Below are 288,358 nucleotides of genomic sequence, written 5' to 3'. Positions count from 1 at the left end.
GCCCCCTGCTAAAATCCACGGGTTACGGGGCGCAAATTACTTGCCTTGCCCCGGGTGCTGACAACCCACGCTACGCCACTGACTACAGCAGAATGCATGTTACCTTTAAATCTATTTTCACTTAGTCTCGACCTAAAGCCTAGCCTAGCCTACGGAGATGGCTGCAATGTGAGCCAAGGCATTGTTGGCGCAAGGGTTTCGTTGCAAGGGAGAAACAAGCTTGAAGCACAACTGAAGCACATGGAACCTGTATGCTCTGCGCTGCAAGCAGCTTATGAAGTTTATGTCAGCCCACCCAGTACGTTTTCTGCCCACGTGAAGACTCTCAAGGTTGCTTGGGTACACGCTCAAACAGCACATGTTAACCATATCTATGACAGTGGAGTTAGCAAAAGTTCCTATATTTGCAGCTAAAAAAAATTTTTTGACGGGCGGTGGGGTGGATTGCTGCTACGGTAACTAAGCTGACGACAGCCATGAACCACCAGTTCACATGGCATGTTTCTCCACGAAAGCACAGAAGAGCCTACCTTCGCACCCAAGTGAAAGGACTGCTCAAACTAGCTTTATGATGAAAAAGCAGAACAAATGTTCTGACTACAGTTTACACGGCTGTACTAGGAGTTCTGCACAGAAACCTGTCTCTCCTGGACAGAAGTCTATAGTCCCTTGTTAAGCTCTGATGAGCCCTATCCTTTCAGCCTCCGACCTGGTCCAAGTTTGCAGAATTCCACCTTCTTTTACGTTTTGCGTAACTGCGCATCTCTGCAGGTTTGCTAGATGTGTGTTACTAATCTCGTGTTGAGGGAATAACAGAGGCAAAAAAATACATGGTTTTGTTTTGTTTTTTAAAAAGGGAACAGGGAGGAAAGGTGCTTATTAAGAAACGGCCAGGCTTACAACTGTCAAATGCAAAAATTGCGTAATTCTCAGAAGGGACGTAACACAAGGTGAGGGGGTGGGAATCATTTGTGTGGCAGGGAACCAAACCATGGCTACAGAACCTGAGAGACAGGAAGCAACTGCTAACAAACAAATGCACAAAGACGTCAGGTTTATTTCTGATTCAGAAGCACTGAAAGGGTCCGCCTCGCCAAATGCAACCCGCTTGCCCTGTTAATCAGCACTGATCGAGGTGGAAAGGGCATAATTTTGCCAACATAGATGCAACCCGGCTTTGGAACCTATATGTTGGATTATGGATTTTTTCCAACAGTATCACAATGGTTTACCCGGTTGATTACATAATGCTCCCGGGAGAATTTAAACTATTTTCCTTAAGCAGCAGTTCTAGACTTAAGAGAATACACAAGTTCAGGGATTCCCTCTAATGACAATGAACGATGAAGTATAATTAATAATATTTTTTGAAAGCCCACAATTTAGGGCTTTCTCCTTAAAGAAAGGTACATTTTTAGTTTCAAACTATCACAAATTACTATATTTTTCTTACAATAGAGCTGAACTTTTATTTAAGGTGCTCTGTTTCTGAAAGGCAGACATGATGGATTGAAATAAAAGATAATTTATTGCAATGCTTACTTTCAAATGCAGGGAGAAGCAGTGTAATTGTAATTTACAGTAGCTGTCAAAGAAAATCTATCACAGATGACATTAAAATGACTTATTTTGCCTGAGCCACTTATTGTTTAAATGTGCATAATCTGATAGAAACAGATTTCTTTTTTAAAAGTCTGCCTTTGTATTGTTCTAAGTTAATATCAAAACATATATTTATAAGTTAAAACATTTTAAAACCATTTATTGATACTCTTATCTCGGTAATTTTAACTACAAGTTTGAAATTGGCTTGATTTAACTACAACTATGTTTGCATTCGTTTGTTTAGATCTAAGTAACGACTTCCAGGGAACATGCCCCGCTGCTTTAGAAACTAACTTGCAGAGGTTTTTTAACAGAAAACTCGCAGAAGGTGTACATAAAGATCATTCAAATCCAGTCATTACACTTCATCTGAATTCTGGCGGTCAACTTAAATGGACGGAATAAAAGTAGGTTAGTAATTGCCTAGTCAAAGGAAACCAATCTGCTAAATAATTCTTGTAAATATATCCATTTCTCGGAATAGACTTCCTATAAGATACGCTACAGTTCTTTGAGTTCTGGTCCCAGAATCGAAGAACATTCTGGATTACAGAATCCATTCAAATGCATCCAATGTATTAACATAATGTGTTTTCTATGGAATCTCAAAATACACGCTGCAAGCTTACCAAGCACATTTGTGGAAAGAAGGCGACATATTCAAATTTTGATAGGTCTCTCCTATAATGCCGGCAAGGAAGAAATCAATATATTTCCCCCACCAAACTCTCATCTTGTTTACATGAATATACAGTGACAAAGCCTACATATGCAACATTGCAATAGGCCGGGAAAAGCCTTGGTTCCGCCAAACCAGCATATTTAAAACAGACAATAGGTAGGAGCACAGATGACCGGGGGTCTGTTATTCTGGATGTGATTGTGACTGCGACCAATCCAAATTAATTTGCTTTTCAACTAAGCTTTGCATACGCATTTACATGCGGTGAAATACTGACCTCTGCATCAACATTGAGAGGAGGGGAAAGGCAAAAAAGAGGGGGGGCGGGGAGAGAGGCTAATGTCACTTTCAATTCTGCTCTTCTATTTATCCTTAAAAAAAAAAAAATACAGCTAGACTTAATGCGGTGAATCTAATGAAATGCATTACCCTGCGTGGAGATTTATCAGATTTTTCCAAGTGAACGCTGCTACTTTTGCTAGCACTGGCTGGAGTTCACCTGCGCGTTGGTGTGGCGTGTGGCTCTCTCTTTTTGTAAAGAGTTAAGTCGTACACAAAAAAAAACGGGGAACAAAGGTCAGCACCCAGTCGCCACTTGAATGTGAGATTTTTCTTTTTATTCCCCTTGATGTATACTAGGCTCTGTGTTATTAGTCTTAATGATGGAAAATTGTAGTGTTGATACAAATCTTTTTTTCAAAGTAGTAGGCGGGAGCTCCATTTGTTAGTAAGTTTTTTTGTGACTAAAAGCCACGGACAGTACATTTATGTAGCGGTAAAAGGCCTAGATGCTCTTTCCATAGCAGAGCTAATTATTCCCACTGTGACCTTCCTGATCTACCCTATTCCTAGTACATCTCATCTGCACGCCTTTTCCTCTGTGTAGATGGTGTCAGAGAATATGAAAAACCCTATAATGAAACCATTTTCATGATGGAGAAAGGGGACTGAAGTTGCACTTGCTACAAAGAGGCTCAATTATATGAGTAATTGTGATAATTTTCTACATTCATAGCCTTCAATGGGGGGGGGGGAGAGAGAGGGGGGAAAAAAAGAACGAGAGCCACAAAGGAAAATTACTTTAACAAGAAAGTACAGAGAGTAAAAATGGAAGAAGAGACAAAAAAAAAAAAAAAAAAATGGGGGGTGGGGGGGGAGGTGGAAGAGGGGGAAAAATAAGCAGGGAGGGGAAAAAAAAGTTTAAAAAATAGATCTGGTAGGGAGGAATAGCAAGACAGGGAGAACAACAGCAATGCTCAAAAAGCCTATGTGCAGCTGTGTTGCACAATTAAATTGAATTTTTTTTTCCCCTGCAGTTGATGAATGTGACTACTGCAAATGTTCCTCTGTAGTTAGCTATCATTTGTTGTTCCGTGACAGGAAAAGGATAATTACCTCTCAGAGAGAATCAAAGGCTGACATGCCCTTTAGACACAGCCATGAATGCAGCGCTCGAGAGAATGCTTGAATAAGAATCTCGTCTTCTGTGCCCCCTTCGACTCGAGAATAAATTTTGTTAAAATGCAAGAGCACCACCAGTAAATTTGTTGAACCCTAGGTGTTCAAAAATATGGAGCTGCAGCCATCGACTCATCCCATTTGCAAAAATAAAACTACATTTTGAATTCACTTCTATTACATTCATGGACAGTAAGATAGTGAGATATGCATTAAATTTCTTTTCCCAGTAGGGGTCTGATTCAACATTTCCTATGAAAGAACAGATAGACACTATCCTTTTTCCCCAGGCTAGTTAGCCTATAATTTAAAACTGTCAAAAACACAATTTTATACAAAGTCTTCAATAAAAGCTTCTCGGATATAACCCAAAGTGGTTTTACTAAAGTTTGATTCAGACTCTGTTACAATATTTTTAAAGCTATAAATACATCAAACTGATATTTTCCTGCTCTCTTTTCTTATTTCTCTTAAAGTATTTGAAGATTCATACAGAGGGGGGGTGGGGGAGAAAGGGAAGACAGCATCTTTTCAGGATTCTGAGCAATGCGTGGTTTTGTAGGCGTCGAGATGCATGCAATTTCTTCCCAATAGCATTAACATATTAATTAAAGGGCATTAAGGCGCAACATTTTTAAAAAAGAAAAAAATGTGTGCAAATAGTAAAAGGATCAAATAATACGTTTTAATAGACCAGAACATGATGGACCATTGGTTTTATCATATTGTTCCAGGATCAAAGCCTCTCACATGGGATGGACCTCCTAAAGGGAGCTCCCTTGCATTTAAATCTGTATGCATTTTGTTATAAAAGGGGAAGGGGTTTGCAGCACTGAATAATTCTGACAACCTTTAGCAGTTCTTCGTGGCATGGATAAAAAGTCCTTGCTGGCATTATTTATCAGGCAAGAGACACAACGCTCCCCCCTCCATCTCCAATATGATTTTATTAAGGTAGTCAAAGCAGCTACCAATCGTACCTGCAAAGGTAAGGAGCCAGCCAGTCTTAGAAATGTCTTTGGCTTTTCCTACAGGGCTATATCCACTGACCCTGTCTAGTGTAATTCGCTTTTAAAAATCCTTTCTTACCCAGGGAACAACATTACAGCCTGGCAGTTCACATAGTGATATCAGACTGAAATGATGGTTCTGAATCATAAAACATGTCATCAGCTTTGTACCAAACCACCAATAACCTTTGTCCCACTTGCCAGCCTTCCCTTTACTTGTCACTATAAGGCTTACCTGATTGTGTTTCCAATTACAGAGAAAGGAGCCCCAGGTCTGCAAGCTGCAATTGCTTCATCTCTACATTTCCTGGCAACCTCCACTAACTTTTGACCAGACTCATCCACGTTGCCCACTAGAATTGTTTCGGAAGTGTCACCATGGTAGCCATTGAAGTACACCTAAGCACATGCAGAAATGCAAAAGAGACATTTGTGTTTTGCAGCCAGGTGCCAGGACTTTCTTGGGTTTCTTTCACGATGCGTTTAAGGTGCAAGTAAAAAAATAAAATAAAATAATGGAAATGCTGCAAGTGGAACAGAAAATTGGGTGGTGGAAGGGCGTTAGTTCTCGTCTGTTAGCTGTGATCATTCATGATAATGAGAAGGCCGTCACTGTCAAAAATCAACCCGGGCGCAGGTTTTCTCCACAAACACGAGCTACGAAATTAAAGGCTGTGAATTTAAGGCTACGGTCCTGCACAGAATTAGGCTATTCAAATCACATTGGTCAACGGGATTTTAGCGGCTTTAACAGTGATGAGTAAACTAATGAGGAACATGGAAGCCAAGGCTGGGAGAACTAAAAACAATGTACCACAAATTATCCTCCTCATGAGAACGAAATGCAAAGGTTGGCTTGAGAAAGCACAATTCGTTGGATAAACCAGAATTGGGATTTAGGCCTAAAGACCAGCCTTCTGTGGCCACACTTACTGAGAGGCTACTTATTGGAAATAAAATTAAATCTCATCTTGCACTGAACATCCTCTCCTCTTCATTCCTTCAACAGATTCGATCATGTAGGGCATGAGATGAGATAATGGCACAAAGGATGAGAACGTAAGGCCAACATAGGATTTTTGAGGTTTACAATGTATGTCACATCTATAGATTAGACAGCTCCATATCTGGAATTTAGGATTTACATAATTCCTATTTTTATACAAACATCTATAGCTTCAGCAGCTGGGACATCTTTAGTTGCCACATTTGAAAACAGTTCTTATAACCATCTGTTACAGTGCTTTTTTATTTTATTTTTTGCATCTTATTGGGTTTTCAAAAAGAAAATAAGGCAGAAGACTGGCAATGGCGGACGTGTACACAGTATAGATGAAATGCTCTCTGGGTGCCTCCAAACTTTCTGTATTTTTCAGGAGAGATTCATGTGCTTTCTAGAACTTCAGGTTTGCACAATTAAAGTGGACTTATGAGCTGTTGCCCTAGTGCAACAAACCCGCTTTTTAAAAAATGGTGGTTTTTTTGCAGTTTGGAATGTGATGGGGAAATGTATTGAAAAGTGTGGGAATGAATGGATGTTTCAACAGAAAGTCATGTAAATACCCCACAAGCAAATCAGGATGAACGCTCATTGCTATATAACTGTCCCAATAACAAATCAGAATGGATCTACTATATATTTTGGAAAGTTGCTATTTTTGTCGGTTTGCTCTGCCTCTTAAGGTATCGTAATCCAATTTTGTATGATGGTTCCTAAGTTCAAGGAGCAGGTTTTCGTTTATATTTGGGTACAACTGGATGCCATTTTGAATCAAGATGGGCAGGCTGCCCCTTTCAGAACTACACTGATTTTAAAACTGCACTGGTGGTTTTCGTTTGTTTGTTTGTTTCCTAGAATTTCTGAGCAATGCAGGGCACAGGGCTAATACTCCTCAATAAAGACCAGACATAGCCTAACCACTGTGTAACCTTTGTGGTAGAAGATCAGGATAAATGCTGATTAAACTGGTTATCTGGAGGTACATCGGAGAAACCAAAGTCTTAGCTTTGTCACTATATGGTATTACGCAGCTCAGATTTTATCAGCAGCTAACATTCATTAAATAGTTTCAAACTAGAGTACTTTATAGATTTCTCAGCTGACGACATCTCCAATTTTAGAATGGTAGAGTCTTAATATCTGCTGTTTAAGAACTATGCACAATAAGGTACACAAGAGACAATAATAAAATCTATGTAAGAAGCATTATTTTAATAAGCTAGCGCTTGCCAAAATGTTTATTGTTAAGTTTAAAGGGAAACACCTGAGACTAATCCTGCGCAAAGCCTGAAAGAGTCAATGTCTATCTTCATGGAAATAGGCCCCATTGTACAAAATAAAACTTTCCTCCAAGTAAACACACATCAGGGCATAACTGCGTTTACTCACTAAAGAGAGCATGATGGTTTGATAGATGTGTTACAAAGAAAATTTAGGTGAAATTCAGATTGTTTTTGGCATGTCATCTCCCACCCAATCGAATGTGATTTATAGCCTGAGGCTATGCATGTTCATTCAGAAAACAAAATCGCACCATATTAAATGATAGTTGTTTCCACTTATGCTTTTAGCCATGCTGTCCAATCCCATAACCTCCAACATGTCTCTGAGGAAAATAGGGACACCCTATTCAATAATAATAATAATAATAATAATAATTTTATTATTTATACATCACCCATCTGACTGAGTTGCCCCAGCCACTCTGGGCAGCTTCCAAAAAATATATAACAACAACAACAACAATAATTTTTTATTTATATCCCACCCTCCCCAGCCGAAGCCGGGCTCAGAGCGGCTAACAACAATAAAAGTAACACAGCATTCTAAAATCAATTCATTCTAAAATCAATTCAAAATCAAATTAATGGCAACCATTGGGCTAGAGTTCTATGAGGATTACTAAAGGACTGTGCCTTGGCCAAAGGCCTGGTGGAACAGCTCTGTCTTACAGGCCCTGCAGAAAGATGTCAAGTCCCACAGGGCCCTAGTCTCTTGTGACAGAGTGTTCCATCAGATTGGGGCCACGGCTGAAAAAGCCCTGGCTCTGGTTGAGGCCAGCCTAACCTCCCTGTGGCCCGGGACCTCCAAGATGTTTTTGTTTGAAGACCGTAAGGTCCTCCATGGGACATACCAGGGGAGGCGGTCCCGTAGGTACGAGGGTCCTAGGCCATATAGGGCTTTAAAGGTTAAAACCAGCACCTTAAACCTGATTCTGTACTCCACCGGGAGCCAGTGCAGCTGGTATAGCACCGGGTGAATGTGATCCCGCAGCGAGGACCCCATAAGGGGTCTCGCCGCGGAATTCTGCACCCGCTGAATAAAACATTAAACATTAAAAAAACCCTTCCCTATGCAGGTGTGCCTTCAGATGTCTTCTAAAGGTTATCACCTTGGCTCGAGGGTCACATAACTCCATACCCTCTGACATTTCTCCAATGAAAATAGGGACAGCCTACCATACCCTCCAACTTTTCTCCAATGAAAAGTATCCTAAGGAAAAGCAGGACATTCCGGGATCAAAACAGAAACCGGGACGGCTTCTGTAAATCTGGAACTGTCCTTGGAAAACAGGGACGCATTCCTATTCCTAAATGTGAATAAGCAATCCTATTCATATTTAGCCACAAGCAAATCCCACTATATTCAAGACTACTTACCCCCCAGGGAAGTGCGCACACTTACTAAGGAGTAAGCTACACTGGGCACAATACTATGTACTTCTGACTAAGCATTCATAGTAAAGGTAAAGGGACCCCTGACCATTAGGTCCAGTCGTGACCGACTCTGGGGTTGCGGCACTCATCTTCCAGGTCATGTGGCCAGCATGACTAAGCCGCTTCAGGCGAACCAGAGCTGCGCACGGAAACGCCGTTTACCTTCCCACCGGAGATCTGAATATCTACTTGCACTTTGACGTGCTTTTGAACTGCTAGATTGGCAGGAGCAGGGACTGAGCAACGGGAACTCACCCCATCACGGGGATTCAAACCACCGACCTTCTGATTGGCAAGTCCTAGGCTCTGTGGTTTAACCCACAGTGCCACCCGCGTCCCCACAGCGCCACCCGCATTCATAGGACTGCACTATTAAGCATGTGACTGTTCACTGCCATATTGAGCATCGTAACTAAGAAGAAAGTCTTGCGGAACTCAAAGCAACTTCCTTCTAAGAAGGGTGCATAAGATCACTGAAAGTCTCCCCAAAGTTTCATGGGACTTGCATGCCTAACAATCCTATACATGACTAGCCAGACAGAGGTCCTATTCAATTCAATGGGACATACTCCTGAGTAAGTGTGTACAGGATCACAGCCTTTGTCTTTCTGGATTGCACCCACTGGATGCAAGCCGCCAGGCCAGCTGCTCCAACCTAACAAATGGAGATGGTACAGCAATTTTATCTGGTTAATTGCTTCCATTATTTTTAATGAATAGAAACCAACAGATGCTATCATTTTCACTACCCAGTAAAACCTCTATACTATTTTCTTTCAGGAGTTAGGGCATTTCTCAGTATCCTTTTGCTTATTACTTTACCTCTCGGTCTTTCAGACATAAAAAGCACATGATCCCTTAAGCCACTACTATGTTGCGGGTGGGTAAAAAAGCATAGTTTAAAAATCAAATCTTATAATTTCAGCCACTTTTCCATAGCCTTGGAAAAGCAAGTCAGTATAAAGATATAAAGTATAAAGTATACATCTTTTATAAAGATGTATTACGCTGGTAATGCTTTATTAACCACTGCTACAATGCATACAATTCATCTTTCATTATTTATATTTTTAAGGTGCATAAACAATAGTTACAGCAAATAAGTAGAATATAGTAGTTTTCAAAGTGTCAGTGCTAAAATTATGACTGTCTATTAAGAGATGGGATAGCCCTACATGATAATTATTGGTTAAGAGCTGTACTGTGTTGGTAGTCAGTGAAGTACAAAGAACTGGTTTCTACAATCCTTTAAACAATATGTGAAGTCCATGTGATTGCAGTAAATAAAACTCATTCCGCTGTAGTCTCTAATTTTTCCGCAAATTAATAAGAGTAAAATACATTTAGTTTGTTATTCCTAGACAATTTGCGCTCACCAAAAGAGCATTTACATTTGATAGACAGATTATTATTTAATCATTTTATAGATTGTGTACACATCCATAAACAAATTATTGTAAAATGCCATGTACCGCAATTGTCCTTTTCTTCGGTCCATAATCATTGCTTCTACCTATGAAATGGCCCAGCTTATGCCCATTAGGAAAGGTTAATTATAAACACTGTCAAGAAAGTCTTCCTCAGACATATTAGATATGAATTATTATAGACTAACCAAAAGGAGGAGGATCAATAACTGCAGGAAGTAGACATTTTACTTGCGATTTTCACATTATGGTACCAGGAAAGGTTCTATGATTATAAGGGAAAATTTGGAGTGAACTTTAGAAAATTATTTTTTTTAATGGTACTTTAAAGGTAGGGGTGTTAACACTGGAATTAGCTTAGATCTGAGTGAAAAGGCAAATCTGAATCTACAAGAAGCATACCTTTGTGGGAATAAATGCGACATTATCAAAATTACAGAAGTAAGTGCCACTGAGCTCCACAGAATTTATGTTCAGGCCATGTGTGCTGAGGCCTACAGCTTTAGAAACATGTCATCTGGTCTTAGGTTAAAATGTTCCAATGCCAGAAGGCAAAGCATCAGTCACAAGGGGAAAGACTAGCAGAAGGAACTAATGGCACCAGGAGAAGGAGCTAACAAACCGCCAATGGCCCTGTAATGCAGAGAGAATATTTTGTTTCCATGGCAAAAGTGGGCTGTAGGGCAACTAATATATACTTGATTTAAATAGAAGGAAGATCTAAAAGCTGGGGGTAAGAATCGGAGCCAACCGTCTTGAACAGGGGTCAGCAAACTTTTTCAGCAGGGGGCCAGTCCACTGTCCCTCAGACCTTGTGGGGGGCCAGACTATATTTGGGGGGGGGGGGGGAATGAACGAATTATTGTGCCCCACAAATAACCCAGAGATGCTTTTTAAATAAAAGGACACATTCTACTCATGTAAAAACAAGCTGGTTCCCAGACCGTCCATGGATTTAGAAGGCGACTGGGCCATAACTGGCCGCCGGACCTTGGTTTGCCTACACATGGTCTTGAATGATACAGGATGCTGCCTCAGAAGCAGTAGTGGCTCAAACAATTATTATTATTATTATTATTACACTGCCCTATACTCGGGGATCTCAGGGCGGTCACAGAATAAAATCAAGATATAAAACCACGAAATACATAATAAAAACAAAAGCAACCCCAAATCCCCCACCACAAAAAACACATTTTAAAAGGGCATAGGATGTAAATCAGATCAACCAAAGGCCTGGTTAAAAAGGAACATTTTTGCCTGGTGCCTAAAGGTGTATAATGAAGGCGCCAGGCGAACTTCCCTGGGGAGAGCATTCCACAGACAGGGAGCCACTGCAGAGAAGGCCCCGTTCTCATGTTGCCACCCTTTGAACCTCTTGAGAAGGGGGCACACAAAGGAGGGGCTCAGAAGATGATCTCAGGGTCTGGGTAGGTTCATATGGGAAGAGGCGGTCCTTGAGGTATTGCGGTCCTGAGCCATTTATTTGCACCATTATATGCATAAAATCAGGCAGTAGGGCTATAGCAGCCCTTCCAAGTGTCCCTATTTTCGAGGGACAGACCCAGATTTACAGAAGCCATCCCAGTTTCTGATTTGATCCCAGAATATCCCTCTTTTCCTTAGGACATCCCTGTTTTCATTGAAAAATGTGGGGGGCGGTTATTGTCGGACGTTCCTATTTTCTTCAGAGAAATGTTGAAGGATACGGACTTATGGGACTCCCAAGCCAAGGAGATAAGTAACTATACAACCTTTAGAAGACACCTGAAGGCAGCAATGTATAGGTTTTTAAAAAAATGTTTGATGTGTCATTATGTTTTTATATATGTTGGAAGCCGCCAAGAGTGGCTGAAGCAACCCAGTCAGATGGGCGGGGTATAAATAAAATAATAATAATAATGAAATTCATCGGATAAATGTTGAAGGGTATGCTCCAGGAGGCAATATCATTAGAGGCCAAGATCCAAGGACCCATCAAAACTGCTTTGATCTACATTTTCTAGGAGCTTTTTATCATAGGCTTACTGCTACTACTTAAGGAGCGACACTAGTGGCGTTCCACTTTGGGGAATGAGTTACTCTGGGAGTCATGACAGGCAAGGACATTATTTTCTCAAAAGCTTTTTAAACGCTTGTATTCTATTCTATTCTATTCTATTTTATTGCAGCTGCATTGTAAGCCACCTTGTGGAGATAACTGGACCAAAAAAAAGCAGAATATGCACCTTTAATGTGGATAAATAAATGGATGTAGCAAAATGTTTCCTGAAACAGAAGGGACTTTCAAAAGTACTTTTGTAACATGGCTCTGCTGGTTTGTTTGTTTGTTTTTAAAAAAGGGGGGCGGGTAAACAGTCCCATGAGACGTGTCCAAGCTGTAGTTCTGTGGGTTCCAGACAGCAGCAAGGATCCAAAAAGGTATTTTAGGTTGTGTGACTTCTCGAACATTGGAAGGAATCAAACACAACTGCAGAAGAGCATACAAAAAAAGCAGCTGCAAAAATTGGTGCTCTGGAGTGCCTCAGGGGGAAAATCAAGGCACATTTAATAGTTATTTGGACAATTTATATACTGCTTAATTGCAGTCATCTCTAAGCAATGAACAAGTCACTCAATCCAATGCAATAAAGGTTAGAAAAAAACACAAACCCCCCAGTTAACACTAAAATAATGGAGTTCTGTTGTAAATGCCTGCTGAAATAAGGGCGGAAAGTCTTCAGTGTGTGCTGGGGGGTTTAGCAAGGGGAAATATTCATATCGCTCCTCCTTCATGCAAAGTTTGTTTGTGGCTTGTCCATTATGCAACTTTTGTTGTGTTGGTACAGTGTTCAAAAGCGAGTAATCGGAAGATAAGGAGTCCGTCGAAAGAAACTGGAAACCATAGTACTGACAGCTCTTTTTGTGCATGTTGACTCCTCTGACTTTGAACAGAAGACCCCTTATGCCATCTCACAGGCTGCTTATGAAATTGCCCTTCAGTTGGAACCGGGGTGGGGAGCCACTGGTCTAGGAGCTGAATGTAGCCCCCAGACCTCTCTGACCGGCCCTCGGAACTTTCCCCAGGCTATGCCCCTCACAACTGGAACCCCCTTACCTAGGAGTAAGTCCCATTGAATTCAACGGGACTAACCTATGAGTAGACATGGCTAGGACTGCACTGTTGGCCGCTCTTAGGGCAAACAGCATAATTCCCACAACTGCATACAGGAATGCCCTGATGGATAGTTTTGGTTTAGAAAGGTGGCTTTAGGAAGGTAAGATTTTGAGCAAAGATATTGTGTGGAAGGGAGAATACATAAGCTTTTCTTCACCTCCTATTTTTCCATACTAAATCTTCCCACTAAGCTGTTCCATGGGATGTGGATGGTGTTGTGGTTGAAACCACAGAGCCTAGGGCTTGCTGATCGGAAGGTCGGCAATTCAAATCCCCGTGACGGGGTGAGCTCCCATTGCTCGGTCCCTGCTCCTGACAACCTAGCAGTTTGAAAGCACGTCAGAGTGCAAGTAGATAAATAGGTACCGCTCTGGTGGGAAGGTAAACAGTGTTTCTGTGTGCTGCTCTGGTTTCGCCAGAAGTGGCTTAGTCATGCTGGCCACATGACCCGGAAAAACTGTCTGTGGACAAACGTGGGTTCCCTCAGCCAGTAAAGAGAGATGAGCACTGCAACCCCAGAGTCGTTCGCAATTGGACTTAACTGTCAGGGGTCCTTTACCTTTACCTTTTAAGCTGTTCCATGCCCACCTAATTCAATAATTGCAGATGCATGTTTCCTCAGTTGATGCATCATTTCATATTTTGGCATCTAACATGTAGCTTGCCTGTGATTGTCAACATGGAAGACTTGAGGATTAGGCCTATATGTATTTTGAACAGCAAAAGTCACTTGTAGTTAAATGGGTGACATTATAATGCTTAGTTTAGGGTTGTGCAGAATGCAGTACGTTATATTTTATTAAAACCCCCACAAACTAATTCTTATTACAGTATAAAGATCAAAATATCTAAATCCACATCTATCTAAACTATCAAACATGAACTGACTTCAGAGGTTAAAGTGTACTACCTGTGCCAACGTTAAATTAAATAAATTTTACAGGGAGGAAGCAAGGGATGGTGTTCAACTAAGTCTGAGTAGAACCATTAAAATTAATGGACTTAATTATATGAGTCTACCCTGAGTATGGCTAATGTTCAATATCATCCTAGTAATGATCACTGCAGAATTTGGAAACTCTGAATGGTTATGCAATTTTTTCTTGAGCATTGCAAAATCTGTCTAACTTGATGGGTGGTCACTGCGTCCATAAGGCAAAAATGACAAAAAAACAAAAAATCCTCAAAGGAGTCTAATGGACTACAAACATGACAGAGGCACCAACAGATGGAATAAAGCTGAAATCACCATTAGAATCAAGGAAGTACCCATTGTACAAAAATTTACAATTAAACTTGAAGCTTCCAAAAACCCAGGAAGTTTAAAAACATATATGTTATTTAAAAGATTAAAATTTAGGACTTACATGCATAATAAAGATATAATAGCCAAAATCAATTTAATGAGTTGTAAAGGAAAGGAGGTTATGAAATATTGACAAAACCCAATTATTTTCTCTTTTGATAACTGTGTATATTCCTATTTATGCTTTTGAGCATAAACTGGTTCTTACAAGGTTCATTTTCAAACCAAGATTCATACCACAAAAATGGAACGCCCCTATTTAGATCAATGGCTATATTGGATATCTATATATCTATATATCTATATACACAGTGGGATCCACAACTCAGATAAGTGAAAGGATTGGGTTTTAAACTTAAGTCTTAAGGGAAAACCAAGCAATTTGAGTTAAGGGAGCTGCGAGTCAGGTTGTGCAAAGCCAAAGAATTGGGCTATAAACTTAAGTCTCGAGGGAAATCCAAGCATTTTGGATTAACTGAGCCGCAGATCCAGTTGCGTATTTGTGAGCAAAGGGGTTCAGGGCTCTTATGCCACAAATGGAACACAATACTACCTTCAGGGATTTTAATAAATGTAGGGAATACGGCAAGCAAAAGAGTTGCTGTCCAAATAGACTGACATACACAGGCCAATGTAGCCTCTAATGACAGAGTAAGATAATGACAGGCCCCACTCAAAATCAGCAGGAAGAGGAGATCAATCTTGGCAGAGTGAAGGAAAAATGCTGGCTTTCTTCATGTTAGCTCATCTCATACATATCTGTCTTCAGCTGCTGCCCAGTACTGTGGTGCTCTGCATTAACTACACAGTGGATCAATAACAATTACACCTTCTCAAAAACATGACACATAGCAGGATTGGGTTGACATTTCACTTAGGCCAACATTGATCTCAGTGCATCTGATTCCAGCCCTAAATTCAAGTCAGGCCTGGGTCTAGTTGGAATAAACACAGAGGGCGTGTGTGTGTGGGGGAAACAAAAGAGGAAACCAGCTGCTTGGCTTCGATGTAAAACGGCACATTTACCCCGTGTACGCTACATTTGCAATCTACTATTCTTCCTGTTGCTACTAGAAATTCTGAAAGTTGATCAAAGGCTATTAAAAAAACAGCAACCCCCAAAACACGGATTACTCACCGTGACATCAATGTTGATAATATCACCATCTTGGAGAGGGCGGCTTAAGCATCGTCATAGGAGGGGAGAAAAAACAACAACACATAATGGTGATAGGCAGTTCTCAATAAGGAAATATAAGAACGCACACGCGAACATGCACATAATCACATATACACCTAAACAAACATAAGAGGAGCGAACATCATTGAGCAGAACAGGGAGGAGGTAGATGGAATCGCCACTTTTGGTCTTTAAGCTCCCACCGGTTCAAAAGAATCCCAAACAAATAAATGGGATAATATATCATAATATAAAATAATATAATATAAGGCAAGAAACGAAAATTATAACCATCATTATCTTATCACAATTACAAGACTGATGGTTGGCACCTTTTACTTTGTGAAGAGGCAATATTAATTAATAATTAGCTATATATTGGTGTATAATCTTTTTCTTTTTTTTTAATCCACCTTTAGGTAATGTAATTTTTCTTTTGAGTGATTTTCTCTCTCTTGGATGATAACGCCCCATAGCCTGCTGGGAAGAGATGGCAAAGCACTAATCATTGTTTTTATTACTGCACACCTTCCTTATGTGCCAACATCATTTTCTTACAGCATGACAACCAGCTGTATTAAGACTTTTTTTTTGGTAGCATTCAATAAAACTGCTGCGGGCACTGGGTGCAATTCACCAAGCGTGGCTGCTGTGAAATCTCTATTAAGGAAGAAGTTTCCGTACAGACCCATTGAATTGGGTGGATTTAAAGCATCACACATTTATATTGTATAAAATATAAAAAGAAATACACAGTGTACTAGCAAAATATTTCAATTCTGCAATGGGAGGGAAAAGAAACAAGAACTCGGAGTACCTGTCAGGAATCCCATGGCACACCACGTTGTTGACTGAGGTACAAACGGATTTTGGAAAATTTCCATAGCCCAGAGGTGATGGGTAGGCATCTTGCCTGATTATTTCATGGTGAACCAAGCAATCTATTTCTTCTGTAGTCATGCCAACCTGAAAGATTGCGATTTAAAATTTGCGATGAATTAAGTGCCTAGTGGGCCCTGCATATGGAACACGATAAAAGGAATGCTTTTAACGAGAAACTAGAGCTACCACACAGCTTGTGCCTCTGACAAAAATTAGCTTCCTTGAAGAACGGTTCAATACCAGGCACCTGTTATGGGAGGCACTTGGTCACTTCCAAAAGAAAAGCAAACAGGTAGCTCGGGATTTTGGACCCTCAGGAAAGACTGCTCTCTAACAGCTAGCCCAGTGGCCACAGGGACATTGAAACATAAGGAAGTTGCTTTGTACTGAGTATTTATCTACGTACCTTACCATCATTGACACAGACTGTTAGTATCTCTCCAGGGTCTCAGCCCTACCAGGAGATAATGGGACCTGGACCTGGGACCTTTTGTATGCCAATTAGCTTCTGGGCCCAATTAAAAGTGCTGGTTTTGACCTATTAAGCCTTTAACTGCTCAGGACCGCTATATGTCAAGGATCCCCATATAAACCGTCCCGGACTCTGCTTTCATCACCTTAGGCCCTTCTTTGTGTGGCACCTCCACAAGGCCCAGAGGGCAGCAACACGAGAACGGGCCTTTTCTGTGGTGGCTCCCCGTTTGTGGAATGCTCTCCCCAGGGAGGTTCGTCTGCCGCCCTTATTATATATTTTTAGGCGCCAGGCAAAAACATTCCTCTTCAACCACGCCCTTGGCTGATTAATATCCTACAGCCTTTTAAATGTATCTGTGGGAAGGAGGGGGTGGTTATTGTTTTTTTTGTTTTTGTTTTAACTATTTACTTATGTCTTATCTTGTATTTTTCCCTCTGTGAACAACTCTGAGATCTCTTGATGAAGGGTAGTATATACATTTAATAAATAAATAAATAAAAAGATATACACTACCACAGAATTATGGTCCGCGGGTGGCACTGTGGGTTAAACCACAGAGCCTAGGACTTGCCGATCGGAAGGTCGGCGGTTCGAATCCCTGCGACGGGGTGAGCTCCCGTTCCTCGGTCCCTGCTCCTGCCAACCTAGCAGTTCGAAAGCATGTCAAAGTGCAAGTAGATAAATAGGTACTGCTCTGGTGGGAAGGTAAACGGCGTTTCCGTGCACTGCTCTGGTTTGCCAGAAGCGGCTTAGTCATGCTGGCCACATGATCCGGAAGCTGTACCAGTAAAGCGAGATGAGCGCTGCAACCCCAGAGTCAGCCATGACTGGACCTAATAGTCAGGGGTCCTTTTACCTTTACCACAGAATTATGGTCCTGGAGCATTCTTTGACTTGGTCTGCACTTGTAGCAGAATGTCCAAGTAGTAACATGGGTGAAAGTAATTTATACTTCAGGTAGTGGAGTTCATTTATGAATCCTACTCTAAATAAATCAGTCCTCAGGAGCTTGCTAGGTTAGAACCTGTGTTACAGTTATGTTTCACTTACAAAAGAGGTGCTTATGTAGGGAACTTTCAAAAGTGGCATCCTCCCACCAGTAGCCATCTGAAACAGTACAGGCTATTCTGCCATATGTGTTGGTTGGCGTCCGTCTGTCTCGGGAGACAATGGAGGAGAGCACCTTTGGGGATGAGGTCAAGCTGTTGGAAGGTTGCAGCGCCTGTTGTGGCTGTAGAGGCAAGTTTAGCTGAAGGCATCCGGTTGTGCTGCTGCAGATGCACCACGGCGTTTCTTCTCTCTCATTTCTCCACTGGTCGCTGCTACGGATACACAACTTGACTGCCTGTCTCTAGGCACTGTGGTCGTCTGCAAGGAACTCCCGCATGGCAGGGCTGATGTTGCCTGCCTTCAGGTCAATGTTGCAGACATCTTTGTGGTGCAGAGTTGGTCTGCCAATTGGCCTGGTGAAGGAAGCCAGCTTCCTCCCAGGAGCACATCCTGCCATCTTCCATTTTGTGGACGTGATCAAGCCAGCGTGGATTTCACTGAGACAGGAGTGCGAACATGCTAGGATCGTGGGCTTGGGAGAGCACATCTTTGTTTGGAGTTCTGTCCTGCCGTGTGGTACCCAAAATTCTCCTGACGCAGTGCATGTGGACAGTGGCGTAGCGTGGGGGGTGCAGGGGGGGCCGGCTGCACCGGGCGCAACATCGGGGGGGGGGGCGTGCTCGCACTCGCAGCTCTCTGCCCCTACCTGGCTCACTCACTGTGCTGGCTGTGCGAATCCGATCCGAGCCGCCGGGTCACCGCCCACTGTGGAGGGGAGGGTGCCAGGCGTGCGGTGCGGAGAGAGAGCGAGGGACTATCTGGGGGAGGGACAGTGCAGCGGGGGGGGGGGCGCAAATTACTTGCCTTGCCCCGGGTTAGGGGGCGCAAATTACTTGCCTTGCCCCGGGTGCTGACAACCCACGCTACGCCACTGCATGTGGAAGGCGTTGAGGCATGGCTCCTGATGGTTGTAAGTTGCCCACGACTCACTTCCATAAAGGGAAGTGATACCATCTGAAGAGGTACAGCCTAATCTTCCACATGTGTAGACCAGACCTTAATCGGGAAGAAATTGTGCAAACTGAGGATTCTCTCACTTGACCTCTGTTCTTCCTGGAAGGTCCTTATAAAGTGAGAATGGCAGCATTGACGGCAGCAAGAATATTATTGGCACAAAAATGGAAGCAAGAAGAATTACCGACAAAAGAAGAATGGAGGATGAAATTGATGGGCTATGCAGAATTGGATAAACTAACCGAAAGAATTCGAAACCTGCGGGACCAGAGATTCACAGAAGACTGGTGTAAATTTACGGACTATTTGAAAAGTAATTGTGATGACCAGATTACGTTTGTAGGTTTGCAAGAGGTTTTGTGAGGTAAATTATTTAAATTATTGCAAAAATGGCTAAAGAGGTGGGTTGTGAGTTAAGATAATTAAAGGCAATAGGAATTTAAGAAATGCAGAAGAAATGATAAAAATGGTGGATCATCAGAGGTGCTGACGGAAGTCCAAAAAGATTGTATAAGATGTGAAGTTCTGTGGAATGTATAATAAGTGGTATGTTGAAATTAATAAAAATTATATATATATTAAAAAAGAGAGTGGCAGCATGGTGGGGTTGACGGGTGCTTTGCTGGTCTTGGGGTCCCAGCTAATTCCCAACAATGCCACCATCTTGGGAGCCACCCCCCAACACTGGCTAAATTTCATCCTTACCACAAATGTACCCTTTGACTTTCCAGGCCACTTCCACGCATCTGCTGAATTAGTTTCCTTGGTGCAGGGTCCTGCGTTTCTGTTACGTTACTCTATAAAATGCCATGTATACACTGATAGTGCTATATAAATAATGAACCTCAATATGGCATTTGCATTCTCCTGGAGAGCCATTTTCTCCTCAACAGCTTTAGACAAAAGAATTTCCCGTTCCAAACTTCTCTCTACAATCAAAATTATTTTCCTCTGTATATGCTAGCACCACATTCAGAATTGCCATGCCACTTTAATATTTCTATTCATACTTGGAAACAGCTTGTATAGCAATGTAAGCAGCCCTGACTACAATACAATTTAAACCTGTATTAGCATTTTCATTTTGACACCCCGGTTTCAGACACCTATCATTTCCAGAAACTTCCATTTTTCTGGCTTGGATTTTCCAGATTCTGTTTTATACTGGAGCTGATTATTTCCAGTAAGAATTTGAGAGGAAGAAGAAGAACAAGAAGAAAGCTCTGGACCATTTTTGAATATGAGTAAAGTGGAGGAAAATATACACTTTAAATATTATCATTACAACTCTTTTCCCCAGAACAGAACCAGCTGTGAAATGGCGAGGGTTGAAAGTTGAAATTTGGTAGGAAAACCTCCCTCATTGTCAAGAAGTGCCTTTGAGTGTTCCTGTGAAAATTGGTTGTGATTTGAATGAGCTATAAGCCTATGAATACGACACTTTAGCAGAGGCACTATGATAGGTATAAACTTTCAGTCCCTTACTTTGGTTTCTAGCCATATGCAGCAGCTCTCAATACAGCAAAAAGATTTAGGAAATCAGGTCATGCCATAACTGTGCATGAATTCCTTCTTCCATGTGAAATGGACATAACAGTTGAGGGTTGGGAGTTACAACGATGTATGTGGGAGCACATCAGGTGCTGCAATGGGTTTAAGCCATTCAAGGAACCAATTTCTGTTCTTTTGCTCTGGATAGAATTCCACCACCGCGGAAGATGGGCAATGACCTCACTGCCTTTGGGCAGAGAGGCAAGCTATAAATAAATGAGACAGGCATACTTTGTCTTTACTGACGTACAGCACTGAAAACTCATGACCCAACGAGGGCTGTTGTGATTTTAACAACAGGCAGTTCAGCAGGTTCAGTTTCTATCCCAACACTGCTACAGATCCAAGCACGGTTTGAGATGTGGACCTAGGAAACCAGGGTTCCATCTGCAATATACATTTAAAGCAGTATCGTGGCACTTGAAACCATCATTGTTTCCCCTCAAGACTCCTGGGAACTGCAGTTTGTTAAGGGTATTGAGAGGTGCTGGGAGACACCAATTCACCTCAGAAAACCACAATTTTTCTGAGTGGTTTAACAGCCATTCCCTATTTCCAGGGAACTCTAGGATTTGTGGCTCTGTCGGGGGGGGGGAGTCTCCTAACTCTCAGCACCTTTAACAAACTGCATTGATTCCTGAGGGGGAGGCCAAGCTCCTATTTCGATCTCTATCTGTTTCCTCTTTGCTTTGTTTTCCCTATAAACTTTCCCCAGTTGCTATTTGGCAGTATGTTTTTATGAGGCTGAAGGGACAATTTTCAACAAAAAAAGAGAAGGTTTGTCCACCTTCCTTTTCTTTTTCCTTTACAGAAGAGCTTTCCAAACTTTTCAGGTTGGTGAAACACTTTTTAGACACACATCATTTCATGGCACAGCAATTGAGTTTTACTAGCAAACCAGAGGTTAAACTAACCCATTTCCAGCCCCGGAAGGAGCGCGGAGAGCGTTCGCGTGACATGCCTACACACTGCAGCCCACACACAGTTTGGAAAGCTTTGCTTTACGGCTTTCTTATCAATTTCTTCCAATTAATTCTAGATATCACTCCTCCTAAGAGAAAACTCGATGTTTCTGTATGCCAACAAGTACAGTGGTACCTCGCAAGACGAATGCCTCGGAAGACGAAAAACTCGCAAGACGAAAGAGTTTTTTGTTTTCTGAGTTGCTTCGCAAGACGGATTTCCCTATGGGCTTGCTTCGCAAGATGAAACGTCTTGCGCCTTTTTTTAAAAACCGCCAATGCATTCCTACAGGAAACCGTCAATACGCAGTGGTGCTTCGCAAGACGAAAAAACTTGCATAACGAAAAAACTCGCAGAACGAATTAATTTCGTCTTGCGAGGCACCACTGTATGCCATCAAAATGAGAGAGTTATCAGCATGCCTGGGTGGAGTGGAGAGGGGATTCTAGCTTGATGCCTTGCCCATTGGAGTGCATGAACTCAGGGTTGCCATACATCAGGAATTTCCTGGACATACCCAGAATACTGTAGTTGGAAGCAGTGTCCAGGCGGAAGTTGCCAAAATGTCTGGGAAATTCCAGACGTATAGCAAGCCATGTTGGCAGTGTTGTTTTTGCTGATTTCCCTAGAAAATAGCTCAAAATAGGCAATTTTAAAAAGCGATTTCGCTTTGTGTCTGGATTTTGACTTTTTGAAATATGGCAACCCGATTTAACATCTCTATGAGACCACTGGGAGAGATTGCAGTGTGACCTGCAGTGTGAGGTCCACTGGGAGAGATTGCACTGGGGACCTGCAGTGTGTCATCATCAATATGTTGAGGATGTGTGGCTCATTTTCATCTTCATCTGATATCAAGGAAACTATTGATGTTCTGGTAGTTGTAATGGGTGGGGTGAGGACTAATCATCTGAAGCTTAATCAAGACAAGACCGAGGTTCTTCCTGGTTGTGTGGGAACAGGCTCTGGAATAGGCATTCAAACTGTTTGGGACGGGGTAGCACTCCGCCTGAAGAACTGGTTTGGAGGTACTCCTCAATTTACCCTTGCTCCTGGATTCTCAGGTGACCCGAGTACCTTTGTCCAGTTTAACTGGTGCATCAGCTACGCCCATTCCTGAGGAGGTCTGACCTATGTAGTTGCATCTAGACTGAATTTCTGAAATGCATTATACATGGCTGCATTTACACATCACTCTAAGCTATGCTTTCATAGAATCATAGAATCATAGAGTTGGAAGAGACCACAAGGGCCATCGAGTCCAACCCCCTGCCAAGCAGGAAACACCATCAGAGCACTCCTGACATATGGTTGTCAAGCCTCTGCTTAAAGACCTCCAAAGAAGGAGACTCCACCACACTCCTTGGCAGCAAATTCCACTGTCAAACAGCTCTTACTGTCAGGAAGTTCTTCCTAATGTTTAGGTGGAATCTTCTTTCTTGTAGTTTGGATCCATTGCTCCGTGTCCGCTTCTCTGGAGCAGCAGAAAACAACCTTTCTCCCTCCTCTATGTGACATCCTTTTATACATGGCTATCATATCACCCCTTAACCTCCTCTTCTCCAGGATAAACATGCCCAGCTCCCTTAGCCGTTCCTCATAAGGCATCGTTTCCAGGCCTTTGACCATTTTGGTTGCCCTCCTCTGGACACGTTCCAGTTTGTCAGTGTCCTTCTTGAACTGTGGTGCCCAGAACTGGACACAGTACTCCAGGTGAGGTCTGACCAGAGCAGAATACAGTGGCACTATTACTTCCCTTGATCTAGATGCTATACTCCTATTGATGCAGTCCAGAATTGCATTGGCTTTTTTAGCTGCCGCGTCACACTGTTGGCTCATGTCAAGTTTGTGGTCAACCAAGACTCCTAGATCCTTTTCACATGTACTGCTCTCAAGCCAGGTGTCATCTGTTGGAAATGGCTTCTCCACATGGACCAGACAACAGAACAACTCTTCTTATCTCTGCAACTGTGATCTCCTGGGTGATGCAGAGGCCATTAGGCCGTTGAATGTGCATGCATACTCTGTCAGTTTCCCTCCCTCCCTTCCACCCCACCCTCTCCGTGCGGCCCTGGGCCCTGGCAACCCACGCTACACCACTGGCACCATGTGGATGAGTCAGAATAGGCAGTAGCAAAGTGTCTGCATGCGCACACCCCTCTTCTCCTCCTGCTAAGAGGACCTAGAAGAAGGAGTGTGGTTTCAAATTTTAAGAATCCCAACTTAGTGTTGTGTTCAAACCTGGTTTAAAGCTAGTTTAGCAAGCCAGCTTCATAACCCATGGGTTTGAAGTTGGCTTGTTAGGAAACAGAGTAATTTTTTTTCTTCCCGTGTTCAGCCTGTACTCAACATTGATGTTTGGAAGATCAGCAAAATGTATCAGAACCAGCCTTTCACTATCAGCCTGGATAGCTCAGTTGGTTAGAACATGGTCCTGGTAATGCTAAGGTTGCTGGTTCAATCCCTGTATGGGACAGCTGCTTATTTGGACTAGACAACCCTTCCAACTCTGATCTATGTCTTTTCTTTTATCATTAAAACATATTTCTCCTTGGGCCTCTTCATTCATATCTTTTGCTTTTTGTTTTGGTCCCCAAACCAGGTGCTCGACTTACATTCAGGGCTTATCACTTCATCCATACGGACGCCATGTTCTTGTTCTCTGCCCTGGCTCCCATTTCCCTGTAATCTTCACCAGAAACTTCTTTGGCTTATATTTACAGCTCATTATGCTCTCGCTATCTCTTCTCTTCTCTCTACGCCACCTCCATATCTTCACGGCAGTCCCGATCCCCATCTCTTGTTGCACCATATTGAGTGCCCTTGAATCTGTTGGCAGTAACTCCACAGGGTCCGCCCAAACACAGTCAGCTGAACAGGCATTTCTATTTTTATAATCTTCAAGAGAGCTTCTGCAACCGAGAGATCAGGTCCACCGGTTGCATCTTCTACCACACGGTCCGTTTCCCATGAATACCAATGAAACACAAACTGCAAGATTATCCGTCACAAGTCTGCTGCACTAAGAAGGAGGCCTGCAATTTCAGCGATTGGACTAGATGGCCTTTTGGTCCCTGAATTTTTATATATTCATTACGGCCACAGATGTAACAGAATCGCCAGTCTGCAATCTGGGAACGGTGTCCTCATCAGGGCCAGCCCTACCATTAGGCTGAATGAGGCAGCTGCCTCAGGCAACAGATTTTGGGTGTCATGAAAGAGCAGCAAACTGTTAAGTCATTTAATTTCTGATTATTGTATAATTACTGCCAGGAAGGGGGGAAAGTGCCTGTGGGATTTTCTGGCCCAAGTGCCAAAATAGCTCAGCCAAAATAACTTATGCAACTTGACTTAGGTTGGCTGTGCCCCTCAGTTTACACTTACTCCGGTGTCAACACGACTTGCAATCTGACACTGTGACAGGGCTTGTTTTGTTTTTAACGGTATAATGCATTTATATTTATGTTTCTAATTTGTTGTAAAGCGCTTGGAGGCCTTCCGATAACAAGTGACTAACAAGTCTAAATAACAATCATAGGTCTTACTCCTGAGTAGGGATGCACAAGATTGTAGCCTTTGTGCTACTGGTATTAACCCTGCCTGCTCAAAGGATGTCCTGATAAGATGGGATTTACACTGTGTACACAACATACCTTTAAAGCACGTCTCTCCCCAAAATAACCCTGGAAGGTGCAGTTTATCATGGCACTGGGAGCTGTAGCTCTGTGAGGTGTAAACTAGTTGGATGGGTGGGGAAAACATGTGCTTTAAACACATATAGTGTGCATTAAATGTATGTTGTGGTACATGACTTATTCCCAGGTGAGTATGCAGAAGACTGAAGCATAACTGGGTCAAGCAGTGACTAAAGTTGGGTGCAAATGTCTGGCTGCATAATTCACTGAAATCCACTAAGGAACCAAAACTGATTTCCAAAAATACAATCTGTATCGAAGTAATGCTGACATTGCACAGCGTTAATCCAAGCAGTATAACAAAAAATATTTATAAAGGGGAAATATTAATATTTTTTAATTGCATCCTGCTCTGGAATCTGAGTGGACTAAAATATTTTAAAATAAAAAAATATACAGACACGCACAGACTGTATATTTTTTGTTCTCAGAAATATACCATACTTCTCCGTGTATAAGACTAGGTTTTTTTACTTTAAAATAAGGTTAAAAATCTGGGGGGGGGGGGGGTCTTATACACGGATAGTGCATATGCCCATTTTCTAAATTTGGGGTCCCCAAAAGCAGGGGTCGTCTTATACATAGGGGCGTCTTATACATGGAAAAATACGGTAGTTAAGCTTACTCGTTTCCATAGTGCCTGGAGCAACATGGAAGGCACTTGTGCTCCTGCATGGAGAAGCTCACCAAATTCATTTTTACCCCAGCTGCAGCTTCCAGGGCTATGTTGCATGATCTGCTGGAAGTTCCCTGAACTTCATAAGTTGCTTGGGGGGGGGGGCAGGGAAATGCTGCTGCTGCAGCAGCAGGAAAAGCACACATGGGACACTCCATGTGGTTCTTTGAATCTAACCTCCTGGAATTAATATGCGCAGAAGGACAAAGTTACAGCTCAGCTAATTATACAATTTCCCAGTGGGCTATAGTGAAATCTGAACAGTGCAATTCTATACACCTCTACTTGGGAGCAAGTCCCATTGGGCTCTGTCTGTATCTTCTTCTGCCACTCCTTCCAATTAGTGTCTCCATGCAACCAAAATTATATTTCCTATTTTTAGGGCAGATTTTTTTATTTTTTTTTTGGAAAAAAAGCAAAATACCCTCCATTTCCCAAGATCTTGTAAAAAGTTCTTCATAACGCTCTTCTCTTAATAAAAGGGAAGCAAACAACATAAAAACATCCTAAAGACACATGAAAGAATAGCAAGCGTTCCTGACGTTATGCCACGGCCTGCTTTATAAATGAGTCTGAAGCTCAAAATATGCCTGTTTAAGGCATAGAAAGGGGAGGCAGAAGCAGTAAAATTGCTAAGAAAGGAGTGAGCAGCCCAATCCAATTTACATAAATGCACAGCTGAAAATTAGCAAGTATGAACAAAGGGATTTTGCTTTGTGACTAAACAACGCCGAATCTCATGTGCCTCAGGACAAACATATGCAACATGGCATGTTGGAATATATATATTCAAGTAAATTGTATGTCAAACCCTGATTAAATGCTATTCGGGTTACATGTAGAGCTACAAGTGCTTTATTTACATAGCATCTAATACGTTATACACAGTCCTGGTGGAAACCGGAAACCAAAGACCTTTCCTTCGTTCATACAGACAAGCTCCAAGTCCCCATTTTTCCAGCTGTCAAGAAAGTTTTCCACATTCTCCTTACAGGCATGTATCTTAGTCCACCTTTCTGCAATGAGGCAACATGAATAATAATTTTTTTAAAAAAAAAAATACCCTTTTGAGATACAGTCAGACCAAAACATCTGAAGGCAGCCCTGTACAGGGAAGCTTTTTTTAAGGTTTAATGTTCTGTTATGTTTTTATATATGCTGGAAGCCATCCAGGGTGACTGGAGCAAGCCAGTCAGATGGGAAGGGTACAAATAATAAGTTGTTGTTGTTAAACAAATGTTCTCAGTATATCTGCTTAGCTGAAACGATTCATTCTGAATTTAGGAATCTTCTAGTGCAGATTTAGAGCTGAGAGCACGGTTATACAGATACTCTCTTGTCACTATTTCAGCAAACTTTTTTTATTATTATTAAAGGATATTTCAATACAAACCGAGAACGGCGTAACTCAAAACATGCCGGACGAAAAAGGCGAGGACTGGCCAAGCCTCCACATGGCGGTTGTTACCTTTAGACTCTTCCCAGCTAGAAGCAGGACGTGACGGGCCAGTTGACAAGCCTGGCGCAGCCCTTGAATCTGATCTTCGTTCTTAATTTCTATGTAGTCTCCCCAGCTTGGAAGAACGCCTGTCGTCACATAGTCTGGTTTCTTTATGTGCTTGGGAGGGGGGGAAAAGGATTGAAAATGGAAGATCAGAAAAAAAAGGGAGGCATGACAATGGGATCATTTTCTCAGATAGAGCCTCCTGCTTCATGGCAGCTTGGCCTTTCGTTCGCCCTAGCGACCTTCCTAAGCCATCAGGGCAAACCCTCAAGGCTGCCTCAGTGTTTCTGCCGCTGCCCTTTTGAACTTAACGTTGTCTGTTGCCAGCAACTCTTGATAGTCTGTTAACCTTACAGCACTGAAAATTCAAAATACCGCAGCTGCTTCCCACTCCGAGGCTTAAAACTATCAGAAGGCTCCTCAAAGTAGCCAAACCGGCTCCTGTTTTGCTGCCCCGTTTTTAAAAAAAACAACGGCGCTGTGTTTTCGGACAAAACCCAGCGAAATCGTTCGGTTACTTCGTGGCTATGGGGGAAATCGAGGAGGAGGAATCCCAGCTTTTTAAAATGTAAGCCACAACCCACCCCCATCCACAAAAAAGCACAGGTGGGAATTCTGTGGAAAAGATAAATTATTTGTTGTTGTTGTTGTGGTTATTTATTGAATTTATATACCGCCCTATACCTGGAGGTCTCAGGGTGGTACACAGAACAAAATCAAAATATAAAACCACGAAATATATAATCGAAATAAAAACAATAACCCAATAACTCCCAAATTCAGGGGTGCGACTCCAAATTCAGGCAACTCTTTACTTTGCTTCGCTGGACTTTACTACGCAACCGCACACATCTTTAAACGCACAAATATAAACACACATATTATGGGCCGTGTTTGCACGATGTGGTAAATAAACCATAGTGCAGCCTTTCCGTAAGTCCTGGACAGCAAGTCTAATCAAGAGGGATGGAAGGAATTGTAGTTTCAATAATCTAGAAGGCACCAGATTGTGGAAGATGTCTATAGTTACTGGTTTGCCATACCCTCCAACATCTTTCTAATGAAAATAGGGACGTCCCATTCCATAATGATAATTTTACTATTTATACCCCGCCCATCCGACTGGGTTGCCCTAGCCACTGGGCAGCTTCCAACATACATAAAAACATAATAAAATATTAAACATTTTTTAAAAACTTCCATATACAGGATTGCCTTCAGACAGCTTGGTGGGTTGGATAACTCCATACCCTTCAACATTTCTCCAATGAAAATAGAGTCATCATAAGGAAAAGCGGGGCATTCCGGGATCTAATCGGAAACTGGGATGGCTTCTCTAAATCAGAGACGTCCCTGGAAAATAGGGACACTTGGAAGGTCTGTGAGAGCAACTTTGTGCTGTTTTTTTTTAATTAAAAAATTATTCCTTTAAAATATTTTAGTCCGCTTACGAATGCTGCCCATGGCCTTCCCAAAGTAGCTTACGATATTAAAGAACAAAAGAAACGAAAATAAAAAAATCCCTGCTCATGCTGGGAAGAACCACAAACTCCTGCTCAGCGTTACGGCTGACACAGACATTGTGGTTTGTTTTGCTCCCAACAAACCATGATCTGTAGTCAAGGTTCATTTTTGGACCGTGGTATTGCCATCCACTCTTTCCGACTCCTGTATCCCAAACAGACAGCACACCATTTGTATCTTCACATTGTTGTGAATGGGCAAAAGGGATAACCTTGGGAACTGGCTATTTATAGATGGAGATATTCTAGGACTGTGGATTTTATTGTTGCTAGAGAAAGCAGAAGAGTGTGTGAGTATGTGAATTAATGAATAAATAAAAACGGTTTGGGCCCTGGCAGTGAATACAAGTAGGTTTGGGTTCCAAACAAACCCTTGTTCAGATTTTACGTTACCCTGCGGGCTCTGCTTCATTCGTTTGAAGCTATTTGCTCTCCAGGGATGTTTATTGCAAGGTCTGCTCTCTTCCTGTGCAGTGCTGCAGTTTGGATGTGTGGCTTTACCTGCGGGATGGATGGGACTGGGGTGTAGAGTTAGTCTTGACTTTGGACAGAGGGTGAGGCCTATTTCTCAATGAAGTGGTAAACCTGCGACTGGGCTTCTGTTGCAGAAGGCTAGCAGAGACTCGTGTGACTAAATGTGCCTCCCACGAAGCACACCAATGAAAAACTCTACATAGACAGCAAGCCTGTCAGGATAAAGGCTAGGCTAGAACTCTTCTCTCCAACATGCTATATATAGGGTTTTTGTATTTGTATGGAGGAACATTCAATCATATGATTTATCAATCTTTAACCTTAAACTGTAGAGCCCAGACATTCTAGATACATTGGATGCTCGGGTTGCAAACGTGATCCGTGGGGGATGCACGTTCGCAACCCACGATCCGTCGGTCATAATTCAGCGCTTCTGCGCATGCGCAAAGCACGATTTAGCACTTCTGCGCATTCACAAGCGCCAAAACCAGGAAGTAACCCATTCTGGTACTTCCGGGTTCGGTGCGGTGCACAACCTGAAATCGTGCAACCCAAAGCATCTGTAACCCGAGGTATAACTGTATAAATCAAGGGTGGGGAATCACAGGCCAACAGGCCACTCTTGAATTGCCAGGGGTTCTAGTTTTGCCTACAAAGGCACTTCTCCAACACCATGCCCACCTGAAGATGCCAGCTGCTGGACAGGAAGACAGGGCCCAATCTTGCCTTGCCTGCATGCCCTGTTCCCAGCATGAAACGGTATCAAGCCATAGAGGCAGTAGGATGCAATCTCCACACATCAGCTGATCAGCGGAGATTCAGATCTGCTCAAAAGCACTCTTTGCCGCAGTTCACATGCTTTTCCTGCAAGCAGGCAGGCAGGCAGGCAGCAGTGGCCGCCACTGGTTCAGAGAAGAGCATGAGCTTCTTCAAATACAGCTTTTGAGAAGCACTTTAAGGCAACTCCTATGTTCCTGTTGCAGCTGAAGTGCGGGGGCTGCATTTCATTTCAAGGAAAATGGGGACAGATGCTTCAAACAGCACTTTTGCAACGTAGCCCTAAGCAGATTTGCTCTCAGCAGTTGTGAAGGGAGAGCCATCCTGCAAAGTATTGAGCTTGGGTGTACAAGTGGGATCTCTCTCATGCAACCAAGCCCAATGCTATGCAGGATCACTGCCCACCCGCACCCACGGCCGCCCGTCAGCAGCTAATGCAAGTGAGAGCAATCCTTGGGGAAACCTGGATATATAGCAGCAGGGGTGATTTCTTGCCAAAATGTTGATTTCTTTCTCAGCGTGGGCCTCCCTCCCTGGTGCCCTCTGATGTTGCGCTCTCTCTCTCTCTCTGTGGATTCAGCTAAAAGGTAAAGGTACCCCTGCCCGTACGGGCCAGTCGTGTCCGACTCTAGGGTTGTGTGCTCATCTCACTTAAGAGGCCGGGAGCCAGCGGTATCCGGAGACACTTCCGGGTCACATGGCCAGCGTGACGAAGCTGCTCTGGGGAGCCAGCACCAGCGCAGCACACGGAAACGCCGTTTACCTTCCCGCTATAAAGCGGTACCTATTTATCTACTTGCACTTAGGGGTGCTTTCGAACTGCTAGGTGGGCAGGAGCTGGGGCCGAAAGACGGGAGCTCACCCCGCTGCGGGGATTCGAACCGCCGACCATACGATCGGCAAGTCCTAGGCACTGAGGTTTTACCCACAGCGCCACCCGCGTCCCTGTGGATTCAGCTATATAGCTGCAAATAAAACGTTTTAAGTGTGTTTTAAGTAAGTGCAACATACAATGTGACACTAGATGGCAATGGTGAACCTTATGGAAAATTCAATGTATTTTTAATAATGCTTTTTTACAAAAGCATATTCAGTTTTTATGTGTGTAGATTCCACCTCTCTCTCCCTTCCCTTCTATCCCGTCTCTCTCTCTCTCTCTCTCTCTCTCTCTCTCTCTCTCTCTCTCTCTCTCTCTTTCAGTGTGAGGCTGGCTCACGGTGCCAGCCACCTGACGGAGATGTTCAATGGTGGGAAGGGGTGCCCTGATTTGGGGGGGGGGGTGTCCGGGTTTTTGCTTTTTGGAATATGCCGACTCTACGAAGTTGAGAAACAAAGGTACGTTTTGCAGGCAAAGGCCTGCTTGCAGCTGTCATCTGGAATCTTCAGACTTGCTTATCCTGTCTTTGTAAATGGCAGGAAGGGCGGGGGGGGGGGACGACAAGGAGTTTGCTGTCCCTATGCTCAGAGCTTCCCAAAGCATGAAACACAGGGCTGACTGCTGTTCCCAAGCGGGAACCCCAATTGCAACATGTGGGCGGGCCCTGCCCACCAGCCAATAATGTGATGTCATGTGACTAACAGGTAGTAGGAAGCCCTGCCCACCTATCAGATTTGGCCCACGAGGAACCCAAAATGTAGGCAGCGCAAAATATAAAAAAGGCAACTGCCAAAGAGCTGCTCTTTGCAGACACAGGACACACATAAGAATAGACATACATATTTTAATTACACTTTCAGTGAGGTTGTTCTCACTATTCGCTATCTTCCTTTTGACATTAATATCAGAAGGCAGATTGGTTGCTCAGGCATGCAGATCTTAGCACTGTGCTTTGTGTATGTAGCTACCCGTTCCAGCCTTTTAAATCTGAATATTGATTTTGGTATCCTCCCTGTAACATGTTGCAGGGAATGATTTTTTTGGGATGGAGGTGGGGGCGGATTATGGTTGGGGCTGTTTTTGCCTATTGTTTTAGCTGCACAGCGTAACCCATCCTGGGACCTTGTCATGAAGGGCGGGTAAGAAAAACAAATAATAACAACAATAGCTACAGTAGTAATAGTAAATAATATAGCAAGGGAGCAGGTAAATCAGAACAGAACACAGCTTATTTCATTGATCTGCATCACTGAAGGCATTTCAGAAAACAAGCAAGCTTCCTGGGTTCCACAGTCTCTGCAAACCGGTTTGCGGCATTTCATCTGGCACCACATTTATAGATAAATTCATGCACCTGTGCTACTACTCGTCCCTGAGATTTCTGAAAACATCTAAGATGTACCGTATTTTTCGCTCCATAGGGCGCACCTAGTTTTTTTTTGGGGGGGGAATAAAGGGCGGAACCCCCCCCCCCAGCCACAGGGCTGGGGCAAGGGAAGCCCAAGCTTCCCCCAGCCCCCAGAACAGGTCCAGGAGCGGCGGCAAGATTGCGCGCAACCTCACCGCCACTCCCAGAGCTTGCGGGGGCTGGGGACGGGGGAAGCCCGAGCTTCCCCCAACCCCAGCCCCCAGAACAGGCTGCTATCCGCAAGCCTTTGGGGCCCGAAGGCTTGCGGATAGCTGTCTGAAGCCCAGGAAGTGCAGCAGGAGTTGGCACTGCGCTCCCCAGGCTTCAGGCTGCTATCCGCAAGCCTTCGGAGCTCGGCAGGAACTCCCGCCGCGCTCAGAAGGCTTGCGGATAGCTGCTTGAAGCCCGGGGAGCGAGAGGGGTCGGTGCGCACCGACCCCTCTCGCTCTCCAGGCTTCAGCGAAAGCCTTCATTCGCTCCACAGGACGCACAGACATTTCTCCTTCATTTTTGGAGGTGAAAAAGTGCGTCCTATAGAGCGAAAAATATGGTAGATACTAGCTTACTTTCCAGAATTCAGAGCTTGCATAACAGAAGCTAGTAATAGCCAGAGGAAGCAATGTTAGACTTGGGATATTGGGATTATAGGAGGGTTCTGTCAGAGCCCTCACGTCTCCTTCCCACAGCCCAGTGCCTCCTTACCTGGTTTTGGGAAGGCCGTGCAAGAGCTGCAGGGGTATGTGTGTCAAATGTTGCCCAGGGCTGCCCCAAAAAAGGCTCTGAGGGCCAAATGTGGCCCCTGGGCTGCGTGTTGTATCGCCCTGCCCTAGCAGATGGGTAAAAGCGGGGCAAGTTAGGTATACAAACCCCACCCCAAACATTCCCCATGTGCCAGCTCCACTTCCGACCTTCAGTTGTTGAGCTTGAAGGTCTGGAGAGAGGTTCTAATTGTGTCATAGGAGTTCCCAATCATGGGGAGGCTTCTAAATGCATTTACTTGGAAACTGCAACTAGTCTGGAATGCGGCAGCTAGACTGGCGACTGGGAGCGGCTGCCAGGACCATATAACACCGATCCTAAAGGATCTGCACAGGCTCCCAGTACATTTTCAAGCACAATTCAAAGTGTTGGTGCTGATCTTTAAAGCCCTAAACGGCCTCAGCCCAGTATACCTGAAGGAGAGTCTCCACCCCCATCGTTCAGCCAGAACACTGAGGTCCAGCTCCAAGGGCCTTTTGGCGTTTCCCTCACTGCGAGAAGTGAGGTTATAGGGAACCAGGCAGAGGGCCTTCTCGGTAGTGGAGCCCGCCTTGTGGAATGCCCTCCCATCAAATAACTAAACAACTTTTAGAACTGGAAGTTTTTAATGTCTGATGTTTTATTATGTTTTTATATATGTTGGAAGCTGCCCAGATGGGTGGGGTATAAATAACAAAATTGTTGTTTTTGTTGTTGTTGTTACTCAAATGTGCTTTGAATCTCCCTTCACATTGAGCACAGACCTCCACACAGAATGCAGGAAGGTCTTTGAAGGAGCCGGGACATTGTAATGGGAGTTGTCCTGAAAGCTCTTCTTACTTTAAGACTTACACTGAACTAATTTTTGAGCAAATCATCATGAGATCAGGTCCTAAGCATAGTTCAATAAGAGTAAGCCCTATGGAAACCAATGGGACTCATTCTGAGTAAATACCGCATAGGACTGGAGAATGCGTATGTCAAAACTATGAAATAGCTTGAGTTACTACTTTCAATGAACACTGAAATTTAAAAAAACAGCAACCTCAACCCATACTTTCCAGGTTGCCTTTTAAAATATGCCATCTCTGTATTCCAAGAAGCTAGTTTCAGCAAGTAACAGGAAGGTTTACTTGATAAGATACATAGCAGGGCAGCTCACTGACCTTGTAATAAGCATTTCAGTTTTTAGGTGGAAGCAAATAAACAAAGCTGGAAATGGACAGAAATGTTTTTAAGTTTGCTATTTTTAAAACGTACAGTGATATTCCCCCCCCCCTCAAGTGCAGTCAATTCACATTGACTTGACTTCTAACCAATTGCAAAATATCTTTCTTTTTTAAACAACGAGACTAACAAAACAAAACAAAAAGCGCATTTGGGTTTGCGGCAGCTGAAGGAGCATCAGATTTAAACTGGCTGAGAAATTGATTTGGCGCTGTCTTTAGCATAGCAGGGAGCAGGGAACTTGGCTCACCGGCGTTCCAATATCAAATCTCAGCCCTGGTAACAAAACCATGATTCAAACTCCCAGCTGTCAGGGATGAATGTACTTGATCACTCGTGCAGTCAACCTTTATATTGACTGGAGAAAGGATCAGATAATAGAAATTACAGTACCTTAGGAACTGGATGAGCCGGAGAAACCATAGCTGGCCAGACTATGCTATAGGGAGCATTTCTTTGTCTCTGGAAAAAGAGATATCTTCTTTGCTGAATGCTTGACTGCTTGTGTAAGTAGATATGATCAACTGATGAAGAGAAAAGTCGCTGACGGCCAGTCGTGCAACCTGTGGATTGATACAGATATATATAATATCTACATAAAAGGAATGATTAAATAGCATTTTACGACGGCATTGCTGTTACAATCATAACAAAACTACCAATGAAACCCACAACAAAACCCTATGCCCTCTAGAAAGTTCTGCTTTGCTAAATCTTTTTAAGCGTGGCTTATTTACACTCACAGAATAGTATTTGCTGGGAGGGATGTCAGTATCTTCTATCTAGTATAATTAATAATAATAATAATAATAATAATAATAATAATAATAATAGCCCACCCATCTGGCTAGGTTGCCCCAGCCATTCTGGGTGGCTTCCAACACATATAAAAACATTAAAAAACATCAAGCATTATAAACATCCCAATACAGGGCTGCCTTAAGGTGTCTTCTAAAAGTTGTGTGGTTCTTTATCTCCTTGACATCTGATGGGAGGGCAGGCACCACTACCAAGAAGGCCCTCTGCCTGGTTTCCTGCAACTTCACTTCTCATCGTGAGGGAACTGCCAGAAGGCCCTTGAAGCTGGACCTCAGTGTCCAGGCTGAACGATGGGGCTGGAGATGCTCCTTTGGGTATACAGGGCCAAGGATGTTTAGGGCTTTAAAAGTGAGTACCAAAACTTTGAATCGTGCTTGGAAACTTGGGGTTGGAGATGCTCCTTCAGGTAAGCTGGGCCTAACTCCAGAATAGAAGGTTATCTAACCTTATTAACAGACAGTCCCATATCAAAGGGGATTATAGCTTACTATCAGACACATTAGTGTGCACCCATAAAGGGAGAGCAGCAAAAGTCCTCCAGTTTCCAAACAACTGCTCTTGGAACAAAATATTTTCTCCTTACCTCTAACATGGAACCCAGTTAGTTGCATCAATTTCCCTGCTCCGTATTAATTTATCTAGGCCAATCAAAACTAATGTGTGGAAATACCTTCCCCCCTGTGGTCATGGTTAAACGAAGGAGCCTTATCTGGAAGTTTCCTTTCTTTGATGAGTAGCGATCTCCTTCTTACTGGAGACTTTTTACTCATTTATTCATATAATCATTGTTGGAATGGACCATGAGGGTCATCTAGTCCAACCCCCTGCAATACGGGAATCTTTTGCCCAACGTGGGGCTCAAACCCGCGACCCTGAGGTTAAGAGTCTCATGTTCTGCTGACTGAGCTATCCCAGCAGTTGTATTACATATCTTCAACATAAATATGTCTCGCTTTCATTCATCCTTTGCACCCAATACAGGACATCTGTATAACATGGTCATACAATTTTATAGAAAAGGGACACATTATTGGTTGTTATATCCAATTCTACCGCCTGCCCCCCATCTAAGTTACACAGTGAAAAACAACAACAAAGGGAGAGGACGGAGTTTGGGGAAGAAGTAGCAAGGCCTGAATGAATAGTAAAGTAAGAATGGTTTGGTCATTTAAAGCACTGGGAAATATAGTTTGTTAAGGGTTCCAGGAACTGAAGCTCTTTGGAAACTGAAGCTCCCAGGATTCTTTGGAGGAAGCCATGCCTGTTAAAATGCTATAAATGCACTTTAAATGTGATTTGCTAAAAATGTTTATACAGTGGTACCGCGGGTTAAGTACTTAATTCGTTCTGGAGGTCCGTTCTTAACCTGAAACTGTTCTTAACCTGAGGTACCACTTTAGCTAATGGGGCCTCCCGCTGCCACCGTGTGATTTCTGTTCTCATCCTGAGGTAAAGTTCTTAACCCGAGGTACTATTTCTGGGTTAGCGGAGTCTGTAACCTGAAGCGTATATAACCTGAAGCGTATGTAACCCGAGGTACCACTGTGTGTGTGTGTGTGTGTGTGTGTGTGTGTAGTTTTAGAAAATGTTGGGGGGAAACTTGTCTCTGTTTGTTTTCTTCAAGGCTACCAGCTTTTTGGTTCTACCTGTTCCCCCCGCCCCCTACAAAATACAGGCTTTGTAACTATGGTACAGACATTTTCCCTCTACATTTGTAAAATATTTGGCTTCTTTTATACTCCCCACCCCCCCAACCATAGAACTACTCCATAGAACATGTGAAATGCAGAAGTCTGTCCTTTGCCCATTTATTTTAATTAGAACAGTGGGGCACTCCTTTCAGGAGCCCAAAAATTACAGAACAAAAGCCCTGGCTGAATAGGAGCTGCCATTTTAAGAATTTCTGCAGGGTTCATAATGTTCTTTCCAGATTTTGACAAGTGGCAAGTAAGCGAAAATTGCTTAGATTTGTATAGCACCTCAAGGGACAACAGAGGCCCAACACATTACCAGCAACTTTCTACTCTCCATTATCCCAGAAGTATAGTATATGGACTAATGGCGCAGGAACACAGAGGGATGACTTAAATCCAGCTCTCGCAGACGAGCCTGAAATATACGGAGCGCGCTCTGTCTGGTAAATAGGGGGGGGGGGGGAGAGCTACCTCTTGTGTGGTTTGGAGAGATTTTGGAAGGGCTGTTACGTCGTGTAGGGACTTGTGTAAAAGGCAGGGAGCCCAAGAGACTCATTAAAACACCTGTCCTGAACATGTGCAACAGTTCACAGGTCTGCCAGGAAGCCAGAGGTAGGTACATAATCGCTCATGGAAAGATGCCCATGTGAGCCATAGAGGAGACACATAACTAAAAATAAATAAATCTCCGTCACGGGGATTCGAACCGTCAACCTTCTGATCGGGAAGCCCAGGAGCAGGCATAGGCAAACTCTGGCCCTCCAGATGTTTGGGACTACAATTCCCATCATCCCTAGCTAACAGGACCAGTGGTCAGGGATGATGGGTATTGTGGTCCCAAACATCTGGAGGGCCAGAGTAAGTTCTGCTGAACACAGTGTGACTAACTTGTGTGTAAAAAAAATAAAAATACATGGCATTGCACTGCGAATAACTTTAGACTCTGTTATGAATCAGGCCGCGCTGATTCGTTCATCACAGAAGTGCATTTCAGCGTTTCCCTATCTAAGAAGGAGTTTGCTGTCAAGCCAGACCATGCATAGACATTTAAGAAGAAGCAGAAAGAAAGAAATTAAGTAACCTTTCAATTAATGACAAGCTGGCTCCCTCAGCCAGCAAAGTCCAAAAATTAGAGAACCGGACTTAAGTTTGGCTGAGATACTGTAAATATGAGTAAGTGTGGTAAAGCAGCTCACAAAGAGTTTATAAAGTGCTTAATTCCCAAGTACCCAAACTGAAACAATGGGTGCCTTTTTCCTTTCGACAATGTGGCTCTTGACAATGACCGCAAACTCAGTAGTCAAAGTTCTCTTAAACTTTCACCACTTTTCCAAAAGGGGAAAAAAATGGGGGGGGGGGAGAGGAATATATTCTAAAAGTGAGTAATAAAATGACAGGATAATGTCAAGAACCCTTCCGATAATAACACACCCTCCAACATTTCTCCAGTGAAAATAAGGACATTCTATTTAACAACGATGATGATAGCAATGATTTTATTATTTATACCCTGTCTATCTGACTGGGTCGCCCCACAATAGGTAGCTTCCAGAATACATAAAAACAAACCTGTTTAGGGAAGTTTTTAATATTTAATGCTGTATTGTTTTTAACACTCGATTGGGAGCCGCCCAGAGCGGCTGGGGAAACTCAGCCAGATGGGCGGGGTATAAATAAATTATTATTATTATTATTATTATTATTATTATTATTATTATTATTAAAAACTTCCCTATACAGGGTTGCCTTTATGTCTTCTAAAGGAAGTATAGTTCCTTATCTCCTTGGCTCGGAGGTCGCATAACTCCATACCCTCCAACATTTCTCCGATGAAAATTAGGACGTCCTAAGGAAAAGACGCGGGTGGCGCTGTGGGTAAAACCTCAGCGCCTAGGACTTGCCGATCGCATGGTCGGCGGTTCGAATCCCCGTGGCGGGGTGCGCTCCCGTCGTTCGGTCCCAGCGCCTGCCAACCTAGCAGTTCGAAAGCACCTCCGGGTGCAAGTAGATAAATAGGGACCGCTTACTAGCACCCCGGGTGCAAGTAGATAAATAGGGACCGCTTACCAGCGGGAAGGTAAACGGCGTTCCGTGTGCTGCGCTGGCTCGCCAGATGCAGCTTGTCACGCTGGCCACGTGACCCGGAAGTGTCTGTGGACAGCGCTGGCTCCCGGCCTATAGAGTGAGATGAGCGCACAACCCTAGAGTCTGGCAAGACTAGCCCGTACGGGCAGGGGTACCTTTACCTTTTTAAGGAAAAGCAGGACATTCTGGGATTGAATGAGAAACCGGGACGGCTTCTGTAAATCCGGGACTGTCCCTGGAAAACAAGGACACTTGGAGTGTCTGTAATAATTGTTTGTTATATGCTGGAATTAAGGGATACGACGCAATAAAGGCCTGATCCTATGGCCTGCTGTGCACAAGATTGTGTTCGCAGCTTCAAGGGCAGATGCAAGGGTTTTGGGGTTTTTTTGACGTTTCCTTGCTTCAGGCAAGAGGAAGAACTGGCTCCCCTGTTTCCAAACCAGAAGAACTCACCAGGGCTATGCCAAGCACAGAGAAGGAATAGAACAGAGAGGGGCTTTGGGAGGGATAGATGGGAGGCAGGCTGCTTCAGCTCCATCCTAAGGCCCATGTAGCCAGCCCTCAGCTCCCTCTTGTGACTGCTGCAAGCTGCAGCAAGGATTTTCTTTCCCTCCTTGCTTTCCAGCAACTTGCGACACCAGCTCATTTGTTTCATGCAGGATGCTGCAGCAGCAGGGAGAGAGTTACGCCCCAGCGTAGGACCAGGCAGCAACAGCACACAAAGAAGAGCCTTTGCAAAGAAATGTGTTAAGATAAAACACGCGTAAAAAAACGAAACCAGAATTATTCCCCTCCTCGGGGTTTTAACATAAAAGGCAGTCTAAGCAAGCGTGATGAGGGCGAAATCTAATACGCGGAGAGGGTCTTCAGAACAACGAAGAGCCTACTCTGCCTCGGCTTGTTTTCTTTACAAATAATGTACTTTTTAAAACCTCCAAATCCACTCAAGTTTCCAAACTTCTAACATTCACAGCCCATTTGATACACTAACATCATCCATCACTGGAGACAAGAACTGCCGGCTGTGTTTCTCAATCTAGTTCCTACAGACTTCGCCTCCACCCGACAAGAACACTTTACGCAAATCTAAGCCATTGTCAAATTCTGTTTACTCCTGTTTATTCTACAGCTGACAGCCTCTCATGCATTAAACTGTTTAGTGCCCTAGATGTACATCTCAAAGAAAGATGAAATGCTGCTTTAAAAACCAAATGTGGTATTATATATACTTAAGCCCACTGATTTATCAACAACACCAAAGGCTTGCTTACCGGGTGCAGTTTTAGTTTTAAAATACTTCTATGGGGGAATGGGCTACGAACCGCAAGGAAAAACACACACATCAAAATTAGCATTCTGTACTACTAATCTTAAAAGCGGTGCAAAATTGACCACCTACCACTGTACCCTAGAGGCTGCAAATCTATAGAGGAAATTGTGATGAATAAATCACACCTTTACAAACTTCTATAACAGGAATTAGCAGCGTACATAATAAAAATCCCATCAGCCGTTGGGTTCTTTGGCTGTTGTCATTTTTCTACTTTGATTTGAATATTGTTGTAAAATGGGTTCGTGTCCTTCATAAAAGCTACACCTTTGTTCTTATACTTTTCAGGGATACTAACTAGGATTCAGTAATATAGTTCTGCTGGGGTGCTTCCTCTTCAATAACTTGCAGAAAAAGTAGTAATATTTTTATTAAAACAATTCTTGGTTCTCTTTTAACTGGCTCAGTTAAAGGGGATGAATGAAGAACTCAGCTGATGATGATTGGAGTGGAAAGAGTATTTTAATTTTACAGCAAGCTACATGCCCCACATTTATTAGCCTCTTTACTGCAGGTCTGTTTTAATTATTATCTGTTCATGCATGCTACAGTATATAATGAAATGCTTCCATTTCACCCATTGAGTAGTAAGGATTTTTATGTGTATTTCCAAAATGACCCTTAATTAAGCTGATTTTAGTAATTCAGATGTGACTTTTCTTCCGGTCAACAAGATCCCCCACCCCGGAGAGAAAGGTTGGCAATGACTCCTTTTAAAGTGTTTCTTATTTAATAGTTGCAGGAATAATTGCTTTATGTTCCAGAGAGCAGTAACATAGTCCATCAATAACTGGAACTAGAAGTCCATGTTATTTTCAACACACATTAGTGCAAGTGCTCTCATGTTTCATCAAACTATTAAAAGCTGTTTGGTTAACCTCAAAATTAAGCTGCTGAAAATTTGCCACAGCAGAGATGACAGTGTAAATAAAGGCAACTGCTAATTAAAATATCATACACACACCCCACACTCAACAAAGAATTCGAAAATTGTGAAATACTAACCAACTGTAATACAATTTGCAAATGCCAATTAAATACCCCAAACCAAAACATTTATAATTTCAAAAAGTGGACAATATCAAGTACAAAGGCCCATTAGGCTACCATTCTTAAGAAACTGATTACTGGGTGAAGAAAATTTGTCTGGATCAAGCATTAAATTATTAGCGATTTCCCACTAATGTCTGATGTGAATTCAAAATTGTTTGACAATTTTAAAAGAAATTACTAATTTGCAAACCCATATTTCAAGATGTTTAAGATATTTAGTACATTAGAAGACTGCACAAAGGAATAAGCAACGAAGCTCGTCTGTGCCTCCAGGTTTTTCAAAAAAAACCAAATAAACCTTAAATTTGGATAACTCTTTTGCAACAGGTTGAGAGAGAAAACGGACTATGGACTCTAACAAATTGAACTGGAATGTGTGAGGCTTGTATTCTTAAGTCTAGTTAAGCGGTTCAAATTTCCCAAACAGAGACACCAAATGTTTCACGCAAAGATAAGTCACAACACAGATTCTTAGAAGGCAGGAGGACCCCAAGCGCTCAATGATAGACCAATGTAGCTGTATCTGTGTTGTATTCCGGGGGGTTGGGGTTGGGCTGGGTACATGTGCTTGAAAACCACACCGCGAAAGATTAAAGGGTCTTTGCAACTCTCTGTATAACCTGCGCAAGAGAAGTGGAGCTCACATTTCACACGCAATAACCTGTGCGCTGGCAGAAGAAAAGAACAGCACAAGGGAGTGCCTCGGGCAGAAGCTTAAACTGATTGGGCAAATAAGGAAGACAAGAGCCCTTGAAATTAAACAAAAACAAATTCAACCCCCTACCCCCAGCCAGGCTTGACAGATGTGGGTTACATCAAAGCAGTGAAAAAACTCCCTCCCCCCTTTTGGGTAGCTAAAACCACCTCATTATCTGTACACCCAGGAGCTAGCATATTTTAAATCAACTTTTTGCATGTGATAAATATCTATATATGTGTGGTACTTTTATATATATATCACAGAGAGAGAGAGAGTACAAATGTTTCACAAAAAGGGCCGTGGGTAAGCAGGCTTATTTAAACAAGGCGGCATTCACATGGCCATGTCTACACACCCGTGCTGGTCACGCCATCCTCAACCCTTTACTTCCAGGGGTTAACTACTCTGGCAGCCAAATAAAACACTGCAAGAGCCATGCAATTACAGAGACAGTCAAAGGGCAGGCTCTATTTTGAAATCTATTTGCACAGACAAGGCATTCCAATTTAACGTACAGGAAACAAGCTGGTAAAAAGAGTCTCCTTCTCTCCAGATGCTTCGCAGCCCTTTCCCCTCCGTGGCAGGAAATCGTGGCTACAGGACAGGCCCCTTAGAAGAAATGTTTAGCCCCAAGGAAGACAATTCTCATGTGTTTCTCTCCGCTTTCTCTCTCTCTCTCTCTCCCCCCTCACCACCCGCCCCACACTTCACAAATCCTAGCCTCTTAAACCTACAAGTTCGCTAGAGGCAGGAACTCCCACCCATCGCAGTCTGTTCCCCTGTTGTGAATCCATCCTTGCTGTGCCATGGCCACCCTAAACAAAACAATCCCTGGGAATCCTCTGAAACTTTCATGCCCCCACGGTCTTCTTACTTTTTCAGACTGCAAGCAAGTCTATCCAGATCATTATTCGGAAAGCTTTTGCAAAATGCTGGCTGCAGGTTCAAGGGGGGAGATACAGGAGGCTGCTCCAGTGGTGTAGTGTGGGAGGGGCACAGGGGTTCACAAATGTTAGGGGGCGCAAAATTTCAACACTCAGTGCTGTGCACTGACTCTGTTGAAAAGAGCTTCTCCATGCGGACCAGGAAGCGACCTCTCCAGACAACGGAACGACTCTTCTTTTCTTATCTCTGCAGCTGCAATCCCTTGGGTGGCATATATGCCATTAGGCAGCTGAATGAGCATGCGTGTTCCATCCATTTTCCTCCCTCCCACCAACCCCTCCGCGCAGCCCTGGGCAGTGGCAACCCACGCTATGCCACTGAGAGGCTGCTTCATCTCTTCACTGTTGCCACTGTCTGCATGCTCAGGGAGGGCGGCAGCAACGCAGAGGAACAGCAACAAAACCAGGAGGAGTTGCAGCAAGCATGGTAGGAAGAAGCAGCCCTGTGGCTTACCTGGAGCTAGGTAAATTCAGGGCTGTGTGGACGCAAAGAGGCTCGTCTGGTGTTCCTGCCACTGCATCTATCCAGTCCTGACTCCGCTGCCGCACTGCTCTAGTGCTGTTCAGGCAAGCTGCAGAGATATCAATATCAGGAAAGCAGCTCTGCCTGACCCCATGGTCTGCTACTACTGGCCACAGGACTTCTGGGGACTGAGGGAGCCTCCTGCAAGCACCTTACACCAGCTCTGGACATTTAACAAATCTTTACCGCATACTCAGAACAATAGTGCAGGCCACAGAGAATGCCCACCTGTCAGAAGTTCAACGCGGAGCTACATTTGTTCCAACTTGTTCATTTGTGATGCTGATAATGGCAAGGCTGTTGGTTCCATCCCTGTATGGAATAGCTACATAGTCCTGCATTGCAGGGAGTTGGCCTAGAACTAGATGATGTTCAGGGTCCCTTCCAACTCTACAATTATATGATTCCATGATTTGGAGGAAGGTGATGGGCAAGAGAACCTGTGCTGCCCAAAGGACAGAGCCCTGGACTTTGACTGGGGTTGAAGTGGCACTATTGCAATTGACTCTGTCAATGTATAGTCTTAGCCTAGTCAGTGGTTGCTGGCTACCACTGGCTACCTAAACTTTTTGGAAAATGGGGGTTACTTCCTAGTATGTATGCTTACTAGAAATACAGGATCAGTCCAAAAAAATAGTAACCTAAATGGCTGGAAAAATATGTAAACCCACCTGTTCATCCACCCATCCATGATGTTCATCCACACCCACATGATGAATTTGACAACGGAAATGGAATGCACAGGGAACACAGACCTGGCAGCAAAATTAGCAATCTATACCACACCTGTGCGCTGTGGGTAAAACCTCAGCGCCTAGGGCTTGCCAATCGCATGGTCGGCGGTTTGAATCCCCGCAGCGGGGTGAGCTCCCATTCTTCGATCCCAGCTCCTGCCCACCTAGCAGTTCGAAAGCACCCCTAAGTGCAAGTAGATAAATAGGTACCGCTTTATGGCGGGAAGGTAAACGGCGTTTCTGTGTGCTGCGCTAGTGCAGGCTCGCCAGAGCAGCTTCGTCACGCTGGCCACGTGACCCGGAAGTGTCTCCGGACAGCGCTGGCCCCCGGCCTCTTAAGTGAGATGGGCGCACAACCCTAGAGTCGGACACGACTGGCCCGTACGGGCAGGGGTACCTTTACCTTTACTTTATACCACACCTGTGAATCAGTTCCAGTGTAGTAGGGATGGGGAACCTGTGGCCCTCTTGATGTTCTCATCATCCTTGGCCACTGGCCATCCTGGCTGGAGCTGATGGAAGTTGGAGCCCCAACAACACCTGGAGGACCACAAGTTCCCCATTCCTGAACTACAACATCTCCTTGCCCATGAATGAACTGAGTTTATTACAGCGGTACCTCTGGATGCAAACGGGATCCGTTCCGGAGGCCCGTTTGCAACATGAAAAGAGCACAACCCGCAGCGGCACATCTGCGCATGCGCGGGTTGCGATTTGCCGCTTCTGCAAATGACGTCATTTTGCGCTTCTGAACATGCACCAGCGGCGAAACCTGGAAGTAACCCTTTCCAGTACTTCCAGGTCGCCACGGGACGTAACCTGAAAGAACGTAACATTAAGCAAACGTAACATGAGGTATGACTGTACTTAGGAAAGTAATCTAGAGGCCGATCATTGAAAGAATTGCATTGTATGATATACTTTTAAGTAATTGTTTAATCTGCAGTTTCCAGAGACTTGGGGGGGGGGACCTTTATTTATTTATGTAGAAGATTTCTTACCTGCCCTTCCTCATGTAACCTAAAGCAGGCTATAATCATACAGTGTTAAAATCCAATAAAACACTTTGCTGATAGTATAAATCCAAGATAGTGTTGAGACAAGATCAAGTTCAGCATTTTCAGTTGATAAACTATTTGGCATCTCAGCGAGGCTAGTTACCCTGAGGTGTAGTGCGTGCCAAAATTTTAATCAGAAGAATATACTCTGTTTATATAATGTCTGAAGCAACTTGCCCTAAGTGAATTTTTGTTGCCCTAGGATAGCTTTCCCCAATGTGGTGCCATCCAGATGTTTTAGACTACAACTCCCACCAGTTGCAGGCAGCATGGCCAATGGTACCTATTTATCTACTTGCACTGGCGTGCTTTCGAACTGCTAGGTTGGCAGGAACTGGGACAGAGCCACGGGCGCTCACTCCATTGCAGGGATTCGAACTGCCGACCTTCTGATCAGCAAGCCCAAGAGGCTCGATGGTTTAGACCACTGCGCCACCCGCGTCCTTCTACTGTATTACATGCCAAACAGCATAACAATACACTTTCCATGAACAATACTTGACTGGGATGCTGCTCAGAAATACACTTCTATATCATCAGTTTGGTGTAACAGAATTATCTCACCACTGCGTTATAAAAGTGCCCATCTAATCAAAAAACCAAAACTAAATGGAGGGGGGGGGGTTGTTAAATAATCAAGGTAATAAGTACTATAAAACCTATTAATAACATAGGGATACTATTCTAGTTTTTAAAGCTCACCAGTTTTGCAGTTCCCCCTCTTTACACCTGTGGCTATAGGGAAGAGGTAGAGCACCAGTCTTGCACAAAGATGGTCTCAAATTCAATCGCAGGTAGGACTGGGAGAGACCCCTGCCTGAAACCCTGGAGATGGACCAATTCTGTGACTCAGTGTTATATTCCTAAGATTGCCCTTGCCCTAGACAGGTGACAGAGACCCAAGAGCTTCTCAGTGTGTCTTCGAGAACAACCTTTCCCAACCTTAGGTCCCCATATGTTTTTGGACTACAACTTTCATCCGTCCAGCCTGCATGGCCCAATGGTCAGAAACGATGAGGAGCCCAACAATAGCTGGGTTGGGAAAGGCTGTTCTGGAATGCAGAGACCCTCACCAAGCCAATGAATCCCTAACCCAGTGGTTCTCAAAGGGTGTGTGGTGCGCCACACCGGTGTGGCAGGAGAGGATGGAACGTATTCTGGGAAGATCCAAAGGAATGAGGGTTTGTTTATCTCAAATTAGACTTAATATAAATGAGATTACCTGGCCACAGCAAGCTCACACCTCTCACTTGAACTTCTAAACATACTTAAGGTACATGTGGAAGAGGCTCGTTTATAATTATATTTTGGGAATGATTGGTCATCTTATGTAGCTGCATTGCGTTATACTTTCTGGATGTCCCACAATCCTATTATAAAGCAGTTGTGTTCTACGTTATAAATCAAGCACAGTGGTACCTCGGGTTACAGATGCTTCAGGTTACATACGCTTCAGGTTACAGACTCTGCTAACCCAGAAATAGTACCTCGGGTTAAGAACTTTGCTTCAGGGTGAGACTAGAAATCATGCTCCGGCGGCGCAGCAGCAGCGGGAGGCCCCATTAGCTAAAGTGGTGCTTCAGGTTAAGAACCGTTTCAGGTTAAGAACGGACCTCCGGAACAAATTAAGTACTTAACCCGAGGTACCACTGTACTGCTAGGATTGTTTCTTTTTGTTTTCCTATGTATTTCTTCTCAATTAAAATAAAATAAAATGCTTGAGCAGATCTTTATTCCGAAAGTGTGGCCCAGAGGGGGGAAAAGTTTGAGAACCACTGCCCTAACCTGTGTATTTCCTCCCAAACTGACTTTCTCTCCAAGATTTTGACCAGGCTGAAGGAGGCAGCCCTGGAATTTTGGGACATCATGGAATTGTATAGCTTGCTTCTATAGCTGGGTCAGTGCTAGATACTGTACATTTTGTCTAACGTTCTAGATGGAAGGCAAATTTTTCAGGTGTGGTCCAAGTCCAAAGCAAGTCCTATCCCCCAAGCCACGCCTTGGAGCTGTTTTGATTCCAGCCTGAGCCAAGGAGCACCGGAGAGGAAACCAGGCCTGACTATATTCCTCCCTTGTCCAGGAATGGAACAAACCCCTGTTCTTGTCCCATTTCTGATATTCATGCTGCAGGTTGACCACCCATGGTGTTCAATTGGCCACTGTCCTCACCTGGGAGGGATATTCCCATGACCACACATGTCGATGCAACTATGAAGCCATGTTTTAAATCGGTTGTTATCAGGATTCCTAAACTAAGCAGAATTTGCCTGGACGCTATTCTTTGTGAATGTGAAGTTGACTCAAATAATGCCCAGCTCAACTAATATTGATCAGCAACATGCACATTTTGCAACTACCGCATATTAAATCTCAGCCGTCATTTTCGTAACCACTGGCGTGGCTTGTTTTTCATTTCCCCGACTCCATTTTCAACATTCATGCTGTGGTCGCAATATCTCCGAGAATAATGCAGTCCTTGTGCTGCAAGCATAAGAGACTAGGTTGCTTTTTTTATGCTGCATAGAGGAAGGTAAGTTGGAAACTCTGCAGAATCAGTACAGGAAGGATGACAGCCTAAGGGTACTCTGGCCCAATAATAACAACATTCAAGCAATAGTGCCTGGGTCATGACAAACCCTGACCCTTCCCCAGAGCTCTTTTTCCCAGGAAGTTGGCTTGGAGCCACCTTTTATCAATAGCAATTGATACCGTGCAACTTTAACAAGCCTAGAGAAAGTCGGAAGACGTCTCGTTTTACACCCTTAAAAATAAATCCCCAAATCTTACGCCGATGATTGCCTCAGCGGTTGTACATTTAAAAAAAGAGATGGGGGGGGGGGAAACCTCAAGAAAACAAAAGTCAGTAAGACCAGTTAATTTAGAGCTTTGCTGAACAAAACGCTGAAGCTGTTGGGGTGTGTGTGTATTGAGAACAGCCGCAGCAGAGTATTGCAAGCCTCTTCCATTCATCCTTCGACCAAAGGGGTTTCATTGTCTATTAATAAAAGTGTGGATAGATGTAATGCGTTTTCTATTTTTAAAAAACGGGATTCTTAACCCTTCCCCCTTTTCTTTAACACCACAGGCATTTCTTTGATAAAAAGAAATCGTGTCTCTACAGCCAGTATAGTAAAAAGGGTTACGAAGAAAGCAGAAAATCTAGAATTCACATCTCAATATTCTTTTTGATAAAATTTCCCACTGCTAGCATGGCGTAACGTGAAAGCCTAAGTCAAGAGCCAACAAGAGAGCTCAATGAAACAAGTCAGATCCAAATGCTGGACAGAACGATTTTTTAAAAAAGGTTCACACATGGTTAACACCAGGGGAATACAGGCCTCAAACTCGCACATCTGGCAAATTTCAACTTTAAAAAAAAACCAGTTAAAGAAACATTCCTATTAACTTGCTTGCACTTCTGTTATAAAGGGGAAAACACATAACTTTATGTCTACAATTATAACCAGAATGTACAGATTTGCTCATATCTTTTGTGGATTATCCAATTTGAAGTGATAGCAACTCTCCTGACCCCCAAATCTCAATTTTGACAGGAAACTAAGCATTCAACAGATTTAGTATTTAGATTTTTAAACACAGACAAAAGCCTACTAATGAGCAGGCATTAAGATAAATAATTGTTAACAGGCACATCTCCCAAGTGCAACCCACTGGGAAATATTTAATGCATGCTTACACAACTCCCACTAATTTCAATGGTATAGGCAACATTCCTATGGGTTTGTGTCCTTTACGTGTTGCGTACAACGCTTCACTTACTTTTTTTGCAAAGCTAAAAAGTGTATTCTGTGTACAATGTACTAATATGTACATATTGCTTCCTGTGCTATATGTGTACAGGAAAATAACCTGGTTTAAAAACAGCAATTATCCTGTCAGTGTTCCTGGTTTTTAACATACATCCCTAAAGAAAATCCATAAAGAAAATGAAGAATCTGGCACAATAGTTTCTGTACTCGCCAATGCAAGCTACTCTTAGCATTCTTTACCTACTGTATAAATAAAATAGCTACCAACCCCACAGTTACTCACCAATATTTCATACCCTCCAAGTGTCCCTATTTCCTAGGGACAGTTCCAGGTTTACAAAAGCTGTCCTGGTTTCTGATTTAATTCCAAAATGTCCTACTTTTCCTTAGGATAACCCTATTTCCATCTGAGAAATGTTGGAGCGTATGGAGTTATTTGACCCACAAGTCATCTGAAGGCAGCCCTGTATAGGGAAGTTTTTTTATGTTTAAATTTTAAAATGTTTTTATATATAGTGGAACCTCGGTTTTTGAATGTAATCCGTTCCGGAAGACTGTTCGACTTCCAAATCGTTCGAAAACCGAGGATCAATGGGTGGTTGGCAAAATCCATTGAAAAAATGGAGAAATGCACCTCGGAAGCCGTTCGACTTCCAAGGTGCGTTTGAAAACGGAAGCAATTACTTCCGGGTTTTTGACGTTTGTGTTCTGAATCATTCGGCTTCCGAGACTCTCGAAAGCTGAGGTTCCACTGTATGTTGGAAGCTGCCCACAGTGGCTTGGCATATGGGCAAAGTATATGTATTAAAACTATTATGATGAAATAGGACGGCCCTATTTTCATTGGGGAAATGTTGGAGGGCATTATATTTTAATTTCAGTTTTGCAGCCATGTACCTGAGAAACGACAACAACCGTTGCTTGAGCCATAAAGCCAGCCTTACCTCAACAATGGAGAAAAGTATAAATTATGTCAGAATTTGTTTTCTGAGAGAAATCTTTTAATAAAATACTGCTTGTTTGGAAATGGCATCTAGCAGTGAGCATTTTCCTCCACCGTGTCAGGTTTGGTTAATTACCTGCATTATCTTGTTTTATAAGCAGCAGTTGCAGGAATCTGAAAACACAATTTTATACATTATGGGGGTTAGCCTCCCATTGAGAGAGAATTTACAAATGCAAGTAACAGCCGCAGAAGCCTCAGCATGCCTATGATCAAACGATACATTTTAGGTATCTTTCATGCTACTACAAAATTAAATATTAATCCTTCCAAAGTTTGAACAATTGATTCCCCCCTCCCTTAGAATGGGGAAACTACAGGAGTTTGGGCTAGAGACATTTTGGGGAGCCCTCAGGGTCTCTCTGCCAACTCCACCCCTTCTCCTGTAGGCTCCTCCCTTCTTTGGGCCCACAGCCCATCCTCCTCTGTTGGCCCATAGTGATGGCCAGTGTTTGAAATTCGCCAGGTGCTAGGTGCATTTTGAACCTGGCTATAGGCTATTGGCTCAACAGCAAAAAAACTAAGGTCATGGCCACTGGTCCCATCACCTCCTGGCAAATAGAAGGGGAAGAAATGGAGGCAGTGAGAGATTTTACTTTTTGGGGCTCCATGATCACTGCAGATGGTGACAGTAGTCACGAAATTAAAAGATGCCTGCTTCTTGGGAGAAAAGCAATGGCAAACCTAAACAGCATCTTAAAAAGCAGAGACATCATCTTGCCAACAAAGGTCCATATAGTTAAAGCTATGGTTTTCCCAGTAGTGATGTATGGAAGTGAGAGCTGGACCATAAAGAAGGCTGATCGCCGAAAAATTTATGCTTTTGAATTCTGGTGCTGGAGGAGACTCTTGAGAGTCCCATGGACTGCAAGAAGATCAAACCTATCCATTCTGAAGGAAATCAGCCCTGAGTGCTCACTGGAAGGACAGATCGTGAAGCTGAGGCTCCAATACTTTGGCCACCTCATGAGAAGAGAAGACTCCCTGGAAAAGACCCTGATGTTGGGAAAGATGGAGGGCACACGGAGAAGGGGACGACAGAGGACGAGATGGTTGGACAGTGTTCTCGAAGCTACCAGCTAAACACCATGATGGGGTGTGGGTGGCGCTGTGGGTTAAACCACAGAGCCTAGGACTTGCCGATCAGAAGGTCGGCGGTTCGAATCCCCGCGACGGGGTGAGCTTCCGTTGCTCGGTCCGTGCTCCTACCCACCTAGCACTTCAAAAGCAAGTCAAAGTGCAAGTAGATAAATAGGTACCGCTCCAGCAGAAAGGTAAACAGCGTTTCCGTGCGCTGCTCTGGTTCGCCAGAAGCGGCTTAGTCATGCTGGCCACATGACCCGGAAACTGTACGCCGGCTCCCTCGGCCAATAAAGCGAGATGAGCGCCGCAACCCCAGAGTCGGTCACGACTGGACCTAATGGTCAGGGGTCCCTTTACCTTTACCTAAACACCATGATATACCAATTTATGACAGTATCCAAAAGGAGGATGGAGCTGTGTAGAGGCATTGGCTGGCTTCACGGTTTCCCCCACATCGTGACTTTTGCCGGCACCTGCTCTTGTGATTCGCTCCCGCCTGCGGGAGGCAAGGGAGAGCTAAGCCAGCAGGGTTAACAGGGCCTGCAGGACTCGAGAGAAGCACTGGCTGGCTTCATGAGCTTTGCCATATTGAGATTTTTGCATAGCATACACACACAAGCACATCATGATTCATGATATGTTGCCAAGTCCATAATTGTGAAACCGATATCACAATATGGACTTCAAACTGGTTTGGGATGATATATCGCCGAGCCCTAACTGGGAGCATAAGCAGTTTTGCTCACGTGAACTCCGGATCCAGCCCATTGAAAATATTACTGTCAGACAGACTGGTTCTATATGTAGACACTTGTGGGGCTGAGAGAAAGAGGGCCCCATATTCTTGGTGAGCTGGCTTGGGCGCAATAGGTTCCCCATGCTTGACTTAGAGCTTGGGTGGCCAACCTGGTGCAGAGATGTTCTTAGACTACAGCTCCCATCATTGGCCATGCTAGCTGGGGCTTATGGGAGTTGTAGTCCATCAACCACTGCTGAGATAAAGGCGGCAGCAACCAAAGGCTGAAATGGCCCGGGTGAACCAGTGTTTAATCCCCCCCCCCCATATAATTCTCCTTTGCTTCCTAGTCTGTTTAGTGCCCCTCCTCACACTTGGCAGAAGAGATTCACCTTTTCACAGCAGTACTTCTTCATTTACAAATTACAATTTTCCCAACAATTTGCTGTGTATAAAAATTGGCCTTACGTGCAACCGGCCACTTAGTTGGAGAATGGAGCCTGCTGCCTTGACGCATTCTGTGAACAATTGGTAATAACTCTGAACCGACCCCATTTATTGCAATGGGAGTTCTTGACTACAGTCTGAATTCTTACCAGATAAACTCTGCCACCCGCTTTTGCTCTGTGCTAAGTTTGCTACCGATGCAAATGTCCTCTGAAAACCTAATGGACTTCCATGTGTGTATAGGCCAAAACAATTTGTCTCGCTGACCTAAGAGGAAATTTGGTCTCTTCTGTATGACTGCAAATGCCTCTTTTTCTAATTCTTAATATTGGCTGCCCAGTTACGCTTTTCAGTGATGTGGATACAATACTTAGGAAGCAGTAGGTGAGGGTGGTTTTTCAAAAATCTTCTGGTTTAGTCTTCAATACTTTCCCTCCCTGAATGATTAATGTGAATAGGAAAATAATGTTGACCCATTTAAATCGTGTTGGACAACCTTCGTTGCTCATCTGCATAATGAAATACACACTGAGCATTACGTCTTAAGTGTAGGAGCCACTGAACTACAAATATTTCTCTAATTCAAATTATGAAGTAAATTATAGAACGTTCAGTACTAATAATAGTATTAAATATTAAGCCACCGTGTAAATTGTAATTGTCAGGGAGAACCATAAATTGAAAATACTATTATCAATTTAGCTATAACAGATAATTTCGGTAACCTGTCTCCCTCCCTCCCTCCCTGCTTACAACACTGCATTTGGGGGGGGGGGAGTCTCCATGTTGAAATCCACTTGTAATAAAACGCTAAAATCAGAGTGATTTATATGTGTATCATTTTGTGTTCCATTTTAAGTTAGCAATATTAATTTGCAAGGCTAAAATATATTGATTTTTTTATAACACTGTTATCTTTTTGCTTGAATGCAATTTTTAAAAAGCAAATTATCGGTAATTGAGATGGAAAAATCATTCTGGGCAATGGTTAGGAAACAAAGAAAACCATTGGGCTCTAAAATAATAATAAAAAAACCCCACGAATTTTATGAAACGGGGACATAATTTGCAGCGTTTTAAAATAAATGCAAACTTTAAAATGGTGAACTTAGTCTGCGGGGTTTCTATGGTTACCCACCTTCAGACAGCTTTATAAGATGCGTAAATAGGTCTATGAGTGATTTATAATTATTTGTGTGGGGTTTTTTGTTTGATATGTTGGTAACCTTGTGTTCCGTTTGCATGTAATACATTTTGCATGCTTTGGTTTATGTATATTTTAGCACCTTTGATTGACAATGATTGAGCGTTCCTTTCTTGATTTTTTTTGTCATAGATGATGGATGTTGATAGTGTTGAAAATGTAAACAATTTTACTTGCATCACTATTTTGATAAACAAGGACTCTCTTATGCTAAATAGGGTGGGGTGGGGGGGAGGGCCTGTATATCTTGAGCAGGAAAGCTCCTTTCCTTTATGTTCAACTGCTTCAAGCAGTTTCCGTAATCCTGCCTGTTAAATATATTCATCAAATCAAACGCCAGACTCTCGTGTGAATAAATATGCTAGGTATGCAAGAATGCCGCACTTTAGCGGCTGCATGACATGAAAACAAACAATGTTCACGAAGCTACCAAATTTCAGAAGAAATTGGACTTTTGTCTGGAACATCTTCATTACACAGTATGTGGTATGAAATACAAAAAAATATATTTTCGGATTCCATCTACATCTTATAAATGCCAGGCCGCATTTTGTCTGTCTGCGCATTTGTCAGAATACCTCTTCCAAAAATAGCGGGGTGACCCCCAACCTTACTTAGTCTAGCGTCTGGAGTAAAGTTTAGGGGGCATCGCTGTTTTCATTGGAAATTAGCTGCTTACGCCACGTACAGTGGTACCTCGGGTTACAGAGGCTTCAGGTTACAGACGCTTCAGGTTACAGACTCTGCTAACCCAGAAATATTACCTCGGGTTAAGAACTTTGCTTCAGGATGAAAACAGAAATCTTGCAGCAGCAGCAGCAACCTGAGGCCCCATTAGCTAAAGTGGTACCTCAGGTTAAGAACAGTTTCAGGTTAAGAAGGGACCTCCGGAACGAATTAAGTTCATAAACCGAGGTACCATTGTACACCCGGTGTGTTTATTCTTGAGACGCTCCTATCCATGCAACAGGCGAATGGGACAAGGGAATGAGGAAGAGAGAGTGAGAAGCTTGCTTTGCAGCTCTTTTGGACCATGCTTGGAGGAGAGTTGATCCATAAAGACTGGGGAGGCTTGCGCTCTGATTTCCACATCAGAAGGAGGAAGTGTGTGGACCTGCTGATCTCCAGGAGAAACCTGCAACAGAGCACAGAAAGAGGTGGGCACAGCCCCAAAAATGGTGGCTTGCGGTGCCAATCATTGCAACACAAGAGGCGGTCAACAATGTTAGAAAGACAGATACAGTGGTACCTCGGGTTACATATGCTTCAGGTTACATAAGCTTCAGGTTACATATGCTTCAGGTTACAGACTCCGCTAACCCAGAAATAGTGCTTCAGGTTAAGAACTTTGCTTCAGGATGATAACAGAAATCGTGCTCCGGCAGCACAACAGCAGCAGGAGGCCCCATTAGCTAAAGTGGTGCTTCAGGTTAAGAACAGTTTCAGGTTAAGTACGGACCTCTGGAACGAATTAAGTACTTAACCCGAGGTACCACTGTATACTAACCAAGAGCCAAATGGTTCCTTAAATCATGGTTACAGTCGCCAAAATTGAATGTCTGGTTGCCATTTGGGGGCACGACAGCTCTAAAGTCTCATTTTTCAAATGATGGACTGACTGTGATTGATTACCAGTTTAACATCTGGCTAGTTCAGATGACCTGGAGGAGCGTCTCCACCTCCATCGTTCTGCCCAGACACTGAGGTCCAGCTCTGAGGGCCTTCTGGCAGTTCCCTCACTGTGAGAAGTGAGGTTATAGGGAACCAGGCAGAGGGCCTTCTCGGCAGTGGCGCCTGCCCTGCGGAACGCCTTCCCATCAGTTCTGAAGGAAATAAACAACTATCTGACTTTTAGAAGACATCTGAAGGCACCCCTGTTTAGGGAAGTTTTTAATGTCTGATGTTTTATCGTATTCTGCTGGGAGCCACCCAGAGTGGCTGGGGAAACCCAGCCAGATGGATGGGATATAAATAATATGTTGTTGTTTATTGATTATTATTATTATTATTGACAACCTTTAGCTAAGTTAGGAACTTTGATAACTTAAAGAAGAAAAGTCACTTGATCTAGGGACAATCCACATTCATATTGGCATATTCCGATCTCTTTCTTAATGGTGACACGGACCATTCCTAACATAGGAATATTCTTCACAACTGTGAGCAGGGCAAGGGGGGGGGGTATGTAAGTGAAGGCAAGCTACGACAATTAAACTATAACGTTGCTCACCCCTCCAGCTCAGACTGCACAGAAAAAGCATTTTGATTCCTGAAATTCGTTCTGATTGTATAGTTAAAATATAACTGATAGAGTTCCACAGGATGGGGTGTTAGTGTGTGAAAGCAGTCTAGATCCAAGGACCCCCCAGGCATGCTCCTCCAAGTGGTGGAAATGTCAGGTGCTATCCTGGCACCCTGGCACCTTCACTTGGTCACAAGTGGTCGATTGTTGTTGTTGTTTAGTTGTTTAGTCTTGTCCGACTCTTCGTGACCCCATGGACCAGAGCACGCCAGGCACTTCTGTCCTCCACTGCCTCCTGCAGTTTGCTCAAACTCATGCTGGTAGCTTCGAGAACACTGTCCAACCATCTCGTCCTCTGTCGTCCCCTTCTCCTTGTGCCCTCCATCTTTCCCAACATCAGGGTCTTTTCCAGGGAGTCTTCTCTTCTCATGAGGTGGCCAAAGTATTGGAGCCTCAGCTTCAGGATCTGTCCTTCCAGTGAGCACTCAGGGCTGATTTCCTTCAGAATGGAGAGGTTTGATCTTCTTGCAGTCCATACGACTCTCAAGAGTCTCCTCCAGCACCAGAATTCAAAAGCATCAGTTCTTCGGCGGTTAGCCTTCTTTATGGTCCAGCTCTCACTTCCATACATCACTACTGGGAAAACCATAGCTTTAACTATACGGACCTTTGATGGCAAGGTGATGTCTCTGCTTTTTAAGATGCTGTCTAGGTTTGTCATTGCTTTTCTCCCAAGAAGCAGGTGTCTTTTAATTTCGTCACCATCTGCAGTGATCATGGAGCCCAGGAAAGTAAAATCTCTCACTGCCTCCATTTCTTCCCCTTCTGTTTGCCAGGAGGTGATGTCACTTAGCGAACGATTTGAAATATTTTCCATGAAGCTTGAATTAGTTCTATTCCGGATTGTTTTATTTGTATGTTTTAACATGTTGCAAACCACTTTGAGATTTGTTCTTTAAAATATAAAGCGGTATAAAAATGGAATGAATGAAGAATAATAATAATTTAACATCCCAGAGGTGGGAGGGAAACGGAGCCTAGACACTGCATTGTGGTGACCACAGCCCAGGTTTAAGGTGCCATTTGGTGATTAGATTATATATCTGTGTTTCTAACACTGCTGGGACTTGAACCAGGGACCTTGTGTACACCAAGCATGTGAATCTATCACTGCCCTCTCTTATCCACTGTAGCCAAATAAATACTTGGGCCACCTGTACACAAGTGGGTGGGAAGAAATGTGCATATTGTACCTTGTGAAGCACATTGCAGGTATTTCGCAACGGAGTACATGGGTCAAGAAGATTATCTCACCTGTGATGCTTTTCCCACTTGGAAGCAGCCCCGAAACTCCACACAGAGTCATAAAAAGTAAATTGCATCAAATCACTGGGTGCAATCGTATGGAATGATCACATTTGATCGCGACCCCTGCTAGGTTAACTGGTGATGAAGCAGCTGTTCAAAGAGACTCGCCTGAGTTTCAACAAGAGAGAAATAGAAGCCCCTACATGTGTGCAAGGACGCCGGGCTGAATCGGATGGTAGATTTAACAAGACGGGCAAAAACTGAGAAGCCACCGCGGAATATTGTTTCTTGGAAGAGGTGATGGAAGGAGCCCTGATCTCATTAAGTTTGCAGTGCGGTTGAATTCCTACAAAAGACCAGTCAGGCTAATCCAAGCCTTGTCAAGAACATCACCCCCTGGGGGAACCTTCACAAGGTTGATTCCCAGGGCAAACTGGCCATTTTAACTCTGGAGTGGGCAACCTGCTGCTCTGCAGATGTTGTTGGATGAGAACTCCCATTATCTCAGACCGATGGACATGCTGGAGCATATCTGGAGGACCACAGATTGACCATCGCTGCTTCAACCTACACAGATTGGCAGTCACTGCGAAGCCCACTTAGTAGCAAGTATGCGTGGAAGGCTTTTTTTAAAAAAAGTTTAAATTACTTTACTTACTAAATCCAAAGATCTGGTACATGTGTTATTCCATGCAGCAGCAAGGAGATGCAGAGGTGTTGAACAAGCCAGGGCTAGGGGACGTATTAGCCCACCCCCCGCTGCCCCAAGACTACAATTCCCATCATCCCCATCCAGAATGGCCAGCGGGATAGTTCAGCAGCACCATGCGTGGAAATTTATGACTCGGATTTCTGTTTCCTGTAGAGTTGCTCGGAAGAAAACAAAACAAATTTTAAAAAAGCCAAAATCTAAGGGATTCAATGTTCGTCACTCCAATGCATTGCCTGGAGTGCGCTGGAACAAAGATACAGGAATAGCCACACAATCAGAACTGACAGAGCCCAAATAATAAGGGAGCAAGCCCATGCAATCAAGCATTTCCCTAATCACACGTGGAAAGTTTAAATAATAAAAAAGCGCCTTCAGCTGACCAGATGCAGCCCCGCCACAAAGGCAGCAGATATAGAGCAACCGCAGAGCGCACCTGTTTCTTCAGCCCCTCTCTCTTTGAAAGAGAAAAGGCCCAGCCTGGGGCCTGTCACAGCATACCCCTATTTTCACATCAGGAAAACACAGCAGGGCATCAGAGCTGTGCTAACGCCCCCCCCCCAGCCCCTCATTCACACAGAGAACACACCTCCTGACAAGGAATGGCCCACCCTTCTCTGGTTCAAGGCCAGAAGGCGCAGAATTGCTGTCACCTTACCACTAAGCTGTGGGTTGATGGCAGGGCAGAAACCTGAGAAGGCATCCGGTCTGGCCTGGTTCTCTTTGGGGGAAGAGCGGTCTGCAGAGGAGGAAGGGCGAGAGCTCAGGCAATCTGAGCAGGAGACAGGCGAAACACCCCCCCCCCCGAGATTACTAGTTATAAGGTTACTACGACATGTGCACAAAGGCAGTCATCGTCAACACTCGGGCATGGTTTTTCACAAGGAGTAAGTTTCCTTGACTTCTGGAATTGCAAGATGTTCAAAGCACCTCAGAGATGGGCAGGGGGTAGAGGAAGAAGGCAGTCAAACGACAGGTAAAAAAGGTAAAGGACCCCTGGACAGTTAAGTCCAGTCAAGGGCGACTATGGGGTTGCAGCGCTCATCTTGCTTTCAGGCCGAGGGAGCCGGCGTTTGTCCACAGACAGATATCCAGGTCATGTGGCCAGCATGACTAAACCGCTTCTGGCGCAACAGAACACCGTGATGGAAAACAGCGCATGGAAACATCGTTTACATTCCCGCCACAGCGGTACCTATTTAACTACTTGCACTGGTGTGCTTTCGAACTGCTAGGTTGGCAGGAGCTGAGACAGAGCAACAGGAGCTCACCCCGTCGCAGGGATTTGAACCACCAACCTTCTGATCGGCAAGCCCAAGAGGCTCAGTGGTTTAGACCACTGTATGAACAGCTCATACTCTTTTACTTCATACCCTCCAACATTTCTCTGATGAAAATAGGGACATCCTATTCCATACTAATAATTTTATTATTTATACCCCACCCCTCTACTCTGGGCGGCTTCCAACTTATTTAAGAAGAAAATAAAACACGAAAAACCTTCCCTGAACACGGCTGCCTTCAGGTGTCTTTTAAAAGTTGTGTAGTTTCTTAACTCCTTGGCTTGGGGATCACATGTCTCCAACATTTCTCTGATGGAAATGGGGACGTCCTAAAGAAAAGCGGGACATTCCGGGATCAAATCAGAAACCTGGACTGTTTCTGTAAACCTGGGGCTGCCCTCGGAAATAGGGATACAGTGGTACCTCATGCTACATACGCTTCAGGTTACAGACGCTTCAGTTTACAGAGTCCGCTAACCCAGAAATAGAACCTCGGGTTAAGAACTTTGCTTTAGGATGAGAAGAGAAATTGTGCGGCGGCGGTGCAGCAGCAGGAGGCCCATTAGCTAAAGTGGTGCTTCAGGTTAAGAACAGTTTCAGGTTAAGAACGGACCTCCGGAATGAATTAAGTACTTAACCCGAGGTAGCACTGCACTTAGAAGGCTTGTAACTTTAGCAGTTAGTGTTGTGCTGCGGCACATGGCGACACCTACGGAAACGGGCTTGGGTGAATTCAGCCGCTTGGATCCTTTTAATCAGCAGGTAGGCAATTACCGTATTTTTCGCTCTATAAGACGCACCAGACCACAAGACGCAGCTAGTTTTTGGAGGAGGAAAACAAGGAAAAAATAATAATATCTGAATCTCAGAAGCCAGAACAGCAAGAGGGATCGCTGTGCAGTGAACGCAGCAATCCCTCTTGCTGTTCTGGCTTCTGGGATAGCTGCGCAGCCTGCATTCGCTCCGTAAGACGCACACACATTTCCCCTTACTTTTTGGGAGGGAAAAAGTGAGTCTTATAGAGCAAAAAATACGGTACTCACCTCTCCAGCGGGCTTCCCTGGGGACCCTGCTCTGTGACCCTTTTCTGTCCAAACAGGTGTAAGGAGAAACGGGGGGAATGTGCTTCGTCCCACCGCATCATCAGCATGTATTTGATATGCAGCGCCGCATTGCCCTCCCCTCCCTCCGCCAAATCAGGCTCTTTTCTTTGTTGGAAGGGGACTGGGCTTGCATGACGGAGAATCCATTACCACTCGGTTCAAACAATATGAAACTAATTTTGGTACACAGGAAGAAACAAATGGGAAACAGTCGCAAGGGGTAGCCCGCTCCAGCTACAGAAAGTGCTTTGTCAATGAGGCCGGCAATCAGCGTTTGTTTCGGGGCTCGTTGCGGCTCGCGGTGCCTCTCAGTGGGCCTGCACCTGCTGTTTTGCACATGATTTGAGGCAAGAGCGCAGCACAGATTGCTTGCACAGTTGCTGGCTGCCCTGTGTCTCGTCCCAATTAACACCCCACTTCTGAGAACTAGCGCAGAATTAAGCCCTCTTCTTCACGCTTTACTCGGGTAAAGAGGGAAAGCAAGTAGAGAGTAGGGGGGAGGGCAGACATTTGCCCACCCCCAAGCACATGGCTTCCTTAGGATGAGGGCTGCTTCATGCAGAGGCTTCCCTGTATTCTGGAATCCTGAGCAATCAGAGTCCCAGGATCCAAGGAAGACTCCACGTGTAGAGAAAAATAATGGGTTATTGGGTTCTGGGGGTTTTCTGATTATGCATTTTGTGGTTTCATATTTTGATTTTATCCCTGAACCTCCCTGAGACCTCTGGGTACAGGGTGTAAAAAGGTAAAGGACCCCTGGACGGTTAAGTCCAGTCAAAGGCGACTATGGGATTGTGGCGGTCATCTCGCTTTCAGGCCAAGGGAGCCGGCGTTTGTCCACAGACAGCTTTCCGGGTCATGTGGCCAGCATGACTAAACCGCTTCTGGCACAACGGAACACCGTGATGGAAAACAAAGCGCATGGAAATGCCATTTACCTTCCTGCCACGCCAGTACCTATTTATTTACTTGCACTGACATGCTTTCAAACTGCTAAGCTGGCAGAAACTGGGACAGAGCAATGGGAACTCACTCCATCAGGGGATTCAAACCGCCAACCTTCTGATAGGCAAGCCCAAGAGGCTCAGTGGTTTAGACCACAGCGCCACCCACACTTTTTATATAGGGTGGTATATAAATTCAATAAACAACAATAACCACAACCCACATCAGAAGGCCATACTAGTTATGCCCAGACTTCAAAAGTGAACCCCCACAACCCCTATCTTCATTCTTTGTCTCTTCACACAAGCAAAGCATGAAGAGGGCTTCAGATAGATGGTTTTCAACCAGTGTGCCATGGCACCCTGGGGTGACTTGAATGATGATCAGGGGTGCTGGCCATCTCTCCTTCCTTCCTTCCCTCCCTCCTCTGATGAAAAATTAACAACACAAAGTCAGAAACTCCAGTCCGTTTCAGGGGCCTAATCCGGCCCACTGGACGGTTTAATCCGGCCCCTGTGGCAGTTCAATATCAATCCTAAAAAAAAGGTTGACTTTGGCTGGTCGGCCCCTACGGTCTTTCACTTCATCAAATCTGGCCCTCTTTGAAAAAAGTTTGGACACCACTGCTAATCAAACAGGCAAACGAGATGCACTTGTCTACATTTTCATGCATCTCTGTGCCATGTGATGCTGGTCATCTTTGAAAAAGTGTGCACTGTAGAAAAAGAAGGTACCTTTTATCATATGTGGTGGATGTGTCCCAAGGTGAAAGACTTATGGGACAAGATTTATAATGAGTTGAAAAAAATGTTGAAAAATACATTTATTAAGAAACCAGAAACCTTTCTACTTGGAATAATAGGATTGGAATTGCCCTAAAAAGATGTTAGATTGTTTTTGTATGCCACTACAGCGGAAAGACTGCTACTAGCTAAAAATTGGAAATACCAAGAAATACCAACAATAGAAGAATGGCAGGTGAAGATGTTGGACTTTTTGGAGCTGGCCGACCTGACTGGAAGAATCTGCGACCAGAAGGAAGAGGAGTATCAAGAAGATTGGAAGAAATTCAAAGAATTCTTAGCCAAATATTGTAATATGAGATAGTTAGAAGTTACTTGAAAGTGCCAAACAGGCCTAGGACTAGAATAAGAATGAATTGCAAAAGATCATGGATTAGATTATTAAGAAAAGAGAAGAGGATAGTAAATTGAAGGAGTTAATTTTATTAGAAATATGATTTTGGAGAACTGTTACAAAGTGATTCAATGAAATTCAGTTGGGGGGGGTTGAGGAAGTCAGTTAGCAATGAAAATTAAATTGGGTTTTAGAAGTAATAAGTCTTTTATTTTTGTTTTTTTTTTCTCTAGTATTGTTATGTGTTTTATTTTGTGTGTTTTATATGTTATGTTTGTTATAAATGTCAAAAATTAATTTAAAAAATTGGGGGGGGGGGGAGAGAAAAGTATGTGCTGAAACAGCTCCCAAAAGGGGTAGGGACAGAACAGGGGAATGTCACTTATGTACATTCAAGTGATGCACATGGCGGCCCGAAATGGAACTCCTGTAGAAGGGGAGATTCCCCTGTAGCCCACAGGGGAGCCGAAGAAAGAATGGGGTTGGTTAAGGGAGCTGTGGACTCAAATAGGTTGGAAACACACTGGTGGAATCTACACACATATAAAAAAACGCTGTGAAAATGCTTTTTTTAAAAAATGTTTTGAAAAAATATATTGAATTTGCCATAGCTCACTGTCGCCATCTAATGTCACATTTGTATATTAAAACATTTTATTTGCAACTGAGTCCACACACACAAGACTGGCATAAACATTATTTAAAGACCTGTTTTGACTGTGCATGTGTAAGACAGAGGATATTAAATTGTTTAAGCTATGATCCCTACCGGCTCCTTGGGCAGTTGTCTTGGGCAGTGTGTCTCCCAAACACTAAAGTGCATTTTTTACTTTTCTAATACCACAGACCACTCAAGCTAATAGCAAAGAAAGAAGAGGCGGCCATTTGAAAGTTTTACGGAATCACTCTTAATACCTTTCTTTGTAGTAGCAGTACAATCAGTTACAGGGAGAGAAGGAGGGTGCTTGTTCAAGTTCAGAATGCATAATATTATTTCCCCTCAGACCTGCTCCTTGCTCCAGAAGTATGCCTGTTTTACTAGAGACTCAAATCCCTTGCCCTTGTCTGAAGTTTGGCGTGGTATTCAAATCAGTCCCCCTTCGACCTCCATGCGGCATTTTAGTTTAAGCACAACATCTGGACCTTATAGGCAAGGCCAGGAGCTTTTCCAGAGTTCAGTGGGAAAGTCAGAGTTGTAAAGTCATTGTCAATTAACTCAATGAATTAATGGCTCAATCTGTAGGCCAAAAAAATTAAATGAAAACTCACGAGTTTGTGATCAAAACTGACATGGTAATAAACCCACTGACAGATTCATACATGCAAGAAAGCATTGCAGTAGATAGGGTTGCCATGCCACCTGTTCATTTTTCACACAAAGGATATGGGAATTGTAGATGTTGAGCAAAACATGACCTATTATTTTATGAAAGAATAACTGTATAATTGTATGACTTGTTTTATTGTCTTTGATTTACTGAGTTTGCAATTTATTTTCAAAAAATTTTTTAGGGTACAACACTTCAGTAATGCTTTGCTGCGAACGACTCTGCAAACAATCAAAACAAAAATCCAACAATGTAAGGTAGAGAGCAGGTTGGTTATGGCAGGATAGCCGCATGGTGTCCTTTAGATGTTCTGGACTACAACTCCCATCAATCCAGCCATGCTAGCTGGAGCTGATGGGAACTGGAGTCCAGCAAAATCTGGAGGGGACCAAGTCAACTATACTCCAAATAAACCCCTAATTTCCAAGGTCAAACACTATCTAAAAACTACTCTGGTATATGATAGTGTAAGTCAACAGCAGCTGTATTTTGAGGGTTTGTATCTGTTGATAGAATTCTATGACTAAATTTTATAAACAGTTCATTTATGTTTGTTGCAATTTTTCGCCCTGTTCTTTCCAGATATTCCATGGATGGGATCTGCAAAGTCTTTAGGATCTTTTTCCATGGCTTCTCTTACATCGTTGAGATCGCATTTATTCCCAGCAATAGCAGCAACTATGTTGGGATGTCCGTGCTACTGGAGTTCTTCCACACAGCTCCTTAAAATTAAAAACGTTTCCTCTTTTGTGATGAAGTCATAAACAAAAATAGCTGCTGCAGAAGCTCAATAGTACATTGGCGCTAGAGCGTGAAATCGTCTTTACCCGGCTGTATCCCATATTAGGAATTTACGCAACCCATTCTGATACTGCGCTGTCTTTCTCATAAAAAGATGCTCTAATTGTTGGATTGATGTTGGGATCAAAGCTGTCTTCTACAAAGCACTATACAGTGCTTGATATGCCCACACCAGCGTCCCTCCAGCACGCAAACTCTGAGCTTTCTCAGAGCCATGGCTGGAGAAAAAGAGACAGATTGCTTCTAAGGAACAAAGCTAACCATACCCTCCCCACTGGAAAAAGGCACAAACTGAAGAGCCATTGTCGCCCTCTCCCTCCGTCAAAAGTCTCTCTCTCTCTCAAAAAGAAAAGAAAGAAAAAGAAAAAGGCATGGGAGATGACATGACCCAAAAATCCTGTCTTTTCTCCCACCCAGTTTCTAGTTACAGGTAAAGTATTCTCCTTTTCCACTTTGGGCTCCACAAAATGGGCACCATCTTAGAGGGCCCATTGACAATCCTATTACAGTGGTACCTCGGAAGTCGAACAGAATCTGGTCTGGAAGGCTGTTCGACTTCCAAAACGTTCAGAAACCAAGGCGTGGCTTCCGATTGGCTGCAGGAAGCTCCTGCAGCCAATCGGAAGCCGCGTCAGACGTTCAAGTTCCAAAGAACGTTCGCAAACAGGAACACTCAGTTTTGGGTTTGCGGTGTTTGGAAACCAAAACGTTCGACTCGCAAGGCGCTTGGGATATGACTGTACTAGATGAACTTCCTTGCACCAGATTCAAAATTATCTCAGCTAAACTGAAATGATTCAGACATTATTTTTATTTTTATTATACCCCGCCCATCTGACGGGGTACCCCAGCCACTCTGGGAGGCTTCTAGCATATATAAAAACATAGTAAAACATTATTATTATTATTATTATTATTATTATTATTATTATTATTATTATTATTCCTATACTGCCCTTCATCTGAGGAGCACAGGGTGGTTTACAATATAAAAACAAACAAACAAAAATACCCACCCGGCCCAGTTTAAAAGGGTGTAGATTGTTTAATTAGGCAAAAGCTTGGGAGAAGAGGAACGTTTTCGCCTGGTGCCTAAATATATGTAATAAGGGCACCAGGAGATGAGGCCTATTGACGCTCCTGGCCTTTTTGCCCTTCCAACAATTTTGAGGGCTGAGCTAAGTTACTTTAGCAGCATCCTGCAGCCTAGAATCCCTGCAAACCGTAACTTCTCAAGGTTTCCAGGTCGTGGGACCAAGGACCAGAAACCCTGGGAAGTTATAATTTGACCCTTGACTCAAGCCCCGATAGGGCACATGTGTATACTATTTCGTTCAGGAGCCTGGGGAAGATGACAGAGATGGCAGGGAAAGGGGGCCGATTGGCTAGGGCACCATTTGTCCCTCTCTCTTCCCTCTTTCTGCTGTTGCTTGGTTTGCTGAAGATGTAATGCAGATATTCCTCCATTTAGGAGCTGGTTAAATGTGTGGTCAAAGAGATGAAGCTGAACCATGCCCTGATTGACAAGTGTGGCAGAACATGATGGAAAGGACAAAAAACTACTGCCCTGCCCTACCTTTTCCCTTTCCCAGACATGTCTGCTCTCCTCCAAATTTAATAGCACCCATAAGAATCACATCAAGAGAGCCAGTGTGGTGTAGTGGTTAGGAGCGGTAGACTCGTAATCTGGTGAACCGGGTTCGCTTCCCCATTCCTCCACATGCAGCTGCCGGGTGACCTTGGGCTAGTCACACTTCTTTGAAGTCTCTCAGCCCCACTCGCCTCACAGAGTGTTTTGTTTTGTTTTTAATGTATTTTTATTAAAGATTTTCTTGATTTACAAAGGTATGTGCAATGTCTCTCGTATTTTTTTCCCCACGTAACAATTTTTTTTTTTACAAATCATTTTCATTTGTTGAGACATTAGGAAGAATAGGGGGAAAGAGGTGATGGGGGAAATATGAGTGGGGGTGGGGTGGGGTGGTGCTGTTTCTATTTTACTTAATATATGTAGGGTTTTGTGTCAGCATTTCTTGTGCGGGTTCTCTGCTGTTCACTTGTGTTCCGCAGAGTGTTTGTTGTGGGGGAGGAAGGGAAAAGGAGAATGTTAGCCGCTTTGAGACTCCTTCGGGTAGTGATAAAGCGGAATATCAAATCCAAACTCTTCTTCTTCATCATCATCAAAACTCCATCTTACAGCAGATGTAAGAAACAGAGTCTTATGGGACCTTCAGTCTAACGATTTTATTGTGGCAGCCTCAAGACTCTTTGAAGGGTTGTTGTTGTTGTTGTTGTTGTTGTTGTTGTCGTCCCCCCCCCGCCGTAACACAGACAGTTACCCCTCTGGAAACTGTAAATGTAAATTATTAAGAATAAAAATGAGAATAACAGCCACCCCCTAGTCCCAAGAGACATGATATCAAACCAGTGGCGTAGCGTGGGTTGTCAGCACCCGGGGCAAGGCAAGTAATTTGCGCCCCCCCTCCGCTGCACTGTCCCTCCCCCAGATAGTCCCTCGCTCTCTCTCCACACCGCACGCCTGGCACCCTCCCCTCCACAGTGGGCGACGACCCGGTGGCTCGGATTCGCACAGCCAGCACTGCAGTGAGAGAGAGTGAGTGAGCCAGGTAGGGGCAGAGAGCTGCGAGTGCGAGCGCCCCCCCAGATGTTGCGCCCGGTACGGCCGGGCCCCCCCTGCACCCCCCACGCTACGCCCCTGTATCAAACAGGTCCAACCTCAATCAGAGACCAGGGAGAAGAGATGGTGAAGGAAGACTGGAGGAAATTTAAAGATTATTTACAGAAACATTATAAAATTATGAACATTTGAGGTATCAGATTGAATGTACAAGAATGTTATTATAAAAACGACAATGTTACAGAAAGTATATTTAGTAAGACATAGGGAAATGTAAGGATAAATAAGACAATAACATTAATCTGAACCAAAGATACGCCAGAGGGAAAGAGTTTACTACCAGAATATAAGATCTAGAATACAGAGTGGGAAGGCATGGGGAAGTCGCAGACTTAAGTTAATGCTGAAGAATACAATGACATAATATTTGTTTTTAATTTTTTTATTCTTATCTTTTTCATTTTTTCTTTTTCTTTCTGTATAATGTATGTATTGTTTTGTTTTTGCTATTTTCTTTTTGATGTGTTTGTCGATTTGTTTTCTGTTTGTTATTGAATGTGGAAAATAAAATATTATTTTAAAAAAAACAAACAAACAGGTGCAACCTCAGGAGGTTGTGGAGTCTCCTTTCTTGGAGGTTTGAGATTCCTGCATTGCAGGGACTCGATCTTTATGACCCTTTGGGCCCTTTCCAACTCTACAATTCTATAAATTCCCAGACTAGAGGATTTTATTAAACAATAGTAAAGATTGGTAAGCAATATTGCCAGGTTACTCAAGCGCATGCTTCTTTTGATTCAGTTACATTTTTGAAAGCCAGTTTTGAATGAATTCCCTCAGCCGTTCCTGAAGTTTACATATTTACCATAGGTAAATTTCTATCTATTTCTTACGTTTTTTTGCGGGGTGGGCAGTTAAAACCATTAGCAGATGAAAGAGAGAAGTTATCATTAAGTGTTCTCAGCAACTGCCAGCTTTTAATTCTGCACCTGTTAATCCACTCGAGAACAGCATATAAAATACTATTTAACATTTTTATAGCACTTTTCATCTTCAAAGAACTTTGCAAATTCAAACTAATTAACCTGCCAAAGATGTAAGTATTACCTCTCTTTTGTGGCTGCAGGTTAAATTGTTTTGTCTGCTAACACCCAGTATGCATTTCAAGATCAGAGGCTGGTGGTTTCTGGTCCTTGATCCCATGCTCATGAATTTCACACACACACCAGTTAGGGACGAATATCCCAGTTCCAAGAACTAGGGATTTATAGCCCACTCCTATACAGGGTTAAGCATGCTTAAGCCCACTGACTTAACTAGCATCAAATGCACTAAACACCCCCTGTGAACAGACATCTAGCAATCCCTGTTATTCTGTGTGAGGGCATCTCATTGAGGTTCCCAAATAGTAGCTCCTCATCTTACTAACCACTTCTGACACGGGTAAATTAAAAACTGAAGCAGCTTGCTAAGCAGCAAATAGCCCTGGATAGCTCAGTTGGTTAGAGTATGGTGCTGATACCGAGACCAGGGAGAAGAGACGGTGGAAGAAGATTGGAAAAAATTTAGAAATCTATTTAGAGAAATATTGTAAAATTAATGAATATTAGGAAATGTTGGAATGAAATTACATGACTTTAGGAGAAATATTATAAGGAGTTAAGTATAAATAAAATTTAAGGTTTTGATGGTAAGATAAGGTTAAAATAAATTAAGATAATTAAATGACAGAAAGCAGTGAAGGATGGAAAGGATTTGCTGATATAGTTAATAACTGGAATACAAAAAAGGGAGGTGTGAGGAGGTCGAGGAAATAAGTTAATGAAAGATAAGGATAAATATTGGATGTGTTTTTAATTGTTTTTGTTTTTGTCTTGATGTATTGTGTTTTTTTGTTCTCTTTTTATGTATTGACTCTTTTTTCTTTTCTTTTTTTACTTTTTACTTTTTTTCTTTTGCTTATTTTTTGTAATTTTTAAACTTACTTACTTTTAAACTTCTATTTTTTTAAAAAATAGAGTATGGTGCTAATAACACCAAGGTTGCAGGTTCAATCCCACCATGGGACAGCTGCATATTCCTGCATTGCAAGGGGTTGGACTAGATTATCCTCAGGGATTTTTTCCAACTCTACAATTCTATGATTATATGAAATAAGGCTTGCAATTTGTAAAGAGTGGTTGAGGGGGGGAAAGAGAACAAGTGAGAGGGATAGAAATAATAATAATAATAATAATAATAATAATAATAATAATAATAATAATAATTTATTTATACCCAGCAACTCTGGGCGGCTTCCAACAAAATATTAAAATACAGTAATGCATCAAACATTAAAAGCTTCCCTAAACAGGGCTGCCTTCAGATGTTGTCTAAAAGCCTGATAGTTGTTGTTCTCTTTGACATCTGGTGGGAGGGCGTTCCACAGGGCGGGTGCCATTATCGAGAAGGCCCTCTGCCTGGTTCCCTGTAACTTGGCTTCTCGCAGCGAGGGAACCGCCAGAAGGCCCTCGGCACTGGACCTTAGTGTCCGGGCAGAACGATGGGGGTGGAGACGCTCCTTCAGGTATACTGGACTGAGGCCGTTTAGGGCTTTAAAGGCCAACACTTTGAATTGTGCTTGGAAACGTACTGGGAGCCAATGTAGGTCTTTCAAGTTATGTGGTCTCAGCAGCCGCTCCCAGTCACCAGTCTAGCTGCCGCATTCTGGATTAGTTGTAGCTTCCAGGTCACCTTCCTTTCTAGCCCCACATAGAGCGCATTGCAGTAGTCCAAGCGAGAGATAACTAGAGCATACACCACTCTAACGAGACAGTCTGCGGGCAGGTAGGGTCTCAGCCTGCATACCAGATGGAGCTGATAAACAGCTGCCCTGGACACAGAATTAACCTGTGCCTCCATGGACAGCTGTGAGTCCAAAATGACTCCCAGGCTGCGCACCTGAAGAAGCCCTGATGAGCATATCTAGTTCCCTATGAGGCCCTCTGAATCATGGCCGTAGAGGGAATCTAGATGATATCTAATTCAAACCAATGTTAATCCAACTCAGATCCAATCAGCAGAATAATGCACAAATTTTACTGAAATGGGTGGAGCTCCCATACATTTCAGTGGGGTTGATTCAGGAGAATTGAATAGTGACTTGCCACTCAACTTTAACATATTAACATATGACATGCTATAAATACAGAGTACAGTTAAGCATGGCACACTATGTAGAATAAACATAATTTTTTAAAACAATCCCAAAACGTAAGCATAAAGCTACTATATGTAAAAGGAAATGTTAGGAAGGATACAGTATTTATTGATTTATAGTTGTTAGAAGCCTCATAAACAAGTTATCTAGGCCATCGGATGACTTATTTTAAAAACATAACAATTATACAGTGAAATCCACAATAAATCTTAGAAAGCCAAACCAGCATACAGCCCAAACAGACAGATCAACACAATAACATACAAACGGTCCAGGGTTAAGAGATAAGATTTCAAAGCAAACAAAATTCACTCAAACTGCTGGAATGAGATGTATTATCTTAACGTTGGTGTTAATTCTTATCGGAGTTAAAAATAAATAAAAATGGTGCTAAACACGAGCTACGTTTTCCTTAGTCACTATTATCAGGTCATCTTTAAACAGCATCTGCATCTTTAATGACTTGTATTCGTTCAAATTAAGAGAGTCTTTCTACCTGAAATAAATGATCAATAACTGAAAAAAGGATTTCGTCGGGGTGATGTGTAATTGCTTGAGCTCATAATGCTGTGTACATAACAAGCACAAAGAGAACGCACAAAGAGAATGCTTGAACACAGTTTTCTTTCAACTCCCTTGGGAATCCCAGCACTATAAGTCTTGAATTCCTTAACACAAGGGATCATGTTCATCACTTACAACAGGGCATCTGGGCCTAGGTCCAGGTAGTCTGCTTGTCTAACTCTGATGAAATATCGGCGCCACCAGGTAACAGTAGTGGTCAGAAAACCTGCCAGAAGTTTGTAACTGAAGACTAAAAAATGAAATTAGCAGACTGCCTTAACGAAAGGACTTCTTTCTGCAGCATGCAATAACTGCAAGATACAGACCACGTAGACCAAAGGCAAATTGTTCTGCACGTTCACATATGGTAATGTAATAGTTGGGATTATTAAAAGCTCACAACATATACAATGGTACTTGAATTTTTTTTAATAAAAAACAACAACAGGACATTCTGGGACAGTTAGAAAAGTAGTTATTTCGGGGTCCCATGAAGTAGAACCAATGAAAAAAAGGACCCATAATTATATTGCCTATTTGGTGAGGTTGGCTGATTACTGTTATAGCTTATCTGCATACAATGGGCTGTATCTAACAAAGTGGGACTTCCTCTCCCTGGACACAAACCATTCCCCCCCCCCCCAAAAAAAAACCTGATTTGGGGTGGGTGGGGACAAAGGACATCCCATCTCAGTCCACCCAGCTCCCTTAAAAGGGCTAGCAACAACTTTTACTTAGCCTGGCTAAGAGGTGATGTGTGGTAAGATACTGCAAGTTTAACCAAACATATTTAAACAAACATCTGAATATATTAACATAAGATAACAACACAACATTAAAAGCCAACTTAAACAAGTAAAAAAATAATCTAGCCTTTAAAGCTGCCCAAACTGCAGAAAACAGGCAAATAATTTGTATTATGTGCTACAGATGGTTTCTTTTTGGCTGTACTGTAATATCGAGTCTGGATTCAGAAGCCTCTTTCTATATGTGTCAGGCAGATCTTAAGCTTCAGGCAACCTATCATACAACTCAACCTATCATCCAACTCCAGATGAACAGCCCAAGCACAGGACTTGGTTAAGCATTTAGAAGCCTTTGCCTGTGAAATGCCCACCGAATCAGTGTTAGAAACTCAGATATATAAGGTAAAGGGACCCCTGACACAAATTCATATTTGTGTTGTCGATGCTATGGTCTGGACTGGAATATCACTTCTCTCTCCCCCCACCCTTCCACCTTCCAGTCAAATAAACTGGGAATCCCAACCTGGTGCACATTCCTATACCTGCCTAAAAGGTAAAGGGACCCCTGACTATTAGGTCCAGTCGCGGACGACTCTGGGGTTGCGGTGCTCATCTCGCTTTACTGGCCGAGGGAGCCGGCGTACAGCTTCCGGGTCATGTGGCCAGCATGACTAAGCCGCTTCCGGCGAACCAGAGCAGCGCATGGAAATGCCATTTAGCTTCCCACCGGAGCAGTACCTATTTCTCTACTTGCACTTTGACATGCTTTCGAACTGCTAGGTTGGCAGGCGCAGGGACCGAGCAACGGGAGCTCACCCCGTCGTGGGGACTCGAACTGCCAACCTTCTGATCAGCAAGTCCTAGGCTCTGTGGTTTAATGCACAGCGCCACCCACGTCCCACCTGCATCAGATATATAAGCTAGGCACCAAATGGCTCTTAAACCAGGGTTGCAATCGCCTAGTTGCCATTTTGGGGCCAGACGGCTCGAAAGTCGTATTTTTCAATATGACTTTTTGGTTCCTGAAATTCATTCCTATTGCGCGGGTAAAATATAATGGATAGAATTCTACAGGATGTGTTGCTAGTATATGAAAACTATCAAGATCCAAGGATCTTCAGGCATGCACCTCCAGATGGTAGATGAAGTGTAAGTGGGTTCCCACGAGGCAAGACACAGTGATAACAGCAAGAACCTCTATTGAACTAACAGAACTGGACCACAGGGGCAAAGCAACTGCTTATATACATTTCTGAAGGCCTGGGCCACTCCCACTCCCCACGTGATTGGCTGTCTAAACTTCCAAGCTGCGAATCATGACTCAGAGTTTAAGGGCCAATGGCAGAGGCCCAAATCCTGAAATGTTCTGTGATTGGATATCATGTATCGAATGAGAACGCAGGGGCTCAGAATCCTTAGTCCAGACTCAAGCTCAGGCAAACACAGACCTCTGAATACATAACAGTGGAGATGTCAGGCACCATCTTGGAACCCAGACACCTTCACTTGGTCGCAAGTGGACGATAGCCAGGTGCAAAATGTGCCTGATACTTGGTGAATTTCAAACACTGTGCCTAATCTGCTTTAGAATGATGAGCAGGGCTGAGACAATGGTCCACCCTGACTGTACCGTGACTGCTGCCCACTCAGGAAGAAAGGAAGACAGGAAGGGTTGGGATGTAACAAAAGTTCAGAATAGTTAAGAATCATCTAAAATTCCCAACTTTTTACCCTTTCCACCCAAACACTTCCTGTCATAGGATATAATAAAAATGTTTCGGGAAAACCATAAGGCCTGCAAATCAGCAGCCACTTAAAAAAATACAGCGCTAGCTGAATACAGATTTGAATTAATTATTTTTTTCACAGTCAAGATGTAATAATAAGGTTCCATTTTCAGCTATTATTTCAGGGCCCAGAATAAAGTAGAGCCGTCCTTTGATCAGCACATCCATTAGCCAAAGACTTCAACTATGATCAGTGTCTACGATTCTGTCTGAAGGCTTGGACCTTTAGCTTTCATGTTTGCTATTAAACCACAGTAATGATACCAGAGGACGGTCAAAGGGACTAGGAACATCACAACAGACTCTGCGCTGAGGGGAAAGCATCTTAACACTAGGCCCATGGCAACTATGCAGGAGTTTGAGCCCACATTGCTGATTTCAGTGGGGCTCTTTCCCCCCCACAAGTACGTGTACTTCCATTGCCTTCTGCATCACTCTTAAACACATTTACTTATGTGAATGTGTTGAGGGCTGCAGTCTTAATACTGATTGCAATCAATTTAGGATCAAGCAGTGTATCTGTTTCCTCACGTCTCTTTTCTAAAGTATCAGTACGATCCATTTCCATATTGGAGCATGGACAATTATGCCATTTTGAAGAGGGCAAATTTATTCTTTGGCAAAAAGAATTCCTGCAAATCAGACACTATTGTTGTATTCATTTGCAAATGCATAAAGGCTCCAATCCTATATACACTTACACAGAAGTAGGTGCCACTGAATGCAGCAGGACTTGCTTCTGAGTTAGACATGCACACCGTTGTTTTGTCTGTGTTTAATAATTGGAACCAAACTTATGACAACAGCACAATCCTGTCTCTGAGTTACACCTGCTGGGGAAGAAGGGAAATGACACTGCGACAACAACACAAACACCCTGCTCTGGCAAAGCTCACCAGGATAGTGAATCTACACTAGTCTAGTGATCCCCTTGCACTAGCAGAGTCTAGCACCAGCAAGAGAAGTGGAAAATAGTGAGGCATGGCAAATGAGAAGTGTAGTTCAGAGCCTATCCTCCCTCACAGCTCATACACATTTATACCCACAGTTTAACACTGCCCTGATAAAGCTAAAACACTCTCCTTTTAAAAGTCTACAGAGAGCCTCGCTGTTCCCCTGCCTTTGCCTCCAAAGCCACAGATGGTAGGAAAACAATCACAGCACACTGATACCTATGCAAGATGCAGCAATTGCAAGATTTCATATATCAAGGTGTGCTTTGATGCAGGCTGTGTTACTCCACCCCAATGGCTTTAGCACTATGAGCATACAAGTATAGATTGCTGATGGAGAAACTTCCAACAAAGGAGGAATCTTTCACAAACAACAAGCATCCAACAGCCAAAAAAAGAAATAAAGCACAGATGAGTAATGTATCTCTTCCCGGAACCCTGACAAAGGGCACAACATTGGGAACATTTCCTGTATGGGATCGCTGTTTTTCATTGGCTCCCAGTACGTTTCTGAGCACAATTCAAAGTGTTAGTGCTGACCTATAAAGCCCTAAATGGCCTTGATCCTGTATACCTGAAGGAGTGTCTCCACCCCCATTATTCAGCCCGGACACTGAGGTCCAGCGCCAAGGGCCTTCTGGCGGTTCCCTCGCTGCGAGAAGTGAGGTTACAGGGAACCAGACAGAGGGCCTTCTCGGTAGTGGCGCCTGCCCTGTGGAAAGCCTTCCCAGCAGATGTCAAGGAAATAAACAACTATTTTACTTTTAAAAGACAACTGAAGGCTACCCTGTTTAGGGAAGTTTTTAATGTCTGGCACTGTGTTGTTTTTAATATTCGGTTGGAAGCCGCCCAGAGTGGCTGGGGAAACCCAGCCAGATGGGCGGGGTAGAAATAATAAATTATTATTATTATGTATCTACATACAATACAGGTCCAGTTTTACAAAAGCAACTGCCAAGCACGTACAGGCTCCTGGCACAGAAAAGCACTCATGAATGTTACGATATGGGACACTTTCCCCTTCCTAGTGGCAGGAATTGTAGAAAGTGCTGTACAGTAAAAAAGAAAAAAAGAAAAGTAATGCAGAAAGTCTCACTCAGAATAAGGTACTGCTTGATGTTCTAATATTACAAACTGTATAAATCCATTCAGGCAATCTTCTTAAAAATATAACCAAGAAATGCATACTGAGTGCGACTACATGACTTTTAATTTCTTTTTTTTTTTTTTGCAGTAAATCAAAATTTAAACAACCTTCCCCTCCATTTTCCTTTTTGAGCCACAGCAGACATCACCCTGCACTAGTATGAACACAGAGGCAAGAAGAAATTGACTGAATAAGTGACTTCTTCTCATAAACATGATTATTTTCTTATAGGTCAACATCCTGAGCCTTCGTGTTCAAGAAGTCACAAATGAGAAGAAAAAAATTATAGCCTTCCTATTTGTTTTTGGACTTCAAATATAAAATCAAGCGTTTATCCAGGAACTGAATATTTCTGAAGATTGAGAGCCACTTACACGAAGATGCGAAGAGTGCCTGCTTCGTAATGATTTAGCTTTTCAAAATCAGTAAATCAGTGCACATAAGGATACTGCAGTCTCTCGTGCCCCTTTAAGATGGTTTTCAAAGGGCATTATCCTGATTTTTTGTTATTAGCAATGGGAGTGTCACCCTGATGCAATTATTGCTAATACTTGAGAGCTGTTCCAATGCATAATTAGAACATTTACAATCTACTACAATAGCATAATCAATCATGCCAGTGTAGACTATAACGGTGCCTTAGACCAGCCTTCCCCAAGCTGATGCCCTCTGGATGTTTACTTGTTTTATTATTTCATTTATAGCTATTATTGATTATTATTATTCTCCAAGGAGCTCAAGGTGGCATACAAGCTTCCCCTGCTCTCCATTTTAGTCTCACAACAGCCTTGTGAGGTAGGTTAAGCTGAGAGATAGTGACTGGCCCAAAGTGACCCCACGGGCTCCATGTGGCTGAGAATCCTCAGGTCCTAGTCCACCTACAACTCCCATCAGCTTCACCCAGCATGGCCAATGATAAGGGGTGATGGGAGTTGTAATCCAACAGATTTGGAGGGCATCCAGTTGGGGAAGGCCAGCCTAGAACGATAACCACCATTTTGCACCATTATTTAAGGGGAGGGAGTTGGTTCAGCAAAGGCCTTCTCCTTCCGGCCTTCCAAATTGTCCCTGAAGCTAGGGCTCCGATCCAGAGACTTAGATATGCTAGTAAAGCTCTTCTGCAAACAATGGGGGGGGGGGGGGCGGGGGAGATAGTTGCAACTGACCGAAAAATCCAAGCCCACCCCTTGCCCCAGGTTAGATTGAGTAGAGGTGTCCCTTTGCTCAGCTTTTCAGGAGGAAGCAGACTCTCACTGGTTACTGCTAATGGAAAAGCACAAGCATCTCTGTCAGAATCAATCTCCTACTTCCACCTTCCAAACAGACAGGTGGTAGCGCTCTGGCAATATCCCTGCCAGCAGAAAGTCCTGAAATGGGACATTCTGAGAATGGAGAAGAGGTGGTGTTGAGCTGGCCCAAGATCCACTGGCATCAGGCCTGATCCAGACCCAGTGGTTGCAGCAGCCTGGAGTTGGTGAAGATCAGGCCAGGTCCTTCTTTCCCGTGCCTTCTGCCATAGCCACCGTGAAAGGCTGGACTACAGATGCAGAAACGGCATCACTGTCAGGGGTGAGGGTTTGACTTGCACCCAAGTCTTCAATCCTATGCACACTTACCCGAGAATAAGTTTGATTTAACTGCTAAGACTTTCTTCCATGTAAGCATGCATATAATGTAGGAGTAGCTTTGTATGGACTGGGGCCATGGTATTTAAAATTCACTGCACAATATGGCAGAACATTTAAGAATTGCCCCTCATTTCAAAGGAATTATAGCTTAGCAACTACTAATAACGGCTGCTCACTTTTGGATTTTTAAGGTGCTTTTCAATATTTCTACTTCCACAAAGAAGAAGAAGAAGAAGAAGAGTTTGGATTTGATATCCCGCCTTTCACTCCCTTTAAGGAGTCTCAAAGCGGCTAACATTCTCCTTTCCCTTCCTCCCCCACAACAAACACTCTGTGAGGTGAGTGGGGCTGAGAGACTTCAGAGAAGTGTGACTAGCCCAAGGTCACCCAGCAGTTGCATGTGGAGGAGCGGAGACTCGAACCCGGTTCCCCAGATTACGAGACTACCGCTCTTAACCACTACACCACACCACACCACACTACATCCGTTTGAATAAATTTCTTGCCATTATTTCTTTCTGAATTAGTTTTCATTACTCTGCCAGTGCAGTGCTCACAGTTGTTCAAGCTCCTTCTGCTCCACCCCCCAAAAAAACCTGTTCGCAATGTTAATACATAATTTGCCTGACTTACAAAAAATGCTATTCCCTGGCCTGCTAAAATCACGAATGATATATTTATCCAAATCTTACCTGCTTACTTTAAAGATGTGTCTAATCTTGTTATTTCTCCAGTGTAATAAAGTGAAAAATAAGCCATGGGGAGACTGTTTGCCCTAACCACACTAGACAAGCTGAAAAAAGCCTGGTTATGTCACTTCGCCTTAGAAATCATATTGGGAGCTATCCACTTTAAGCAGTAATTTGACAACTAGTCAAAGGCTATTTATGCACATCTTTGGTTTCTAATTTCGATAGACTCAAGCACCAGCCACCAACAGGCTAACCACATCTATATTTGTACAAGAACCCCAAGCAGGGACCATAGTTGAGTGATAAGCACAATCCTTACCACCTTCAGCACCTCAGGCTGCCAGGCTCAAGCAAGCACTGCATTAGGCAAGATGAACCAACCATCTGAGTACGGCAGCCTCATATATTCAGTTTATATGAAGGTATGCTAAATAGGATAAATCACACCATCATTCCCTAGGAAAATACCATCGCCAGCTTTGAAACAAGGCACTAAACCTACAGAGAAGAGGTCATAATTCATATTTGTGTTGTTGATGCGATGGTCTGGACTGGAATATCATTTCTCTCTCCCCCCACCCTTCCACTTTCCAGTCAGATAAACTGGGAATCCCAACCTGGGGCTTCACAGCACTGGTGCACATTCCTATACCTGCCTAAAAGGTAAAGGGACCTCTGACCATTAGGTCCAGTCTGGGATTGCGGCGCTCATCTTGCTTTATTGGCCGTGGGAGCATGAGTAAGCTGCTTCTGGCGAACCAGAGCAGCACACGGAAACGCCATTTACCTTCCCGCCGGAGTGGTACCTATTTATCTACTTGCACTTTGACGTGCTTTCAAACTGATAGGTTGGCAGGAGCTCAGCCCCGTCGCAGGGATTCAAACCGCCGACCTTCTGATTGGCAAGTCCTAGGCTCTGTGGTTTAACCCACAGCGCCTGCCTACTCAGAAGTAAATCCTACTGAGTTCAGCGGCGCTCGCTTCCAGACAAACTGGTACAGCGTTGCAGCCCAATACTTTTTTGAACCCGTGATGCAAAGCGGCCAAGCGCCCCCTCACTTGGCAGGGAGGGGAAGGGACAACATACATGTATTTATTTATGGTGCACTTCAGAACGAAAGGCGGCTTTCCTCGGCAACTTTCCCCTGCCAGGGGTGCGCACGAGGGAGAGAAGCGCGCGCAGTTCCTCTTCCCCTCAGTAGTATAGCCCGCAATTCCTCTCCCGCGCTTTCCCCCACACGCGGGGACACCCCCTTCAGGAGCACCACAAGCGCGCAGAATTCACCTACCCCTGAACAGCCGCGGAAGCATGTCAACAAGGCTCCTGGGCGCCGCCATCTTGGACCGACGTCTTGGGTCACGTGGGCGCGGAGAGCAAATATTCCTCCCCCCTCCCCTTCTCTTTTAAAGGTCAGGCGTCGACCTGGCCAGGAGGGTCAAAGGCGCGGGCGGAGGTGGAACCCTCGGAACCTCCTCTGCTGGGCGCATGCGCACCTCTGGTTCTGTAGCTCAGCGGCAAAGGCGGGTCGCAAGTAAGGTTCAGCAAAGGTGTAGCGTTGCCACCTGTCCTGTATAATAATGTCCCGTGTTTCAATGCAACGTCCTGTATTGATGCAGTTTTGTCTTGTATTTCAGCTCCCCCCCCCAGCCTAATCCTCTCCGAATGCATCATGCGTTCATGGGCATAGCCAAGATGGGGGGCAGGGGGGCAGCTCCCCCCCCAAAAAAATCAGGAAAAATCAAATCAAATCTGAGATTCTGCCCTTCCCTTACAAAAGCTTGCCCCCACTAAAGAAAAATCCTGGCTACGCCCATGCATGTGTGTGAAAGGGGGTGTGAAAGACCACGTGTTTAAGCTCTGGGTAGCCAAGCCCAGAGAGTTTTACAAATTCATGTGTGCCAAATTCCAGAGGGGCTATCCTGTTTGGTTGCAATGGATTGCTTTGAAAGACACTTCAACAAATGATTAAAAAAAATTCGTGCCCCAACTCATCCTGTCCTGTATTTTCCCAGAACAAAGGTGACAACACTAGTATAAAAGTAGCTTGGCGCCCATGTGAACAAATGAAAATTGCAGAACTCTTGGAGTCAACCACAGAATTGTTTTATATGCCCTGCAAAAATCTGTTCTATAGAATTGTAGATTTGGAATTGTAAGATTGTTGGAATCGTAGAGAGGGTGACCGCAGTGCCTGGAGACAATCAGGTTGTGTATCCGTAGCAGTGACCAGAGGAGGAATGACTGTTGGAGGAGCACAGAGAGAAGAAACACCGTGGTGCAACTGTAGCCGGTGCCGTTTTTCTAGAAAAAGGGGTGCTTGAACTCACCATAAGCGCCTCCCTTGTTCTCTTATCATGGCAATGGCACCCACCTGAGAGGTGCTGGAACTGAGTTCTAGCGAGTTCTGACTGGGGGAAAAAAAGCCTTGCCTGTAGCAGCGAAACTGGACATTTACATCTGCCCCAGCTGCAACAAAACATGACTCTCTGGTATCGGTCTCTACACAGCCACAGCAGGCGCTGAAACTCTCTTAACAGTTTGACTTTTCCCATGAAGGCAAATCCTAAGACAAATGAATACCAGCAAAAGTTGGAAGGGATCATGAGGGTCATTCTAGGCCAACTCCCTGCAACGCACAATTTTTTTGCCCAGTGTAGATCTCGAACCCATGGCTCTGAGATTAAGAGTCTCATGCTCCACTGACTGGAGATATGGCCCTTCAACTTTGCCATTTCTTAAAAAAAAATACTGTAAGGTAAAGGTAAAGGGACCCCTGATCATTAGGTCCAGTCGTGACCACCTCTGGGGTTGCGGCGCTCATCTCGCTTTATTGGCCGAGGGAGCCGGCGTACAGCTTCCGGGTCATGTGGCCAGCATGACCAAGCCGCTTCTGGTGAACCAGAGCAGCACACGGAAACGCCGTTTAGCTTCCCGCCGGAGTGGTACCTATTTATCTACTTGCACTTTGATGTGCTTTCAAACTGCTATGTTGGCAGGAGCAGGGACCGAGCAACGGGAGCTCACCCCGTTGCAGGGATTCGAACCGCTGACCTTCTGATTGGCAAGTCCTAGGTTCTGTGGTTTAACCCACAGCGCCACCCGCGTCCCCCTAAAAAAATAATACTGAAGTTATAGCTAATTCCTGCATGCAGGTGGGGATTTCCAGATCGTTGCATTAATTGGCAAAGAGAAGAAAGATTGGGTAACGAGTGACGTTTGTCTCAGAGGCTTTTGATAGAACTGAATCCTATGGTTTAACAGAGTAATCTCCTCCCCACTTTTTTTTGTTTTGTTTTGAAACATCCTTTACTTGACGTTCTAGGTCCTTGGCTTCTCGGGGGAAATAGAAGGAGAACGACTTTCTTGAGGAAGGTTGAGTGTGATTTTGCAGAAAGATAAAATGAAACCTTGCCCCCCTGGTTTTGCAAGCAGAGATGTGTACGTTCTCACATTTCTTAATGGCTCCATTGTGGCTGCTTGGCAGGAATCAATTTTCGACAATTATAATGCAGTCGTCTTCGTACCCAAATCAGAACACACTGCAGCTGCCGCTCTAGATGAGCTTTTCTTTGGCACACACTCACACGCCCCAAATCAGACTCATTGTTCCAGTTCAGGGGCACAAAAGTGAAAGTCTAAGCATATTTAAGTGAAAGGGGGGGCGGGGAGAGAAAAGCCTAATTGAAGTCAGTGTGACTTACTTAGTAAAGTAGAAAACATCAGTTCTGATCATGCTGCGAAATATTTTACCACTGGCTCACAGCTTGTGTCCCATTTCACATTTTGTGTGGAGGCTGCATGTGCCTACATTGTCTGGTTCAGTTTATTAAGTTACTGAATTACAGTTTCTAGGAAGGAAAGGTATTCAAGTCAGGGATTCTGTCATGGAATCCCAACAAACATGCACCAAGAGAACCTCTCCTATTGGTGAGCAGCGTTAGAAATTAGCCAGGTGCTAGGTGCATTTTGCTACTGGTGCAGGTTTATTTGCAACCACGTGGAGATCTCTGGATGCCAGAATGGAGGCTGACATCTCCATCTGTCTGGCCACTCCAGCTTTCTTAAGCAGGTAAGCCAAAGAGCTTATTTCTTGCATTTATATCCCATCCTTTTCTCCAAGGATTACATGATTCACCCCTCTCCTCAGTTAAGCCCTAAAACAGGCATGCCCAAACTCGGCCCTCCAGCTGTTTTGTGACTACAACTCCCATCATCCCTAGCTATCAGGACCAGTGGTCAGGGATGATGGGAATTGTAGACCCCAAATAACTGGAGGGCCGAGTTTGGGGGTGCCTGCCCTACAATGACCCTGTGCGGACATTAAGAGGCTGTGACTGGCTCAAGGTCACCCAGTGATCTTCATGACTGAGTGAGTATTTGAACCCTGATCTTCCAGGTCTGAGTCCAGCAGTCTATCCACTACACTACCCTGGCTTCCTAGAGTATTTCTGCTATGGGGCAGCTATACAGTGGTACCTCGGGTTACATACACTTCAGGTTACAGACGCTTCAGGTTACAGACTCCGCTAACCCAGAAATAGTACTTCGGGTTAAGAACTTTGCTTCAGGATGAGAACAGAAATTGCATGCCAGCGGTGCAGCGACAGCGGGAGGCCCCATTAGCTAACGTGGTACCTCAGGTTAAGAACAGTTTCAGGTTAAGAACAGACCTCCGGAATGAATTAAGTACTTAACCTGAGGTACCACTGCACAGAGGAAAGCAAAATGCCACTTAGAGAAAGATCTGAAATATTTTCCTTGAAGCTTGAATTTGTTTTATTCTGGATTGTTTTATTTGATTTTTTAATGTGTTGCAAACCACTTTGAGATTTTATTCCTTCAAAATATAAAGGGGCACGGAAATGAAATGAACAGCAACAACAATCAGTTTCCCGGGGGGGGGGGGGGAGGCACCTAAGCATTCCATTGTGGCGACTGTAACCTAGGTTTAAGGTGCCATTTGGCAATTAGCTTATGTATCTACCGTATTTTTCGCTCTATAAGACGCACCAGACCACAAGACGCACCTAGTTTTTGGAGGAGGAAAACAAGAACAAAAATATTCTGAATCTCAGAAGCCAGAACAGCAAGAGGGATCGTTGCGCAGTGAAAGCAGCAATCCCTCTTGCTGTTCTGGCTTCTGGGATAGCTGCGCAGCCTGCATTCGCTCCATAAGACGCACACATATTTCCCCTTACTTTTTAGGAGGGAAAAAGTGAGTCTTATAGAGCAAAAAATACGGTAAGTTTCCAACACCGTTGGTGAGGGAATGGCTGTCTCCACAGAGGAAACACTTCTGGCTTTCATGATGTGTGATGCTTTGAATTGCTTTTAGTAAGCAAAGCAAAGCAGGTGCTAAGGGTGGGGAAACGTTAGCGGAAAAAAGCTGTGTGCGGGTTGCCATGCACTCCTGAAGCAAGTCTGGAGAACCCTGTCTCGTCATCTTTTGCTGAACTCACCATTTTGGTAAGGCTCTTTGTATGGAAGGGGCAGAGCGCCACTTGATTTTAGTCAAGTGGAACAGGTGGTATTCAATAGCTCAGTTAGAGCGTGGTGCTGATAACACCAAGGTTGCAGGATTGATCTTTGTATGGGACAACTGCATATTTCTGCATTGTACCTACGGGACCACCTCTCCTGGTATGCCCCACGGAGAGCCTCAAGGTCCATAAATAGCAACTCCCTAGTGGTCCTGGGCCCTAAGGAAGTTAGATTAGCTTCAACCAGAGCCAGGGCCTTTTCAACACTGGCTCCGGCCTGGTGGAATTCTCTGTCTCATGAAACCAGGGCCCTGCAGGATCTGATTTCTTTCCGCAGGGCCTGTAAGACAGAGTTGTTCCGCCTGGCCTTTGGCTTGGAGCCAATTTGATTCCCTCTCCCTCTTTCTTTTTCCTTTTTCCTTTCTCCTCCTGTGATGAGGCTGCATTTTAATATTTTAATGTTTCACTATTTTAATTGTTGTATTTTAATCTTGTTTTTAAGTTGTATTCATTCAACTTGTGTTTATTATTGCTTGTTAGCCCCCCTGAGCCCGGCCTTGGCTGGGGAGGGCGGGGTATAAACAAAAATTATTATTATTATTATTATTATTATTATTATTATTATTATTGCAGGAGGTTGGACTAGAGGATCTTCAAAGTCCCTTCCAACTCTACAATTCTATGATTTCTAATATCATCTTCCACTGTTTCTTCAAGAGTCTTTCACTTCTCACTCATGCAGCCCTTCTTCTTTTTAAACATACTGCCCCACCATTTTCCCCCACTTAGTCAATACATTTTAGATTTGATTGCCCCCTCCACCTCCGTGAAAAATGCTTAATAATCAGAGTTCCCCTCCCCCAAAAAAGCAACTGCCCAGTGGGTGGGGAGTTTAAAAACTAGACATTTGCTTATTGCAATGTGCTTGGAACAAAAGTGGCAGATGCTGAATCTCCACCCCCTCCCTTTCCATTGAACCAGATTTCATTTATGTTTGCTCTAATCTACTCTAACGGTGCAGAGCAGACTTAACCAGAGCACATTCTTCGTATTTGAGGCACGTTAACTGCATTACATTTCCCCTGATCACCAGCAGAAGAAAAGATCCAGCTGCTGCGGGAACAGACAGCCCACAGCCTTGCTCTCTTTGCTGTCACCCAGACTTTCTCTCAGTCTTCTCTCCTGTCCCCTGACCCCGCCTGCACACTCCCACCCCAAGACAATGGGCATGGTCCACGTAGGAAATAGCGTCAAGGCCCAGGCCTCTGTCACTGGATAATTGACTCCATTAAAAAAGAAGATGATCTTCACTGGAACTGGATGCAAATCAATTGCCCCGCTTCCCAAAGGAAAAAAAAAAAAAACCAACCTTCCCAGTAGTTTGTAATACAGTGGTACCTCTGGTTACGTACTTAATTCGTTCCGGAGGTCCGTTCTTAACCTGAAACTGTTCTTAACCTGAAGCACCACTTTAGCTAATGGGGCCTCCCGCCGCCGCGCGATTTCTGTTCTCATCCTGAAGCAAAGTTCTTAACCCGAGGTACTATTTCTGGGTTAGCGGAGTCTGTAATCTGAAGTGTCTGTAACCTGAAGTGTATGTAAACCGAGGTACCACTGTATTTCTAAAATGTGCAAAAGCTTCATTGCGGTTGGGTAGAGCTGTAGCTGCTTAGAATATATGCATGCAGAAATATGTGAAATACCTCAGCAAGTATTAGAAATCACCCCAGAACTGGCCCTACTAAACATCTTCCAGGATAATAATGCCCACTCACATCATAATGAGCTTATAACCCACCTACTTTCAGCAGCCAGAAACATCATAGCCAGACCCTGGAGAGACCTGTCAGGAGTAAGCACGGACCAATGGTATTAGATAGTATGGGAAACAGCCTTATTAGAAAAACTAACCAATAAACTGAAACTGACATGGGGACAAATAGAAGAAAATGCCTTCAGCCTGGTATGGCCCCCCTTAAACACATACACAGCCCAACAAGACGACAAGAATCCGCCGACAGCATACGAATCTGACTAACCTGATTCAAAAATACAATATATTAAAATACAGTAGTCTGTTAAACATTAAAAGCTTCCCTAAACAGGGCTGCCTTCAGATGTCTTCTAAAAGTCTGCTAGTTGTTCTTCTCTTTGACATCTGGTGGGAGGGCGTTCCACAGGGTGGGTGCCACTACCGAGAAGGCCCTCTACCCGGTTCCCTGTAACTTGGCTTCTCGCAGTGAGGGAACCACCAGAAGGCCCTCGGTGCTGGACCTCAGTGTCTGGGCATAACGATGGGGGTGGAGACACTCCTTCAAGTATACTGGACCGAGGCCATTTAGGGCTTTAAAGGTCAGCACCAACACTTTGAATTGTGCTCAGAAACGTACTGGGAGCTCAAAACCCCACACATACACTAAGTAGAAGAATAGAAGCATAACCACCCGAACACACCCCACTTACCATTCCCTCCTTTCGCTCTCTTTTCTTTCTAACCCAGGCATGTCCAAAGTCCGTTTCGGGGGCCGAATCCGGCCCACCAGTCGGTTTATTTCCTAGGGTAAAATCCTGAAAAACCTCAACAACTTCAACCCTAAAGGCTCAACAACTTCGGGGTAAAATCATAAAAAAAACTCAACAACTTCAATCAACAACTTTGGTCGGCCCTCACGGCCCTTCACTTCATCAAATCTGGCCCTCTTTGAAAGAAGTTTGGACACCACTGACCTAACCTAACACTGTATGTAACACAAATGTCCCACAACAAATGAAACTGATCTGTAGAAAACTTGAAAAAAGAGACAACGCGTGTATTTTTGTGAACTAAGAAATCTTAAATAAAAACATGTTTGTTTTTTTAAATATGCATGCTTAGTCAGAGAACGAATCCCACCGAGTTCAAGAGAACTCCCAGGAAGCAGGAACAGGAAGACACCAGCGAATTTTCCAATGCAAACTGAAAAATTTCCAGGAAAAAATCACATCATTTCACTGCTTGGGACCAGAATGTCTGGATGTCTGCTTTTCTCCATATGGGACTTGTCTGACACTTCTTTGGGTGCACCTACTCTGAGGTGCTTACAGGGGGGAAATTCAGCACTGGCCAGTTTGGGGTGGGTAGTTTCTGGTGGAGTGTAAGGCTGCTGACCATGATGCTCTCCTTCCACTTTCAGAAGTGGCATGTTTCTGAATACAAGTGGTGTTTTGCTCAGGTCCTGCTTCTGTGCTTCCAAGAGGCAACTGGTTGTCCACTGCAAGAAGAGGACGTAGGAGTAGATGGGCCACTGGCCTGATCCATCAGCGTTCTTATAGAAGATCAAGCAGAGATGGGGAACCTGTGGGTCTTGAGATATTGTGGGATTCCAGCATGACCAGTGATCAATGATTATGGGAACCACAATCCAGGAACACCCAGAGGACTACAGATAACCCACCCCACTTTGGTTACTGGAGTAATGTACGACATGAACCATGATTTGCTCTTCCAGAGAATGTAACTCAGATGTTATAACTCTGGGGAAATGATGAATGTGCCTTTGTTGTTGTTTAGTCGTTTAGTTGTGTCCCCCTCTTCGTGACCCCATGGACAAGAGCACACCAGGCACTTCTGTCTTCCACTGCCTCCTGCAGTTTGGTCAAACTCATGCTGGTAGCTTCGAGAACACTGTCCAACCATCCCGTCCTCTGTCGTCCCCTTCTCCTTGTGCCCTCCATCTTTCCCAACATCAGGGTCTTTTCCAGGGAGTCTTCTCTTCTCATGAGGTGGCCACAGTATTGGAGTCTCAGCTTCAGGATCTGTCCTTCCAGTGAGCACTCAGGGCTGATTACCTTCAGAATGGATAGGTTTGATCTTTTTGCAGTCCATGGGACTCTCTTATATCAGGAGACCAATTATTCTTTCTCCCCCCCTTTTAAGTAGCCCACACAAGACTGACATTAGCTGACCCCTGTGAGGTGTTCCTCCATCGTATACCATTGCCCAGCCCTATATAATCTAATCCTGAGCATTTATTATTCTTTTCTTTGCATTCAGACCTCAGGTGGCCTTCCTGTGTGCTTAATCTAACCTGCATTGCAACAGATCACTCTTGAACCATTTTGTCTATGTTGATTTACCACAACTCAAGATGAGTTTAGGCCGGAGAGTTCCAATCTATTAAAAAAAGGGAAATAACTTCATACTGAATGTAAACGAACTGTGGAAAAGACCGCATGAATTGAAAGTGGAGAGTGTATGTATTTTTCTTTGTTACACGAGAAAACCTTTAATAAAAACGATGGCTAAGCAATGATTTGTAGTATTACACTGAATAATTGTGGAAGAAAGGGGTGGACTTGTTTTGCTCTTGTTTTCCCCCATAGCCACCAATATTGCAGTTTAAAATAAATAGGAAGGGGTGGGTTTTCAAATACTTGCAGTTTTGTTTTGTGCAAACCCCTTACTACATACCTGAAAGCAACCACTGAATTGCCCCTACCAAAGTGTTTACCGCAACCAGAATTATGCAATGTACGCAACCATGTAGCAACATCTTCAATCATCAAATTGTAGAGTTGGAAGGGAATCTCAGGGGTCATCTAGTCTGACCCTCTGCAGTGCAGGAACCTCATGTTCTACTATCAATGCAAACTTAGGTGGACTCACATGAATTGACAACAGACAGAAGCCTCATCTGGCTGCGTTCAAGACTTTTCCTACCACACCACATCACGTCCTACTTTTGAAATTCCCCAGAGTGCAAAATGAGGTCTGCCATGAGGCATTTGGGTGGGTCTGTTGTTAGAGAAACAGGCAGCCAGGGCTGCCTTGAGAATGTAGAGCTAGTTATATGGTACTCGGGATCCAAGCCAGTATCAATGCCAATTCTACGAACCATGTGTCTCGTGTCATCACCAGACACATGAATAGCAATCTCAGTTTTGAGTGCTGCTTATGTTGCCAAAACAGCACCGCCCATGCCAAGAGGGAGGATGTGTCAGCAGACTTGGGAGAGCCCCAGGATTTGCAGATGGCTGCACAGGTCTTTAGGGGAGGCGGGGAAAACAAAGGAGGGGGAAAACTCAAAACAGCCCAACTGAAGACTGAGCATATTTTTTGGGTGGTGGCTGTGGGTTAAACCACAGAGCCTAGGACTTGCCGATCAAAAGGTTGGCGGTTCGAATCCCCGCGACGGGGTGAGCTCCCGTTGCTCGGTCCCTGCTCCTGCCAACCTAGCAGTTCGAAAGCATGTCAAAGTGCAAGTAGATAAATAGGTACCGCTCCGGCAGGAAGGTAAATGGCGTTTCCATGCGCTGCTCTGGTTCGTCAGAAGCGGCTTAGTCATGCTGGCCACATGACCCGGAAGCTGTACGCCGGCTCCCTCGGCCAATAAAGCGAGATGAGTGCCGCAACCCCAGAGTCGGTCACGACTGGATCTAATGGTCAGAGGTCCCTTTACCTTTAAGAAACAGGAAAGTTAACCTGAACTATGCACTGTAACCTGTTTTTGCAGTTTCCACTCAAGAGACGGAATCTGCATTGAATAGCACAAGGATTTAGAGAAAGTGGATCTACTCTAGCAAATCTTGGGAAAGAGGAAACATGAAGAACACACACATTGCACTGAAGTTGGGAGTTGCAGCCCTGCTTATTAAGTCTACATCACTCACTCGTGACTGTCTTAGGATGTGACCTGGACTCTGTGTTTTGGAGACTTATTGATAGGAAAAAAGGACAGAGCCCAATCTGTGGCCTCAGCACTGCCAGTACTGCTGTCTGTCTTAAATGCAGCTCCTTGGGACTAAGGAAAAGAAGGCAGAATCAATGAAAGGTCACAATTTTTGCAGAGATGCCCTTTTGTGGTGTTTTCTTCAAGTCAGTAAGGCAAAGTGTTGTAGCATAATTTCCATCTAGGCCCGAGCATTCCTGCTCCTCATAGAGGGCAGGAGAACTTAATCCTGTGAGCAAGAGAAGAGGACAGCAAAACAAATCATCATCTTTAAAGGTGTACCAAACAGATGTTTGGTTTTTTTTAGACCATGCACACAAGCATACACAATTTACTGTTCTAGTGATTTCATTGATCTTATATAAGCCTCTCCGGGAGACTTGTTGGCTGAAAGGCAGGATAAAAATCATTTAACTAAATGGTCATTCATGGCGTATTGAGTTGTTGCATTCTCAGTACTATAAAATGACATTTGTAAGTGAAAGATAAAGTCACTACCAGAATAAAGTTCAGAACTCTGCTTTGCAATGCTTGTTTATATATAGCAGATACAATACAGTGCTAGAGCTCAAAACAGATTTGGGATGTGTCAGACTTCCCATCTAATTTGGGTTAGGAGGAAAACTTATTTTCATCATTTTGTATCCACAAAAATATATATTCAATTTATGCTTTATTTCCCCCACCTTTCAACCAAATATCTTTATATTCTTTTTCAGCGTGCACTGATGTTTATGCAATTGTACTTTGAGATGGTACTGCTTCACCTTAATTAGTAAGCTTAACATTTCAAGTACGATAGAAAAACTCAGACCACACTGCAATTAGTGCATCTCAATCTACTTTATTTCAGCAAAGTGCCCCCAAATCTAAGTACAGCTTTTTAAAATCTACAACACAAAAATAGAAAATATTGAAAACGCACAGAAAACCAGTCATCTTGGAAGTGATTAGGATGTCACGAGAAATTTTGCAGTGAAGCAGTGATCATGATGTATTTCACAACACAATGTACGGAAATCTGCACGCTTCCTGTAGAGAATCCTCAGGCCTGAGCAAGCCGTTCTAGGACCCTTCGATAATCCGAAACAAGCTGCTGGAAGGTTTCTTCTAACTGTTTGTGTTGCAAATTTATGTCTATTTGGTTCAACTGGTTGGTCAACTCTTCTGGTCTCAAACATCTTCTCATCTTAGCAATCTCTCTCTGCTTTTTCTACAAAAGAACCATGCAAAAAGAAATTTACACACATGAGCAGCAATTGCTACACGCTGCTCCTTATAAGGCTAAATTGCTATTTAAAAGTAACCGGAAAAACATTCCGGGTTAAACAAGGTCTCAGGAAAAGATCCTTCAGAAAACCCTGTTGTGTTCATATGCTCCTTGAAATTAAGACTTGCCCAGAAATTCCAAATGACTGGTCAACCCCTTCCATTTTTATGTTTTACTGTACGTTGACAGTACAGGGCAGTGATGGCCAAACTTGCCCCCCCCCCAGATGTTTTGGGACTACAATTCCCATCATCCCTGACCACTGGTCCTGTTAGCTAGGGATGATGGGAGTTGTAGTCCCAAAACAGCTGGAGGGCCAAGTTTGGCCATTACTGGTATAGGGTAAAAGCCCCAGCTTTTCATCTGCAAAAGGTACAATCAGAAAACAGGCAGATATGAGCACATCCAATTCCTTTGCTTTCAATAGGATTTAATCATGGATATGGTTTGGTTCGGCTCCTACAGAAGATGTAGCACAACTTTTCTGTGTTGAACCAGTGATGCATCAAATCTAGAGATCACAGATCGAAATGGTTAAAGAGCCGAGTGGTAGCACAGGATGCTAACAGATTCCCCCCCCCCCTTTGTCTTTCCCTCTCAGTCTCCTTGAATGTTACGTTTCATCGGGTGCTCTTTTCTAGTTTAATTATTTGATCATTTTAAACCACATGCTGTGTCTTTTTTTAAAACATTGAAGGTACTCTTTACTTACAGAGGCCCTACGTTGTATCCCCTGTAATATAAAGGAACATTTGACAACGCGGAATCTCTCTCAAAAGATCAGGAGTATAAAATTAGGGCCACACTGACCAGAAAACTGACCAAGCGATGGATGTGAGGCTTTTTAACACAACCTTGTAAATAAGCCTACAAAAGTTACTAGCCTGTTTACCACCTCTGGCAGCCATTTTAGTTTATGTACGGGGCACAAAGCACTCAACCTCTCCTTCATCACCCCACTCATCCGCCTGCATGAAATTACTTGGTCTCCCATGGCTACAAGGCTATATTAATCCTTTCCCTTCCTGCTCTTTCCCCCCACAAAAATCCACACCTCAAGGTGCTTTCTCATTCATGGAAGATAAAATAGTTCCATACCCTCCCACAAGGGGAGAAAAGGGCGATTTGGAAGGATCTACCGTCATTCATCCACAAACCGAAAAGCTCTTTCAGCTTTTTGGTTTAAAAGAGACAGTTCATATTATGTGGTTATTATGAATGGGACGCGGGTGGCGCTGTGGGTTAAAGCCTCAGCGCCTAGGGCTTGCCGATCGAAAGGTCGGCAGTTCGAATCCCCGCGGCGGGGTGCGCTCCCGCTGTTCGGTCCCAGCGCCTGTCAACCTAGCAGTTCGAAAGCACTCTCAGGTGCAAGTAGATAAATAGGGACCGCTTACTAGCGCGAAGGTAAACGGCGTTCCGTGTGCGGCTCTGGCTCGCCAGAGCAGCGATGTCACGCTGGCCACGTGACCCGGAAGTGTCTTTGGACAGCGCTGGCCCTTGGCCTCTTTGAGTGAGATGGGCGCACAACCCTAGAGTCTGTCAAGACTTGCCTGTACGGGCAGGGGTACCTTTACCTTTACCTATGAATGGATTAGTAACTGTTAAGTGAGATTTTTGGGAACAGATGGTTTAAAATTTTTACCTACATGGAAATTAGTATTATTATTAATAATAATTTATTATTTCTACCCCACCCGTCTGGCTGGGTTTATATAACTGGCTTATTTCAAAGTGCAATGGTTCTAAGCCATACTGCAAAACATGCAGTATAATCCTCTAGTTTCTGACCGCCCCCGCGTAATTAGTTATTGTAGAATTCTATCCAATATTATGACAAACAATGCTTCTCATTTTTAGTGAAACAACTTGCTCAGAGGACTGATGCTGAGCATTCAAAGATATTCAAAGACAGCCTATTAGTACCGTTTCCCACAAAAAGCCCACTTAACTGTTGCTAGTCAAGATGCAAAATCACTGCAGCTTCCACACATGCAGAGGGGCTTTTCAGCTTTCCCCTTCTAGCAACTCTACTTCTCAAACTCTCCTGAAGACTGGGGTGCCCATTGGAGCTGTAAGGCGTTTTAAGGGACTGCTGCTAGGAAAAGCCAGCCACAAACATCCCATGTGCAGCATCTCAAATGCTTTGTGCATGAGCCTCTAAATACTGGCCACTGACTGATTTTTTTTTTTTTTTGCTTTTGTCTAGTTTATTCCTTTTACTAGGGAAATCTGTTTAGAACTCTTATCCACATACTCTCTGAAAGGGATGCTACCTTTACAATGGTACCTTGGTGGTCCGCTTGACTCCCGAAACCATTCTAAAACCAAGGCTGTAGGAGCTTCCGATTGGCTGCAGGGGCTTCCTGCACTCAATCGGAAGCCGCATCGGATGTTCAGCTTCCGAAAAACGTTTGCAAACCGGAACACTCACTTCCAGGTTTGCGGCGTTTGGGAGCCGATTTGTTCGGGAGCCAAGCTGTTCGACTACCAAGGTACCACTGTATTTAAGTGTATTTGGTATATGCTACTGTTACCATTAAAAGGGAAGCGGGTGGCGCTGTGGGTTAAACCACAGAGCCTAGGACTTGCCGATCAGAAGGTCGGCGGTTCGAATCCCCGCGACGGGGTGAGCTCCCGTTGCTCGGTCCCTGCTCCTGCCCACCTAGCAGTTCGAAAGCACATCAAAGTGCAAGTAGATAAATAGGTACCGCTCTGGCGGGAAGGTAAACAGCGTTTCCGTGCGCTGCTCTGGTTCGCCAGAAGCGGCTTAGTCATGCTGGCCACATGACCCGGAAGCTGTACGCCGGCTCCCACAGCCAATAAAGCAAGATGAGCGCCGCAACCCCAGAGTCGGTCATGACCGGACCTAATGGTCAGGGGTCCCTTTACCTTTACAGTTACCATTACATGTCTAATGTTGCAAGAAGCAAGAGATCAGAAATCAAACTCAAAGGGCTGCATTTTTCTAATGAGCCCCACCAGTGTACCCACCTATTTTCCTCCAGAAGGTTGGGAGGACCCTTATAACATATTTAGTGAGTGTGCAGCGGGGAAAGAAGGTCCCATTGTGCAAGCAGAAATCCTTGCACTGACAAAACAATTATCTTAGCACTGCATTTTATTGAGACTATGTAAAGTACTCTGCACCTTCGTATCTGTAGCAGTAATGTTTGGCTGACGCTTTAACAAAAGTACTGAGACAAAGCTTTAAAGAGGTGCATTAAAGGAAAGATAATTATGCACGAAAGTTTTGGTATAAACAGTTTACAATGAAAACAACTTTAAAATATCCATGTAAGTTAAAAGCCACCTTGTAAGGGCCCATCAGTCTTCTTTTTACATCCAATCTGTAGCTTCTGGATTGTTCTGCATTACCCATGTCTGTTGCATGCAGCCGGAGAATTTCATACACCCGTCTTGTATGTTGCTTAAAAACAAGGGGAATGGCATATGAATCAAGACCAAGAACTGTCACTATACAAGGTTTAGAGAAACAATTTCAAGGTTGTGTAGCCTATCCTCTATCTTTATACCCTGACACATGTAACTCCTAATCACAGACTGAAGTTTGTTCCTGGCAGCCAAAATATGATGGTATGACTTATGCAAGCCAAGCGATATCTTCTAGAAACGGTGGCTGGGATTCAAAAACCTACCTAGGTCTACCGGTTCTTTGGGAACTCAGGCACTAAAAGGAGATTTGTTTCATTTACAATTGTTCTGAACATTAAGGCACTAGACATAGGATTGAACATTGAGTACAATGCTGCCTTTCATGAAGGAGTCCACCAATGAAGAGGTAGGGAGCAGTTTTCAACAACATTCTCCTCTTGTAGCCTCCCTCCCACCTGCTCTTCTACAGCAGATTTTTTTGGGGGGTGAGGGCACAGTGGACTGCCAGGGCGAATCAGGAAAAATGCCCTCTCCCATTAATGCAGCCTCTATTAGGTCAAGAACCTGTCTTTGCACAGAAGGACTCATCTTGTTTGCGGAAAGACAATGCCCACAGGGATGATCATCACATCAATACAATATTTTAAGCATCGTGTACCTTATTCACTTTCAGCTTTTGTTGAGCTTCGGTTACCATATCTTGACTGAAGCCTTGCTTGAGCTTCTCTGGAGAAAAGCAAGGTAAATCCTGACACAGTTTGACTAATACAAAATCTCGTAGTTTCACATAATTTTCAGACGGATCTTCAGCTGGAAGAACAAAGGAGAAGTGTTTTGTAATTTGCTTTTCCTGTCCATAAATCTCTGTCGTTTTGGCATGGTAATACCACAAATTTTATGTTCTGTTTTTTTAGTATAACTGAAATCCTTTGTTTATTAGGGGCTACCCCACATTTTCTTCAAAAAAATTGCTTTGCACAGGTAACTACCGTAAAGTTATCACAATTTTTCGAAAGTCCATGGCTTAGCTTTTGTAAAATAGGTTCTCAGTAATTGGCTAATTGGGAACCACTGGGCTAGGGAATTAGAAGAGGGAGTACTGAATGCCCCCGGCCCTAAACAGTGTTTAAGATCTTTGCAAATTTATGTGAACTAGGCTTACCAAATTATCAAGTTTCTGTCATATGAAATAATTAAAAGGTCTAATTCACCAAGTAACAAATTCATGAAAAGCACATCAGCAGGCTAACTATTTCAATCTCACCTTAAAGCAACTACTATTTTGTAAATCTGACTTCCTTGTAAATCCACTCAGCTTGCTGCCCCCTTCGCATAGCCGCCGTATAACTCTGAATGCCATCTCACTTTCATAATTTCCTGTCCCGCTCCTGACTGTCCAACCCAATTTCCCCTTAACAGCAGCAACGCTAAATGGATGAAAAAGAGAAATTCATCTCTCCATACCTTTCAAGCTCCCTGTCGAAAAGAGCATGCACCCTAGCAAATTATTCCACAGGGCAATTTGAAGTCTGCTTCAGAGCAGTTTTACTGGAGAAAAAAATACACACCATGTTCCATGCATTGATGCAGAAGCCTGCTGTCTGCCATCGTATGGCCTACTTTCATTTCTATGCACTATCAAGGATGAGAAGCTGTAAATACATCTCTGGCTCAAAGATTCAGATAGAATATTCCATTTACGGACGTGCACAATTAAAATAACATTTTGTCCTTCGTCACCAATTGGTACAGTCGTACCTTGTTTTGCGACCGAGATCCGTTCTGGAGCTCCGGCCACAAGCCGAAAAGGACGCAGGGCACAGCGCCGCATCTGCACATGCGCGCAGAACGGTTTATGCTTCTGCGCATGCATGAAGTGCGCTTTAGAGTCTCTGCACATGCACAAGCAGCAAACCCAGAAGTAACCTGTTCTGGTACTTCCGGGTTTGCCGCAGACGTTGGCCAGAATGGACACTAGACCAGGTGTATGTTTGCGGAGGTATTACTGTACTTTATAATGCTTTTATAGATGATGGGAAGTATGTGGAATTTCTGTGGGGCTTTAATTATAAACAAGACTGAAATTCAAGATTTAGAGGAATAGCTAGCATACAGGTACATGCCAAAACAAATTGCATTACTCGGCTCTACGCCTGACTGGGGAATTTCTACTCCTGCCAAGAATCCAACTGCAAGGAGTTTTTGAAATTTGGAGGATTCTCAAAACCAGTTTGTGGCAAAACATGTTGCTGTTAAAAGAAAATAGTTCTATTCCCACTGAACATAAAAAATGACGTTTCAGTACATCAAGGATCTCTAGGCTGTGGCCAAAGGGTTAATTTAGTATTAACTTAGTAGTGAGGTTTAAAAACAAACATACCGTATTTTTCAGCCCATAGAGCGCACCTAGTTTTTTGGGGGGGAAATCGAGGAAAAAAATTTTATTTCCCCCCCGAAGCCATCCCCAAGCTAGAAGAGGGAGAAGGAGCACTCCGTTTCCCTCTTCTGCCTTCAGGGACAGCCTCCCTAGCCTCCGTGGGGCAGTGGCTTGCCCCGTTGTCCCCCAAGCTTGTGGGGCTGGCGATGGGGACAGGCTCCAAACCAGGTCGAGGAATAGCGGGATGGCGGCACTCCGCCTCCCCGCTGTCCCCCAAGCTTGTGGGGCTGCCCGATATCTGCCCGAAGCCCGGGGTGCGCTCTGGAGCGTGCCCCGTGCTTCGGGCTGCCGCCCGCAAGCCTTGCGAGCCCGGCGGGTACTCCTGCCAGGCTCGCAAGGCTTGCGGATAGCTTCCTGAAGCCTGGAGAGCGAGAGGGGTCGGTGCGCACAGACCCCTCTCGCTCGCCAAGCTTCAGCGAAAGCCTGTATTCGCCCCATAGGATGCACACACATTTCCCTTTCATTTTTGGAGGGGAAAAAGTGCGTCCTATAGGGGGGGAAATACGGTACATACACACACACTGGTAGCATAGTACAGTGGTACCTCGGTTTTCGAACGTAATCCATTCCGGAAGACCATTTGACTTCTGAAACGTTCAAAAACCGAGGCGCAAAGGGCGGCCTGCAAATTCAATAGAGAAAATCGAAAAGAAAAAAAAATCAGCAGAAGCCATTCGACTTCTGAGGTGCATTTGAAAACGGAAGCATTTACTTCCAGGTTTTTGGCATTCGAAAACCGAAACGTTCGACTTCTGAGACGTTCGAAAACCAAGGTACCACTGTGCTGAAGTCTTCCTTTCTCCACTAGCTCAGGCTGTATTTACACAAAATACATTTCTGATGGTGTAATAAGAAAATTAGCTAGCGGATGCCCTGGTTTGCCAGAAGCGGCTTAGTCATGCTGGCCACATGACCCGGAAGCTGTACACCGGTTCCCTCGGCCAATAAAGCGAGATGAGTGCTGCAACCCCAGAGTTGGTAATGACTGGACCTAATGGTCAGGGGTCCCTTTACCTTTACCTTTACATTCAAGAAAATGACCGAAATGCTGCTGAATGGAACTATACCTCATATGGCTGTGACTCAAACAACTGCATAACTAGTTCCAGAAGCCCCACAGGCTTTCAAAGTGCACCAACATTCAAAAGCAGTTTGTGATAGGGCATGTGGGTGATATACAAGGTCATGTTTATATTTTAAAAGGCAAAATTCCTACTGTGCGGCTAAAGTAGCTGGCTCATCCCCCACCCCACCCACAGTATATTAAAATCCAAGCAAAAATGGACTGGTAAATATAATTCCTGAGAAGTTCAACGAAGGGTTATATCCAAGGCATCCTAACAAAGCAGAACAGGGCTTTTTTTTTTTTTTTTTTTTGCGCCTCCCCCTTCCTATTAGTCCACTGCTAGTTGAAGGAGCTGCCAAAGAAACATGGAATACAACATAGAAGCTGCAGCAATAGAGGAGAATCAGGAAAAAAACCAAGCACCACCCCATGGGGGGGGGGGAGAGGGGGGGGAATCTTACTGCAAGCAGAAGTCACCTATCCAAACAAATGAATTTTCTTTGCAGTGATATTCTTAACAGCCCACAATGAACTGTCATGAGATAAACATCCAGAAGCTACCCTCTTTTCTTTAGTCAGTTATTGAGTCACTTTCTTTAACAGAACTCAGGGCAATATAGAGCAAAAGATAAATAAAATATATCAAAAGTTAACAACTGTGTGTGTGTGTGTAATTAAAATAGGGACGCGGGTGGCACAGAGCCTAGGACTTGCCGATCAGAAGGTCGACGGTTCAAATCCCCGCGACGGGGTGAGCTCCTGTTGCTCAGTCCCTGCTCCTGCCAACCTAGCAGTTCGAAAGTGCAAGTAGATAAATAGGTATCGCTCCGGCGGGAAGGTAAACAGCGTTTCTGTGCGCTGCTCTGGTTCGCCAGAAGCGGCTTAGTCATGCTGGCTACATGACCCGGAAGCTGTACGCCGGCTCCCTCGCCAATAAAGCAAGATGAGCGCCGCAACCCCAGAGTCGGCCATGACCGGACCTAATGGTCAGGGGTCCCTTTACCTTTACTTAAAATACAAATCTGCACATTGCTGTTTGGGGTGAAATGTTACCCTATCAAACTGGAAAGATCTGGATACAAAGAAGTGTTTTTAGCCAACGTCTAAACCTCAACAGAAGTGCCTGGCGTGCTCTGGTCCATGGGGTCACGAAGAGTCGGACACGACTAAACAACAACAACAAACCTCAACAACGAGGAAGACAAATGTAGCTGCAGGAGAGGTCATTTCAAAAATAAGAGGCCCCACTACAGAGAAGGCCCTTCTGTGCATTCCCAGTTGCATCAAGAAACAGAATCTTGTGCCATGCATTGTGGCATCTTGCAAAGTAGACTAGTCCATGGAAGCGTATGCTGTGATACCACAGCACAGGATGCCACAGGGCGGTTTCTGTTCCACATTGCCTCAAAAGTTCATTCCAATATCCTTTTCTTTAATTTTCTCATTCTCCAAGTTCATATTCTTTTGACGTCCGTACATTTGCTCTCTGGGGTCTTAAGAATGGAGTGTACAGTTGTAGTGATTAGTAAACCAATGTCTCTCACTGATTTAGTGTTTTGCCTGAAGGAAGAAAGCTCTGCAAGGAGTTCCAGAAACCTAAATCTCTTGTCAAGTCAGCTGCGTACTTTGAAATAAAAATGGCTAATTAACTGGTAATCCTTTCATGCTAGGGAATGGATTTCCATGGTGCACTGTTCCCAGGAAGGAAAGGATTTGAAGAATTACATTATACACAGTTCTTTCTGTGAGGAAGGGTAGCATTAACCTTGACCTCTGCTTAAGTTAATCTTTGAAAGATCATTTAATTTTGACAGATGAATTCAGAAAGTTATGGCACCGACTGTCAGGGAAGCAGTGTTCAGCATTTCATATAAATTAATTCTTATCTCCAGCGAAAGACTCACGTACCTGTTATATCAAGCACTGCAGGGGATGACATATAGTACCTATGAACTGTTTCTAAAAGCTGAGCCCCGTGACCTTCTCCTTGGAATGGAGGCAATATCAGCATTTGGCTACACATAGAAGAAGAAGAAGAAAAAAAAATACTTAGCAAAAAAATAAGAACTACAGTCGTACCTTGGTTTTTGAACAGAATGCGTTCAAACCGTTTGAAAACCAAGGCGCGGCTTCCGATTGGCTGCAGGAACGTCCTGCAGCCAATCGGAAAACACAAAAGCTGTGCCTGACGTTCAGCTTCCGAAAACCGTTCAAAAACCGAAAAAATCACTTCCAGGTTTCGATCACTGGGAAGCCAAGGCGTTTGAGATTGATTGTATACTCAACCCCCAGAAAATTTATTTACAGATTTATTCACAGCGAATTGCACTCTCTCTATACATAAGGCTTTACATACAAAAACCTTATAGACTCCGAACATAATTGCACTAAGAGTTTGAGATTCCACCCCATTTCAGATGAAGACAATGAAATAAATAAATGCAAAGCCAGGCGAGAGTTTTAAATTTTTTTTTAAAAAGCCCACAAAATTAGCACAATTATAAACAAGTATTGGGAACTTCAACAGTACTCTCTTCTGAAATAAAAGGCAAGGCACGTGCTATGCTGCCAATTACCTTACACGTGGCCGGGTTTTGTCTGGGTACACATAGTAATTATAGACTGTCATATAGCCTACGGTCGCAAAGAGCGTAGCTCCATCCTTATTATACTTCTCAAATCTGCAGATAAAACAGAAAGCCAAGCAGGTCAATTACAGTCGCGCTCCCATGCAGTGTCCATTTTCTTTTCCATTCTCTGACTGAATTTCCAGTGTCAGCAAGCTACTCTGTGAGGGCCCAATGGGTACACCTGCTATGTTCTGAATGTACAATTCACTTAATTGGTGTGCAGCAACTTGGATAAATCAGACCTCTTTACAGCACTTCAGCGCACTTGCCTATTATAAAGATGAATAGGTGGCAAGTAAAAGAAAACACAGGCAAAGCTCATTTTACTGTTTAAGCCCTACATTCAGGGCTCCAACGGACAACAGTATTTAATTTGGCTCTATTCTCAAGGTCTCGCAAAGCATAATGGACACAAACTCCAGCCTGATAAACAATAGTTTTCTCTTTCCTGGGAAAAATATCATTATACTGTCCCCAATAATTGGCCAGCCACAATTAAAATGCAGCCTTTGTGGAGGTAATAAGGTCCACTGTTGCTTTAGAACTGTACTTACACTAGAAAGTAGTTCCATCTTTCATCATCCACGTCAATAAAGCTAGCTGTTTCAATAAACCACATCAAGAAGGTCTGAAGCCTTTCATGATACTCTCGAAAGCCTGGGCATGTGATGTCAGCCTAGGGAAAAAGCCAGGAGAAGTCAGGTGAAACTCTTCACCGAAGGGAAGAGAGCACATCACAGAGCCATATAAAGTGCCTCTGTGGGAAACTGTTTTATTAGCACACTGAAAGTGATCTTGGAGAAATAGCAACGTTTTACATAGCACAAGCAATTATTTGAGGGTCACTTAAAAGTTGCCAGGAAAGATCTGTCGGAAGGCTCTGTTTCTCCCCACCACCAACACCACCAAACACACACTTTTTACCTTGTATATCTGATACTTTACGTCTTCGCCAGCTTCTTCGTTATGCACGGAATATGTATGTAACAATGTCCCAAACGGCTTGAAATTGACCTCTTTTTCCAGCAGAGATACAAAGTCATCTGTACTTGTGCTAAAGCCTGGTGGAACAATTTCTCTAATTTTACTTTCCACATCATCTGCCTGAAAACAAGAGGTGGGGAAAGAGAGAGAGAGATGCACTGAGAATAAGGAATTGACTATTTCTAGAATTCACATAGGGTGGCGTGCTTATGCCCTGTGATTGTTGAAGCGCTATTTAAAGCACCCAATGTGGTTTCCAAAAATTCTGCACAGGTCTTTGTCCCAGACACAACAAAATGGTACACATAGGACCTCGCCACTAGGTGCCCCCTTGTGGCCCTTAGTTTACAAAGCTCAGAGCATTCATACGCACCCCCTAGTCCGTTATCACATTCTTCAAATCTACTCTTTCAAGGGATCCACCAATAATATGTTATACTGCAGCGTTCCCAGTTTAAGCTGTGCTCAGAGAAACTGCCTGTCCCTTATTGGAGGCAAAAAACCAGCCTGATCCCTCAGACCATTTCTCATGGGCACAAGGGTGGACACAGATACACAATAATGTTGTGGCCTGCTCTTCAGTCGCCTTCCTTTTGAGGTAAGGCAGGGCAGGAGGTTAAAACATACAAGGTCAAGCAGGATCTTGAATGTTATCAGCACTGGAATAAGAAGTGTGCATGTTAAGTAAACTTAATTGCTGAGTCGGGAAGACAACATTCCTGATGAGTCGTTGTGCTTTGGGTAATATACTCATGGTAAGATATTTCAGTTTAATAGCAGGTTAAACTGAAGCATCTTACTTCAGAAAACAGCTTTTCCACGAACACAAGATTCAGATTCTGCCTTTCTTTTAAAAAACAACAACCTGGAGCACTGGCATTTCATTACAGTAATAAAGAAGCTAGTAACCTTTTACCCTAAGGGTCTAAGAAAAGGGAAATTTTAAGACAGTGTACCACTCCCCACCCCAATAATGGTCAATGCCACTAGCTCGTTAAACTTTAGATAAGCTAAAAGGAAGAAAAAACGGAGAATCTAGTTTAGATTCTTGACTCTCAAGAGTTCCTTCCTTCTTGCCTGCCGCTAAGTCCTGACTAGGCATCTCAGCGCACTTATTAAATGCAGTCAATGCAACGTTGGTCTGCTGATATGCTGGTTGGGCAGGCCCACTGTATCTGCTTCTTGCAGACGTCTACCATTCAATATGGAATTCTTAAGTGAACAGTCTTTGATCACTCTTTCGGAGGAACACGTGTGCAATACAATCCCACACCCTCAAGGCTAAGCAAAAGCAACCCAAACAAATTAGGGTATTTAAGGAACTAACTGGCAGCAACAGGACAAACTCTTTTCCAGCCTGAATTCTGGTTTACACATACAAGGAAAAAGCCCAAACACTCAAGTGTCAAGAAAATACAGACTTGGGAGCATGGTGGCAAGCCAATATAATTTATGCGCTAAAGACTCAAGGAAAAAAAAAAGGAACTTCTTTTGCCCAAAGGATTTTTTTAAATGCAATTTAACCAAAAGGGTGGGGAGGTTTTACAAGCAAAACTGAATTAAGATTAGCCTTGTTAAACAGCCAAATTGAATGTTACAGACTATCAGCTGAGCAGACATCATAATCCCTTTCAGGCCCCCAAAAGACCACTTGATTGAATACATTTACTACTTCTCCTTAACCATGAATATTTGATGAAGTTTCACAATAACGTAGTGCCGCTTCTCACCAGGCAATAAAACTTAATGAATTGGTCTCAACTTAACAAAACCCTAACCCCCTCCATGCAACCCCTAAAAGCCTGACATTACATTCAACAAAATGAGCTGACGTTCTATTCAAACCCTGCTTCCCAACAATGAGTCCAGGTTTTTACTTAATGGAGTTTGCCGTGAGTTCAGCTGTAATGTTTGTATTGTATCTATTTCCATAAGGGCTGACACAAGAACACTTTGTGTTAACTTACTAAGCAGCTCTTTCACACCGTTTACATGCATGATAAGTATTAATTCTGAACCAAGACCATTGCTACTTAGCATTCAAAACAGGGAAATTAAGACGCTTAGGACAAAATACACTACAAAAGGCTAATACAACACACTGCTAATTCCTGTCCTTTCAACTGGAGTCCCCCTAAGTAGAAGCTATGCACCTGCAAATGAATAATCCTTTACTATCAGCTATATCGGGGGGTTGTAGAATATGGGCAGAGTTCAGTCTACACACACTCCATTATTAATGCTTTGGTGCCACCAACTTTCATATTTAATCAGCCTTATCTTCCTAAAGAGCCATTATGTGCGTCATGTTCGGTAGCTATACGGTACTTGATTTTGTCTTGTGCTACTGATTAGACACCTTCAAATAAAAATTAAGAACATTTTCCTATATTAAATTTATTTAGTAAAAGTGCAGCAAGAACGTGCCTGCAGCTAAATTAGGAAGACCAATTGAGTTTCTAAAGAGTACTTTTTAAAAAACCAAACTATTCAGGAGTGCTAGAATGGCAAATTTTTAAATGTACGTTTTAACAGGGAAGAGAGGTGGATGAAAGTTATAGCTAATTCCCTTTCCCCCATATAGAACCCTTTGTTACTATTTCTCAATATTTTACTAATATAACACACCACATACTATGCTATGTATCATATCATGCATCTAATGTAAAGAAACACCTTTTGGGTAGACTTTACCTATTCTGAAGTCCTGATAAGGACTTCTTATTGTGTTCTACTCCCTACTGCATGGGTTGGGTACCTGTGGCATTCAGGATATTTTATTTATTGGTTCAATTGATATCCCACCCTTCCTCAGTTTGTTTGATCCCAAACAGGTTGCCACCTAGCAGTAATGCTGCTCATATCAACCCAGTGAGCGTGACCAACTGTAGGTGACGATGGAGTTACAGTTCAGCAAAATCTTGACGGCCACAGGTTCCCTATTCCCGATCTACTGAAAGGCAGTTTGTTCCATGGAGGGGTATAAAATCTTTTGCAACAGTTAGAAGCAAGAGTACGCAAAGAGAAAGTCGTCCGGGAGATGGATATCCGAGTATTCAAGAGAAAAGCGGGTTCCCGTTCTTCCTGGCACATTCTAGTATGTTATTCTCCCACAAAACATCTCAGCCTTCCTTTTAGACAATAAGCAGTGGTGAAGAAGTGCCAATTATGATAAAGGTTCAAGTTTACCTAGAAGTTACAGCCTCTGATTTACAAGGCCTTCCTTCAAATGACCACAGAAGTGGAGCATAAGCGCTCTGCATAACCTCACGGCCATATATACCGTATATATGATTATTCCCAAGTTGAGCTGTAACCAAAGCAGAGGTTCTGAAGAGGCACCTGAGGCAGCCTTTATTCAAATTTGGCCCTGCTTCTAAGAAAGGCATTTGGAGGAGGGGGGAGTGTGAATATACAGCAAGAAAGAAGGGGCCAAGAAGACTAAAATAGGGAGTGAGGGGAAAAACATGTAGGTAAGGGGAGAAAGAGAACAGAAGGAAAAAGTGTATACAAAAAAGGCTGCATTAAAAACAACAAAAATGTGTTAAAGAACAATTAAAGATGGCAAAGTGGTGGGGGGGGGGGGAGATGATAGTCCACACCACATTTCTTTACAATTGGCCTTTCCCTCTAATATGTATAAGTTTCAGATTTCTAAGATTGTGGACTGGCTAGATTTAAAAACAAGAAATGCAGCACTAAATACACACGCAGCTATACGGCCTGCTCCTATTGGAAAGGAAGAACAGCGGTCAAGATTAGGGTTGTTCTGCAATGCATACGGCCTTGGTAAACAACTGTGTGGCGTTATAACGTCTATCTAAGAAAATCTGAAATCGGAGATGTGCTGTATTACTGAACCTGCTGATATTAACACATTCAGGCCGTAACCACACCAGATGTTCTAGGGACTCCCAATTCCCACCACTCCAGATCACTGGACTACATCTGGAGGATCACAGGTTCTCCATCACTGCTAAAGACACTAATTTGGTAGGAAGTCCTATTGAACTCAATGGGAATTATGCTTGGAATAGGCATCGTTAAGAAAAACAACCAGTTTGGGTATACCCCGGAAAAGAAGCTGTAAGGAAAAAAACCATAAGCCTCAAAAATATCTAGGGCTGACATTTTTTATGCAGTAAACGTCTTTACCAATCTCTTGCTGAACGGTTCTTTGATTTTGAAACAGGATGGAAGTCTGACGAGGGAAATGTATTGCTAAACCTGGTGAATACCCTTGTTTGTGTTTATTAATGCAGTGTGCAAAGCAGCTAGCTCCTAACACCTGCCCCTTAATGTGGCTTTGCTGCCCCTTCCCCCAATACACGTCCTCAATACTTGTGCCTTAATATCCCACAATTGTGTTAATTCAGTGAGGCCAAATGCAGAAGATGGGGAGGGATAATCTGTATCAGATACATCATAGGATGTAAGAACGCCCCTTTCCCCATGACATTCCACTTGACATGTGCAAGTATTCATTCTGCCGAACAAGAAGCCTTACATTCAGGCAGACACTTGAGATGATTTAGGGATCTAAAAATTACTTCAGAATTAGGACATTTAGGGTAACTAGAATGGTAAATGCGGGACATGGCTGCACAGAAGGAATTTCACCAAATAATTTAAACACAAATAAAAATACACCAAATTTTGCACTCATACAACTTCTATGTCTATGCCCCATGAAAACAGCCAACTTCTTGATGGAGACCAGGGTGGCAGCTGTTACTTCTCTTTGTGCAGTTTTGTGAAGAACTACACAATGCTTCAGATGTATATACTGAAGGGGTGCCTTTGCAAAGCAATTCCAGAAGGTATACATTAGGGATGAATGAATTAGTCATCTTCTAATCAGTGTCAGTTTCACATTTTTTTTACCTGTTAATAGTCACATTAATTAGTAACTTTCCCCCCCAAAATAAATAAATTTCAAAACGCATGTTAATGCTCAGTTTGAATTTGCTAGTTTTCACGCTTCTCCAAATATTGCCATGAAGTTCTCATCAGTTTAAATGTATTTAAACGGATGGGAATTTCACTGCAACATTTGGAGAAGCGTGAAATCTAGCAAATTCAAACTGAGCGTTAGTCCACGATGTGTTGAGCAGGTCACCTTATGTAGGAATTCACAACAGTGATTATTCGAACACCCCTGGTATACATTTAGTCAAGACCAGCTTTGAGTAACCAATCACAGAAGTGCTAGTCCAGAAATCCAATCTCTGAAAAAGAGTTTTTAAAAAAACCAATGGAGGATAAAAAAAACTCTGGATTAAAAGTCAAGCTGAAAGCTAGTGGACAGATGGTGTAGCGCAAGGGTTGCCAAACTTTTTTGAGCCTGTGGGCACACTTACAAACCAGAGAAGTTGCTGTGAGCACCATACACTGCAATCCAGGCTATTGGTTACAACAGAATGCTTGCTTCAAACCTTATTCAAGTGGGAGGAGGAGGGAGGGAGGTGACTTGGTGGGTAGTAAGAAAGGCCTCTTTGGGAATGTGAGTATAATGTTGGTGACTGGTGATTGTGCAGCACCAGACTGAGTTGTGAACGAGGAAGTCTCTGGACTGAGCCTTGCCTCTGCTGAGAACTTACTGGGCCTTCTGTGCTGCTCTCCCCCAGACCCAGACCCTCCCTCCAGCCTGCAATATGAGGGATAATGATACCAACTTAACTTACAGAGTTGTTGCAACCATTTCACTCATAAATAATGCGATTCTGTATTGTCAGGGAACTGCCATCAGTGCCGGAGGGAGAGAGCAAAATCCAGAGGGATTCCGGAGAGCGTCCCGGGATTGGGAGAGGCAGCCCATCTTCTGGGGAAGAGAATCAGCGTAGCACCAGTGGAGAAGGGGGGCAGATGGGGGAAGCGGCAAGGCGGTCCCATGACTCCTTGCCGGGGACCAGCGGGGAGAGTAGAGGTCCTCCGCTGCCTACGCCCTCCTTGCGCAGAAGGCTTTTGCGCAGAGAGAGTAGGAGAAGACTAGGCGTCAAAGAGCTTCTTTGCTGGAAGAAGTTTAAGAAACGCCCACTGACGGATTCTGCCAGCGATTGAGACAGCCACGGGTGAGTGGCTGTCCAGACAGAAAAGGTTCACTCAGGCAATCCAGCCAGGTGTTTGCACCGGCTTATGCACGAGCAACCCCTAGAACCATTACATGTATGAAGGGATGTAATGATACTGGTGCCGCAGATAATTAGACACAACAACTTCTGTGATTTTGAGGGAGTACATTTCTCTGTGATTTTGAGGAGGTACATTTCTCTGAAACAGCCATCTGCTTTAGCTAGAATCAATGGGTGACCAACTCCTTTGTGGCAATTTATGAATTGCGGCCTCTGGTGAGCTTGTCTTTAAAATATAAAAATGAAAGCTCTGCAGCATATATGCAAATTAAGACTCCTTCAGTTTTAAATGAGTAAACAATGCTTCTGTACTGCACGAGGCTTATGTTTTTTAACAGTTGTTGCTCCTAATCAATGCACCAGACACACTGATAAATTTCTGTACAGATCACATCTTAAGGAGAAACAAACCTGTTTTTATGCAGTGCTATTGTTTTCCCTCAGTGTGTACCAAGCTGGATTTTCAACGCTACTCTTAAAAACGGCAAAAATATACCTGAACTGCAAATTTATTCCAAATGTTTTTATATATGTTTTAAGGAACTGGTGTTCATTCCAAGTACTTTAAAGATGTTTAGTCACTTGGGTGCTGCTATATCGCTCTTCCTGAAATTTCTTTAGGCTTTACACCAGGCACAGGCAAACTCGGCCCTTCAGATGTTTTGGGACTACAACTCCCATCATCCCTAACTAACAGGACCAGTGGACAGGGATGATGGGAGTTGTAGTCCCAAAACATCTGGAGGGCCGAGTTTGCCTGTGCCTGCTTTACACAGAAGTCACATAGTGTTCCAATCCACAACCTGGAGTGCATATGAACACAAGGAGACAGACAGAGTGGATGAATTTGTATGATGAGCTTTAAACAATGCAGAAAAGGCTTTGGCCAAGAAGCAGATCTTAAGAGCAGCAATTTGAAGGAAGAGCAGTTTTCCTTTTGGATAAGAAAACTACCGCTGGTTCTGTGAGAAAGGATTGCCATTTAACAAAGTTGTATACTGCTTTGAGTGTTGTTGAAATGGAAAAATACAGTAGAATTATGTAAAAAAAGGGGGGGGGGCCTGAATGATCAAAACCACCATCTGTATAATTTCCATTGATTTAAGTGATAAGTGCAATGGTGCAGGATTTTGGGAACAAGCGTGAGGTCGTAAAAAGCTTGAGAAGAGTAAAGTGAAGGGTTCAGCTACAATGGCAAACTTATTTATCTAAGGTGACATCTGAACGTTTGACTTTACCTCCACACAGTCAAAGTTCTCATTAACTTTGGATGTATAATCAATGCGAAACAGTGTTGACAAGTTACCAGCAATGTAGTACAAAAGAATCTTCAGCCCCTTGTAACCAAAGGCAACCTCACTGCAGGAGAAAGAAAAATTAGGTTATAGCTGAATGCTAATCAACTCCACCAAGAAAATTAACTTCTCCTATACAGATAGATGTCATTACTGTTAAAAATTATGAAGGATTTACCACACTATTAAAAACAGAGCCTTCAGTGTTGCCTTTAAAAATTCCTTCAATTCACCCAAACATAACATTACGGTCTGGTCATTTCTCTAATTGTGTCTCATGAAACAAATGAGCCCAATTTACAAGTTTGTCAGTGATAGGTACAGCAGGTATTTCACCTTACACATGTATGGCTACATTTGCAGTGGAAGCTTGGGTTGCGAATGTGATCCATGTGGGAAGCACGTTCGCAACCCGCAGCATTCACAACCTGCAACGCCGTGTGATTCGACACTTCTGCGCATAGCGCGATTTAGCACTTCTGCACATGCGCAAGTGCCAAAACCCAGAAGTAACCCGTTCCGGTACTTCCGGGTTTGGCACGGTGCGCAACGCAAAATCACGCAACCTGAGGCGCCTGTAACCCGAGATATGATTGTATATACTTTGTAGCATCGGCAGAGTTTGTGTTATTTTTGTGAGTGTCAGCTATAATAATAGTGATATATTGATATATAGTCCAAAACTGGTTTGAAGTCCATATTGTCTTATCAGTTTCATAATTTTTGACCTTGCAATATATTGTGAATCATTATGTTTTTGTGTATGTGATATGCAGAAATCATTATGCAGCAAAAAACCATGAAGCCAGCCAATGCCTCTACATAGCTCCATCCTTATTTCAGACATTGTGATATATCAGTATATCATGATGTTTAGCAGGTGATATATCATGATGTTGAAAACCATATATCGCCCAGCCCTAGCGGGTAGGGCTTGCAGCCTTGCAACTACAGAAAATTATAAGGCCATACAAAAATGCTCACTAGAATAGCTGCACTAGTACAAATATGTAATATTAATTTCAACTTCTTAACTTATTTCTGACACTTTCTTGCATCACTTACTCATCCCCAAAAACTTGGTGGCTGAACTCTGGATGAAATGTTGTATTGTCATCTTCCAAATCCTCCTGAAAACGGACTGATGAGAAAAAAAGCACTGATTATAAACTTTGCCAACATGTTTTACTTAATTTACAGAAGTCCAGATCAGTTAATACTTCCTTGCCTTTTTCTGCTTCAAAGGCCTGCCGGAGTCAGGCTTTCTTCACTTATAATATCCCATAGTTTTACTTTCTAAACCTTAAATATAAATATTACCCCATTATAAAAACTATCTTATGTTAATTTAGCTGGTGGACGGAAGTGCGGATTCTTTTCTTCAGAACTTTTTTTTTGGGGGGGGGGGGAGCTGTTTTTCCAGAATTCCATAGAGAAGGTGAATGCATGCTTCCTTAAAACTTCTTGATTTGTCATTAAATTTTAGGGCTGCTTCACAGAACGTGTCCAAAGGTGGCCTAGTAATATTTTTTAAAATAAATAAGAATATAAAAGTGAATATTCTCTACACCCTCAGTTTAAGCCTGTCAGTGAAAGTCAAAACGCAGACAAAAATCAATTCAATGCATAGCTAACAACAGCCTTAACATATACAGTGGTACCCCGCAAGACGAATGCCTCGCAAGATGGAAAACCCGCTAGACGAAAGGGTTTTCCGTTTTTCGATGTGCTTCGCAGGACGAATTTCCCTATGGGCTTGCTTCGCAAGACGAAAATGTCTTGCGAGTCTTGAGATTTTTTTTCGCTCCCCACCCCCTTTTTCTAAGCCGCTAAACCGCTAATAGCCTTTTAGCAGCTAATCCGCTAATCCCTTAAGCCTTTAATAGCCACTAATAGCCGCTAAACCACTAATAGCCCTAATCCGCTAAGAGGGTTGCTTCGCAAGACGAAAAAACCGCTAGACGAAGAGACTCGCAGAACGAATTAATTTCGTCTTGCGAGGCACCACTGTAGTACTCTTTGTCAATTCCTAGACTGGTGTTAGCAAATTGCCGCACAACAGTTGTTGTCCCCCCCCCCCAATGTAATCAATTTGACTGTAACCTGCAGGTTGCAATTTGGTGACAATTACGTTGTTGATTTATGCTGTCCTCCACTCTGCAAGCAGCACACACTTAACATTTAACAGATGAGGAGCGGGAAAAGTACTTGCCCCAAGACCAGCTTTAAATATCTGTTCAACTTTGAATTAGCTGTTTGATGAACCACACCTGCCTCTCCCTTTCATGAGTTCAGTGCTGATAGAGGCCATGATAATTTCAATCAGCCAACTTTCAGACATATTCAGTACATGACTAGTTGTGAGGACAGAAAGTGTGTGCTGTGAACTGCCATCAATGTTGCTTCTGTTCACTCCTTTCTGCAATAGGAATTAGGCTGTGATGCACCCATACACAGGAACAGAAAAAAGTGAACAAGCTAAGTTCTCTGGTGCTCTGCTAACTCTAATCCTCCAAAACGGAGGCTCAAAGCAACACCTAAAACATTGCCAAGCTTAAGTATCAAAGCTATAATTTCAAAACCTTACCTAGTTTTAGGTGAATTGCTTCATTTGTATTACACTTATACTCGGCCAATTTCTTTTCCATAGCAGAAAGCCCTAGGAAAACACATTTGAATAAGTTCTCGCCACAGTCCAAACAATTTTCAAATAACGTTATCATTTTGGCTCATCCAACATACAACTGTAGAGAAATAAACGGGAATTAGGTATTGCTTTTAAGCATGAGTTGTTGTGTTAATACAAAACAAGGAAACCTGTAAGCCTGAGATGGTACATAAGCACAGAGAGCCACAAGATCCTGCCGTAGGTTATCAGTACTTTTAGAATTCAGGCAAATAGTTACTCGCCTGACGCAAGTAAAAATTATTCCCAGGCAATCAAGCAAAGGTGCTTTACACATTGGCTCTCAATGTAAGCATGCATGGAGCATGTGGGCTAGTATCATAGAATTGTAGAGTTGAAAGGGACGAGGGCCATTTGGTTTACCCCCTGCAATCCAGGAATCTCACTGTCCAAAGTGGAGCTTGACCCAAGACCCTGAGATTAAGAGTCTCATGCTCTATTGATTGAGCTAGGCTAATACTTTCAGCATATTGCCCTTTGCCAGAGGGCAATGCCACACTCGCCATGCCATGCAGAACCCTGAATTGCTGCTTATTTGCGAGACAAAAATGTGACCTCTTTCATCCTGTGCCTCAGACAGCAAGATCTCATTCACATCTCCTAGCCCTGCCATGACAGCCATTAACACTCAAGATCTTGCATGGCTGAGATTTATTTTGGTTCAGCCAAAGCAGTCACAGATCTCCTGCACAACCCTGCAGTGTTATTTTTCTCCCACACGGGAAGAAGGCATTTTCAGTGGCAAATAAAACGCTAATGCCAAATGGGGTTTCAAAATAAATAAATAAATCTAGCTGTCTGGGTTTTTGTTTTCTTCAATGGTTTTGCTAAAATTATTTCATTAACGCCCCAGAAAAATATAAGAGGAATTATAAATATGGTTTAAGTCAGAACTTGGCTGAGGAACACATAATAAAAATGTTTGTTACATTTAGCACTACTACAGTGTTAAGTAAAGGTAAAGGTACCCCTGCCCGTGCGGGCCAGTCTTGACAGACTCTAGGGTTGTGCGCTCATCTCACTCTAGAGGCCGGGAGCCAGCGCTGTCCGCAGACACTTCCGGGTCACGTTGCCAGCGTGACAAGCTGCATCTGGAGAGCCAGCGCAGCACACGGAAACGCCGTTTACCTTCCCGCTGGTAAGCGCTCCCTATTTATCTACTTGCACCCGGGAGTGCTTTCGAACTGCTAGGTTGGCAGGCGCTGGGACCGAGTGACGGGAGCGCACCCCGCCACGGGGATTCGAACCGCCGACCTTTCAATCGGCAAGTCCTAGGCCCTGAGGCTTTAACCCACAGCGCCACCCACGTCCCTTACAGTGTTAAGTAAGGGGCCAATAATAATGGAACCACATACAGCCTCTAACAGTGCATTACAACAGACAGAGAAATCATAAAGTGGTCCTCCAAGACCCTCAGGAATTGTCAAGTGGTCTCCGGGGAGGAAATGCTTTGTCATGGGTTAAAGGAGAGTGCGCCTACCATTTTTTGGCGTACAAAGGAGCCAGGTGGACTGTCAAGGCACCGGTACATAAGATACCACTACATGAAATGAAGTTCCAGAAAGGGAATTATAAAATTAGCCATGATACCAATTCCAGGTAAAATATTTTTTTATTATTGTTTATTATTGTCCATGACAACATTTGGTACATATAAAAATATGATCAGTAACCACACCGCAGAGCTCGGAAGTTGAAGTTCAGTCCACTGATCTGTTAACCTCTGTGTGCTGCTTAGGGTTACATTTTCAGTTCATGGTAAACACCAGGGGATGGCGAGGCTTACCGGGCACGGGTGGGATCACTCCCGCGGAGATCCTCCATGGGCCGGGCCAGCACAGTGCAACGCCGGAAATTGCATCTGCACGTCTGCAGTGCCAGAAATAGCTTCTGCGCATGCCCAGACACTGAAAATCACGCCTGCGCAGAAGCAATTTTCAGCATCTGGGCATGCACAGAAGCGATTTCCGGCACCACGGATATGAGCAGACGTGATTTCCCGAGCTGCGGAAAAGAGTCCCCACGCCGTACTGGTTTAGCGCAGCGCGGGGGCACTCGCCAAGTGGGCGGCTCATTTCAGGGGCAGCTCGTAGGCTAGTTAAATGGCCTCCATTGGTCACTTCCAGCCCATGAGCCACAGGTTGGGGACCACTGGTAAACACCATTTTGTTTTTTTTTACACTTGCACTGACGTGTTGCACATCCTTTCTTCTATCTACAAAAAAACTTCTCTACAGAGATGCATCAACTGTAGTCACCACATGTTTCAGTTCTCCATTTTCAAGTGTCCATCCCAAGTCTTCAAGACCTGGAGTGACAGAAATCTGTATATGCTGTATCACCATGCTCTGACAGCAAACTCTTTTCAGTTATTTCAGTAATGTTCCACTAACTTCTTGTGGCTTGGTAGTGTAGAGGAAGTTTAATATGCTTGGGAGTCAGTTTTTTATCTCCTCCTAAAATTTTGAGCAATACTTATAATTCTGCTCAGCTGACCAGCAGGTTCACTGTTGTCATCACTCTCCAAGATTTCTTCTGCTAAGCAAAATTCATAAATGCAGCAGCTAGACCGCTGACTGGGAGTGGCCACCGAGACTGTATAACACTGGTCCTGAAAGATGTACATTTGCTCCCAGTATGTTTCCAAGAACAATTCAAAGTATTGGTGCTGACCTTTAAAGCCCTAAATGGCCTTGGCCCTTGAACCAGGCAGAGGGCCTTCTTGGTAGTGGCACCCGCCCTGTGGAACGCCCTCCCATCAGATGTCAAGGAAATATCTGACTTTTAGAAGACATCTGAAGGCAGCCCTGTATCAGGAAATTGTTAATGTCTGATGTTTTACAATTTTTTATATGGGTGGGGAATAATAATAATAATAATAATAACAATAATAATAACATAAACAGGCTATTAGTTACAATATTAAAGCAGTGGCATAATCAATACCAAGCATTTTGAAGACCAGAATGAACCCTGACATCATTATGAATCTTCAGTGTAGGGCATACTAAAGGAAGACGCCAAGCATCTGTGAGTTTGCATACAGGCATTCTAGCAAGATCATAAAGTTTAAGGTAGTCATCTAGAGTTTTGGCTGTGGATAACTCTCTTAGCTGGAACAATAAAGTATGAAGTTGTATCAAAATCCTCTCTTCCATTTGCCACATATATTACTGTGTCCCTAAGTAGCAACCATGTTTTTTAAAGAAGGTTAATTTATCACTTATGTTACTGGCAGGGATAGCCAAAGATGAGCATTCTTCTATCAATACCGTACATGCCATTCCCATACATTATTTAGCTTGGAGCTTCCCAAACAGTGTGTTGACTGCAGTGTGTAGGTGTGTTGCATGAACACTCCCCATGCTCCTCCTGGAACTGGAAAGCAGTTAGTATAACTCTGGATGCTTCTTTTAACTAACTGATTTTTCCCTTGTGTTTGCAGTCAGAGTAGGAAGTATCATATCACACCACACATTTGTTTTCACCTGTCCATAACAATTAAACTTTTGAATTATATATCAATGCACATTCTCTTCAAACTTGATTCTCTGGAATCTTGCACCTTTGCAAGTCCCTGCTCAATTACATGTCTCACACAATCATGTGTCAACTCTTGACAAAATCTGCAGATCTTTGCATTGCAGGTATCTCCTCAAAGAACTGACAGGATCAATTGCTATTTACATGCAGAGCAATGTAGAAAGAGGTTGACTGAGGCCTTGTAAGTATGACCAGTGAAGCCAAGGATAGAAAGTGAACAGGGATCTGGGATGCAGATCAAATGACCCAGACAAACACTACAATAAATGAACAATGTTCTTAATATCTGCCTTTTCCCAACACCCTCTCCTCCCTCCTAACAACCATTGCCTAACATCTGTTACCATGACACCCTCTCTAATGTTCCATCTTCCTGACCACTGTGACCTGTGGACTATATACCACATGAGCTCCTTTCTCAAGTCCTCTTTCCCAAATTCCACCTCCTTGGGCAAAAAAATTGCAGCCAACCTATGGGCTGTAGACCAGCACTTCTTTAACTTTCTGTGTCCTCCTACCTAGCATGCTCCCCAAGAACATAAAAGATAGGACACATGCTGTTCTTATAAGTTAGATGATGGCAGTTGCTTGCTTTCCATTGAGGGCAACAGTCCCATCTCTCCCCAACTCATTTTACCAAAAATGGCATTCACACTCTCATTTAACTTAGGACACAGCAATTTATTACATTACACAAATTCAACATGGAGATAAAACACCCTCAACTTCCAAGCTTTGAATTTTAAGAATCTGTAAAGTGGTGGCATGTAAAAATGGTCATAATTATGAACAGATGTTAAAAAAATAAACTTCACAATAAACCTTGTGAAGATGGTTGGGGGGGGAAATAATCTTGATAACTTTGATAAGATGGTACACAATAAACAAAAACATGAAAATTGTTTGACCACCTTGCAAGATGGCAGTCAAGCTAATAAGAATCTTTTTCTGGCAACCTAGATTTTAAAATTTAGCATATTACTGTTTCAGAAAAACACTCACATGCTCTTAACCCCCACCCTTCAAAAAAAAATGCTTGCATCCTTAATTTTAGGGAAGTGGTCTAGTTTACTGTGTGGAGACACCTTCAAATAATTAACACACTAAGGGCGTGTTAAGTGCTTTCAAAATCTGGATACACCAGCAGATCAAAAGTTAGCGCAATAGCAGCCCAACATTTCAACAAATGTACCATGTCCAACATGTCAGAGCACCATTCCAATACAACTGCAATTACATATTGCAGTACACACATTTCTTCCCAACCTCCACCCATATGACCTGATGTGGTTTTGACACTAGCCTAATGAGCTAGAGAGAAGCCAGAACAGTATAGGAATCTAATATGCCATTGGCCAGTCCTGGGGGACAAGCTAAGTCCAGGACCTTCATGACTGCATGCATGCCCCAGGTTGGTTAGCTATGTTTTAGAGCAAGATTGGGAAATTCCTCATTCCCTCAGGATTAATCTGTTGGGAGGCTGCTGCTGGCAGTCCGCAAAGACAAACATAGGCAGTGTCAGAAACAAAAGTGTTCTGGATTAACTAATTCAGAAGAAATAGTGCTTTGCTTCAATTTTCATGATACCTCAGATTAGAATTCCCAATCCTAATTTACATAGAAGTAAGCTGCAACGGGTTTAATGGGGTTATTCATAAGTACATGCAGAAATTTCTTTTAGTACATCAGATTAGTTCAGCTACTGTTTAGTTTAGTTTAGTACATCAGATTAGTTCAGCTACTGTTCTGAAAAGCAAGTAAAAGGAATTCCTTTATAACTTTCAGTGTGTCATAAACATACACACTAAGGAAAAACCAACCAATTTATTCTCAGGCAGCTAGGGTGGGGGACTTATTTTAGCTTTGCAACCAGGAAAAGTGTTTATTTTTTAGAACAACAACAACACTGCCCCCTCCAATTGTTCTGAAACTATAAATGGGGGAAAGAATTCAAAAACATGGAGGAAATGAACAGGAAGGAAGGAACTCAGGTGGGATGGAAGAAAGGGGCAGCTTCAGAAAGTGATGGAGGGCACCTAAACTGAAGGTTGCCCACCTGCACTGCAATTTAGAGTATCTCACTGTAAAATATATACTTAATTTATAAACAGACTAATTTTATACATGTCTCTTCAAAAGCAAGTCCCATCAACTTCAATAGGACTCACTTCCAACTGGTCCATCTGGGCAAGGATTGCAGCTTGCCAGATGGAACAATCTTCCCTCTCCTCCCCATGCGCTGTTTGGGGGGGGGGGTTCTCCAGATTCACCCCAAGCCAATTTCGAAGGGGGGGCTGGGGGGAAAGCTCCGTTGGGCAAGCAGAAGTCTTGTGTGAGGCTTCCCCTGGGCTTCACCTAATTCACAGGTAAGCTGAATCCCACTCACTGTGTTCAGCTGGGTTTACTATTAAGTATGCAAAGGATGTCCATCTCAGTAATTTCAGATGATCATGGCAACCTGTCCCAGAAATATTATGCTCTGTGGGTGATACATAGTGTTACGTCATACTAGATAAGTGGACTTAACTAACCTAAGTCCACCAATTTAACCAACCTATTCAGAGTATGATTTAGTTGCATATTAACCTATGCACTTAAGGCAATAATAATATTTTTGAGCTAGTCACAGATAAAATGGCATACCAAGGACATTGGTGGTTCAGTGGTAGAATTCTGGCCTGCCATGCAGGAGGCCCAGGTTCGATTCCTGGCCAATGCAACTTGCCTTTAATGCCTACCTCTGGGATAGCTCAGTCAGTAAAGCATGAGACTCTTAATCTTAGGGCCGTGGGTTCAAGTCCATGGTGGGCAAAAGATTCCTGCATTGCAGGGGGTTGAACTCGTGGTCCTTTTCCAACTCTACAATTCTATGATTCTACCCTAAGGCTCCAAAAATCAAGCAGTACATAGAAAGCCTCTGTCTTTAAATCAGCCTGGGTACAACCACTTTGCCAATTCAGAAAGGAAAAAAAAAGACGTGCCCAAAGTTAGAATAAAACTGCTAGCTGCACAAGTAAGGGGTCGGGAGGCTGCAGCACTTCAGAACAGAAGCAATCTCTCAGCAAGGCATGGGGCTGCGCATCTCTGCCCTTCAAATATTTTATTTTTTTCCAAGGAGGAGGAAGGGGCGCTGAATTCTGGCACAGCGGCAGGGGACCCGTTTTAAGAACGGGTCCAGACCCACCTGTCGAAACGCAAGCGAACAGCAGTGCCCATGCTTCGCCCTTTACTTTCCTGACAGGCCGTCAGTGCCTGACAGGGTGGGGATGGGGGGCTGCTCTGCCCCCCACCCCACCCCACGTCACACCCCATGGCAGTTCCCCCCACCCACCCCGAGGTCCTATAAGTTCCCCGCCCACCAATGGCAACGGGTCCCGAGCGAACTTCGAGGCGGCCGCGAATTTCAGGGCCGGGTTCGGAGGCAGCCCCAAGGCGGAGGCGTTTTTCCCAGTCAGAAAGGGAGAAACCAGCCCACCCGGGTAACCGGCAGGCGTTTTCCCGCGCAGCAGAGACCGCAGCTTCCCGGGGCTACTTGGACGGGACGGGGGCCACTTCCAGCTCATGCTTTGCCTCAGGGAGGCCTAACCCAAGCAGCCAGCCAGCCTCTCTTTCTCTCCCGCCATGACCTGCTTACCCGCCATTTCCGAAGCGGCGGCGGCGGCAGCGGCGGCCTCGGGCGCCAAGTGAAGCCCTCCGAGCCAGCCCAACTGAGCGAATCAAGCCGCGCGCCCACACGCCGGAAACGGCGTCGCGAAGGAGGGACGCACACGCACGCACTTCCGTTCTCTCTAGGCTCCAGGCTGGAGAGGAGAGACGCGGGCGAAACGTTATGAGCGCCGGCGCATGCGCGGCGTTCTGGGAAGCGCCCTTCCTCCACAGTCGGGCGCTGACCTTCGCGCAGAACTCCATTCCCAAGGGCTTATTTGCATAGCTCCGCCCAGCTCCCTTCCAACGCCCCGCCCTCTCGGGCTGAACGCCGGTTTCGCGGGGCTATGCAAGATAGAGAGCGGTCTTCAAAAATGCGATGGGCTTTGGAAATAGCTGCTCTTCTTCACACCAGCAGGGATGGGAGAAAATCGCTTTAGTTCGCATTTAAACCGAGTTTATCAAATGTATCTGCAAACTAATGTTCAGCAACAACAAAATGAATCCGTTGACATCCGTCTGTCATAGGAGTCAATGGACCAGAACCTGCAAGGGAAACGTTTTTTAGTCTTAATATTTATCTGTGCAAAAGAGCTGTTTTAATTGTAAAAAAATAGAAATGCCGTAAATGTGCCTTCAGCAGCTGGTTGTGGGAAAAGGCAGGCTGCAAGCCTTTCCTTTGTGCTGATGGAAACAAAATAGAAATAAGGGGCACAGAGGGAGACAGCGCCCTGCCAAACATCACCATAGGGATCACCATAGGGTTGGGTTTTCTTCAGCCAGAACTTGCAGAAACTCCATTCCGTCACCTCTCAGGTGGGCACCATTGCCATTCTAATAGAACAAGGGAGGTGTTTGTTATGATTTCCGGCACATCTTTTCCTAGAAAAATAGCACTGACCACAGGTCATTCCCCAAACCCCATCACCCACAAACAGGAAATATCCCAATCAAACAGGTCTCCTCATAGGAGTGGGGGCTCGGCGCACCACATAGGAGACCCCAGGCGTAGTAATAGGGGCAACCTCATCCTTAGTTTTCACACTGTGGCTCCAGTCCAAATCATCTGTCAGGAGGGCTATTCCCAGGACGCAGGCCTGACCAGGACGGCTGAGGCAGCTTCTTCACAGGTCGGCTAGCCTTGCTTTCTTATATCCGGTTCTGTTGCTGTGACAGATAACCAAAGATCACCTCTGTCCGTTACGTTAAGGCAATTCTACATTAGGCTGAGTCACCCTTTCATGCACCTGAATACCTCCTTTCACAATAATACTTACACAAAGAAACAGCACCCCACACACTAACACTGCTGCAGCCACACACCTTGCCCGTGACAAACAAGATTCGGACAGCTTGGTGCACACAGCGACAGAGTGCAGACGTGGAAGGGAGAAGGAAGCAGAAGTGACGTTGCCACAGAGCTTGTGTGGCTCTCCATCCACTGGGAAGCACGGTAATTTCTCTGTTCACTCTACTTCTCTGTTTTCTGTTTTCTTCACTTTTCTGTTTTATTTTCTCGGTCACTTCTCTGTTTTCTTCACTTTTCACTTCCCTCTGTGGCCCCCTAGTCTTGTGTGACGTGGACCCCCATTTATGCAATTTTCACATGTGGCCCCCTTGGAATATACAGGGGGGGGGGCAAGAATATGGCCCCCGGGTGGGGAAAACTACTATAAAGCACTTTGCATACAGTGGTTCCTCGGGATGTGGATGGGATCCGTTCCGGAGCCCCGTTCACATCCTGAACAGAACGTAAGATGCGACTGCGCATCTGCGCGAGCGGCGTCTCGCCACTTCTGCGCATGCGCATGACATCATATTGACTGTGCATGCGTGAGCAGTGAAACCCGCTCCGTTACTTCTGGGTCACTGCAGAGCACAACCCGAAAATACTTATCCTGAAGCATATTTATCCCAAGGTATGACTGTATTGGGGACGCGGGTGGCGCTGTGGGTAAAACCTCAGCGCCTAGGACTTGCCGATCACATGGTCGGCGGTTCGAATCCCCGCGGCGGGGTGCGCTCCTGTTGTTCGGTCCCAGCGCCTCCCAACCTAGCAGTTCGAAAGCACCTCCGGGTGCAAGTAGATAAATAGGGACCGCTTACCAGCGTGAAGGTAAACGGCTGTTATGTACTGAGTTGAATAGGATCCAAACTGCAGCAGTCTGATTGGTCCTAGAACAGTAGGATCCAAATCGCAGCAGTCTGATTGGTCCTAGAACAATAGGATCCAAATCGCAGCAGTCTGATTGGTCCTAGAACAATAGGATTCAGAATGCATCAGTCTGATTGGTCCTAGAACAATGCAGCAGTCTGGTTGGCAGGAACCACCCAATCATGCTCCAGATATAAGTGAATCCACAACCTGATTGGCTTACAGTAGAATTCCAGAATTAGCCAATCATGTGCAGCCCATTGTGTAAATAATGTATATAAAGCAGATACTTTGAGGGGACTTTCATTCATTCCTCCTCACCACTATGAGCTGAATAAAGAGCATGAAATCACTTTGCGACTCTGAGTATATTTCAACGGCGTTCCGTGTGCTGCGCTGGCTCGCCAGATGCAGCTTGTCACGCTGGCCACGTGACCCGGAAGTGTCAGCGGACAGCGCTGGCTCTCGGCCTATAGAGTGAGATGAGCGCACACCCCTAGAGTCTGGCAAGACTGGCCCGTACGGGCAGGGGTACCTTTACCTTTTTTATGACTTTATTATGTTGCCAGAAGGGCGTTGTCCAGCATACAAGGAGGCTGGAGGTTTGCAGAATTATAAAAGTCTCTCAACCTACTGCAAGTCTCTCAACCTACTGCAAACCCCCAGGTTACAAACTGTAAGAAAAAATAGGTCACAAACGGACTGGGATTCTCCATCGATAGAGGTTTGCGGTTCCCTATAGCAATAATACCCCTCTATATTCAAAAACAGCACACTAGAGCAAAGCAAATCAGATTCAGAAGATCTTATATTTTTCTGCTTGTCTAGTTTGCCTATTTTGGCTCTTTAAAGAGTTAATCACATGTCTGGAAGCAGTTTGATAAAGCTGAAGTTAGGGTTTAATGTGTATGCTAAACAGTCAAAGCTATTTTAAACATCAGCTCCATTCAGAACTACCAATCTAGTGTAATAACACACTTGATACTACAGGATAATATCCCAATCACAGGTAACAGAATTAAATAACAAGTAACAAATGAGGGAAATAATGAATGCTGAATATTTCAGTAACAAAACTGTTAGCATGGAATGCATAGCTTTTCAAAGCGAAAAATGAGCTGGGGACGATAACGGTGTAAATCAAGAAACACACAGTTTCCAAGTGGTTGGTTGTTTTGGGGGGGGGTTAACTAATGTTTTTATTATTTAAATTTTGTTAGTGTATAAAATCTCCCCTAAACGTGACCAAAATCTAGAATGTGATGTTAATTCTGTCTAGGACAATCCTAAACATCATCAAGTTTGCTATCCAGTCGGCAACAAAAATAAAATAAAAACCATGGGGCATTTGCCTCGCCCCAGATGCTACCCAAACCCAAGACCCAGTCACACCCAGACTGTCTGAAGAGTCCAAAAACTAGACCTGTGGGATAGGACAAGTTTCATAGGCAGGCAGGTAGGTAGCCACAGGCTTAGACTCTGGATTTTATAGGTACCAACTCCTAGGGTCTGTGGGGGCTTTGGCACCCACAATAAAATATTTGAGGGGGCCGTGCCCACACAAAATTGATGGGCATTCCATTCAAATGGTGAATGTGCACTGCATCATGTGATGTGGGGCTGGGCTTAACTGTGCTCCTACAACATTTTATTCAAGTTGGCACCCCTGCTATATGTGGCAGCCCACTAGAAAAGTCTGTGCCTACATCAGGGGCATCTCCAGATGGTGTTTGATTAGTTTAGCCTCAGTCAGCATGGCTAGTGCAGAGGAGCGATGGGAGTTGTAGTACACATCATCTGGGATGCACCGTGTTGGCTACCCCTCCCTGACCTACAGTGTGATGCCACTCACTTGGCCCTCACATTACCCATGTTGTGTTTTGCATCGCCTAGTCCTCTGCCATCCTAACTACACATGCAACCCCACCATCATTAACTTGACTGCCTGGGATCTGCTTTTCATACCCTCCTCTATGCCTGACTTCCTGGTTCATCACAGCAACAGGTGTGCAACCTTTAAAGCCCTAAACAGCCTTGGTCCAGTATACCTGAAGGAGCCTCTCCACCCCCATCGTTCTGCCCAGACACTAAGGTCCAGTGCCGAGGGCCTTCTGGCGGTTCCCTCGCTGCGAGAAGCGAAGCTACAGGGAACCAGGCAGATGGCCTTCTCAGTGGCACCCGCCCTGTGGAACGCCCTCCCACCAGATGTCAAAGAGAAGAACATCTACCAGACTTTTAGAAGACATCTGAAGGCAGCCCTGTTTAGGAAAGCTTTTAATGTTTAATAGACTACTGTATTTTAATATTCTGTTGGAAGCCGCCCAGAGTGGCTGGGGAAACCCAGCCAGATGGGCGGGGTATAGTTAAATTATTATTATTATTATTATTATTATTATTATTACTACTACTACTACTACTACTACTACTACAACTACAGGTGACTGCTACTTCAGTTCCGCATAGCTATGCTGTGGTCTTGCATTGCAAAAGGAACCAGGCATGTTCAACCAGAAATAGCAGCAGTGGGCCTTATTTTTTATTCATTTACTCAATCTATATTATAGCCCACCCATCCTCTCAAAGGAGCTCTGGGTGACATTCGGGTGAGATCTTTCTACACAGAGCATTTGTGTACCTTTGTTTCCCTTGCGTGGAGACACTGCTACCATTTGCTGAGGAAGAGAGGAAGGAAGGTTTAGTTAGCCAATCCAGAGTTAGGCAATGCACTTTGTGTTGTTTAATGCAGCAGGGCGGAGACATGGAGGAGGAGGGTGGGTTATTGGTTTGGTTTTGTTCTTATATTTTTAATGGTTTTTTTATCTTGTGTTTTAATGCTGTTGTCAGATGCTGTTGTGGTTGCTCGAGAGTAACCAGGCAAGACTCCAACCTGTCTTTTACAAGCTTTATTCTTGGTGCCAACTATTTACAGTGAAGAGTGTTGTAAGTTCATGTCCGGCTCAATCACTAGCAGAATCCGGGAGTGGTTGGTTTTTGTACCTCCCCCAGCATAAAAGTTGTGTCACCCCCAGCCTTTTCCGCCCCTCCCAGCGCCGAAGACTACTGCGCAGAATGGGCGCTGGCAAAGGCGTGCTTCCTGCCTCTCCGGCTTGCTCAGGCTCAGTGTTAAGGCTCTCCCTAGCATGGTTTGGCCCTTGTACCTCTTCTCAACTGGAGGTGGGCCTTTCCTCCTCGTCGGAAGAGGAATTACAAGATTTTTGGAGGCTCCCTATAACACCGCTGCCCTTCCATCTCTCGCCTCTAAGCTGATGGCAGTCCCCTGACAGTTGTGAACCACCCTGAGATGTACGGTTGAAAGGCAGCATACAAATAATAATAATAATAATAATAATAATAATAATAATAACACTACACAGTCATCTTACTTGAAAGAGAAGATTCTCCCCTCTTTTGTGTTCCTGTCTGGGGTGCATTCCCCACATAGAGACCAACTCCTAGGGGCCAATGTCCCTTCAGCCCCCCCCCCAATAAAATATTTGAGGGGGCTGGGTGCCCCCAAAGTTGATGGGCATTGCCATTCAAATGGCATGCATGTGCCACGTCTTGTGATTGATTATGCAGGGTGGGACTTACCTGCCCCACCCAATATTTTATTTAAGCTGGCACCCCTGATTCCCCAGCTGGAAGAATTAAAGATCAGGATCCTGCTGGGCCCTCTGTGAGTGTAGCCTTGAGGCAGATTCTAAATAAGAGAAGTACCAGCAATCGGCTCTTCCAATATTTTTTCAGAGGCCACATACTTTGTGCAATGTGCCTTTAACCTTAGTGCGCCCTTGCACTGTTCTAAGTGTGCACAATGTAAGACAGTGGTACCTTGGTTCTCAAACAGCTTAGTTCCCAAATACCGAAAACCCGGAAATAAGGGTTCCGGTTTTTGAACATTTTTTGGAAGCTGAATGTTGGCTATTGTTTCTGGGGCACCTGCACCAATCAGAAGCTGCGCCTTGTTTTTCGAACATTTCGGAAGTGAAATGGACTTCCAGAACGGATTAAGTTTGGCACTTTTGTTTTTGCTATTTATTTTGTGTTTTTTTGAGGCTTTTTCGGTTAATTTGTTTTTGTGACTGTGTGGAACCCAGTTCAGCTACTGATTGATTGATTGTGTGACTGTGGAAATGGATGAAAGCCCCCCATCCAAACAATGACTATTATCAGTGCAGGTAAGAAAAAAAAAATCATTTTAATTTTTATCATCTACAATACTGTCTTATTTATTTTATGGTACAGTACATTGATTATTGCTTTCATTTTATGGATCAATGGTCTTGTTAGATAGTAAAATTCATGTTAAATTGCCGATTTAGGGTTGTTTTTAAAAGTCTGGAACAGATTAATCTTCACATTACTTTCTATGGGAAAGCACACCTTGGTTTTGGAACGGACTTCTGGAACAGATTAAGTTTGAGAACCAAGGTACCACTGTAGATATTTTGCCACATATCCAACCATTGACCTGCTTCTGTGGGTGTGCTGCAACTTGAAATAAAAACTTTAAGGTCTTATATATATGTGTGTTCATATATATATAAATGTTCATAAAGGTGCGTACATGGATATGTGGACCACATGTCTGGAGCAGCACAGGAAGACCGCCCTGAAACCATTTTGACTCCCAAACTGACCAAATGTTTTCTCTGCAAGGAGGGAGGGGGTGAGGGAACCTTCCCATTGCCTCAGGAATTGGGAAATCACCATCTCAAAGGAATGGCCAGACTACCAGGAAAGGCAATCAGATAAGGCATTATCAGATAACCTGACAGAAAGGAAAAACAACATTCAAATTTCTGTTGTAGACCACCTTTTCTGTGATGTAGGTATGATGTATGGAGGGGTGGTCTTGAGTTCCAGGGAAGGCAATTTAAAATGTCTATATAAGGGCAGGCACACCTTTGTTCTGGGTCCTCCTCCTTTCCTGCGTGTGAGGGGAGCACCCTATTGCAACAGTTCAATAAAGATCAGGCTTACTAGCTGCTTTGCTTCTCAATATTCTCTGGTTGGCCTCTGTTATTTCCTCCTACTGGTGGAGAACCTACAAAGGACTCTATAAGGGCTCTTGTGTCCCCCATAAGGGAATGAGGGCAGATTTTGTTTATTACAGACTGGATGGAGAGTTAGCTGGAATCCTGAGTTAGCTGAAATACAGGGAACAAGGAAGAGGGCCTTCTCGGTAGAGGCACCCGCCCTGTGGAACACCCTCCCATCAGATGTCAAAGAGAAAAATAACTATCAAACTTTTAGAAGACACCTGAAGGCAGCCCTGTTTAGGGAAGCTTTTAATGTTTAATAGGTTATTGTATTTTAGTGTTTTGTTGGAAGCCACCCAGAGTGGCTGGGGAGGCCCAGCCAGATGGGCAGGGGATAAATAGTAAATTATTATTATTATTATTATTATTATTATTATTATTATTATTATTTTCCTACAGCATGTTGCAGCTGTGTGGGTAAAGCAAGAAGGGATGTCAGCATTTCCTCCCAGCGCCATCACTCTACTGAAAAGAATTCCTTCTATATCTATGGATTGATACTGTATTTCTCTCAAATTTCTTAATTTATCGGCTCAGCTTTGAGTGAAGTCATCCTTACATACAGCCAGCAAATAAAAATAACATTGAAAGCATGCCTTTGATTAAAGCCAAAGGAATCTCTTCCCCACCCCCCCACCCCCGTTAGGTCACCAGAGACTGAAGACCTGGAAGTCGCAAAGGATGGCTGCTCTTGTTTTTTACAGTTCAGAAGTTTCCATTCATCACCTACTTACCCTACCCAGTGATCTAGCAAAATTAATGAGCTGTGATAACAAAGGAGCTTTTCTACTGCAGAGAACTTGAGCTTTTGCCAGACACACACAAAAGACTTTAGTAACCGGAGCATTTGTGATTGAAGAAACCGAGGTGTTTGTAGGAAATATTAGACTATGATTCACAAACTGCTTAAGCAATTTGGGTGGCTGGGATCCCAAACATATGAACAAAGGAGCTGCCTTACGACCCATACTATTGGTCCATTATCTAGCCCAGGCATAGGCAAACTCCGGCCCTCCAGATGTTTGGGATTACAATTCCCATCCCAATTTCCCTTTTGGGGCTTTTGCTTCACTGTCCCAGAATTGCAATCCTCAGACCATTTCATAGTCAAGAAAAGCCAAAGGGACTGAGGATTAAAAGAGGACATGTCCTTTGCCTGAAACAATTTTTTGACCAATATTCCAGATCTAGGTCATCCGTATTTATATGTACATGAATAGCTAGGATCAATAACAGCTGCAAAAACAAACAGGAACAAGGGATGATAGCTGCACAACAGACACATTTCTCCATGTGTTTCAGCTATATCCCGTGTCCATACCTGGTTGGAGAATGGGGAATTACTACATTTCTGAGTTAAATTATTATTATTTATTGAATTTATAGACCACCCTATACCCGGAGGTCTCAATGAACAAGCAATAGCCCATTGGCTCAAAGGCCATGTTTGTGTGTGTGTATATGCATATGTATCCAGCTTTGGGCTCATTTGACAAAGGGCAAGATAGAAGTACAAATAAATAATAAATCCTCCCTTCCTTGGACGTTGGATGGCCATCTGTCATGGATGCTTTAGCTGAGATTCTTGTATTGCAGGGGGTTGGACTAGATGACACCTGGGACCCATTTCAACTCTACAATTCTATTATAAAGAGATTTCACGAGGTGGGACTTATTTTCCAAGGGAAAATGTAGTGGCAGCTTGGAAGAGTGAGCACCCCACTTTTCTTGGGGAGGGGTGTGCGGAGAAACCACCAGCCACCCCGATTTCGGTCCAAACTAAAAACATCCAGCCACACCTGTAGCCAAACTGATAGCACAGCCTGCGCATGTTTGTCCCTGGCTCCTCGGTGGGCTTTTAGACTTGTGCTTGTTGGCATTATTGAGCGTTAAACACACATACACAGGAGAAGTCCCAAGTCTTTATTCAGTCCCTCACCCTGGTCTCCCAGCAGCCACCCTAGGATGGGAACATGATACGATAACACTTGGGATGATAAACATGATAACATTTGGAATGAGTTTATACAAAACGTAGTAGGCTATTAGTATTTACATAAGCACCAGGACAATAACACTATACCAATTTATACAAGAACATATGGAAATATCGTATATTGCTTTTGGGGGGTATGTTTTCGTTTTCATATGTATCTTTGTTGTTGTTGTTTTTTGTTTATCGAGTTTATATACCACGCTGTACCCTGAGGTCTCAGGCCGGAAAGATCACAACATATATAACCAGAATAAAAACAACCCAATAACCCCCCCCCCCGGAAAAGAGCCACATTTTAAAAGGGTATATAGGATTTTGTTGTTTTTCTTTCACTTTTCCTTCTCCCTCCCCCATCACTTTATTTCTCTTTAACTAAAACCACCTTAATAAAATACAAATATTAAAAGCAGGATGGGAACAGGGAATAAAATATGAATAAAATATTTTGGGGGGAGTATTTTTTTTTTGGGGGGGGGTAGCCCAGGTATAAGCCTCGTCCTGCATAATGAATCATCTGATGCGCTGCACTGCGCACTATATGAATGGCAATGCCCATCAACTTAGGGAGGGGGGGCTGGACTAATATAATATAATAATAATAATAATTCCACCATCCTCTATCTATCTATCTATCTATCTATCTATCTATCTATCATCTTTTGAGGGGGGGTAGCAGAAGACTCCTCGGCCCCTAGGAATGGGCTTATTTGGATGGGAAGTCCCACAGCGCTCTCTCGCCCCGCTTGCGGTTTCCAGACTCCTGCCTTCAACAGGGACCGGCAGCACGGAGCTTCCTCCCCGCGGCAGCCACTACTGCTAAGGCTTCCCTTGGCGGGCCGGTGGGGAAGAGACAGAAAAACAAAGGAAAAAATAACAATTTCGGGGCTGGTCTCTCTCTCTCTCCCACCCCGCCGTTGCCCAGCTCCCTCCGCTTTTGCTCTTCTATGGCGCGGCTGCGCTCGTCAGAATGCGGCGCTTAGCCTTCCAGAACCGCGCAGGCCGCGGCGGCGGCGGCGGCGGCGGCCCTGGCAACGGGGTCACGGCGGGACAAGCTCCCGAGCTCGGCCGGGGATCCTCATTAACATAGGCCCCGGCTGAGGCCGCCGTGCGCCGGGCGGGGTGTCTCTCCCGGAGACTCCTCCTCCTGCCCTCCTCCTTTTCCACCACCATCCACTTCCCCGAGCTCAGCATGGCGGTCAAGGTGACTCTCCTCCTCTCGGCTTCCTGCAAATAAGCGCGGCGGCGGCAGCAGCAGCAGCCGGTTTGCGCGGGCGGCTGCGCGGGGAAGTGGGGTTGCGGCGCGGGTGGGTGGATGTGGGGGGCCCGGCCCCCTTCCGCCTCCAGGCCATAGTGGAGGCAACGGCGGGGAAGGGGGGTCCCCCCCCCAAATGTTGGCAAGGGCGGGGTGAGGGCGGCTGAAAGGCGCCCCTAGCGACAAGGGAGGGTGCCCCAGGAGGGCATAGATAGATCAATGATCTATCTATCCATCTATCTAATTGCCAAGGGTGTCTCAAAAATCCCGATTAACAGCCGGTTTCCCATTGCCCTGCCTGGGCTCAATCTTGCCACTGGTGGATTCATCATTTCCCCCCTCATTTCGCATGTCTGAAATGGGCTTCTGAGTAACTGGGTGCAGTGGGATGTTTGTTACCTCAGACTGGTCAAAAAGTGGGTGGGGTGGGGGTGCTTGGCAGGGGAGGTAGCCAGGAGGGGAAAGATGGGGGGGGTCATAGTCCCCCTTGTTTGCCTGGTCCACGGTCCTACGAAGCGTCTCCACCTGCAAAAGCCCCGTTCTCCCCATCTCGACTAAGCCATGTAGGATTTTAGGCGAGATCCTCAGGGTCCCCCTTTTCCAACTCTGCAGTTCTGTGACTCTGTGATCAAGACCATTAGCGAAACTGATCAAAGCAGGGCAAGTTAGGGATGATTTTGTGCCCCCATCCCTTTAAACCCTCCCCCCAATGATTTGCACCCTAAATCCACTCACTCGGTTCGAATGAATCTGGGCTTGTTTTCTCTCTTTGGGAGCTCAGCATGCAGTTCGCACCAGGGAGTGCTAAATTAGGCTGTCATCCAAATCGGGCCTAAGGCTTCAATGGGCCTTACCTCCAAGTAAGTGGGGTTAGGATCGCAGCCTATGCTGTTCCCATAATATTCTTCAGCGATCTGTGTATACACTTCTATTTGGTCTGCATCCAGGGCACTTCCCCCAACACTGGTTTGGGAAGTAATGTACACACAACAGTAGCCGCAATCCATATCTGTCCGGTTGTTTCTTATGAAATATTGCATTTTGATGCATTTTCTCTCCCCCCCCCCCCCGGCTGCCAAACCAGTTTTGCTCTGAATTGAGAAAAAGAATAACCAGGCTGCATTTTAAGCTGGGAATATGTACACAGCCGTGGGCTATTAGTGTATGGATAAAGGAGGCTTCAATCATCCATGCAGTGTTTGGGTTGTGCTTATTTTGGAATGATTAACTGCAGAGTGTGCAGATGAACTCTGAGGTATGTGTTAAAAAATAAAAGCAAGGCTTTGCCCTCGCTAAGCAACTTAGGCCTGAGGATAGCGGAGGCCTTGTAAGGCCTGTGATATCCTTGAAGACAGGGAAGGAAGGAAGCCTTTTCCCTCCACCGATGTAAAATAGAGCTTGTTATGTCAGACTTCCTGGGACACGAGGCTGCATAGGGAAGTAAATGCTTTGCATTCCATCTTTCTGTAGGTGGGGAGGTAAGGTGGAGCCCTCTCCTTGTCTAGCACTTACCCAGTTTCTTAGAAAGGCCTGTCTTTTTGAGGTATAGCCATACAGCAGTTAAGCAGTGTTAAAAGGAGGAGAGTGACATGAGGAAAGGGACTGTTAATTGGGATAAATAAGGTCATTGATGTGCCTCCTCCACCCAAGGTTTGCCGGAGGTCAGTCTGGGGATCAGAGGTCCTTTGTAGGTTTTAAGAGTGCTGTAATTCATCTCCAAGAACACACCACATGCAAAGTAATACATGATATTCTATTGCACATGCTAAATTGCAATGGCTACCGGATCTTGTTCCGGGGGTGGGGGAGGTTAGTTTATTTGCAGAGGGCTACTTGCGCTTTCTGGCATGCACAATATGCCTTCACTCTTGTTGTGACTTCTTTGTAGGAGAGCAAAACTCTTTTCTGATTGGAACACTTCTGTTTTATCTTCTTAGCTTCATTATCTGTTGTTTTAGTTTTCTTCTTGAGTTAGTAGGCTCTGTTTCTCTTTCCCTGGCAGTTCCTCCCGAGTTTGACAGCTGTCATGAGGCTTGCAATTGTTTTACTGTTCAGCAACATAAACATGTGTCTGAATGTCTGGCACTCGCTCTATCATTTAGATAAGAGACTTGATATTTATTACTCTTTATCTGCATAGATTGCAGTTCAGGTTTCCCTCTTTGGTAGATGAGTAACCCGACAAGCGGAGCATTAACCTTCCCCCTTCCTTCTTGGTTTTGTAGGTTCAAACAACCCGGAGAGCAGATCCTAATGAGCTTCGCAACATATTTTTGAAGGTAAGCGACTGTTTTTTGATGTTGTCAGAGTTCTATATTTTTAGCTTTAGTCATTTCCCGTGCTTTCTTGGTATGCTGGAAAATGCACATTTCTGCAAAGGGCTCTCTCATTCTTTGCTATGCTCAGCGTGATCCTGGAAGTGACATGTCAGTGGCATTGGGATTAGGACCGCTTGGGAGCAGCCAATGAGGCCCTCAGCCTGACTTTCCTGTTCACACGCTAGGCAGATGGAGTGACCACAGGGTGTTTCTGTAGATCTGGTGTGGGAGGGAAATCAGTGGTCCTCAGCTTAATTTCTTGGCCAAATTTCAGAAACCCTCCTCAGGTGATCAGTTCAGTCCTCTGGGAAGAGTGTTCTGTCTCCCCCAGCAGCCTGTTTAGGAGAGGGGAAGGGAGAAAGAATGGGGGGACCCCCACACACTTTTGGCTCTGGCCCTGCCCAGCACCAGCCCACAGAGATTACCCCCCCAGAGGGAATGCGGCCTTGAACAGAAAAAAAGTAGCACTCCTCCACCCTCAGATCTAAGAGGCTTCAGAGAAAGATAGGTATTCTCCCTACCTGAGATTTGCACAGCTTAAATTGCTCTGGGGTCTATATTTTTATTAACTCTGGAGGGTTGCATAGCTACATAGGAAAGCATTTTTAAGACAGCGTGTCCTTTTACATGCAATATTTCCCATTTTATCTCTGCACCCCATAGCATATTCTTAATGGCACTGCCTAATATGTAGATATGTATTTCATCGCTCTTCTGTATTGGTGTAAAGTAAATAACATGTAGTGACTTAAATGGAGAGATGTCTTCTGGAACTCAGGTTGTTCCTGCTTTCAGAACTGGGGTGCGGAGAAGAAATGGAGGCACCTTTTGATGATTTTTCTCGTTGAGCCCCCTCTACTCCTCCAAATTCTGCTCCAGAGTGTGTTTGGGGGGGGGGGTCCAGAAGGTGGTAGACAGTAGTGGTGGGCTGCAGTGGGAAGGACGATCAGCCAAAATTGCCTCCCCTCCTTCTGTCTGCTGAAGTGAAAACTCTTCTACTTCCATTTGCAGATGAGCAAATCTGCATTTGAGGCAGTAGGTGTCAAAACGAGAAGATAAGGCTGCGTATGCACCATAAATTCAACACATTTAAAGAATCATGGGAACTGTAGTTTGCTAAGGGTGCTGGGAATTGTAGCTCTTAGAGGAGTAAACACCAATTCCTGGGACTTCTTTTGTGAGAAGTCATGTGCTTTAAATGTATGACAGTGCATTGCCAAAGTTTCAAATGATACTAATTTAGTTCCTTATTTCTGAAAGATCAGAACATTAGCAATGTGTTTTAATACAGCTAAAGTTATGCACTTCTAAACCTATTTATTGCAGTGTGCACAGAGTGTGGTGTAGTGGTTAAGAGCGGTAGTCTTGTAATCTGGGGAACCGGGTTCGATTCCCTGCTCCTCCACATGCAGCTGCTGGGTGACCTTGGGCCAGTCACACTTCTTTGAAGTCTCTTAGCCCCACTCACCTCACAGAGTGTTTGTTGTGGGGGAGGAAGGGAAAGGAGAATGTTAGCCGCTTTGAGACTCCTGAAGGGGAGTGAAAGGCGGGATATCAAATCCAAACTCCCCTTCTTCTTCTTCTTCTTCCTCTTCTTCTTCTTCTTCTTCTTCTTCTTCTTCTTCTTCTTCTTCTTCTTCCGTTGAAATCATGGGGAGTTCGGATTTTTTTCATTTTGGCTGGGCCATGCTTTTAATTGTGCCTATGTCTTTATCGGCTTATTCATGACTCGGTGCGATGTGCAGGTTTGAATTTCTCAGTAGCGCAGCTGGGAGCGACCTTGTTTGTAATTCCTTGCAACTCGATCCATTGCGTCAAAATACAAAGCGCCTTGTGCTGAAACCACAGCAGGTTTCACGGGTCAGTTCTCTCTTGCTCTTTTGATTATGCAATGCTGTGATCCCTAAAGGGTGTGCATTCCTGCCTAAATTTGGCTACCCTTGGAAATGGAGGCAAGTGAAGGTGAAGATCATTAAGTGAAACACAGTTCATATGACCATTTCCAGAGGGGTAGCCGCCTTGGTCTGCCACAGCAAAGAACTTTGTGGCCCATTAAAGGGTAACAAGTTTCATTAGGGCAGAAACAGTCCAAGTATAATGCTCAGATGCATATATATATACATCTGAAACGGGGGGCGGGGAGTTTAAAGCAGTCAGGAGCAGACTTTGATGAACTTGTTGCTGCTGTTTGCTTTATTTATATGCTATTGTGTTTGATATTAAAGTGATGGCAGTGTTTGTTTTTTTAATGCTATTGTGATTATTATGAGTCGCTTTGAGCCCAACATTTGTTGCTGGAAAAGCAGAATACAAATATCAAATCAAACAAGAGCTCATGTGCTCACTTTTTTTGCCTCGAATGTAATATTTATGTCAATTTTTCTGTATATCCATGATGTGTCTTATAAAGTGCAATTTATTATGCCTAATACCTGTCAAGTTGGATCAAAAGTTGAAGTGAAGTGGGATGCATGCCTTGGTGATTGGGATTCCTGAAGTGAGGTCAGAAACATTTGAAAGGAAATTGGTACTTTTCACGTGATGACTAAATATTATGTTTTGTTCAGCCTTTGGAATATGTATGTTAAAGTAAATGGCAGGATTGAGGAATTGTTATGAAAAGCTGCATATAGGCACAATACAAAGCTGATCTGAATAAGGATAAAACAAATGTAAAATATCATTTTTTAAACAAACAAACAAACCCTGTCTTTATCCCCTCTCTCTCTCTCTCTCTCTCTCTCTCTCTCTCACACACACACACACCTATTGCTCTGTGCTTTATAGCTGTCTCCTTCTTGTGACAAAGGCAACATCCACCGTATTTTTCGCTCTATAAGACGCGCCAGACCACAAGACGCACCTAGTTTTTGGAGGAGGAAAAGAAGAAGAAAAAATATTCTGAATCTCAGAAGCTAGAACAGCAAGAGGGATCACTACGCAGTGAAAGCAGCAATCCCTCTTGCTGTTTTGGCTTCTGGGATAGCTGCGCAGCCTGCATTCGCTCCATAAGACGCACACACATTTCCCCTTACTTTTTAGGAGGGAAAAAGTGAGTCTTATAGAGCAAAAAATACGGTAGATCCCTTAGTCTAATAATACACATTTGAGAGCTTTCTTAAGCAGTCAGTTTAGAAAGTTCAGGCTTCCCTCGCACCATAACAATTCAAAGCAACCTTTCCCAAGCTGGTGCCTTTCCATCAGCCCCAGCATGCATGTTGACTGGGGCTGATGGGAATTGTATTCCAAAACATCTGGAGAGCACCAGTTTTGGGAAGACTGCTTTAAAGCGATATCAAAAGTGCCTCCTCCTTAGAGTGTTGACTCTGGGTGTCCTCTCCCTTCTTGGGGTTGTGGCAAGTGCCCGGTGTCTTCAACCTATGGTTACCCTATGCCAGGCATAGGCAAACTCAACCCTCCATATGTTTTGGGACTACAACTCCCATGATCCCTAGCTAACGGGACCAGTGGTCAGGGATGATGGGAATTGTAATCCCAAAACATATGGAGGGCCGAGTTTGCCTATGCCTGACCTATGCCCTATAGAGTCGGGCGGTTTGCCAGTCTGTTGCTGCCTGTTATATTTGCCACCCTGTCTATGTACCTCTGTATCCAGCATACACACATTGCTGAATCTTTTCCACCCCTCAAGTCTGTCATTTTTTAAAATTTACTTTTATTTCTATGTCGTTTTTCATTTGAATGAATCCCAAAGCTGCTCACAAACAATAAATAATAACAACATGATAGAACTCCCCCCCCCACCCCGATAAGCCATGCTTTTCTTGGCGCCTCAACCATTTGTGCCGTTAAGTGTCTTAATATTACATCTGCATGGGAACCCTGACTTTGGTTACATCTATAAATAAGTAGATGAATAAATGCCCACCATACGTTGCTAAAGTACAACTTGCAATTCACTTCAGTAGAAGCTACACAACAGGGGAGGTTGTTGCTTCGGAGACTACCCTGGTTTGGTGACTGTAAAAGTCTTAAAATACTAAATAGTTTCAGGGAAAGAAAGAGGGAGAGGAATCGAATGTTAAAAATGTAAACTCCCCCTTCCTGATTTTTTTTTGGTAGGATTTCTGGAAGCTGATTTTTAACATTTGAAATAGTTGCAGAGTTATTGTTGGTTTTTTTTATGGTTAATTTTCTTCTTTTGATTTGGCCCCCAAACCCTTTTAGTTAGAAGTCAGTCCCATTGCATTAAAGGAAATTTAATTTCCTTTAATGAGTCTCGTTCAGATAAGAATCTTCTTATTTTTGTTGTTGTGATGTAGGACAACCTAAGATATAAAATGGTATTTAATTGTCAGATTGTATAATAAAAGATATTTCATATATGAAAACTATATTTCAGGCTGTAAGCCTTCATTAGATAAATAATTTTCTACTATAAGTTTCTGATTGGCCCATTGTTAGCAAGGATTTGAGCGACACTGTGAATCTTGTTTCTTAGCAAGATTTACAAGGCCTCCTCTTTTCCCTTTGTGAATGCGCTCTGAAAACATCTCTTCAGAAGGATTGTTGCAATCAATTTTACTAACTTATATTTGTACAGTTTTATGGAGATTTAATTATTTTTGTTTGCTATATTTAAACTTTGTCTTGTTTTTTGACTTGTGAGCTGCTTTAGAGTAATTATGCACACAAATTAATTTTGAAAGCAGAATACAAATGAGTATATAAAAAAGCACCAAATAAACAATTAATACCTCTTATACTTTATAAAACAATTGATTTTTTAGTTGGTGTGCTAATAAGATGATTAAAAGCTGGCTGACGCAAATCTGTCCCAAATATGCTGCACACGAATGGCTTAATTATTTTCTCAGGCTCCAGCAATTTGTATGGTTTCCATTCTAAATCTTATGACCTTTTCTCAGAGTGTTTTCATTAGTTAGCAGTGCAGAATTTTACCTGTGGAAAATAGAGAATTGTTTTACTTTTCAGCTCAATTTCCAGGTAGAACTCAACAACACTTGAATTCATCAACACTTATTTCATGTCTTACCAGTGGCTAGAGTAGTCTCTCCCTTTTTGGTGGGAGATAGTTCAGCTTATGTGCACCAGGAAAGTGTTACTGAAAAGCCCTGGTACAAATAAACAAATTAGTAAGCTGAAATCCTTCTTTGAAGAACGCAAAGGGAGCCCTCCTGGATCATACCAAGGGCCCAAGCGTCCTGTTCTCAGAATGGCCAACCCAATGTCTCAAGCAGAGCGTGAATGCAACAGCACACTTGCCACTTGTAATTACCAGCAACTAGTACAGAGCCATGGGAACTCTGGTGGCGCTTTGGGTTAAACCACAGAGCCCAGGACTTGCCGATCAGAAGGTTGGCGGTTTGAATCCCCGTGACGGGGTGAGCTCCCGTTGCTCGGTCCCTGCCCCTGCCAACCTAGCAGTTTGAAAGCACGTCAAAGTGCAAGTAGATGAATAGGTACCCGCTCCGGCGGGAAGGTAAACGGCATTTCCGTGCGCTGCTCTGGTTCGCCAGAAGCGGCTTAGTCATGCTGGCCACATGACCTCCGGAAGCTGTACGCGGGTCCCTCGGCCAATAAAACGAGACGAGCGCTGCAACCCCAGAGTTGGTCACAACTGGACCTAATGGTCAGGGGTCTCTTTACCTTTACTAGTACAGAGCCATGTCTTGACCAGCTGCCCATAGTACACTGCTGAGGTCTAATGCACTTGTTTGGCAAAGCAATTCCACAGAGTGGGCTCCACAGCAGAGAATAGCCCTAATCCTAGTTGACACCAGCCTCTCCTAACAAAGTGTGACCTGGAGCAGGGCCTTGGATGAAGGTTGGAGCATACAGGGAGGAATGTATGGAAGAAGGTACCCAGGTTCCAAGCTGTTAAGGACTTTAAAGTTTAACACCACTGCTACTGAAAGGGAACTTCCATGAAACTCAGCTTGTGAGTGGAAGTACAGTCATACCTTGGGTTAAATATCCTTCAGGTTGAGTGTTTTCAAGTTACGCTCTGCGGCGACCTGGAAATAACGGAACGCGTTACTTCTGGGTTTCGTCGCTCGCGCATGCGCAGATGCTCAAAATGACGTCATGCACATGCGCGGAAGCGGTGAATTGCGACCCGCAGATGCGGGTTGCGTTCGCTTCAGGATGCGAACAGGGCTCCGGAATGGATCCCGTTCGCATCCAGAGGTACATGTGCACAGGCACAAAAGCTTCTTTAGATGCCATCATTTTTTATTAGTTATTGTAGTCTGTAATAATAATTTATACATACATACATACATACATACATACATACATACCTTGCCCATCTGGCTGGGTTTCCCCAGCCACTCTGGATGGCTCCCAACAGAATATTAAAAACACAATAAAATATCAAACTTTAAAAACCTCCCTAAACAGGGCTGCCTTCAGATGTCTTCTGAAAGTCAGGTAGTTGTTTATTTCCTTGACATCTGATAGGAGGGCGTTCCACAGGGCAGGCGCCACTACCGAGAAGGCCCTCTGCCTGGTTCCCCGTAACCTCACTTCTCGCAGGGAGGGAGCCGCCAGAAGGCCCTCGGCGCAGGACCTCAGTGTCCGGGCTGAACAATGGGGGTGGAGACGCTCCTTCAGATATACAGGGCCAAGGCCTTTTAGGGCTTTTAAAGGTCAGCACCAACACTTTGAATTGTGCTCGGAAACATACCGGGAGACGTATTGGGCTATTGCCTAATCTGAAACAAATACTAACAATTTAGACAATCACTATGTCCTTTTTTGTCTTTGCTGTAGTATGCCACTGTCGAACAAGATGGAGAGCATTACATGACACCAGGCGACTTCGTGCAGAGATACCTGGGACTGTATACAGACCCCCATTTCAATCCTCAAACAGTGCAGCTGTTAGCAGGAGTGGCAGATCAGACAAAGGATGGGTAAGGAACCAACCATTACATTCCTTACAATTGATTGGAAATTATGTTGTTTAGGCTACAACCCGAAGGTGAGAACTGCACGCAGGCATAGCTTTCTCTTGGAAGTTTCGGCCGCAGCGCCTCCCAGGGCCGAAGAGGCTACCATCTTTTTGGTTTTACAAGCCAATCGACTCTTCTGCTGCCAGAACTACAGTAGCAAAAATGACCAAGACAGTAGCATGCATAGCCTGGACAGTTCCGCTGGTTATCAGCATGGTACTGATAACACCAAGGTTGCAGGTTCGATCCCCGTATGGGACAGCTGCGTATTCCTGTATTGCATGGGGTTGGACTAGATGATCCTCAGGCTCCCTTTCAACTCTACAATTCTATGATCTCTGGCGTGGTTTTGATCGTGGACATGAAGCACCATCTTTGGATTGTTTCCATACATTCCAAATGGTTGATTTTAACATGTCAGGTTTTCCCCCCAAGCCTGCTATGAGGAGACCAGGAAGAAAAATATAGGCAAGGGAAAAACACTTTGTGGCAGTCTTTTAGATATTGGGCAGGATTCACCTAACCAGTCTCATCAGCGGAAGCCCTTCACAATGGGGCTTCCCCCCTTCTTCCTCCCCCAAAATTGACTCTGGGGAGGTCAGGATAACCCCAAGAACAGCCCAGGTTCCATCTGCCAAACTGCATTGCTTGCACAGATGGAATGACGGAAAGAGCATAGAGTTGTATAGAATAGAGCATAGAGTTGCCATAGAATGCGGGGATTGACCCTGAAGCCTGACTCAGAAACAAGGAAATGATGCAATCAGTTCACTTGCTCATTTACAACTGCTCTGGAGAAGTTCTGTTTCCCTTTTTATATCAGGTTCCTAGTCAGAGACTTTGATTCTGGGGTCCTCCGAATCCAGGCTTAGGAAAGGGAGGAAATGTCACATGACCTTTGTAGCAGGAGGTCTCTCTAACTCCCACACATCAAACCAAGGAGGGCTCCTCCAAAACGTGATCTATTAGGGAGAGAGACACTAATCGCTATATGCGGCAAGAAACGATTTGCCTAATCAAGAGAAGGTCATGCCGTACAGCGCTTTTAAAACATTACTTATGGACAATATTCTTTGTTGCTTAAATTGTTTTCACAGAATGTCCACTCTTCTCAAACGTAGCCTTTTAACCCACTTGGTTTCAGAGCAGCCTTGCCCTGCCTCCCCTTCTCTGGTCTCTTTCTGCGGCTCTCCAAATTTATTTTAGCAGGGAAGTGCCAGTGTCGTTGGACAATAGCCAACAAGTAAACATACATGGGAGCAGAGGCCGCTGGGGCCATCAGAGAGCAGAGATAGAGAGACAATTAAAGGTTGCTGTTAAAACAAAAAAAGCAATATTCTCCCCACCCCCTATTTTTTCTTTTTGCTAAATGTTCGATTTTCATTTATGTGGAATTAAAAGCCCCTTATATTCTTTAGGGTTATTTCGTGTGCACATATGACCCCAGATGTTATTCTGAATGCTGTTATTTCCCTTACTTCTCTGGTTTAGTATCTTCTGTTTTTATTATTATTTGTGGCAAGCCCTGTGCAGCTCCGCCAAAGTCCGCATATGCTGAATGTCCTTTGTCTTACAATGGATGCAAAACTGTGGCCTTTCTCATCATCTGCTTTCGCCCCTGAAGCCATGGCTTTCCGAAGTGTGAAGTGACCATTTCAAAAGAGGCACCAACTCAAGGTTGGGCAATGTGGTACTCTCCAGATGTTGTTGGACTGTAGTTCCTATCACCCTTGTCCCTTGGACTCTGCTGTCTGGGACTGATGGGAGTTGTATGCAGCAACATCTGTGGAGGCACTACATGTTGGGATGCTGCTGGGAAGACCGGGGCGTCAGGCAGGCCCCCAGATGGCTCTGGACAATCACTGCCAGCCAGTCTTCCTTGGAACAGCATCAAACAGCGACACGAGTCTCAGATACGTTTAGAGACCCGTGCACGCTCTGTTAGCAGAGTGTGTAAATCACCTCTCTGCAAAAGAGGCGGACAGAGGCAGATGTGCAAGCATATCTATAGCATTTATTGAGCATAGTTCAGGAACAAAGGAAAAAACATGTCTGCATCCCTTCGTGTCCAGCAAAACAGCAGTAACACAAAAGCTACATACAACGGAAGTTCCCAGTAGACAGTGCTGGGAGTAAACAGGCATGTGATACACAACAGTCATGCCTGACCCTTTTAAGGTGGAATGGAACTATATCCTAACACTACATTGGCTACCCCCGCTGTCACAATCGCTGTAAGAGGTGCAAGAACCTTGTTTCCCCGCCTTTGATTTTGACCGCCGTTTGCTTTGCAGTGGAAGCCATGTGAGATGGGGCAACAAGGATCTTAATGTATCCTCAATGTGAGGATAATGTCGGAATCAACTCAGTGTGTGATTTAAAATGCTGTAGTTTAGAATTTATACCCAGGCTTCCATTGCCTATTGTTGTGTGTCTTTTGATTAGTGGTTGTCATTGACCTGTTCATAACATAGACAGCTGTTCATGTTACTTTCCAAAATGCAACATTTCTTATAAAGAAGAGCTGACAGCATCAATCCTGTGCTAATTCAGTATGATCAGATGCACAGCTTTCCTTCATCCTTGACTAAATTAGTGAAAATCTATGTTCCTTTCTTATACTTAATTTCTTCCTGTTGGATATAATCATAGGAGTATTTTAAATGTAATTCAAAATGACTCAGAAAAGTTTCTCTTAGTTTTGTTAATGGCAGACCATTGAGTCATCTTAACCATTCATTCAATCAATCAAACAAATCAACTTTATTTGCATAGAGAAAGTGCATCATATACATGGATCAGAAAACAACACAGAGAACGAAACATAGTAGGAGATACATTAGGATAAAACTTTCCAGACAAAAATGGCTCTTAGGATCTATGGCAGGGGTCGGCAACGTTTTTTGAGGCCGGTTTTGCGGAGGTGAGGATCGTAAAGGTGATATGGAGTGTCCTGGCCAAATTGAGGGTGGAATTCCCAACCCCAATGGGGAACAGTTGCACTGCTAAGGGTTTGGAATTCAGTCTCTAGGATTCTGCACTTGATTGTCTGGAATGATTCCAATTATGGTGGGAGCATAAGCAGCAACTCAAGTGATAGGTCACAGGTTCTGATTTTGCTCTCAATGCAAGTTAACCATTTGGAGTGGTGGGATTCCGCCAGCATGTGGAGAGTTAAAGAAGATGGATCGGTCATGAAATGTAGACAGAGCCAGAATTTTATAGTTGTGAGCCACGCTTTGGTTTCCAGCAGCCCTTGTCCAGTTTCCAGACACATGGCTGCATATGGCACACACTTTGGCAGCCCCAGGATTTTGCCCAGAAATTTGGATTGGCTGTGTTCCAATGACTGGTTAACTGCACCTTAACCATTCTAAACAAAATAAAAAAATTCCTTCCAGTAGCACCCTTAGAGACCAGCGAAGTTTGTTATTGGTATTGGTATGTGTGCATGCACACATCTTCAGATACGAACTTAACCATTCTAGATCCAGATGGTAGATCTGATACTGCTTATGGGTCCAGAACGCTCTCCAAGAAGCAATAGGATGTCCGAGCTGTTCTTAATTGTGGTTTAATTTTTTACTTTCAGTGTTGTAAAGCTCAACAGTGTTGGAATTTTCACTAGATCTTATTTTGCTGGTCTCTTTTTCCTCTCTCCACCTAGCCCCCCCCCCCCAATCTGAAATTTCTGGTTTCTTCTGATTTGTAGGTTGATCTCCTATCAAGAGTTTTTGGCGTTTGAATCCGTCCTATGCACACCAGATTCAATGTTCATCGTTGCTTTTCAGTTGTTCGACAAGAGTGGCAATGGCGAAGTGACCTTTGGTAAGAGCGCTAAAGATATTTCCTAAAGCAGTGCGGGAAGGTAGGGACGATAGTTCTGGTGTGTGTCCCAGAAATCTACCCCCAAATAAAGACGTACTTTGAGATTCTAGTAACTAACTCTTACCTTCTTTTATCTTTATTTTCTTCAAAGATCCAGCTGCCGCACACCATAGAAACCTTATGCAACCACACAATGTGATTACTGTGGCTCATTGCATAATCGGCGGCTGAACATTCCTAAAATAGTTGCTGCAAAATTTGTTTCGTTCCAGCCACTCCTAGCTAGATTTCTTTGTGAGATAGACTTGATGCTGGCTGAGTGTTCACCTCAACACATTTTCAACCCATGGGCTGTAATGGCACTTTTTGTTGCATTGTTGTTTAGTCATTTAGTCATGTCTGACTCTTCGTGACCCCATGGACCAGAGCACGCAAGGCACTCCTGTCTTCCACTGCCTCCCACAGTTTGGTCAAACTCACGTTGGTAGCTTCGAGAACACTGTCCAACTATCTCATCCTCTGTCGTCCCCTTCTCCTTGTTCCCTCCATCTTTCCCAACATCAGGGTCTTTTCCAGGGAGTCTTCTCTTCTCATGAGGTGGCCAAAGTATTGGAGCCTCAGCTTCAGGATCTGTCCTTCCAGTGGGATGATTTCCTTCTGAATGGATAGGTTTGATCTTCTTGCAGTCCATGGGACTCTCAAGAGTCTCCTCCAGCACCATAATTCTAAAGCTTCAAGTCTTCGGCGATTAGCCTTCTTTATGGTGCAGCTCTCATTTCCATACATCACTACTGGGAAAACCATAGCTTTAACTATACGGACCTTTGTCAGCAAGGTGATGTCTTTGCTTTTTAAGATGCTTTCTAAGTTTGTCACTGCTTTTCTCCCAAGAAGCAGGCGTCTTTTAATTTCGTGACTGCTGTCACCATCTGCAGTGTTCATGGAGCCCAAGAAAGTAAAATCTCTCACTGCCTCCATTTCTTCCCCTTCTATTTGCCAGGAGGTGATGACTTTTTGTTGTAACCTATAGCTAATTTGGAAATAATACTGAACTGAATTGAGTCCTGCAGGGCGGGGGGGGGGGCACCATTTCTTCTCCACTGTTCATATCCATTGCCTGACCCGTCTCAGCTGCTGCTTCGATCCAACCAATCAGGGAGCACATAGCAAGTATAGGTGACTTTTATGAGGACCAGTGTAGCTGAGTGACAAGTGAGAGGCATGTTTTCTTGGACTCCGGTGATCCTGACCAGTCTGGATTGCTTTGCTTTTCCATTAAGCAGGCAAAGCACTTGCACACTAATTAGGGGCGGGGTGGGACTCGGCTGCACATCATCTCATTGTTGATTACCTCCTTTAACCTGTCAGTTCGCAAGCACTTTGCCGGTTTAAAGGAGGCAATCTGCAGTACGATCCCTCCCTCCCTCAATCAATTTGCAAGCATTTTGCCCAAAGAGGAGGGCGAGGAATTGCAGTGTGTATATCGCCTCCTTTTATCTTGCAAAGAGCTTCCAGATTGACAGCTTAAAGGAGGCGCAATACTCTGCCGTAGCCAAGACCTGCAGGGCCATATGCCAAGCCCCTCTTGCATTGTGCACCTGGCTCCACCGCTGACAGCGCCCAGGAACTGTGTCACCTGAAAGCAGTGAGCACTGGTGGTGGGGAGGAGACGGAGGGTGGCTGAGTGGGGTGGGAATGGCGCTGAGTGGAAAGGTGTAGGAAAGAGGGGAGCAGCCGGTCTGCCGGAAGATGGAAGGCTCCTTTCCAGGGCTGACCGACCTCGTGCCAGTGGAAACAAGCCAATCTCCCAGGCAGGCAAAGGAGATGACTAGATAAGATTCTCTGATGCGAGAGTCATCATGCATTGATCTCAGTAGGGTGCTGTTCCTCTCCCCGTTTCCCAGAGCCAGTGTGGTGTAGTGGTTAAGAGCGGTAGTCTCGTAATCTGGGGAACCAGGTTCGCGTCTCCTCTCCTCCACATGCAGCTGCTGGGTGACCTTGGGCCAGTCACACTTTTTTGAAGTCTCTCAGCCCCACTCACCTCACAGAGTGTTTGTTGTGGGGGAGGAAGGGAAAGGAGAATGTTAGCTGCTTTGAGACTCCTTCGGGTAGTGATAAAGTGGGATATCAAATCCAAACTCTTCTTCTTCTTTGGTGTACACAACCGTCAGAGCATTATGGGGAATGGGGAGGAAGTACGTCTGGCCTTCCAGCTCCTCTTGTCTGCCCTCCGTAAGTTGCTCTTGCCCTGGAGACGCAAGGAAATCCCTTTAAACTTAATGGTTCCTCACCCCCTTTCAATTAAGTTAAAAAAAACAACTTTAATGAAAACAAATACATTATCCTTTAGCTTTGATAAAGATAAAGAGATGGGGGATAAATTCAATTCAGTTCACATTTGCAGGTGAACCTATTTAAATCGCACTTCCCTTTAAAAAAAAATATATTTAATTGGTTTTTCATATTAAAGTTCTACAATCACATACAACATAAAAACAAGATTCCGAAGAATCTCCTGGACTTCCCTCCTCCCCTTTGTGAGTCCTATTGCTAATCATTTCCTCCTGCATTTTTTAATGATTATCCAAATCTTTTACCTCTCCATTGTGTCCAAAATTCACCATTAAACTTCAAGTGTTATTCCAGTCCTACTAGCTGTTTACAATGGTTTTTTTCCCATTACTTATTAAAATTTTGGTCTTCCTGATTCTGATTCTTCTGGTCATTTTAGCCATTTTGGCATAATCCATCAACTTAATCTGCCATTCTTCTCTGGTAGGGACTTTATCTTCTTTCCATCTAGAGATCAATTAAGTTTTTTGAAGAGAAGATTCACCCTAATAATTTGCCTGGTTCACTTTGTAGTGGTTTTCCTGAAGTTACTGGTATTTACATGGGTTTTGGATTTCTCTTGCATATCGCCTGGCATTGAATTGCCTGCATTGTACCTGCCTAAAGCTTCAACTATGGATAAGAAACTATATCTCGTTATTTGGAATTGCCATAGTGGAATTGTCCTTATTCTCTTTTGGGAATGGACATTGATGTAAAGAAGGAAAGGAAAGTGTAAACATATTTTTTTTAATATTCCTAAAATAGTTGGGCGTTCTCTAAAATCCATTTTAAAAATGTTCTTTATTTGTACTGCTCTTGGTGTACTCAGATGTAAGTCCCATAGAGTTTAGTGGAGCTTACTCCCATGTAAAGGAGTGCAGGATTGCAGCCTTAATACCGTGGGGTATCTTGTAGCAGATACATTGTTCCATTTTGCAAGCCGGTTACAGATAAATTGTTATTGTTGTGACTGGGATATGGTACTTAATTGTAACATAAATGCTATATATAGCATGTTGGTAAAGGCACCCTGTTGTGATATATATAATTTTGACTTTAAATTAAAGGTTTGCATCTTTCTTAGCAATAAGTTTCTGCTTGATAGGAGCTGTAGCTTATCTCTCCACTCTTCTGCTCTGTAGGGATTTTGTTACTTAATGTATATTAATAGCAATCAAATAATGTAATTTTTCTTCTTGCACAATATGGGTAATTAAATTAAGGAATTGGAATTTTAAAGCGAGGCCTTTCAAAATCTATGATTAGAGGGCTGGCAGGGTCGAGAAGGTCATGGCAACAATTCCCTCCTTCAGTTAACATCAGCTCCCCACAGACTTAAATTATCTATTATTTGCCCTTTGAATGCAAAGTTTAAAAGGATAAAAAATGGAGAGATATCGTTTTAAAACTAATGTACAAATAATTCACAGGTATTCTGTGGAAAGTGAAAATGCTATGCTGCCTGCCCTATGCAGTTTTGACAGATGTCTAGTGGAGCTTTTGAGATGTTTCGCTAGAGAGAATTCATTCAGGGGTTCAGCCTCTTTCTAACCCCCTCCAGACGAGAGGAGAGAAACATCTGATTCAGATGGCACTGTATTCATCTGAATGCGTAATATCTCTAACTCCCAAAGGGAAATGTCATTGGTCAGTGGGAGAGCATCTCTTTTGAATGCAGAAGGTTCAGTCCCTGGCATCCCCGGGTAGGGCTGAAAGAGAGACTTCTTGCCTGAAATCCTGGCAGTAGGAGCCAGTGTGGTGGAGTGGTTAAGAGCGGTAGACTCGTAATCTGGTGAACCGGGTTCGCTTCCCCGCTCCTCCGCATGCAGCTGCTGGGTGACCTTGGGCTAGTCACACTTCTCCGAAGTCTCTCAGCCTCACTCGCCTCACAGAGTGTTTGTTGTGGGGGAGGAAGGGAAAGGAGAATGTTAGCCGCTTTGAGACTCCTTCGGGTAGTGATAAAGCGGGATATCAAATCCAAACTCTTCTTCTTCTGAAGAGCCGCTGCTATCAGTCAGTGTGGACAAAACTGAGCTAAATGGACCCATGGTCTGAGTCAGTATAAGGCAGCTTCCCAGGTTCTCTATATCCTGAAGAGACAGGCGTGATGCATCTTCGTTCAGGTATTAACTGGTCAGGACATGAAGAGTTAAGCAAATACGTGCTTCCAAAACACCTAGCAAGTTTGAGATTTCTTGCTGGTAATTTAGAGTGTAGTCCCACTCAACAGGGAATAAACCCCATTGAATTCATTAGGTCACAGAGCTTAGGGAAGTTTTTAATGTGTGACATTTTAATGTATTTTTAATCTTTGTTGGAAGCCGCCCAGAGTGGCTGGGGAAACCCAGCCAGATGGGCGGGGTACAAATAATAAATTATTATTATTATTATTATTATTATTATTATTATTATTATTATTATTATTATTGCCGCGACGGGGTGAGCTCCTGTTGCTCTGTCCCAGCTTCTGCCAACCTAGCAGTTCGAAAGCACACCAGTGCAATTAGATAAATAGGTACCAGTGCGGCGGGAAAGTAAATGGCGTTTCTGTGTGCTCTGCTTTCCGTCACGGTGTCCTGTTGCGCCGGATGCGGTTTAGTCCTGCTGGCCACATGACCCGGAAAGCTCTCTCTGGACAAACACCGGCTCCCTCGGCCTGAAAGCGAGATGAGCGCCGCAACCCCATAGTCGCCTTTGACTGGACTTAACCGTCCAGGGGTCTTTTTTTGCTAGCAAAACTGAGTTACTGTGTCGCAAAATGATGCCTGTCTAAAAAGTGTGTCGCCAATGTGAAAAGTTTGGAAAGCTCTGAGTTCGGACTTCCTTCTGAGTACGCATGATAAGGATGCGCTGGAAATGTCTGAACATGCTGAAAGCATCTTAATCGTTGACATGCTCTCTTTAAGTGTTCAGTATGAATCTTTTCATGTCGGACGATCTTATGTATGAGCGAACTAGCCCCACCCCCTTGACACTGAAATGCACATTGGCCACACACCCATTAAACACATTATTGGCATTGGTCCGAAGGGGGTCCTATGCATGTATAGATGTGCGCCCTCCATGGGGATGCAACAGAAATGAACCGTGAATTGGCAATGAGCATGACCACCACATGCTTCACCTTCCAGAGATGTGGGGGATAGCACTCCCATCTGCACACCTTCACACATTCATGCTGAATGACTGAAAAGGGCTCCTCCCTGGTTAAGATACTCTCTGCCAGAGTCACAGTTGGGGCAATGATCTGAAATAGTTAACATATTTTCTGTAATGATAATGACCCTATTCTTATACCTGTCTTTAATAGTTGCATTCACACAAGTCTCAATCAAGTCTCAATCACGCTGTGCATAGTCTGTGAAATATTATGGTGTATTTTGAGTACAGGTATTCATTGCCTTTCAATGAGGTCTTAATTTGACACGCAGAATCAAGGAACACAGCATTGATTTTATATCAGCATGCAAAGCACCAGGTATTTCTAATAAAGGAAATAAATTGCTTCTTAATTAAAACTGAATAAGGCAAAATCATGGATCTTGAAGATCTACATAGTATTAATACACAAGTAGTATTAAAATCTATTCTATACAAAGTATGTTTTCACCCTAGAAAGATAAACAGCTCTCTAACTTGAAGTTGTTTCCCTGTTTGATTGGCTCTTCTAGAAGTATGGTTTTCATTTTCTGTTCGAAGAATTTTAAGTAGGGTTTATCTTTCTCTCTTTTTCTAATTAATTTCCTTTCTCCCCTTTCCCCCCCTTTGTTTTCAAAGAAAATGTAAAGGAAATATTTGGGCAGACCGTTATTCACCATCACATCCCTTTCAATTGGGACTGCGAGTTCATTCGATTGCACTTTGGCCATAACAGGAAGAAACACCTGACATACTCGGAATTTACTCAGTTTTTGCAGGTCAGTTGCTTAGTTTCCTGTACTGTAATGATGGGTTCCTTCTCCTTGTCCTCAACAAATGTTTGCAAAGTAGAGATGCAGCCCAGCTTTATGCTCACAAAGGGTCCAATATTTTAAACCTTCATAGAAGCTAAAAGCTTTTATCTTGGCCAATAAACTATGAATGACTCTCCCCCCACCCCAGCTCCAGATATATATTTCTCGCAGATGAAGATTGTGGGTTGTAAAACAGCCACGGTGGAAGATGAAAGTCAAAATGCATTTGGCATTTTTCATCGCATTAAGTGGACTTTCAGCCGTTGAACTTGGGATTGCTTTCCATATTGTATCCAATTTGCATTGGATCAAGTTGCTTTTGGAAAACAGTTTGAGACTATTAGATCTGCAAAAAGTTATTTTAAAAATATTTTTCCATTGACTTGTAGGCTTTATTTGTCCTCTTTGTTCGCAAAGGGATATTGCATTAAAGAGTTGGTTAGATTTGATTTGTGTGCATCATCAGGCCACCCTTTTGTGAGTAAAATGTATGTTGTTCTCTTGTGCTGCTTTTGTTTATTCTCTTGATCTTTTGCTGCCCTTACTCTAACCTTAAAGGACTTGCTAATCAAAATACAGTTGTGGCTACCTTCACAGTGTCTATCCCTTTAAACAAAATGTGCTGCTGTGGTCATAATAACTTGGTCCACCTCACAATATCATGACAAGAATAAAGTAGTTTTCTGACACCCTGATCCTAAATGATTTTCAGTGGTTTGCCCAACATGATATGAAAAAAGGAACATGGTGGCATCCAGATTGCTGATGTTCTTGTGAGGACTGATTTTCACAAGGTTGCTTTGCCATGTGCATATTCAGTTGGTCCAAGAACACAAGCCAGCATGAAATAAAGTGGGGGGACCCCACTAAGTAATTTAGCAAACCTGAGGAGATTTCACCCCTCCCATATCCAAGAATCTCCTGAGGAGTCTGCTGATTCTGCAGAGAGGAGGAGGCGTGTTCTGCTCTCTACTTATTCTGCTCCAGCACCAGATCAGAGAGTCGGTCAGTGAGTCGGTCAGTCAGTCAGTCAGTGTGTCGGAGAGAGAGAGACTGAGTGTTAGAGATTGTGTGTTTAGATAAGGTTGCTGCTAAGAGCAGCTGCAGGCACTCAGTGCGGTTCAGCATTCTTTATGCTTAGACCTATTTAGCTCTGTATATAGTTGTATAATAGTTGTAGTTATAGAATAAAGAGAATATTCTACAGAGCTGCTCTCCGAGTTGTTTATATACTCTGCTGTACTCTGCTGTGCGACAACTCTCTACTTGTGGAAGTGAATCCGGTGCTCAGAACTCTAAGCTGTGAGTCCACAGCACTTTGACCTGTTCCTGTGCTGAAGGTGGTCTCTGGAAGTGCTACCCAGCTCGCCTAGCCCAGTCGGGGCTGAAGTGGATGAGTCCAGTTAGTGGCACTGGCTCAAGGGCGATGCTGACAAAACCATCTCCTAGCGTTGGATACAACTCAGAAAAATATTGGGTTGTACTGCTGCTATGTTTGGATTGCTTTCTCACCCTGTAAAACAGCCCCTGGATAAAATTCTTTGCCAAACATGTTGAGTTCTAAAACTGGTGTAAATTATGAAAGTTTGTATCTCCAGGATCATTTGTTCAGCAATCCGTTGACCTCAGAGAGGGGTGTTGTATGTCAGGGGCTCTTCCTCACAACCATAAATTTCTGCTAGATATGTGCTGTTTACTGGCTTCTGATATTTCACTAAACACTGCCACAGCCATCCTAAAAACTAGAACCTTGTATTGAACATTTAAAAAGGTAAGCTTGCAAGTCTTATCTGTGAGAGTCCAGTTTTGAGTCAATCAGTTGTATCTAATGAAGTTATCTGATTAGCACAAGGACTTCTGTCTGCTCAATAGGACTTCCTGTCCTTGTACGCCCCCTGAGCTCCTCTATCTGTTCTGGGGGTTCCACCAGCCCTCCAGGGCAGAATTGGAGGGATACAAGAAATGTAGAGGGAGTCCTGTTGCTCAGGCGGATATCCTTGAGCTATCAGTTGACTCCATTGGACACAATCCAGTTGGTATTAATTGTTATCATTCATTGGTTGTATGCCTTGTATCTTATTTCCAGCTGATGAAGACTATTACAAAACATTAGTATCATTCCGGAGACACTGTCCTTTTGAGGATTTTGAGATGTCTTCCATTGAAACTTTTGAGAGACTATTGAGAGACTTTGCTTTAGAAACTTTTGAGACGTCTTCTGTTAAAACTTTGGAAAGACTATTGTGAGATTGTCCTTAGGCATCTGTTTTGGAACACTCGGCTTGCTGGTCCTCGCTACCTCTTTGTTATATTGTACATATGAACTTTGAGTGGCTTATTCCTATAATTTAAATGATATCATTATTCTATTATATATTCTCTACTAACTATTAGCTACGTGTTGTGTTTGTATTTTTGTGATTGGATAGCCTTGTTGTGATTCGATGTGTTGTGATTGGATATCCAAGGTAATGGATAGCCTTGTGTGCCATACACAGTGATGGTCATGTCAGTATGGATTGCTAACTCATTATGGACTGGACTGCCTTCAGGCTACTTGCAGCGACAGCTTTTCCAAAAGTGCGGGACAGAGCATTGATCTGTACTGACTTCTGCTGGTTTTTATTTCAGTATGCATCCAGGGTCAATGTGTAGATTCTGGCCATCGGTATGATGGGTATTTAGAACAAAGCTCTCAGTATATCGTTTCTTATCATATTATTTCAGGAGCTGCAGTCAGAACATGCCCGGCAAGCGTTTGCACTGAAAGACAAGAACAAAACAGGCACGATTACTGGCCTGGATTTTGGCAGCATCATGGCTACAATTCGTCCACACATGCTCACTCCTTTTGTGGAGGAGAACTTGGTTTCAGTAAGTATCAGGAAGCATGAGACACAGGGAATGAGGACTGAGATTCAGGTTCTCAAAAACTGCAGATTTGGGATCATCCGTTGCCCAGGCAAGATTTTGTGACCTCCATAAGGATTTTCCTGGTGGGGCTTACTAGAAAGAAGGCAATAACATAAATGAACAGGTAGAAGAAATAAGAATTCTTCCAGCAATTGGTGGAGGTCTAGCTATAGCTAGTGAAGTCTTCTTCTCTTACTCTCCCCCTGCAGTCCCCTGTGTGCAGGTATTTCCAGGAACTGAAACATACAAATATATATATATATTTTATTTCCACCCAGGCTGCAGGTGGCTCCATTTCTCACCAAGTCAGCTTTTCGTATTTCAACGCTTTCAATGCCTTGCTGAACAACATGGAGCTTGTTCGAAAGATATACAGCCTCATTGCAGGTGCTAGAAGAGATGTCGAGGTTACAAAAGGTAAAGCATTGTATGCCATAAACTCTTGAGATTACTGAAGCTGGAGCAATATTTGGCCCCTGTGACTCATTGATAGAGCATCTAGGTTTGCCTGCTGAAGTTCTGTATTCAGTCCACAGTTAGGAGGACCAGGTAGCTGGCGATGGGAAACACCTCCGCCTGAGACCTGGGGGAGCCCTGGCCAGTCAGTCTGACCTGATGTAAAGCAGCTGATCAAGTATCTATGACACATATCACCTAGGTGAGCAAGCTTCTCCTTGCATGGAGCCCATGTAATATCCCCCATCCCTTGAAATGAATGGGCTGAAGAGCTACATTACCACATCAGAACTTCAGCAGCTGCAAAAGATTGTTGACTTAAGGCAGGCATAGGCAAACTCAGCCCTCCAGAGGCTTTGGGACTACAACTCCCATGATCCCTAGCTAACAGGACCAGTGGTCAGGGATGATGGGAATTGTAGTCCCAAAACATCTGGAGGGCCGAGTTTGCCTATGCCTGACTTAAGGCAACAGTCCATGCTCTGTCAAGGTCAATTGCTCATTTGCAAACTTATACCCTGCCTCTTAACTACGAGAGCCCCCAAGGCAGCAGCTTACAATACAAAATATGCATTAAATCAAACGGTAAAAATACACAGAAATTTAGAGCTAAAAACTAGAGTCACAGTAAACTATTTTGGGGTTGTAAGATCTCACAGGGGGGAAGAAAGGATGGAAGGTACCAATGTTAGAAATAAGGAAAGGATGTTCATGTATGTAATTACAGCAGCGAGAATTATTGTGGCAAGGAATTGGAAAAGTGAAATAATACCAACGATAACAGATTGGCAAATACTCATGATAGCATGATCTGTAAAAGGTCCGTAGGCTGCCTCCTTTTTCTGTATTCTAGTAACTGGAAATATAATTAGATAAGGACTCCTCTTGGGCATGTAGCCCCTTAAACTTAATTTGAGTTGGTATTTAGTTCTTTCTTTTTCAATGGCTGGGTCTGGTCTTGGATATTTTAGAGCAGAGCTCTAGAAGAGAGTGCCTCTGACCATATGCAGAGTACTTTCCTCTCTCTACTGAAGAGCTGCAATCCACCTGTGATTAGGAGAAGTATGTCCAGGACAAAATTATGCGATTGGATCTCAAAAATCTAACAAATTTTAGAGCAAACTGTGTTCATTTCAACCTGGTCTTTGGATTTTGCTCCCATAACGTTAAGCCAAACTGTAGATTGTGTATTTAAAAGTTCCAATAAGTTATGCATAATTAGTTTGTGTTTTTTTGTTTTAACCCGTTGCTTTAAAACAGAGGAGTTCTCTCAGTCTGCAATCAAATTTGGACAAGTTACACCTTTGGAGATCGATATCCTTTTCCAGCTCTCCGATTTGTATAATGCCTCAGGGTAATCTTAACTTTTTTTGTAATATTAAGTTTCTAGGGTGTTGTCATTAGATGGAGGTTGTTGTTGTGTGTGTGTTTTTAATTGACAACTGTGGGATGGAAATTCTGTGCACACAGTGTGGTCTTGAGATGGTGTGTGTGTGCCACTCAGTGTATATGCAGTGTGACATGGGGCTAGGGCAACCTATGCCTATATCTGTGCACTCATACACCTGGTTACCATAGTTCCCTCCCTTGCTTTTGAGGGTAAAAGTTTACAGTGTATGTTCAGTCCATAGCTGTCAACCTTCCCTTTTTTGGCGGGAAATTCCCTTACTCCAGTGCCGTTTCCCGCTGCTTCCCACTACTATCCCGGATTGTTAGATATCCCATAGACTGTCCCCTGGACAGGTGAGGCTGCCGATCCCTTATTTTTGAGGCTGCTGATCCCTTATTTTCAAATCTGAAAGTTGACAGCTATGGTTCAGTCTTTTATTACTTTATGCAAATGGGTTCAGATTCCTACTCAGCCATCATGAAGCTCACTGGGTAACACTGGGTCAGTCTTACTGAGTCTTACACAGGGTTGTTGCGAGGATAAAATGAAGGGCAGAACCAAGGGTGCTGCCATGAGCTCCTTGGAAGAAAGTCTGGATCTAAATGCAGCCAAATCAAATCAAATATGCTTTGTGGATGTGTAATTTCGGATTGCAAGCGGGAGATTACATTTTTGAGGGCAGTGGTACCTTGGTTCTCAAACTTAATCCGTTCCCGGAGTCCGTTCAACTCCTGAAACCGTTCGAGAACCAAGGCGCAGCTTCCGATTGGCTGCAGGTGCTTCCTGCACTCAAGCAGAAGCTGCGTCGGATGTTCGGCTTCTGAAAAATGTTCACAAACCGGAACACTTGCTTCCAGGTTTGTGACGTTCAGGAGCCGATTTGTTTGGCAACTAAGCTGTTCAGGAGCCAAGCTTCCACTGCAATACCTCTTTGCAAATATAAAAACTGGTATATTGCAGAGAAGGTTGATTGTAGAATCTTGTAGAATCTTGATGTAGAATCTTTCCCTGTCATATGCTAGTTCTCTGTGTACAGGGATGAGTATTTGATGGGAGAGTTTGGGAAATAACAGCTCAGGTTTATAAATCAAGATATGAACGAGCCTTTTGCTCATGCAAGGAGATTCTTTCCATGAACTTCAATTAAATAATAATAATAATAACAATAATAATTTTATTATTTATGCCCCGCCCATCTGGCTGGGTTTCCCCAGCCACTCTGAGCGGCTTCCAACAAAATATTAAAATACAATAGTCCTTCAGATATTAAAAGCTTCCCTAAACAGGGCTGCCTTCAGATATCTCCTAAAAGTCTGGTAGTTGTTTTTTCCTTTGACATCTGGTGGGAGGGTGTTCCACAGGGTGGGTGCCACTACCAAGAAGGCCCTCTGCCTGGTTCCCTGTAACTTAAACCAGGAAGCCTCAATTAACCATAGTTTCTTGTTTCATCAGAACTGGAGAAACTACGTTTTTGGAATAAGCCAGGGCATTAAGTCAACTTCAAACCATGATTTAATATCCTGGCAGGGTCCAAAGCTCTATAGGCTGAGGTATGGTAGTCTGAAATGTGCCGGATGGGTTTGGGCTTGCTGTTACGTTTAACAGGGATTTCTTTTCCCTGGTCTTGAATGCAGACGCTTGACGCTGGCAGACATTGAGAGAATAGCTCCCTTGGCTGAAGGAGCGTTGCCTTACAACTTGGCAGAACTTCAGAGGCAGGTAGGTACCTTCCAGAAAATATGGAAGCCAGCCAATCCCAGTAAACGTGTAGCGGTTATGGCTTTAAGCTAGGGCTTCTGAGATTATAATTTTGAAATCTTTCCCATGATATCCATATTTATATTTGCTCAGTCCATGGACACACGAGCGCACTGCAGTTTTGGGGAAAGTTTTCCACCCTTCTGAAAACGGCCCTTGTCAAACCATCAAAATGTTTTTTTACACTGTTCTGTGTAATAGAAAGTGCTTGATCTGAGAGGACTGCCTTTGGTCTGTGAGTGTCCCATCCTTTTCAGCAGTTCTTGCAACACCTCTTCCACCAAAATTGGGCTGAAAAAAGGCAGTTTGAAGGAAACAGACACAACCTTCTTGTGACGTGGGGGCCTCTCGGCTGCAGCACAGCATTCCCAAAGATGTTGTTCATAACAACATAACAAAATAGCTGGCTGTTGCTCTGGTCTTTCAGAATATTGTTCAGACGCTTACATTTGTGTTTTAGGTTTGTGAAAAGACGCTTACATTTGTGTTTTAGGTTTGTGAAACTATGTTAAAAATGAATACTTTGTTGAAGAAAGAAAGAAATACACCCGAAACAAATCCTTTTAAAAAGTACAAATCTGGATGCTTGCACAAGCTGCCATGTATTGAATTGTTTCTGGAGGAAAAGCACAGTCTGGTCAGATTATTTTATGAGGCCTTGTATGTGGATTTTGCTGTTTGCAAATTACAGCATTATCTGGATTGTTTTGTGTTAAAGCTCATTTTTGAAATTAACTTGTCTCTAATATTTCGGCATATTTCCTTCTCTTGCCTGATAAAGCCACTCTGTCTTTGTTGATTTTTTATTTTTTATTTTACAATCAGCACATGAAAGATTTGTTGGACTAATTATCCCTCATGGAGATTGACCAGGACTGTTTGGCTAGACTAATTTATTGAATTTTGCTTATGTGGTTTGATTGTTTTTAGCCCTTGTCTCCATAGCAACAGGATTTTTATTTTTTTATTTTTTTAAATTAACTCAAACTTTGGGCTGCTGGAAAAACGCTGCTTTAAAGTAGCCCTGCTTAAAATGAGTGGAAATTCTCTGGAAAAGAAGGGGTTGCATATTTTGCAGCCTTAATGAATTGTCACCTGCTAAGAAATACAGGCCTTCCTGGAATCTTTTGTGTTTTGGGAACAATCAAAGATTTAACATTACTTGGGCCGGACTCAGTCTTTGGATGATCAGATTATATCAGCTAAAAAAAGACTTCTACAGCCTACATTTCGGTTTGAACCTCAGTGAAGGTTCAAGGAAAGAAGCATCCTTGGTAGAATTAAGCTTTGTCCTCCTCCTCCTCCCTCCTCTCTGCACTACTCCATCCTTCTTCTCGTAACAGAAGTGGTGTCACTGTCCTCCTCCTTCCCCCACTCTTACTCCTCTTCTTGCTGCCACATTAGTGGTGGCAAATTCTAACGAAGAGCCCCCAGCACCGTGGGTAGATGTGATGGTTAGAAAGGTGTATTGAACGTAATTTGTTTTGTAAAGCTTTAAAGGTAAAAGGTAAAGGGACCCCCTGACCGTTAGGTCCAGTCGTGGCCGACTCTGGGGTTGCAGCGCTCATCTCGCTTTACTGGCCGAGGGAGCCGGCGTACAGCTTCCGGGTCATGTGGCCAGCATGACTAAGCCGCTTCTGGCGAACCAGAGCAGTGCATGGAAACGCCGTTTACCTTCTCGCCGGAGTGGTACCTATTTATCTACTTGCACTTTGACGTTCTTTTAAACTGCTAGGTTGGCAGGAGCAGGGACTGAGCAACGGGAGCTCGCCCCGTCATGGGGATTCGAACTGCCAGCCTTCTGATCGGCAAGTCCTAGGCTCTGTGGTTTAACCCACAGCCACCCGCCTCCCTTTGTAAAGCTTTACCAAGTTCTAAAAGTCTTTCCAGCCACTGTGGCCATGCCACTGGCCCTCTCCTTTAAAAAAACAACAAAAAACTTATTTATACTTGTTATGCCTACTGGCGTGGTTGCTCGAGAGCGAACAGGAAAGATCCTCACTGGTCTTTTCAAAGGCTTTATTATCGGTGCAAAAACATTCACAGTGCAGAACGTCTCAATTCCATGTCTTGCTCAGTCACTAGCAGAATCTGAGAGTGGGCGGTCCTTAAACTTTCCCCAGCTGTTTCTTGACCCCCATTCGACACCTCCCCTCTCTGCGCGTAAACCTACTGCGCAGGGAGGGGGACTTGCCTCTATCCCACTTTGCTCATGCACGGTCTTGGCTCTCTCTTGCATCCTCCGAGCCCTGCATCCCTTCCCCACTAGAGGCGGGGCTTCCCTCCTAAGGAACGGCTAAGGGAGCTGGGTATGTTTAGCCTGGAGAAGAGGAGGTTAAGGGGAGATATGATAGCCATGTTCAAATATATAAAAGGATGTCACATAGAGGAGGGAGAAAGGTTGTTTTCTGCTGCTCCAGAGAAGCGGACACGGAGCAATGGATCCAAACTACAAGAAAGAAGATTCCACCTAAACATTAGGAAGAACTTCCTGACAGTAAGAGCTGCTCGACAGTGGAATTTGCTGCCAAGGAGTGTGGTGGAGTCTCCTTCTTTGGAGGTCTTTGAGCAGAGGCTTGACAACCATATGTCAGGAGTGCTCTGATGGTGTTTCCTGCTTGGCAGGGGGTTGGACTCGATGGCCCTTGTGGTCTCTTCCAACTCTATGATTCTATGATTCCTCCGCGGAGGAAGTGCTGCTTCTCACAATCTTTGGAAGCTCCCTGTAACCCTCTCGCCTCTGAGCTGATAGCAGTTCCCTGACAATACTTTTCAGATATATACATTTCCTTCATTTTATAGTTCTTTTAGACATTTTAAAACTAGACTTCCTTCCCCTCTTTCTGCAGTTCTTTAAATTTATTTTTAATATCTTCTGCATATCCAAATTAACTTAACTTACTCGTTTATTTATCTTCTTTAAATATATGCTCTTATGTAGCTGCAGGTTATTACAGTGCTACCTTGGTTCTCGAACGTAATCCATTCCAGAAGTCCGTTCCAGAACTGTCCGTTCGAACAGTTCAAAAACCAAGGCACGGCTTCCAATTGGCTGCAGGAGCTTCCTGCACTCAAGCGGAAGCTGCGTTGGATGTTCGGCTCCCGGGAAATGTTCGCAAAACGGAACACTTATTTCTGGGTTCGAGAACCAAGGTACCACCATACAATAATCTTGCCATTGTTTTTATCTGTTTAAAATTTGTCAATATTCAATAAACCATTTCCCTTCTTTTATAATAAGTTTGTTATCTTGCTTTCTTACTCTTCCGGTAAGTTCCGCCATTTCGGCATATTCCATAAGTTTTTGTATCCATTCTTCCTTTGCTGTGTCTTCTTCTTCTTCTTTCCAATTTGGGGCAAGTGACATTTTTGCCGCTGTAGTCTCGTACGTGAATAAATTTCTGTACAATTTAGGTGGTTCTATCCCTATAATTCCCAATCCACTGGCCTTCTCCCGGCCACCTCTCCCAGAGTGCCTTTCTCAGAAGTGAGATGAAAGTGGAGAGCCTCATCCGGTGGCCAATAAGGAGGCGAGGCAGCACTGGTTCACTCCCTCCCCCAGTCTCATTCCAGACAGGGCTGGTGATGTTCCCAGCCTGAAACACAAGCTATACCGCATTTTTCACTCTATAAGACGCACCAGACCATAAGACGCACCTAGTTTTTGGAGGAGGAAAACAAGAAGAAAAATATTCTGAATCTCAGAAGCCAGAACAGCAAGAGGGATCGCTGCGCAGTGAAAGCAGCAATCCCTCTTGCTGTTCTGGCTTCTGGGATAGCTGCGCAGCCTGCATTCGCTTCATAAGACTCGCACACATTTCCCCTTACTTTTTAGGAGGGAAAAAGTGAGTCTTATAGAGCAAAAAATACCGTACACTGCCAGTCAGAGTAAGCAATACTGAGCTAGATGGATGAATGGTCTGACTCTGTATAAGGTAGCTTCCTATGCTCCTAAGGGGAGAAGGAGGCAATGTCTAGTGTTGGGACCTCTATGCCCTGCATTGCCATGTCAGCACAGCAGTGCATGAGAACAGGTCATTAGACTAATGAAGAGGGCGATCTGTGCAAGGGGAGTTTGGCTGCGGAGAGCAATCTGAGATAACGGAAGTCGTAACTTTTTAAACATTTTTATTAACATACCCTTTCCGCCTAGTTGGCAAAGATAAAAGAAGGGGAGGCTGCCAGTCTTTCCATCATACTTGCGGCTGATATTCTCACGGAAAGATTTTCTTTTGTCTAGCTGCTAAATATCTGTGTACAGTGGCTTCACGGAGTGATGCCAGTGACAGTAATTTTCTATTTATAAATATTCATGCTCTGAAAGCCATAGCATTAATTATACTAATTTGCATATCCTATGTGAATCCAGGCGCGTGGCGGGGTATAGTAAGCGCCTTCATAAATAGGCTTAAAGTTATATTTCCATTAGAAGGGAGGAGAAGACAGGCTCAGGGTGACATATGCTTAGGACTCACCTCAATGCACAGTTTTGCTAGGATTTCATGAGGATTGCAAGGAAATGAAGAAACACAGGCTGAGTTCACACATAATGGTAAACTATGGTTTAGCAATATGATGGTTGGCAGTGAGCCATGGACTCCCTCCTAATCCTCCTTTGGCCTGGTAGGGAGGAAGAACTTAGAGGCATTCAATTCCCTTTTCATCTAATTTCGGCTTGTTGTCACGTCTGAACCTGAATGATGGTTAATCTTTCCACCAACCATAGATTAACCACAGTTTAGTGTTCAGTTTAGTGTTTAGTAAGAGGGACATGGGTGGCGCGGTGGGTTAAACCACAGAGCCTAGGACTTGCTGATCAGAAGGTCAGCGGTTCGAATCCCCGCGACGGGGTGAGCGCCCGTTGCTCGGTCCCTGCTCCTGCCCACCTAGCAGTTCGAAAGCACGTCAAAGTGCAAGTAGATAAATAGGTACCACTCCGGCGGGCAAAATGCTAAACAGTGGTTATTCTAAAACAGAAGCTTCTGGTCTAAAGACTGTTTCAGAGGCAGAGGGGAGCAAGCTTGAGTTTTGCTACAACCCAAGCATGGTTTAGTAGCCAGTGAAGCATAAATGAAAAACAGTCCATGGAGTATAGGAAGAACTTCAGCTGGAAATGCTTCAGCAGGCCTGCAGCTTTTAATTTATCCACATTTGGTTTAACCATAAAACCCAATAGTGCCTTGGTTCCCACGTCCCATGACCACAGACTTTAAATTGCGTTGCATGCAAAAGGGCATTTGAGTGCTGAGCATTACCTAGCAGTATATCTTGTAAACGTGGGAACGAGAGAAAGTCATTGTTGTGCATCTTCACAAATTAGTTTTTCAGTTACACTGTCTCTGGGATGTGAGAGAGAGGAAAGTTCAATCCTTAGAAGTAAACCCCGGTTAATGTGTTTAAGAGAGCTGCCTGATCATTTTTATTCTTACTTAAAGCTCAGTGAACAGTTGCTTTCAGTTCTCATAACAGGGTTTGGGGTTTTTTGTGCCCAATTTCATGTCTTGTTCTCTGTCCCTCTCTCCCCCCCACCCCACCCCGCTCCACCGACCCCCGTTCTTCACTCACAGCAATCTTACGGTGATCTGGGCAGACCTGTCTGGCTCCAGGCAGCTGAGTCGGCTTACAGGTTCACTCTGGGCTCAATTGCTGGAGGTGAGTGACATGTCTCTGTGTGCTGTTTTCAAGCTGGGATTGCTGTAATATTATCTAGCCGGGCTGGTTGCAGATCAGCTAAGTTGGAGTTCATTGTCCCTCCCACCCCCAGGGTAGGAATGGTGGTGGAGCTCTGAAGAGAGCTCTTTATTGTTACTTATAAAAAAAAAACAACCCCAGAAAAACCCCCAAGCCTATGATCAGAAGTCCTGACAGAACATGACCTTGGCACTGCAGGCTCCAGACAGTCTTTGGAGCATAACTTGCAGAACGACAGACTTCTCAGATATAGCCTCGGACTCCCCTCTTAATTATAGTTGATGGGATTGATACCAAACTCAGAAAGGGAAACGAAGGCCGGGGACAAATACAGTGTCTTTAATAAAGAGGCTGAAGACATCACATTTTTTCTGCCCCCTTGTTTCATTTTTGGTATATAATTTGGTTGAGACTTACCGTATTTTTCCGTGTATAAGACTAGGGTGTGTTTTTTTTACCAAAAAATTAGGTTTAAAATCGGGACTTGTCTTATACACGGGTAATGCTGAGGGGGTGTTTTCTTATTTTGGAGTCCCCCCAAATAGGGGGCGTCTTATACATGGGAACGACTTATACACGGAAAAATACGGTACATATAGTCATTAGTCATCTTTGAACTACTGATTTATGATAATATTACAAAACAATATTATGAAACGGGGCATAGCAAGAGGCTATGAAACACACCTATGTGTGCTCCAGGTGCTCCAGCTGATAGTCTGTATTCTGTTTACTGTAGATTTTCATACCCACCTGAGCAGTTGCCGTTTGAAGCTGAATTGTACTCCTTCCGCTGCAGAGAACAGCAACTGTTTGGGACTAGGTTGAAAGGGGAATGCAGGAGGCTGCGATGAAGCGTATCTCCAGCTTAATGAGCCTCTGTAACGAGATGATTTTTGTTGTTGTTTGGAAGGCCTGCATCCATCAGTCTCCTAATCGTTTGAGACACCCTGACAGCTAGACCACATTTTTCAGTATTGGCTTCTCTTCAGCACGAAAAAGCAGGGCTTCCCTCTGCCCAGAGAACTTTCCTGCAAAATGCAAACATTTCCAAAGAATTATCTCCCCATCCCCTGCGCTGTTCAGCAGTGAGGTTGGAAGGAATGCTTTGCGATCTGAGCTTCATTTTTAGGCAAAGGCTTGAGTGGTTCAGCCGGTTTTTCCGCACCAGAATTCAGCCCTGGAAAACGTGAAGTATGAATGGAGAACATGTGCAGATTACCAGGCAATCCTAATTACCCCACCCTCCCACCCAGGACTGTGGGTAAGAGTTCCATGGGCATAAGCAGAGTGTCCTTCACAGGGGTGCCAACTTGAATAAAATATGGAGGGGAGCAGGTAAGCCCTCTCCCGCATAATCGATCACATGACACGGTGCACGTACACCATTTGAATGGCAATGCCCATCAATTTGGGGCAGGTGCCCTCTCAAATATTTTATTGGGGGGGGGGTAAAGACCCATTTGCCCTTAGGAGTTGGCTTCTATGGTCCTTCATATTTTTCCTGTCCTACATTTCACTCTGTTCTCCATCAAACTCCTTTATGTCTCAGGGCTGTTGTAACACCGTTCATATGTCTCATAATTATTTATTAACTTATTTAGAAGATTTATAAACCGCTTGCTAAAAAACACAACACCTCTCCTAGCAGTGTACAAATAAAAATTAGAGAGTGAACACAGCTAAAATCCACACTCCAGATAAAAGCAATCGAAACAAACTTAAAAACAAGAGCAGAAGCACTTATTCCACGCTGGCATGTTTTGTTTGGGCACAGTGAGAAGCTGGAATATAAAACGTTCGTTGTCTTTTGGTTTGCAGCCGTAGGAGCTACTGCCGTCTACCCTATCGATCTGGTGAAGACGCGCATGCAGAACCAGCGCACAACGGGCTCCGTGGTGGGAGAGCTGATGTACAAAAACAGCTTCGATTGTTTCAAGAAGGTTCTGCGTTACGAAGGCGCTTTTGGCCTTTACAGAGGTGAGCAGATGAAACGCATCAGTCCAATACACCTGCGGTTGACCTTTTAATGGCTTTTGTGCAAGCGCCTAAACAGCGCAAGGAAACTCTTGAGGGATAGGGAGCCGTGTTTGTGTGTGTGTTGGGTACTTCTTGGCTTATAAAACTGCAAAACTCTCAAACTGTGTAGCTTGAAGGTGCTGTATAGGTTAATACCCGTTAGGTGCTTTTCTGTGCTTTCATGTGCACACACATCTTAAGTTACTTACTTAATTTATTACATACATTTATATGCCACCTTGGAGGGTGGCGCTGTGGGTTAAAGCCTAGGGCTTGCCGATCGAAAGGTCGGCGGTTCGAATCCCCGCAGCGGGGTGTGCTCCCGTTGTTCGGTCCCAGCGCCTGCCAACCTAGCAGTTCGAAAGCACTCCCGGGTGCAAGTAGATAAATAGGGACCGCTTACCAGTGGGAAGGTAAACGGCGTTCCGTGTGCGGCTCTGGCTCGCCAGAGCAGCGATGTCACGCTGGCCACGTGACCCGGAAGTGTCTTCGGACAGCACTGGCTCCCGGCCTCTAGAGTGAGATGAGCACACAACCCTAGAGTCTGTCAAGACTGGCCCGTACGGGCAGGGGTACCTTTACCTTTATATGCCACCTTCTCCTGCAAGAAGCTCAACATGGTGTGTGTGTGTTGTTCCCCTCCTCTCCATTCTCTCCTCACAATAACCCTGTGAGGTCAGTTAAGATAAGAGGCAATGGCTGGCCCAAGGTTGCCCGACAAATCTCATTTCCTAGGATTTCGACATCCTGGAACCAAACTCCAGAACCAAGTCTTACCTACAGTCTAAGCCTCCGCGATGGTTCATTGCAGAATCTATTACTCCGTTCATACTTTAAAGCTCAGGCGGAAAAATTACATGGGTTTGACATTCGGCAAAGTGACTCTGTGCCTTTGCAGTCAGGACAGAAGCCGGTCTGGATTCCTTTTCCTCTGCACAGATGATGGCACCGCATGTGTATTTCGCCATGCAGTTTTTGTACATGTAAAAGGTGAATCTGCTCTAAGACTGCATGAAGTACAGTGTGTGTGCCTGTGTAAGTCAAGAGGATGAGAATGCGTAAGAAGAGCCCTATTTTGGATTGGACCACATGTCCATCTCGTCCTGGGTTTTCCAAACTTGGGTCTCCTGCTGTTTTTGGACTATAACGCCCACCATCCCTGATCACTGGCCCTGCTAGCTAGGGACGATGGGAGTTGTAGTTCAAAAACAGCTGGGAGACCCACGTTTGGGAAGGTAAAAGGGAGGGAAACCTTGATCCATTCCCCTGTCCTTGTTTTCTGCAGTTGCACCAACCAATTGCTGATGGGAAGTCCATCAGCAAGACATGAGAGCGTTCTCTCTCTCTCGCTGATCTTCCCCAGCAACTGGTATTCCGAGGCATGCTGCTGCCTCTGATCCTGAAGATTGTATGTAGGCATCATGACTCGTAGCCGTTGATCCTGCATATGTGTGTTTGTGCGCGCGCACATGCGCTGTATTTAGCTGTGTATTAATGGCGGTGGGAGGAGTGCCTCCAGGTGTTACTGTCTATTAGTTCCTTTAGCGGTAGGCACTACTGTGCTAAATATCCTTTTAATAGGGGATCAGAGACTCAGGCTGGGAGACCGGCATTTCTTTTTCTTGTTGTCAACCGCCCTTTGTGTGTTTAATAACTACCTTTCCCCCCAGCATAATAAGTCTGTTAAGCCTCAGACAAAAAGGACTGCGTTGAAAGAAACTAAGCCGCGGCATACATTAGCTGCTGATCTGCGCCCGTGCGTGTGTAGGTGCCACACGCACATTTGATTTGGGCTTCTTAGGAGAAGGGAGTTGCATGTGGAAGGTAAACCCCACATGGCTTTTAAGCAGCGAGAGCTACTGCATTCTGTTGCCGCTGCTGACGCAAGGGTGTGAACAACCCGCCGTTCTTCCTGCTAGCGGGGAAACGGCCTCATTGCACAGAATCGGCCGGCTCTTCCGGCAGTCGGCTCGCAGACCGCTCGGCAGATTAACTTCATTTCCCTTGAAACGGCAGTGGGGTGAATCAGCACTTTATTACAGTTCTGTCAGCTCTTGCGAAAGTTGGGCCAGGGCAACGGTAGGGAGACAGGTAACACATGCGCCTGCTGTCTAGGTTGGAAAGGGACTGGATTAAAAGTGGCGAGATGCTTCGTCTAAAGCCAAGCGAGCGAAGGCTGCCCTCTGCTGATCTGTTTTCTTAAACAGGTCTGCTGCTGGAAAAGTACCCACCAGTTATTGCGGGGCAGGAATGGAGCTCATAGGCCGTCAAACCTGTTCCCATCACTCACCTTTTCTGGGCAGAGAGTCCGGTGTCACAGGAACGGGGGAAAAAACCACACATTCAAGCACATGACACTTAAAATGTCCCATCCTCATTTTATTTTATTAAAACAAATCCATTAAATAAAATACACTAGATGGCACTTAATTCATGTTTCACATTGACTTCCAGTGTACCCTATGGCCTGGCCACCCCAAAATTCCTGGTTCTCAACCTGCGACTATGTTATACCCAAAGAAACTTCGCTTGACAAAAAATGTATCTTTAAACAGGTGCAAGTATGTATGTGTTTTGGTGCTGATAGCCTCACATTGCACTTAACTGGGGGGGGGGGGAAATCCAGCGACTTCATCTTCTTTTGTAACTTAACGCTAACTTTTCCTCCTAGTGCTTAAAACCTCTGTCTCTCCATTTTAACGATGTAAGTAACAAAGTAGACAGTTGCATTGGTCTTAGAAGTTATTTTCTTTTAGGTAGTGAAAAGAGAGCGTTGTGTGTAGATGTAGGTAGTGTTGGCCTGGATACTGAGAACTGCACACGGGAGAAAACTCGTGGGAGGGGATTTTTCTGCTTTCTCCTAGCCCCTTCAGCTCCCATAAACGTTCCCCAGAGCGCCAGAATGGTATGGGACTGGAGGAAAATGTGTTGCATTAGAAAAGAGGAAGTTACCCAAAATGAAGTGGAAGCATCTTACGTGCCTGGAGCTCAGTCCAACTTTGGGTGATTTATAATAATAATAATAATAAAAAAAATAATAAAAATAATAATTTTTATTTATACGCCGCCCTCCCCAGCCAAAGCAGGGCTCAAGGTGGCTAACAAGCAATAATAAAACAAGTTGAATGAATACAACTTAAAAACAAGATTAGAATACAACATTAAAATATTGAAACAGTAAAACATTAAAATGTTAAAATGCAGCCTGATCACAGGAGGAGAAAGAAAAGGAAAGAGGGGGAGGGGATCAGGCTGATTCCAAGCCAAAGGCCAGGCGGAACAGCTCTGTCTTACAGGCCCTGCAGAAAGAAATCAGATCCTGCAGGGCCCTGGTCTCATGAGGCAGAGCGTTCCACCAGGCCGGAGCCAGTGTTGAAAAGCCCCTGGCTCTGGTTGAAGCCAATCTAACTTCCTTAGGGCCTGGGACCATTAGGGTGTTGCTGTTTATGGACCTTAAGGTCCTCTGTGGGGTATACCGGGAGAGGCAGTCCCGTAGGTCCTAGGCCGTGAAGGGCTTTAAAGGTCAAAAGCAGCACCTTAAATCTGACCCTGTACTCCACCGGGAGCCAGTGCAGCTGGAAAAGCACTGGGTGAATATGCTCCCATGGCAGAGACCCTGTGAGGAGCCTCGCTGCAGCATTCTGCACCTGCTGGAGTTTTTGGGACAGCTTCAAGGGCAGCCCCGCGTAGAGCGAATTACAGTAGTCAAGCCTGGAGGTGACCGTCGCATGGATCTCCATCCCACGCCATTCAGGGAATTCAGAGTGAAGAATGGGGAAAGGGGTGGGTGGTAATAGAACTTTCTTCAAGTTCCCTTTCACTTTCACTTCTCTGGATCCAAGCCACTGTCTTTCTCTTATGAATTAGGTTAACTATAGGAAATGGTATTGCCTGACTGTGTATATAATGACGCTTGACTGGAGTGTCTACGGAGCTCGCTAGACGTCCTGGCATTTCAATTTTGTTTCCAAGCAGCAGTTTAAATAAGAAGTAAAAAGCGGCAGGACTTGATTGGGAATGAATGAAACCACCTAGTGACTGATTGCCGATTGATCAAATCGACAAGGAGCAGCATCTTGCAGTTAAAAGAAAGGCACACTGCGTGCTCTGAGCATCCCGCAAGAGGCGTTTGGGAATAACTCAGCAGCAATAAAGCTGATTTCAGTTCATAGCAGGCAGCTGATATCGGGCAATAGACTTAGGAAAATGCAGCGCCAGCAAGCCGTTGCGCCAAGCAAGCTCGACTTCACCGTCTGCGGTAGAAGTCTTGAAATGCTCAGTTGCAAAACAGCGCAATGGGCACATTGCGGAACGGCCAGCTCCATGTGTAGAAACATCATTGATGTCAAAGAAAAACCTCTGTGGGGAAATGGACGTGTTAGGCTATTACAGGGCAATGCACCCTAGACGTCATGCCAGGAAACTTGAGCATGTCTAATTGTGATACATTTGCTCCATTTGTCTAGGGTTGCTTCCACAGCTCATTGGTGTCGCTCCAGAAAAAGCTATTAAGCTTACAGTGAGTATATTTATTTTTAAATAATTTTCTTTAGAGGGTTTTCGATCCAGTTTTGGGAGGAGACGCTCCTCAAAAGCAGCTCCCAACGTACATACAAATCCAAATGCAGTATGAAAAAATGTGAACATAAAGATATTTTAAAGTGAGGATAACTCGACACTTTTGCACAGCTTTCTTCTTTTTCGGGGGGAAAAGTATTTACTTTTGTAGAACACCCAAAACATCGCTCAAGTGATCTCTCTGCTCCCGGAACTGCCACACTCTGGCCTTTTTAGATCTCCTTTAAAAATAATAAATCTTTATTGAAAGTTAAAAAGGACATAATTATATGTGCACTAAACATGGTGAGACGTAAATAAAAGAGAGAAAAAGAGAAACAGAACCTGTGAGGAAGAGAAAATAACGGGAGGAGGTGGGGAGAACCCAAAAGCCATCTACTTTGTTACTGTACTTCACCAGATCTTAACCTATTACAGAATTTGTAAGAATGGATTCCAGATATCAAATCCAAATATCCAAATATTGTTTTTAGATCTCCTGAATAAAACTGTAAACGAGGAAGGTGGAATTGGGGGCTGATGGTATTAATTATGTCTTTCTGTTAGGTCAATGACTTCGTCAGAGACAAATTCACGGAGAGAGACGGTTCCATTCCACTGTATGCAGAGATCCTTGCGGGAGGCTGCGTAAGTATCCCTGCCATGGGAAGGAGCACACCTTTCCCACTTTGTGCCCATATTAAAATGACTGCCGACACATAACAATTTTATCGCCGTGTCACGGGCAGAGCTGCCACAATTTTGGTGCTGTTTGTCCCTTTCTATTGACACCTTTTCCACTGCCGGCTGCTACGTGGAGCAGGTTACAGCAAAGCAGGGCATCTCTTTACATTACGACCATCAGCACAGAGGTGTTATTAGAAATGTCAGGTTGTTTTCCCCCACAGAACAGCTCTGATTGTCAACACCGGTTGGAGAAAATGACCGTGAGAAAGCCACGGCTGTATATATATATATCGAGAGAGAGAGAGAGATGTAGAGCTCTCTCGGTTTTTTGGCAGAAGAGTTCCTTTTGTCTGAAAGGTGGAGAGGAGCTTTATTTATCTCCTGCAGAGCAAATCCGTTGTCTGCTTGCAACAGGATTTATCTGGCTCCAGTTGTTGTTTTTTTAATCAAGAGGACTTTTATGTAAGTAACAATGCACCGTATTTTTCGCTCTATAAGACGCACTTTTCCCCTTCTAAAAAGTAAGGGGAAATGTGTGTGCATCTTATGGAGCGAATGCAGGCGGGAGGCTCTGCTCAGCGCTCCCTTTAAAGAGCCGCGTGGAGCGTGTGTGCGGCTCTTGGAGTCTTTTCTCCCTCCCCTTCTCCCTCCTCGGGGAAAAGCCCCCAAGAGCTGCACACAGGCTCCACATGCTCTTTAACGGGAGCGCGGCTCTTGGGAGAGCCTTCATCCTGCTGCCCAGGAGAGGCTGTGCGCGGCTATCCCATAAGCCAGGACAGCAAGAGGGATCGCTGCGCAGCGATCCCGCTTGCTGTCCTGACTTCCGGCTTAGCGCGCAGCTCTTGCGGGAGGTGGGGGAAGGGACAGATCGTGCAGCTCTGTCTTTTCCTCCACCTCCGGCAAAAGCCCCCAAGAGCCGCGCAGAGCGTGTGTGCGGTGCTTGGGGGCTTTTCCCCGAGGAGGGAGAAGGGCAGCCCGTCAGCCCCTCCTCGGGGAAAAGCCCGCAAGTGCCGCACACATGCTCCACGTGGCTCGTGAAAGGGAGCACTGAGCAGAGCCTGGGATGCATACAGGCTCTGCTCACTGCTCCCTTTAAAGAATTCCCTCCCTCCTTGCATTCCCCCTCTAAGAAACTAGGTGCATCTTATGGAGCAAAAAATACAGTAAACGCAGGGCCAAAAGTGAAACACTTTTGAGCGCCATTGATTTCCATGGGGGAGAGTTAAGCAGGTGCCTAATTCTGTCCCAGTGAAATCAGTGGGAGTTTTAAGTCTTCCATTGTACATTGCCTATAGGAAGCTGCCTTGTGCCAGGTCAGTCCATCAAGTTCATTGTTGTCTACACTGACTGGCAACAGCTGTCCAAGGCTTCAGACACAGGTCTCTCCCAGCCCTACCTGCCGAAGCAAGGGGTTGAGCCTGAGACCTTTTGGGTGCAAAGTGAACGCCCCACCACCGACCGAGCTGTCGTCCTTCTCAGAACAATATATCACTGACATTTTCCAGGACGCATTGATTCCAGTGCAGCTTGAATCTTATTGAAATGCAAGGAGTTCCACTCTTACACATTCCTTACTGAAGGGCAGCTGCTCTTTCTGCCACCTCTGTTCTACTGTACCCTTCAGGAACCAGAAATGTAGCCCACCCCCCAAGACTGGAGAGTACAGTGGTGCCTCGCAAGACGAAAATAATCCGTTCCGCGAGTCTTTTCGTCTTGCGGTTTTTTCGTCTTGCGAAGCAAGCCCTTTGGCGGATTAGCGCTATTAGCGCTATTGACAGTTTAAGGGCTAAAAACGGCTTTTTAAGGCTTAAGGGATTAGCGGTTTTGCTGCTAAAATGCTTTTAGCAGCTTAGCACTTCAGAAAAAGGGGTTTTGGAGCAGAAAAAAAATTCAAAATTTTTCGTCAATTTTCGTCTTGCGAAGCAAGCCCATAGGGAAATTTGTCTTGCGAAGCGCCTCTGCAAACAGAAAACCCTTTCGTCTTGCGGGTTTTCCGTCTTGCGAGGCATTCGTCTTGCGGGGCACCACTGTAACCGATGCAAAGGCTGGAGGCAGGTAATCTGTTTCTCAGAGAACCGACAACCGTTTGAATGAATGCTGGCTGCTTTTGGTGAGCACACTTAGCCCAATTTCACCATGGCTTAATTGTTCAAATATACGCTCAGCCTTGGCTTGCTGTTCTTAAAGCGTTAGGGGAAGGTCCCTGCTGAATTGTCAAGCCCGGACCCTGCAAAGGTATTGCATTTTTTTTGTTTACTATTTATTTGTATATCACCCTTCGTACGTAAACGTCAGGATGGTTCGCCACATAAAGTGGCATCATAGTGCTTTTGGTACCTTTTTAAAGAGTTGAGTTGAAAAGCATCTGTCTTCCTATGTAGCTTCTGTCCTCACTTTGGTGAAGCAATAGACTCGGTTGTGCTTAAGGTTATTATCCATTCTAAGCCAACAAAGGTCTGTATAGTTAAAGCTATGGTTTTCCCAGTAGTGATGTATGGAAGTGAGAGCTGGACCATAAAGAAGGCTGGTCGCCAAAGAACTGATGCTTTTGAATTCTGGTGCTGGAGGAGACTCTTGAGAGTCCCATGGACTGCAAGAAGATCAAACCTATCCATTCTGAAGGAAATCAGCCCTGAGTGCTCACTGGAAGGACAGATCCTGAAACTGAGGCTCCAATACTCTGGCCACCTCATGAGAAGAGAAGACTCCCTGGAAAAGACCCTGATGTTGGGAAAGACTGAGGGCACAAGGAGAAGGGGACGATAGAGGACGAGATGATTGGACAGTGTTCTCGAAGCTACCAGCATGAGTTTGACCAAACTGTGGGAGGCAGTGGAAGACAGGAGTGCCTGGCGTGCTCTGGTCCATGGGGTCACGAAGAGTCGGACATGACTAAACAACAACAACATCTAAAAGGCCACACCCGAACCATATATGTAGAGCACTATTACGTCACTTTAAGCAACCCTGCTTCTCCCCAGTGAATCCTGGGCACCATAGTTTGAGAAGGGTGCTGAGAGTTACAGGCATACCTTGGTTTTCAAACAGCTTAGTTTTGGCTCCCGAACGCCACGAAACCCAGAAGTGACTGTTCCAGTTTGCGAACTATTTTTGGAAGCCGAACGTCCGACGGGGCTTCTGATTGGCTGCAGGAGCTTCCTGCAGCCAATCAGAAGCCGCGCTTTGGTTTCCAAACGTTTTGGAAGTTGAACGGACTTCTGGAATGGATCCAAGGTATGACCGTATTCCCATCCCAAAGCTGAGTGATTTGAACACCAGTCCCTCTTCCCAGGGAACTCTGGAAACTGTACCTCTGTGAGAGGAATAGGGCTCTCCTAACAACTACGCGGTGGCGTAGCAGGTGGCGCTGTGGGTTAAACCACAGAGCATAGGACTTGCTGATCAGAAGGTCGGCGGTTCGAATCCCCGCAATGCGGTGAGCTCCCGTTGCTCGGTCCCTGCTCCTGCCAACCTAGCAGTTCGAAAGCATGTCAAAGTGCAAGTAGATAAATAGGTACCGCTCTGGCAGGAAGGTAAACGGCGTTTCCGTGCGCTGCTCTGGTTTGCCAGAAGCGGCTTAGTCATGCTGGCCACATGACCTGGAAGCTGTATGCTGGCTCCCTCAGCCAGTAAAGCGAGATGAGCGCCGCAATCCAGAGTCGGTCACGACTGGACCTAATGGTCAGGGGCCCCTTTACCTTTACTTTTAACAACTTTCAACACCCTTAACAAACTGCAGCGCCCAGGATTCTGCCAAAGTGCTGTAATAATGCTTTAGATGTATGGTGCAGCTGTGGCCAAAGAGGCCAGAGCCCTCCCCGGGTTTGGATCTGGGAACTCTTAATAACTTCCAGTTGAACAGGCTGGATGGAAATCTCTTCAGCTTGTCACCAAAACCACGGGCAATGAGGCTGTTGACCTCTGCAAACTCCGAATTCAAAGAGGTAGCCCTGGAGTGATGCTGTTCTTACTTCTCCCTGATTAGAAATGGCAGCCCTGTAGATACCCCGGCCTTCGCTTGTCTGCGCACAAACCCACGTTTGGGAAAGGCAACAACTGAGCGAGTTATAGCCGTACCCCAGAGAGAACCTAATCTCGCTTTTGAAGGCCCATTAGAAGCAGCTACAGTTATATGGAAGAGACCCCTCAACCCCGCAAATAAATGTAATTCAAAGGCCTGACACATCTGCTGACTTCTCTCTCCCCCCCCCCACTTCCCGCCGCCAGCCCCCCCATCCGAAGTCAGCTATAAACTGCTGGGGGCTGCTGTGGTTTCATGAGGAAGCCCACACAGCCTAACGGCAGTATAATTTTTATGAAAATATATGCACATTTTAAATTAGACTTGAGTTCCTTTAAAAAAAAAATTGCTTGAGGATGTTTTCAGGTATGCATTCATTAGGCTATTTCCCCCCCTGCTGCGACATGTGTTCAGTAAGGAATCTTAGCGATTTCTGTTTCGGTAATGAACTTTGATTATTAGGGTTACTAACTTAATATTGTTTTGTACCAAAACATGTTTCTACCATGGGCAAGTCTTCATTAAAGCGCTACCTCTGTCCGTTTTTGCTCAAGGCATTTTAATTTGTAGTCCGTCATTCACACCAAGAACATTTGAAAATCAAAAGCTGAGCTCATCATTGCCTACTCTTGACTGGCAGAGCATCTCAGAAAGATGTGTTTCCCAGCCATATGTGGAGATGTTGGGGTTTGAACCCAGGGATTTTGCTCTCCCACTAAGCTATGATGCTCCCCTTGGGTAGCAGACAAGGAATCCTAAGGGGTTTCTGGCTCTGAATTGCACATCCTCTGCCCCAAGTACTAAAAGAAGAGCGCTACCTGCGCAAATGTCTCTGAGCCAATCCGTTGCAGAAAGGCAAATGTTTGAGCGCTTCCCCAGTAAAGCTGATTTTTTAAAAATAAAATATCTATTCAAAAGAAAGTCTTCTCCTCTTGGTCCCAGGGCATTTTAGGGCTTCTTATACACAATAACTAGCATCCTAAATAACTAGCACCCTAAAGCAGAGACATCACCTTGCCAACAAAGGTCCATATAGTTAAAGCTATGGTTTTCCCAATAGTGATGCATGGAAGTGAGAGCTGGACCATAAAGAAGGCTGGTCGCCGAAGAATTGATGCTTTTGAATTCTGGTGCTGGAGGAGACTGTTGAGAGTCCCATGGACTGCAAGAAGATCAAACCTATCCATTCTTAAAGAAATCAGCCCTGAGTGCTCACTGGAAGGACAGATCCTGAAGCTGAGGCTCCAATACTTTGGCCACCTCATGAGAAGAGAAGACTCCCTGGAAAAGCCCCTGATGTTGGGAAAGATGGAGGGCACAAGGAGAAGGGGACGACAGAGGATGAGATGGTTGGACAGTGTTCTCGAAGCTACCAACATCAGTTTGACCAAACTGCGGGAGGCAGTGGAAGACAGGAGTGCCTGGCGTGCTCTGGTCCATGGGGTCACGAAGAGTTGGACACGACTAAACAACAGCAAAGCACCCTAAATTGCACTCTGAAACAGCTGGCTCAATAAAAGGGGCCACATGATCCCAGCACCTTGCCCCAGTCAAGATTTTAGCGCCTGCATTCCTCGTGTATTGGAGCTCTTAAGTGCTTTTCAAAGGCAGCCTCACGTCATGTGTGATTCTAGTGCAGCCAAACGCTAAGCGATGCATGTAGGACCGTGGCCAGGTTTGACCCTACCAGGAGTGGGCAGCCCTATCGGAACTGGGGGGGAATCGCAATAGAGGTGCTGTAGGGATAGAAAGAGAGGGATTCCTTTTATTGGAACAGGGCTGTTGGTTTCTGTGGACGGCGTCTTCGAAGTGGCCGTATTTCCAGAAGGGGCAGGACGATGTAGCTGACCGATGTCGGCTGAACGGAAGTGGAATCACCTAGCTATCTCCTCTGCGTGCTGTTGTTTTTAAGAAACAGGAAAAAAGGGAGGCAGGGACTTTATTACTTTCACAGCATCGTTCCATATATTAGCCAGGTTTAACTTGCCCGCCAACCTTCTATACAGTGGTACCTCGGGTTAAGAACTTAATTGGTTCCGGAGGTCCGTTCTTAACCTGAAACTGTTCTTAACCTGAGGTACCACTTTAGCTAATGGGGCCTCCTGCTGCCGCCACATGATTTCTGTTCTCATCCTGAAGCAAAGTTCTTAACCTGAGGTACTATTTCTGGGTTAGCGGAGTCTGTAACCTGAAGCGTCTGTAACCTGAAGCGTCTGTAACCTGAGGTACCACTGTACTTGTCAGGCTGCAAGGAGAAGCCCAGGGCAAACAGTTGACCGTGCATCCTTTTTTGTAAGAAGCCCCATTGAGAGGATGGAGTGATGTGCTGGGGAAAAAAATTCCCCAAGATCCCTAAAAGCAGAGGGTGCTTAATGTGCACTTGCCTGAGAAAGTTAGCGCAAATTTCTGAAGCTTAGCTGGGAGAAGGGAGTGTGAGCACCTAGAAGTCGTCTCCTGAGAGCAATCTGCGTCAAAGGACAATGTTTTCAGTGTGGGGAAAAGTTTTGGTCCGGGACGCTGACTGTTTTCAGCCAGAGGAAGCGGGTGTTGGGGGCAGGGCTGAGGCGCCTCCCCCCCCCGTTCCCCCTTTGTGTCTTGTGCCTCACGGGTGGAATTGGAAAGGGCAAGAGGTCTCCTCTTCCAGGGTCACTTGTGCATTTCCTTCCGCCTCTGGCATGTCAGAAGGTGTTTGCTGTGGGATCTCAGACTGCATCTCTTCTCTCATAACCTTTGCTGTCAGCTTGAGTTTTTTTGCGTTTGTTCCTCGTGGAGACTTTATTTTACATGACGTTAAGGTTAAGCAAGGGAGCTTGAGTTGTTCGTACTCCTGATCTGTATGAATAACCTCCATTCAGGATTGAATTTGTCATGTTGCTGCCCCAAAAGGTGTCTGTCATAATTGAGGAACCGTTTTCTGCGTGTGAGAATAGCTGGGCTTATTATTTGGACACTGTATTTGAATGGAGCCGTTGTTTATAGCACAGCCTGCCAATGCGCTGTCAGAATGTCTGCATAGATTCTTTTTTCCAGGGTGTTCCGCCCCCTCCCCGCTGAGGGTTTGGAACCAAGTTTCCTTGGTCTCCCCTCCTTAATAAATTTCAGTTTCTAAAGCAGTGATAACACCCATGCTGCTACCATAGCCATTACTACAGTGGGGCATCTGTTGGGTGCCAGTATTATGCTACATGCTGCACAGAGCCTGAGTCAAGTCATGTTTCTCCAGAGGGACAGGGATGCGGGTGGCGCTGTGGTCTAAACCACTGAACCTCTTGGGCTTGCCGGTCGGAAGGTCGGCGGTTCAAATCCCTGCGGCGGGGTAAGCTCCTGTTGCCCAGCTCCTGCCAACCTAGCAGTTCGAAAGCACGCCAGCGCAAGTAGATAAATAGGTACCGCTGTGACGGGAAGGTAAACGGCGTTTCCATGCACTCTGGCTTCCGTCACAGTGTCCCGTTGCGCCAGAAGCGGTTTAGTCATGCTGGCCATGTGACCAGGAAAGTTGTCTGTGGACAAATGCCAGCTTCCTTGGTCTGAAAGCGAAATGAGTGCCGCAACCCCATAGTCGCCTTTGACTGGACTTAACCGTCCAGGGGTCCTTTACCTTTACCTTGTCCAGAGGGGTTCTGGTTCCACCTTAACAAAATACCTTCACTGATCATTCCTTAATATAAGGAATGGAACTCTGGAACAAATTATTCCACAGTTCAGCCACTGATCCAGGATGGAAAGTTTTAGGCTTCCGGATTAATCCAGTCAAGTCTGCTTACTCATTGCTTACTCTCATGCAATGGAACTTCCCCTCCCTCTCCGTCCGTCCCCCCCGTACTTACCTAAATCTACTCCTGAGTGTAGGGAGTGTTGGGATACTGCCAGGGAGACAAAGTCCATCATGACTCCACGTCGTCTCCGGACGTCCATCGATCTCCCTTAGACACGCAGTATCAGCAACTAGCGACACGAGCTCCAGAAATAGCTTGCCACATTCCAGAGCCGATGCACGCTCTATCAGCAGATAATGCACACAGCGAAAGATGCACTCAGGAGAGCATATTTACAACTTTATTCAGCGTTGGTCAGAACAAAGAAAAACATGACTGCCTGCTTCAGTGTTCCGGCACAGAGAGAGAGAAACGAAAGCAAAAAGACACAACAGAAACATCCTGTGAAACAGGAAATACGCAGGCTATGACACAAACATCCTGCTCCTTTTTAAGGTGGAACGGAAATATCCTAACTGGGAGACACCCCCCCCCAAGAGCAGATTAAGGGGCAGTGAGGGCGGGGGGGGGGGCAGAACGAAAAAATCCATTTACACAGGAAGAAGTGTTTCTGCTAATGCAACGGCTTTATTTGTTTCTTTAGAAAATCCATAAACATGTCGCTGAAAAATAAATTCCCCCAAGCTTCCGTATGCAACATGACTAAAACATGTAAGCCAGTTAAAAACAAGTATGCATAAAGCCATCTTTTTTAAAAGTTCAAAAAGTACATGTATGTATTTTGGGACACACAGAATAGTTTTGTGTGCAGGACCCGTGGCCGCATACTTAGTCATGTGCACAGGCAGGAAAGACGTGCACACATTTTCGGAGGTGCTTTGAAAGTTCACTGTGAGGGACTCTGCGGTGGGGCAATTGGCTGAAGTCAGAATTTGCAATATTTCCCATGCGTTTCCCCTCTGACCTCACACATGACAGCCTAGGACTGCGGCCTCATCACAGAGCCTTAGACAAGATTGTGCATTTTAATTAAAAGAAATAAGCTACATTGTGCTTCTCAGGCCATCAACACGGTTCTGAAGTCCAAAAAACCTGAATCAACTGATACAGGTTCCATCAGTCAAAGCTGCATTTTTCTGAAATCCTGTCCCTTTAAAGAGCTGGCTGCTGTTTGTGCACATGCAAAACACCATTTCAACCGCTTTCCACGAAAGGAACTGGGGAGGTTAATTGGGCCGTGATTGGCTTCTCCCTCCCTCTCCTTCGAAAATAAAAATGTTTATGAATTGATCTATTTGACTTTCTTTACAGGGTTATTTTGCCAGCCCTGCAGGAACTCTAATTTCTAAAAGATTAAAAATAAAAACAAAACAACGCCTTGCAAAACAGAATTTCCTGTATATACAGGCACCACAGTAAACTCCGGTGAACCAGTCTCAAATGACTAGTCTGGCCAAATTCAATTTCTATTCCTTTTTTAAAGTGTGTGTGTGTGTGTGTGAGATTTCTACAAGAAATATCTTTAGTGGCTCAACGAACAAATCTACACCTTTCAAGTCAGTTTTGCCTTGTTTTTTCTAATGGGAGGGGAAGAGAAAATATTTTGCAAAATGCTTAGGCTATCAATGTGTGTCATCAATTACACAGCTCAAACAAACTGCTGGCTACAATGCCCACAACTAAGGCCGGGGCGAAATATTGTCCAAAACCAAAATTATGATATTGGTTTCGTAATGTTTGACCTAGCGATATATTGCAAATTGTGATGGGTGGGTGGGTGCTTGGTCTGAAAGCGAGATGAGCGCCGCACCCCATAGTCACCTTTGGCTGGACTTAACCATCCAGGGACGTGGGTGGCGCTAGGGACTTGGGTGGCGCTGTGGGTTAAACCACAGAGCCTAGGACTTGCCAATCAGAAGGCCGGCGGTTCGAATCCCCATGACGGGGTGAGCTCCCGTTGCTCGGTCCCTGCTCCTGCCAACCTAGCAGTTCGAAAGCACATCAAAGTGGAAGTAAATAAATAGGTACCGCTGCAGCGGGAAGGTAAACGGCGTTTCCGTGTGCTGCTCTAGTTGCGCCAGAAGCGGCTTAGTCATGCTGGCCACATGACCCGGAAGCTGTATGCTGGCTCCCTCGGCCAATAAAGCAAGATGAGGGCCGCAACCCCAGAGTCGGCTATGACTGGACCTAATGGTCAGGGGTCCCTTTACCTTTACTTTAACCATCCAGGGGTCCTTTAGCTTTTACCTTTTTAGGCACTGAAAGGTTGCCCTTAGGATGACCTATGCCAAGGGAGAGATGGCAGGGGTATATGACACTGCCGATAGCCACACGGGGGCATTTTGCGGAGAGATCATGGTTGTGGAGGAAAGGGTTTCAAATTTCTTCTTTTGTGGTGCTGTGCTGGTGAAAATCTCCCCCCCCCCCCCAATTTCCCAGAGCCTATTATTATAATTTTAAAACGAAGTGTCGCAGCCAGCATTACATCCAGGTTTAATTTTGGTAAAGGCAGACAAGCTGTTTCCAAGTAGGCGGATCGGTCCAGCCGTCTGTCCCACGATGACCCCTGCACTTTTTCCAGAAGTGAAGGGTGGTTAGACCTATAGCGGGCCAAGGGAAAGTCTAAACATGTCACTTCCCAGTACGTTTACATGCTTCTGGAGCGAAACTGTCAGGTTGAATCGCCCTGTGAAATTTTGAAATGCCGCTTGGTGAATGTCTGAGGTTAAAACGCACAACTTGGGAGAGAGCAGTTCATGCAGCAAAACCTGTGAGGGACGGGGCTTGCGCTCTTGCTAATGAAATATAAAACAACTTGACAGCTGTTAAATTTGTGTCACACCCAGGCTGGGGAAACTGGTAATATCAATCTGTTTCTGTCTGTATCTTCCCCCGCACCTTTTTTTTAAAAAAAAATATATAATTTTTACTGTAACAGATGTGGTAATGAGGTGTGCCCATTATTCACTCTGAAACAATGAATTTCCAGTTTAAATGGTAAAAAGCTCCCCTAGTCAAGCCCAGGAGCCCTGCCAATTATTTACAGTAGCAAAAGCCAATTTTCATTCAGCTCACCTTTTGCCATCACTCAAAATCATTAAACACTGACAAGCACAACAGCAATTAATGCTCCCTTCCAACAGTGATGGTGCCTATTTATATTTCTTAGTCACTTTGCTCGCAGAAATGACCCAAAGCGACTTACAATGCAGTAGAAACGCTGAAACAGCCAACTCCTCCCATTAAAACCTAAAACGCACATTTACACGAATCGAAGCCTGCTGTTCTGTTGCCACCCTGCAGACCTCTTGCGGAGCACAGAAGGGCCTCAGGTGATGATTGCAGAGTTTGGACGGCTGGTTCTTGTTGGGAGAGGCTGGCGGCGAAGTATCGGGAGCAAAACCTGCCCTTTGAACGGAGCCTGGGAACTATTCAGTAGCTAGTGCCAGAATTGGAGCTATACATTTGGACTGCCCTGCACAGTTGACAGTCCAACTGCTGGACTCTGCAGCAGCTGCACTTTCCGAACTCGCTTCAAGGCCAGCCCCACATATTGCAGTGATCCAGCCTAGAGGTTGCCAGAACATAGGCAACAGAAGTTAGGCTTTCCCTGTCCAGAGAAGGTCCCAGTGGTGCCACCGGTCAAAGCTGACGGAAGGCGCAGTGATAGCCGGGCCTTTTCACTCTTGTCTTTTATTCCGCCGTAGTCTTTTGTTCCACGTTAGTGGAGGAAGTCTATCGATGAGCAAGAGTCCAGTGGCTGAGTGGAGGGTCGCCCTTGATGGCATTGCTAGTCTGCCCCTCCTTCCTGAAGAATGGAATAAATTTAATGATTATTTAGTTAAATTTGTTAAGTTAAACTAACTGGAAATAGCTTGCAGATACTTAATAGGCTTAGGATTTTATTTATGTTAAGTGATGAATTAATATGTTTAATTCTATAAGGTGAAGATTTAAGGATGTTAATGTTTAAGTTAAATTTCATAAAAATTGGGATTTGGAAAACCGTTAAAAGGACATGCAATGAAATTCAACCAAGGGGAAGCGAGGAAGTCACTTAACAAAGTTAATAACTGTAATTTTTAATAAGGCTATGATTTATGTTTGTTTTGTTTGTTTGTCTTGTTTGTTTGTTTGTTTGTTTGTTTGTTTGTTTATAATATTGTGAAAACCAATAATTTTTTTGGCAATGATAATCTGCCCCTCCATTCAGCAGCCGTGTACTTGCACAGTGCTGGTTGCCATAGCCTCACCACTCTTCCTTCCTTTATCTGTCATTTTGCTATGGCTGTTGGTGGTTTTGGCTAGTGAACTGCACTTCTGCTGCTGCCGTGACATCAGCAGCAGCTAGCCAGTCATGTGCCTCTGGTTGTCTGCGCTTTCAGAATGCGCTTTCCTGTGTTAGGCTGCGTGCAAAATTGCAAACCCCACTAAGACTGGGTGAGCTGCTCTCCGGCTTTCCACCTACCAACTGAAAAACCTGCTTATTTGTTCCGTACCAAGAAGAAGGAAAGCACGGCATAATAGACATTTGTTTATTATTGCAATTTCAACTAAAACGTGGTGGGCTGCCCTAAAACATTGGCTCAGGATTTCAGCGTTTCATCTAGGGAAGGGTTTGTACCAACACCTGACCAATGAGGAGTTTGTCAGCAAATGGCAGAAAACCATGGCTAGAAAAGCCACCTCTATTGGTCTGTCACCCCCCACCCCCCCCAACTGTATTACCTGGCATATGAAGGCGCCCAAAAGGTTTTAAAGCAAACATTATGGGACAATGCACACAGTGACTTGCGATCTCGATCACACGCAGTCTGTAGTCCACTGGCAGTAGGAGTACAATATGGGCATGTCTTTAAGTTAACATCTTACATTAAAAACCTGACGGTACCAAATTATAGAAGGCTTTTCACCAAAGCCAGACTAAAAGTCTTTCCTTCTGCCGTGATGGATGGCAGGTTGAGAGGAGGTCCCTACCAGGACAGACTTTGCTTGTGTGCTCAAGACATCGATTCCATAAAACATATTTTGCAGCACTGTGCAAAATATGAGCAAGCCAGGGCTGAACTGATATCACCCTTGCTGGTACCTTTCCCGGGAAAATCAGAGGCTCACCATGTCAGGTTCCTATTGGAAGACTGGACAAATGCTAGAACATTAGCAGAGGCAAAGTTTTTATCGGTGGTTGCAAGAACCAATGATCCCAATCTTTTGAACAAAATGCTTGTTTAACCTGGAGGTAGGCTGTATGAATCGTGCATTGCTTTGTAACGATTTGTTGGGTGTCTGGACTGTAATAAAGATTGATTTGATATTATTGTTGTCACTGTTAATTTTTACTCGTTGCTTCCCTTGCACGCAGGGGCGGAGGAAGGGTGTGTGTGGTGGGGACAGGCTGCCCTGGGTGTCACCCCTGAGGGGGGGACACAAAATGCTGGGCGGCACTCACCGTGGGGCCTGCAGCGCACCCGAGCCACGTGTCTCTCCTGGGGGTTACGCAGTGGCTTGGGTCCCCACAGGCTCCACACAGCCCCAAACGGTCCGCCCGCTGCCTCCCCCTCAGTTGTAGGGCGGCTGAGCGGGAGGAGACAGGCAGACTCCTCTGAGGCCCCACGGAGCGTCCTGTCCCGGCTCGCCCCGCCCCACAGGTGGCTGGCCCCACCCCTGGTCGCAGGGCATGTGCGCCACCCAAGGCGCCCAATCAGCTTGCTCCGCCGCTGCTTGCATGTGACGCAATGTACAAACACCATAGAAACGCATTTATACAAATTAAAAAGGCAGGTCAGTGTATTCAACTGTCTGTACATTCTGTGATGGTTGACAAAGATTTTATACTGCTTTTCAGCTTATTCAAGTTACAGGATTGGCTTAGGGGCTGGGGAATGTTTGTCTTCTGAACTAAAACACACCATACAAAACCCGCTAGGCAGAGGACCATCGGAAGAAAAGCAGGCGGCTGAGAGTGGATGTCGGTGGTCCCCCCCCCCCTTGTGATGCCCCACTTTTGAATGCCTTCTCAATATTCACCAACTGCAAAAACTGTAGCAGCTCTGATCCCTAGAATATCAGCTAGCGAAGCGAACCTTCAGTTGCCTAAAGCCGTTGCCCGATACTCAATGTGGATGCGAGTTCTTAAGTGTTGGAAAGATCACGTGTGGATTTTGGGGTTCTTTGGGGGGGGCAAATCTCTTAACATTGTGTTGTGTTCTGCTCTCGCAGGCAGGAGGGTCTCAGGTCATCTTCACGAATCCCCTGGAGATTGTCAAGATTCGGCTGCAGGTGGCAGGAGAAATCACCACGGGGCCGAAAGTTAGAGCCCTCACCGTTCTAAAGGACTTGGGGCTTTTCGGTCTTTACAAGGTGTATATTTTCTCTCTTTCTACATTCCACTCGCTCAGATTTATGTGTGTGTGTGTGTGTGTGTAAATCTTTTCAAATTTGAAAACAATCTCTGCCTGCAGGGTAGCCCCATGGTTGAAAATAGAGAGAAACCCACATTTATATTAGTGGCAGTGGGATGTACAAAAACACTCCTTCTCTTTCTTCCACGGGCTTTTATCCCGAGCCGTAGGGAGTCATGGCTCTGGGGACCCGCTGGCTTCTGGCACAGATCGTTTCAGTGGGAAGAGGTGGTGGGGTGTGTTGTAGAGGGAGAAAAAGTTTCCTCGCCTTTCCCTTTTGTGTTTATTATGGCAGCCCACATAGCCTTAGCATTTATTTCGTGTCTCCGCTATCTCTATTGTTACACTCACAGCGGGCCGCTCTCTTTGTCTTAATCACACAGCGGCGGCGAAACAGTGGTGTAGTTTAGCAGAATTCAGATCTTTAAGAAGTGATGGGATTTGTCAATAATGAATTCGTTTTGTGAAGGGAGGGGGGGAGGAATTAAACCCACAACCAACCCAGCGAGGCCCATACCGCACTGTACTTTTAGCAGAATGCCAGTAAACAGATCCTTTCCCCGCAGGTCTGCTTACTTCCATCATTACAGATCAGAGGTAATGGAGCGGAAGCTATTAGTTTTCTTAAACTCGGAAGACTATTTCTTCCGACACCCTTCATGACGGCAAGAGACTAATACGTAAATTCGGCAGATGCAGGCAGCTGGGCTCCCGAGAAACAGTGTTAACGCGTTTCTTTGTGCACAGAATTTGGTTCCGGAGTGGCAGCTTCCATCCAGAAGTTAGGACATCAGGAAGTGCATAGCTATAGCATTTTCCTAAAGGTGTTTTAATACACAGAACAAGATTTCACTGCAGTTGGGTGGCTGGTATTTTTCCTTGTCACCCTTTCCTTGTAAACCACACACGTGTCTTAAAAGAGGGTCTGAGTGGGTTGCTAAAAATGAATCCCATGTTACCGTATTTTTTGCTCTATAAGACTCACTTTTTCCCTCCTAAAAAGTAAGGGGAAATGTATGTGCGTCTTATGGAGCGAATGCAGGCTGTGCAGCTATCCCAGAAGCCAGAACAGCAAGAGGGATTGCTGCTTTCACTGCCCAGCGATCCCTCTTGCTGTTCTGGCTACTGAGATTCAGAATATTTTTCTTCTTGTTTTCCTCCTCCAAAAACTAGGTGCGTTTTGTGGTCTGGTGCGTCTTATAGAGCGAAGAATACGGTAATTTGAATTGAGCGAATGGATTTAGGAGGCAGATTATAAATCATTTGGGGGTTTAAAGGGGGGGCACAAAGACAATGTGCATGGCTTTGATTCCACCGCTACAAGCTGCGCTAATGGACTTGACCATTAGAATCATAGAATTTTACTGTTGGAAGGGACCACAAGGGTCATCTAGTCCAACCCCTCTGCAATGCAGGAATCTTTTGCTCCACGTGAGACTCGAACCCATGACCCTGAAATCAAGAGTCTCATGATCCACCTATTTTGCTATCGGCGCTGAGCCTGTTCCAGGGGTGGCGGTAGAGAAGTTGCTACATACTGATGATAGGAGGTATCAACTGGATCATCACAAGTAGACTCTCCTGCCCATAGAATTCAGGAGGACAGTGGCCATAAACAAAGCCCAGAGATGCCTTCTTCCACTGCACACACTGCCACACAACAAAGCATTCTGGCTTTCGACCAAAGTGGTGGTTCTCCTTTTTCAGTCTGACGGCTGCGGGTGATTGGTACTTAAAGTCTTTGAGCACCTCCAATAGATCTCACAGCCAAGGACTCATATGGTCTGAGCGGTGGGTCTTTTCTTGCTGTTGACGCTGAAGGTTCTCTTCCACGTTCAGCTTTCTCCGCTTGCCCCCATTGTAAAGAGCCCTGCACCCTCCGTTGTAATATTTGTTCACGGAGCCACAATAGCATTTTCTCTGCCAGTACGTTCCTGTTCAGACATGGCAGGTGGAGTGGGAGGGAATGCAAGCGTGTATTTTATTCATTGGTATTTCCCCTGCCCTCACTTTCACGAACCCAGGTTGGGTCACCCAAGAAAATAAATATATTGAGAGAAACAAAAATGCAGCCAGTACTTAAAATGTTGCAAACGTTTGGTTAAATTATTATTATTATTATTATTATTAATACCCCACCCACCTGGGTGGGTTTCCCCAGCCACTCTGGGTGGCTTCCAACCGAATATTAAAAGCAATACAGCGTCAGACATTAAAAACTTCCCTAAACAGGGCCACCTTAAGTTGTCGTTTAAAAGTAAAATAGTTGTTTATTGCCTTGACATCTACTGGGAGGGCGTTCCACAGGGCAGGCGCCACTACCGAGAAGGCCCTCTGCCTGGTTCCCTGTAACCTCACTTCTCACAGTGAGGGAACCTCCAGAAGGCCCTCGGAGCTGGACCTCAGTGTCCGGGCTAAACGATGGGGGTGGAGATTCTCCTTCAGGTATACAGGACTGAGGCCGTTTAGGGCTTTAAAGGTCAGCACCGACACTCTGAATTGTGCTCAGAAACGTACTGGGACATCCTTGGCGAAGCACCCGTGATTTGGCATCAAATACACCCCCAGCAATACTGCAGCGACAGCGCTCGACTCAGGAGCAATCGCCAGTAGAAGCCTAGCAAAAGAAGCACATTTTAAAATTGGCATTGGAGCATAGGCAATTGAGCGCCAATTGAATCTCAGGAGGGGAGGAATTCCTCAGCCAGGGTGCCACCACCAAAAAGGCCGGACCCCAGGGTATAGCATAATTTACCTATACTATAGACAGAACCACAAGGCTGCTTCAAACCAGTGTTGCCCACATCTCAGGGCTGAGGCTGGGGAGTCATCCAGATCCCCTCTTTGTGCCTGGATAGTCCCCGAGCCTTGTGTGTAGAGGCAGTTTGAATTTATCCTGTGTGTCTATAACTTGTTTGCACTTTCCCCCCCTTATTCACGTGACAGGGTGCCAAAGCATGTTTCCTCCGAGATATTCCCTTTTCTGCAATCTATTTTCCTGTGTACGCTCATTGTAAACTGATGCTTGCAGATGAAAATGGCCGCGTGGGAGGATTTAATCTGCTTGCAGCTGGTGCTATCGCAGGTAACATTTTACGGCGTGATTTTCAGGCAGCTCCCCTTCTCTCACATACCTCCCCCCCCCCCACTTGCCAAACCTGTCCCCTTTCCTAGCAATCGTTAATATTCATCGGAGCCAAGGATAGGAAGCTAATACACTATTGTATCTAGCTTAATCTAAATTTGATCACTTTTATCCTTGGTGGGAGGTAGTGTAATTTTGACGAGAGCTAATTACATTTGCATAATGTGGATAAACAGCTTAATGCAGCTCAGCAACTTGTAGTCAAATTTGTACTGTTGGCCTCGATAGGGGAGTTGCGATTGTTTCAAAGCTCTCAATGTGGGAGGCTTGGCGTTTAAAATCTCAAGGAAACATACAGAGGCGAGTTTTTAAAAATTATCTTGTCTGGTTTTGGGAAGGAGTTGACATCATATAAAGAACAAGAGTGTGTTTTAGAGTTTGAAATTCAAAATTATTCTTTTGGGAGAGCCAAAGTTCCCTTCATCTGCAACTTGTTTGAAGGAGAAGCCATTAAAATAGGTCACATAAGCATTTATTTGAAGCAGAAAGCAATTTTATGGTGCAGTCCTTCTTTCCTGGATCCTGGATCCTTTCTTTGCTGGATCTGTCAGGCCTGTTGCCATTCAGACAGGCACAATACATGGTGTCCGATCATTGCTGATTATGTGACTTTGTGTATGGGTTATTTATCAGCTTCACGCTTTATGCCAGAGTACATTTCGCCACATGGGTATTTGAAGCCCTAAACAGCTCCACCCCCATCGTTGAGCCCGGACACTGAGGTCCAGCTCCGAGGGCCTTTTGGCGGTTCCCTCCCTGCGAGAAGTGAGGTTACAGGGAACCAGGCAGAGGGCCTTCTCAGCAGTGGCACCCACCCTGTGGAACGCCCTCCCATCAGATGCCAAGGAAATAAACAACTATCTGACTTGGAGAAGATCTGAAGGCAACCATGTATCGGGAAGTTTTTAATGTTTGATGTTTTACTGCGTTTCATTTTTTTTCACTTGTTGAAAGATGCCCAGAGCGGCTGGGGCAACCCAGTCAGATGGGCGGCATGTAAATAATAAACTATTATTATATTGAATGTACTCTGGCATAAAGCGTTAAGCTGCACACGAGGAAAGGAGAAGCTGCCGTTGGCTTTTGGTTTTGTTACAAATGCGACTTCAGCCATTATTCGTATTCATATTCTTTGGTGTTAGAAATGTTTCTGCCCGTCTCTGTGTTAAACTAAACACTCATTTCTCCTGAAAAGGTGTGCCTGCTGCTTCCTTGGTGACCCCTGCTGATGTCATCAAGACGAGACTGCAAGTGGCGGCTCGCGCTGGTCAGACGACGTACAATGGAGTTATTGACTGCTTTGGAAAGATACTCCGAGAAGAAGGCCCCGCAGCTTTCTGGAAAGGAGCCGCAGGTAAGGAAAAGAGGTGGGGTGGGTGGGTACGTTTGTAACTTCTGTTTTAATTTAGAGTCCCAAGGCTCGCAACCATTTAAATACCTGCTCAATAAAGCTTGTGCTTCTTCTGTTCAACAGCACGAGTGTTCAGATCTTCACCCCAGTTTGGCGTCACTCTAGTGACCTATGAACTTTTGCAGCGCTGGCTCTATGTTGATTTTGGAGGCATGTAAGTACAGTTTACCATCCTCTAAACCAGGCTTCCTCAACCTCGGCCCTCCAGATGTTTTTGGCCTACAACTCCCATGATCCCTAGCTAGCAGGACCAGTGGTCAGGGATGCTGGGAATTGTAGTCTCAAACATCTGGAGGGCTGAGGTTGAGGAAGCCTGCTCTAAACCCAAGCGCAGGGAACCTGTGGCCCTTGATACAATGTTCAGCTTGCAGCTTTCATCAGCCTCAGCCAGCATGGGCAAGGATGATGGAAGTTGGGGTCCAACAACATCTGGAGAACCACGGGTTGCCGCATCCCTTCTTGCTTGGTGAAAAACGGCCTGGTACATTTAGATTAAATTGTGTTTTCTAATTATAAACAGGAGAGTACAGCAACCTAGAATATACTCTTCAACACTCCGGTTTTCATTACTGGTCTTAGTGTAAGGTTGAGGCACTAACAGGCAGGTGATGCGCTACAAGAAATATAGGGAATCTGTGGCCATCCATATGTTGTTATTGTTGGACTCCAACTCAGCCCCAGGCAGCAGAGTCAATGATCAGGGTTGGTGGAGAAGTGTCTGCACCATCCAGCAGTTCCTCAGCTTTTCTCCCTTCAAGCTTAGAATTTCTGCATTTTTAAACTAAGAGTCCACTGGGACGCGGGTGGCGCTGTGGGTTAAGCCACAGAGCCTAGGACTTGCCGATCAGAAGGTCGGCGGTTCGAATCCTCGCGATGGGGTGAGCTCCTGTTGCTCAGTCCCTGCTCCTGCCAACCTAGCAGTTCGAAAGCACATCAAAGTGCAAGTAGATAAATAGGTACTGCTCCGGTGGGAAGGTAAACGGCATTTCCGTGCGCTGCTCTGGTTCGCCAGAAGCGGCTTAGTCATGCTGGCCACATGACCTGGAAGCTGTACGCCGGTTCCCTCGGCCAGTAAAGCGAGATGAGCGCCACAACCCCAGAGTCAGCCACGACTGGACCTAATGGTCAGGGGTCCTTTACCTTTAAACTAAGAGTCAGAATCCAAGTCAAAGCTGATGGCCAATTTACTGCCCTTGGCTGGTGGCATTCAAGGTATATATGATGAATCCTAGAAGAACCCTGTGGTTGTCGGCTGTTAAAATGATGCAGGCCTTGGTTGATGTAAGCCACCATGTAATAAGGTGTTTCATGGGGAGAGAAAAAGCCCAGTGAACAACACCTGACCCAGTCCTAGGTATTTCAGATCTGCATATACATTCCCTAGTGAGTGATCTGTTGGATCAGCTCTGAGTACCTGATCTAGATTCATGGCAAGCCATGCTCAACACTGTTAAAAACTCACAAAAAGATGCATGGATGGGCCGAGATCATGAGTGTAATGCTTCAAGTATGGGTAGGGAACCTGTATGGGCTGGTGGTCCAAATCTTTATTTGCCCATGGGCTAAGGCTAACTTTGACAGGTGGATGGAGCCATCTGTCATGGATGCTTTGGCTGAGATTCCTGCATTGCAGGGGGTTGGACTAGATGACCCTTGGGTCCCGTCCAGCTCTACGATTCTGTGTCAAGTGACTGGGGTGCGGGTGGTTTCACCTGTCGAATTTGATTTGCAATAGTGTGGTTGCTTCAGCAGCACGTTCCTTACAGGGAACATGCTAACAAAGCAGTACCCAGAGCAGAACTGAAACACCCCCTCCACAGTGGTTATGGGGAAATTGCCTTACAGGCCATATTGGACTCCAAGGTAGGTCAAGGTTTGCCCTGCAGGTTTCCCACCCCTGCCTTAAAGAAATAGCGTTATGCTGATGAAACCTGAACTCTGCTAATTTTCTCTTTGCCTCCTTCCCAGCAAACCCTCCGGCTCAGAACCTACACCCAAGTCTCGAATCTCCGGCCTTCCTCCTGCCAATCCCGACCACATAGGTGGATATCGACTTGCAACAGCTACCTTTGCTGGGATAGAGAACAAATTTGGCCTCTCTCTTCCAAAGTTTAAATCAGGTGCCGTTTCAGCGCAGCCCAAAGCAGCCGCTCCCTCCTGAGCTGTCCTCTCGAGCCAGATAAAAAGTAGTGCCATGGACAGAGAGCTACAGCCGTGGCTCTGCTCCTCCAGTCAGCTGCATGATGCTCTAGCTGAATGGAGCACTGACATCGAATCACTCCTTTCTATCCAAAACACAGCTAATCATTTGCACACGGGAGACCGATTCAAGCTTTAAGTTCTATGCGTAGAATAAGTAACTAGGGCTTGGCTTAGCACAGCTTGCACTCCATGTTACTGTACATATTGTACAACTTTGTACAGAGACATTATCATGGCATTGAAATGCAACTGCATTTGTAGAAACAGGTGTTGCGGTTCTAAATAGTTTGAAATGTACAGAATGTTTTGGAAAGTGTTTTATTAAAAATCATGTGACAATAAAATTTATTAAAACCAAGAATGACAGGGTTCTTTTTGTGTTCTAAGCTAAATTCCTCCGTAGGAAGCAAACGGATTAAGTTACCCTTTTGGACCACCTTGCTATAGTCTGCAAGGCAGCAAGAGGTGAAGAAATGTAAAAAGATGAAAATGCTTGCTGGGAAGAAATGGTGCAAACTCCCTCCCCCAGCAACTGGTATTCAGGATACAGTCTTTGGTGGAGGAGGCAGAGCATAGCCATCATGGCTAGGAGCTAGGATAGTCCTCTCCTCCATGAATTTGCCTAATCCTCTTTTAAAACCATTTAATTTGGTGGCCATCAATGCCTCATGTGGGAGTGAGTTCCACAGTTTTAACTACTGTTATTTCTTGGCCACCTTTTCTCCAAGAAGTCCCAACTGCTACACTCTTTCTGCCCCTCAAACATGTTGGTTGCCCCTTTCTGAACCTTTTCCCAACTGTACGATATCCTTCTTGAGGTGAGGCAACCAGAGCCATACACATTACTCTAATGCATTTGCACCAGAATGCCTTATAACAGCGTTATGATATGAGCAGTTTTTCTCCCCAGTCTCTTTCCTAGCATGGGATTCGCCTTTCACAGCTGCTGCACACTGAGTCGATGGCTTCATCCGGCTATCGGCTATAACCCCCAAGGTCTCTTTCTGGCCCAACCCCACCAGTTCAGACTCCATGTGACCTTAAGATTTTTTTGCTCCAACACGCACTGCTTTCCACCGGTTTACACTGAATTGTATTTGCCATTTTACCAACCATTCACTCAGTTTGAAGAGGCCATTTGCAGCTCTTCACGCACCCTTTTTTGGTTTAATGACCCTGAACAATTAAGTACCATCAGCAAACCTGGCCCCTGTGACGTTAACATATGAGAGTGCTGGAGGTGAACTAGTTAAACAGGTTACCCAATCAGGACCCAGGGGGTGGAGTCAGAGGGACTATAAAACCAGCTCTGGGAGGGGCGAAGGGGGGAGTTCGTTGGGAGTTGGGTGGTTGGTTGGAGTGGGAGTGGATTGGAATAGAGTCTGTGGGTAGTTGAGTTAGTGTAGCAAAATAAGCTGAGTCAGGAATAGTTAGGGGCTAAGAAAAGTAAATATCTGAGAGGCGGTTTAGTGAGTGAGAGCAGGTGGTGGAAGTTAGAGGTCTGGATAGGCACCCCATGATTGTAATCGACCGATACCGTTTATGAAACCACACGCTTGTTAAACTGCAATAAATAAACAGAAGTTTATGTTCCAATTTAACCCTGACTGTACTCAGTAATGTACCAGGTAGGGCCTGGGTGGTGGCAGCGAGAAACAAAGTGGTGGCACAGGGATCAATAGACTGTGAAATGTCCGGGGACTCTGTGTGATCGCCACAGCCCTATCACTGCTCACCCCTACCTCTAGATCATTTATGTATAAGTTTAAAAGCACAGGTCCCAATACCAATCCTTGGGGAACGCTACTTTCTATATATCTCTGTTCAAGATTAGTAAGCTGTCAATTTACTAATATTATCTACTTCCTGCTACTTAACCAACTCCTCATCCACAAAAGGACCTCTCCTTTTATGACATGACTGCTAAGCTCACTCAGGAAGTACCTTGTCAAAAGCTTTTTTAAAGTCCAAGTACACTGTGTCAATCAGATCCCCTCCACCCATGCTTGTTGACAGTCAAAGCACTCTCAACAGGTTAGAGAGACAGGATTTGTCCTAGCAGAGGTCATGCTGGCTCTACTGAAGCAAGGCTTGTTCTTCTATAAAATAGGAGAAAAAGTAGTGATCATTATTCTCCAATAATCATACAGCCTTTAATGTAATGTCACAATAGAAAGATCACCCCTTTGGTAGAATAACCAAGAATTTAATATCAGAATTGGTAATTGGATTTTCTGAGTGGTATTCATCAGTAGAAACAGCATGCTTTTTTACCTATGGGAGTAAAAAGCCAACTAAAAATAATAATCCAGAATCCTTAAAAAATAGCTTCAAGCCTATAGGCAGATATTTCAGAAACAATTAAAAATGTATATCTTATTATTGCATAGCAGAGAAACTGGTGTGCAAAAAATAAATCAAATAATGTGGAAATTTACACTTATCTTATGTGATGGTAAGACAATACTGCACCTACTACATAGTCCTAGAGAAAAAATGGACAAGTTGCTTTTGAAAGTATGAATTGCCTCATGTGCACATTCTTTTTGCTTTAGTTTAAAGAACTGTTACATGAGCAATATCAAGTAAACTGAAGAATTACAAAATAAATCCCAAATCCATTTTTATTATAGGCACAAGATACTTTTTAAAAAAAGAAATGGAGTTTGTAAGTTAATTATTTTCCTGCAGCCCCTCACCCCTGCCCCTGCATAAACCTCTGAAAATGCAAACTCTTGAAAAACAAGTCTTTAAACAGATGCTTGTGAGAAAAGAGGCCATGTAATGTTTATTTATAAAGAATTCTTACTCTACTGCAGAAATGTAACAAACAAAAAAATCCAAAGTACTTAGCAGGTATTTTAGAAAGTTTCCATTACAAAAAAGGGTTTACAGATTTTTTTTAGTCATATACATGACCTACCACTGTAGCCTGGAGCCTATTATATAATAATTAGGATAAAGGTTACTGTGAACAGATGCATGCACAAATCTAAGCCATTAAGAGTACTATAGCCATAACGCTTTCCCACTGCCCCAGAGATTGATGTCCACAGCATAGCCTGTCAGTTTGACTTGGAAAAGCTCTTGTTCAGAAACTTACAGTACTTAAATTGCTCTGAAATAGTTATATGCCATTGAAAGTTGAACTTTAAATATTCAACGTGGTTAGTGTTTCAGTAGAACATACACCTTGCCAAGTCAGGGTAAATAATAAATTATATCTATCAGATTAAGGGTGGTGATTCAGGGATTAAAAAGCAACTTTGCGAGATCAATTTCACTGATCTTTATACACTTGTCGACTCCACAGTTTACTCCACATTTTAAATTTCAAGTTCAGCCGCATACTTAACACATGCTACTATTCTGAAGCCCTCTATAACCAATCCCAAAATTCACAGCGAGACCCCCCACTTCAACAACCTAGGAAGGAATTCGGGTCGCTGCTTCCTCTTCTGCATCAGCTCTGTTGGCATTAATTTCTGCTAAAGTTCGACCAAAACGTGTCCATTCATCATTTCGGGGAACCGCAATTTGCTGTGGAGACATAGTTATATGGGGACATCAGTGGACATATGAAAATTAAACTCATCAGCTTGAATCCAAAAGATTGTGAGCAGAAGATGCCCTTGTTCAAGCACTAGACTTTTCATAGTGCAGCACCTGAATGCAACAGGGGTTCTATTAAAGTGTGAGCAACATATGAAAAAGGAAAATATAGGGCTGTAGCTTATTAACTGCAGCGGGCTGTAGAATGGTCTTAAGAAATTGTACAAATGAAGGAATTTCTCTGGAGTTGGGGTCACACTTCTAATGCAACGCTCTTCTGCTAGGTTAGAAATAACCTGTGTAGCTGCACTAAGAACTATCTGCTAGTATCAGGGTTGGAGAACTGGATTCGACCACTGGGCCAAATCTTTACACCCCCCAACTTCTTGCAGGCCAATTTGACAAGGCCACCCACCAATCACCTGTTACAGTGGCATCAAGTGGCCTTTTGCCTTCATGTTTGAAATCAAACCATGCAAATGCACAACTGCAAAAACTCTCTGCAAAACCCAAACATCAGCTGACGGCAGATCTTGTGAGAAGCTTTAAAAGGGCTTCTCAAAACCCATCAATCATCCAATAATTGGGTCTTTTAATGCCCTTTGCAAAGGGCAGGGCTTGCATATGCCTTCTGGCTGAGCAGGGTCTTTGCCTGCCCTACACTTGATGTCAGATGTAGGGGGGGGGCGTGGTATGGCCAAAATAGCCTTGTGGCTCCAATGGGAAAGCCTGCAGGGCAAATCCAAGAGGTTGTCCACACCTGTGCTAGTGGAAGGGCATCCTTGGATTCAAGCCATTGTGCTACCCTGATTCACAAGAGCACCAGCTTGTCCAATCCTTTGGCCTACTGATTATTGCCATTTGGCCCTCCACCAAACAACTGCCTAACCCCAAAGTGAAGTATGGATGAGCAGCCCTCCCTGGCAATAGGGACTGGCGAAAGACCATTGGGGTGAGGAGCTGAAGTCCCCCCACCCCATAACAAAACTAGACACACCCGGAATTCTTACTACTACATAAAACTACATCCATTTAAATAAAAAATATTTGAATTGCTGAAATCTCAACGCTGTATCTTTGTATGCATAAACTTAAATACACACTGACATCTGCAGTGAAAGAACTATGGACACCCAACCCAAATAAGTGCCTTTTATTATTGGACTGAAGTAAAATAATGTAAGACATCGTTTTTACTTTGGAAGCACTTGAAAGTTACCTACCTCTCCCACATCGTAAATTATTATTTGTCCTTCTGAATCTCCGACAGCAATCTCACGTCCTGAATTTGTCCATCGCACACGGTTTAGGGCAGGATTACCTTCCACAGTAATGCTTGCTGTTGGCACCTATACCAGTTTTAAAAACATACCATGTTTCAACTGGACTTATAGTATCTTGCAAACTTTCTTAACCTTCAACGCACATATTAAGATGGCAATACAGACACTGAAGTGTGCCGGCTGTTCCTTATGCCGGAGGAACAAAATACTGTATGAAGGAACACATTATACCTTTCAAAAGTTTAAAATTTACGTGATGCAGATGTGAACATTCGGAAGAGGAATGTTGATAATGATAGGAATTAGAGCTCCAAGCCTTTAAAGATGACAGCTCCAACTTACTGTGTCCCTCCTCCTTTGGATAAAACCTTGTCTATGTGTGTTGAATGTGAAGTACATGGGCAAAAATTACTTTAGTACAGCCAATCATCACCTATACATCAGTTAAGTGTGGTGGGTTCCCTGCACAAAAGTAATATTAAAGCAGTACTTAAAGCACTCAGTGGCAGCATCATGTTTGGGTTTTGTACTGTGCCCAACACAGTGTTGGTGCTACATTATTATGCTGTTGTAAGAGCACTAACAAATCAGTGGGTAGATTCATGAAGCTGTAGTGAGAGGTTTTTCAACCGTCTTATGGTGTCATGATGAGCGATGCACAAAGAACCTGTCTTCACTCAGGAGATAAGATACCTGGGATTACAATAAATGCAAGAAGCTGATCTTAGCCAACGTCCCAGTAAGTACAAATAAGAGATGGCACATCAATTTAAGTGCATTCCTTTTCTTGTTATTTACAGTGATCTCTGACCTCACAGAATATGGGCCCACTGTACTCCCAGGTGCAGTGGCCAAGGGAAAGGAATCTGCATACACTGGGCAGGATTCTCCTAACCAGTCTTGTAAATAGGATGGGAAGGCAAAATAACTTTAAAATGTATGTACAAAAAGATGGGCTGCAGTTACTAAAAGATCACAAGTTTGTTTTAAGGCTGGTAAACTTATTTTCAGCTTTGGAATACCCAATATAATCTGATCCTACCTCAGTATCATTGTTGAGATTCCATAGGTCAAGCCTCCCCATTCCATCCACGCATGCAAAGAGGGCAGGGTGGGTGGGTGACCACATCACATCGTAAACATAGTCTGAGTTGTCTTCAAATGAGTACAGAGGCTTGTTGTTCTGAAGGAAAAGAAAAACACACAAATTGATGAACGTCATGATTCAGAAAACAAAAGCTGGCAAGGTAATCTAGACAAAGTATATAAAAATCTCTCATCCACATTGTCGGCAACTAATGTAGCAGTGTGATTAATTTTGAACAAAGCAAGGAACGGGTTCGCCAGAGAACCTTTCCCCACAAAAATAAATAAATCTTGTGGCCAAGTAAAATGAAAACAACCTCAGTTTTACCTCTGCAAATATTGCCATCAGGTAGAAAGAACGTAGTCTAACATAGGGCTTTAATCCCTTCAGTTTTATTTTATTTGGCGATACCATTAGACATAAAGCAGACTGGATCCATTTCTAAGCAACCTCAGATTTCTGTGAAGCTAGCATCTGTCAGTGTTACAAAGATTGTAATTCTCAAATGTTAAGGCCTAGCTGCAACTTACTGCTGATTATGTGAACTGTGTGCTTCTGAAACCGCAGTGTAATATAATTTAGTATTTCCTTGCTTTGCACATTTTCATCTATGGCAATATACATATATTTAATTAAGCACAGTATTTGATGATGAAAAATACGACATGCCAAAGTTCAGCAGAGCCATGAAGAACCTCAGCAAGAGGTTGCAGGAGATGGTGGGAAGATCCATGTTCATATGAATTACCTCAGCCCAATATGAACAAGATATATTTTTTTTTAAAGGATGAATGAATTTATGTCTAAATGTATTACAGGAGAGATACTGAAAACAGATATTCCTATCACCATTGTCAACAGAACTAATGCAGTCCCACATTACTGTTTACAAGACGGTTGCCTATATAGGCCAACAGATGGGACTGTGGCTTACATTGTTTCCTCAATAAATTGAGACAATTAGACGTCTCAAGTTCAGATACCTTAGTAGTCCAAAGCTTTACAGTCCAGTCAAAAGAAGAAGTGACAAAAAGATGGGAAAAGTCTACAGGTCCAACCGCTGCATGGCAATTGATCCCTGTGATAGGTCCTTGGTGACCTTCAAACATCTCGCTGATTCCAGCTTTGCTGTTGCAAGAGACACACACACACGGGAATGAATTTTCTTATGAACAACAAAATCGTAAATAATTTGAGATACATTTTTAAAATAATAGGGTAGGAACTTAATAAACGTGTGCTTACCCAAAAGATGTTTGCCCCTTCAAAATCAATACAGTGGAACCTCTATTTTTGAGCGTCTCGGAAGTCGAACGTTTCCGCTTTTGAACGCCGAAAACCCGGAAGTAACTGCTTTGCTTTTTGAACGATTTTCAGAAGCCGAATGTGCCACGCGGCTTCTGTTTTGAGTTTCCCTACTGTATTGAGGCTTCCGCTTTAAGTTTTCGAACATTTCAGAAGTTGAACGGTCTTCCGGAACGGATTACGTTCGAAAACCTAGGTTCCACTGAACACTACTAATAGTCATAAGAACACAGGAAGAGCACAAGAGCATTCTCCCTTCCTGTTGCTTCCAGCAACTGGCCTTCAGAAGGATACTGCCTTCAATTGTGAAGGCAGCGCACAGCCATCATGCTCAGTAGTCACTGACAGCCTTCTCCATGAATATGTCTAATTCTCTTTTAAAGCCATTCTAGTTGGTGGCCATCAACTGCCCTCTGCGGGAGAGAGTTCTATAGTTTAACTACGCACTGTGTGAAGAAGCACTTTCTTTTATCTGCCCCGAATCTTCCAACATTCAGCTTCACTGAATGCCCACATGGTCTAATGTTATGACAGAGGCAGAAAAACCGTTGTCTATCTACTTTCTTTGTGCCCTGCAGAATTTCAAAAACTTCTTTCATGTCACCTCTGACTTGCCTTTTCTTGAAATAAAAAACGCCCCAAAGGCTGCAATTTTTCCTCGTAGTTGCAGAAGTGCCCCTGAATATAGCTACGCACCTCAGAATTTTAAAATCACGTATTAAATAAACCTTGGCGAAATATGCCACCTCAAGATACAAAACAGTGCTTAAGAAGTGCTATGCCATCTGATTAATTCTCTCACAGAAAGTAAGTATTTGGGCCACAAAAATGAAGACATTGTCATGCACAAAACTTTCAGAAATATGCACATGTTCCTGGGTCAATTTTCAGTCTGAAACCAGGGCATTCCCAATAGTATCAATATTGATTAAATGGAAGAACCACCAATTTTTGTTAGCTTTAACCCAAAGTGCTATAAAGGAAGGGCTGGTGTGTGTCTGAGCTGAGACTGGGGCCTCAATTTCATTTAAGAAAGCAATTGATAAGGTACAGCCAGACAATTTCAAAACAGATTGAACAGCAGGAGACATGCTACCCAATTTAAGATTGGTGCGTGATACTACTGTACAATTATCTACAGAAGTGAGGGTCTGGGATGTTGTGCCATGATTCAAATGACCAGAATGGTGGCTAAACTTCATCTCCCATTACATAATTCTAAAGCCATTTTATCCAGAATAAGGAAAATATTTCTGCCAATAAGAGGCTTTCTGGAACGTGAAAGAATACTCTGCATTGTTTATACACAGTTGCCCATATAACTGCTTGAGGAACTACCTCAAACCTGCTTTATCTTACAGAACATAATAAGAAGGGCCGTCGTCCTTTAAAAACAGGGGTCCCAGTTTCTATTCACCTGCCATGGCGACATGCTGTGTACACAGAGCCTTCCTCACTTCCAACGACAAAGTTGTTGACATCACCAACAGGGAAAGACATACAAGTGACAGCTACAGCCTTGGATTGCTTGTGAACTAGCTCCATGCTATCCTGGGGAGAAAAATATCACATACAAATCTTTCCGGTTTGCTGAGAACTTTCTGCCAAGAATCAAGGAAGATTTCTGATAGTAGTTTCCAAAGAAACATTTTTTGAATCTTGCTGCTTTCTTATTCTCATGTTTAAAGCATTTGATACAATAAAAATGCACGAACTGCATAAAAACAGGGCATGTTTTCTCAGAATGTCCTGGAGGACCTAAGATCTACACTTAGAATCATAGAGTTGGAAGGGATCCTGAGGGTCATCTAGTCCAACCCCCTGCAATGCAGGAATCCTGCCCACAGCCATCCTTGGCTTAACATGTGAATTACATAAATTGTGCCCTTTCCACATGGCTACCTATGCTATAAATTTATACCCCACTTTCCCAAGGTGTCCAGTGCGGCATGCATGGATCTGATCCTCATAACTGACCTGCAAGATACCATGAAATTATCATTTGCAATTGAGAAGTCAAGCATTTGATTCCACAAAACAGGCCGGAGGTGTGTCAGGAGGCAGGCAAGGAAAAGCAAACCAAATTAAAAAACAAAGTGCAAACTACAAAATATATAGACAGAGCCAACCAAAATGTTTTGTTCGCCAAGCAAGACTAAGGTAATTGCTAACAGGAGAAAAAGTCCCTTGGTGACACTGTCATGGTGCAGTAAAAACAGAGCTGAACGTGCACCTTGCGAATGGGAGAAGCCAATCCCATCAAAATGCTAATGTTCTAAAATTATTTTCTGCACATGCACAGAACTCTGGTGTGCGACTGCACACGGATCACATAGAAGCAGCGTTTGATTGTTTTACCTGTGGCTGCGAAAGCATATCCAGACTCCACGAGCAGATTTTTCCATCAGTCGAGATGCTGATAAGGTTATGGGCATTCTGAGTCCCCACCACATTCACACAATACACAGGATGCTAAAGCAGAAGTGGGCGACGTAGATTAGCGATGTTTCGTCAGGGTAATTTACAGACAACTTAGCGCAAGTGCAAAATTTAGCTTTTAAAATGACATTTAAGTTGAGAAGATAGGCAAGATGATCTGGGTACCTAGCTCACTGTTTTCCACAGATGCTCCCCAACAAGGGTTTGAGTTTTGTGTGCAAGGTGCCTAGCCCTTCTGTAGCATTACAAATTTAGCTGAAAACACAAACAGTGCTGTCAAGAGTTTATTTCTGAACTATGCCATTTATTGGGGCAGTGGGGTGGAGGGAAGAGTGGCAAACAAAAGCTGTGATGAAGAAGGGACTGAGCATTGGTTAAAATGCAACTAAAGGAGATGGGGGGGGGCATTGAAAGGAGTTGCTACAAGTCCTTAAAAAGTATTATATACTTTATCAATGGTCACAAAGCACAGAGCACAGCTAAGTGAGCTGCTTGGTCAGACAGGCTGTGTTGAAAGCGTAATTAGTAACTTCCATAGCTCAATGTTTTCCTAGTAGAACTAATATGCCTCTGAATATGGATGTGGGTACAAATGGACAGTTACAGATACAACGTCATGTCTAATACTGATAAATGTAGAGAGCATTTGGAAGCTGGAGAAAGGACACGTGGATAAGTGGGAATACTTTCGGGCTGAGCAATATTAAGTGGTGGGTTGCCTCTGGGGGAGAAAGGGTAGCCGAATTTGTATCTGATTATCTGAAGAATTTAATAAAAACAAGCACGTGAAGACCTAACTTAAAAAAAAGGTTTCTAATATATGAGCCTTATGTAGAATATTTTTAACATAGAATGCTGCAAAAAACGAATGCCTATTGTTTGCAGCCTTCAAAACATAGTAACAGATTATCACTCCTCATCCTACATTAATGGGTTAATTTGAGAATAAGGAAGTAATTGGGGGGGGGGGTGATATTCCACTCCCTACCGTGTGAGCAGCAGCTGAAAGGGGAGTTCTCTGAACTGGTGTTCGCTTATTGCTGCGATTATCCCATAGCACAATTTGTCCTGAGTATGTGCCACCAACCACCAAATTTGGATGAAATTTTGCAAAGGTAGCCGACATCACAGCTGACTGTAAGGGCAAAAGAAAAAAGAAAAGTAAATGCTTTTTCTATATTTAAATTGTTGTTGAAACCTTTAGAATGATGTTACAATATCACATTACATTTCAGCAATGGTTTGTGAAGTTTCAGAATTGTGAGATTTTGAAAAACACAATAGCAAACTAGACTAGTACATTTTTAACTTTCCACCAACCCATTTTATAAGTGGATCTCAGTTTTTTCCGCCTGGAAACATGTGTTTTAACTTAGCTTGCTTTAAATCCTCAGGCTACGAACATTTTTATTCAGAGGTCTCGGGTCTCGTTGCACATTTTAAGACCACAGTTCTTAAAACATCTCCTTGCATTTGACACACAAAAGAAGCTCCCTTTTATGCAATCAGAATAAGAAATACAGAACTGCAACACACTTAAATAATCCAAATGGTGTTAGAAAGGCTGCTTGCTATAGATGAACCTTTAAAAAGGATTAATGGATTCCTCAGATGTTGACATGTATTTGCAAACACAAGTGGTTTAAAGTTCATGCCTGCCCAATGAAATCATTATGCTGACAAGTAGAAGAAGGCTCATGTCCACATTCATTAACATAAAATTCTTAGTCTGGCAAGGCAGGAACTCACATCATACCTGGCAATGAAAGACATACTCTGGCGTTGTTTTTTTGTATTTCATGTTCCACACAAGGGCCACCCCATCAGGTTCATGAGGAGCATCTTCATTGTTGTTGTAAGAGGCTACCAGCAACTCCGGATACTGGATTCAAAAAGGAATTGAGAACAAAAGGGAAGGTTGTTGCTTACAGAGGTAAGATCAGCCAACTTAAATTATCATATGATTTAAAATTAAGCTCCTAAGGTCAACCTTGTTAATTAGACAGCTACAGCTAGAACAGCAATTTCAAAATTAAATCAACAATTCAGAACCAGTAGACACAGAAGAGTTGTCTTCTATTTTGATATATGCAGACTGCTCAGTTTTGCAACTCACACACTTCTGTTATGCCTTAGCGATGCCTTCTGCACATTATTCTTTCTTTTTGCGCAATGAATTAAGCAACTGTGCATTAAATAAATACGATGGCACTGCAACTGCAGGTAAATGAGAATAACGTCTGCTAAAGGGTTTCTAGAAGAATGGTTTTTAATGAAGTGTTATTGTTACCTGAGATGACCAGTCCAAACAACTAACAACACGATGCTTTGACCAACGCTCATCAAAAAACTGTCTGTTTAGGGACAGTTTAGCACCTGCCTGAATTTCTCTGCAAGAACAATTGAAGAGGGCACAATTAGGATCACTTTCAGTAAGATTAAAACAAACCTAGCAACACATTTGTAAGATTCCCATATTACCCTTCTTTCTCTTCCAGGTCTCGCCCACTGTAGTCAAAGAAAATGTTAATTTGCTCAGAAAGAGCTCTTTCCACAATTCTTGTTGATTGGTCGAAGAAGCTCAAAAATTCTTCAGAATGCAAAATTTGTTGCTTTTCCTCTTCTGTCAGTTCATGAGGGGCAACTGGGGGAAACAGATTTGGAGCTTTATTTTTAGATGGCAGACTACAAATAAAATCATTCTAATCTTTAAAATAAAAGTGTATGTTGAGATTTTAAAAACAATTATTTAAGTTCTGTACATTAAAAAAAAATCTTCACACACTGTATTTATATTATTATATAAACCTTCTTTATAATTCAGTACCTATTAAAGGGAGACACTAAGTCGCGCAATAGTTTAAATGTGTTATGATATATTTGTACCTTCCTCCTCCTCCTCTTTTTTCAATGTTTTTTCTTCTTCAGGCTCAACTGGTGGTTTTTGTACCACTGCATCATCTTCATCTTCTTCATCTGAAAAGAGCAAGGTTGTCAACATTCTGACCACTGTGGAATGCTATGTCAGGCAAAACAGTTTTGTGTATATATTATATATTCTGCCTAAAGCAGCTTTTTTGCTAGAATGCAATAGTTTAATTCGGGATTTGCACTTATTAAAGGAGATGACAGTAAGCTGGACATACCACAATTTTCACAGCAAATTCACAAAACGTAAGCCTGTGCAATCTACAGTAAAACCTCCAAGAAACTATTCAGAGATTTCAATTTTGAATTCCTAACCTCTACCCAGCATTTGTCATTCAAGACAGCATATGCAACCACAGTTTTATGTAACGTGCTGACATATTAATGCTGCTGAATAAAGAAATCAAGTGTCTTAAATAGCCCACAGAGTCGCTGCTTCCTTGTGATATGGAACCATCAGTGTCTAATGGTTTTTTCATACAGGAAAGATGGCTTACATTAGTTTTCCGGATGCTAGTCGGAGAAGCAAATTTTCCTAAAGATAATAGCACAGACAGATTACATTTTATTTTCTGTCATTCCAAATGCAAGCCTCATTATCCTTATCATGTTTGCCAATGAGAATTTAAAAAGCAAAATGTGTTGTTCCTTAATTGCAACAAATAACGGGCTGCTGATGTTCTGGAATACTGAGAAGGCTGCTTTTTACTTTCTTTCTTTTTTGCATTACTAGGTTTTCACCTTTGAAATAGAACACCCTAAAACACAACTTTTAAAATTGCAAGTGTTACAGCATATACATCGAAACTGCCCTTTCCTTCTCTGTTTCCAGGGGTAAGTTTCTCAAAAGACTTTTTTTCCTTTTCTTTTCGGGTTAAACAACTATGTCATCTGTCTGCAGAAGAAAGGCAGCAGGAGCCTGCAGCACGCCTCGTCACAAGTAATGAGGCAGGATTCAACAGGGACGTGTTTGTTGCAGCCATCCCTGTGACCCATGTTCAAAGTCACCTATGGGGGATAAAAAAAAACTAAGACTGGTCAAGAGATGGGAACCAGCTGCCAAGCTCTGGTCCCAGCAGCCAGGCCAGCTGACTAGACAGCAGCAACCAGATGGTACTGCTGGGATTGTCTCTCCCTGCTCTGAGGTGGCAATGGGATGGCACAGCATTTTTCTGCCTGACTGCTTCCAATCATGTTTTTTCTCCAATGGCAAGCCTGTGCAATTACTAGCTCTCCAGGAGGTCTACAGACAAGCCTTTACCCTGCAAACAAAAATACAGCTTGTAGGGCCTACCAGCTGCCAAACCACACACATAGTGATAGGCTGAAGCAAGATCTAGGAGAGAGAAAAAAACCTTCCCAACTCCCTAGTTTAGGCAATAAAAATATATCCATACCTGAAGGAACAAATGCTTTAAATGACACTATATAACACACAATAATACAAACTCCAACTTAATCAAAATGATAATGACGTAGGCCAATCCCACATTATATGAAATTGAGCGATTTTTACGTTCTGACAAGTTTACAGAACTAGGATAAATGGCATGAATGATTTCAATATATGCTCATACTTCTGAACCAAATGGTGAAGGTTAAAATCTTTCCTTTCAAGGGCCTCAATCAGCCACAAAGGAAAACAGTAATCACTGTCTTTTCAGCCAGCCCAACCGCATTTGTCAGCCCTTTCTCCGTCAATGCAGCCAGAGCAATCAACCTGCCAAACATTCAGAATGGAAAAACAATCTGAAAATACAGGGTATAATGCACCTGCCAGTGAAAATGGCCATTTCAAGAAAAGCTAGTGATCTCAGTGACCCTGCTGAGGAGGCGGTGGTGCAAAGGGGAAAGAACGCGTAAAAGAATTCTTAGTGATCTCCACTCTCTTGCACATTGACATTTCCTTACAAAGCATGCCAATTACAGCTTTTGTGCTACTTAAAAAAAATGAAAGCTTTTCTGGGCAAAATAATCACACAGAGAAACAGAAAGACACTGCTCCTTTTAAGATGAATTTGTACGTACAATGGACTATTAATCAGAAAACTGGATAACTGAGCGATTCTATGCCGTGTGCCTCAAACAAGATTTCTCCCCAAGCATTGGTGTAGGGAAAATTGATAAATGCTTAATTTTCATTTAATAGATGAAGCACTGCAAATAGCAAATTACAAGACAATGATTGGATTAAATAATTTGGTTGAATTAAGCATGGATTTTTTCCCTTTGCATGCAGACTTGCTGCAGCAAACAATGCCACTGAGACTACAAAGCATGGATTCCCCTCACCCTTTCTAAGTTGTTTCAAGCTTTAATGCCATAAAACTAAAATTAAACTCCAGCCTCTCAGCTTTGTCATAGCACTCTGATTCTAAGTACCATTTTCAGTGACAGAAGTCAAATCCTTGTTAAATGCAAATGGTCAGCCCTTTAGTGCCTAAGTGACCTCATCCTTTACAAATATTACAGAGAAGAGATCTTGTCACTAGTTGCCCCTCCCTTTTCACATTTTCAGCGTAGATGGCACATATTATGCAAACAAGATCCAAACTCATTCTCACGTAATACTCCACATTTGCTGTCAGTCTCTAGGAATTACTATTGCTGCATTCCAGCGCTAGATATGTTATAACAGCAATTACTTAAATATACATTAGATGCACTGGAGCAGTTTCTCATCTCCAGTTAAGACACCGTATTTTTAGATGTACGTGTGTGCCACCATATAGATGACAGGGAACTTTCACCCTATTATGGTCACATTAGATTACTTAATAGCATACTGGCAGTGGAATCAAACCAACCACAGTGTAGCCAGAAGACAGTTTTCCCTTAACCTAGTTTTTATTAACACTCATATCAAACAAAATAGAAACAGAAATATTACTTCACTTCAATCTGCTATCTACATACAACTCATTCCGTAATTCCACCATTGCAGCGTAAAAAGATTGATTTCAATTATTCCTTCTGCTGGTCTACAAGCTTTAGCTGACTTTAGCATCTAGTAACAAATTTCTGGTTGCCATGAATGCCCTCCCCAACTTGGGGATAAAACTCTCCCTGGCGTTGGACTAAGCCTCAGGCACTTGGAAGCAGTAACCGCTGTTTTCCAAGTGCCTCTGAAGCTCAACATGATGTCAGAGATGACCCCTCCGTCCATTTTTCACCATGGTGAAAGATATCCTTGTGAGTGGTGCAATGGGGATCACATTTTAAACTCCTCACTGCCTCTCCTTTGCTCCCTATAATCAGTTAACTTGCCAAATTTCCTGTACAGCACTGCGAAAATGCAGACCAGGGATGAAGAACCTGTGGTCCTCCAGATGTGATGGACTACAACTCCCATCACCCCTGCCATTAGCCAAATCATAGAATTTAGAGTCTAACAACAGGTCCCTCATACTTGATACATCCTTGATACACCTGAGCATAGCTCAGTTGGTGGAGCAGGAACTTCTTAATCTCAGGGGTGGGAGCCCCACGTTGGGCAAAATATTCCTCCACTGAAGGGATTGGACTAGATGACCCTCGTGGTCCCTTCCAGCTCTACAGTTCTATGATTCTATGAATTCATCAAAATTCTTTCCCCTTTGATGAAAAGTCTAGTTCACACCCCAGGTTTCTCTTCCCTTGACTACTGCAACCTTGTCCTCTCTGGCTTTCCATTATTCCGCTTCAGCCATCTCAACTCTATCCAGGAGTCTACTGCCAAAGTAATTCACCTCTTCCATTACCTCCTCAAATTCCCACATCAGCTTCCTGCCATCTTCCGCATCCAACACAAATTACTTACTTTCAAAGCAAACAGGCCCGCCAACAAAATAGTAAAGGGCAAAATGCAAGCAATGATAAAACAGCCACACATATCCTGTAATTCTCTGACTCCTGTGAGTTGGGTCACTATTATTTTCCATTTGGGCTGATGGCAAAATGAGTCTGACAGCATACTTCAAGGATCACCTGCTCTTGCATGAACCTGCTCCATATCCCTCTGATATCTGAAGTGAGGTAGGTAGCAATGGGAGAGGAGGCCTTTTCAACAGGGGAACCTTTCCAAGGCAGGCTCGGGTGCTGTCTTTACAACCCTTTCTGCACCTGCTGAAAAGTTATTTGCCAAAGAATTTTATGTTGTCTGCCCTTCTTTTCCACTGGACTTTTAACTCCTACCAACTTGTGATTGTTATTTTCTTATATTTACTGCATTTTATGTCCAATGCTGTATCCCACCTTGCAAGCTAAGACTGAAGAGTGGCTAATAAATGTTTTAGAAAGTAGTAATAAACAATGTTTTTAAACAAAAAAACAGGCAATCCATAGTCTTCTGTTGATCTGCCCGCATCTTACAAAACACCCCTGCCTACTGCCTTTGCTTCTCTCCATCTCTGCCATGCATGGTCATCCAAATGTTACTGGTCCTTTAAACAAGCTTGCCTTCTCTCTTGGTACTCTTTCTGTCTATAACATCTGTGTAACAGCACACATCCCCCTTCCTTCAACCTTTGCCTCAAAATACAACTCTTTGGTGAAGGTTTTTGATCAACCTTTAGCTTTAAATTCCTGCTAAAACTAAGCTTAAACACGTGTACATGAGCACATGTCCTCCCACCCTCATTCTTACTTACATCTCCTCCCCTCTTGTTGAATTTTAGATTGTAGGCACCTCAGGTATAAGAACTACTTTTCTGTTTGTTACTCCATAAAGCAGTGAACACACTGATGGCAAAAATAAAACCACCATATTGTGAACAGGTTATGCAAACAGAACCAAAGCTGTACAACCAAACTATTTCTTCTCACTAACATACATTCCCCCAAAAGCGTATTATCTGGGAAGGCAATCTCGTAATGACCAAGGCTTGCCACCCCTCTTTAACATCCAATGTATTAGCTGCTGCAAATATAGTAGTACAGTATGATAGCCCAGTTTGCCTGACACATTAAGCAAGGGGTAGCTAAAGTTGTGCCCTCCAGAAGTTGTGGACTATAACTCCCATTAGCCCTTGCCAGCATGACAAATAGTCAGGCACCTTGGGAATTGCAGTCCAAAATACCTGGATGTTACCATGTTGGCTATTCCACATTCTTTTCTGGTTGGCACCCGTCTATCTCAAGAGACAATGGAGTGCGCTTCTGGGGGTGAAGTCAAACTGCTGGAGAATCACAGTGTCTGTTGTGGCTGCAGAAACCAGTAACTTGTAACTGCTGCATCCTGCGTTATTTTTGCTGTGTTAGCAGCACCGTAGTCACCTCTCTGGGGTGCAAGCCTGGACAGCGTAAATTGAAGTCCTGGGCTGCCCAGAAAACAAGACCTCTCGGCATCACTGATGTGGTCCAAAAGCAGAGCAGTATGTTGGCACCAGCTTGGCTGCAGGAGTTGCCGGAAGGTGGCATACAAGATGCCAGCGGTAAACAATCATTTAAAAGGGGTGGCTATCCTGTGTGCTGCCCCACATGCTGCTGGGCTACAACTCCACCATACCTGACCATTAGTCAAGCTAGCTGGAGCTGATAAGAAGTTTTAGTCCACAACATCTGAAGGGCCACAGGTTAGCTAGTGCAGGCTGCTCAGAAGCTCTTAATGCCCCAGAGTCTAGAATGTCATGTTATCTGAACCTGGGCTCATTGTTCTTCCAAGCAAACCACGAACAGTAGGGTTAGCTTGAGGAGAAAAAACAGAACCCAATTTTGGAAGACATGGATGCCAGACTTTGACTTGCTTCATTTAGAGAGACAAGAGGTGGGGTGGGGAACTTCTGAGAAGGGCGCACTAGGATGTTGCTCATTTATATGAATTATCGGTCATTTTAAACTATGGCTTAATGTGACATGCAAACTAGGTCAGTGTATGAATTAAAGTATGACTGCACTAAATAGAGTAGACCATTCTTCATCTACTAGATGACAAGGGCAGCTGTACTTGTTCTGGATTTTGTTCAAGTCAAATTCTTGAGGAGTTCCTATTTCCAGCCTCACTTCTTTTGTTATTTTAGCCTATTTATTATTCCCTATCTAGGATTATTTCACATTCTTTTAAACCTTTCACTAAAAACTTTTAATAGCCACATAAGAACATAACAATGAGAAGTGGAGCTGTATGTCAAATCATTTTATTGATGAATATTCATTACACTATGCTAAGTGGTTAATTCTGTGTTTTTCCCTTGACAGAGGATCTAAGGTTATAAGGCAAGCATTAAATATGTGTAAAAGTAGTAGTTACTTCTTAAAATGCCAAATCCCTTGTCAATGAATGGTAAATTCAAGTTTAATGAACCAGTGAATTCTTACTTTGCGTTAACATCAAAATTGTGATGTATTTTGGCGAGATGGAAAGAAAAGCAGGGCTGTAAATTAGACAGCACCCAGCAATAACACTCAAGAGTGAAGTTCCAGTTGCCTGTGTAATCTGTTGCTGCAGAGTAGGTTAATCAAAGTTAAATCATCTGTGAAATGGGTGGCTTTTGTTAAGCTGAAGGTGTCTTCAGATCACATTTGCCATCTGTATTTCATTTTATATTTTAGGCAGGTACGAAGTCAAAAATATCTCTTAAAAACAGTTCCACTTGGGAAGTGTTATGCTGTTCAGACATTATTTTTATTACACAAGCATCTGGGAACCCACATATTGAATTCTTATAGCTAAGACATACAAAGTTTGACAGTATCAAAACATGATTTTATTTTTTAAATCAGAATAGCAATGGGGAACCTGCAGCCTTCCAGACAGAGACAGAGAGCGCATTATGGAATCCTGCAATGAAACAAACTCTATCCATTTCTGGCTCTTGTCCCTGCTACCAGATTAAGCAGCCCTTAACAGAAAAACATTCTCTGCCTCAGTGTCTCAGTGATGGTGAGAAAAGTTGTTGAGTCTGAACTGTATTGCTTAATATGGATGTAAAGAGCAGCACAATTTGTCTTATTTTCTTTCTTCTCTCATTATTTTAGAAGTTCTGAACATCAAAGTACTGACAGTGACACCCATCAGTAACACTGTAAGGAAACAACTACAGGTTTTCATTCAACAGTATCTGACTCTTACTGATATAAGTGAATAACTGGCAGGCCATCTGAAGTCACTCTGTATTCCCCAAAGATAAACATCAACACCCAAATCTCTAGTGACTATCGTAACCTGGACATGTATCCCTTATGTACTTTTCTGTTCAAAACAAACAGCAGAAAGATGGATCGGGAGGAGATCAACGTTATACTATACTGTATTTTGAGCTCACTTGACTATTCTACAACAGAACTTGGCACCGGCAATTAAGAGAAACAAGTATCTGCGCCACCTTTTATTCCCTCATTGCTTTGGAATTGTTTGCTCATATTCTGGGATTATTGAATCCTATTTCAAAAGCACATAGCTGGAAGAAGATACGCAAGTTTCGGTTAACACACAGTATTCTATCCAGAAATGTTATTTTACTGTGGGAGCACTCTAAGAAGAATTAGATGGACAGGCTGTGGTTAAGAACATAAGTATTGTCATACTGGGCTAGACCAATAGCCCATCTGCCCAACATTCTGTCTCCAACGGTGTCTAGAAATGGATGCTTGAGGATGTGTATAGAATAGAGCAATTATGGAGTGATTTCTCTCCAGTTGTTCATTTCTGGCATCCAACAGTCACAGACATACGAACCATGAGCATGAGATGATCACTAATGAACCTATCCTCCATGACTTTTCTAATCATTTTCAGATTCCAGAAAGAGATGGATCTTTACTTCTGTACCCAATTCTACAAGTTCCCCACACACTGGGCACGATGCGCATCTCAATGCACCGATGCTGCTTCCTAGGTTTTCTATGGAAGATAAAGAGAGATAGTACCATGTCCCATCTGTAACCTCTAAGGGTGGGCATTTGCACAATTTGTTTGTTTTTGCATGAAATTACAGCATGGCCAAGGTTCAATTTCATTTGTAATTCTGACTGAAAACTAGTTCAGCCAAACTCAACTTCATGAAAAAGAAAACGAACCATCACTCTTGGTGTTCATATACTCAAGTCAGATCTGCTCACATGAGACAAGCAGAAGAAAAGTATCATCATGGAATTAAACTGCACCCAATTAAGCAGATGTCTCAATGATGGAGAAAGCACATGACCTTATACCTCTAAATGAAAACTCTAGCTACAGAACCAAATGAAGTCAAAACTATAGAAGTGTCTTCATTAATCAACATTTTCTACAGATGCAGTTTGAGCTAGCCTGTCTTCTTTTAAAGCTGAAATCCTAAGTATGTTTCCTTTCATTAAAACTCACTTTGTAAATTCTTTGAACTAAAAGACAGGGCATCAAAGACTGTAGATATACAGCAGAAACTTTTATTCCTTGAATTATATAGCCAAACATACTAGCAAATACACTTTTCTGTTCCTCTGTTCCTCATGTTGTCACAGCCATACAAGGCTTGAGCCTAAGTCATGTGCATGCACAGGCAAGGACCATATGAACTTAAAGAGTTTTGATACTTTCTAGTTTTTGCTGCAGCATTTCCCATTGCCAAAGAAGAAAGGCCCTGTTCAATTTAGCATATGGCTTGCCCATTAGGCTCCCAGAGGCACTGTAACAGCATTAGAAACTGAGATATGAAAGCTAGGATCTAAATGGCACCTTAAACTAGGTTATGGGTGCAACAACAGAACGTCTAGGTGTGCTTTTTTATAACAAGAATACAAAGCTGAAAAGGAATGAACTGCAGCTAAAATATTACATTCATTTTTTACATGGTCTAGTCCTTCCCATGCCCACCCCCCCAATATTATTAAGAGGGTCTCTTCTCCAGAGAGTAGCTGGGAAATAGTGAGGCAGAAAAAGGTCCTCCCTTTAATCTGAAATCTTAGGCACAGTACTGCGCCCACAGCTCAGAAACTGCTTGCGCTAATGAAATTCCCTGTCACAAAATGCGCCTAGAACAATGGGAGTTTCGAACACTGCACTGTAACAAGAGCTTCAGAAAAGTCACAGTGCCTGGCTCTCACTGTTACGTGTAAATGACTTCTTTGCATTATTATCATAATTAGTTCCATTGTTTACACCTTATGTAAAAGAAACAAAAAGTATTATTCATCTTTGAAGGATATATTTTAATTTGATAAAAGAGAACGTTGTTAAAGTAAGTAGGGTCGGATCCAGATGTGCCCTCCACAATTGGAAGGGCTCATTCTGCTCATAGGAAACCAGGATCCAGTGGAGACTCCTTGCTGGAGGAAGATGGTGGATCAGTGATTTTCACCAAGTGCTTTTTCCTATTGCAGCCCCTCACACTGTTCTTGAAAGATTCTCCTCCTTCAGCTCTTTGGATCAGGTTTTCACAGTCCTAACTTCAGAACTTCAAATGGCTCGATCACCCAACAACATTGTGACACCAGGTGATTGACAAGTGAGCAGCCCTGCACACCTGTCAATTCTGGCTCATGAGAATAAATTTTGATTAGGATTTAGTCCATGGAGCCTAAAAAAGAACCAAATCTGGATGCAACTTGTAGAGTTAAGGAACAGACCATCTAACGAATAAGCCAATATTCTATCAAACCCCAAAGTCACATGCAAAAATAGTGATTTCTTGTCCTGCAAACATTTCTGTTCCTGTATTTTCACAAAATAAGTTTTGGAATTTTTCCCTGTGGTATAACCCATCTCACCCTCTTCATGCGGGGTTTTTAAAACAAAGGAATAGGAAGAGTAAGTCATATTCACCTTCTTTTGGCTGAGTCATAACTGGTGTTTGGGTCTCCTTTGTGTATGTGACCATTTCTCGAGGAGGAAAGTCAACTTGTGTAATTTTGGACATTGCAAGTTTAATAGGTCCACGTCTAAAAAAAATGATGGAGAAAGTTATAATGCAACTACAATTCATGCAACTTACATCGAACATATTTGTAGAAAGTCAGACAATCCATCATCTCTATATAACAAGTATTAAATTTAACTATTGCTGAATTATACATCTTTTTTTAAAAAATAAAAAGCCAGCACAGAAGGGGAAACAAAGGAAAGTAAATAAAATGTCAAGAAACGGATTTGTTTGTTATGCTGCTTTTACAGATGGCAGAAACGCTAGCCCATATAACTGGTATGCACTGAGTTTTAAACAAATTTCCTCCATAAACCACAGCAGGAACCTCCTCAGATTCCCATGCTGCAGTCCACTCCATTCAGTAGTGTACTCCAGCCCCCATGAGAAGTTTTTTAGGGATGGGAAAGCCACATTCGGCCCACTTCATTTGAACAGCATGTCTCTGGACCAAGCCAATGTAAAATGTGTGAATTCTGTGCCAATGCAACACAACTGCAATTTAACTTGCAGAAAACTGTGCTACCATCTTGAAATAATATAATGCAGTTAAGAAAACAATATGTTGCAATACCTCAGCAATCACCAATTGGCAAAATTCCCAGGGAACTATTTGACCGAGAACAGGAGTGGCTAACATTTTTTGGCTAAGGGTCATATTCTCACCCTTGACCAACCTTCCAGGGGCTGCATGCCAGTGGTGTGTATGGCCAAGAGAGTGCAGTCACCCCACACTTGCAAGCACCTCTCACTTGCAAACCAGCACACAGTCCCTCCTTCTCGTCTGATCTGTGCAGACCAGTTGAGGAAGGTTACTGCTTCTTCCCAGGTCATCAAATGACCAATCTGATTGTGTGGAGGGAACAATTTGCATCCCTCCTCAAGGAGCTCTCTATCCAAGGCCCAGCTCTGAGTCTACTTTAAAACTTACTTTCACTGCCAAAAATTTTGGAGCACTTGATCCAGTCTATGGGCTAGCCACCCCTGATCTAGATATATGTACATTAACGCCTATGTTTTCACTCAATGAGTAAGGCAAACCCCCAAAATTACTGGCCCTCTTCCCTGTTTTATAAAATTACAACATATTTTCCCCCCAAAGTGCCCAAAGCAAGCCACATACATTATCTCAATAATCCTGTAAGACCAGTATTATTGCTTTATCAAAGGTATGTAGACTTAGACAAGGCATTCATGACTAACGACTTGACATGGATGTCATAAAGTCATTTTTTAAAAAAATAATTACGGGAATATTTAGTATATTAGTAAATTAAAAGTCTTTGGAAAATTAGTTGCATTAAGATGCTGAATATAAATTCAGAGGTTGCAATCCAGAAATGTACAAATGTACAGATCAAATTTGTTCTGTCATATAACGAACAGCTCTCCCCAAACACAAAACCTTTTTCTGGTTTAACATACTGTTTGTGGAAGCTGATGATCAATAAACTGCACATCATACATCACTATCACTTAATGATCTGGATGCAACCTTAAACGCATAGCTAAAATTGTTTCACATATTCTATTTTAAGACGTGAAATAATTTGGCTTATATAAAAGACAAGCATTACAACAAAGATGGAAGATAAAAAAAAAATCTCTGCTATACCCCAGATCGGAATCAGAGTGAAGCTGTAGAACTGATGGATCAGTATCCCAATGCAGCGTCCTGACAACACAGGTTGAAGAACAACCATGCAGCATTAGCAAAAAAGGCCAGAGATTAGTGAAGCAAATACATTCTATTCAATGTTAAAAGCTATCGGAAGCTACAGTAATATCATGGCTTCAGATATTTTAAAAGTGCCAGAAATATCAGTTAGTGGAAATTGAGGGGACATTCAGCGCTACTACAACAATACATGCATCATACCAATTAAAATAGAAACATACAGTTCAGAACAATTAGTAGAGCGACAGCATTCAGTTGATCAATCCGTAAGACTGATTAAAACCTTTTTACTCGGCTAAAACTGAGGTTTTAAAAAGTGTAATTGTTTTTAATTTAAATATAAGATTTTAATGCAACACCTGTGGAAGGCAGGTATTTCCGTAGAAGACACGCCCCCTTATTTCCCACACGGAAGAAATGGCTTTTCTTAGATGTGCATGTGTTGCATCAGGTCCTAACAAAGAGCAGGGTTCTTTACCCTCAGATCTTTTATACACATGCAAATGTATGCAAATTTAAAAGTTATACAATGAATCACATAGCACTTCTTTAAATAGGTGACATCCCCTGTATTTAGAGATGCATTCAGTCAAGGATAAGCTTTGACTTAACTTAAGAGTTTATTAACACTATACAGCTACATAGATTTAGTGGTGTCACCCGAGATCCAGTTTGTTAACATACTGTGATCTTGCCCGAAGCATTAAATATGTTCAGGAAATTGTCATATTGGTAAAGGAAATGAGTCAACACATAAACCTTTGGGTGCAGGAAAAAGCGCTTTTCCACTGGGATATACTGCTGCTAGTGTTTCCAAGATGTGACATTGCTATAATTATGGGTTAAGCACTGCCTTGGGCTTATGTCATTTAATTTAAAGCCAACTCAAGACAGTCAATGTTGCAGCATTCAGCAAGTTAAGGAGTGCAGTACTATGTTTACTCAGAAGTAAGTCTGCTGAATTTGAGATTTACTTTCTTGTAAGTAGGTTTAAGACAACAACCATTTAGGAAATATTTCAAGTTGCAACTATATAGTATATAAGAGTAACATACCAAGCATTAGCTTGAACCTACATAAATAAAATTGTATACATTTTAGTCTTGTGGCCTACTAGAATGCTAGAAAATGCTAAAATGCTAGAAAAGCAAAGCAAATATAAATAAACACACATATCAGATGTTCTAATGACTAACCACATTCAAAATAAAGAAGTTTGTCTTTTGATAAGTAATAAAGTTGCTTTCATGAAACTCGAAAACCATTTCAGATAGATTTTGCATTAAAATAACTGGTCTACTGTTCACTATAAATTCATTACTCCCATTATTTATTAAATTTAATTCATACCCCTCTTTTCTACAACAGGATGCACCAAAGCAGCACACAAAAATAAAATCACCAGCAATACAACAAAACATTAATAATGTAGAAGAGCAACAAAAGCATAACAAGTTTACAAAATAGCAGAGTGCTAACATTAAAAATTCACCTGAATGAATAGATCTTCAAAACTTGCCTAAAGCAGACAAAAGGGAACCTAATGGTTTTCCCAGGGAAGAAATTCTAGTTTTGGTACCATAGCCAAAAAGGCCCTGTACTGCTGCTGGAGGGATGGAGAACAGGACATCTGAAGGCAATCTTAGGACTCGGGCAGCTTTGTATGGAAGAACATACATCTGGAGATAACTCTTAACCCCCTAGGACCAGGTTAACTCCAGTGGTCCAACCAACACATACATACATATAGTATAGGTACAAGATTTCTTCCACTTGCACAACCACTGGATAACTCACAGAACAGAACATCCCCTTCCTCTCCTGGCCCCTGCACCCCCCTGCATCTGCTCTGAAGGGTCCCTCAACTCTCCAGAGCAGTGCAGGGGGCTCCAGGGGTGAAGAGAGAAAGCGTCATTCACACTGTGTGAATGAAACTGTGTTCCACCCATCCATAGACACAGTTGGCTAGAACTCTTAATCAACACCATTTATTGGGTGAAGCCCATGATGGAAGACTTGGTATTCATATAATTCTCATGGCAGGGAAGTCACAGAAGCACAGCTGCTCTTTTATGCCCCACCAAATGTAATACGAGAATCCCCAAACTATGCAGGAGAAGTCACCAGATGGGCTTCTCCTGTATGATCCAGAAATTCTCATGCAATCCTTCTGGCACATGAAGGACTGGTGCTACTGTGGCTCCCTCATTGCCAGATGATTGTGGAATTTACAAAGTATACGTTCTGTCCCCTAGGTGCTTAACCTAAAGATACACTTCCTTATTTTCCAATAGAAAGTGGAACTCTACCCTATTTTGCGGGCTCAGGTCAGATATACTATCATTTTTCTTTTTTTCAAAACAAAGAAAGTGTCTTAAATGGCAGAAGCGAAGCCCACAGTCACAACTGAACTACTACACTACAAGTGATTTCCATCTGCACATGACTGTACCCAACCACATGCTGATGGTAAACTAAGGCTATCTATGACTATGTGAATTAATACAGAATGACACAGTTTCTCTTACTGGTGACCCCCAGGAGGAAATATCTAGTAGTGAAATGATACTTCCATTTCAACTTAAGACTGTATGTTCCATGTACATGGATGCAGCCAAGAAAGCCAATCCTAAATTCTCACAATACCGATTTTTAGGAAGAGACTGGGCTCTTCAGGGAGATAATTTACACCCTAATGTAGGCCAGTTTAACCTGACTCATGGCACTGATGATCTTGACATCTGCTCAAAATACCAATGCTCAGCGCATAAGCATGTCTGTACGTGTGTGCACCCCCCACCAGTGATGATATAGCAATCCCAGGGTAAAATGAATAACTATCAGAACATTCCTGAGAGATATATTTGAGCATACAGAGTAATAAGTTGAATTTAAAAACAAGAAGCAAGAAACAATGAACTGGGGTGCAGCATTGGATAAACACTGGCTAAGCGAACTATGTGATTTATTAAAGGATTTTAGAATTAAAAATATGGTACAATCCCTCCCTCCTTAGTAAATGGAAATTGCTCATTACTTAGAACCAGATGCTGGCACACTGCCCACTTCCTCATCTAACCCTTCCTCTGTAACCAAAGATTTCATCCAAGAGTTCTGGTAAACTTTAAAGTACGTTCTTGGGTAGAGACCTGGACTAGAAAGAGAAGGCTAGATGGGGAAATAGGAAATCACACCAGCCTCTCATTCTGAGGAGAGGGTTCTGCTGGGTCCTATGACATGTTTGGAGAGATTGTGCCACACCTTTAAAGCAGAAAATTATTTTTTCAGTAACGTTAACACTTGTCAATTTTAATACCGTACTGCATTTTTGAGACCCCAACATATTTAATCCGGAAATCTTTCAAGAAAACATACCTAGAACCAACAGCACCATCACCAGAATCCTGGCTTCCAGCCTCACTTGGTGTGCTCACAGATTTCGAAGATGGAGACATAGGAGGAGGGACTAAATAGTGAAACAGACAGGTATCCGCTGTTACTAGTCGTAGAGGTTGCACAGCTTAGGATGTTTCCAAATTAATTTAACATGGAAGCATTAAAAAAGTGATGGTAAACAAAAAATAAAATAAAATGGATGAAAATGAATAATAGAAAAAAAGGGGAAAAGACAATGTTAACATATCATGCTGGAGACTCATGCAGTTTTTAGCATTTAATGCATTTTGGGGTTATGTAGCAAGTATACTTTATACAAAATGCTGGGATAATAAGGATTCTGCAGTTTAATACTTAGCTAAAAAACTGTTATTCAGAAACTGAAATATGTTATTAAAATTTACACAATGAATTTGGGGTTGTTATATCTTATAATACCAATTATTATTGGAGCGGGGGTAAGGAGTCATAAAACAAGCTCTTCTCCAAAACACAGTGTTTTAAACTTGTAATTATTTACTGAAAACAGTTTGTTCTCTTCAGCTAAACCTCATTTTATAAGTTCTTAACATTATATTTTTAAAAGCCTCACCTTAAAAGGGAAGTTTGTTTACAACATTTTGTGATACAAATTTAGTGCAACTGGAATGGTAAATGAGAAGCAGCAGCATGCAACCTAAAACATGTGCCTATCAATTAATTACGCTTGTGCAACATCCAATAAAGATGTACAAGTTTTAATGTCTCTACATTGGTTTTTATCCAGATCTGCATTTTTCAGAGCCAAATATCCCCACAATAAGTAATTTTGTTTTCACTGAGGATAAATGGGAGTATGTATTGAGCTGGATTCAGAGTTTCCGTGAGAAGAATTCAGCTTACAGGATGCTTCTGCTGGAGGAAGGAAAGGCAATTTTCAGACTCGTTCTTTGTTCTGTTGACCCCAGAAAAGCTACTCTGGAGGATTTGGGGACCCTCCAAAATAGAAAGGGAAGGTGGCATTGACAAATAAAGTTTTTCCCCCATCTCCCATAACCCACACGGTAAATCTCAGGCAGTTCTGATTGGGAAAGGGAAACTCAAAAGCCAGTCAATCAATAAACATTATGCTGATGCAGTTGAACTGATATACAGATTTCTTATTTGAATTATACAAAGGAATTAAAAGTATTCCAACTGCAGATATAATTGCTGATTATAAGAAATATTTTCAGAAAGGGGAAGGACAGAATGTCTTATCCTACAGCACTATATTAAAAATCATATGCCTTGCTACTCGTCACTGCTCAGTGTCTTCAAAATATGAAAATATAAGCTTTGGAAATGGAAAAGTATTTTTAATAAAACACATTAATCCTTCTATAGGACTAGTAAAATCAAAACATTGTTTTTTAATGAACTGCTATTTTCATGTTATTTTAAAAGAATATGCACTAACACTTAGTCCTGGAGACAGACACAACCCATTATTTGATTATTCTAAGAGGGGCATGCTGAATCAAGTTCTTTGTTATGTTTTTAACTAGTTGCTACTGCCATCTATTGGTTGTTAAACAGTATGATGGTTTAGAACACAGCTTTCCAAACTGTATGTTGCGACAGTGTGTGTAGGTTTGTCGCGCAAAAGCTCCCCACACTCCTTGCAGGGCAGCTGGAAAGTGGTTAGTGTAACCTCCTGTTTGCTAGTAAAACTGAATTACTGTGTCATGAAATGATGCATGTCTAAAAAGTGTGTCATCAACATGAAAGGTTTTGAAAGCTCTGGTCTAGAACCGTCAAATATTGTAGGTGCCTTTTTCTATTAGAGGAAACTATAGTATTTCCTCCAATAAAGTAGTTTACATGTAATATTGATTAGGAAGCAAATAGCTTCCAATTCAGTGAGACCTGAGCCAGAGTAGAGTGTGGTAGAATAGATTTTAAACCACTGCAGACAACAGATCGGAAACATGGAGTTGTGCCCAAAAATGTTACCACATTCACACAACGACTTCCACTTGTACAACAAAAATTCTCTTCCAACTCCTCTCCCCACATGCACCTCACGCTCCCAAGTCTGCTCCAGAAAGTTGGACCCCTAAAGCCGATTATTTTGTGGAGGGAGTCTTCTACTGCACAAGTGAAATTCCTTGCATGAACAGAACAACTTGGGCACAACCCATGAATTTTAAATGCTCCCCTATGCAAGAATTTCCCTGCTGTTCAGACCACTCCACAGTGTGGGTGCTTTCCATCTGCATGTCTTTCCCTTTAATGATCGGGAAGTATTTTTAAAATGTGATCACTCACCTATAGTCTGAAGTAGTTTAATCTGTCCTACCTCCTCAGAAGCCTATTGCTATTTACCTCATAAATACAATTAGAACTGGTCTGTTAATGAAGCAAAACTGAACATACCCTACTTAAGCTGAATTAGTAGCCGATTAATAAAATTAATAAATAATAATAAAATTAGCTCATCGTTTTTTGAACAACAAGGAGAGTTTGCCAATTCAAACATTAAATCAAAATGATCAAAGCATAACAAAACTGGTGACTAAGCCCAACTGAACAAAATAGGACTTACTCCTGTTAATAAAATGGTATGGTCAGTTACGATCCAGTGCCAAATATTATAATCTTCACAGGAGCACCAAAGATTAAGGTCCTTCCTGCACCACCAGCCCTGAAATTTTGGAAGCAGTTTCTAACAATGAAGTTATATTTGATAAAAGTATTGCTACCAAGTTCTACTAGTGTCTTTTCCTTTTCAAAATATTCCTATCAGAAGTGTTAAAGGCTATTTGGTATTTGGAAATACAGTGGTCCTCGGGTTAAGTACTTAATTCGTTCTGGAGGTCCGTTCTTAACCTGAAACTGTTCTTAACCTGAAGCACCGCTTTAGCTAATGGGGCCTCCTCCTGCAGCTGCGCCGCTGAAGCCCGATTTCTGTTCTTATCCTGAAGCACTATTTCAGGGTTAGTGGAGCATGTAACCTGAAGCGTATGTAACCTGAAGCGTATGTAACCCGAGGTACCAGTGTACATTAGCTTGAAAAGTAGACATAAACAAAAGGAGGCTGCCTCAGTTATACTACTGCACTAAAAATGTTTATGTCGCAGCCAGATCGCCCTCATATCCAAGGAATCACATCCAAGGAATCACGTTGTCAAGGAGGACAGCACCAAGGTCCTCAATAAATTTGCTGCAGACTTTGCTATGGAAGCCACTTCTAAAGCCGATGTTCACGTGGAACCCCACAAGAAGTAGCTCCACGTCACACTGGCCTATCACTTCCAAGCCAGCCCCTTGCCGATGCTCGAGAAGTTTTTTTTTTTTTTTTTTTATAAATATTTATTAAGTTTTACATAAACAATAAAGAACAACATAAACAACACATAACACAGAAAAAATACACAAACATAAAACACAAAAACAACAGTAATAAACAATAAAAATAGAGAAAATTAAAAAAAAATACCCTTTTTATCTTCATAATGACCTTGCATTTACTTGTTTCTGCGACTTCCCCCAACCTCCCTACTCTGTATTCCAAATCAAATGTTCTGTCTGCAAATTCTTTCCCTCTATCATAATTTAAATTTCTCATCATCTTAAATCCATATCCCATAATTATATTTCCTTCAGTCTAGATTTTAGATCTTTTTCTGTTCACCTTTCTTGCTAAAAACCAGTCACCTTCAGTCCGATATCTTCAAATGTTCGTTATCTTGCAGTATTTCTGTAAATAGTCTTTAAATTTCCTCCAATCTTCCCTCACCGTCTCTTCTCCCTGGTCTCTAATCCTGCCGGTCATTTCTGCTGATTCCATGTAGTCGATGACTTTCATCTGCCATTCTTCCAGAGTGGGTAATTCTTCTGTCTTCCAATACTGTGCAATAAGTATTCTTGCTGCTGCTGTAGCATACATAAAGAAAATCCTATCTTTCTTGTGCACCTGTTGGCCAACCATGCCCAGGAGAAAGGCTTCTGGCTTCTTCGAAAATGTGTATTTAAACACTTTTTTCAGCTCATTATAAATCATCTCCCAGAATGCCTTAATCTTAGGGCACGTCCACCAAAGGTGAAAGAATGTGCCTTCAACTTCTTTACATTTCCAACACTTATTATCGGGCAAATGGTAAATTTTCGCAAGCTTGACTGGTGTCATGTACCACCTATATATCATTTTCATTACATTCTCTCTTAGGGCATTAGATGCCGTAAATTTTATACCGGTGGTCCATAACCGTTCCCAGTCAGCAAACATTATATTATGGCCCAAGTCTTGTGCCCATTTAATCATCACTGATTTCACTTCCTCATCCTGTGTATTCCATTTTAGTAGCAAGTTATACATTCTTGACAAAATCTTAGTTTTGGGTTCTAACAATTCTGTCTCCAATTTTGATTTTTCCACCTGGAAGCCAATTTTTCTATCCATTTTAAATGCTTCCATTATTTGATGATAATGGAGCCAATCTCGGACTTTACTTTTTAATTTATCAAAACTCTGTAGTTTCAATTTGTCTCCATCTTGTTCTAAAATCTCCCAATATTTTGGCCAGTTTGCCTCCATATTGAGCTTTTTTAGTGCTTTTGCTTCCATTGGGGACAACCACCTTGGGGTCTTGGTTTCAAGCAAGTCTTTATACCTCATCCAAACTTTAAACAATGCATTCCTAACAATGTGGATTTTAAACATTCTATGCACTTTAACCTTGTCATACCATAGATATGCATGCCAACCAAAAACATTGTTAAATCCTTCTAGATCCAACATGTCAGTGTTTTCAAGAAGTAGCCATTCTTTTAACCAACAAAAGGCTGCCGCCTCATAATAAAGTTTCAGGTCTGGCAGGGCAAAGCCCCCTCTTTCTTTTGCGTCGGTCAATATTTTAAATTTTATCCTTGGCTTTTTGCCCTGCCAGACAAATCTGGATATATCTCTTTGCCACCTCTTGAAACAATCAATCTTATCTATAATTTGCAGTGTCTGAAACAAAAACAACATTCTTGGCAATACATTCATCTTTATCACAGCAATACGACCCATTAAGGAGAGTTTCAAATTAGACCATATATCTAGATCTTTCTTTATCTCCGACCAACTTTTCTCATAATTGTCTTTATATAAATTTCCATTTTTCGCAGTCATAGTAATACCCAAATATTTCACTTTTTTCACTACTGCCAATCCTGTCTCATTCTGAAATCTTTCTTTCTCAATTTCTGTTAGATTCTTTGTCAAAACTTTGGTTTTTGTTTTGTTCAATTTAAACCCTGCCAGTCGACCAAACTCTTGGATCAGTTCTAAGGCTCTTTTCACACTGGATTCTGGCTCCTGTAATGTCAGAACTAGGTCATCTGCAAATGCTCTTAATTTATATTGTTTAGCTCCGACCTGAATCCCTCTGACCAATTGGTCCTTTCTAATCATATTCAGCAACACCTCCAGGACTGATATAAACAGCAAAGGAGAAATTGGGCAACCTTGTCGCGTACCTTTCTCTATTCTGAACTCCTCAGTGATTACACTGTTTACAATTAACTTAGCTTTTTGTTCAGAATAGATTGCACCTATACCATTTTCAAATTCCTGACCTACCCCCATACTTTGGAGATTTTTCTTCATAAAACTCCAAGAAATATTATCGAAGGCCTTCTCCGCATCCACAAATATTAGAACCGCCTTAGTATTTATTTTTTCTTGTAAAAATTCCAGAATGTCTATTATATTCCTTACATTATCTGATAAATGTCTTCCTGGGAGAAAGCCTGCTTGGTCCTTATGAATCTCCTCTATTAAAACCTTCTTGAATCTTCTAGCCAGAATATCTGCAAAAATTTTGTAATCCACATTAAGTAATGATATTGGGCGGTAGTCTTTGAGTTGGTGTTTCTGAGTCTCTACCTTTGGTATAAGTGTAACAAAAGCTTCTTTCCACGTATCTGGTGCCTTCTCCCCCTGAAGTATTTTGTTACAAACTTCTTTCAATGGCTGAATTAGCCAGTCTTTCAGTGCTTTATAATATCTAGCAGTCAGTCCATCGGGTCCTGGAGACTTGCCCAGTTGCATATTCTGAATGGCACTCTCGACCTCTTGGTCTGTTATGCTATAATTCAATTTCAATCTATTCTCTTGAGATATTTTCGGTAGCCCATTCGCTTTCAAGAATTTCTCTATGTCTACTTCCTTCTGGGGTTGTTGAGAATAAAGCTGTTTAAAATATTTTTGAAAAGCGGTCCTTATTTCTGTAGGGTTCTGAATAGTTTTTCCTTCCACTTCTAGATTTGTTATTGTATTCAACTTTTGTCTCTTCTTAATTTGCCAAGCCAATAATTTCCCACACTTGTTTGCAGATTCAAAAGTTCTCTGTCTCATTTGTCTGATCTTCCACTCAATCTCTTGATTTACCATTTGCATATATTCCACTTGATATAATTTAATCTCTCTTAGAGTTTCCTTTGAATTTGGCTTTAATCTCAATCTCTTTTCTCCTTCATTGATCTTTTCCAAGATCTTTTCCCTTCTTTCCTTTTGTAATCTCTTTTTAAGCGTATTTTGTTGTATCAAGAACCCTCTCATAACAGCTTTACTTGCATCCCATACGATTCTTTTCTCCACCGTCGTGTTCAAATTTATCTCGAAATAGTCTTTCAAAGTTTTCTGGGCCTTTTTGTTCACTTCCTCATCCCTGAAGAGAGAGTCGTTCATTCTCCATCTGAAAGAACCAGTTGGTAGTAAGTTCATTCCCATCTTTACTGCATTATGGTCGGAGCAAGTTTTTGGGCAGATTTCCACCTTTTTTATATTTGGTGCCAGTCCTCGGGTGATCCATATTTGGTCGATTCGTGTCCAAGTCATTTTAGCTTCAGAATAGAAGGTTCCCTCTCTTCCTAACGGGTTTTTGGTTCTCCAGATGTCAATCAAGTCCAGGTTATCAGTCAAATCAAAAAAGGTTTTCGGTAGTCTACCATCCTTGGTGACCACCTGTCGTTGCGCCTTGTCCATATTTGTTGAAACAACTCCATTCATATCTCCCATCAAAATCACACTGTATTCCAAATATTCATTCAGTGTCTCATGCAGCTTCTTAAAAAACTCGGATTTTCCCTCGTTTGGTGCATACACTCCTACTATCAGATACTTCTGTCCATGGTACTGTATTTCAATTGCCAAATATCTTCCATGTTCATCCTTAAACATAAATTTTGGTGTAAGGCTCTCTTTGGCATATATTACTACTCCTCTTTTTTTGACTTTGTCAGATGAGATAAATTCTTGACCCAATCTTTTGTTAATTAAAATTTTCCTATGGAGCCTGGTCACATGTGTTTCTTGTAAGCAGATCAAGTCCAATTGTTCTTTCTTTAAAATATGGAATATCGATTTCCTCTTTCGAACTGAGTTGAGGCCATTACAATTCCAGCTTAGAAGTTGCAGAGACATGATGAATTTATTCTGTTATATTCCTCCAGATGCTCCCTCTGTCTTGTCTTTATCTGTCAAGTCCGGCGTTGTCCTCTTCTTTCTGTTTCGTTTCGGCCTTGCTCCTGTCTTATCTTCCTCTCCCTCCTCTGATGACTCCAAGGAATCTGCTACTTTTAATGTTCCTTTCTGTAGGTCCTCTCCATAAACTTCTAAAAAGGCGTTCTTGTCTTCCACTGATCTTACTTTTGTCTTTCTTCCCTTGATACTGAAGGAGAGTCCTTCCGGAAATTCCCACCTGAAAATGATGTTGTTTTTTCTTAATTGAATAACTAGATCTTTATAATTCGATCTAAGGTCCAGAAGATGCTTTGGAATATCCTTGAAGATCTCGACTTTGGATTGATTAATTATCAATGATTTTTGAAAATGTAGTCCCAAAATCTTGTCTCTTTCTTCTTTGGTTCTAAATGTAACCAAACAGTCTCTAATTTTGATCTTCTTGCTTGTTCTTCCCAGACGAAAGGCACTCAGGATCTTAAATTCCTCCTTCTCAGGCTCCAAAGTCCAAAATTTCTGAAATTCTTGTGTCAGAAGGTCCCGCAGGCTTCCTTCCTCGATCTCTGGAACGTTTCTAATTCTCAGATTAGTTTGTTTATCTTTTAATTCCAGCATAGAAAATCTTGCTCTATACTCCTCCAATTGCTTGCTCATCGGTGGCAATTTCTCCTCTGTAGCAGCTGCAACCCCCCTTGCCTCCTCAGCAATTTTTCTTGTCTCAACCGACGCCTCAAATAATTCCTTAATTGAGGCTGTATTCTGTTTTATACTGGCAGAGTTCTGTTCTATCTTTTGGAAGGCCTCTGTTACCCCTTTGTTTGTTTCTTCAACTTGACTTTTTACTTCCACAACTTGTTTTTTAGTTTCTGACACTTCTTGTGTCAGTTTGTCTAGGGATCCCTGTACCCTTGCAAATCCTGCAGTAATAAGGTCTTCTGTCCCAGACATTTCTTTTACTTTGGGTATAACAGAGGCACTTCCTGTAAGTTCAGGGAAGGATCCCCTCCTTCCCGTGTGAAAAGATTTACCAGATCTTGTTGTTTTGTCTTGAAATTGCTGTAATTTTCCTTTTCCCTCTGCCATAAGCCACCAGTTTCAAGGTTACTCTGCAGCTGCAACTTATTTACCAGTTCAAGGGAAGAGAGTGGAATTTTCCTCTATTTACTTTGTATCCCTGCAGTAATTTCAGTAGCCACCAGGGGGACCTCGGAAATATTACTATTAAAAAAATACAATGTATCACCTTCTCTCTTTTCACAACCGATTCGAAACAGTAATGTCCACAATACCAAGTTTCAAGTAGAATTCTCTTGTCCTGGTGGGCTGGCTCCTTCAAACACTTAAATATTCTTTTGAATGCTTCACAGTCTTTCACAGTCTTTTAAGACTTCACTTTCACTTTTGGCAAACCAAAACGGCAGTCCGGACAGCTTCCCTGCTGCCTGGGGGGGGATTTTCTATTGTCCTTTAGCCAAATCCAAATCTATTCACAATCAAACGTCTAGGCAGTATATCTTAGTCTTATAAGTCTCTTTGATCAGACAGAATGTCCCTCCATTTTCCCCCTCCCCTTCTAATAACAGTGGGGGGGGGGACTTTTAACGTCCTTTGACGGCTCAGGACGATATTTCTCAATCACAGAGACCTTTCATGCAGGCAAAAATATCTTTCCTATCTTTTCCCCTCTCCTCTCCTGCTTCCGGAGAGGGGGTCTTGTCTTAAGATTTTCGGATTTTTTATCCTTTCAAAGACGTCTTTAAAGGTTTTAGTCCACAGAGTCTTTGCTTTAAACTATTTACACAGCGGAAGGCTGGCTTCCTGTTTAGACCTTACCGCTTCGGGTTCAAATTACTTCTCTCTTTTACTTCAAGTCCCAATTCTAATCCAACATTCAAAATCTTGCTTTTCTTTGAAGTTTTAACTTCCCCTACTCACGGGTACTTCTTTTCTTTTGTAATCCAAATTGTCTCAGGAAAAAGCCGGCGCTCTCTCGGCAACAGCTGCGCGACGTCACTCCAGAGAAGTAGCGATCGACTCTCAGTGCCTCGCCACCCCCGCCCCGCTCAGGAGCCTTTACCAGACTCCTTTTACGTTTGGGGGGGGCGCAAATGGCACCCACCGAGTCCCACGGCCGTAGGCTTCCTCCGCCTACGGTTTCAAGGGTCCACCGCGTCGCCGAAGCGGTAAGACCCCAGTTTCTCTGGAGCTCTTCCCTCCGAGGATCAAAGGGAAGCCGCCATCACCGCCGGCGCTCGGCTCCGGAAGAGGAGAAGTTAGCTCAGAGCATAGATGTCAAGCTGGCCTGAGACTGGATGGCTGCAATATTCTCCTAGGATCTTAGATTTGCCAATCATGAGACCCTCCAGGTTATCTACCCATACACCCCGCAGAACGATGATGAGCTGGAGCTTGTCCCAAGGGACTTCATGTCTCCTGTGGAGCAGGTCACCACCAGCAAAGGCTGGATTTATGGCTCTTCACTTGTGACAGGGTGCTATGGACTGCTGACCAAGAATTACATCACCAAAGCAGATGAGTGCGGCACGTGGGTGTTCTATGGGTCGTATGCCATTCTAAATGCTAATTCATCCCTCTCCCTCCTGATGTTCACTGACGGAGTGGTGGATCGAAGACTGCAGGAGGGTCAAGAACCAGGGGATACTGGGCCCCTCACAATCTTCTGCCAGAGTATGCAGCCCTTAAGGATCACCAACCCACCTGGGCCACAGAAGGCAAGGCAAAAGGATGGATGTTGTGTTTGGGAAATACTGGCTCTCGGTGTTTGATGCCAAAAGAAGGTACATGCGGACAAAATATTTATTTTGTACTGGTTAGGAAGCTGCCCTATTCCAAGAGAAGAACTGAAAAAGTATCATATCTATGCAGGGTAGGCTTTTTATCTAATCTTTTGCAATGTTGCAATGCCCCCTTGTGGCAGAGTTATCGTCTCCTTTTTATATGCCTACAGATAGCTTAAAAGAAACCATTAAAAGTTTTAGCAACTTAAAAGGAAAATTACTAGAAGTACTTTGAAAATACTCGCCTTTAAGCATTATGGCATCTGTAATATTAACTACAAATATATGTTCAGTTTAGGAAGATATTCCTGTTTCTACTTGCTAAATCCGCAGATAGTTTAAGACATCCTGCCTGAACACTTTTTTAAAGGGTACTTTAAGAAATAACAGAAACGTTGGCTTGAATCTTGAATTCCCACAAGCAGAACTCCACTCATGGGATACTCCCATAAGAGGAAGGAAAGAGGCAATTTCCTCCAATTTCACCCAGCAGAACTGTTCTGCCAGGCCAGGAGACCCTCAGGAACATCATGGGAAGTGTCATGGGAGGGTACTGGGCAAAGGGAGAAATGGACAAAAAAAAGCCACCGCCACCATTCTTCCAGAGGAACCCTCTCTGGGGAACCCTGCACCCAATCCACACATTACATTTTTTATATTTTAGAAATATAGTGTGAATAAATTAAACAAATCCAGCTTGGGATGCCTTCATATTACTTTCATATCTCAGATACTTTAGCATTTAGTTTTATAGGACAATTTTAAAGCTCTGGGATTATGCTCCAAATATTGTAACAATAAATGATCAAATTATACTTATCTGTGTATGGCCATATTTAAAATCAGATATAAGCAATAAGTTACGAGAAGCATCACAAGAAAAGCTGTGGCAATAATGAACATACAACAGATACATGCATATGTGAGTAACAACTTTCATGCTAATACAAGTACCACTAAGGTGGTGGTGAGAGATATTCATGATAAATTTTCTTTATAACTCTTACCCATAGGAGCATCTGGCGTTAAACCCATGCTCTGAAGCAAGGCTTCAGCTTCCCGTCTCTTCTTTTCAAGGTCAGACTCATCTACAGGAAGAGCTTCTTTCTTCTGATCAGTCTGTATTTTTTTTTCAAAAAATAACAAGTTATGTGACAGTGCATACTTTCACTTACCACTTGCTTTATGTGCAAGGAAAAGGTTTTAAAAGAAAAATTACTTCATTTCATAGAAATGGGATACAGGTAATATTAATTGCATCTATATTTCACTGATAAAGTCAGTGAGGAAGAATTGTGCCGGCTCTAGCCATTTCTTGGTCACAACACAGAGCAAGACAAATGTGGATAGGGGTAGGAACTTAAGCTTATTACTGTAGCAAGTTCCCGAAGACCAACAAATGGCCTAAGGGTCTACCCTAAAATCAGTCAATGGCAGGAGGATATAACTCAATGAAAATATCAACAAAGTCTGTGGCAGGTGTGAAAAAATATGATTTCCATGTTAATGAGTAAATATAAAACTGCCAATATTTTTAAAAAATCCACCCCCACTCTGTGATTTCTGGACGTTGTTTCTTTTTTAATGCCAAATCTACAAGAAAAAGCTCATCTAAATGGTCTCAATCCTAATCGCCAGCTATGGCATTTAACATTAGTGAATACTTTAAAGATATTGATGTTAGCCTTTGCATTCCAGAGATTTATGCAAATTCAAAGATCCGTGATATTATATATTTATCAAAAAGCGAGTTGTATCAAACTAAACCATTAGAAAACAGCCAGCTACTTTTCTGTAACCATAGTCTTGCATTGTACTGAGAAAAAATTTAGCTTCTAATTGACATATCTGGATTGTTCAATCACATAGTGCTCTGAGATATCTGACAACTGTACAGTTCAGCTACACAGAAGTTACATTCAAGATTGTTGGTTCATCAAAGCTTAACTTCAGCAGGTCTTAAATGCTTTGCTGAAATAGAGCCAAGCTTCATACCAGCTGCTTGTCAAAAACCTACACATCATCTCTGCCAATTGTGCACTTAAGGCAGTGTTTGTACCAACTTCCAATTTCCCAGTATATGAAGACTGCAAAGTAACTGGGTAAAGATCAAGAAAGTACTAAAATGGCACTGCATTCTTCTTTTTATTTATTACATATATAAGGTATCTTTTCTCCAAGGGCCTCAAAGTGGCATATGTCACTCTCCTTCCTTTCTAAAGAACCCTGTGCGACAAATTTGACTGAGAGATACTGTCCTCATCTTAGGGTCTTAACAAAATATTTCCAGTTTGAACTGTTTTCCTGTGCTTGTACACCAACATTCCAAAAACAGTACAACACTAATTAGAATGGTTTAAATATGCATTTTTTTAATTTTTCCAGTATTGCTAAATCATTACCATATGGTCCAATTACTCCACACACACCCAATATTGGCATGCCAGAGGAATACCAAAAATAAGAGTATCATAGAATTGCAGAGTTGGCAGGGACTGCAAGGATCATCTAGTCTAATGCAAGAATCTTTTACCCAACATGGGCCTCAAACCCACAACCCTGATATTAAGTGTCTCAGGCTCTACTGACTGAGCCATCCCAGAACAAAATGCTGGACAGTTTTTTGTTTCTTTTTACAATCTTAATACTTCAGAATGCATATGCCCTTGCACAAGCATACCACTGACTTTGGTAATGCCGCTAGAGAAAAACCTTCCCTTACAGGAAGATGAGCCATGCCAGGAAATCACTTTCTAGCTGAGCCGATGGAAGAGTAGTCTTCTCATACTACTAAACTAAGCTGCTACTGGAGCAGTCTATGAACAGGACAGAAGTAAGACTATGCTTGGAGTACAAAGCCAAGCTTCATGATGACAGTACAGATGCAGATAGCTTCTACCTCACCCAACGTGCCACATAGCTGTCATCTGTCATCCACCACAGATATAGTCATCAGATAACGTACATTTTAATGAATATCCAGTTAAAAGAATGAAGCAATTTCCAATGATTTTTTTAGCATGTAACACACATGCTTGGATCACACAAATGCTAAACCACAATTTAGCATTATATGTATGTGCTTCTGTGAGCTTAAACAAAACATTGGCCTCCTCACATGTAGGGAGGAGTGAAGCAGGTGCATAAAGCTCCTTTGTTTATTTATCTCAATATATTAAGCTGGGATACAATCATCTCACAGATGTAATTTGAAAAGTTCTTACTTCCTTTTTCTTTCGCTCTTCCTCTTTTCTCTTCTTCTCCTCTCTGATTTGGGCCAAGCGTTGTTTCTTACGCTCCAGCTCAGCCTTCAGCTCACTTTTATCAGACATGATTAGAATCCTGTCAACAAAATAAAGATTACATGAAGAATTATATATACATAAATGAAAGGCCCTTATGCAAATCTATCATAAATAAATTCCCTAGAATAAATGTATGCTCATATGAAAAACCTTAGCCTCTCTTGGAAGACATATATTATGTACCAAAATTAGACTCAATTTTTGCATTATTGCATTCCAAAGACTAGAACAGGGGATGGGAAACCTACGGCCCTCAATACATTTCTGGACTCAAATTTCAGAAATCCTCAGCTAGCATCGCCAATGGTCAGAGATGGTGGGAAGGTTAGCCACCCCTAGTCTAAGCTTTATGCTAAAAGCGAAATAAAGCTTAGAATGCAGTACATCCTTTTCAAACAGGCTGTATTTGTTTGTTTGCAACTGAGAAATGCAAACCAAACTCTGCCGATACTCCTATATCCAAAACAATCAAAGGCAGCATAGGAGAGGAAAATTCCAACTGCCTAAATACAGTTGGCATAAGTACATAAATACAGGGAGCAGGAAGACAGCTAATAACTGCTGGGCAGAATTTTTCCAAATAATAATTTTGAGAGAGATAACAGTCCCTGTTCAGTTAAGAAACTCCTAAATTGGATTAAATAAAAGTTGTATGCCACAAGTTAATGCATGTACACATTAAAATCAGAATTTAATTCTGAAGGGGCAGCAAGTAAAATTAATGTACATTCATTGAATATATCAAACCTCCTGTTTTAAGATGTTTCACAGAGGTACATCTGACATTCTCATTTCCTGCTGAAAACACCTATTTACCCTGGCCTTTGACAGTTAGTTTGTTTTGTTGATTCTATATTATTCTGGTTTTGACTGGAACACATTTACTCATTTTTTATAACTGTATACTGTAATGCTGTGACATGCCTTTGGAACTTGTGATTTTTAAAAAATATAAATTAAAATAAAATAAAGTTTTTAAGAGCTTCTTAGAGGATTACAGAGTACAGTATTAGCTGGAAATGAATGGATGGATGCAAAAGTCACTCTTGTACTCCTGAAAAGTTCTATTATGAATGTTAATACTTTAAACAATTTTGAGGTTAAACTAATCCAGTTATGTAACCTTTCTTTCTTTTTTCAGTGGCAGAGACAAACAATAATGCCACTAGGACTGCCTCTGGTGTGTTTCCATCATTTCATAAAAAGCACAGCAACCTGCCAGACATTGACTATTCGAGTGCATGCTTACTCAGAAGCAAATTCTGCTTACTTTCAAGAAAGGGACCACTCCTACCATAACTCTGCACAGGACCTTGCAAACTAATCCTATGCTGAATTAAGACATGCCCAAACAATGACACTCAGGCAAGTAATGCTTGAATCACGTTAAAGCAAGGGTGGGAAACCTGTGCCCCCCTGAAACATACAACTGTAGAGTTGGAAGGGACCCCAAGAGTCATCTAGTCCAACCCCTTGCAACGCAGGAACTTCAACACCCATCAGCCCCAGTCTGCCTGGTCAGCAGTTAAGAGATTATAGGAGCTGCAGTCTAACAGCATCAGGACGGCCGCAGGTTCCCCAGACACAGGTGCTTCCACGGAGCATTAGAATCAGGGCTGGCCCACCCATTAGGCAAGGTAAGGCAACCACTCACCCGGGCAGCACATCCTATTGCCAATCTTTCTTCCTGTTTTAAATCATCCTTGATGCCTTCTTCTCTGGCAGGGAAGGAGGCACCATTCTAGGGTCCTCCTCAGGTGCCAAAATGCCTTGCCCCAGCCCTAATTATAGCCCGTTTCCATTGCAAAGCTGTAACTGGCTGAAGTGGGCTCTGACCAAGCTTGTGCCCCTACCTAAAATGTGTTGTCAGCTTTTCAGAGGATCAGCCCTGTTAAGTGGGCAAAAACCTATGAAGAGTAATGGGGGGGGCACCTTAAGAGGATTTTATGGCAGAAGCTGAGGCAGGTTCTGGTCTACAGAAGACTTATTCAGTACAAAGCTGCACCGTCACCCCAAAGTCAGTGACTACGTTGAGACTGCTGTAAACATTAAATGGGCAGCGGGCAGCAAAAGCAACAAAGTACCTCTTGGATCCTACCGGTTCTATTTCTGCAAAAGTGAACAACTCTAGTCTAGTTGGAGTTGGGTATCTGCCCTAATCGATGGAAAGAACATCCATGCTGGTGGGCATAAACTTGGCCTTGGCCTAGAACTGGAGGCTTAAAAGATATGGAAAAAGCTGCCGCAGGAAATGGGGGCATCAGAAGAATATTATTATTACTATTACTACTATTACTATTGCTATTATTATTATCTATATACAGTGGTACCTCAGGTTACATACGCTTCAGGTTACAGACTCCGCTAACCCATAAATAGTACCTCGGGTTAAGAACTTTGCTTCAGGATGAGAACAGAAATTGTGCTTCGGTGGTGCGGCAGCAGCGGGAGGCCCCAGTAGCTAAAGTGATGCTTCAGGTTAAGAACAGTTTCAGATTAAGAACGGACCTCCAGAACGAATTAAGTACTTAACCAGAGGTACCACTGTACCGCCCTATACCCGCAGGTCTTGGGGTGGTTCACAGGATAAAATCACAATACAAAAACACAAAATACGTAATGAAAACTAAATACAACAACCCAGTAACGCCCCCAACACATTTTAAAAGGGCATTGAATGTCAATCAACCCAAGATCTGGTGAAAAAGGAATGTTTTTGCCTGGCGCCTAAAGGTTTATAATGAAGGTGCCAGGCGAACCTATTTGGGGAGAGCAATTCCACAGATGAGGAGCCACTATGGAAAAGACCCTTTTTCGTGTTGCAACCCTTAGGACTTCTTGTGGATGAGGCACACAAATGAGGCCCTCAAAAGATGATCTCAGGGTCCAGGTGGGTTCATATGGGAAGAGGAGGTTCTTGAGTTATTGCAGCCCTGAGCCGTTGAAGGCTCTATAGGTCAAAACCAGCACTTTGAATTGGGCCCGGAAACTAATTGGTAGCTGATTAATTGCAGTCAGACCAAGACATAGCTGTCAACGTTTCTCTTTTTTAAAAAGGGAAATTCCCTTATTCCAAATAGGATTCCCCACAAGAAAAGGGAAAAGTTGACAGCTATGGACTAAGGCCAGTGTGATATGCTCAAACCGTCTTGCCCCGGTGAGTAATTGGGTCTTAAAAAGTAATTCCAGTATAACAATAATAATAATAATAATATATTATTTATACCTCGCCCATCTGGCTGGGTTTCCCCAGCCACTCTGGGCGGCTTCCAATAAAACACTAAAATACAATAACCTATTAAACAATAAAAGCTTCCCTAAACAGGGCTGCCTTCAGATGTCTTCTAAAAGTTATTTTTCTCTTTGACATCTGGTGGGAGGGCGTTCCACAGGGAGGGTGCCACTACCGAGAAGGCCCTCTGCCTGGTTCCCTGTAACTTGGCTTCTTGCAGAAAGAGAACCGCCAGAAGGCCCTCGGCGCTGGACCTCAGTGTCCGGGCAGAACGATGGGGGTGGAGACGCTCCTTCAGGTATACTGGGCCGAGGCCGTTTAGGGCTTTAAAGGTCAGCACCAACCCTTTGAATTGTGCTCGGAAACGTCCTGGGAGCCAGCATAGGTCTTTCAAGACGGTATGACATCCCCCCCCCCAATCACGGTAAGACACTTTCGCTGCTGCCAACACGGGAAGCAAAAGCGCCCGGAGATACAAGGGAAGCAAACCGAAGGCAAAGTAAGCAAGCGCCGCTCTGAGAGGAAAGCGGCGGCGACAACGCGCGGGCGGGGCAGGGGGAGAGGCGCGGCTCCGGGGCGTCGCCCACCCCGCGGCTCCACCCCTCCTCCTCTCCGCGCGCGCCCCCCCCTCCCCTCGCGCCCTCAACCGTCACAGGCTGACCGTTACTCCTGAGGCCACACACGGCTCCGAAGCCGCCCAGGGTCTTTCTCCCCCCCCCCCCCCCGCCGCCGCTTGGAGGAAGCGGGTGGGGCTCACCCCGCCGGCGGTCTCGAAGGCCGCGCTGACCTGTCACCGGGGCTTTTCCTCCGCTCAAATTGCCGCCGCCGGCTTTGCTCCGAGATGCTCCTTCACAAAGGGCGGCGGGGGGAAGGGGCGAGACGGCAGCGGCTTCCAATAAGGAGGTTGCGACCCAAAGCAAAGCCCCGCCGGAGACAGCTCAGCATCACCTGACGAGACGCGCATGCGCCGAAATGAGGCGAGGGGACTGGACGGAGCAGCAGCCGCCGTCCCTTGCGCAGCTTGGGCGTTGGGGAAGCGTGGAAAGGGGGCGCATGCGCGCGGCGAGAAACGCGGGTGACGTACGGGCGGAAGGGCGGTTTGTCTGGGGGCCCAGGACTAAGTTGCTCCGCTGTTTTTCTGTGTGGGGTGTTTTTGTTTTTAATAGAGCGAAGGAATCAGTCAGCCACTTGCTGACATCTCTCAGATATAGCGTTGGTTAAGGGGAGGGTAAGGACTACAATTCCCAGCATGCCATGCGGCCAAGCCTCGTCGCCGCCAGCTTGCCGGCTGTCAAGCCTTCAGCCTCTTGTAAAAGGAGGAAGAGCGGTGCATTCTGGGAACTGCCATGAGTTGTCCCGGGGCGAATTGGGAATTGCAGTCCGCTTTCCGTGCTTGGGTTGCATGAAGGAAGCCGAAAGTGAACCCGTTGCTTGCTCTCCATCTGGTCCGCCGGCTGAAAGTGCGCATCCTTACATTGTGCAGCGCTTGCCAAATGCAATTTACTCAGTGGATGTTGGTCCCGATAGGGGTTTCTGCTGTTTTTTTCATAGCACAGGTTGCCCGAAATCTGATCCGGACGACGTGACCCACCCACTCGGAAGTAAATCGCACTGAATTCAAGCTGTGTGACTCCCAAGTAATGAGCAACAAAAGAACACAGTAGTTCTGCTGGGCGTGGTCGGTTGCGCTTGCTTTTGGCCCCGAGATCTGATCATAGCTGTCAACTTTTCCCCTTTTCTTGCGAGGAATCCTATTCGGAATAAGGGAATTTCCCTTAAAAAAAGAAAAACGTTGACAGCTATGGATCTGATGCGTGTGCGCCAATTAATGTTGCAGTAGCATGTGCTTTCTCCTCACCCGTCACCCATTCTAAGAAAACAAAACAACAAACAAAAACCACCAGCAGGGTGAGTCGCTGCTGTTCATTTCTGGGAGCCCCTTCTCCATAAGGACAGAAACAGCACTTTGACATTGTCTGCTGTCTCTGCCTTTGGCTGGACGTTTTACAGAAGGCACAAAGGCACTGCCAAAACTGCCCATGCTGCAAACTCTTCAATCTTCGGACCCATTTCCTCCTCTGGACACAAGACGTTTGCACTTCTTTGAAGCTGAACGTAGAGCTGGTCTTTCTTCACTCTTGATATAGGGAACTTGTGGCCCCTCAGAAATTGACGCCCAACATCTGCAGTCATCATGGCCAGTGGTCAGGGAATGATGGGAGTCCGTGTCTAGCAACACCTAGAGGGCCAAATATTGTCCAATCCCAATCCCCTTTTCCAATATGCTTAGTATAAATTATTAGGAACTTGAGCAGGCCAGTTGCCCTTTCCCCCGCAATTGCTCCAATTAACTTTCTTTTCGCTTCATTACATTGATTACAGCTTCGTCTTAGGAAAATAATCAAACTTGAATTTTTCTCTTATCTCTCATCAGATGAGAGTTTGAACAGTGCATCTGTGTAAACAATAGAGGCTGTTATGTAGTTAGTTATTTTGTACAATTTATAGAATATCTCAGACCTTGAAGAGGCTGCTCCTTCTCATATTGCCAGTATTTATCAGGGAAACATGAGTGAATGGCTAACTATCATTTGTAATGTTTGGAGACAACTCACATTGCTTAAAAGCAGGTTGACAGCAGGATATATGAAGACATTTTCAGGGCCATTTTATATTTCTGCTGGTTGGAGTTGTGCAACCTGACACCATAATCTCCGTGTCAGTTGTATAGATATCCTCAACTACTGTCACTCTTTCTGACAGCTTTCATAGCTTTACTGACAATGCTCATCCAAGGAATACAATCAATGCCAGATCTACAAATTTTGCCAAAGGGGGCAAAAGTATGCACTGTCACCCTGTTTTGTGATGCTGCCTGCCCTCCCTCAGGAAGAAAAACTCCGCATTTCTGTCAATTGCTCCATAAATCTGTAGATACAGATTTGTTTTAAGACCATTAAAAACAAGCTGCAGCAGAACTGAAAGAGCAGCAAGACTCCTGGATTCATTCTTTTTTAAACTACCGTATTTGAGGGTTTTTTAAACAATCAAGCAGTGTATAATTTTTATGAAATAAACAAATAAATAATTAACATCCATATACTGAGGGACTAGAAAGTTAGTAAATGAATATATCTTCTAGTTGGGGTAAATATGTGCATATACAGTATATTCCAACTAGAAGAACTAAGGTTAACAGCAACAGCAGCCAAAACCCCTGGAATGGGGCATTCCAAGGAAGGTGTTGGGCAAGTCCCAGATCTGCTGAATCCTGAACTACAAGAAAGAAGATTCCACCTAAACATTAGGAAGAACTTCCTGACTGTAAGAGCTGTTCGACAGTGGAATTTGCTGCCAAGGAGTGTGGTGGAGTCTCCTTCTTTGGAGGTCTTTAAGCAGAGGCTTGGCAACCATATGTCAGGAGTGCTCTGATGGTGTTTCCTGTTTGGCAGGGGGTTGGACTCGATGGCCCTTGTGGTCTCTTCCAACTCTATGATTCTATGATTCTAGTCCCACTGCCAGGGGCAAAACTAGGCTTTATTTCATCTGGGTCAAATACCTAATTTGGCACACACACACACCCAATGCTCATTTGCGTACACACACAGGCTGGGAGTCTCAATGGCACCTTTATGGAGCCTTTACCTGGGGCAAAAGACCATGTCTAGCTCCGCCCCCCCAGGAGCCATGACTCTACTCCCTGCCATCACATGACAGCATCAGGCCTGATCTGTTGTCAGGGACTGGGCAGAAGAAGAGTGGTGGAGACTACCTCACCAGCCTGACCCTTCGAGAAGAAGGAGACAGTTCAGAATTACAACAGGGGTTTGAGGGAGACCACAGCTCAGAGGCAGATGAGGAGAAAAGCTGGGAAATAATGGGAGAGGAGGAGGAAGAAAAAGAAGAAGCACCAGGGGAGCGACAGCTGATTGACTTGGTGTCTTTAGAAAGCAATCCAGAGTTCCCCTTTCTCAGAACCTGGCGGGCATTGAAAGTAGGAGAGCAAAGAGCTGAAAGGCAGAGGGCAAGTAGCAGCACCCGTAGCGATGAACAGAAAAGGGCAGTGGGAGGTAGTGAGGAGAGTGACTGAGGGGAGAGACAAAAAAATTCAACAGCTGGAGACACTGCATCAAGCTCTGCCTGGTGTGGTGGATGGGAAGCAGCAGAATAAGCAATGAATATCCATGACTGAGGAAACGCAGCAATGTTTGGAAGCGAGTGTGTCAAATCTGAAAAAAACAGATTTGAACAACCTATTTGCAATATAAGGCCCCTGTCTGGAAGAATTCTTCACACCTACTCACACTTTTCTGAATAGTGCAGAACTGATGTTTTGCCCTCTTTGCAAAGCCAGTGAACAATCTACAGTAGGGACATTCTTCAGTTGTGTGTGTTTTCAAGCACTGGTACCTTCCGCATGTCTTCTGAGTGCACCACTGCGCATTGCTCCGGTTTCTGCTAGTCTGAGTACCAGTCATTGTATTTCAGGGATCCACCGAAAAACCTTAACTGATAGGCCAGTCTCCTCTTACAAGGTAAAAGTCTTACTTTCCTATTATTATTGTTATTATTGTTCTAGTCTCTCCTTTTCCTTTTATATTTGTTACACCGTTAATACGCTTCCCCTATTATTCCCTTTGCCTGATACAGATTTCCTTCTTTAGTGTCAAAATAAGGTGACAGTGAATCGCAAGTCCCTCCTGAGATGAGTACTCCTGCAATCTAGCAACCTTTGCCACGAAAAACATACACTCGTGAATGGGCAAGCACTTAAGAGCGATTCACCGCCAAACATTATAGAAAATAGACCTACACGGGTTCAAAGAATACAAGACCAAGTTCCCCTTTCCTCGGTTTTGGTCCAGCAAGTACGGCGCTCTAATTTTATTCCTATTATGTGGTTAAGAGGCGAGAAAATGAAAGGCCCCCAAACCTCCGCTGTTGCAGTGGTTTCTAAAAGCAAGAATGGAAACACCGAAAAGATCGGCAGAAAAGGAACCATTTAAAGAAACATTGTAGGCTGCTGTATATTCTGCCCTTATTCTCTGCCCTTCCCATTAGTTTGCATTTGACAGGGAGAAAGGCAAGGGAACATGTCTGATCGTTCAAAATATAATACAGCCCTGTTTCTAAAGGAAGTGTTGTATTGCTGCTGCTTCGTCCACAGTGCATAGGTTGCTGTTCATTTTCAATGAAGAAAATCAAGATCTTTGCAAGGGATGAGCTTGTTTAGTTCAGAATTTACAGTTTCTCCTTTCACGAACCGAAAATCAGTTTGAGACCTTGTTTCAAGCTCTTGTCTAATAATTCATAGAGTACAGTGGCGCCTCGCAAGACTAAATTAATTCGTTCTGCGAGCTTTTTCGTCTTGTGAATTTTTTTGTCTTGCGAAGCACCACTGTGCATTAACGGTTTCCCATAGGAATGCATTGACGGTTTTTTAAAAAAGGCACAAGACGTTTTCGTCTTGCAAAGCAAGCCCATAGGGAAATCCGTCTTGCGAAGCAACTCAGAAAACGAAAAACTCTTTCGTCTTGCGAGGCATTCGGCTTGCGAGGCATTCGTCTTGCGAGGTACCACTGTACTGGGAATCTGGATTGGAATGGAAAATTAAGGAGAGAGGTTCTCCCCCAGTCTATTAAGGTGAATGGTTTTAAACCCAGAGACTTCAAGACATCATATTTCCCCATTGTCATATTGGTCTTTCCTTCCCAACCTCAAGGGGATAAAGTAAGACAGAAGGCGCAAAGCTGCTGTGTTTTCCAGCATGCAACATACATTTTGCTGGTACGTATGCTCAGAACAGTTAGCATTCTCTTCTTGCTGGCAAATTTTTATCCAGTAAATGCTCCTAACCATAGGTGCCATCTCCACAGGTCACAGTAACTCTTAGTGTTCAATTTCCTGTGGAGTCAATCGGTCCTGTCTGTCAGTCTGCCTTAATACGTGCAGCCTTTATGCTTAGAAGAAGAGCAGTTTGTATTGGTTTTCGCAGGAAAATAACTTCGGCTCAAGTGCTGGCATAAAAGCACAGGTGGCAACAGAGGCAAAGGTCCGTTTCGCACAAGGCTTTTGGTTACAGGAAACAGCACCTCTGCATGCACAAAGGATGTGGTTCATCTAGGTTCATACAGCACAGGAAAAATTTCCTCCGGTAATTGGTTGGCGCCTGTCTGTCTTGAGAGACAATGGAGTTCACCTTCAGGGGTGAAGTCAAACTGATGCGTTAGCAGCACCAAAGTGACTCCCTGGGGTGCAAGACTGGGCAGTGTGTATGGAGGTCCTGGGCTGCCCATACAAAAAGACCCCACTCTCAGCCTCACTGATGTGGTCCAAAGGAAAGGATAGCAATACGTTTGGCACCAGCTTGGCTGCAGGAGTTGCCGGAAGGAGGTGTGCAAGGTGCCATCCAACCATCTTAGGGACTCCACTCTGGGTTTGTCTAGCTTTTTCTTCTCCCAAATATATCCTTCCCAAGTTGACAAGCCCCATCTGCCCCTCACTTCCCTCTACAGCATGTGTAGAAACTGCCTTCTTGATCGTTGGACCCACCACTGGTTTTGTCCGCTCAATCTGCCAGAGCCTGTCACCTATATTGCTGTGACTCTCACTTTGCAGTCTGCCAATCTACCGTATTTTTCGCTCTATAAGACACACCAGACCACAAGACGCACCTAGTTTTTGGAGGAGGAAAACAAGAAAAATAATATTCTGAATCTTGGAAGCCAGAACAGCAAGAGGGATCGCTGCGCATTGAAAGCAGCAATCCCTCTTGCTGTTCTGGCTTCTGGGATAGCTGCGCAGCCTGCATTCACTCTATAAGACGCACACACATTTCCCCTTACTTTTTAGGAGGGGAAAAGTGAGTCTTATAGAGCAAAAAATACGGTAATTTGCGTATACAATAAATGCTGTGCGGTACGATCCTAAATATGTCTACTCAGAAGAGGCTCTGTTGAGTTCAATGGGATTTGCTTCCATGACGCTGCCATGTGAATATCCATTATTTCTTCTAGCTTTCAAAGATTCAAACAAAGTAAACTGCCACAGGTACATACACGTTTGTTACTGAGCTGAGAATGGACCTGTCTAATGTCATTTACATAGATCTGCCGCGCTATGGAATCTGATGCTTAAAGCGGCCACATGGGATGACTGGTCCTTCCTCTACATAAGAATTTCTTCCTATATACATAAAAATGTAGGGCTGTCATCACACAACCACCACTGGATAATTGGCAGTGCCATGTCGCAATTGTGATGGCCTGGGACTCAGAACCAGAGGAGTCTCAGTCCGCACCGGATCCTTTGCATCAGGCGGCATCTGAACCTAGCCTGGGGCCTGATTCTGAAGAGCCCCAGTCTGCACAGGTTCCCCTGCAGCAAGCACCAGCTGAGCCAAGTCAGGGGCCTGAGCCTGCCCTGGCTCCAGATGCAGGGATTACCTTGTTGCCTTCAGCTGGGCTATCACTTACAGCTGCTCCACTGCCAGTTGGGTCAGGAGAGGCTGAGGCGGCCTCTGGGTCTAGTAACCCACTGACATCTCCCGAGCTGCAGAGACTAAGGTCTGAGAGAAGGAGAGACCTGAGTACTCGCAGGAGGAGTGCTCGCCTTCGGGGAGACAGGGAGATGAGTCACCGGGGGATCAGGACCGGCCTTTACCCCGACAAAGATAAAAGGCTGTCGAACCCGCCCCAGGTTGCGGGAGCAACATTGCTGTTTGCCAGAACCTGCCTGAGACCCTGTGCCTGGTGTCCTGCCTAGGTCCTGTTGGACTGACTCCTCGCAGAACCCTTGGATTCGGGACCGGATCTGGACCGCGTTGTTTGGGTTACCCCTGGGCCCAGCACAGCAATACTGGATTTGCATGAAGTCAGAATGATGTGCTCCACCCATGGGATGCAACTGCTACTTGCTCCCCAGTCTCTAATATGGCAGGGCAGGGCCATACACAAGGCTGTGTAGTGGACAACCATTCATTTTCCTTCTGTCAAGACAATACAGGGAGATGAAAATCCTATCTTTTCCAGATACTAAGTGATCATAAATTATTTGATTGTGAAAATACAGGCTGTTCTTGTAGCACAGAATCTTTGGCCAGAAGGCACCTGTCAGTCTTTCAAGCGACCCTCTCTTTTTCGTCACTGCTAAGCGACATTGCAAAACAAAACCTCCTTTTATTAAAAATGCTCAAATTGGGCACGTTTCCCAAAATGGGCATTTATGAAACGTTCGAAGGGACCTTTCATTCAAACCCGTAAAATCTGTTAAAGCAAATTTCATAGATTTCCATTAAGGAGACAAATGACTTCTCGTAGGCAAGGATCAAATGCATCAGAGAGCCGGTATGCTGTCTTAATAATGGGAGGTGGGCTGCGGAGGGTGGGAGACATGATGGAACACTTCCAGTTCAAAGAATTCAGTGCTTTTCATTTATGCTGGAAATAATGTGAATGATGTAACCTTCACCTCCCAGTTGCAAAGTTATCAGGCAAGGCAGACATCACTAGATACATCACATTTCTGACGTGAAAATGACTAGAAGGCTATTTCCTTCTGTTTCTTTCCTCCTGAAAATTGTTCAAGATCTTATTGTAATATATTGGGGCGGGGAGCCTGCATAATGTTGCAGGCGACAAAGAACTCGGCTAGAACCTCTCTGAGAGATTATTGCTATTCTGTCTTTGTGCTGATTGAAATCCAGGATGTTTATATCCAAGCCATTACGAGACACTGGCAAATACCTTTCTGCCCCACTGGAAATGTAATCTTTCTATTGAACATTTTACCCTGGTGAATTTCGTCTGCAATAGGAATGGGCAGTTTTGCATTTGAATCAAATAAGGTCACTGCTTTGCATAAATTGATGTGGAATATACTCTGCTTGCCTTCAAATGAAATTGATCCGTTGTTGGGTTGAACAGAATACATGGCAGTAAATATTTGGACATAATTAGGTTCCTTTTAAGTCTTGGTGAATGCAGAGTAACAGTGAGATGCCCAGCGTCTCTAGGTTGGTTTAGGTATAAAACCCACATAGTTTCAGTATAATAATGCTTTCAGAAATGGTCCTGTTATCGCTTAATATTAAATCCACATTGTTGAATATACAGTTACAATGGTGTAATCCTTTGAAATAAAATCAAGGGTTTTTGCCAGTGGGTACTTCCAAACAACAATGAAAAGCCATTTTTTTCTGCTAACATTATAATAGTGCTAACTCTATTCAGCAGTGATTGTGCATGTATTTAGTTTCCATTCAAAGGAAAAGGAAATTCTCTGGAAGAGATTAGAATCTTTCTCTAACCCCCACAGCACACACCTATCGCCTACCATGGTTTTTAAAAAACCGTGCTGTAATTCACGGTTTCTTCCTACGTGGCACCTCAGCAACTGTTTTATGGCTATAGTTGAAAGAGGGAGGGAAAGAAATCCCGCTTTCTGCTGCCTATGCACTACTCAGGGTGGTTTACAGCAATTTAAAAATTGTTGTAAAATACAATTAAACTACAGTGGTACCTCAGGTTAAGTACTTAATTCGTTCCGGAGGTCCGTGCTCAACCTGAAACTGTTCTTAACCTGAAGCACCACTTTAGCTAATGGGGCCTCCTGCTGCTGCTGCCCCACCGGAGCACGTTTTCTGTTCTCATCCTGAAGCAAAGTTCTTAACCTGAAGCACAATTTCTGGGTTAGCGGAGTCTGAAACCTGAAGCATATGTAACCTGAGGTACCACTGTATATTTAAATACAGTGGGTGGGATTCAGCTAACTAGTCCCGCGAGTGGAAGCCCACGCAAGGAATTCTGCTAGTGCAACAGGGCTTTCCCCCTCACCCATGAACCCCTATGCCCCCCCCAATTGGCTCTGGTGTGTGTGTCGGAATAATCCCCAGAACAACCCACAGGGAGAGGGGGGTTCCATTTGGCAAGCTGAAAATGTCATACTGCTTCACTGGGTTCCTCCCAGTAAAACCACAATGCAAATATGTTAAAAATAAAACAAAGTCCAAGACATAATTTGAGCAGCAAATATGTCCTTGTTTTGCATATTGTAAGAGAGGATACTTCAATGAACCGAAACTTTCCTTTGGTCTTTCAACCCCCGTCTTCTTCCTGATAGAAGAGTGAGGTTTTATTTTAAGTATGTGCGGATAGGACTGCAATCTTCATATAGTAAATATATGTAGGGAAGTGATATTTTGACTATATAGCTGCAGTCAAATCAGCTAATGCACAAGAGCATTCAGCAAGATGAAATAAAAATCGCAAACAGCGTATGGAAAGGTATCCAAGTGAGTAAACATCAAACAAGAGATTATTCTTCTTTGTGAGGAATCCGTTCCAGCAAAAAATTGAACCAGGGCCCTTGGCATCTCGAATCAGTAGGGCTCCCTGTTGAGCTAAAAGAAAATTGGTGGCTCTGGCAGTAGCAGGAATACTTGACACTTTGGCAAGCATGTTTATAATCTCTGATATAGTTCTTTCATCAAAGGCCTCGCTTCAATCCACTGTTCACTGGGTTTTTCAGCTCACATGCCAGATCCTGTGAGCTCCGGCTACTGAGTTTGTTTTTTATTAAGCCGGCGCCAAATTTTCATTCTCAAAACTTTCTGAGTGGAGAGTTTTGGTGGGTATGAAGCTTTTAACGAATAACCTCTAAGGAGGTCTTCCCCCACACCCCTGCAGTTTGAAGTAGTTCCCAACTCTTGCTTCTCCATCTATTATTCCTTTTGAAATATACTCGGAGTCGAGAGTGGATTTCATGCTCTTTATTCAGCTCATAGTGTTGAGGAGGAATGAATGTTCCCCCAGAATGTCTGCCTTATATACATTATTTCCACAATGGGCCCCACATGATTGGCTAATTCCCGGGTTCTCCTGTAGGCCAATCAGGTTGCGGATTCCCTTCCACCTGGAGCTGGATTGGGTGGCTCCTGTGGACCAATCAAACTGCTGCATTCTGGATCCTTTTGTTCTAGGACCAATCAGACTGCAGCATTCTGAATCCTATCGTTCTAGGACCAATCAGACTGCTGCCTTTTGGATCCTATTCAACTCAGTACATAACACCTTTGCTGCCATTTTTCTCGCCTGGCCTTTCTGATTTGCGTATTCCTAGCAAATCCAACATTGCACACGGAACGCAAGGATGTCACAATACTGCATAACCAATCACAATCGGTTATGCTGTCAAGGGAGGGAAATGAAACCACATTGCTCTTAGGGAAATGGAGGGGATACATTCCTGTTTCAAGGCAGTCACAACAACACTCCTTGTTCTCTAGTACTGAAATGAAACTGCCTTCATGGGACCTGAGTCTGTTTGACCATCTCGCTGTCCAAAAGTGATTTCATGCTCTTTATTCAGCTCATAGTGGTGAGGAGGAATGAGTGAATGTCCCCTCAAAGTATCTGCTTTATATACATTATTTACACAATGGGCTGCACATGATTGGCTAATTCTTGAATTCTACTGTAAGCCAATCAGGTTGTGGATTCACTTATATCTGGAGCATGATTGGGTGGTTCCTGCCAACCAATCATACTGCTGCATTGTTCTAGGACCATCAGACTGCTGCATTCTGAATCCTATTGTTCTAGGACCAATCAGACTGCTGCATTTTGGATCCTATTGTTCTAGAACCAATCAGACTGCTGCAGTTTGAATCCTATTGTTCAAGGACCAATCAGACTGCTGCAGTTTGGATCCTATTCAACTCAGTACATAACATATACTAATAGTTCCAAGTTGAATCCCAGAATGTTCAGATTACTACTGGGTTTTGGATGTTTGCTTTGTTTCCACCCCACCCAATTTCCCTCACAACAGAGTACAGCTGCATGGTACCATCATTCTCTGCGATGAAAGCTCCTCCTGTTGTAATTTTGGCTGCTTTTATTGTGTGGCTGCTTTTAGAAATCTACTTGTGGAGCTTTCTTTATACAGGACAGCCTCTTAACTTGTGTCCGGCACCTTTTCCATCTTCCTCTCCTGGCATGTCCTGCCAATATTTCCCCAGGTTGTTGTCGTCTTCTTCTTCTTCTTCGTCTTCTTCTCTCATCTTCTTAAATTCAGTGGGGCTTATTTCATAGTAAGTACACCAGGCTTGGTTAAATGTAGCTTGCTGATAATTTAAATGTAAGCCATCACCAATATTTCATTTTCAATCCAAACTGATTTGCTTAAATAAGCAATCACGGCCCAAACATTTGCTTCTCATTAAGTGAGGCTGATCTGTTGTAATCTAATTACTGTGTCAGAAAACTGACAAGCAATTTAACCAACAATGAAAATACACTGTAAATAACACACATATGGAATGCATCCAGGGTGTTTGATATCAGATCAGTAATTCCTACTGCATAAACCGCATCTTAACAAATAATATTTGAAAAAAGGCAATATTTGTATCTTAAACGAGCGGTTTCGACGTGGTAATAGCAACAGCCTGATGGCAAGGACCTGTTCCGTATGTGCCAGGACATATTGTGCTGGCCATTGCAAATTGAAAATGTAGTCACTATTTCACTAGTTTTACAAAAAATGGACTCTCCAAATAAAGCCAATATACAAATATTCCTGCACAATTATTTAGGTTTAGGGTTACATATTAGACCTTTCTATGCATTACTTGCATGTAGGGAGTAAATATGTAGGGTGAGGAGTGGGGCTGGTGCTTTTGGTCCAGTCCCCAATGTCATGTATTTTTCTCTCACCATCTGCACATTGAGCTTGGTTGCATGAGAAGAAAGGTACCTTCCAGCTTAATCAGATACCCCAGCCATACACACTTTATTGGGGTTGCCATGTTTGAAAAGTTGTGTTGAGGTGTTGTGTTGTTGTTGTTGTTGTTTTTAAAACGTTGATGAGCTTTTTTTTATGGCAAATTCGCCAAGAAAAAGAAAACGTTTTTGAGCTATTTTTCAGGAAAATCGGCAAAAACAATATGGCCGACATGGGTTGACATTTTTTTTGTGCGGATTTCCACCTGGACACTGATTCCGTGTATGTCCGGGAAATTCCACATCTACGGCAACCCTAGTTTTCTTTTCTTTTCACGCAGTAGCGTACATCAAGTGGTTCGTGGAAGAAAAATATGCAGGGCAGAGTCTGAATACCAGTTGCAGGGAATCACAAAGGGGAGGGTGCTATTGCCCCAATATCCTGCATGTTCTTCTGTTTTTATGTTCTACAAGCATGACCCTTCTCAGTCTGCTCAAAAGCTCTGGAGCCAACTGAGGATTCCCAGGTAAGATCCTCCCTCTATTGTGTGGGAGATAGTCCCTCCCCCTACCTGGCCTGGTCACCTTGGCAACGCTTCCCCAGGTGGGATTGGGCAAGTGACTGAGGTAGGCGGAGACCTTCAGGTATCCCACCTGGGGAAAGGTGAAGCCAAGCCTGTGCTAATGGGGCCGCATAGGGTCCAGGGGCTACACGCAACCACGCAAAGGGCGCCCCCCATTTAATGTGGGGAGCGGTCATTATGTTCTACAAGTATGACCCTACTCAGTCTGCTCAAAAAGGGCCTCTCTTATACCTGTATATAATAGAGGGGAGGGGGAATAAGAACAGCAGTGCAGCTAGAGATGGACCTCTCCCACAGATCAGGCCCCCCCAAATAACCACTCAGAGAGTGGCAGATGATGATTGGAGCACGGCAGACAGGTCTCCGGACCTGGGCCAGCATGGAAGCGATGCCACGGGACAGTCTAGATCACAAACACATAGCTCCTAAAACTCTTTTTTATTATTTCTTTAGCCCTCAGACTTCTTTCATAGCAGTTTACAGTGGTACCTCAGGTTAAGTATTTAATTCGTTCCGGAGGTCTCTTCTTAACCTGAAACTGTTCTTAACCTGAAGCACCACTTTAGCTAATGGGGCCTCCTGCTGCTGCACCGCCAGAGCCCGATTTCTGTTCTTATCCTGAAGCAAAGTTCTTAACCTGAAGCACTACTTCAGGGTTAGCGGAGTGTGTAACCTGAAGCGTATGTAACCTGAAGCATATGTAACCCGCGGTACCACTGTACTGTAACTCCTGAAACGCATTCCATTCTGCACATGGATAACTCCAGTGGTTAGCTGTAGTTACTGGTTAGCTAGCTCCTCACTCACTTGTTGATTTTTTGTGTGGCCGCATTACACCCATGGACCTGAGGCTTTCCCCCACCCTAGACCATATTCCCTGCCCCACACCAGCTCATTGCCCACCCTAACTGGCTTAATTCTGCTCCCTCCACTATTCTTCCAGCAGTCGTGGTTGGTTGTCATAACCCGAATTCACCATTCCTACTTCATCCATCTACTTTCCTTCTGTGGTGGCTATGGAAGAAGTGAAGATGCTTCTTCAACGGCCATAGCAAAAGTCAGTCAGGCTGGCAAAGTAGTGACAAAGCGTTTTGCTTCGGCAGCCTTCTTGCCTAACATGAGAGAGCCCCTTTCTCACTATGCAGGATGAAAATGAAGTGAGGTTTGTGTGCGTTTATGAGGTTTATGAGGAGAGTTTGCAAAGCATGCTATGGCATGACTCATTTGCATCTTACTGTGCTGGTGGGTGAATTATGTCACCCTGCAGTGTGGACAGGAATAGGTAAAGGTAAGGGGACCCCTGACCATTAGGTCCAGTCATGACCGACTCTGGGGTTGTGGCGCTCATCTTGCTATACTGGCCGAGGGAGCTGGTGTACAGCTTCCGGGTCATGTGGCCAGCATGACTAAGCCGCTTCTGGCGAACCAGAGCAGCGCACAGAAACGCCGTTTACCTTCCTGCCAGAGCGGTACCTATTTATCTACTTGCACTTTGACGTCCTTTCAAACTGCTAGGTTGGCAGGAGCAGGGACCGAGCAACGGGAGCTCACTCCATCGCAGGGATTTGAACCGCCGACCTTTTGATCGGCAAGCCCTAGGCTCTGTGGTTTAACCCACAGCACCACCCTCGTCCCTATGTGGACAGGAATAGCCAGAGCTTATTTCATTGTATGCCATCATGTGTATGAGTCATTTCCCCTACAAGTCATCTTAAATTGGTCAGACAAATCTCTTTCTAAACTACATGAATAGATAGAATCTGCAGGTCCCTTATATGCGTATGTTAAATGTAACTTATTTCACGCATTCCAATTTAAGAGCACATTCTTTGATATGCTAATGTGGATTTGAAAGTGTCATAACTTCCCTTTTAATAATACGTTCCGTGATAGTGATGCAAACTGTAATTATATATCATGGGCTCAAGCCTAGCATCTACTTATATGTGTGTCAAGTGCATTTATTTCTAAATATATAATTGTGTCAAGTACTTAGAATAGTAGGCAAAAATAAGGGGGAAAGCAAGGGGGAATCTCCTAAGGCAGACTGCGATCTACTCCCACTATTAACAAACTTGCAGGGATCTACCCACTGGATTGACCAAAGTTGTTGATCAGTGGTTAGCCCCGCGATTGACCAGAGTAGATTGCTGTTATGTACTGAGTTGAATAGGATCCAAAATGCAGCAGTCTGATTGGTCCTAGAACAATAGGATCCAAAATGCAGCAATCTGATTGGTCCTAGAACAATAGGACCCAAAATGCAGCAGTCTGATTGGTCCTAGAACAATAGGATCCAAAATGCAGCAATCTGATTGGTCCTAGAACAATAGGATCCAAAATGCAGCAGTCTGATTGGTCTGCAGGAGCCACCCAATCCAGCTCCAGATGGAAGTGAATCCACAACCTGTTTGGCCTACAGGAGAGTTCCGGAATTAGCCAATCACGTGCAGCCCATTGTGTGAATAATGTATATAAAGCAGACATTCTGGGGGAACTTCCATTCCTCCTCACCACTATGAGCTGAATAAAGAGCATGAAATCCACTCTCGACTCCAAGTATATTTCAGTTGCGACCGACCAGTTGGACATGCCTGCCCTAAGGCGTATGAGAATGCAAGGAAAGCCCCAGGAAAGAACATATGGACTAGAGCATTTGATGATAAAATGGCATGCCATATAATAGCTTTTAAGGAGGGGGGCATTGCAATGACCTCAGTGGGGTAAATGAAGAGGTTGCAGAGAATTACAGCCATCAACTGCATTCAGACATCACAAATCATGGGCGTAGCCAAGATTTATTTTAGGGGGCAGGCTTTATGTTGGGGGGGGCAGAACCAAGTTATCTGTAATGCAATTGGTCAGTTAGTTAAGAATCCCCCCCCATTTATTTATTTATTATTAATGTTGCAATACATACAGTGGTACCTCGAGTTACATACGCTTCAGGTTACATACGCTTCAGGTTACAGACTCCGCTAACCCAGAAATAGTGCTTCAGGTTAAGAACTTTGCTTCAGGATAAGAACAGAAATCGTGCTCCTGCGGCACGGCAGCAGCAGGAGGCCCCATTAGCTAAAGTGATGCTTCGGGTTAAGAACAGTTTCAGGTTAAGAACGGACCTCTGAAACGAATTAAGTACTTAACCCGAGGTACCACTGTATATGGAATCTTTACATACATTACTTTTCCGTGGCGATCACACAGGGTCCCCGGATGTTTCACTGTCTATTGATCCCTGTGCCACCACTTTATTTCTCGCTGCCACCACCCAGGCCCTACCTGGTCCAATACTGAGTCCAGTCAGGGTTAAATTGGAACATAAACTTCTGTTTATTCATTGCAGTTTAACAAGCGTGTGGTTTCATAAACAGTATCGGTCCATTACAATCATGGGGTGCCTATCCAGACCTATAACTTCTGCTAAATCACTCACTAAACCACCTCTCAGATTTTTACTTGTGTTCCTGACTCAGCTTATTTCGCTACACTAACTCAACCTACCTACAGAATACATTATATTCATAAATTCACATTTTCACATTTCATTATGTACCAACATTTATCCATTTCTTATTTCTTGCCCTGTGTATTCCCTCCACCCATGTGTGACTTCCTTGTTATTATTTTGTTAAGAATTTTTATTAATTTACTTGATGGGGGGCAGCTGCCTGCCTGCATCCCCCTGGCTAAGCCCATGTCACAAGCCATAGTTTATCATGACAAAAATGAGCCTGGGGTTGTGTGCCCCCACCCTCTCCTCTGGCACAGCCATGATGAGGCGTTTGCATGTTTTTGCTTCTTCCACTTTTGCTTAATCTCAGTTAGCATGGTATCTCTGTTATGTACTGAAGTTCTCGTCCTGGCCACCAGGAGTATTGTGTATGTAGTTTTCACTCAGGTCCACGTCAGTTATTTTAGGCAGGAAACCCTGGGTTGTTGTTGCTACATTGTCGACAGCCGGCTGCCTATAAAAGCAGGCCGGCTGAGCTGTTTGCTGTTCAGTTCTGTCCAGCTTACAAATAAAGAGCTGCTTTGGAGAAATCGCTGTGTCGTCTGCTATGTTCGCCCACAACTTAACAATCTGAACCCTAGACCTGGACTTTTTGCTTGCACTCTGGACACTGTCTGTTTCCCCTGAAGTCCTACAGAACTTGACTGCGGGGAAATGTTCGAATCCCCGCGATGGAGTGAGCTCACGTTGCTTGGGCCCTGCCCCAAACCTAGCAGTTTGAAAGCACATCAGAGTGCAAGTAGATAAATAGGTACCACTCCAGTGGGAAGGTAAATGGCATTTAGGTGCGCTGTTCTGGTTCACCAGAAGTGGCTTAGCCATGCTGGCCACATGACCCAGAAGCTGTACACCGGCTCCCTCGGCCAATAAAGCGAGATGAGCACCGCAACCCCAGAGTCGGCCACGACTGGACCTAATGGTCAGGGGTCCCTATATACACACACACACACACACATATATATATGTATATATGTATACACACACACACATACACACACACACACACACAATGGCCTGATTAAATATAAGGCAGATTCCTATGTACCTATGATCCCGCAACTCCAAGGGTTTTTGGTGGGGGCAGGCATCTCTCCCCCAGCCATTTCCAAGGATGCAGACTCTCCTTTCTCCCAAAGCAACTTCATCGACAGAGCAATTGCTCCATTAGTTTGCATAGGAGAAAAGAAGAGGCTGGGAGTGGACAAGGAGAGAGTCTCGTCCCTTTTGCAAGGATGCTTGAGGTAACAGGGTCCTTGCTGTTGGCGGTTGCATTCCAGCCCTACTCATCGCTTGGGATCCAACCTATTATTTCCTCCTGTGCACGTTAATGGAGATCTTTCACACTATTAACTTGCATTAACTGTATTCAGACATGTGCAGGCATTGGAGCTCTCTCCGTCATGGGGATTCAAACTGCCGACCTTCCGATCGGCCGGCCCAAGTGGCTCAGTGGTTTAGACCACAGTGCCACCCATGTCCTATGTTGGCAACATAGGACTGTATGGCACTACATATGGGGATCACTTTATCTTTTCAGTGTCATCTGCTATCAGGAAGCTCTGGGTTCCGCATCCCTTACTCTGTGTGATAGAGAAAGGTGAGGGCCTAAGACACTCTTTTTATTACACTTAGCAGAGTCATGTATCCCATAATGGTATTACAAACAAGAGAGATTCAGGAGTGTATTGCATACTGTGTGCTCATGAGCGGCAGTTGCCAGTACAGCGACACCTCCCAAATGAAAAAGGCTTCAGTATGTGGAATGTACCCAGAGCACTACAGTCTCCCGAGACAACTAGCAAAGACAGGGTTAACTACTTTTGACAAACTCCGCTGAAAAATACTGGCATGAGACTTGCAAGCAGCTACAAGGAAACGTAAACATAAGCTGAAGATGATGAAAACTAATTAGCTAAGTCTTCTGGAATCAAATCTTAACATGATGTGATTATATATCAAGAGGAAAAACACAATGTTTAGACTGCATGCAATTTCAGTAATATGGTAATGAAGCACAGTGCATAATTTCTGACCCAACTAATCCCGCAGGCTTTTGAAATTTCTGTTTTTGACAACAAATCATTGGTAGCGTTCCAGCAGTCGGTGACAATATTGTAATAGATACCAAGAGACCAGTTAAGTATTGAAATGTGAATGAAAATCTCTAGCATTTGTTAAATAGAAAACAAAAACACTCCCGTTTCTGCCAGCCTGGAGGAATTGCAAGCAGGCTGGCAGTTTCAAAGCTCCCAAGATCAGAGACTCTGAACGCTAGTTGATGTGGATCATGAGCAGGAGAGGCCTATTCTGGTCCTATCCTGCTTCTGGGCTTCCCAAAGGAAGCCAGTTGAACACTGTGGAGAAGAAATTGCCTCTTGAACTAGTGGAGTTTTCCTGAGCAAAATTCAAAATGTTTTTGCTGACCTTTAAAGCCCTAAATGGCTTTGGCCCAGTATACCTAAAGGAGCATCTCCACCCCCATCATTCAGCCCTCAACACTGAGGTCCAGCTCCTAGGGCCTTCTGGTGGTTCCCTCACTGCGAGAAGTGAGGTTACAGGGAACCAGGCAGAGGGCCTTCTCGGTAGAGGCGCCCACCCTGTGGAACGCCCTCCATCAGATGTCAAGGAAATAAACAACTATCTGACTTTTAGAAGACATCTGAAGGCAGCCCTATTTAGGGAAGTTTTTAATGTTTGGTGGTTTATTGCTTTTTTATTAATATTCTGTTGGGGCCACCCAGAGAGGCTGCGGAAACCCAGCCATATGGGTGGGGTATAAATAATAATAATAATAATAATAATAATAATAATAATAATAATTCATTGTTCAAACTAATTGTATTGACACAGAACACCTACATGCAAAAGATTGTTTTTGAACATTAGGAAGACGTGTGAAAATAAGTACAGGGGAGATATTTTACATCCCATTGGCTTATCTGCTACATTTGCAAAACAAGTGAATAAAATGCTTTAAAACCTGGGGAATAAAGATCTCCAGGAACAAGAATAAAACAAAGTTCTGAGACCCTAGTGGACTTAAGTGGAAAGAGGAAATGATTAGCCATATTTAGATATTTGAAGTCACCTAGATGAAGGAGCAGATCTGTATGCTCGGGGGGGGGGGGGGGTAGGACCCAAACCAGTTGGTTGAAATGATAAGAAAAGAGATTTTGACAACACTACCATCTGCAGTTTTGCAAGGTAGCATCTCGAAAATCCCAGACAAAACAGGTCGAATCCATTACACATGTCTTATTTTATTGCCCATTTTATGCAAAAAAAAATATTATAAATTGTAATGGTTCTAGGGGTTGCTCGTGCGTAAATCGGCGCCACACCTGGGTGGGTTGCCTGAGTGAACCCTTTCTGTCTGGACAGCCACTCGCCCGTGGCTGTCTCAATCGCTGGCAGAATCCGTCAGTGGGTGTTTCTTGAACTTCTTCCAGCATAAAAGTTCTTTGACGCCTAGTCTTCGCCTACTCTTCCTGTGCGGAAGCCTTCTGCGCAGGGAGGGTGTGGGCACCGGGGGACCCATGCTCTCCCTGCGGGTCCCCGGCGAGGAGTCTTGGAGCCACCTCGCCGATTCCCCCATCTGCCCCCCTCCTCCACTGGTGCTACGCTGATTTCCTTCCCCAGAAGATGTGCTGCTTCTCTCCCTCCCGGGACGCTCTCCGGAATCCCTCTGGAGCCCTCCCTCTCCTTCTGGCTCCGATGGCAGTTCCCTGACATAAATATTTGGTTCCCTTATTGAAGGAGGGGATTTATTGCACTGACTCTTTCAGGGTGTCTTATCTGCTGAACAACTGTAGTAATGTAATGACGTTGTGGAGAATGTGGCAAGATTTTTGAGTGGCACCATGAAATTACATCACCATCGGTCCTAAGAGCCATTTTTGTATCTCACAATGTCTGGACAGTTTTATCATAAAGTATCTCCTACTATGTTTTGTGAACTGTGTTGTGTTCTGATCCATGTATAAGATGGACATTTTTATGCCAATAAAGGAGTTTGATTGATTGATTGATCGATCGACTACACATAGGAACATCAGAAGCCGCCTTATATCTTCTTCTTCTTTGGCGATCACTCGTAGCCGAGTAAGATTGTCTTCCATAAACACAGTTTTAACAGTGAGTCCGTAAGTGACTGTGGAGGCCAATTCTGGATCCACACGTCCTTCCACAGTGGGGACATACCGTATTTTTCGCTCTGTAAGACGCACCAGACCACAAGACGTACCTAGTTTTTGGAGGAGGAAAACAAGAAAAAAACCATTCTGAATCTCAGAAGCCAGAACAGCAAGAGGATCGCTGTGCAGTGAAAGCAGCAATCCCTCTTGCTGTTCTGGCTTCTGGGATAGCTGCGCAGCCTGTATTCGCTTCATAAGACGCACACACATTTCTCCTTACTTTTTAGGATGGAAAAAGTGAGTCTTATAGAGCAAAAGATACGGTACTTTTCCGGGTGGGAGTTGATCACAGTGAGGGTCTGCCAAAGGTGCCTTCCTCTTAGCTCATTTCTCCCTTTCATCCTGAGTTTGCGCTTCTTCAGTAAAGGCTGTTCTCCAATTGGAGCACTCGCAGACCAGTGTTTCCCAATTATCTGTGCTTACACTGCATTTTTAAAGATTTGCCTTGAGAGCGCCTTTAAACCTCTTTTGTCGTCCGCCGGCATTTCCATTCTTAAGTTAGGAATAGAGTAGTTGCTTTGGAAGACGATCATCAGGCATCTGAAGCACATGAACAGTGCAGTCAAGTTGATGCTGAAGAATCATTGCTTCAAAACTGTCCAGCTAGCTGAGCACTGGTCCAGCTAGCTCAACGCAACCTACACTGGCTGGCAGTGGTCATTGGCGGAGCTTCATGCTCCGGCACCGGGGGGGGGAGCAGGCGGGGCTGGTGCGCATCCTGGGGGCGTGACGCACCACCTTCAGGGATGTGATGCGGGTCCTGGGGGCATGGCATGCCACATACGGGGCTTCCTCCGCCAGTGGCAGAGGTCCTCCTAGGGGGTTTAAGACAGGGAGTTCCTCTCAGTCCTACCTGGAATTTCCAGGGATAGAATCTTCTACATGCTCCACCACTGACATGCAGACCTTCCCCTAAACATAAGGACGAACGTCCTGAGAGTAAAGACCATTTGGGCAGTGAAACAGACTCCCTTGGGAGGTAGTAGACTCTCATTCATTTGAAGTTTCTTAAGCATAGGTTCATCATCATGACCATCTCTTAGCAATGCAGTGGATTTCTTGCACCAGCAGAGAGGTGGACTAGATAACATTTGTAGCTAAAAGGTAAAGGCCCTCTGGACAGTTAAGTCCAGTCAAAGGCAACTGCAGTGGTACTTCGGGTTAGAGACGCTTCAGGTTACAGACTCTGCTAACCCAGAAATAGTACCTCGGGTTAAGAACTTTGCTTCAGGATGAGAACAGAAATTGCGCAGCGGCAGCACGGCGGCAGCAGGAGGCCCCATTAGCTAAAGTGGTACCTCAGGTTAAGATCAGTTTCAGGTTAAGAACGAATTAAGTTCTTAACCCGAGGTACCACTGTACAGTGTTACCTTGGTTTACGAACTTAATCCATTCCGGCAGTCCGTTCTTAAACCGAAACAGTTCTTAAACCGATGCACACTTTCCCTAATGAGGCCTCCTTCCACCATTTGGATTCCATTCGTAGACCAAGGTAAAGTTCTAAAACCGGGACACTACTTCCAGTTTTGCAGAGTTGTTAAACCAAATAGTTCTTAAACAGGACTGTTTTTAAATCGAGGTACCACTGTATGGGGTTGCGACGCTCATCTCGCTTTCAGGCCGAGGGAGCCGGCGTTTGTCCACAGACAGCTTTCTGGGTCATGTAGCCAGCATGACTAAACCACTTCTGACGCAACGGAACACTGTGACGGAAACCAGAGCTTGAGGAAACGCTGTTTACCATCCCGCCGCAGCAGTACCTATTTATCTACTTGCACTGGTGTAATTTCAAACTGCTAGGTCGGCGGGAGCTGGGACAGAACAACGGGAGCTCACCCCATTGTGGGGATTCGAACCACTGACCTTCTGATTGGCAAGCCCAAGAGGCTCAGTTGTTTAGACCACAGCGCCACCCTTCCAACTGTATGAGTCTATTACTTGACTACAAAGTCATAATTAAATATAAGATCATGTGCTGAAACTCAAGTTCTACTGCATGCCCTGCGATTTCATCACTGAAGTCAGATGCTCCAGATCTACATTTTAAAATAAAATCTTTAAACTAATAATTACCCCACTTCGACACTGACCTGTAAGTTTTCCCTTGTCTTATTTAAGAGAATATAAGTACTTCTCCAGAGTGGCTTAGTTTAATTTGTATGATAATGATTGCTGCAAAATAGGTATCAAATGCAGACCTTACGCCATCTGTAATTAATGGCTTCACGACATGCTTTAACATAAAGGTGAAGTTTAAGAGTCTCGTATCTTACCTTGACCTATTTTGGGCAGGTTTGGAAGCAGATAATTTGGGGGCCAAATTAATGTATCTCTTATAGCCCTGATGTAGCAAGAGGAATCCATAGCTGGAAGCAGGCTCCACCAGGCAGATCTTTCTCTGGATTTGGAATTTTGTGCACACATTTACACCCCTATTAGAAGAGCAGAATGGGGGGGACTGGATCCAAGCAACAGCCTTGCTCAGTGGTTGCAGTGCTGCTGTTACAATTGGCACTGCCCACAGAAAAGCAGCTGCAGCCTGCCCAAATGGAAAATGTGCAAAATCCTTAGTATTCTCGATCAACTGTCAAAATGCCAATAAGTATAGCATGCGTCCTAAATGTCTGTGTACTACTACTACTACAACAACAACAACAACAACAACAACAATTTATTATTTGTACCCCACCCATCTGGCTGGGTTTCCCCAGCCACTCTGGGCGGTTTCCATCAAAGATGAAAAATACACTAAAATGTCACATATTAAAAACTTCCCTGAACACGGCTGCCTTCAGATGTCTTCTGAATGTCAGGTAGTTGTTTATCGCTTTGACATCTGATGGGAGGGCGTTCCACAGGGCGGGTGCCACTACCGAGAAGGCCCTCTGCCTGGTTCCCTGTAGCTATGCTTCTCGCAGTGAGGGAACCGCCAGAAGGCCCTCGGAGCTGGACCTCAGTGTCCGGGCAGAACGATGGGGGTGGAGACGCTCCTTCAGATATACTACAAAGATATGCACTCCATCTCTGTGCCCTAGGAATACAATGACACCCCTTTGGATGCCCCCCCCCCAGACCCGTACAGAGCTTGTCTGAGGCTTGGGGCAGAAGTCTTGTTCGAATAAAGTTCTAAACTCAAAACTGCATAAGTCTGGCAGGTCCTTGATGTGCCCTCCAGCCAACCTAGCTCTCTGAGGCCAGTGTACCTGGCTGCCTAACCCCAGCATGGTCCTGGGTGCCCCTATTAATGAGGCCTTGGTTATCCAGTGTCAAGGGTACAGGGGAGGTTTTGCTCCTGTTGGAGCACTGCATTTAAAGCCCTTCACGGCCTAGGACCCTCGTACCTATGGGACCACCTCTCCTGGTATGCCCCACAGAGGACCTTAAGGTCCATAAATAGTAACACCCTAAAGGTCCCGGGCCCTAAGGAGGTTAGATTAGCCTCAACCAGGGCCTTTTCAACACTGGCTCCGGCCTGGTGGAATGCTCTGTCTCATGAGACCAGGGCCCTGCGGGATCTGATTTCTTTCCGCAGGGCCTGTAAGACAGAGTTGTTCCACCTGGCCTTTGGCTTGGAGCCAATTTGATTCCCTCACCCTCTTTCTTTTTTCCTTTCTCCTCCTGTGAAGAGGCTGCATCTTAATGTTTTAATGTTGTCTTTTAATCTTGTTTTTTTAATTGTATTTTAATCGACTTGTTTTTATTATTGGTTGTTAGCCGTAGAGCGCATTGCTTGTTAGCGTAGAGCGCATTGCAATAGTCCAAGTGGGAGATAACCAGAGCATGCACCACTCTGGCGAGACAGTCTGCGGGCAGGTAGGGTCTCAGCCTTTGTACCAGATGGAGCTGGCAGACAGCTGCCCTGGACACAGAATTGTGCCACTCTAGGTGCTGTGGGTTAAACCACAGAGCCTAGGACTTGCCAATCAGAAGGTCAGTGGTTCGAATCCCCGTGGCGGGGTGAGCTCCCGTTGCTCGGTCCCTGCTCCTGCCCACCTAGCAGTTCGAAAGCACGTCAAAGTGCAAGTAGATAAATAGGTACTGCTCCGGCGGGAAGGTAAACGGCGTTTCCGTGCGCTGCTCTGCTTCGCCAGAAGCGGCTTAGTCATGCTGGCCACATGACCCGGAAGTTGAACGCCGGCTCCCTCTGCCAGTAAAGCGAGATGAGCGCCGCAACCCCAGAGTCGTCCGTGACTGGACCTAATGGTCAGGGGTCCCTTTACGTTTAGGATGTGCCCAGGTGCTTTAGGTTTGGGATATGGTCTCCCAGTTACTTGATGGTCTACACACTTTCTCTTCCCAGTCTCTCTCCCCCTGCCCCCCATCTCCTTCCCCACCTTGCCCTTTTCTGGAGCATTTCGCTCATTTGGTTCTGCCCTCTTCCTGCAAGGTTTTCTCCAGGTCCCAGACTTCTTTTGTCTGCCAGGTGTTGGCAACCCTGTGGCATCAGCAGGTGTCTCGTCCCGCTTTAGGATGCTGTTGACCCAGGGACCCTAATTGTCATCCCTGCCCATAATCTGGTGTCAACGTTTGTGTGAAGAATACAAAGGACGCTAGAGAGAACCATTTCCTTCTGTTTGCAGATCTGAAATGGAACAACTTGAAATGAAGAGATGGCTTTTTTTTTTCCCCAGAGGCACCGGCTTTGCTGAAACCAATTATCAAGGGCACTCTATTCTCAAGAGTATCTAAGTGTTTTCAGTGAATAAGGGCCCCTTTTATCTCTTAAGGAGTTAAAAAAATAAATAAATGCAACACTTTTGAGAGCGATTGTTTGGGGGTTTTCTTCTTCCGCGGCTGCCTGTTGCTCTCATAAGAAACTTCCTGCTGATTTGACTTCTCCTTCTGCTGTGAGACAGTTGCCAGGATTTACATGATTGCCAAAAGGAACAACTGGATTGAGAATAAAGAATAATAAGAGCTTTTCCCCCAGGGAGAGAATAAAAGCAAGGGGGGGGGGAGAGAGAGAGAGGTGGCTAAACTATACTATCTTCCTATTCAATTACTTTATTCAGCCTCTATTTTGGATTCTACTGCATCTAATAAAAGCCAGAATAGCCTGTTGGCCCGGAATGGAAGGCTGAGATTAACAAGGGAACAATTTCAATTTCAGCAGAAATCCATTTGTAAAAGCTGCTGTTCTGTTCTGCAAGCATGTTGCTTTTGACTTAAAAGTTGACCAGGTTGTAATGCATAGGGGCCATTACAGTTTTGTACATTAAGTTTTGCGTTTTTGGGGGGTTAGGGTTAGGGTTAGGGTTAGGGTTAGGGTTAGGGGGGGGTTAGTGGCAGAGGGGATGAATATGAAAAATGTAAAGGAAGATCTGTGCCAACATCATGGCTGCTGCTTCTCTGTGGGTTTTTTTAATGTGTTGTAACATTTTAGGGTGCACACACATAGCAGACACACACTCTGCAGAAAACCAAACCTTCACCCTTCAAAATTTAGGAAATATTCCCCAATGCATAATGCCTTTTGGGTGGTCTTTGATTAAGCGGTTAAGCAATTTCAAGTCTGTAAAAGTTCTTGCACAGCTTTGTTCTTGGTCTCTCACCTCCTTGCAAGTGGGGATGGGGAGACGACTCTGCTGCAACAGAAAAATAAAGATCTGCCTTGCTTTTCGCCGAATCCTGCCTTCATCCAGTCTTCTCTGACCAAACATGAACTTAAGGGACACCGAGTCCCTTGGGGAGTTGGGCTGCAAAAGCAAACCCAATTTTTTCTAGAACATACCGGTTCGTTTCCGTCACTAAAACGGTGTGCTTAAATGCTAGTATTTTTGTACATGGTGCTTGCTGTTGAATGGTCACTGTAAAATGTGAAGGTTCATTATTGTTTCACAAGTTGTGTATGTCTTTAAGGGCCAGGGCAAATAACGAAACCCAGTCTTACAGCTGTGAAACATAGCAGGTGCTGCTAGGTTGTGTTAATCAAGCTGTGTCAGCATTTGGGTATAGTATATAAGGAGCAGCACCTAGCTCTCTCCTTACCTTGGGGGATGGGTTGGTGGTTGGGTCATGTTTGTTGTTGTTATTTTTTAGTGTAAAATGAGTTTTTGTTTTGTTATTAAAACCTTGTTGAAGTTATTTTTGAGTTCCTTGTTATGCATAGTCTCCTCAGCAAGCTCTCTGCAGCGCTACTAAACTGTAAATAGTCAACATCTGCAACTGTTTAAACCCTTTTAAAGTATGTCCATTTTTTTATTATTTTTTTGCATTGTAGATAGTTGGTAGCAGTGGTTTTTTTTTCTGGGGGTACGCAGGGGTACACATAGCCTCTAAACATTTTGTGAATCTAAGTTTGGCCTCATTGAGGAGCGGTATTTCAATACGAGTAGGAAAATGAAAGGGCCCCTAAATATTTTTAAAGAACAAAGCACTGGCTGGTAGTATCTCAATTTGTATTTAGTATAAAAGCTCTATGGAGCTAAATAAAGGAAAAGGTACCCCTGACCTTTAGGTCCAGCCATGGACGACTCTGGGGTTGCGGCGCTCATCTCACTCTATAGGCCAAGGGAGCCGGCGTTTGTCCGCAGACAACTTCCGGGTCATGTGGCCAGCATGACTAAGCCGCTTCTGGCGAAACCAGAGCAGCGCATGGAAACGCCGTTTACCTTCCCGTAGGAGCAGTACCTATTTATCTACTTGCACTTTGACGTGCTTTCGAACTACTAGGTGGGCAGGAGCTGGGACCGAACAACGGGAATTCACCTTGTCGCGGGGATTCGAACCGCCGACCTTCTGATCGGCAAGCCCTAGGCTCAGTGGAATAGAATACCCCATAATGATTGTCTGTTGGCAACGTAGGACTGTATGGCGCTACATATGGGAATCACTTTATTTTCTCAGTGTCATTTGCTATCAGGAAACTCTGGGTTTGCATGTATTTTTTCAACCATATTTGTATTCCCATAGCTCAATCAGAGATAAAAGGTTGGTAAATCAAGTAGCATCAGAAATGACAGGTAAAGGAATTGCACAAAAGCAGTATCCAGGAAGCTACTTCTAATGGGACGTGTTGACTAAATCTACACTTTTTTAGCTGATCAACATAAGCACAAGAACGATCTTTGAACTGTAAGATGCATCACTGTCCGTCTGGCAATCACAGATTCAGAGAACTGGAAATTGCTGACAAGCAACTTTGGTGATGCTTGCCATCTAGTGGATGCTGCTCATATGCACACGTAATGAAAATAGTATTTTATATATAAAGGTAAAGGTAAAGGTACCCCTGCCCGTACGGGCCAGTCACGTCCGACTCTAGGGTTGTGCGCCCATCTCACTTAAGAGGCTGGGGGTCAGCGCTGTCCGGAGACACTTCCGGGTCACGTGGCCAGCGTGACGAAGCTGTTCTGGCGAGCCAGCACCAGGTCATCACACGGAAACGCCGTTTACCTTCCCACTATAAAGCGGTACCTATTTATCTACTTGCACTTAGGGGTGCTTTCGAACTGCTAGGTGGGCAGGAGCTGGGACCGAACGATGGGAGCTCACCCTGCTGTGGGGATTCGAACCGCCGACCATGTGATCGGCAAGTCCTAGGCACTGAGGTTTTACCCACAGCGCCACCCGCGTCCCTTGCATTTTATATATAAATTAGAGTTAATATTAAATGACAATGGACTGCTGCCTAGACAAGCAGAAAAAAGTGAGTCTGGCGCTTAAGTCCAGTCGTGACAGGTATTAGAGATATTGCGATCCCAGAAGTCTCTACACTAGTGCCTAATGTATTATTTCATTTAGTTGAAATGAACTTTGTACATTCTTGTTGCTTGAATAACCTGCTTGGGCACCTTTGTTTAATGATTGGATTGTTGCTTATTATCTTGTAGAAATATTAAGAGAGGATGAAAAAACGATTTATATTCACTGTCACAATTCAGTTGGTTATGGTTAACCTTTCACCTTTGCCTTTTTCAACCTGTCCTCCCTTCAACCTGCCGTTTCCTCTTAGCTCAGTGTTTTCTAATCAGTATCTGCCAACATGGCTAGATATTTGTTCAGCTACATTTAATGTGCTTTATTCCTGTCTCTGGGAATTAAAGAAAAAAGAACTTTAAGGGGATTGAAGGGAAGGGATTTGGTCAAGCTTGTTGTTGTTGGTAGCTATCTGTCTCAAGAGACTTCCAGGGGTGAAGTCAAACCACAGCAGCGAAGCCTGGGCAGTGCGTATGTGTCAGGGACTGTGCTGAGGAGGGCTGCACTGAGGAGGAATGGTGGGAGCCGCCCCCTTCCCCTGATCCTGAATCTCCCCAGGAGCAGTGAGGCAGTATAGATTTGGAACAGTGGTTTGCCGAGGGCCATAGTTCAGAAGGCAAAAGCTGAGAAATCTGGATGGTGAACAGCTAGAAGAAGAAACACTGGGAGAGAGAGTGTTAATAGATTCAGTCGTTGAACAGCATTCCTCCACCCTCCCCAAGGAGAGCTCAGAAAGTCTCATAACAGAAAGCATAGAGGGTACAAACTCAGATTACCAGACATAGGAGTGACGTAGATTAATAGGGACGGAGGAGGTGTAAGCCTTAACTGGGATCACCACCATTTGTTGTTGTTGTTGTTTAGTTGTGTCCAACTCTTCGTGACCCCATGGACCAGAGCACGCCAGGCACTCCTGTCCATTGCCTCCCGCAGTTTGGTCAAACCTATGCTGGTAGCTTCGAGAACACTGTCCAACCATCCCATCCTCTGCCGTCCCCTTCTCCCTGTGCCCTCAATCTTTCCCAGCATCAGGGTCTTTTCCAGGGAGCCTTCTCTTCTCACGAGGTGGCCAAAGTATTGGAGCCTCAGCTTCAGGATCTGACCTTCCAGTGAGCACTCAGGGCTGATTTCCTTCAGAATGGATAGGTTTGATCTTCTTGCAGTCCATGGGACTCTCAAGAGTCTCCTCCAGCACCATAATTCAAAAGCATCAATTCTTCGGCGATCAGCCTTCTTTATGGTCCAGCTCTCACTTCCATACATCACTACAGGGAAAACCATAGCTTTAACTATACGGACCTTTGTTGGCAAGGTGATGTCTCTGCTTTTTAAGATGTTTTCCCAGTACAGCTTTCACCACTCTTTTGTTGACTATGAGGGCCGCTCCATTTCTTTTACAGGATTCTTGCCCACAGTAGTAGATATGATGGTCATCCAAACTGAATTCGCCCATTCCCGCCCATTTTAGTTCACTGATGCCCAGGATGTCAATATTTATTCTTGCCATCTCAACTAGAGCCAGGGCTTTTTCAGCTGTGGGTCCGATCTGGTGGAACGCTCTGTCACAAGAGACTAGGGCCCTGCAGGACTTGACATCTTTCCGCAGGGCCTGCAAGACAGTGCTGTTCTGCCAGGCCTTTGGTCGGGGGTTCAGTCTGACTCCCTCTCCCCTTTCATAAGAACTTGCATGAAAGTGGCCTCTCAATTTTTCTCACAGGCCCATATAAGTTCAGCACAAACAGTTGGGCCTGGTGAGCATTTAAGGTCCCCAACCCTAATCTGCGGGTTGCCATCTGATTGGATTTTACTCTGATCCTCATCTGATTTGAGGATGTATTTTAATTGATTGTCTGATTTTATGTTAATGTGTTATACATTTGATGTTAGCCGCTCTGAGCCCGGCTTCGGCTGGGGAGGGCAGGATATAAATAAAATTTATTATGTTATTATTATTATCATCTCATTTTTGACCATATCCAACTTACCAAGCTTCATGGTTCTTACATCCCAGGTTCCTATGCAATATTTTTCTTTCGCTTTCAGGTTATATGTGCAACTGAGTGACCACCATTTATAGGAGACTTGTTATTTGTTCTCTCTGTGGTTATTAAAGATTCTAACTGGTAAGACATTCCTTTCATTTGATCCTTTGTTTACTGCCACAGGGGAGGAAGCCAATTCCTTGCAGCCTGGCAGCCTGGAGGTCCTGGGCTGCCCATACAAAAAGACCCCACTCTCAGCCTCACTGATGTGGTCCAAAGGAAAACAGAGCAATACGTTTGGCACCAGCTTGGCTGCAGGAGTTGCCAGAAAGAGGCATGCAAACCACCATCCAACTATCTTAGGGACTCCACTCTGGATTTGTGTAGGATTTATTCCTTAGCCTTTTCTTCTCCTGAAGATATCCTGCAAGGTAGCAGAGGTTTAGGACCAGAGTTTTCCTACATGGGCTACCTTCCCAGGTGGACGAGTCCCATCTAGGGCATCCTACAGAACAGAATGGCCAAGGTAGTAGGTAGGAAAGATGAGCAAAACTCAGGTGCTTTCCACTGAAGCAAAGAGACTGTTGGATACAGCCCTTTTTGTCCAACCATACACATACCGCTAGTGATTCCACCCACTGTATTGGACTTTACCAACATAAATTTCTTTCCTTTGTGTCATACTTATTCCTTAAAATGGACCATAAATAGAAGGACATTACCTGCTGCTAACCTACCAGAAATTGCTAACAGCAGGGGCCAACGCAAAAAACACAAACAAAACACTTTCATTAAGTATTTAGCAAGCACTGGTGATGCAGTGGGAATTCAAAAAATTGAACTGATGTTCTCCATATTGAAATTTGGCTATTACACCAGGTTAACATTCTGCTTTTTGTAGTGTATAGTGTGATCCGTAATGGTTATTACCCTAATCTTACTTCATTTTGGTTTGTAGGAAGCACAAATCCATCTTTTGACCATCTGGAAGATTAAATATACTCAGTGCAAAATAAACCCAATTTCTCTGGTAATATATAATCCCCGGTTAATTTCTGCTATATTACAAAGACTTAGAGTAGCATTTTAACCTGTTTGAATTGCGACTGAGAAGATAAATACAGGGAACTGGTGGAAAACAGCATGTTTAATAACTTTTCTACTGACAGTTTAATTATGTTTGTGTGGTGTACAGATGCCAAATACTGCTGCTGGAATGAAAATCTGTACTGCTTGCTCACTGCAGAGTTTTATTGTTGTATTTCCTTTTCTTTTTATTTCTTGCTGTGTGATGGCGAACATTCATTTCAGTGTATGGAAATAAGCCAGAATGCGGATCGCAGACAAGGTAGAGCGTTGCAGGAAAAGCAATCAATGAGAAAACTATTACACATTACAGCATCCCCAAAGCCTCGCTTTGCTCTCTTGTTCTCTCACGCTGAAAAGCAAGCTAATGAGTTCTTCAGCTGATAAGAGGATCATAACATTGTTGCATTGCCTTTCATAGTCCATTCTCATTAATTACAAAACAACACTCAAAGATGTTCAAAGTTGATGTTCAGCTTTGGCACACAGATCTTGGGGCTGGGGTGCATTGCCCAATGAAAACTTTGACCCAACTGCGGTTGGGGAGTCTAATTCCACATTGGGGATCATTAGGAAGTTGCTAATATCAGAATGCAGTTATATAAGTTATATACATATAAAGCACGAGACACGGGTGGCGCTGTGGGTTAAACCACAGAGCCTAGGGCTTGCTGATCAGAAGGTCAGCGGTTCAAATCCCCGCGATGGGGTGAGTTCCCGTTGCTCAGTCCCAGCTCCTGCCAACCTAGCAGTTCGAAAGCACGTCAAAGTGCAAGTAGATAAATAGGTACCGCTTCAGCGGGAAGGTAAAAGGCGTTTCCGTGCGCTGTTCTGGTTTCATCTGCAAATTTGGTCAGTATGCCCTTGAGTCCATCAAGAGGGTCAAGAGTGTGGGCATCCACATGCCTCTCCAGCCCAAGCAATCTCAGGGAGGGAGGCAGGTACAGAAAGTTCTCCTAGTTCAAACTCTGCCTCCGGACATTTTGTGTCCAGAAGGAATACGCAAGCTGAGCTATTCAATCAGGATTGAACGTTTGCAGTCCTTACATCCATTTGCTTGAGTGCTTACGTACTTTGTGCAGAGGTAGCTCTGAGGGATATCAAAGCAAGCTTCCCCTTGTCATTACCCAAGAACCTGCAAAAAAACCCCAAAAACCTCCATCTCCTCAGAGTATTGCGAAAGAACGATGTTGATCAACATTTGATGATCTCCTTCTACCGGTCCACGATACTGCATCACGGTGTGGTATGCTGGTTTGACATCAACGGATAGGAAGTGCCTACAGAGGGTGGTGAATACAGCACAAGCTATTATGGGCTGTCCTGTAAATCCACTGGATGAAATAGCGGAAGAACGTTGCCTCAGGAGAGTGAGGAAAATTCTCAGGGATGATTCACACCCTGGCCGGCACTTTATTGATCTCCTGCCCTCCAGAAGATACAGAAGCATGATTAGTCGTACCAACAGGGTAAAAAACAGCTTCTATCCGTGGGCTGTTAGGCTGCTGAATGAAAAGATAACAACAGGGCAACTGACTTTCGGGTTTGGTGGGTGTGCGTCAGTAAAGAAGGGGAATTAAGACTAAGAGAGCTGAGTGGGAGATGCTCGTGTAATCTCACTGTATGCAAGTTGTACAAGTGACAATAAAGTATTTCAAATTTCAAATACAGCATTATGGGCATCACTTTGGGCTGCGTGTCTGACTGAATCCAGCACTCTTTCTCTCTTGCCCTGCTTCCCTGTGGCATTAGAGCCAAAAGCAGTCACCAATTGGCAATATGCACTTATGGCTCCCAAGCCTAGATAATAATAGTAATAATTTTTTTTTAAATTTATATCCCGCCCTCCCCAGCCGAAGCCGGGCTCAGAGTGGCTAACAACAGTAAAATAATACAGCATTCTAAAATCAATTCATTGTAAAATCAGTTCAAATCAAATTAATGGCAACCATTGGGCTAGAGTTCTGTGAGGATTACGAAAGGATTACGAAAGGAGGGAGTCAGGCTGTGCCCTGACCAAAGGCCTGGTGGAACAGCTCTGTCTTGCAGGCCCTGCGGTAAGATGTCCAGTCCCGCAAGGCCCTAGTCTCTTGTGACAGAGCGTTCCACCAAGTCGGGACCACAGCCAAAAAAGCCCTGGCTCTAGTTGAGGCCAGCCTAACCTCCCTGTGGCCTGGGGCCTCCAAGATGTTTTTGTCTGAAGACCGTAAGGTCCTCCGTGGGACCACATGTTTGCTTTTTCACAACCCACCAATCACTGTGCTGGTTGGAGTGTTGATCCACCTATGGAAATCTATTTCTGGATGTGGACTGGTTTTGAAATAGGTGCCTGTTGCCATATTCCACTAGCGGAATGGGACAAACAAGCAAGCCTGTTGTAGAAGATTTTCAAGAGAAATCTTTGGAAATAAACATGTAAGAAAGATGAACCTCATGCCGCCACCCCCCAGGCAGCATAGAGAATGATTTAGAAAGCTTTTCATTTCAGTTTTAGCCTACCACAGTTTGCCTGTGGTTACCGCTAATTGTTTTGAACAAACCAGCTTCAAACCACTGTTTGAACTGCTGTTAACTGACCATAGTGTTAACAGCAACTGGTCACAGTAGGTGCCAGGACCAACTGTAGCTAATAAAAAATAAAAGTAAAAGCCGCAGTTACTTTTCCCTTTGTGTGGAAGGAGCAGTGTGCATGCCGGAGACCTGCTGCAGTTCATAGACATCACACCAAGCCATGTTACTTGCATGCTATATTTAAAAGCTTGGCGATCCCTACCCCCGACATAATGGGACTACATAATACACCGAACTTAAGACTTCATAACTTTTATTGCAATATAAAAAAAGGAACGTAACCAAACATTTGCCCCCCTTTTGCTCTGCAAAATAAGCTCTGCAAATGGAATATATTCAAATGGATTTTTTTAAAAAAACGCAACATCTTTGGTAATTAGGAAATTACAAAATATTTCCATTTCCTTCTATAAAGAGCCGGGTTATCATTACCAATATACACTGCTTATTCTTATTTACAATACCCTATGTATCTTCTTAAATATACTTAATGAGAAGCATACCTTCAGCTACTGATTTTATGAAATAAGGCAGCCATTGATAAAAAACAATATTGCAGCCATATACGTTTTTCAAAATAAAGAAGGCTAGCATAATACAACTTTCAACATTTTTTGACACTGCCAGGGCCAGAGCTTACCAAACTATTGCCCAGCTCGCTGAACAGGCATGAGATGGTATTAGGTTGACCATGAACACCACACCGAAAATTAACAGACTGATCTGTTCAGGAAGCTCACTTTTCAAAAGTTGATGATACGGAAGCTCGTTATGATGGATGTCCTGGGCTTACATATAGGGCAGGAGAACCAAAGGAAATGAGAGTGTGAGAAAGAATATGGCCACACCCTCTGTCACATGACACCCAACCACTGTCACATGCCATGGGGGCAAAGGGATTGTTTATGTATGCTCTCTCAGGCTCGCTTCCCATGGCATTGCTGCCAAGGGCTGCAGAAGGGCTTCTAGAACAGGCCATTCACAGAGGTTGTCCACTCTTTCCCCCAGTAGGCCTGGTCAGAAGATTGGCATGCCCGTATCCAGCTTAGCTTCCGATCAGCTCTGTTCATTCACAGACAAGTGCTGATTTTCATTAGAATTCAGTAGAACAGGGTAGTACAAAACATAAAAGCCTTTTCTTTACACAATGAAAACCAGCATGTTTCAGTTTTGAGCCAGAGAATTTTTATAACGAAGAGACACAAACAGCAGATTTGGCCCTGAAGGTCCGGATGCAGTTTTCTGTAAAATCACATCGGCAGATACAGTGGTACCTCTGGTTGCGAACGGGATCCGTTCCGGAGCCCCGTTCGTAACCTGAGCAGAAGGCAACCCACGTCTGCGAGTCGCGATTCGCCACTTCTGTGCATGCACGTGACGTCATTTTGAGCGTCTGCGCATGCAGGAGCGGCGAAACCCGGAAGTAACCCATTCCGTTACTTCCGGGTCGCCGCGGGACGCAACCTGAAAAGATTTAACCCGAAGCGTCTTTAACCCGAGGTATGACTGTACTGACAATTTACAACATATATGTACAACAGTCAGCAAGTTTCCATAGATTTCCGGTTATATCCCAATGCCCTAAGAAATCATTCCAGAATCACTACTCCTTTTGGGAAAATCTCAGCATAGTGCTTTCAGAATTGAAGCTAGCCCAAGATCTTAAAAATAACTGCTGAATATATTGCTTAGCATTACCTAGAGTCAAGCTGGCTTCCTTACATTTTACAAAATTAAGTAATATTCCCTAATGTGCCCACGATAAAGGTTCCGATTTCAATTCCAAGGCTTTTTCTTTGTAACCTCCTTCAATCCCCGGATCTCTTTGAAACTGCAGCTCTTATAAAGGAGATCCTTTAACAAATGATGCAACTATAAATAGCAGCCAGCTCTTTAAATAAATAGCATTATGGTTTGTTTAGCTGAATGAGGGTACCGTATCATCAGATTGCTATTTGGCGTATAAACGGGAAGTAGTTCCTCGTCTGTGCACTGTGCCAAATGAATTTATTCTGGAGAATTAGAATATCGACTGCAATAATGTGACCGTGGCGAGGGCTTTGTTTTTTTGTAAAGTTACAAAGTGCAGGCTGTAAACTAAAGGTAAAATGCTTTTGCATAAAGTTTTCCTATAGCGAAAAGTGTGCAAAGCATGCCATCATTCTTCTTACTGAACATTTCTACCAGTGCCTTTAAGAGGTCAATATTCCAAAGTGTTTTGAAGAGGACTGCTTTAGGATGCAATCCACCAACCTCTTAAGGAAACATCCTTCCACTTATATTGGATTTTTGTCCCTCTGGAGTCACAGAAACAAGGGGACCATTTTAATCCAAACACGGTGGCTGAGTATCCTATATCAATTTCACACTGTTGTGCAGAAACACTCTTGGTAGCCGTGCTTGATGGACTATGCCCTCCAGTACTGTTAGGGTGCCAATTATGTGGTTTCACGTGAGATGAAGTGTGCAATGTAAAAAAACAAAACCCAAACACCCAAAGCTTGTGTGAAATCAAGGGATGGAGGAGTTAGATGTTGCCATGCCATTTGTGTAAGATAACCTAGGATGGCACAAACAGAACTCTGATTGCACTTCTGAGACTATGAGGGCTGATATGAGCAACACTCATAGGAAGATTGTAATCATTTCGGCAAATCTTTATGCAATGTCTGCCCCCCCCCCAACCTTTCCTCTTTTTCAATACCTGTGCTATCCTTCTCCTAATTGGTTTATATGCCATTTTTCTGGAGACCCTTCCGTTACAAACACCCTAACGTTTTATTTGTTTTAGTGATAACATTGTCGTGGCGATGGTTTTAGGATCTGCTCACCCCCAAAATATGGGAAGGAATGGAGCACCACACTGGCAAGCTGCTCCTCAAAGAGATTTGCCAGCAGCTCAAGACAACAGGCCTTGTACCAGCGGAAAACTGACACGCTTCATTCCAGCCCCATGTCGATGAAAAGTTACATTCAGAACAACTGACCGATAAACACGAGCTCTTCTAGAATCAAAGTCCTTGCCGCCTCGTCATCAATGTATTTCCCAGTAGCACTAAGCAAGCAATATATATTGTGTTGTTGCACAGCTAAAGAGGCGAGGGAGAAAAATAGCCCTTTTGGTATTGAGAGATGTACGGCTGTAGCATCCAAAACCTTCACATAGTTGACCTCTGACCAGCTTCGTCCAGTTTCAGGTTGCGTTTCCTGGCTGCCTCGCTGTTGAACTCCACGTCAGACTTGTCCGTCATAGTCGATCCCTCTTTGTCAAGCGCTCCTCCGTTTCGGTGAGAGATTTTCAAATCTGGCTCCTGCGGGCGCTTCCAGTGGGGCCTTGTTGCCATCCACAAAACAACAGCACCAAAGACCAAGATCAGAACACCAAGAACGTTGACAAAGATGGCCTCTGGGGGAGAATCTTTATATTGATTTCCAGGGCTCGATCTGGAAAAGGAAAGCTGTTATAAGAGCAGCGCTTGAGACCAAACAAGAAAAACACCAATAACTTTTTTTATTTACGGCGACGTAAATAAAAAATACTTACAAAGCAAAAATAAGTTTTTCTGTGAATCCCATGAGGGCTGTCGCAATCACCGTTCCAAAGATTAGAAGGCCAAAATAAGCATGAATTGGCATCAGGGTTGCCCGAAGAGAACCAGGAGCAAAGGGAAGCAGGAAAACAGCAACACCTAGAACAAGCTACACAGAAAGAGCAAGTTATTTTACTGGTATATGTTGTTTAAACACAAACGCAAGGACTAAAATAACTACTGTACAAGAATGGGAAACAATGTACCTCACTTATGCCTCACTTTCCAAATTCTGACTATGAAAAGTTGAAAGTTGACCTTACAAAAATGGGCTTTTACGATATCGCTGCTGAAACAGACATACGGAACGGGTGTGAGTGCCTGCAGAATTGGCTTATATTAGGGCATGGGGAGGCAAACTAAGGCCCGGGGGCCAGATCCGGCCCAATCGCCTTCTCAATCTGGCCCGTGGACGGTCCAGGAATCAGCATGTTTTTCCGTGAGTAGAACGTGTCCTTTTATTTAAAATGCATCTCTGGGTTATTTGTGGGGCCTGCCTAGTGTTTTTACATGAATAGAACGTGTGCTTTTATTTAAAATGCATCTCTGGGTTATTTGTGGGGCATAGGAATTCGTTCATTCCCCCCCCCCCAAAAAAAAAGTCCACTCCCCAAGGTCTGAGGGACAGTGGACCGGCCCCCTGCTGAAAAAGTTTGCTGACTCCTGTATTAGGGGATTGTCTTTCTCTCCCCCCCCCTTTAATTTTAAAGGTGCGGCTTATATTTGGGTGCAGCTTATATCTGGATCAATACAGTAATTGTAAAACTGAAAAAAAAAAAAAAAATTAAGGAAAAGGATTGAAGCAGCCATGATATATTATTCTCTGGGTGGGAGCGCACCCACTCACATGTTCAAGATAAGTCCCGGTTTGGCTTAGCCTTCCATGCTAACTCAGCCAAGGAGTCCTGCGGCGCTTTAAAGAATATCCAATTAATTGCGGCATAAATTTCCGTGGGCCAGAGCCTACTGAGATGCATAAGCTGTCAAACACACATGCAATACAGACAGAAGCCAAGAGGAGGATGCTGTTAAAACGTGGAGCCAGAAGTCCAAGCGACGCAAGGCAGAATTATGCCCTCTTCCCTTGTAGAGCATAAAAGCAAACGAGAACCAAACAGAAGGGTAAAGTATCAAATTAGGAGTGGGTGTGACTGTGACTCATTTCCAAGTCTTTCTTTTGAATGAACAGGCAAAGCAAGATGAACAGCGCAAAAGAGGGACAATAATTTTCGGTAGTGAGCTGGCCGCTCCTGGTCCTACGTGTGATGAAATTCACCTGCTCCCTAGCCTGCCTATAAACACTACAAGGAAGAAGGACAGAAGCAGAGCAGCAAGCTAAGGTCTATGTTTCCTATAACTTGATTTTTTAAAACCTCTCCTCCAGGCTGTTTCATCACATGTGATAAAAATGTTCTAAGCCCAACAACTACTGGAATATGTTTTGGAAGCTGTAATGGAAATATAATGTTCCCCATAATTACCGTATTTTTCGCCCTATAGGACGCACTTTTTCCTCTCCAAAAATGAAGGGGAAATGTGTGTGTATCCTATGGGGCGAATGCAGGCTTTCGCTGAAGCCTGGAGAGCGAGAGGGGTTGGTGCGCACCGACCCCTCTCACTCTCCAGGCTTCAGGAAGCTCTCCGCAAGCCTTGGGAGCCCGTGGGAGTTCCCGCTGGGCTCCCACAGCTTGCAGAGAGCTGCCTGCATCCCGAAGCCTGGGGCGCGCAGCGGGCTCCCTAGGAAGTCTGGAAGTCGCGCCGGGCTCCCACGGCTTGCGGAGAGCAGCCTGTTCTGGGGGCTGGGGTCAGGGGAAGCTTGGGCTTCCCCCGCCCGAGCCCCGTGCCTGGGGGGGAAATAATTTTTTTTCTTTATTCCCCCCCCCAAAAAAAACTAGCTGCACCCTATGGGCCGGTGCACCCTATGGGGCAAAAAAAATGGTATATTAAAGGGATTTATTATTACTATTATGGTTTATGAATCGCCTTTCATATATATTTTGACAATATTTACAATCATGCAATAGAAACACACACACCTAAAAGTAGATTTAAACACAATACAAACCATCATCCAAGCAAGAAAGAGACCCAATTCCCAACCCGGCCAAAAAAGCATTTTTTTTTTTAAAAACCCCCAAACATTTAAGTTGTTTCTGGAAATTGCTAATAGCGGAGACCTGCTGTATCTCAACAAGGATGCTGCTCCACAAATGGGCAGGCAAAAATAGGGGTATTAATTATATTTATTATTTATACTCCACCCACCTGGCTGGGTTTCCCCAGCCACTCTGAGCGTCTCCCAGCAGAATATTAAAAACACGCTAAAATATCAAACATTAAAAGCTTCCCTAAACAGGGCTGCCTTCAGATGTCTTCTAAAAGTCAGGTAGTTTTTTATTTCCTTGACATCAGATGTAAAGGACGATAGGGAAGAAATATTTAATGTAGTTTTCTTAGCTGTACTTTTATGTGGAAGGCACTGAAAACCTCTAGACCAAACAGTGACTATATACAGAAACAGATTCAACTAAATAGTGATTAAAGAAAGGTGACAGTAATGTTTAAGCTCATTAAAACTATATCGTTTAAAACCAGAGCTCTTAACTTGTTGGCAAAATGTAGGGAGCTAAGGTTGCATATTTCTGAAAATGCCACATGTTCACTTTAAATGCTCATCATCTTACACAACAGAGAAGATGAGGTCATTTCAAGATATTAAAGAAAACAAGAACATATTTATTTATTCTTAAAAATGGTTTAAAATAAGGACTGTCTGCCTAAGAACCAACTGCTCTGTTGCTTATTATTCTGATACATTGTTTAGCAAACATGAAATGAGGGCGGTTGAATATGTTATTTGTTGATGGGTCCCAACTGTCTTGAAACATCTCCCTAAGCAAATAAACGAAGCCCTCGTCAGCTAAAATCCAAGCCGGCGCATTCCTTGTGTGCACCTCCAAACCGGCCACAACACAAGCAAGCTGGGCACTCATCCATGGAGCTGACAGACCAGTTTTGAGTGGGCACAGAGCGAGCGCTTTCATCCTCAAAGTAGGTCCCACCACACAGGTGCTCTGCCGAACAACGTGGGGGGGGGATGGACGGACACAAAACGGTGCTACTCGCTGTGTTGCATTCACTCTGTGGATTAGGCTGAGATCCTACCTGCCTGCGGACTGTCTCGCCAAAGTGGTGCATGCTCTAGTTATCTCTCGCTTGGACTACTGCAGTGCGCTCTACGTGGGGCTACCTTTGAAGGTGACCCGGAAACTACAACTAATCCAGAATGCGGCAGCTAGACTGGGGACTGGGAGCGGCCACCAAGACCACATAACACCGGTCTTGAAAGACCTACACTGGCTCCCAGTACATTTCCAAGCACGATTCAAAGTGTTGGTGCTGACCTTTAAAGTCCTAAACGGCCTTGGTCCAGTATACCTGAAGGGGCATCTCCACCTCCATTGTTCTGCCCAGACACTGAGGTCCAGCGCCGAGGGCCTTCTGGCGGTTCCCTCGAGGCGAGAAGCCAAGTTACAGGGAACCAGGCAGGGGGCCTTCTCGGTAGTGGCACCTGCCCTGTGGAACGCCCTCCCACCAGATGTCAAAGAGAAAAATAACCACCAAACTTTTAGAAGACATCTGAAGTCAGCCCTGTTTAGGGAAGCTTTTAATGTTTAATAGGTTATTGTATTTTAGTGTTTTGTTGGAAGCCACCCAGAGTGGCTGGGGAAACTTGTTATTATTAATTATTAATATTAATATTAATATTAATATCCCGCCTTTCTCCCAGAACCAGGACTCAAGGCGGCTCACAAAAAATAAAGCAAACATGAATAAAACGCAGAAAAGCTGATGCTTAAAAAGGATTTAAAATACAGTGAAGTTAAACGGATATAAAAACAAACCCATTAAAATACGGTTAAAAACAGCACAGCGCTATAAAAAGCCCTTTCCTTAAAAGCAGCCAGTTCCCAATACCCTGCAGGAATAAAACAGTCTTCACCTGCAGGTGGAAGGAAAAGGAGCCAGTCGGATGAGGAAACGCAGCGCTGCTGAGCTCTTATCTTTTGTGAACAGCGGCGTCAGGCAACTTTACCAGAAATCCCAATAGCCGGAATTGATTCAGGACCCATCAATATTTGAGGCTTACTTCTGAATCTCAGTGGCTATGTTGTGTCCAGGCCCCCACGGCTTTTTAAGCTCCTACCGTTGGGTTTCCCTTCTCACCTTTCAAGTGTTCCTGAAGAATTTCTATTATATGGGAGCTTTAGAATTAGGGGGGGGGGGGGTCCTCTGGTAGATCGGCAGGGCATCTCCTATTATCCCTGAAAATGCTGGCCAAGGCTGAAGGAATCTGTAGCCAAACACCGACTAGAGGGCCACAGGCTCCCTGTTCCTGCTGCAGAGCTTCACACTGAATCAAACATTTCTCTTCCTTCGTCTACCATTTTAAAGAACAATTCTGCTATGTACTGAGTTGAATAGGATCCAGAATGCAGCAGTCTGATTGGTCCTAGAACAATAGGATCCAGAATGCAGCAGTCTGATTGGTCCACAGGAGCCACCCAATCCAGCTCCAGGTGGAAGTGAATCCGCGACCTGATTGGCCTACAGGAGAATCCCAGAATTAGCCAATCACGTGGGGCCGATTGTGTAAATAGTGTATATAAAGCAGACATTCTGGGGGAACTTCCATTCCTCCTCACCACTATGAGCATGAAATCCACTCTCAGCTCCGAGTACATTTCACATTCTAAACCACCTCAGGTACGGTCTTATATGAAGCACACCTTGTGCCATCCATTATGAGGTGGAGGAAGGGGAAACTTTTTGAACCCAGGGCAGATTTTTACTTTTGAAAGGCAAAGGAATCGTGAACCTTTGAACAGGAACCCACACAATGACTTTGCATAAAATCTATTTTTACCCTGCATACAGAATGCTGTTTCCTCTTTAGCATGGTGGCTTACTACTTGGAAATCATTTCAATGCCCCCCTCCCCTGAAAAGACTGAAATGGATAGATTTTTTAATCTTGTTTTTCCAATTCAATGGCATCCTGCGGTGTCAATTCCAAGATGCTGGCAAACTCTTTCTTTCTCCCCCCCCCCCCAGCCCAGGTGTTGCCTGATTACCAGGGGGAAAGCATCTTTTAAAAAAGTGCCTGAAAAGAACGAATTTGTATACTGAGAATCTAGCCTGCCTAAAGAAAACTTGCACATTTTTACATAATCTATTCTGCTTACAATGAACACACGGAGTTGCGCTTACCAGCCTACAAACTGTTGCATTTCTGTGGTAAATACAAAGTGCCCAATTAAAGCGATTCAAACAGAGGCCGTTCAGCTGTGCAAACATACCGTTAATAAAGATAAGACAGAACAACTTATTCCACCTCTTTAAGTGCCGTTTATAAACGGTGTCTAACCTGTAGAGCGTAACAAATGACAGCAGTCAGTCCGATCCAACTGTGCAGACTGTACATGTTGGGAATACTCTTGGCATTGTGGAAATCCCAAACAGCCACCAGAGCAATAACTGCAAGCACCAGAGCGATGGTATTTAAGCCAGCATGGATTAATTTCATCAGGAATTTACTGCATTTCCAGGTCCACGGTAACCGGTACACAATGATTGCTAGAGGTGGAGAAAGAAAAGGAAGAGTTCAGAATTTTTTAGAAAACTATTTTCTCTCCCCAGAATGTTAAAGGCCGTTCACGTGTTATTCAAATTATACCTATCAGCTTTTGAGGATGTAGCTAGGGAAGCCTGGCTCAAGAAGTCGCTCCCTCTTCGAAAGCCAAAAACTTGCTCAAGAGGAGTACCAGAAAGAACTTGTTCCCTTTGCTTGTCCCTCCTTTTTCCAGGGTTCTAGGCTAGCTTCCCTTCCTCTATTCTTAAATTTCACGTTTGCACAATTTGTCTGCAAATACGCCTTTGCCCTGCCACATGATTTCCACCCTCCTCCCCACGGACGTGCTATAAGCGTGAAGCAGATTACCGTATTTTTTGCTCTGTAAGACTCACTTTTTCCCTCCTAAAAAGTAATTATTGTGAGCCGTTCCTTGGAGGCATAGGCAACTGAGATTTCCTGAAGTGGCATGTCAAGTGTAGAAAGACCAAACCCAATCCATTCCCCCCCCCCCTTCTCCAGTCACCTGGCCAGGAAAAAGCCAGTTCAGGAAGAAGGGGTGAACACAGCAGTTGCTTGCTATGAAGGCTCTATAGCCTTATAAAACATTCTAATTTATGTACAGCGCATGCCAAGGTCTACACATCCACTATATAAGTCATAAAGAAAACTCTGTTTCTAAATGGAATGTCCTGGAACTGGAACCAATGTATATTTCCCTATGCTATAGGAAGCACAATATTGACATTTGAAGACGTCGTCTTTTCAAGTTAACTGTACACAACCTTTCTGCAATTTCACAGCTTTTTCTTCCACCCTTCCAAGGAGTTGAAGAAAAGCACATTCAGACTGGAAATATGGTAGCCTTGTTTTCAACAGGTTGAGGGAAAGAGCACCAGTTTAAACACAGAAGAACAAAGAAAATTCAGCTATTAAGTGCTTACACGCAGGAATGTTTGTATGCCAACAAGTCCTGTTGAGTCCAACGGGGCTTAATAAGCCTATGGCAAGCAGGCACAGAGATGCTTAAAAAGTGTATCATAATTTTATTTTGGGGCAGGAAAAAGGGTGCACACAATTCTGTCCACGGAGCTCCCCCCCCCCCTTCTTAGAAGCGTTTTGGCTTCCTCTAATAAGAGCGTCAAATGCTAATAAAAACCTAGTCCTGTGACAGATCACATTCTTTTGTTCCTGGCACATCCCCTTACAAACCACACAAATGGATTTGCACGTTGCAATTTTACGAGCGCACACATAATATTTTATATGCGTTCGTAAAAAGCTACGTTGTGTGAGCTGTTCCGCATTACTGTGCGTCTAACGCGACAGGTAATTCAGGTGAATGCAATTGCTATAGCTGAAGAATAATGTGACCTAACTGCAGCAAGCTGGCTGAACTGAAAACCGACTGTTGCCAAAGAATGCACATAGTTAAGTTCTTTCATTTTCCACATACCCTTCTGCTTTTCTACAACTCAATACTCCTTTTGTCTTCCCGCATTCTTGATAGGCATTCTTAGTCTTGTCAGGCTGTGCAAAGACTTCTCTCCCTTTACGTTAAGTATTTACTCCGCTTCCGTCACCCTGTCCTCTCGTACCCAAGTTATACCTTCTTTATTTCGCATCTTGTCAGTTTGCTTACCAAACTCCCCTCTGTACCTCAACTCCGTTTTATTGACACATACAATGCAGCAATGGGTACCCAAATAAGAAATTTGAAATCAACATTAGGAAGCCAAGTGTTGCTCCCTCAAAAAGTGGGGGACCATGTAAAAAGGTGGGAATGTAAAAAGGTGAAATGCTTCTGGGAGATGATATATAATGAGTTGAAAAAAATGTTGAAATATACATTTATAAAGAAACCAGAAGCATTTCTATTGGGCATTGTGGGGAGGGACATAAACAGAAAGGAATGTAAGCTCTTTTTATATGCAGTAACAGCAGCAAGAATATTATTGGCCCAAAAATGGAAGCAAGAAGAGTTACCGACAATTGAAGAATGGAGGATGAAGTTAATGGACTATGCAAAAGTAGATAAACTAACAGGAAGGATTCGAAACCGGCGGGACCAGAAATTCACAGAAGACTGGAGTAAATTTATGGACTATTTGAAAAGTAATTGTGAAGAACAGATGACGTTTGTTGGGTTGCAAGAAGTTTTGTGAGGAGTATTATTAGAAGTATTGTAAAAATGGACAAGGGGGAGGATGATTTGTTAAGAGATGTAAAGGCAATATAAAGTTAAGAAATGCATAAGAAGTGGTTAAAACGGTGGACTTCTCTATAGGACTGAACTGTAGATGTCTTCCTTTTCCAATTTTCTATCATAACAAATACCATTGTTTTTAAAGCCGAATTGTAATATTGTCTTTATTCTCCAGCTTTAGTGCCTCTTATTACCAGATGCTATTAAAACTAATTGCTTTGAGAATTACGTGAAACCAACCCAGCACTTTAGCTGCACTTACAGTGCAATGCCATATACAGTGGTACCTCGGTTGTCGAACGTAATTCATTCCGGAAGACCGTTCGACTTCCGAAACGTTCGACAACCCAGGCGCAAAGGGCGGTCTGCAAAGTAAATGGAGAAAATTGAAAAAACGCAGCTGAAGCCGTTCAACTTCCAAGGTGTGTTTGAAAACGGAAGCATTTACTTCCTGGTTTTCGGCATTCGAAAACCAAAACGTTTGGCTAGGGCCGTCTTTAGCAGATGCGACGCTGGGGTGCAAATATCCGCCCAGCGCCAAATTACCAAGGATAGTGTTGGGGTGGCCGTAGCTGCACACTGCCAACCATCCGGGGGCCCCCACAACTCTCCCCCATGCCGCTGCGGGAGAGCAATCCCCGCAGAGGCTTGGGAGTGAAGTTCCGCGCCCGCCATCACTATGCAGGGAAAGGGGAGGCCACCGGCAAAGCCGTGCAGCTCCCCCACTTGCTGGGACGCCCCTGAGAGGCCGGCGCCCTGGCGCAACGCACCACTAATCCCCATGGGAAAGACGGCTCTGCGTTTAACTTCCGAGACGCTCGAAAACCGAGGTACCACTGTACACGTCTATTCAAAAGTCTCTGTGTTTTCAATGGAGCATATTCCAAGGTAACTGTATAAAACTTTGTAGGACTGCAGCCTTAGTCAAAACAGAAGCACGAAGAAATAAGACAATATGGATGCAAAACATACGTTCAAGGTTGTAATCTTATCCAGTTATTTGGGAGTAAGCCCTGTTGAGCCCGATACATCTTCTCGAGTAGACATGCAGTGTTATTGATAGCGTGCTGCATGAGGACAGCCTGTTTTTGGCCACAAATTTTGGCTGGGCAGGGGCAGGGGAGATAAAAAAAACTTAAATACTTAAGAAGAGCCTTCTGGATCAGGCCAATGGCTGCCCATCTAGACCAGTATCCTGCTCTCACAGTGGCCAACCAGGATACAACTGCAAGCAGGATACAACCCCAAGAGTAATCTCCCCTCCTGTGGTCTTCAGCAACGGCCATTGTGAAGTATTACTGCCTCCAACTGTTATTGAGAGCATAATACAGTGGTACCTTGGGTTACATACGCCTCAGGTTACATACGCTTCAGGTTACAGACTCCGCTAACCCAGAAATAGTGCTTCAGGTTAAGCACTTTGCTTCAGGATGAGAACAGAAATCATGCTCCGGCGGCGTGGCGGCAGCAGGAAGTCCCATTAGCTAAAGTGGTGCTTCAGGTTAAGAACAGTTTCAGGTTAAGAACGGACCTCTGGAACGAATTAAGTACGTAACTCGAGGTACCACTGTAATCATGGCTAGTAGCTACAGATGGCCTTCCACTGCAATCCTTGCAAGCGTGCTGGATTGCGGAATGCGTTGGTCAAGGCTCGAGTGTGTTAATTTTCTACCAACTGGACAATGCTCCTTAAGGCAGCTATTATCATCTACAGCCTTGGGCTAAAATCTTAAGACAAATCTACTCAGATTAAGTCTCTGGGTATACATGTACCAGTTTCCCACCTTAAAGGTTCATGACATTATTTTTCTTGCTCATGCACTATCCGGCTCAGTCATGGTAGATAAAAATCCCCCCCCCCCCAATTTACAACATGATGAAACAACTTAAGCAAAATCAAATCAGTCCCCAAATGAAAAGGAGGCTCAAACATTCCGCTTTTCAGTTCACATCAAATGAGTCAAACATCGGTAAACAGGAAGCGCAGATAATGCTAAGCCTTCCTGGCTCAATGGAATACGCTTGACGGAATCCAGATGTGGTTGTGACCCTGCCACAAAAAATGCAGTCATGGGAGGGAGTGGGGGATAGAAGGCTTCTTCTTCTTCTTCTTCTTTGCTGGTTGTATAAGAAACTGATTGTGTAATTAAATAAGTGGACTACGCCTCAGAAGAATGCATTTTTGGAGCACACTGCTGGATCACATTTACTCAGAAATAAGTCAAGTATGTTTTGCACTGCACAGTTCTCTGGACAATGAATGCCTTCTGCATTCTCCCTAAGCCCCCCCCCCCCCCCCAAGAATTCAGCAACATGGAATACTTAAAGAGCCCTGCGCTCTGGGACTGATCTGTGTGTTAACAATTCTGGCTGCCTCAAACAGAGCCGGCTTTCAAAAGCTTCAACTTGTGGCATGAAAAAGCAGAAGTAGTGGCAGCTACGATCTTAATTTTGCTGAAGAAATTGAGGCTGCAATCCTGGCCAACTGAACGCAGCAAAACTGAAGAGTTATAAAACATAGCCTTCTGTAGGTCCAAGAAAACTCAGCAATCGCCATTCAGTTCAATGGAACTTCTTCTTCTTTGGTTTACTCCCAAGTCGCCACGCAGTCTTAGCAAGTGAACACTCACTTTCTTTTTCTCCTCTCTCCCCCCCCCCCATTTTTAACACATTCACTGAAAATGCAAGTTCGTCTTTTCTCTTATTTTTGTCAATTTCCCGCCCCGTCCTCCATGGAGTTTTCGATTCCCCCCTTCTGCTGAACTTTACTTTCTTCTGTTTATTAAATTATAACCTCTATAATCGAATCCCTTCTGTTGTTCATAGCTCAAATCGCACTCCTAATAGTCCAAAAAAAGGGCATCCATTCTTCCATAAAACACTCATCGCTAGAGGTGATCTCTGTTGGAAGCAGCCCAGAGTGGCCGGGACAACCCGGTCAAGATGGGTGGGGTACAAAAAACAACATTACTGCTGTTGTTGCTATTTGTCATCGCTCTTGATTTTGCTGTTAATTTCACCAGTTCTGCATAGCCAGCTGACTTATCCATTTTTCTTTCGTGGGAAGTTCTTCCTTGCCCAAAAAAAGAACCCTAGCTGCTGTCGCTACACACCTAAACAACTTTCAATGCTTTCTAACCAGCCGCAGAAGTTTGGGGCAGCTGCCCTGTTGCTGAGATGCAAGCAGCCCCCTTCCTCTCCATGTATAATTTTTATTAAATTTTCTGTTTTACAGCTTAGAATGCTCATTTAGACCTCCTTAAAATATCAGTGACCTCCCTTCTCCTCTTTCCGTGGTTCCTTTTGGGTATCATAAATCCCTGCGTATACATAAACTAAACCATTCAGTATTCCATTCTTACATCCGTCCAAACTTCTTTTACACTGTTGAATTTATCTCAACGCTGCCAACGTTTTCAAGGTTACGCAATTCCCCCCCCCCCCCGTATTCAAATAAACACTTTCCAAATAAGTTTAGAGAAGCACCACCTCCCGCTTTCTCGACCCCCCCCCCAACGCCGATTCCCCGCGCTTTCCCACCCCCTCGATGCCTCTCCAAGGGGCGCGCAAAGCTCTGCCTGCGGGCACCGCGCCGCTTGCTCCCTTGCAACTTGCGCGCTTTTACGCACCGATCCCTTGCACGAAGACGAAGCCCGTGATGAGGAGCACCGGGTGCCAGTTGAACTCGGCGTTCCCCCCGTCCCAGGCGAGCCCCTCGCGGTAGTGCAGCACCCAGACGAGGGCGAAGACGACGGAGCAGAAGCCCAGCAGCAGCGCCGACGCCAGCAGCGCCAGAAAACACCAGTAGCCCTCCATCTTCCCCCCCCGACGCCGTTACGCAGCACCGCGGGCTTCTTATAGACCCAAACAAACGCCACAGACGGGGCGGAGCTGCGCCGAGGCAGCTCCAGGCAGGCAGGCAGGCGGGACCTCCTGATTTCCTCCCCCTGGAGGGGAAGCGAGAGAAGCGGAATTCCTCCCGGGAGGATGGCGGAGGGGGAAGTCGGTCCCGTCCCCCCACCGGGGCTTTTTCTCCGCCCCCCTCGGGCAATCCGCTATACCCCAGTGGTCAAACTTGTGGAAACAGTTTAGGAGAAGTTGTGTTTCTTTTATTTTCTTTTTTTTAAAAAAAATCTTTACAATTGAATATCAATTGAGAACAATTTTACAGAACAGCTCAATATTACTTGCTCTCAGAAACACTTGCCCCATTCCCTCCCCCACTCCAAAAATGCTTCAAAGCCGTGGTTCTCAACCTGGGGCACGCACACGCCCTACAAGGGGAGGCAATTTGATTTTTAAGGCGGGGGGCGATTCGAGAATAAGTTATTAAGAGTGATTTTTTTTAGGCTTCCACGTGAATAGGAGTTCACTCTTTGAATAATAATAATAATTATATGTTACGGGGGGGGGGCACCAGGATTTTAGAGATGTTTAAGTGGGACTTGGCCAAAAAAGTTTGGGAACCACTGCTTTACAGCGTCTAAGACACTGTTGATAAAACAGTTTCCAAATCTTCATCAGTCCCATAGTATAGATCTTCCATAATAAACTGGTTTTGTGGATCGTAGCTCAATCCCAAACAGCTCAATCTGAGATTTGCAGTTTTGAAAACTCTTGCTTTTTTCTTTTCAGATCTCGTAAATTCCTTTCATCCATACAAAGCATATAATCAAAAGTTAGGAAATCAACTTGTATAACCTGTGATGCTTTATGGCCCGTCTGAATGACATGATTTCTTAGACAACTTAAAGCCCTTGCATCTTGGCAGCATCCCACATTCCAGTCAGAAACAGCACCGCTGCCTATCACCCACTTGTTTTCAATGTTTTCCTCAGCCACAAGTTTCCTCAAAATGCCTTAGGCTATGGGAGAGTGCAAGTGTTCCCCAGGCAAATTAATAAAATGGAATTGGCTTCCCCGGCCACCATCCTCTCTCTTTCAGAAACCACCAACCGAAAAGTTGTGTTTCTGAGGTTTGGTGGCTCATAACATCAGAATCAGGTCATACCATGAAACCATCGGAAAGATCCTTTAACTCAGAATATAATGCAACAAACTGTGTTATGTTCATTCTGTCAAAAGTTGCAGCCAAATAAAATGAGTTATACACAGAAACCATGATGAAGCATGGATTTCTGTTAGGGGCAACAGGCTTTTGTTGAGGGGGGCAGAATCTCAGTTAAGTATTTTTTATTGATGGGGGGGGGGCAACTAAATAGGAAGGAAATTATTTGTGCCAGGTTTGAGGCTGATGCAATGTGGGATCTTTGAAGAGGATGTGGTCATGGATTTACCGGCTGGAACATGATGCAAGTGTGCTCTTCTGCTGCTCACAGTCCACCTGTGACTTCCTCCTCAGTGCCGGCCCACCCATAAGGCAAGGCAAGGCGACTGCCTCAGGCAGCAGGATCCACAGGGAAGCAGATTCCCCCTGTCAATCTTTGTCCCTTGTTCCTGATGTAGACCTTCCCCCACCCTTTCTTCCCTAGCAGGGAGGGAGGGAGGTCCCATTTTGGGGTCTGCCTCAGGTGGCAAAATATCTTGGACCAGCCCTGCTCCTATTCCACCCGCCCCACGTATCTTGGGTGGCAGAATGGCCCCGCCGGCACCATGCGCCACTTGTTTATCTGAGGTGTTTTGCTGGCCTCGCCCCAAAACAGCTCAGCAACTGTGTCTGGATTTTTACTTCTTGAAATATGGCAACCCTAGGCTGTGTGTGTGTGTGTGTTTTAATGTGTCAAATGCAGAGAGAGAGTCCGTAAAAAGCTTTATTCCACTCTGTTCATGAAGACAGCGGTGATACTTTTACAACCCTGCGGTAATGAGACCATGCAAAAATGACGACATTAAAAAAAAAAAAGGCGCTACAGGGCATTAGACTGTGCGCCACCATTAATAATTTATCACTTGTACTTCCGGGATCACCATCAATGCATGTAGCACATTAATTCGCACGTTTAACAATCTTGTCTTTTCTCTGCCCGTTATTGAAAGAATCATAATACATCACTTTTAACAAATAGCTTCAGACAAATGCCGTTTAAATACTATTGAACAGAAAACAATGCTCTATCCAAGTATTGATTTGATATAAATAAGAGAGCGCTGAAACAAGCACCCATTATGCTTGTTGGGTCTGGGTCCAGTGACAATTTTAAGATTCACCATCCCATGAACTGTCAGGCAAACATGTCCAGGTTGAAATGAGGCAAGGAAGAAACATTATTCATAGGAGAGAGCTTGGCAATATGGAATTCTCTTAGCATAAATATTGCTCCTCCTAAAACTGATGAATAATATTGTAAACACACACAGGAGCAAGACTTTTGTTGCTGCTGGTGATTGAATTATATCTGGATTTCAATGAGAGGCATCTTCTAAAACTGAAATTGAAATACTTTATTGTCACTTGTACAACTTGTATACAGTGAGATTACACGAGCACCCCCCACTCAGCTCTCTTAGTCTTAATTCCCCTCGTTTACTGATGCACACCCACCAAACCCAAAAGTCAGTTGCCCTGTTATCTTTTCATTCCACAGCCTAACAGCCCACGGATAGAAGCTGTTCTTTATATAAAGAATAAAGTATAAAGGATTTCTAAGAAGAGGTTCTTCTATAAGACCTTGGAAAGCATGAATTATCCTCCTTGTTTACCCCGTTACAGTGAGTTCAGGAAAATAAGAAACCGAAGTAGTACAGTGGTACCTCGGGTTAAGTACTTAATTTGTTCCGGAGGTCCGTTCTTAACCTGAAACTGTTCTTACCCTGAAGCACCACTTTAGCTAATGGGGCCTCCTGTTCACATCCTGAGGCAAAGTTCTTAACTTGAGGTACTATTTCTGGGTTAGCGGAGTCTGTAACCTGAAGTGTATGTATCCTGAGGTAACACTGTAAAGCTTTTCTACTCAGAATATGCTCGTTTGCCTGTGAATCAACCTTTCCACTGTATGTATCTTAAAATACCTCCTAAAAAAAACCCAGCACCTTTCAGGAAAACATTTTTCTGACCCACATTTTCTGCCTTCTCTCGATCTGACCCACAGAAGCTGTCAAGAGCTGCCATAAGTGGGCACCTGCCACAGCCCACCGGTGTTTCCTAAACTTGGGTCTCTCCAGATGTTTTGGGACTACATCTCCCATAATCCCTAGCTAGCAGGACCCCAGTGGTCAGGGATCATGGGAATTTTATGTAGAGGAGGAAAGGAGGGGGGCGGTTATTCTTTTGCTGTTTTGTTGTACTTTTTAATGTGTTTTTATCCCATATTTTATTCTGTGAACCGTCTTGAGATCTTAGGATGAAGGGCGGTACATAAATCTAATCAAACAAACAAACTCTCAACTTCCTGCTTTCAAGTCCTGAGACTTCCTGCTTCAAAAATGTCCCTACGGTCCATTTCTGAACAGAGATTAAATCGGCGGCAGGGCAGTGAACCTCCTTTCTCTATTTACTGCAGATGTCATTCTGCACTTATGCACATTTTCAAAAGCATGATTTCCTCAATTCTTCCCAAAGCCAAGAGTTCACTTTAATGTTGAGAAAGTTGTCTTCCCACAGGGATCATATGGAAGCTTTTAGTATTTCTCCATTCCTCTCGTATTACTTAACTGTTGTGCAGAACGAATTAATTCAGAGAGTATGATTTCCCAAGTCATATCTCATTAGCATTGGCTAGGTGGGAAGGTAAATGTATCCCATTTGTGACAGCCACCACAGAAATACTCAAACTTAGAGTCTCAGAGGCCGCCTGTGGCTTGATAAACAACTAGTATCTGAGTTTTAGAAGACATCTGAAGGCAACCCTGTTTAGGGAAGTTTTTGATGTTTTATAGTGTTTTTAATATTCTGCTGTGAGCCACCCAGAGTGGCTGGGGAAACCCAGCCAGGTGGGCGGGGTATAAATAATAAACCATCATTATTATTACAGTTAAACCTCGATTGTCAAATTTAATCCATTCCGGAAGACTGTTCGACTTCCAAAACGTTTGGCAACCAAGGATCAAAGGGCGGTCTGCAAAGTCAATGGAGGAAAAAGAAAAAAACTCCCCAGAAGCTGTTTGGCTTCCGAAAAACGTTCGAAAACCAGAGCATTTACTTCCAGGTTTTCGGCATTCGGGAGCCAAAACGTTCCAAAACGGAGCCATTCAGGAACCAAGGTTTGACTGTATTATATTATTATTATTATTGATAAAAAGGGACCCCTGACCATTTGGTCCAGTCACGGATGACTCGGGGGTTGCAGTGCTCATCTCACTTTATTGGCCGAGGGAGCCGGCGTACAGCTTCTGGGTCATGTGACCAGCATGACTAAGCCACTTCTGGCGAACCAGAGCAGCGCACAGAAACACCATTTACCTTCCTGCTGGAGCGGTACCTATTTATCTACTTGCACTTCTTTCAATTTCAGGTGTATGCGTGCAGATTAGTAATGATATATTTTCACCATCAAGTGGCCAGGATATCTGATGAAAATGGAGAACGTTTTGTACTGGGAAGAATGGAGAACGTTTTGTAAATCTAAAGCTTTTGATAATATGCCGTAAGAATAAAAGAAACGACGACTCAACATATGAATTTCCAGTTTCGTTTTAAAGACAGTCCCTCTCAGACCTTGCCCCGAGTGGAATTTGGAAAATGCTTTGGCTAAAAAGGAAAGCTCTAAAAGGAAGCTTACACCAAGCCAGTACAAACATATCTGAGAATGAAAACATACAATCTTGCCAAATTCAGGACAAACAATAGTATGGAACAGACAGGTTGACTCTTTGGGATCGTTAGCCTCTGATATCCAGTCCACCGCTAGATAGGGATAGAAAGATCTGTCAATTTCAGTTCTCACAGCCCCTCATTTCCCCAATATTTAAACTCGGCTCTCCATATTTCTGCAGCAGTTTGTGATTAAAAAACAAAAATCCTCATGAAGGTTCTTCAGTATTTTAGTGCAAATTCTCTCGATAAAACAATTTTTCTACGCAGTTCTGACATGTACACACTTTTGCAAGCAACCTCATTTCAATATAGCAATTTTGTATGTTTTCAAGAATAGGTTCATGCACAGGTTCCTCATGTATATGTGGTTGTTGTTTTTTTGTAAACGCTGGCTGGCTGGAGAATGGAATTTAAAAACCTTGGCAAGCATGAATTTCGAACGATGGTTGTGTTTTGGCTCTCAGACTGTTTCAGAACTGGATCGGTTCGGCTTTGAACCCGAACTAAACTGAATCTCTTCTCCTATCCCTACTGCTGTAAAACCTATAAAGTTTTAACCACAGGGGCCCCGGCCCAATTCTATGTGTGTCTCGAAGTAGACTGCTGCACACTATGTTAACACTACTTGCAAGCCCCGCTTGGTAACTTTAACGGAGTGCGTTACTTCTGGGTTTCGCCACTCGCGCATGTGCAGACGCTCAAAATGATGTCACGTGCATGCGCAGAAGCGGCAGAAAGCGACACGAGCACGCGCCGTCACTTGTTACATTCACTTAAGGATGCGAACGGGGCTCCGGAACGGATCCCGTTTGCATCCTGAGGTACCACTGTACAGTGGTGCCCCACAAGATGAATGCCTCGCAAGACGGAAAACCCGCAAGACGAAAGGGTTTTCCATTTTCAGAGGTGCTTCGCAGGACGAATTTCCCTATGGGCTTGCTTCGCAAGACGAAAATGTCTTGCGATTCTTGAGGTTTTTTTCCGCTCCCCAACCCCTTTTTCTAAAGCGCTAAGCTGCTAATAGCCTTTTAGCAGCTAATCCGCTAATCCCTTAAGCCTTTAATAGCCGTTAATATCCCTTAAACTGCTAATAGCGCTAATCCGCTAATGGGCTTGCTTCGCAAGACGAAAAAACCGCAAGACGAAGAGACTCGCGGAACGGATTCTTTTTGTCTTGCGAGGCACCACTGTACTGGTAGGACTATGTCATCCAGCATTTGCTCATGAATGCTCTAGCATTAGGTCAACTAAGCATGAACTTGCTCTCTATAGAGTCTACTGTTTTATGGAATTTGAAGGTGGCTGTACTGCAATTCTATTTGTGGTTTCACTTAAAGAAGATAAACATTTTAAAG

General features: G+C 43.8%; 5 protein-coding genes, 4 long non-coding RNA genes and 1 pseudogene across 25 annotated transcripts in view; 5 read left to right on the top strand and 5 right to left on the bottom strand.

Annotated features, from left to right (window-relative positions):
* The window catches only part of LOC310665072, an 8,822-nt gene extending 3,744 nt beyond the window's left edge, over nt 1–5,078 (top strand). The window contains exons 2-3 of the long non-coding RNA XR_014505169.1: nt 92–2,012; nt 5,013–5,078. This is a non-coding gene — a long non-coding RNA (uncharacterized lncRNA). The remainder of the gene's footprint in view (nt 1–91; nt 2,013–5,012) is intronic.
* Nucleotides 1–79,188, bottom strand: part of METAP1D (methionyl aminopeptidase type 1D, mitochondrial) — a 99,136-nt gene extending 19,948 nt beyond the window's left edge. For 3 of the 7 annotated variants that reach the window (XM_083412927.1, XM_083412928.1, XM_083412929.1), the window contains exons 1-6: nt 79,062–79,188; nt 34,770–34,939; nt 27,317–27,466; nt 16,360–16,508; nt 15,501–15,543; nt 4,991–5,154 (exon numbers count right to left, since the gene is read on the bottom strand). In XM_083412927.1, coding sequence (XP_083269053.1) covers nt 4,991–5,154; nt 15,501–15,543; nt 16,360–16,508; nt 27,317–27,466; nt 34,770–34,939; nt 79,062–79,110 — 725 coding nt within the window. In that variant the 5' untranslated portion in view covers nt 79,111–79,188. Of the gene's footprint in view, nt 1–4,990; nt 5,155–15,500; nt 15,544–16,359; nt 16,509–16,830; nt 16,938–25,797; nt 25,821–27,316; nt 27,467–34,769; nt 34,940–37,205; nt 37,301–79,061 lie in introns of those variants that run through there. The other 4 variants (XM_083412931.1, XM_083412930.1, XM_083412932.1 and 1 more) reach the window with 4 other exon arrangements.
* On the bottom strand, nt 63,910–65,161 carry LOC310670735 (ras-related protein Rab-22A-like; annotated as a pseudogene). The gene has a single exon. The product of its transcript is annotated as a ras-related protein Rab-22A-like (transcript).
* On the top strand, nt 79,177–87,542 carry LOC310664968. 2 transcript variants are annotated; one of them, XR_014505130.1, is made up of 3 exons: nt 79,177–79,304; nt 81,096–81,211; nt 86,129–87,542. It is a non-coding gene; the product is annotated as an uncharacterized lncRNA (long non-coding RNA). The 2 variants fall into 2 exon arrangements; XR_014505131.1 differs by having other exon boundaries at nt 85,754–87,542.
* A 2,243-nt stretch (nt 87,543–89,785) lies between these two features.
* Nucleotides 89,786–118,216, bottom strand: HAT1 (histone acetyltransferase 1). Its single transcript, XM_083411969.1, has 11 exons — nt 118,031–118,216; nt 110,755–110,826; nt 109,233–109,308; nt 108,111–108,231; nt 100,682–100,861; nt 100,312–100,433; nt 99,704–99,808; nt 99,036–99,142; nt 94,283–94,434; nt 93,542–93,658; nt 89,786–90,174 (listed from the first exon to the last, which is right to left on the bottom strand). The coding sequence occupies exons 1-11, from the start codon at nt 118,035–118,037 to the stop codon at nt 90,007–90,009; spliced, it is 1,227 nt and encodes a 408-aa protein (XP_083268095.1). The 5' UTR covers nt 118,038–118,216; the 3' UTR covers nt 89,786–90,006.
* Nucleotides 118,217–126,797: 8,581 nt separating this feature from the next.
* Nucleotides 126,798–188,585, top strand: SLC25A12 (solute carrier family 25 member 12). Of its 3 annotated transcripts, XM_083408909.1 has the most exons (19): nt 126,798–127,982; nt 128,056–128,435; nt 130,712–130,765; nt 137,561–137,703; nt 141,455–141,570; nt 147,682–147,821; nt 150,585–150,731; nt 151,049–151,187; nt 152,487–152,580; nt 154,251–154,335; nt 159,942–160,026; nt 161,887–162,045; nt 166,551–166,603; nt 167,209–167,289; nt 181,285–181,425; nt 184,413–184,551; nt 185,807–185,965; nt 186,086–186,176; nt 187,991–188,585. In XM_083408909.1, exons 2-19 carry the CDS (start codon nt 128,424–128,426, stop codon nt 188,181–188,183), a joined length of 2,031 nt encoding a protein of 676 aa, XP_083265035.1. In that variant the 5' UTR covers nt 126,798–127,982; nt 128,056–128,423; the 3' UTR covers nt 188,184–188,585. The 3 variants fall into 3 exon arrangements, with proteins under 3 accessions (XP_083265035.1, XP_083265036.1, XP_083265037.1); XM_083408910.1 differs by lacking the exons at nt 126,798–127,982; nt 128,056–128,435 and adding an exon at nt 130,339–130,456; XM_083408911.1 differs by lacking the exons at nt 126,798–127,982; nt 128,056–128,435 and adding an exon at nt 130,415–130,460.
* Nucleotides 188,586–190,986: 2,401 nt separating this feature from the next.
* Nucleotides 190,987–233,585, bottom strand: DYNC1I2 (dynein cytoplasmic 1 intermediate chain 2). 7 transcript variants are annotated; one of them, XM_083408977.1, is made up of 17 exons: nt 233,271–233,585; nt 229,201–229,318; nt 226,984–227,095; nt 215,687–215,831; nt 212,249–212,308; nt 210,537–210,652; nt 200,777–200,866; nt 200,372–200,534; nt 200,181–200,280; nt 199,647–199,772; nt 198,879–199,025; nt 197,810–197,923; nt 196,869–197,002; nt 195,130–195,274; nt 194,102–194,242; nt 193,000–193,125; nt 190,987–191,764 (listed from the first exon to the last, which is right to left on the bottom strand). In XM_083408977.1, the coding sequence occupies exons 2-17, from the start codon at nt 229,306–229,308 to the stop codon at nt 191,651–191,653; spliced, it is 1,941 nt and encodes a 646-aa protein (XP_083265103.1). In that variant the 5' UTR covers nt 229,309–229,318; nt 233,271–233,585; the 3' UTR covers nt 190,987–191,650. The 7 variants fall into 7 exon arrangements, with proteins under 7 accessions (XP_083265103.1, XP_083265102.1, XP_083265104.1 ...); XM_083408976.1 differs by having other exon boundaries at nt 233,301–233,569; XM_083408978.1 differs by having other exon boundaries at nt 215,687–215,777; nt 233,301–233,569.
* Nucleotides 233,444–237,651, top strand: LOC310665091. Its single transcript, XR_014505173.1, has 2 exons — nt 233,444–233,593; nt 237,178–237,651. It is a non-coding gene; the product is annotated as an uncharacterized lncRNA (long non-coding RNA).
* A 7,774-nt stretch (nt 237,652–245,425) lies between these two features.
* On the top strand, nt 245,426–258,293 carry LOC310665339. Its single transcript, XR_014505407.1, has 2 exons — nt 245,426–245,762; nt 258,107–258,293. It is a non-coding gene; the product is annotated as an uncharacterized lncRNA (long non-coding RNA).
* An 8,806-nt stretch (nt 258,294–267,099) lies between these two features.
* On the bottom strand, nt 267,100–282,370 carry CYBRD1 (cytochrome b reductase 1). The gene is made up of 4 exons (XM_083413504.1): nt 281,920–282,370; nt 275,881–276,089; nt 270,408–270,562; nt 267,100–270,307 (listed from the first exon to the last, which is right to left on the bottom strand). Exons 1-4 carry the CDS (start codon nt 282,104–282,106, stop codon nt 270,022–270,024), a joined length of 837 nt encoding a protein of 278 aa, XP_083269630.1. The 5' UTR covers nt 282,107–282,370; the 3' UTR covers nt 267,100–270,021.
* Nucleotides 282,371–288,358: the final 5,988 nt, after the last annotated feature.

This window comes from Podarcis tiliguerta, assembly GCF_965153285.1.
Source record: "Podarcis tiliguerta genome assembly, chromosome: 1".
NCBI classification, from domain to species: Eukaryota; Metazoa; Chordata; class Lepidosauria; order Squamata; family Lacertidae; genus Podarcis; species Podarcis tiliguerta.
The sequence above is the reverse complement of the archived record's forward strand: the minus strand, read 5'-3'. Positions and strand labels throughout refer to the sequence as shown.

Excerpts from the sequence above, each read along its gene's own strand:
- CYBRD1 (XM_083413504.1), bottom strand. The coding sequence starts at position 282,106 with ATGGAGGGCTACTGGTGTTTTCTGGCGCTGCTGGCGTCGGCGCTGCTG. Across the intron at positions 270,563-275,880 it reads TCATTTGTTACGCTCTACAG|CTTGTTCTAGGTGTTGCTGT; the intron begins GTTAGACACCGT and ends CTTTCTGTGTAG. Across the intron at positions 270,308-270,407 it reads GAAAAACTTATTTTTGCTTT|ATCGAGCCCTGGAAATCAAT; the intron begins GTAAGTATTTTT and ends TTCCTTTTCCAG.
- SLC25A12 (XM_083408909.1), top strand. Across the intron at positions 137,704-141,454 it reads GCAGATCAGACAAAGGATGG|GTTGATCTCCTATCAAGAGT; the intron begins GTAAGGAACCAA and ends TCTGATTTGTAG. Across the intron at positions 147,822-150,584 it reads AATTTACTCAGTTTTTGCAG|GAGCTGCAGTCAGAACATGC; the intron begins GTCAGTTGCTTA and ends ATATTATTTCAG.
- HAT1 (XM_083411969.1), bottom strand. Across the intron at positions 100,862-108,110 it reads AGAACTTTGACTGTGTGGAG|GCAGATGATGTGGAAAGTAA; the intron begins GTAAAGTCAAAC and ends TCTTGTTTTCAG. Across the intron at positions 90,175-93,541 it reads GACTGATGGGCCCTTACAAG|AAAAAGCAGAGAGAGATTGC; the intron begins GTGGCTTTTAAC and ends GTTCTTTTGTAG.
- DYNC1I2 (XM_083408977.1), bottom strand. The coding sequence starts at position 229,308 with ATGTCTGATAAAAGTGAGCTGAAGGCTGAGCTGGAGCGTAAGAAACAA. Across the intron at positions 227,096-229,200 it reads AAGAGCGAAAGAAAAAGGAA|ACTGATCAGAAGAAAGAAGC; the intron begins GTAAGAACTTTT and ends AAAAAAATACAG. Across the intron at positions 194,243-195,129 it reads TAAAGCTTTGGACTACTAAG|AACAACAAGCCTCTGTACTC; the intron begins GTATCTGAACTT and ends CTTTTCCTTCAG.